Genomic DNA, 271,848 nt, shown 5'->3' on the forward strand with positions numbered 1-271,848 from the left:
GCACAAACTCTTTGCATATTATTGTGGTAGTGTCTTGTCTGAAAGTCTGCATGGATTTTCACAAGTGCAAAAGTGTGTATTGCCAAAAAGAAAGACCTTTGACCTACTTTGGCCTATCTTGCTTTTCATGTAGAATGAACATGAAATTCGTATATGTATATATATATGTACATATGTGTATATATATGTATATATGGTACAGTTCCATTGATTTTGAAAGCAGATTACAGTGCATCTGAGAGTCAGAGAAGGCATAAGGCCTTTCTGCTTCACTAAGTTATTCAATATTGCAGCTGGAGATGGGGAGGCCATATGCAGTGTGCTGTCCCTGCCTGATACAAAAGATTCCATTTGACTGGGTCTGCCTCAAGCTGTCACAGGTGTTCTTCTTTCATTTACAATAGCTCCATTAAAATATAAATGACTGCATTTATTACATCAGCTCTTTTTTCCTTCTTTGGAATACCCCAGCTTAAGTTACATTACACATAACAAATGTTCTTGCTCCCTTGAGAATTAGTTTAATTACTGATGTAGGTGGTTAAAAGATCTATTGCGTCTGAGATGTTAATTTTATCATGCTTTAATTAAGAGGTCAAGTGTGAAAGGCTGCAGAACACCTCCCACTTAAAGATGCTGAATAGATTGGTGGGGGTAGAAGGCACTGATATGATGAGGCTTTTACTGTCTGTAGGAGTATCAGCTTTCCCCTGTGCATCTCATTACAATAAAGTGGGCATCTTGAAATACATGCCAATTTCTATTTGCTCATTGTGTTTTCTTCTATTAAAGGCTTTTTCCATCCAGAGTCTTTGAAGCTTCAAAACAGCTTGTCTCTTCTTTTAAAGATGATGGTTGTTCCTCCATCACTCACCACTAGTTTCCATAGGAAATGTCAGAACTCTGTTCTCTTGTCCAATGTGAAGAACGGGGCTGCAAGTATCCTATACCCCTGTGCTCTGACACAAGAGGGGATGTGGGGCACATGTTCACCAGAGGAGTCAGTACTACCATCTGAAATGCAGTTGGTTCTTGCTTACATCTCACTGTGAGCATGGACAGATTCCTTTTGGCATTTGGTTTGAAACTGTTTCTAGCTAACACCAAAAACAAGGAAATGTACTTGGAAAGCATTCAGGGAAAAAATGGGCAGGCAGACAGGAGTGTCCTGTCACAAGATTAGAGAGAACTAGACAGTAGGAATTCCTTCCAGTAGGGCATCTGGGACATTTTCCACTGAGCTTATGTTTGCCCCAGTAGCTGGAGCAGCAATGGCATAGATAAGAGCAGGTGTTTACTGGCTAATGTTCGAAGATTTTCTTGAGATTGACTTACTGCACTTTCAGAAAGATTAAGTGACCAAGTGAAACAGTGAAGTTGCTCTCTGAGCAGCTTTAAATATGACAGTTAAGGATTTTTATTTACTTATTTTTAATTGGTTACTGTCTATGTGAATTGCAGATTCATTGAGATGTTCTGTGATGTGTGATATGGAAAGTATCTTTTCTTCTTGGGTTTCTGCTTGGATTTTTTACTTGATTTTTTGCTGTTTTTTCTTTTCTGTGGTGGTCACTTCTCTTGATTTTAAAGGATAATAACAGGTCAGCTATGCCACTGACTTCTCTGCATCCCTGGAGAAAGATTGGTGTAATACTGGAAAAACACAGAGTTAAATATTAACGTCTCCACTACTGAATGTTCCCACTGAAAAAAATCAGGAACGTTTCCAAGCAGTGAAAGCAGACTTTCCTTTCCTGTAGTCAAGTTTACTGCTTAACTTTTAAAACTACAGCTTGCCTGGTAATTGTAGATAGGTAAAAACTAGAAATTTGGAATCCTGTGTTTCTTAAGTGCTTTCATCCAGGCTGATTCTTGCTTCCAGGTTATACGGAAAGAATCTCATGCAGCAAATTAGTGCTGAAATGTACAATAAGTTTTTTCAAGGTAAGAGACTGATTTTTTTTTTTTTCCCTTCCCTCTGTACTTCATCTTGCCAATAAAAGTTGCATTCTTGCTCTTTTGGTCAAAAATGTCATCGTGATTTGAGATTGATGATACAGTAACTCCTTAAGGCAGAAAGCATACTCAGAATTGGTGTTCCTCTTATGAACACACATAGCTGCCCCAATTTGTAATAGCTGAGGACCTAATCAGCTAAGGCCACAAATGCAGTATTTCCTCCTGCTGACTTGAAATGTCACCACCAGTCTCTGCTGAGATAAAAAATGTGCACAAAGGAAATAGTTTTAAGGAAAAGGAGGATTCTTTCCCTTTTAAGAGTTTCAAATATTTAGAACATGCATTTATTCTGTCTTGCTGTTTTTGTCAGGTGTCAAGACTTCCGTCTCAGGGCACTGGGAACCCCTTCTCAAAGTTCTCAAGGTGTTAGAGCTCTAATCATTTTAGAGAGTTCAGGTGTCAGCTGTGGCAAAGCAGGAGCAGTGCAGCCCAGAAAGGGCTAGGTTGATTAGTGGATTGTTTGTAGGGTGGTATTGCTGAAGCTTCTTTCTGTATATCTAAAAACTATGCTTGTTGATACGGACTTAATATTTCAGAAATAAATCATGCTTTTTGTTTGAAGTCTGATTCACTTCCATTTACGCAATAGCATCCCAAAGCAAGAGTGGTCTTGGCATTTGCATGAGGCACATGCTTCTGCCCACAAACAGCCAGTCAATAAAAATAAGCCATGCAAGGCATGAATTGCTTAGAGATGGAAGAGATCTATTAGGCTATCTAGTCCTCCTGCATGCCAGTGAGGAATTGCTTCAACTGGATTTGCTTTAAATGACAGCTGAGTAAAACACAGGATCCCATTTTCTGTAGGATATGGCTTTTATGCTTCTGGTTTTACATGTATGTTTAGCATTGAACCTCATAAGCAATATTCCAGAGAAATTTTTTCCAGGCTTTTTTATTTAAAGCGTAACAGTGGTCTGAACAGAAACTGTTGTGATTGCACAGATGTGCAGTTTTGCCTTGTGGAGTGATTTTTACCTCATCAAAGGAGAACAGGAAGAAAGGCAAAAATCTGTGAGTATGGCTGTCTATGAGAGCGTGTGTGCATGCATGTATTTGACAGAGCGAGAGGTCTGTCTGTGTTAGATCAATTGTGAGAATAAATTCTACTGCTCTGCCTGGCCTTAGGAGGGTATTTTAGAGAGGCAGCCCATTGGGAGGAGAACAAAAGCCTCTCTGCATGGTGGCTGTGTGTGACACATTGGTAATGCTAAAGCCAGCTCCCATTTCCTATTAAAGTAGTGTCTCGCATGTTCATGAAGCACAGGCAGCGATGCAGCGTGATTCAGCTCATTGGGAGCTGATGCATCTAGTTCTGACACACAGAGAGAAGATCTCTGTGGTCAAAAAGGCAGAAAAACATGTTGGTGCTGCTGATCTAAGGAGCTTCATCTGGTGATTGGACAGAGAATTGCAGGCATATTTGTTTCATTGCTTTAATTTTTTGCATTATTCCCCTTTTGTCTTTTATTGTTTTCTTACCAGTATTTGAATAGAAAAGGAGCTCTGTGGTAAATTATGTCCACACCCCACTTATTTCCAGACCTGACATGTTTATATATACAAAGAATTATGGTGGAATTAAAGAGAGGACCAAAGAAGCTCAGGAATTCTTTCGTAAAGCTTGCCACATTTTTAATAAATGGGCATATAGCAGAGGGAGTGAAATCTGTTGCTCAATACCATAATAGGCAGTGCAATGCTTTTGCCTCTCTCTGTCATCCTTAACAGACAAATTTATTTTTGGTAATGAGACATTTATCTCTTTTGCATCTATTAAAAGTCAGTTCTAGTGACAAAAATCAGTTGGAAATAACATGAAGTTTAATGGTGAAATGTGTTTTTTTTTTTTTTATATTTGTCACAGCTCCATCAAATCCTGGGGATCCTTTTTCACTTTGTCTTGGTGTATTTTTGCCTTGCTGCAATGTGCATTTCCAGATGATTTTGCTGTTTTTCTGAGACCATCATATAGTAGTGTGACTATTTAGACTGTGTAAAGAAACTTAAAGAAATTACTTTCAGGACAATAATGGTCATAGCATCATTCTAAGTAATTGTTTTCCAACACTTTTCTATGTGTGGATCCTATAGGAGTTGTTAGCAGCAGATCCCTCCCTATCTGACTTAAATCTATTGAAAACAGATTTGCTTTTCTTCATGGTCCCTCTTGAAGCAGTCCACAAAAAAATACATATAAATAACAGCCTGGTTGGACTCCTCTGTTCTGTAGAGAAAGAGTCCACATAGAAGTAATTGTGGTAGAATAACATTATCAGTCAGAAAACATGGGCTCTGCATGCATTTCTAGTCCTGACACAATTCAGTTAAGAAAGTACTTTCACAATTGTGGACTAAGTGAGTTATGCAGGTCAACAAGCAGACCACTTTGCTTAACCTGTCTGTAGAGGGGCTTGTGTGGGTGCTAGATTAATGCAATGGGGCTTTTGTAGGCATATTTTTTAATCCTGTGGGGTTTATTAGATGCCTTTCAATGGGTTTTCAGACTGTTGTATAGCATTCTGCAGGTGGAATGCAATTTTCCTAGTGAGATCTGAAGTACTTGACAACAGGTGAAAAAACAACTCCCTCCTTTTAGGTTTGTAAGTATTATTCCTTTAAAGAAGCTGTCTGGTGCCTTTGTGTACCTCCATCTTGTTGGCTATAAAAAAGGGGGAATGGCCAGGATATCAGAAAGGCTTGCTGATGTGAAGTGACCCTGAAGCTTATTCCAGGAAGTTTATTTTCAGAAAGTGTTGATTATTCATACTCTGAGAACCCTTTAAAGTATTTATGATTCATACCAGACACTCCTTTCAGTCTTAATTGACACCCATCTCATTAAGGTGACAAAAGACTAAATACATAGATGCAAGGAATGTTTTGACTTTTTGGCTGATAATGTGCTAATTATAAGAACCACAACCTGTCTAGTAACAGAACCACAGATAACAAACATTGGAAGGTTACTATTCCAGAGGAATTACGTCAGCTAGCTCCATGGATGAAACATCTTTTCCATGGAAGAAATTGCATCCTACATGGAAGGGATTCTCTTCTGTACTATACAAATCCTACAATTGTCTTTACCTACCCATTTCCTTTCACTCTTCCGTTCTTGCACAGAAGTTATTCTCCTCATTTGGCTCCTGCTGTACTATAAATAATGCTGTTCTTTCTTCCCCCTGTCGTCCTACACCCACTTTTGAACAACTGTAGTTCTTAAGATTATAGTCCTCACAAGGCTAGAGGGAGAGGAAAGAATGTCCCTTCATCTTCAGCTTCCTTTAGGGATCTTGTATTGTTCTTTGCATTACATAAGTAAATTTTTCCAAAGGCATATTCATGTTTGTTCTAATTCATTTCAACAATAACACTACTTCTGTGCTCCTTGATGGTCTTCCTAGCTTTTTGTTTAAAAAGGCAATGAAAGTTAGCGATTAAGTTGGGGAAAATTATTTACTCTCATTTTATACTGTGAGTAAAACCTTCAGTACCTTGCACAAGGACTGCTTTGTGATGAAAAGGTACAAGTGCTCCAAAATGGTAAAAGCAGTGATACTGCTGTGTTCCATCTCCTTCCTCCCATCTCCCCAGCACTCAGGTTTTACAGACATGGATGCTGACTGTGATGTGTCAGGGACACTGCAGAACCAGGCATGTGTCTCTCACAGGCAGTGTGTGGAAAATGACAGCCATCACATTATTTCAAGTGGTACAGCAGTCATTCTTTGATGTGCCAAACTACTTTTTGCAGGCAAGAATTGGCCCTGTGTTAGACTCTTGTGGGTAGAAGGATGGATATACATGCTCTTTGCTTTCTAATAAGTGTGTGATTCTGTATAGTGTGTTTTGGGGGGCAGGGGGTTTTTGGTTTTGTTGTTTTTTTTAAAAGTGGATCATGTTTGGCAGCATGTTTGAGCTATGGAGTACAGCTACATAAAGTTCTAGTGATTGTTCCAGGGCTCTCATCATGTCTTAGCCAGCTTTGTCAGATACATTCTGTTTGCCAGGTCTTCTACCTGGTTTATGTTTGAGTACTTAACAGGTCTCATCTGTGCTTAACAGAAGTATCATCTGGGAGATTAAATAGTGCACAAGGGAAAAGTGAAAAGCTCACAGTGAACAATAATTAGGAGGTACAGCAAAGGATGATTTGATAGTTATGAATGAAGTTTCTTCATGAAGGAAGGTTGCCCAGAATATCTCCTCCTACCTCCAGCAACTTCCAGTACTGGATCATCTTAGTGATGGTATTTAGGATATGTATTTTTTGCTGCTTCAAGCTGGTTATCCAAACATTTCACATCTCTAAGTAATTTAGAAAATTTGCTTGAGCTCCATTTTGTATACTCCTTAGTTTAAAAGATAATAATTTTGGATACTGTACTCTGATCTTGCTTAAGCTCTTTGGAAGCTGTGTGGTTGCCACCTAACCAGAAAACCTACTGCACTTGCCAGAAAGGAAATCTCTACATATTTTGCCCTCACCAGAGCCTTTTACAGGGAATGAGTGGCATCTGGGATACTGTTTCTTCAAGCTGTAAATCAGTTTAAAAGCAGAATTTCATTTTGTTGTTGCTGCCTTTCTGGCTGTTTGGAATGTAGTTGCAACGTGTGTCTGATCTTCAGGGATATCCGTAGGAAGCATGTGTTGCTGATTGAACTGAATTGGACTTTCAAAGAATTTCTCCTTCATTGCAAACCAATGGGAAGAACAGTCCTTTGCCACTCTGAATTAACAATAGATTAGAATGGTTCATGTGAGAGTTACTTATCTAATGGCAACACTTACTATTGCTGCTATTCATAATAATGTTTGCTCCAGTATATTTAGGCTTTTGGCTGTTTTGTGGTGCATGGACGATCCATGATTTTTCTTGAGCAATTTGTGCTGGAATTGGTATATATGTCTCACTTACTGTTACTCTCAGCCTTTGACTCTATATTCTAGCAAAAACCACCCAGGGTTTTATTTTTTGAAGAAAGCACCCAACTAAATAGTAAAGGCCAAAGTTCTGAGGCAGATTTCTTTGTATATGAGAACTTTTGTATTAGTCCTGTCACTCAAGTAACTTTGAATTAAACACAACATAGTAAAAGTAGTAGTAGAACATTCATATATATCAGTCAAGCTGTCATTTTTGTGGCAAGCTAGGAGAATTTAGCTATTTGCAGATTTCTATGGTATTTTTAGAAAGTTTAAAATACTCTTGAAAAAATTCAAATATAATGAGTAGAAGTTACTCTGTGTAAGTTGCATGCAGAGTGTTTTCATGTTTATCTCTATTTTAACCTTTTATGGAATCTAGTACTTTTTTGACACCAAGTGAGTCTGTGTAAGATATTAGATCAAAACATATTCCAGTCTCCAAATGCTAACAGCAGCACATTCAGTTCTCTGGATTTCAGCAGCTAAAGTAGGTGTTGCAGAATTTTGGCACTACTTCTCTTTATGAAATGATAAACACAAGTCATGTTGCCTTGGGTTTCATATAGATATGGAGGATCTTGTCTTATAAAAGCTGATTCATAGACAAATGATGACTCTTAGCTTTAAAAGATAACAAGGCTAGTTGAACTGACGGGCTAGAAATAATGATCAAATTTCCTCTCTCTACCGCAGGGTGGTGGTTTCTTTTATTTTAAACCAAGAGAGCATTTTATTGTTTATTTTTTTCCTAATAGCTGCATTAGATTATTGTGTTCTGTAACACTTGCTGGTTTTTTTTCTTTTCCAGGAGGGTCCAGAACATACCTGTAGAGCTGCAGCTTCTCTTTCTCAGAGCTCTGCCAGAGGTATGTAAACATATGTTATGCACTGTCATTCTCCTCTGTGTTCATCTAAGTTACACTGTGGAAATTTCCAGAAAAATAACATTCAAATCTGTTGGCAGGAGATGACTACTTCCTTGATATTTGAATGCAGTGTTTCAAACACAATTCAAAGTCTTCTCCAGAGAGTTGCATTGAGTCAGAACTAAGCTTGAGAATTCAGGTTAATGCACACAACAGTGATCATCCTGCTTGTACACTGTTGCAAGTGGTGTTCAAGTTCAGGCTCCCTGATAATAGATGATAGGTGTTTCAGAGGCTGAAGAACAGAGCTATTTAATAGTGCAGGTGGACCCTGGTTTCAAAGTGTCTGTTAGTTAATGATTCCCCATGTAATACTCTAACTCCTGAGCAAAAAATGTGGCATAAGGGTGCCACTGTCTCCTTCCCTTGTCAAGTCTGGGAGTCTTCCTCACTCTCTGCAAGAATGTCTGGTTTTCTAGTTGGGCACTGAATCAAGACTGTACTGTTCCTCCTCAGCAGTTTGGTACCTGAAGGAGTTTTACCAGGAGACCTGCCTGACACAGAGAAAGTGGTTTCAGCAAATGTGTGAAGTTTCCTAAAAATAGGATAATATGGTAAATAAGAACCTGATGTTCAAAGGTTCAAAGCTGTCTTTGCTGTCTAGCTGGTTGTATAACTTGGAAGAATTTAAATAGCTTTTGTGGTGATAATTATTAACATATGACTGCAGAGTTAAGTGTAAAGAATAGTATTTTTCTATAAATGTCACTGCAAAAGCCCATAATACAGCATAATAATTTTTTTTAACAAAGTAAAGAACCATGTAGCCTAATGATTTTTATATATATATATAAATGCAAAATTCCCAAGTAAAATTCTAATTTCTAATGAACTGTGTATGTCAGCTTAATAGTGCCTGCCTAACAGAAACAGAAAACAATGTATGATGAGGAACACTGGGACTCTTTATTGGGTTTAGTCACATTTTTGGTTTTTTTTTTTCTTCCTTTTGAAGAGGGTGGGCAGTGGTTCCTTTGAACTATTGTACCACATAAGCTTTGACTGCAATTTTTACTCCTCTCTGTACCTTCTAAGTACAAACCAGCCTCTTGTAGCTGGAGCTGGTGGTGTTCTGGGGTCTCTGTGAGCCATAGGCAGGGAAGGTGCTGGTTCTCTCTTTCAGTGTACAGGAAATGTGAACATTTTCTAGCTCTGCATCTGCAATGCCGGATATTCCCTGACCCTGTGTGAACTCAGCAATACTTTTCTGCCTCCATAGACCCCTCTTTTCAGTGTGGAAGAAAGAACTGAGAATGAATCGGAATTAATTTCCACAAAGTTTTCCCAAGTAATTCTCAGCCACCCATGGGTTTTCCTGGAAGACTGGTATACAATAGGCCTTTGTCTCCAAATGAATTTATTTATTATTTTTGAATCTAAATGCCTAGCTTGACCCCAATTTTAAAGGGCTTCTTAGTCCCCAAGGCTTACCAGTTCATCCTTGAAACAAACCTTTAGGAGACATGACTTTTCTGTGAATACACCAGGCATCATAATTTGGTTCATACCAGAATGAATGCAAATTACTGAAATCATATTGGAGTCCAAATTGATTGCATTTTAAAGGAACCAGAAACAAAGTAAAACGTCTGTGAAAGCAGTTTTATGGTTTCTACAAAATGCATTGTTGTGCATTAGGTCTGTATTCCTTGACAAAACTAATTCCTGGGTGGAGGGCATGCTTTCAGCAACAGATTCAGAGTTCCTACAAGCTGTGAGCTCTGAATTGATTGTGTATGATTAATTACTCAGTTTCCTATTCTTTTGATTATTTATTTGGGTACTGTGTTTTTTAGAGGTGATATATAGATATAAAACAACAAACAGATCTCAGTCTTCTCCTCTTTGTTTCAAATTAGTTTGCATTAAGCACAAATGCATTGTAGCACATTCCCAGCTCATGATGCAACAGTTTCTATAAATTGAAAATTATGTTCCTCAAACAAGGAGACCTTCACCAAAAGATTTACGTTCTCCTGTGAAAATCTTCTCACATGTGAGCTCTGATATTTGATGACTGGAAAGTTCATGAAAATTATTACGTCTTTAGGAGAAATATTCCTGACACTAGTTACAGCAGGTAGAGACCTGGGGGCAGGTTTTGGTGCAAGTGCTGAACATTTGCAGCTAGGTGGAAATTGCTGTAAAGAGTTCAACTTTCAGTCATAGAGGGGCAGATTTTCTAAAGTGTTTCTCCTCTAATCTTTCTGAAAGTCTCTGTGCCTAACTCATTTGCAGCAAGCAGCCTTTCTCCTCCCTGCCCCTTCCTTTAGATCTGTAATAATCACCACTTGATGAATCATGCACACCTTTCCTCTCAAACAGATTGTAATTTACACCAAATCTGAACTCTGAAAATTGTGGTGGTTACAGGTAAATTGACTAGTACTGAAATCTTGTCATGCATAATGTTGAACATGACAGAAAAGAGAGTTATTAGCTCTTCTGTTCTACTGTCATGCTGATGTAGCTGTGGCCCTTCAATGTGTGTTTGTACTGCTTGGTCCAGTCTCCTTTTAGACTGAAGTGGTGGTGTATGTTTTATGCCACAGAAACTGTATGAAGTCCAACAGATTTCACTGCTACGGGAATTTTTCCTTAATAGAGTTGTCTTTTGCTTGAACTTGCTCCTACCAGACTTAGCTCTTTTTCTTTCCTGATGCACACTGCCAGTTGGGAAAACCTTCTCAATTCATCTCTTGGTCAAGTTCTCTTTCAGGGCTAGAACATCAAGAGTACTATTATTGAAACTGTATTAAAATTAACAGGAAACAGAACCTGATCCTAGGTTGGAAGTGGATGGATGGATTGACACCACTCAGCACTCCTCATTTCAGAGCCCCTACAAACATTCAGCAACAGTGATTCTTTATGTCCTTGGATTTCATGGCAACAGGGCACAAATGGTTAAGATTATGGGATAAGACTTGTCATCACCAGTCTCACTGTTAGGAAGAACCTGATACAGAAATAACAAACCCCAAAGCTTTCCTTTCACACAAATTGTGGAAATTTGTCATGTGGTTTGTTTGCCTCCTTGAGTTCTAGCATGCAACCCCATGATGTAGGCCTGACACTCCTGCTGTCCTTGTTGCATTTTCTCCATTAGCTTTGCTGTTCATTGGCCCTGAGGCAAGACATCATTCATTCTCTGCTTGCTTGAGCAGTTGCTGCTTGTGTGGTGTGCTTGTGCTGATGAATCACTCAGCTCTTGATTGGTGCCTGAAATAAAAACTATGCATCTGATCTGCCACTGGGGTTTCTGTTTCACAAATAATTCTACACAGGACATGATACAGTCAAGCCCACAGGAAAATCATGCCAATACCAGTGTGAAAAGAGGTCAAGACCATTCTATACTCTTCAGCCAACATTCAGGAGAAAGTGAAGATCTGGGAGATTTCTTCAAAATGTTGTGACCTTGGGAGTCTGGAGATAGATAAAATAGAGGACATAAGGTACAGTGGCTGTATCTGAATGCAACCTCAAACCCTTAGTGCTAAGCTTTCAAACTCTATCCTGTCTCAAACATGGAAAGAGTAGATAAGGCCATTTCCAGTACTATGATGGTTCATTAGACTACTTCAGCTGTTGGATCCTTTAGCTTTGAAAATGCAGTGTCACCAAAAAACTGCATTTTGTTTTATTCCAGAAGCTTCTGACAGTCAGCAAGGATTGTATCCAAACAGTCCACTGTGTATTAGCACACAGCTTGTTCCAGCAAATGCATTAGTACCTATTAAACATTTACACAGCAGCATAAAGTTAGACAAGGATCCACAAACATAAATAAGACCTGTTCTTTGCACTGTAGAGTCACCAGTCTCAATCCTGCCTAGATAATAACATAGAGAACAGCTGCTTATGGGAGGAAGGGTGAGAAATGTTTGAAGGAGAAGTGATTTCTGAGAAGGTGATGACTGAAGAAGGGGATTTGCAGGTCTAGGAACTAACAAATCAGAAGGTGTAAAAAGAGTGAAAATGGGAAATGAAGCAAGATAATGAGTTTAGGAAGTAGTAAAGAATGGAAAAGAAGTTGTTAAATATGAGATAAGCCTGAACATGAAATGGCCAGGAATGGATAGGAGAATTTTCTCTTGCCACTTTTTAACATTCAAGCAATGTGTTCAGTATGCAGATTTGATAGAAAGTGTCTTGCAGGCATTGAGGGTGGGACAGAATGGAATAAAGTCTTTATCTTTAAAAGTATGTATATAAAGTATAGTTTGTTTGGTCTGTCTTGATCAAAATTCAAGTGTTCTTTAATTACCTTTTGGTCTTTGGAGCTCTACACTTTTTTTTCCTTCTCTGTGCTCCACCTGGGAAGCTTCTTTTATTCTTTGGTGCTTCCAGACCTGAATTTCTTTTCCCTAGGTTAATATTGAATTCCTGAGACTTTTCCTTTTTATTTTTAACAGCAGTATCAAGGAATTGAAAACTGAAGAGTGGTATAGATGTTTCTATCTGTTGCTTGCAATGTGTTTTATATGGAAGCTGCAGGAAACAGCTCATGAGCTTCCAGCGAAATGGAGTCTCAGTAAATCCCTAAGTCTAGTGAACTGTGTAGGAAGAGAGAAATAGTGACGTTATAAGCAGGCACAGAATAGAGCTGTCTAGAGCACTAGATAGCTCAAAAAAAAACCCCCAAACCAAAACAAAACAAAAACCCCAAGAGACCACAAAAACTTGACAAGTAACTAAAATACCACAAAAACCCCTAATCATCTTTCTGCTCTTTAGAACCCAAACTGTGCAGGTGGAAGTGTACATGCAGCCATGAGATAGTCGCTGCTGAGAAAGAACTGCCATCACTTGCTACTTTCCTCCTTGCAGTCTGTTGGCAGTACTGGGAGCAACAGGACGCCCAAGCAATTTTGACACAGCCAGGTTCATAACTAAAATGCATACAATCTTGACCATCTTGCTGGGAGGCTTTTCACCTCTTAAAATAAATGAGTTCAAGTTCTAGTAGTTCATAAAATTTTTCCTGTCAGTGCTACAAAATTAGGCAGATTTCTGCCGATTTTGGTTGATGGTGGCTTAAAGCTTCATATGAGATCTGGGCATAGTGAAAGATTCTTAAGTATACAGACTTAAAAATATGTAGCATTAATGTAAACTTTTGCATGTTTATGAAATATCAGAAAATGAAGTGACACAGCTCAAGTCCTGGAGAGAGTCTCTGGGTAGTGCAGAAAATGAAATGCAGGACTTTGCCTAGGGCTTTTCAGTGCCTACACACCCATTTTTTTCCTGCAATAAATCTGCATGTGGCATTTGGGAAGCAAAATTTTTCTTCACCCAGTGCTACACTTAATATTCTCAGACTATTATGCTTCCTTTTGCTCTCCCTCACCCCCACAGTAATTTTTAATATACAGATATCAGAGGAGTGCTAAACATTTGGCTGAGTGCAACATAGCTTTTATTGGAGCCCTTGTGGTGTGTGGGAAATCACATGCTGGAGAGCTACTTTCACAGAGACAGCAAATTCAGGAGTGATGCTGTCAGAAAAGGGATGTCCTGCCACCAGCTTTTGTTCTCTGACAGGGTGGCCAGTGAAGGGAGGGGCTGGTGCCACTGTCTGCCCTGTCCCCTCTCGCCAGCTCAAGGCCATTTGTGAGAGACAAGCACCTGGGCTGCAGAAACAGCCCAGCCACCAGCTACTCCCTGCCCGTGACAGGGACCAGAGTCAGAGTTTTAAAGAAAGAAGCCCTTGTTGACAAGTATTTTGTGGACTGTCTGTGGTTTAGGCCAAATCTGCATGACTTGAGGTTCTAATTTCAGGTTTGTAGGTGCTTGGGATCTTCTGCTAATCTCTCTCTTGGCAGTTTTGGCACTGTGTGCTCGGATGCTCACCCACTGCTTATGGCAGGGCTGGCCCACCAGCTATGGATGTTTCCTTTGGTACGCTGATGACCATGTTTAGGACTTGGCCTAAAGTCAGTAGGCTCAGAGGAATATAAGATAACATAATATAACGTTGTGCAAGAGGGGATGAAAATGCTGCACCCATCCCTTCCCTGCAAAATCATCTCTACATGAGTGACTGGAAGTTGTAGTACCTTAAAATGGGTGTTACAGTACTGGTCCAGCTGGAGTTTATTGGTTTAGGTCTGATCTACAGTTAACATGAGCTTGTGAAACTGGCTTGAATTGGGCTGATATCAAAACCAATTTTTGAGAGATGAAGCAGAGTGATGGTAATTTGTATAAATGTCTACTGTCACTACAGGCACTGGTGCCAAGGAAGGACAGATGGAGAGTGGGAAATGCCACAGAGAAGGGGGATGGGACCTATGAGGTACCTATAAACTTAAGATTTGTACCTGTAAATAAACCTTCAGTGGCAGCTAATAAACAGAAGGATGACAAGAAGGAAAAGTGGCAAGTGATACAGATATTAATCGTGCTTAACAAAATATTTCCAAGAAATAAAATTTAATCCAGAAAGAAAGCCAAAAACATACCAAAGCCAAAGCTGATCATCTGAAGGTGAAATGGAAACTAAAAGCAGTGCCAAAATTAAGGCTTATTTTTGTCTGCTGCCCATGTATTATCACGGAGGAAAAAGCAGACTTGTTTTTTGCCTACCCCACAATCAAGCTAGACAAGTTGATTAAGGGATACTTTGGGACTGGGTCTGAAGGATCAAGGAGATAGATGGTTACTTGCCTTGGAAGAGATGGGGGTGGGGAATAAAAAGGAGAGTGAAACACGTGGAAAACATCTGTCCAAGGAGGCATTTTAGAGTTAGCTTAGGCAGGAGGGAAGGAGGAGCAGCTGTGCAGCGTTCAGGGACCACCAGGGCTGTAGTGATAAACAGGAGAGAAAAGGAGGCAGAGCTAGGATAGGGCTTCAGCCAAATCAAAGACATAGGCAGAGGGAGGACCCAGACTGCAGCTTTGTGATGACCAAGAGACCTCTCTGGTCTAGAATGAAAGTGTAAATTTGGAGTGTCTGTGGGTACTGCCCTGCCTTTGAGTTTGACTCATCCCAGGGAAGAAACAGGGTGCTTTCTTTGGATTTGTGCTGAAAGCAGGGTAGGTGGTAAACATACAGTATCTTTTATCAGAAGTAGTGTGTCCTTCGTGGAAGGGGTGATACCACCCTGTAATCAGGAGGCAAATTATCTGCCTGGAGAACGTTTAGCCAGCCAAAGAGGAAAGGTGCTAGGTTACGGCTTCCAGACCTTCTTCTCTTCCTTGGGAGTCAATTCAGGTCTTTGTTTATTGCTCTTTAGAAGGGCCAGGTGCATTGCTCTGGAAGTACAAGCTTACGTGTTCCCAAATAACTGGTTTCTTGAGCCCGACTTGTTCTCTTGGCTTTTACTTTGTTTCACTGAACTGTAAAAGATCTTTTGGGTTCTTCTGTGGATCTGTGGTTTCAGGACGGGTGTAAACTGATCCAAGTCCTGGCTGCCACTGAAAGAATATGGCCATATCCCAACTTCACCTTTACTTTGTGTTAGCTCTAGTGTTGATGTGACATGATCATGTGAACTGAGAATGAATCCAGCTGAAAACTTACCCAGCAAAGAAAAAATGGTGCCTCACAGACCTGGGGAAGCTACTGTGTGCCTTTGTCAAACAGGAGGAATATCCAGCTGCAGCTTTGCCAGAATTGCTGATTGTTTTTTTTGTATGTGACTCTGAGGCTTCTGGTGCTGATAAAAGCTTTTGCATTATGCAAATCAGTGATCTGATAATGTGTGGCATCTCCCAGGTCCTATTTTTCTGGAAAGTAAATTTTCCCCCCACATATATTGCTGAAATTACACTGTCCTTGTTTCTCTTGTTGTTTGACTTCATATGCTTTACATGATGCTCATGGGAGACTGATCCAAAGCTCATTGAAGGCAGTAACATGATACATGTTACTGATAGCAGACTTAGGATCAAAAATGAATCCATTCATTATGCCTTGCCATTGCACTGTTTATACTGCACAGCTCAGTTTCTGTATCCCATAGTGTATCATTAAAGACAAGTTAAAATAAAATTCATCCTATGCAGCCCATTGCCTCTATTACCCTTGAATTTATTGGTAGTTCTTCCTCTACTTAGAGGATCCCTAGAATCGATCTAATCCCTGTTTTCCTTTTTTTGGATGAAAGCATCTGAAAGTGCTTGTACAATAACTATACTCAATTCTAGTACAGCTCATTTCGTGGTTATACTACACCACCATTATCATAATGAGACAGAAGAAATTGCAATTGTGGGATTGCTTCCTTGCAAGTTGAAAAGAACACCCCACAGATGGGCAGTTATTATACCGGATTTTGGTTGGGACTAATGTCTTTTTCCAGCCTAGGTGGGCTGGAGAAAGAAAACCAGCTAAACTTTCCATGAACCACATTAAAAGAAAGTTTTGCTTCCCTGGTGAGAAAAGCCACTCCCAAAGCAGAGTGCTTTCAGGGTGGGTGGGGAAGGGAGTGGGAAGGGAGAGGCTTCACAATCCAGTGAACATATTGAGACTGTTGAGGTTCTGCTCAGCATCTTAGATGCTTGATCACATTGCCTCAGCCAATCACTTTTCCAAGTTAGGTCAGTCTCAGTTTGGTTCCATAAAGTGTGGTTTATTTGATGGAATCTGAGAAGTGTGAATCTTCTTTGCTCAGGGAAGGTATTAAATATCCCATGGAACTTCAGATTAAGCCTTGCAGTTTGTGGTGACCTCAGTCAAAATGAACCTTATCTTCCATGGTCATGCAAAATGCTGGGCACAGACAGCTTGCTGCTCTCTGTTGAGAAAGTGCTTATTTCTTTAAAAGGTAGCACTGCTGAGGAATGTTTTAGTTAGGCTGAAAATGGGAGTTGAGAGCTTGTCCAAAAGTATTGCTTAGAAGCTAGGATTGTGTCTGTTTTCTGAGGCCCATTGATTATCCTGCAGCTGCCAGTTGAAGGGCAGTAGTTCTTTACCACTTTTTAGGGATTTATGGTGAGAGACCAGTCAGGATAGATGTTGTTCACCTACAGTTTTCAGTGATCTTTTTCTCAGTGGAAACACTAAGCTGTTTTTCAAGGCAGACTGTAGAAATGGCTTGGAAAGGTCAAATGTGGCAGAATTTTGGAAAGATCCCACAAACACCTTCATTATGTCATAGAGACATTGGTGTAAAGCCAAAGTTAATAATCTGATGTATCTTAATAATTGCAGGTATTAATAAAACTCCTGTTAATTTTCCAGAGATAATAGCATCATTAGTAATACAGTGCATGCCATTCCAGAACCAAAAGTCTAAGGTTGTTGTTTTAGTGCAATTGGCCATCTAATCCATTTATAGTGCAACCCCCCTCTCAGTATTCAATTTGAATAATTGTGAGTGTTTCCAGAAGGAAACAATCGGTGATGTAAACTGTGCAGCAAAATCTGGCAAAAGAAGATCTTCTGTTTTAATGTCAGGAATAACTACATTGTGTTTCCAGAATGAGACAGAAAGTTTTTACTTTCAGCTTTAAAATTCCTTTCTCTCTTTGAAAACTTTTTCTCCTTTCTTCTGTTTCCTCTTCCTTGATCTAAATAGCTTTTTTTCTCCTTTCCTTTTCATCTCTTTGCTCCACTCAATGGAAAAGAGAGTAAAGAGAAAACAGAATTGGGAGAAATTCACTGGTATTCCAAACTTGATCATTACTTTAAAAAATATGTATTTTTTAATGAGACAAGACGAAAACACTGAGGAGCTGCACAGAAAATCTTATTGGATTGCAGTTGCTGCAAAAATTTATTATGCTGTTTTAGCTCATAACACAGGTGTAACTCTCATCAGCTAGGCTTGCTGGAGGTCATCCATTTGCACCTTCAAACATGAAAGCAACTCTCCTGATCTGTAAAAACACTTGTGTTTGAAGGTTTTGTGCTAAGGTACTTGTTCAGAGGAAAACACCATTTATTGAATGACCATTTTCCTCTGTAACACTGTAGGGACTTCCTATCCAGCCATTGAATTGTCAGAAGTCTGCTTATTTTAGGGGATTTTAATTAAGTTGCTTTATAGGGAGGATTGCCTGTGCATACAGAAGCATCCCAGAATATGAACCACTAGTATTGATCTCTCATTCATCTGCTGAACATACAATCATATATTGCCTCTTGGCTGTTGTTTTGATAACCAGCATTCCACTGAGTTGTCCCTACTGCACTTAACTCCATCAGTCATTTCCTTAATGTCTTCTTATATAAGAGTGTAGATGCAGCTGAAGGAAGATAATAAGATTTGCTGTAAGCCCCTTTGGATTCCTGTTGATTTACCATTTTTAATTAAAAGAGGGTGAGAAGGGGTGAGGAAGAGAGATCTCATCAGTTTTAGTCAAGTTGTGAAATAGGAAATGTAAGACTGCATCTGGGAAATGATAATTGTCCCAAAGTTACTTCTAATTCTGTTGGTTCTCTAGCAGTAGGTACATAAGGGAGTGAAAAGGAGGAAGGATGGACCTGTCAGGAATAGGAGACTCAGACTCAAAGCTTCCTGGCACAAATGAATCAAAGCTCAGGACCTGAAGATTATTGATAAAGGTCTGTGCAAGGAGGAAAGAGAACATCTGTTCTTGTTCTATCATACTCTACCCTGCCAGGGAGGGGATGGCACTTACCCTTCAGGTAAGTGAGAGGGGATAGGTGTAAGAAGCAAACCCTTCCTTATATTTGTGTCTCCACCATTTTTCAGCCTGTTAGCACTGGAACACTCAGACTTTTTCCAAAAGGATATTTCAGCATAGTGTGAAGCCTTACACAGGAAATGTGTGTTTTACCAGGTAGACCAAAAAGTCTGTGATCTGTCTCTGGTGACCACACATCTTGTACAAGCATAAAGGTCTTGACCAGCCCAGGTTTAAAAAACAGCTTTCTCTTTGAGAAACTCTTCTGCAGCTCAAAGGATGTATCTGTCAGTGATCACAACTTTTTTTAACATTAAGACAAATCCTGACTAAGAGAACAGGATCTGACAATAACCTGGATTACTTAGACAAGAAGTAACTGAAAATGGGCAGTGTCTGTATTTTACAATGTGGACAGAAAGCAGTAAATATTTATCTGTCCTTTCCTTCCCTTTGAAATAAACACTTAAGACTCTGCTGTCATTCAGATAATCTGTTTCTATACTAACCCCTCTCTTTAAGGGAGACATCTATTTCCTATTACAACCATATAGAGGCCTTGAACTAAAATATTTTGCATGCCTTTGCAGACCTCCAGGAAACATTAAACACACTGAGACAGACAAAAAGCTATGAAGCCCCTGTTTAAAATTAGGAGCAGAGAAGGGAAACAGGGTTTTTTGTCTGCTTTTCTCAGACTTGATATGAAAAGAATCTCAAGTCAATTTACTTATTTTGCATTAAAGTGTCTTGTTTCTCAGTATCAATTCAGACAAGCTGTTGTAGCTGCAAAGCCAGTGAACATTTACCCTTTTACCACACAATGGCCACTCTGAGAGTATTTTTTAAATACGGAGTGTTTTTTTAAAAGGCAAACAATGAAATAACAACCTTGATTGCACAACTGAATTGCTATTTGCTGCTCTTAGAACAGCCAGCTTGCCTTACACCAAAAAATTGTATTTGGTAATATAGCAAAAGCACATATGTATTTAAAATAGGTTTTCTGCAGTAAGATTTCACTATCAGCATGCATTGCTTTTTGTAACTGTAGGCAAAGAAAGAGCAGAAAATAGGAATAAAAACTGCTGAAATCATTGTGGAAAAGCTCCTGTTGGTAAATAACTTTGCCCATGAAAGTAGATTTTGGAGTAGGTGTACTGGAGTTAACATGGAATAGTCACAAGTTCAGAGGTTTGAAAGGGTGCTGCCCTTTAGAAGTACAAAGTCACTTCAGGATGACTTTTAAGGGTAGTATCTAACTTCTGAATTGTGGTTATCAGTCAAAATTTTCAACAAGTTGTGCTACCCTGGGCCTTGATGTACATAGTTAATTCCCCATCTGTATAATGGACCTAATAATACAGACAATTTCTCATTAAGGAGCATTGTGAAAACTAGATACATGGGAGTATGAGAATGGGCACAGTTGTGCCTCAAAGATCCTTTTAATGTAGACTGCTCCTCTGTCAGTGGTCAGTGTCACTGGTTTAGGGGAAGGATTAATATAGAGGGCAAATTCAAATTGTTACCACCCCTGAGATATCCACACCTTAACCACTGTAACTTGTGGTTGATAGCTTCCCAGGCCAAAAGTTCTAGGATTAGAACTGTTCTTTCATTTTTTTGAATTTAATTTTTTGAGTTTGCTCACAGAATGGACTTCTGCAAGATAGTGGGCAACAAGCTCTGCAATCCTTCTATGAATTATGTGAAAAATTACTTATGTTTGTTTAAAAGTTTCTGCTTAAATACTGAGTTCAGTGCCCCTTAGTTCTTGTTACCAGGAGGAATGGGGTGCCTTTCCCAGATTAGCATTTTTGGTGCATTTCTTGATTTAATAGAACACTCTCTCATCTCCCCTCTGCCGACTCTTTCTCAGACTGAAGAATCCTTGTTTCCCCAAGGTCTCCCGCTGAAATGCTTGAGGAGTTTTCATTGTTCTGACCTCCTTCCTCTGTTGTTTATCTAGTTTTAACTTTGAGATGCTAGTATAAGAGACATGCTATCAATTCTAAATGTTGTTATCAATGAATTTGTATTTGTTGTTTGCTTGGGTCTTCTTGGTGGGAAGTCATTTGAGACTTTACACTGTGTGAAGACAAGTGTTGTAAAGCACATGTGTACTTGTACTAGAGCTTGCATGGTGAAGAGGGAGATCTTTTATGGATCTGTTTTCCCCTAGTGAGATGGAATGATTTTGAAAATGGAGAGCTGATTATCCACTGTTATTTTTATTACTAAGTGGAGCTAGAGTCACTTTCTTAAAGAGCAATGCCAGAGGAAGAGTGAAGTTCAAAAGAAAAAACATTTTTCTTATTCAGACTCCAGAATGAAATAAGTTTACACCTAAGAAAGTTAACAAAAAACTACTTGGACATCCTCTTCCTTTCTACAGCAGCTGTTTCCACTCTGTATTTTAATGAGTGGGCTGAACTAAAGTCTTTGGGGAAGGGCTTTCCTCTCCCTCCCCCCTCTTTGGTATCCCTATGTAAAAGGCTGCACTACAGTATCACACTGTGTGCTTCTGTTGAATGAGTAAATGCCTCTGGCTGGATGGTCCAAAGGAAAGGCTACATCATGTTCTCAGCTAATCAAACTGCTTAATGCAATATTTTAAAAATTTTCCTGGATAATCCACTGATGTGATTTTGGCTGCAAGAAGTAAGTATTTAAAACTTCAGATAGTTTAAGACCTTTCCAATCTCTTGTAAATTTTCTGCTATAAATAACTTGTGGAGTATCTGCCGCTTTCGGAGGTAGATTCTGTTTCAGTTACTTCATTTTATATTTCCTGTTAACTGTTTGTGTATGTTCTGAATTATTTTTAATTTCCTTGAAGTTGCATACTGAGATTCTTGGAGGAAAGTAGCTCAAATAGTGCTGTCTATGAGGTATAGTGGAAAGTATTGATTCCCTTTTACTGTTTAACGAAATGAGACTGACTTATTAGTACAGATGTTGTTTCCACACTACTTTTTGAGTCCCCTACTTCTTGATTCATCTCTGCCTGCTGAGTGACTTTATTTTTTTCATTCTGGTTATGTAGTTTTATTCAGAGTCCAATCACTCCCTCTTATGTGTGCTGAGAACATCTGCTTTGCAAGCTTCTGTGTGCTTTCATAGTAATATAATAGTTTTTCTGTCTTTTATATGAATTCTTGTATGAAGCTGAACTGAGAAAATGGTGAAAGCAGCGGCACTTTTTTTTCCCTTCTGCACTAGATTATGTTCACTAAACTCAGCAAATAGCAGAATTCCCCCTGGAATACTGGGAAATAGCCCAAACTCACTACAGTTGTGTTTAGCTGGACTATTCTTGTAGTAGGCTTTTCCTTTTTTCTTCTCTTTCTCTTTTATGGTCTGATGAAATTCTTTTTGTTGTCACTGCATTCCTGATCAATTCCATTCTCGGATAGGCATCTCCTGCCTGTTAAATTTCCCTAAATGAATATTCTGAAATAAAAGTAATGGGTGCCATGCATAAACTGCAAATTCAAGTTGAGATTTTTTTTTTAACTAAAACTGAAAGTAAGATGGGATTATTTTCAAGCCTGCTTAATGATTTAATTAATTTGTGGCTTAAATGATTGTCTTAATTTACCAGAAAGTCAAGGCTGACCTTAAGCCTTTGAAACTTAATTTTGGGGTTTGATTCTAGATTTCTCAGTAGCAGCTGGAACAACTTATGGCCAGACCCAAACCTGATGATTTGACTCAATAATTAGTAGCACATTTCAAACATTTTGAATGAGACCAAGAGTTAGGTCTTTCTTAGTTATTCTGCCACAAATATGGGTGAATTTCTTTCATTTCAAAAGTTTGAGTGTCTGTGAGCATGCAGATGCTTGGACTTTAAGACAGGCATTGTGGTTGATATCAGGGCAGGTTCTTCACCCTGGTTTTCCAGTTTTATTCTATTCCAGTAGTCATCTGCATCTGTCCTTGCAATATTTACCTCACCTGAGACTGGCCTGGCAGCATGGCCACAAGTAGCCTGTGTTGTGGAGAAAGCCCAGCAACTGCTTTTGGATACTGGAGTTCTTCCATGCTGTGGTTTAAGAAATTAAAACTGCAGCTAATCTGGATTTCATTCTGGCATAGCTCTAGGAACAGCCCCTCTGTTCTAGTTGGGAAAACCAAGATTAAATTAAGCAGAGAGAGGTTCTAGTAAATCCAGGATCATTTAAAAACCACCGTGATTTAGGTAGATTTGGGTGATAACTGAAGGTAGTAACCCTGTCTCTTTCTCATAATTGACTTCAACTTTAATGTTTCCTTTAGGTGTTCATCATCGTGCTTAGTAATTTATGGTAATTTTGGAAGGCTGGAGCTACATTATATACTGTAGCACATAAAGGGCTGCCTGCTGCTGCTCCTGGCTGGAGTCCCACTCTGCAGTATCCAAGTGCTTTCCCAGTTCTCCCATCAGTGACTTGAGATAGCTGCTAATGGTCTGAGCTCAGGAGGCTGAACAGCCTGAACATCATGACTCAGTTTTCTGTTAAGTGTTTCCAGAATATTTTCTTGACATTTAAATGACAAAGTTTGTTATTCTGCTACTTCCTAAGGCATACAGTACAACAGAGGCAGTCATTTAGAGGAAGAGCCAGAACCCAGAGTGTACCTAATAGCTTTAAAAGCACCTCATAGAGTGCTTACTGCCTGCTCTGCAGGAGAGATTTCCATTGAGACTCCTTTGAGGTGACTGAATGGTCTCCCCTTATGTAAAATATCCTCTCTATATGGCCATCATATGATGATTTACCATCTTGCACACCTATAGTCTGTGGCCAACAAGTGAGAGAAATAACTACATGGAGGCATAACTGGGCACAGCAGCCTTGTCCAGCCTCCCCTGTGGCAGCTGAAAATGAGCTTTGGCTCACTAAAAGGAACAAATTTAATATCTAACTCTGTATGATCTCTAGCATTTTATTCCTCTGTCTTCATTAAATTTCCATTCCTATGAATAATAGGTAGTAATGATGCTTTATTTATCTATATAGTCTGATAAAGTGTCAGACTTACACCTAGTACATTAAGGATAGGATTTGATTGGACCATTAGGTAATGCTGTGATAAAAAATACTGTAATATTAAAACCTTTCAGGTAGCTGCTTTGTCTATACTTATCTATATAAAAGGCATGTGCTGAGTTAAAGAATTGCTGAAAGTTGCATTAGAGAAGTCATATCTGTCACACAGAGCATGTCTCTTTCTTCTCTTCAATCAATACCCAGAAATGAGAGATTTGTCTCTTATTTTTTATTGTGATTTGTGGTAATATCTGAAGGGAGGGAAGCATGGATATATGTATTGATGTGCCTTACTATGCACATTGCAATAGTGTATAGCAAATGATCATGTGCTAATGTAACTTTTAAAATTATGTTTAGATTTCATTAAAATCTGTTGGCTCTGTATGTGGCAGGTTCCCCAGGATCAAGAGCACATAACTCAGGGCTGTCCTGCTGTATAAGAAATCCCATCCAGTCTCTGACTTGATTAGTTTTTGAATTCCCACAGTTGTATATTCTGAGCAGTCAAGACTTCTAGGACTCACTTAATTTTCAAAGAGAATAAACTCTGAAGTCTGGAGGTTTTTTTTTTTGTCTACATCTCTTAATTTTGCCAGGTTATGAGAAGCTTTTGGTATTCAAATCTTTGCTAACTGTTTTGCAGCTTGCTTTCAGACACCACTTCAGAGTTTTCACCCTCTCTCAGTGCACTAATATGTTCTATGTGACTAAATAATTCTCAACTCTGCTGGTTCTGATGTTGAGGTAAAAAAGTTGAAGAAAAATGGGTAAACAGCAAGTTTGTGTCCTCATTAATGAGAAATGGACAGGGAGCAAAATAGTAAAAGATTTATAGACAGTATTACTTCAGTGCAATTTTCTTCTTCATGTAGAAGTGGTACTTTAAAGTATCATAAAAATCTTCATGAAATTAATGAATTTGTTGAAGAATAGAATACATAGAAAGGCTGTCATTCATGAAGTAATAAAAAGGTATAGGTGCATTTTTCTTTCAATATACACAGTATTGTTATCCTTCCCAAATTATTCATGCCACAAAGGATGGCTGGGGTAGGAGAGAAGGAGGGGTTCTTAGAAGTAAAGGAATCATTAATGATGCTGTCAGAAGCCAAATGGCAGTGGGAATCACTTAGGACCTATATTTTTCTGTGTTACACTTGCTAAATTATTTTGTGATTGGACAGACAAAGGCTGATGGGAGCTGTGACTTGGATTTACATCAATAGAACTGAGACCTGGAGTAATAGCTTTTGAAATCAATTATTCTGGGTTGATGCAGCACTAAATCTCTGCTCTTGAATCATGATTCTGTGGTGGAATTGATATAAATGTTGTCTGGAATATTCCAGGAGAGTATGAAAAATAAATGTCAAAATCTGGTTGATTTCAGGTGGAGAGACAGAGTACTTAACACGGTGATAGAAGTGCAAAGCTTTTATAGGGTATTGATCAAGTTTTCAAGTGTTTGAAAAGGAGGCTGGCAGTTTTAGTTCTGTTTTTTAATGAGAAAATGAGGTGCTGCTTTCTAGTGCAGTGATTGCAGAAGGCTGGGAATAAAGTTTAGATTTCCTGAATTCCAGTTCCTTGATGAGCTTTGTGAGAATCTAAGTCCCCCTGAATTTTCTTCACACTGAATTGTGATTACTTAGCAACTCTCTGAATCAGAATATCCCAAAAGGTTTGTAAGGGAGCATCATCAGAAAATCTGTTTTTTTCTAAAGGCAGATCTGGTAGTCTTCTAAAATATGGAGGAAAGGAGGAAGCATATCCATTAATTCTTTTTGCACCGTACAGTATTACCAGGGACAGGACATTGTCCACGGTAAATTCCACATTCCAATTCATATCATTTGTAAGTTTCTATACAATGTTTCCTGTATCCTGGATATTTTCTTGGTGTTGTGTTTGGGGTTCTTTTCTTTCCTAAATGTCTTTTTTTTTTATAGGGAAGGGGAAGATAGTTGTAATATTCTCCCCATAAATCATGTGCTGTGAGAGGAGATGTGTTAGAGGTTTTCTTGTGATCAGCAACTTTTAAAAATGACAGAACATCACTGTTTCATGCGCACCAATGGGTTGTAAATAAGAAATTGTCCAAGAATAATAATAGTTTTTGGCATGTACAAGAAACTTGGCAGAAGGCTTGTCTGTGGATTACACACAGCACTACTACTTTAAATGTTGGGGTGTAGGGTTTTTTGTGTTTGTCTAGCTGTTTGTTTGTTTTGTTTTAAATAAGATCAAAAGATTCCCTGCAGGTTTTGATGTGCTAATCTGTATTCGAACAGTTCTGGGGGCACATTGTGTGTAGTTAAGTTTACAGACTTGTCCAAAACCTCAGATCATGACCTCCTACACAGAAATGGCAGCACATCTATCACGTTTTCAGTAGCAGGGGAAGCAGACTGTCTCAGAGCCATTTAAGATGCTTTTAATTCATATTTGCCAAGTTTTTCTATTCTCTGTAGGTTTAATGGCTCAGACCTCTGGAAACTCTTCCATACATGGTTAAAGTGTAACCACTCACAGGGGGCGGGGGGAGGATGGGGGAACAACCTACTGAGCTGATAGAATTTTAAACAAACTTGGGTGGTTTTCTTGAGACAGCATTTCAGCCCCAAGTCATACATATATATTCACATGCAGGGCATTTCTCAGTCTTAATCGTGCAGGAAGCAAGAGGAATTAAGTATCCATATAGAGTGCATGCAGTGGGCTGGTATCCAGCAAGGGTAGATAGCATCAATGCTCCCTCCATTCAAGCCCATCTTCTTAGCCAGGATCCTTTCTGGAATCCTATTTCTACAAGATTCCTTTAGCCTTTTTGCCTTTGTCCATCTTTTACACACCTTATTTAAATAACTTGGTTGAGTTCTGAGAACTTATCATCTTCTAATGCTGGGAACCCTTTGCATATCTGTCTTGTTCTCCCCTTAAAGCAACTTGTCTTGGACAGCACTTACTTTTGAGCAGTTTGGTAGTAGGTCATCAGCATTGGATCAAATGTTGTATACCATTTCTATTTTTAAAATGTCCTTTAATTTAAACATTTCTGTGTAACTGAGCCCTCTTCCAACCTAGAAACATATTGAGGGACTGATTTGGACCACTGCTCACTAATGCCAGATGAACTCAGTTGATCTACTGTCACAAGCCTGTTGTGTCATATTCGTCAAATAACATGCTTGTTTTGAGTAGAATTTTTGAAAGCACACAGCAGTTATGCAAATCTATTCCTTATTCAAGCTGATGGAGGCCTAATTCTTATTTCCACTAAGGCTCTATTACACTGCCTGGCAGGGTCAAGGTACTTAAAACTAGGCTTTTTGCCCTACCACAGGAATATAAAGGGATTCCATGGAAATGCAAATCTGTGACTGGCAATTTTTCCATTGACTTCAGTGGAAGCAAGATTAAACAAACAGAACCGCCTTTTAATATTTTCAGCCTCAGCTTTTGCATTTTCCTAATATAAAAATAAGCCTAGTATCATGTACCTACAAATGCAGCAAAGCTAATTTAATGTTTGTCCAGCTCTTTGAAGATGTCCAGGACTGCATACATGTCCACTTGCATCATAAACTTGTACTGACTTTCTCATCAGTGAAAACTTTGTATTGTATTTTATCTTGATGAGAAATATCCCTAAATCCAAGTAATCCAGTTTAGTAAGACGATGTGGTGTTCATGAGTATAAGAGTGATGAGGACTTCTGCTGTGCAGGATTCTGCCATTGCAGGAGGGTGTTGGGTCCCTGTTACCCATCCTGCAGGTCATGAGACTCAGTGTGAGCCGATTTGTTTCTGTCCCAGTGCTACAAGAATCTATCAGTTGCTAATGGCATTTTGTAACAGATCCTTGCAAAAGTTCAAAAGGATGTGAAGATCACAGTCTTCTAAATGTCATATGTATTTTGCAGACTGATAATGAAGCATTTTGTTACCACGATGAACTGCCTTTTCTTCTCCTGTTGACATTCTAGAGCTCAAATTAATACCACTCTGTAACTTAGGATCACATAATTCAATTTATACTACAACTATTAACAGGAATAAAAATAAAAATGTATTTTAAGCATTTTGCTACATGAGCTGAAATAGTTGTTACATAAGTTCAGAGACTACAATAGTAAGTGTCCAATTGAATTGGAACATACAAATATGTATTAACAGATGCCTAAAAACCCTTGCCTGAAAGAGAAATCTCTGCCTACATGAGTGACTGTCTTGCAGTCAGTGGACTTGCTTGGGAAAGGCTGTTTGTATACAAAATTGCAAAACCAAATCATAAATAAAGAATGCAGCATAGTTATTCTGTGCAAATGTGGGGTTGCCTTGTGACACAGGGCTTTAGCCATCTCTTTAAATAGATGAGTATGGTGCAAAAAAAGGTCATGGTCTAAACTGTTACATCAGGAAGCAGCTCATTCCATTTCCATTCTGTAATGTTGTCTCTGGATTTACATGATCAATAATGTACATAAAATTTTCATGGACATAATCTGTATTTCTTTTGGTGTTCTATTTTTTTATCTGTCGACATCAGAATCTGTCAACAGGATTCACCAGAACAGCCTGTTAAATACAGCTGATATTGACTGTTCCTGGAATGCAACCTGATTTCCCAGTTAGTGAAGGCCTTGAGTTTGTTGGCACAAGAGCAGTAAAGCAGCTTGGAAATGAGTAAATCTGCCCTTTCTGGTAACTTTGTAGCCAGCTGAGAGTACTCCTTACCATCTCTGGTGTCCAGTGCAGCATATGTTAAGCAGTTTAAGTTTAAATGCATTACACTTTATTGGCTACACTATTACAATTTGTACAACTGTCCAGATCTCCCAGTACTCCAAATATGTAGCCAGAAACCACCAGTTAGTGACCATCCTTAGGACTGAGCCTGAAGCCAGGGTGTGGATTTTTTCCTCTGAGGAACATAGACTCTAACACAGCTTTTATGAATGGGCCCTGACCTCATCTCTGTCAGAGCAGAGAGGGGTGCCAGGATTTTAGTTAATTTGAATGCACAGCCCCCATGGGAACACTGGGAAGGTGGAAGGGGGTCTCCCTGTTATAAAACTGCTGTTTTACCATACCAGACCTTCCACTTTGACCAAGGAACTGTACTGTTTGCCATTTGGTTGATTATCTTAATGCCACAGGATTCTGAATATTCCAGTATAGCCTGATCTATATTTCAAGTACAACCATATTTCCAGTCTGGAATTGACTGCTTTAGTCTGTAGTGTTTCCTCCAAATATGGTTGGCTTCAAACGATGCCAGTGCCAACACAAACCACAACTTCAAAACCCACATTTTTGAGTCGATTACAAACCAATGCTAGCCAGCTCTGTACTTTTCTGACAGGAGAAGAAATCTGTGTGGCCATTCAGTGCCAGTTGTTCCCTTTCTTTCTGGAAAGGATTAAGTGTCTCCATGTAGCAGGGAGTGAGAACAGCCCTGCAGATGTGGATTGCTGCCTGTGTGGTGTGATCCACATCTAGCTAGATATCATTCGTGATCTTGGCGACAGCCACCTGAGGCTGTGACAGAGATTTTATTGCTGTGATTCCTGGGGGAAACTCACACCTCTGTTAAAAAAACCTAGGTCTCCAGGCTCTTTCCATAATGAGTAGAGAAAGAAAAGCACTGCTATGGGGTGATTTGTTCCAGCTTATGTTTTCGTTGCAGGACAGTATTAGCTGTCCCTTCAAAGCCCTTGTCGCTCATCATTTACTAGAGAGGCAACTGTCTACATGCCTGACATTTTACTCATTCCAGTTAGGTGAAGTGGATCCTATCACTACTAGTTGTCTCTCACGTTTGTTCATGTGAAATGTCCATGTTTAGAATCCATAGCATCTTGAATGAGGATTTATGAGTGTCCTGTGTGTTCTGATGTGCATCCCACACTTTGACAATGTGGGGCTTTTTGAGGATTCTTACAGTGGAAAGCAATGAATAGCTGGTCACATTGGGAAATAGAAAATACTGGGTCATGAAGAGATAATGAAAACTACAACTTTCTGCAAGACCAAGAGTTTCTGAGAATATAAAAACATTGGATTTTTTATGTCACAAATGATTTGATTGTGTGATATCTTCAGCGGTTACTTAGACCTGAGTGGGATTTCACCTTTTAGCACATGCAAAGTTATTAATTGGGAAGGGACAGTTCTGCTCTGAGCACATCACATAATTGTTGTGAAAACTGATCATTATGAATTTTCAAAAATAGTAAATGTCCAGATCAAGCTGGGGTAAGGTTAAATCTATTTAGTAAGTCAAATGGTGTTTGCATACGGAGTGTCCTTCTTCAGAAGCCCATTGTAGCTGTTTGCATCCTTAAAGTTACAGTATTACTTAATTCTGTTCAGTGAAAGAGATCATAGACACAGAGCTAAATAGTTGCAGGGATAAATTCTGTTTTTCAGTTTTTTGAAACCTGTACCTGCTGGTATCCAAGCTACACTGTGTTTTCCTTAATATAGAGAATGTCAGGAGACCCAATTTATCATTCCATCAGGAGGGCTGGTGTTCTGTTTTTATTAACTTATTGGGAGGTGGGAAGGAGGAGTTGCAGTAAGATACTGTGTCCTTCTGTAATAGCTGTGGTGGATTTCACTCTCTTGTCTGCTGAATTGCTTCAGTCTGTGACCTGAGTTGTTTCCTGGTAGGGACTGTTTGGATGGAAGGTGCGTCCATGCGTGTATGATGAGTTCCTTTTCACAAGACACTGGGCAGATAACTTGTTTCACGCAGTCCAGTAAAGCTGTGATATAGAGGTGATTTCTGTTCATTCCTGGACTGGCTTCAAGATCCTCTTGTCATAGAGCAGTTATTGTGTAGAAAGCGATTCTCTTCAGAGTAATCTAATTTCTTCATTACGTTGTTTACGTGCTCCTCTAGGCACACTTGTGGAGTGTGGCTGTTGAAGGGAGTCAACACTTTGCTGTATAAGCATATTAATTAACTCCTATTATCTTTATTGTAGACATGAAACCCCAAATCACTTTGCTTATTTAGAGAAGCAGAGTCTGCAGAGGGTTCGCTGTATTATTAAGGATGCTCTTTGTCATTCCAGGAGTTTGCTGACAGTTGAGTGCACTGTAGGCTCAGTTCATCAAGCCACTTGTGGTTTCCCTTGGGACTTGAGATAAAGCATTCTGTTGGTGCTTCTTATTTCTCCATTGAGAGAACAAGGACAACTGTTGCTTAGTCACAGCAAGAAGGACTTTTCAGCTGAGAGTTGCTATGAAGTTGTTGAGATGACATACATTAGAGAAATGTATAATTTTGTTCTGACTGAAATGCAGCCTTGTCCTTCCCCTTGTAATTATCTTTAAGAGGAGAGTTCTAGGACTTCAGTACTTACAGCAGTTCTCTTACCCCATCTCTGGGGAAGTTCTTGCTGTTAGTAACTGTGGAAGTTCTTGCTGTTTGTAACAGAATAGTTTCCATTTGTCATGACAGACTATTTCTAAGCTTTGCTCATTAGTTAGGACTGGAATATATCACTTTATTTGTTTCTGTAGATGCTTTCATCAGAAACCAAGTCCAGATGTAGCGAGTTGGCAGTAGATCAGGCTGAACTACCAGAGGTTTTGCTGAGACTAAATAAGGCTTAAATATTTTCATTTTGTTTCCTCTTCACCTTACTTATCATGCTGGCATTGACAGAAGCAAGGCTGCTTTCCTGAGTGCTGATCACCCTTCTGCATCATCAGAAGGTGCTGTTAGCAGTGTTTAAAATACAAGAGACTTGTTGGTGCAAGAGAGAGACAGGGGTTTGAATAGCTAAAGCTTCTTGTTTTGGCAAGCCTATTAAGATGTCAAGTGGCTCCTGCAGTGGACAGGATTCTGACACCTGCAGTAGCACAGTCCTGACATTTGGAACTGGCAGCCAGCCCTGAAGGTGACAGTGCACTCAGTCTGTTTTCACAGTGCTTCTCCTCACAGGCCTATATCTGGTAATAGGCTGCCTGCCACTTGCAATTTGCATGGCAATCCCCACTAATTGCCAACAGTGTTTTCACCTGTCAGGAGCAATTCCTAATCAAACACTGCCTCTCTGAACTCTGGGCAATTACCATGTGTGTTCCAAGATGTAGTATATGAATGGTCATTGGTAAACCACAGCATTGTACTGGCTTTTGCCTTCTGCAGCCCAAAGAATGCTGGTGGAAGGCAACTTGCTGCAAGATGCTGCAACATGGCTACTTTTCTGTGTGCAGGAGCCAAGAGTGAGCAATGGTTTATACTGGGAGTGTGACAAAATACTGATTCAAGGCTGCTGATGCCACCAAACGGGCCTCACGGTGAGGCAATTATCTTTAAGTCATCCTCTCAGAATAAAATGTTCAGCCCCTCAAACTAGGATCTTGGAGTGATGTGGGCTTTATGGGAAGTGCTGTTCTAATTTTCAGCAGCTGAGTTAGTAAAACAGCATGACTTGGCATCTAGATATAGAAAACGTTGGGGAAGGACATTGCTTGCCAAATATGCAAAGCATTTGTGTGATTTACTTCAGCAAAGATGTGAAATACGTCCTGCTAAGTCTGAGCTGAGGAGAAACCCTGGGGCTAGGAAAGCACAGAGTTCTGAATGGCAAATGGAGAGTGGAAAAGCTGTGAATTCCCAAGGAGGTGCCTGTTGCCAGCCTGTGGCAGTGACAGACCTACTACCTCTGGCTCGAGCCCCTAGGACAGTTCTCTGTGTGACACAGTGGGATGATAAGAGTTGGTAGATGATGAAAGTAAGCTTAGACTTCTGTTTCAGAAGAGCTCCTGCAGTGTTTTGTGGAACATGGAGTGCTGTAGGAACTTCCAACTGCTAATTAACTGCAGATACTATTTTAGTTATTATTATCAAATCTGTTGAATCATCATCTGTAGTATGGACTTTGAAAGCTCTAAATTTGTCCTTTGCTTGTCTGGTGTTAGGCATCCTGAATGCTTTCCTGAGAATTATACCAATGATGAGGAGAATGAAACAGGCCAGAATACATCCAAATTTGGTTCACAGAAGTTACTAGAGTAGAAATTATTTCCATTATAGAATTTTGTCTCCTTCCAGGAAATGTATGTACCAGAGACTTCAGTGAATCAGTCAGTCTTCTATGGAATATCTCATTCTGTACAACTGAGATAACTCAAGCTGAGATATGTAATCTGAAGTGCATTAAAATATGTCCCCCTTCTCTTCACAAAGTACACACAGCATTCCTCTTTCCTTCTTGTTGCATGGTTTCCAGATAGCAAAGCAAGAGAGGATTAATTTGTACAATGTCAGGTCCATGAGGACATTTAATTGGTATGCTGTGACAGAAACGTGTGCATGCTGTGAGTGTAAGTTATGGAAAGATCACTTCACCTTCCTCAGTCTCTGAAAAGAAACAGCAGGATCCCAGAGCATGCCTGTAACTGCACTGACACAACTTTGGTAAAGTTAGTAATGGATCATATTTCATACTAGTTCCTCAGCTGATCAGCTTGCTTTTCATCAGCTCCTTCCTTTTTCAAGGGCTTTGATCTTATGTCTATTAAACAAAGAGCTGCTGCTTTATTACTTTTGAAATGGGACTCAAGAATTCACTTACATAAAAATGCCTTGAAATCAGTGGATGCTTTGCCATAGAGCATGGCCATGTTCATCTCCTGCACACAAAAGGTTTATTGTCATCATCAACAAGACAAAGAGGTGTGGTAGTTGCTGGCTCACAGGGCTGTGGAAATCTGTGGGCCTGGTTAAGAAATCCTTCTAGTGTGGAGGTGACTTTAGGATGAAGCTAAAGCTCAACAGAGACTGTTTGTGCAGTTGGCTTGCATGTATATGGATGGTCTAAGCAATTTCTAACATTACAGAGCCTCCCAAGACTATTCTGTTTGACCTCCTTCAAAAAACACAAGAAATGTCTGGTTCAGTAAAAGGTGGGAAATTAAGATAAAATTTTAAATTATTGTGAGAATTTATTCAGCTTCTTTTGGCTTGTAATACAGCTGGAACTCTATAACGTGTGAGCTACAGGGAATATAGAATGAAATAGTTTTTCTTGTAAAGTTTGAACTTGTTTCAAAAGTATCTTGCCATGAGCACACATTACAAATGACAGCATAGCAGTTCATCACAGTCACCTTCACTGTGTACAGGCCTCACAGATTTTAGCTGTCAAGAAACAAACAACTGAGCCTGTAATACTTTGTGCCTCTTGATACTGATCTTTGGAATTGGGATATCTTCCTAATTCATTCCACTCTTGTCATGATGGGAGCAGTTCTGTTTACTCTAATTGCAGGGAGATGTGATGAAAGTACTGGCTTGTGTTTGCTGAGAACAGGAGTACAGTAAAATGGAAGTTCCCAAGATCCTGGCTTAGCAATTGGACACTGCATGTCTGTTAGTGTTTGAACATCTGTTCAGTGAGTAATCCCCAAGACAATTGAGTACCTTGCTCTTTTCAGGACTAAACTAATAAAGTTTAAACAACTTGTTGAAAATATTTTGGCCCAGCATCATTATAGCTAGCTGAGCTGTTCTCTAGTCAAGCCAAGCCCTGTGTTACCTGAATGGGTAGATAGAAAAAAATATTTCTTGTATCATAGTCAAGTACAAAGCAATGAGTTACTGGTCTTCTGAAACATGGGTCACTTTTACTGTGAAGTCAGGTTCCAAAGGTTTTTTTCAGCCCTTATCATCTGGAGTAAATTGTCTGCTTGAGCCAAAGCATCCTCTGCTTCTGAATGCACGGCCAAGCTCTGCTAAGCAGCCCTTTTGCAAGGGCAAGTGAGCTGCTTACATGGAGAGTGTCTGCTAAATTCTCAGCCAGTGTTAAAAAAGAGCAGGTGTGGTAGATGACAGATGGGTGAAAGGACACTTGATTCTCCACAGCACTGATTTGGTCTATCCAATGAAGTTCCATGAAGTCCAGGTTAAATGTTAGTTCCTGGGTCTTAAGGAGAAGAGGTTCTTTGTAAAGTCTATCACAGGGTAATAGAAAATTCATCTAACCAAGATGTGGTCTTATAAATGGCAACACTATCTGAGGCTGAAGTTTTGACTTCTATTAAATGTACAAATATTTGCAGAGACATCAGTAAGAGTAGCTAGAATCTTATAGAGCAGTAAATAAGAAGCAAGCAGAGTTTAAACTGGATGTCTAATGCTAAAAGAGTTACTCATGTACTTCTGTCAGGTTTTTTGCTTTTCTGATTTTTAAATGTGAAAAAAATGGAGTAATGTCACTTTAGGACCATTTTAAAAATCACTAGAGTATTGGATAATCTTGTCTTAGTCTTCCAAATAGTATCCCTTTTCCATTTCAAATTTCAACCATATTTGACAGCTCTGTCTGTGCTATCCTGGACATCTTTGCTGCTCTCACCAGGCACATGCCTTAGTTGTGTCTTGGCGCCAGTGGTAATCTGCCATATCTTCTGTCTCTAACTTTTTTTTTTTTTTTTTTTTTTTTTTTTTAATGAGAAGTCTAAGGAGTTTACAGTTCATTTGGGTTTTTGTGAGGTGTCCTCATCTCTTAGATATTTAATGACCATATTTGGGAACTTCTGAAAGGCCAGAGAATCTAGTTTATAGGATTAACTCTGAAAGTGTAGTATGATTACAGAATTTGAAAAACAACTTGACTTGAGGGCCTTGCATTTTATGCAAAGTTGTAAACAAGAATAGAGTCATCAAAGCTTGGCTTGTTCACTGATGTGAACTTTTATATTATCTCATGGGAAAGGCAAGAAAAGGCCACTTATTCAGATTCAAGGATAGCATCTATTTTGGCAAGTAACTCTTGGAGTAGGTACAAAGATACCTAGAAAGTAGGTCATGCTGTTTTACCCTTTGACTATCTCAAATGTAAAGGGGCCAATGTTCCAGTGCAGGACAAGGAAGCATTGACATTCAGAGACAGAGAAATTCTGAGGGATGTTCTGTACAACCTAAGCAGATGTGCTCCATTCTTAACTGTGTTACCATTATAGCTCACATTTAGTGAGGTATTTAGGTATGAAGTGTATGTTTCTCTGCATTTTGATAGAATCCCAATGAATAGAAGAACTTTCAATGCAATAGCAAGGTTGTTGTATGTAATCTGTTACTAGGTATGTGGATTTTTAAATAGTACCAGGATCTTTCTGTTCCATTTTATTTCTTCTGAGTTTCCAATAATGCTTTTCAAACTTATTTCTGTAGTCACAAAAAAGCTGGAGGTTCTTAAATATTTATGTGGTCCACTAATTAAAAATAAAAATAAATTATTAGCCCTTTATGGAGGATGGCTATACCTGCTCTGCAAGAGGATGGAGCCATTGCAGCTCTTCTGCAGTGGAAGCATAGTGCTCACTTTTGCAGAAAATGAAGGTAGTTATTGGCTCTGAAGAATGATGCTCAGCCTGGCCCTTCAGAGGCAATAAAAAGGGTCTTGAAGGGGAAGTCAGCCTGTAGGAATGTGAGAGGCAAAAACTGCCTGGGCCATGTGTAGATGTACACTGTAAATACCCACATGAAACACTTAGCTGATCTCAGCTGGGACTGGCAGCAGCCTTCCTTGTGCCCAGGAGCATGGAGCTGCCACAGCCAGTCACCAGCTAGCTCAGAGCTTGCTCACGAGTATAACCCCACATTGTGCAGAGTAGGCATTCCCAGGACCTTGGATTTTTGTTTAGTTGAAACCTAAGATTCCTGGTTACTGCATGAGATGCAGATTTTACAGAAAACCCCAGCTATTATGAGTATCACAGTCAAGGCTCAAGAACTGGCATGGCTGCACTTTCTGCATTCAGTCCACATTTAACCTGCTATGGGTTAATATCCCCTGACTTCACAGAGAAGGAAACCCTCCTGCAAGGCAGGATCAAATTCTGATTCACAGAGTAAACTGTGAAAGGAGCTGGACCAAGGAGAACTACTACTACTCTTTGTGCTGAGCTCAATATCCCATTCTCATATTTCTCTGGCTGACCAAGGCACATCCTCCGGCATCAGGAGGATCTGATCAAGTATGTTCATGAAAGACAGATGGGAAACCAGGTGTCCCCTTTGAGAATTCAGCTCTTCCTCCTCTTGTGCTGTTGAAATTACACAGGCTTAGTGCTAAGAAGCTGAAGAAAACCTCTGATTTTGTTCAGGTTGGGCTTTTTCCAGCTATGCCAAACACCTGGCAGTATGTAGCAGAAGATTGATGTGTTTTCTGCTCTGGCTCCCAGTGTGCACAGACAGAAGTGACTGAGCTCTGCTGAGGGGCCCTCACCTTGTCACAGCACCCAGAGTACTCGTGGTGGTCAAAGGAAAGCAGTCACTCCTGAGAAACATCACCAAGTATTTCTCTTTAAGCATTTCAGCTTCTTTTTTGCTTTTCCCTCCTTTGTCCTTTATATTGTAGGCCTGTGTCTAAAATAGGATCTGTATTTCCTAAGGGTGAATGCCTGCAGGACCATGTGAAGTCCTGTGTTCATGGTATTGCCACTTCAGATGTTCTTGAATCAGAATGTGGGTCCCCCCATTCCAACTTAAGCTATCTCTGTTTGTTATGTGAGAATATATATTAGCATTACTTGTCGTTGCCTTCTTGTTCTGATCTTTCCTGGTTCTCCAAGTTGTTTTTTTTTTCTTCATCATGAGTGCTTTATTTTGGGCCTTTTTTTATTATCTTACATGGAAGCTGAGAGTCTCATATAATCTCTCATTTCCATCAGGTGTGGCTGTATGAAAACATCACACATTTTAGGAGCTGACAACACCGTACTAGATGTGCAATGCCCAACTGTGTTATCAGACTGGGAGGTGGCACTTGGTGCTGTGTCTATCCTTAACTAACTGGGAGATTGTATATGGTTTAGAGAAACTTTGTTGAGGGCAATTCTGAATGAGTTCAAGCTTCAAGAGCTCCCCAGGAGATTTTTTGTTAAAGACTGAATGTTGTTACTTAACTAGAGGTATGTGTGAAGAATTCATTATTTTTGCAGGGACATTTTGGAATAATTTCACTTATTGGAAGAATGGATTTTAAAAATCTGGGCTGTTTTTTAGCATGGGGGCTTTGTGGGAAACAGGGTGGTTTTTAAGGCCATGATATGAGAAATGAATCTGTCAAATCTTGTGGACTTCAGGAAGGTCTGGATATGAAGACCAAAGATGGTTTTTTTTCTGGTGCTTGTCTTCATTCACAAGAGCAGACTGAGTCACAGCTAGGGCAGACTTTATCAGGACAATGCTTCAGCTAAAGTAAGCAACTTGCTGCTGTGCTCTTTAGCTTTCTAGCTCACTAAAGGAGTAGAACTACCAGTCCTTCTCCCAGACAAAGCTTGCTCACTGGCATTGGTGCATCCCAAAACTGTTGAGAATCTGAACCCATGGTTTGAGCATCCATCACACACAAAACCATGTAAGGGCCAAATAGGAATTTTACGGCCTGTTTAATTCCAGCAATGACTCGGAAAGAGCAGACTTTGCCTGAAGGCACAAGTATAGGGCTGCAAATGGAAGAGGGAGTTGCCTGTGGGCTGATTATTCTTGTAATTCTTCATGTAGCTCTGCCAGTTGTAGCTATTATTTATGCTAATATAACTGTCTAATCATTTCTGAAAGCCAGTAAAGATATCTCCCTACAGTGTTCCTTTCTTGCCCTGTGGTAATAAATTCTTCAGGCCGATTTTCATGCCACCTTCTACAATTTATTTTTATGAAATAATATCTGTTACACCTAGTGCCTTCTTCTGGCATGGAGCAGGATAAATCAGGGCTTCCCAGTTTTGCTTCACAATTATTCATTCATTACTTGACTTGCAGCCTGAAATTAATCAACTTTCCTCTACGCCTCCGTCTTTTTCAGTTAAATATTCCTTTAATCCTTCTTTGTAACCTCAGTGTATATTTGTCACCTTTTCTCTTAAATATTGATTTGATTCAGTTGTCTAAATCTTACAAGGTTCCTTGGTATTATTTAATTATACATTGGTTAATGAGTCAGGTTTTCTGGGCTGCTGCTTCAAGAGTCTGCCTGATTCTTACTGTGAATTTTGCCTGGATCATTATGAATCCCAGTCCAAGTAATGGTGTGGTCCCTGGACTTCCACAGCTTCCACAAACCTGGTTCAGGCTGCTCCTTCCATTATTCCCTTCCTGTGCTTTACACAAGGAGGAATTGTCTTAAATCATGTTTCTAAGACCTGCCACCATGGGCGGGGTGGTGCATTATCCAGCAGAAATAGCAGCCTTGAGATTCTCCTGTGTTCTCCCTTCAGCATCCTGTAGCAGTACCCTGCTGTGTGAAGTGGCTGTGACTTGCCCTGCTCTGGCTCAAGCACTGACCCTCTGAGAGCTGATGACTGATTGAGGGTTAGACTTTCAGAAAAGCTGTCTGAGCAGAAGATGTTTCTTTGTTAGTTTTTTCACCCATTTTAAGGATGCCTGACTATTAGCGTTTTCACAATCATACCTGATGTGACTTTGCCAGCTACTTGGGCACTTGCACTTGTTCAGGTACAAAATACAGAATTGGAAGGGAATCTGATGAAAATCCATCTCATAGTGGTTACGAGCAATTTTCATTTCTTCTGTCATATATAAAGACATCGAAACAACATGAGGCTCAAAGAAATGTGAAACATTAATTTGTTCTTTAGAAGTATTCTTCTTTTCCTGTAGACCTCATCAAGAGTCTTTTGCCCTTTGTTTTGCCAAGAATAGACCGTGTTTTCAGGGTCTAATTTCTAAATTAAAATAGCAACAAAAAACTCTCCATTTGTAAAGTCTCAGAAGAAAAATGAAATTAGCCTGTGTGCAAACACAGGGCAGTGGTGTGTAAGTACATTGGCAGACAGGATAAAAGCAAGAAATGAGACTTTCTTTCATAAGACATGCTTGCAGTTTCATTGCAACATGGAGCTAATGTACAGAAAAAGCAGAGAGGCCTTTCACAGCTATTACACAGCTCATGGACTGTGTGTCTTATAGCTTTTCAGTGAACTGATAGTGACCCCATGCAGTGCATTGTTCCTTTTCTCCTTTCCATCTGTTCAGTGTTTCAGCTTCTCATCTCACTAGAAGCCTGCTATTGATTTTTAGATGTGTCCTAAGTTTGCCATAAATTTTGTATAGTGACCTCATACTGCCAGAAAACAGAACTCACACATATTCACCCCAAAATACATTCTTAAATAAATGGAAAATAATGACAAACTATTTATAGGCCTCTGGGAATGCCTAAGCTGAAAGAGAATCACTACTACCTTGGTAGTTTTTGATCCTGCAATGTAGATCTTTCTTTTCATGGGGGGTTTCAGCCACTTCACTCTTAGTTCTCTATATTTTGGTCTGTGTTCATCTGTCTTTTGGTACATGCATGGCAACATCAAATATTAACAGTTGTGTCTGCCTTTGCCCAGCATGTTTTGATTTTGTTCACAGGCAATGCATTCCCTGTGTTAGACCAGACAGATTCTGCTCTGGCAATGGTACATCTGCCTGACATGCCCCATTGCTCCTGCAATCTATGGCTGAATCCTCTTTGTCATTCCACTGTTTCTTTTCTCATTTCCATCTGTTCTTCATTCCAGAGTTTCTTGAATAATGGAGACGCAGTGATTGCTTTTGAGATATGTCATAAGCTTGTCATAAGCATTTTCTTTCCTTTTTTTCTTTTTTAGTAGCCCCCTTTGCCAGGCAGTGCAGTTGGAGGATACAGTAAGGGGAATTGACAACTTATTCCAGCTGTTCAGCTGAAGCAAGTGCCAGTGGCTCTTCTGCATATTTCCCTGCTTGCTGTCCACATTGATTTTCTATTATTCTTGGCAAAAATAGGGAGGCTTCCTTTTTTAGCCACTGGAATTTAAGGGGAACCTCATTGCTTGAAGTGTTAGACCAAGAGAGATTAGGGAGATGAGGAAAACAAGTGCTTTTACTTTAAAGGATTACTGATATGAAATGTAAGGCAAGGAACTTAGTCCTGTTCTCAATTTTGTATGCTTCACCCTTTCCACGTTCATTGAGGTAAAATTCATTACCATAGTTGTTAGCTGTGAAAATTTATATTCACTATGGACTTAACTCGTGGCTGGATTTAAAGTCCCAGCTTTATTTGCAACTTCCTAATGTTTGCTTCAAGCTATGATGAAGTGATTTGCAGAGAGGTCAGATAGAAATAAAATGCTGTGTTCTCTTGTAGTGTCTTGAGGTGCAGAGGGAGGAGATGCAGAAGGCACCTGCTTTCCATGGGAGTGTCAGATGCTGGCTGTAGCAGCCAAGACCAGACAAGGGTGGGATCCCTGCTGGCCCCTTGCAGTGCAGAGCACCTCTCTCCATCCTGTGGGTCTGCCTCACACTGGCTGAAGAGCTTCAGTCTGAGGCAAACATTTTCATCCATGTACAAAGCCCTTCATGAGTGGCATTGCAGGCTGAGAAGTCTTTCACTGCTTTCTTTTTCTCTCTCTCTTCCCTGCTGGTGTTTCGTTTTTCTAGTCAGTTTTGGGGTTCTCAGCCTCTTTGAACCAAACCAAGTGAGGATGAGATCTCAGTGAGATTTTGTTGCATTATTTTTCCCCTCTCTCTGGAATGAGGAGCTATTGTTTCCTCCTAGAGAGGAGCAATCAGTGCAGTGCCTGAAGGCCAGGTGACCGTGTTTGGCCCTTTGCTTTGGTCACTGACCCACATTTCATTCAAGCACATTGGTAAATAGTGATACTTCTTATGTCTCTGAGATTTATGTAACAGACAGGGAAAGATTAGAATTGGAGATATCTCTTACTATTCTGGGGACCTGGGCTGCCAGCCAGTTTTACTTCTTGAGAAGCAAGTGTGTGGTTTTGTGAGTATGAAGGTGTGACTCATTTTCTTCCTTGACATACTTTAAAACATGCACTGAGTGGTGATTTACATGAGGATGCATTGAGGCTCTGCTTGAGCTGACAGCACTTGGTGCACTTTAATCTTACATGTGGATAAAGGAAATGAGTTAATCTGCAGTTAAATATAGAGGTGGTGAAAGAGATGGGAAGGGGAGGGGTTGACTCTAATCTCACTTAGGTTGGGGTCAGTCCCGAGTAACCTCTGTATCTGGATGGTATTAGTCTGGGCAAAGTCATATCTCACCTCTCTGGAGCTGACAGAATTAGCTAATGGAAAATGGCGACAAAGTGAGAATGTGCCCTGAGCTCTGGCATCACTGCAGTGTTGTTCTTTCTGATTGCCATCTACATGTTGGTGACACCTTTTTTTTCTTTCAAGAGATATCAAGTGAATTGTGGGGGTAATCAAATGTGTATTGCTGAAATTGCATCTTAAGGATCTAAGAGCGTTGACATACAAGCTTGGTTCTCTGTGATTGTTGAGATATAGCATGAGCTTGTTCCTTTGTATGTTAGTCTTCTGTTTATTCCTGACTTCAGTTTTGAGATGGGGATGTAGAAGAAACAGGGATGCCTGCTTTGCAGATATCCACTTCTCCCTTTGTGTGCAGATGTGCTCTTAAATTCTGTTAGACTGAGAGCTGCCACTTTACCATTCTCTCCAGCTTCCTGGATGCCTTAATGGGTATTTTTTGGGGGGAAGCCTCTATTAATGGTTTGTATGTATTAGCTGCTTCTGGGCAGTTTTTGTTCTGCAAAGGGCTGCTGGAATGCTGCCTGCTGGTATGCCCAAGCAGAAGGAGCCACACCTGAGCAAACAGGGGTGCAGAGCAGCACCAGGCTGGTCCTGCTGCCTGTACCTAGGAGCTGTATGCTGCCTGCTCTGTGTTGGAGATGAGGTGAAATGGATTTTGCTGACTCAATTGGACAGGTAAAAGCAGTCTTTTGGGCATGGGTTGAACAAATGTGAAAGAGGAATTTTGGCAACAGCCTCTTCTGAGGAGGCAGCTCAAGCTAATCTGTTACATGCTGGCAGTTTTTCTCAAAAGAGTTGAACCCGAGTAGTCCACGTAAGGAATTTGCATTTGGAGGTTACATACTATATTGGTCATGTTTGTTGAGCAGTGGGTGAAGAAAGACACTGTTTTACATAAGCTCACCAAAATTAAAGGTCTACCAGGAAGAAGAGTTCATTTTTATATTGGAGAAAATCTAAGCCAATCTTGAGAAATCAAGATCTACCCTGAAATGTACTTGTGCCTCTTTTGTACATTGAAAATGATATGCTTTAGCAGGATTTGGCCTTGCATATAGATTGGTAACAGCATCACTGCTCTCTTTAGTATTTCTGTTAGCCCAAAGCAATATTCTTTGAGTCCTTCTAGTCCCTAGGGTCAGGCTGTGCTCTGGCCATCTGTTCCTAAGCAGTCTATCTTCATAGCATATAGGCAGTTAGTTTTGTAAAATCTAATAAACTATCCAAAACACAAGGATATTAGGGATGGCTTATCGATAAGTTTGATGATGATTATTGTTATTACTGCTCCTACTGTTATTACTAATAATCATTTTAGTTGGCAAAAATATTATCAGAATTTGATCTCTGCTGCATTAGCTGAGGATGGCATTTTTGTTGTATTTGATATTTATTGAGCTAGAGCTCTTGTGATGGAGTAGCTCAGGTAAGAAATTTTCAAAAGATCTGTTGATATCTCTGAGCTGGATGACAAGTCTTAGGACTTCCAGAATGGAAGGCCATAACTATATCTGAGACCATGGAAAAGCATCAACTTAGGAAAGAGTTGCTCAGGTTGAAGACAGGCACTCTTGTCTTTCCTTCCACACTGCTTCTTGTTCCTTTACCAGTACTGATGGTTGTCCTCACTTGCAGCTTTGCCAGCTGAAGGGTGCATGTGAGCACTATGTGATCCACATTGAGAAAATAGATTGGCTTAATTTATTGTCATTGATTGTTCAGTTTCACTTGGTGGATTCAGCCTTCTATGGATTATGAAGTGCTCACCTGGACACCTCTGCTATGAACAGTGCAGTGAGTTGTAAGCTCCGGCAGCTGAGATGGTGACAAGCAGTTTTCAGTGAAAATGCTTTCAAAAGGTGGGTGTCAATTTTCAGCCTTAGAGGCAGTATAGACCATGAAAAGAGCATTGTGCTAGGAAAGTTGGAGTCACAGTTTGTTCCTGGCACTGATTCTGGTGCGATCAGGTCAAATCACTCCTCATCCATGCATCTTTTTCCCTTTCATGTGTCTTGTCCTTTTAAATTCCTTGAAAAGGGGCTGCCTGTTCTTACGTGGACAATGGCAAAATAGTTTTAGTTACTAGTTTTGCAGAGCTGCTTGAATTTGTTTCCTAAATGGCCTTTAGATCTGAGTATTGTTTGTTGATCTTAGTTTCCAGCTCCTTGCTTTTCCATTGCAAAGCTGGTCCCACACTGATGTGTTTGATTATATTTTCATTGCCATTGTACTTGCTTTGATTTTGCAGCTCAGTGCCCAAAGCACAGGGCGCTGTACAAACAACATGATGAAGTCAAGCAGGGTCAGGCCCTTTCTCCTTTTACCTTGGAAACAATGTGAGACTCCTGTTTCTTTTGCTTGGCACCTCCAGTTCTTGAGCTGGAGGCTGTGTGTGCGCTGCCCTCCTGTTGTGTTCAGGTGTGAGATCACTTGGAGAGTGTTTTCCATTGCTGCCTAAGGGGGTACTGGAAGCTGTGCTCTGCTTGGTTGTGTGTGAGCTCAGATTGTGAAAGTGTGGAAAATTACTGCAAGAATAGCAGCCTGCTGAGCTGATGTTCATGTCTACAGTGCATTAGTTGGGACTAGGTGTCCTTGCCAGGGCTCATAAGTGTATTCATAGGTTTGTCCTGCTGGATCATGCCTGGCTACTGTCTGCAACAAGAATTTTTCTCCCATTTCTCACCTCTGCTTTTTTGCAGCATTCCTTCCTCCATAGGGATGTGATTTGAGTGTGGCCTGTGGTCAACTCTTAAGATGTGCCTGGGTGTTGATCTGAAAAGTGAGAAGGAGCAAGAGATCTTGATTCTGCACTACCATTGTATTGTCAGCCAGTGTATCAGTCCTTAGTAAGGAATAAATCAGCCTCCAGAAATATCTGTAAAGCTGTAGACCTTGTTGCTTTTGTACTATAGTCTCATGCCCATGGTCTTCCTGCTATTCCCCTCCCATGTCATTCTGAAAAGCTTCTTATACCAGGTTTGGGTATCAGGAGAGACTGAGACTGTTGCTCAGTGCATCAGAATACACAATCTGCAGTTTGCTCTAACCCACAGTGATTTATTTGTCTTTAAACTCATGATGTGTCTAGAGTTAGGGAAACCCTTAGTTATAAAAATTAAACAGGGAAAAAAAATGAAGGAAGAAAACTCTAAACTCTGCAGGGAAACCTCTTTATTAGGAGTGGGGTGTAATTTTGGTTTGGTTTGGTTTTGTGGTGGTTTTGTTTTCTCTCCATTTGTTTGATTTGCTCACTTGCTGCATTCAAAGTTTCTATGTGGAAGTTGTTTTTTGTAGCTCGCTGAGCAGTTCAGTTACCGCTGATGCAGGTTGCTGGCTTCTTGTGCAGGCAGTATCCAAGTACCTTTTGTATTATCAGAAACTCTTTCATCAGACTTTTCTTTTATGGTGGAAATCAAACTCTTAAAAACAGCTAAAGCCAGAACACAGCTCACTACTAACAGAATTGAAATTAAAACATGTTGAAAATTCTTGGTATGGTGTCCTTTCTCTCAGACCCTCTCAGCTCCCTAATATTGCTGCTATTAACAGAAAGTGAAGTACTCCAACAGCAGTGGGTGTAAAGTTTGTCTAAACTGAACCTTTCTGTGAGTCCTGCATAGATTTTTTAGCAAAAACAGCTTCTTATGGTCCTCCAGGAGCTGAAGTGGGGCATATTTCCAAGGGGAAAGTTTAAACGTTCCTGTGTTACTTCTAGACTGGGGCACAGACCAGTCATAACCCTCTTCTGTATTCTCTTGAGGAGCTCTCTGGCTATGTGCCAGGATAGAACCTTACTTGTAACAATTCCCAGCACCAGAGAGATTTTTATGGGCTGGGTTTTGTGCCATTCGCTGTCTCCTCCCCCTCTCAGTCTTGCTCTTAGTCCATGTGATAACAGTTCTCTGCTTTGGGCAGCTTTTGGTAGTTGGGACTCTGGCCAGCTTCAGCTTGCCAACTCACAAGGACAAGGCAGGTTGGGAAAGCAAACAAACTGCAGTTAATGCCAGCAGGGCAGCTTCTTGTGTTGCAGGAAAACCAGGGCTTGACCTTGCCACTGGAATATTAACTATCTCTTGGTGCATACTCTGGACATCCTTGTAGGAAATTTTCTTTCCAGTACTAGCAATAAGCCTTTCAAATGTGTGTCTTTTCACTGATCCCTTTCTACTAGTTGGAGATAGAGAAGCTGTTAGACCATCCTCAACAGAAAACTCTAATTTGTTTCAGCTTGTGTTTTCCTAGGACTATTCTAGTTTTATTGAAAAACTCTTCTGTTTTTTCTAGGCTCATTACTTGGGATCTTCATGGGTCTTGAAAGAAGTCTTGAGGCTTTTAAAAATTATTGGAGCTCTGTAAGCATGGTCTGAGATGGCAAGGTCCTTGATGCTCCTTATGGGTGCTTTTATCTCTGAGCATCACCTTTTGCTTTCTCTAGGCTGTGTTTTTGCCCTGTGTGCACTGCCATGAGACTATCTAACTGGTGAGGCTTACTGGCTGACAGACTGCTTCTACAAGGCCCTTAGAGATCCTGGTCCTGCAGTACTTGAAAGAAATATGACTTCACTCCCCTCAGAGCTTGAATAAAACACACATGAGGATTTGTTCAGTCATCCAGCACAGGTATCAAACTTTACTCGTCAGTGTCCTCAACTACTTCTTAAAATTCTTGAATACAGAGAAATATGAAGAAGGTAGTGCAAAGAAAAGTTGCATTGCCCTCTGGAAGAACTCCTCTCTCCAGCTGGTACAGCAGGAGCTCAGGATGACTGGCTGACTAGTTCAGCCTGATAAATGACATGACTAAAGGTGAGGGGTGTCAATACTTACTTTATAAGTCAAACTTCAAAGGCATCTTGCTACAGCAGACTGCTGTTAATGTTATTGAGTGAAACAGTAAAGGTGCACAGCTGTCTATCAAATCTATGTCAGGTCTTGCCATTTATACTTTACATTGGACTGAAGTTAAATAACTTAATTTAGTAACCATTAGTGATGCAGAAAAACACTAAATTTTTTTAGTGTGAATTCTGCCTCTGTGTCTATCTAGCTGTGTCTCCTAAGTAAGGAATTTGTCTGAAGACAACCTAATGTGTATGTTTTTAATATACATTTGCTACCTACCCTTCCTTCTTTATTCCTGGCAGTGGGGAGTTACATTTCATGGTTACCAGCCCATTCTGTATCAGATGAACCTATTCACACATCAGGGATAGCAGCATAGATGTGTGTTTACTTCTTCTTTTTGTGTTTTGCAAACTAGTACACTAAATGAAGCTGAAATCAACAGCAATTTACATTGGTAAACAGACTGTAGGTTGGAAGGAGGAGTGAATACTTGTGCTATTCAGCTTTCCTTACTGCTTGAGGGGGAATCTCTAACAGAAAGGCAGGAAAACGGATGTGGTTTCAGTCCTCCCTGGAGACAACCATAAATTTTGGTTCTCACACAGAGGATGCTAGGATGTGGATCTGAGCAGGCTGATGTTTATACTAACTATGCTGTGCTTCCTGCATGGTCAGCAGAGGTAATTGTCTCATCTAAAAGTAGCATTATTTCTATGAATAAATTATTGCTTCGGTACAGCCCTCTCTGTAGGTGTGTTTGACAGCAGGACTAATGGCACTAATAAGCATTTTCTTTCTCTTTGACTTGTGTAGGTATGAGTTGTTATGTAGCAGTTGCATGTGAAGAGAATTCAGAGTACAAGTCATCATCAGAAGATCCTGTCCTAAGCTGAAAGTTCATCCAGCTGACTGCTGTGAGTAGCCTGAAAGTGAGGGGAAGGAGCACATAACTGGGAGACCTTATCCTGACTTAAGGCACCTAAATCACACTGGGAGACCTTATCCTGACTTGGGGCACCGAAATAATTTGTTTTTCTATCACTTGCAGTGAAGAAGTTTTTGTCCTAGCAGCAGCCCACTTGGGTTGTGCAGCAGAAAGCTTTATGATGGCAAGAGTACCACTGTATTACAGAGGCTTTTTTGGTATGTGAGCCAGTCAAAAGCTCCAGTTCTTGAAAGACAGTCTCTAAACACTGCTTTTGTGGTGATTCATGGAACACAGCAGTCCCAGAAATAATTAAATTTACTTTTGCCACCATCAGATGTGTTCCTATCTGAGTTAGTGACGTAATGTTTATTATGTGCATTTGTTGCATCCTTCTTGTTTATTATCTGCATTTGTGATATCCTTTTCTTTTTATTTTGATACTAGTGATAGTAAATATTCTGTGCCTTATTCCAGGTCAGAAACAGTGGTGGCAGTGGGATTTTGGAATTTCCCCTTAGGCTGATTGTTCTAGGGAGCCTTTTTGTGATCAGGAAGGCAAAAGTAAAACAGCAGTTACCAAAGACTGAATTTCTGACTTTACAGAAATGGCACATAGAATTCTTTTTGGGTGCTTCTTTCTTTACCTGCTGTTTATCTCCATGCCAGAGTCACATCCATACTGACATTATGATTCTCAAGGGTTGCTTATGTCAATCTCCTTTGGGGATACACAACTCTTCAGGGAGGCTGCATCAGCCTCTTGCATGTTGAATATGCAGAGGCTGTTGTTAGCTGATAGTGCTGTCTTTTATGAATTACTTTTTTCTGAGGAATTAAAGTTCAAGCTGTTGGAGAGGCAGCTGGAGAAACTTTTGGGATGTATCAAGCCAAATTTTATGTAGTTCTCCTACTACTGCCTTATGAGCAAAATCACATTGACCCCACTGTTGAACTGGCACAATGGGCTGTTTTACACCCAGCCTGAACATGAGCCTGTACTTTGGCTGCAAAAGAGATGGAAGCTCCTTCCCCTCAGTTTGACTGCTTTAGAAGGAAGAGAATGTGATAATTGGTTCTCTTCCAGGCAGAAATACGCAGACAGACATTGATCTGGAAAAAGATCATCTCTGAGAAGCCTTGATTCTCAGAGACATGCCTGGGAGTCACTGTGCCTCATGCTTCTGCTATGGCTGATCTGTGTCATCAGCCAAGTGATGACATCTGCATTTCTTTCTTCCCTTATTCATGATGCCTGCCAGTCCTACTGGCTCTCATGTGACATCAAGGCATAACACATCTGTTCTTCAGGGAGTTCATAGCATTGAGTTCCAGGGCCTGAGTAGCCCATATGGAGTTTGAAGGAGAACAACTTACTCTTCAGACCCTATTCAATCTTAGATGGAGCCCTAAATGGCCCTTTTTACATTACCTTTTTTTATATGAGAGAAAAATGCATACTACATCAATGCAGTGTTCATTGGTCTGCAGTGCAAAACAGTTCCAGACCTGTCAAGATGGACCAAATGCACAGAGGGGAAGGAAAATAGCCAGTGCACCAGGAAACAAAGTTAGCCTGTGGATATATATTGATTGAATCATTTGTTGTCATAGGTGAGGGAGTTAAAGCGTGGAAAATGCTACAGTAGGTCCAAGGCTCAATAACTGTGAAAAAGTGCCCTTAGTGTACACACAGAGAGTGGGTTGGAGAGTTGCTATAAAGATATTTTTACTAATGGCAGTAAGTAATGGCCAGATTTCCCAGAACCTGTTAGTCAATAACTGCTGCCTTACTCAGTTCTGCAGTTTGTTGCTTCTGGGGAATGCTGAATATTATTCAGACAAGCTGCTATAAGGTGTAACAAGTTTTCTTTCACAACTTTCCCTTGGGTCAGAGCAGAATGTCTCCTAGAGGAAGGTGTTGCCCAGAATGTAATTTTGGTTCCAGCTGGTTGGTCACACCACCTCCACACTGGCTCTGCCCATCAGAGACTGTAATAGAGGTTTAATGATGCAGCACTGTGCCAGAAACCAGAGCAGTAACAGTGAGTTTAAAGAAATCAAGAAAACGGAGTTTTCATTTTTTCCATTGAATTTTTGGGAACAGATGGAGCATCGATGAGGCAGAGATTCTGGAAGGGTCTGTGTTTCAAACATTTTCCTTAATGTCTTCCCAATCTGCTTGTACATTCATAGCTCCTGTCTGTTTGGCACAGGGCAGTTAGTTTAGGATGTGAAAATTTCAACACCCCCGGACTTTCCAGAGGTGGATGTTCCCCAAGGCCTGCTTAGCTGTGTTTTTTGGGCTTGGAACTTTTGATGCAAAGGGCCGTGGGAGCTGCTCATGGCCTGATGGGCAATGTCTTTGTTTACTTCATTCCAAGTCACTGAAGTGAAGGATCTGGTCTTTCTGGACAGAGACAATGACCCTGGAGCATCTTAACTGAGCACTGTACTGATCCTATTAGGATCAGTCTTGCCTCTTCTAAATGGCCAGTGTGTTTTCTTTGGCGTTTTGTTTTCCAAGTTTTTTTTTGTTTTAAAATCTGGTTAGAGGCCAAGAAGAATCTAATCAGAGCCCAGCAGTGCACTGAGCAGAAGTCATTATCATTACTTAGTCATCCAGTTGCTGTTTCTTTGCTGTGACAAGAAATGTTTGTGTGTTTGGGAGTGGAGGGATGAGGGAAGATCAGCTTTTCTCTTCTTCCCTTTGGAGAGGTTCAATCACATTTCCTCTCCATACACATGTACCAAAGTGTTGCCCTTTGAAAACTTAAGGCTTTCAAAACTCCGTGACAGTCCCAGTTTATTGGAGAGAAATAAAAAAGAAGGGGGAATTTAAACCATCATTAACTCCTAAAGGAAATGACTTTCGGCTGTGAACTGTGAAATATGATTACTCTCTCATTAGCTTTCATAGTTACAAATGTAACTGGTTAATAATTCCAGCCAGCTGGCCAAGTTAGAATCCAAATTTCTCCTCAGCCTGGTGTTTTGGGCTGTATTTCTGCTTATTAATGACACACACAGCAAATACGTTGGACAGAGCTGCTGGGACTTCATTTCTGTGAATGCCCAGGCTTGTCTACTGGAAGACATGTTGCTTCTTTTGGCTCTGTAGTTCTGTGTTCCTGGAAAACAGAAGATCAGCTGCAGGTAGCCTGATTTGATATTCATTTATCTTTAGCACTTAGGGTGCAGGAAAAAGCATTACAAGAAAATACTGAGATGGAGAGAGAGCTATTTGAACTTTCTTTTCTGCTTCTACAAGTTCTCTTCTTTGCTGCAATCCTGTGTCTCCTATTTACTCTTAGCAACTTAGCAAATCACTGTTATTGGAAGAGGCAGTAAACTCAGGTGCTGGCACAGAGATTATGCTAATATCTGAGTATTTTGTGTCTAAAAAAAAAAAGAGAGAATTTTGCAAAAATCAGCTTCCTTCTGTGTCATATAGGAGGTGCTTTTTCTCCTGAGAGTACCTTAAGGTTAATTTAATCTCTACAGCACAAAGTTTAAGAGCAGTGCTAAACAGCTGGTGCCTTTACAGAAGCTTTTAATATTGATTGGGGTGTATTCTGTTACCTTCACGGTCAGTAAGCACGGCTCGGGCATAAACTAAACTTATGAAGTGCCTTTATCCTTTTGTAGGAGAGGAACACAAGCCTGGGTTCTCCTGCCACAAGCAATCCAATGATCATTGAGTATAATCCTTGTATCTCACATCCCAATTTGGCACATATGCCACAAATCCCAGCCTGTGGAGTTTTGCTTCCATTTTGCTGAGTGTATGTGGCAGCACTGGGTACAAAGGACTGGACATGCTTGTGTGTAGGTGAGGATGCATGCTTTATCAATTGCACTCTGTAACTGCCATTCATTTCCTAGGACTTTCCTTAGAGTAAACATGGCTGAGCCCCAAATTTTTCCCCTATAGCGTTAGAGTTAGCAGGTTCGGAATTCCACAAAATTGCTTGGATCAGCGTCAGCAACTATTCTAGGTAGAGAGGCAAGGCTGTACTTTCTTTTATGCATGGGAGTTAAAATAGGTCAGCAGATCACTAGGAGCTGGGAAAAAAGTGCTGCTCAGGTGCCTGCTGAACAGCTGATCACTCCCAGCTTGTGCTGGTGTAAGAGAGTCTGTCCAGCTCCCGTGGAGTTCTGCAGTCAGAAGATGATAGCAGCAGATGCCATGCCTTTCACTGAAGTCTGCCTTAAGATGCTGTAGATCCTGAGTACAGGTAAACTGTGATCCTACCAGGTGGTATTTCATTCTGTTTTAGATAAGGGATCACTAGTCTCCAGTACAGCTCTTATTTTCAGCAGCCAGAAGGGGTACTAAGACAGTCCTTCAGTCTTCAGCAAGAAGACAAATTCTGCATTTGCTTTTCTCAGCCATTTGAGAAAATTCTTGAGCACTTTGTCTTTTGTTCTCTGCTCATCTCTCTCTATACTTAGCAGGTTATGTGCTCTCACTGGATTAATACATATCTTCTTGTTACAAGGATCTCTGGCTGGCCTTTAACTTCTGTCCTGAAGACTTGCTCCTACTGACAGATTAAGTTCCTACCTAGAGCTTTTAAAAGACCTGTATACATCTTTCCAAGGAGTTTGTTCAGTCTCTGGTGACAGTCTAAACCCCTCATGCCATGCAGACTCAGCTGAAGTGCTTCCCAAGTCCTTGTGCAGTTGGAAGAAGCAGCCTGGCAGATTGTAGGGATTGTTGCTGACAGTATTCCATTCTGCAGTGGTGCTGCTTCCCTTGGATTTCAGCTGGGTAGGACTGAGCTGCAGAATTCAGGCTCAGGTCAGAGGAATCCATGTGTTGGGAGCTTTGGGCCAAGGTAGGGCTCATCTTTTGTAGCAGGGAGGATGCTGTAATACTCTCCTAACCAGAACCTGGGTGGCTGTTTTGTAACAAAGCAGGGCGAGGATGTTGGGTGAATGAGTTTGTGCTCATTGACAGTACTGGGTGGAACTCTGGCAGCAACGTGTTATTTTGGCTGAGTTTTGTTTTGCAATTCAAACCCTGGAGCTGAACTAAAAGCACTAGCATGATGCAAGTGTGCTTGCCTTCCTCCTCCATCTGCAGAATGAAGTAACTTCAATCACTTTTGTTTAGCATTTCCCAGAGCTCTCAAAAGTGCCTCATTTTCTAAACTGCATGTCACAGCACTTCCACCTTTTTCTGGGAGCTGGAAAAGCCTAGTCCCATAGCATATTGGGGTGGAATAAAAGAACTAGTGTAGCTGTGTGATATTGATCAAAATTTGTTAAAAAAATGTATGGATTGTGCAACAAAACTTTCCAGGGTACCTTGTGGTAAAATTCCTCTGTCCAGCGGCTACTACAGCAGAATATCCTAGAACCAGTGTCTGCCTCTGTTATGCAAAGGCTTGATGTGTTGAGAAAATTAATTTGTTCCTCTTTGCTATTTCCTTTAGCCACCATGGCGAAGTTATCTTTCACAAAGACATGGTATTATGGGGAAAAACACAGCAGAGATTGTGTAGCAGCAGATGCCAGGAAAATTGCAGAGCACAATATATTAGTACAGTGGGTTGATTGTAAAACATCAACACTTCACAAAACTTTTTATCCTGCACTCAAGATTGACTTTAGAAACAACCAAGCTCTGTGGCCCTGTAGCCAGTCAAAGCTTGCTGCTCTTCACCCAGGTGGAATTCTGTGAAAATTCCATTTTCCAGTCAAGTGGTGGTCTGTAACAGAAACTCCTCACTCCTTGCCGAGCTGTTTGAACATCGTCTAAGCTGGTTTCTGCAAAGACCAGGAATGTTTCAAACCCCATCTTGATCTGACCATCATTTGGATCTGAGTCAGCTTCTGGATCCTTCCTTACTTTGCCTCTCCTTAGTAGATGCTATGCTTTCATTCACTAGCTGTTGTTTTTACAGTATGTTTTTTTTTAATCACAGTCATTTTTGTTACCTGAAGACAAACTATTAGGGGCTTGTTTATAAACCCCTGCTACACAGTAAATAGGGCTTCCAGCTGACCTGCTCTCATGTGGTCCAGGTTCTACAGCAGACTTGAAGGAGGTCAAGGAGGATGTCTTTGGGTTGTGAGGGGTATCTCCTGTTGCATACAGTGTAAACTGTGTTTCATGTTGTGTAAATAAGTATATTTCAAATAATTTGACTTGATAATGACTGCACAGCTTACTTTGGACAATGTAGGGTTTTTTGTTGACTTTTCTGGTTTGTTTTTGAGAGCTACACAGGGTTAGGTTTTTTTGTTCGGTCGATTGGTTTGCATTTTTTTTGTAAAGAGGAGAGTAGCATCTGACCACTCAAAACATACATATTATTTTCCATTACCCTTTAGTCTGACTATTGACATGTTTGAAATGACCCCCTTCCTCCTCCACCCAAACCAAACACCCCTCAAATGTAAAGGGACTATATTCTAAACCTAGAACCAGGCCTGAGTTTTGCTAATAGTGTCTAGTATCTGCTGTGGTAGATGAAATGAAAAGCTCAGGTACAAGCTCCCCAAGACTAGCCTTTGGGATGTGGTAGTAAATATGGGCTCCAGAGCCCTTTGTTTACTCTATTAGAACTATCAGTGCCTTGTTCACACTAAGGTTTGGATTGGTCTTAAATGAAGTAAAATAGAACACCATTTCCCAGCCCTTTTTGGCCCCTTAGACAATATACCAAGCCAGAGTTGTGCCTATTTTGGTTTACAATGAAATGCTTCATTTGGTGGGAGGTAGGTATTGGGATGATAAAGGATGTTGTGGTGAGGGAAAAGGTGAGCTTGTGCTGCTGGCTAAACCTGAGTCAGCATTTGACAGAGCATCAGTATGGGTTGATGTGTGTAGGTATTTGGAGACCTTTGGTCTGTGTCCTTTACTAACATTTTACTGAAAGAATCAGTAGTGTAAGCTTTGACCTACAAAGTCAACTTTGCTCTATGCCCTTCTGCAATCAGCAACTCTTGCCATCTGTGTTGCTTTTTAGGTCTCATTTGAATGCTGAGGCTCGTCTTGTGATAATTTTCAGTACATTTTATCAGTCTGTGAGTTTGGCAGCAGATCAATGCCCATACGTGTGTATTTGAGGAATCAAAATCCAGAGACAGGCTGCAAATAGAGACACAGTGGAGTGTCAGTCATAAAAGCCAGTGCTGGCAACAAAGGCTAGTGCCAAGATGCTTAGGGGCCTCCTTCAAATGATTTCCAGTATTAAATTACCACTTGGTCTTGCAGGAGCCAGCCTCCAAGGTCTGATTTGAGGAAGTCTTTGTCCCTGTTGTTTGTGTTGTAGACATTGTTTGTGTTGTAGACACTGGCTGTGGAAGGAAGTGCTGCAGTTTGCCTTCCACACCAGTGGGCTGCCCAGGCCTGGGGATGTGTGAGTACACCCTTGCTCTCCTAGAAGCTGGCATCACCTCCACTCCAGGGCAAGTTTTATGTTGCCAAGCCACACTGTTGTGGGGACACACTCCATTATAGTACAGCTGATGGCTCAGAAGTTCTTTGGTGCCTGTTACAATGCTCATGGAGTGGGCATATAATACATAACAGCCATACAAGCAGTTAGTTTGCCCTTGTGTCATGTCACATATTTATGCTACAAATCTCAGCTGCCAAGAGCAGAAGCTTTAGCTGCTCCTTCAGCTCCTAGCCATTGAAATAGGATCTGCCATGTCTAGTGCTAATGAAAATCTTTCCTTGGCAAGTGGATGCTGCCTGATTTAAAAAACCAGAAAAGTGCTTTTTCGAGTACTTTCACTGTAATTTAAGATCCCTTCAAGGTCTTTCTCTTCCCAAATGCATGTCATACCAATTCTACCCTGGAGTGTCACCTCCAACCTTTTTCTTTTTCCCTTCCCCAGCTCCAGAGCTGCAGGAAGAGACCGTGTCCTTCGTGATGACAGTGGCAGGGGAGTGACAGGCAGGCTGGGTGGGGGTGGCTGTTGGTGAGCAAGCCTAGTGACAGGATGGGTGACTAAGAACCAGCTGGCTAATTAAAGCACAGCAGTAGGAGGAGCAAAGTATTTAAGGGTGCCAGAGAGAAAGAGAGATGCCTTCACTAATTTCTTACACTTCAGCAGCCAAGTGACTGGGCAATGCAGTGAAAGGTTTTCTTAACTCTTTCATGCCTCTTATGAAGTGAAATCAAGAGATTAAGAGAATGGCTCCATTGACAGAAAAGTCTGAATCGAGGTAAGGACACCAGTATGGTTTTTAGTCACATCTACCTCTGCTAGATCTGCTGTGAGCTGAACTCCCAGGACTTTGTATGGCATATGCTAATACTCACTGAGTGGGTAGGTCTGGTGGGCAGTGCACACTGATTTTCAGAATGCTGCTTTCATTTGCATAGGTATTTCCAGTTGCTGATTAAAAAGAGGCAATGTCAGGGTAGTCATTACATGGGTTTGTGTTCTCACTAAGGGAAAGGGGCATGTCCTAGTCTATTTATCCCAGTGACTGAATCTTTCTCCTAATTATTTTTATGGGAAGGAGAGATCGAAAGCAGTTCCTGAATGCAGATTCTGAGACAGTTACTTAGAGGAAAGTGAAGAGAATGGAGAGTTCTCAGTAATATATTAATTTGTCACCTGAGGCTGGAGGAGTCAGAAGAAAGTAAAGATGACAACTGGCTTCTGCAATGTAACTGATATTTTTGGAGACACTTGGAATGTCAGCCTGTTGCTTCACCCATCAGTTTGGTTTTCTGTGTGTGTTTTCAGTAGCGAGTAGAGAAGCAGTCACTGTGTCCTTCTAGCATGTAGGTGACTCTAGAGGCAGCACAATCCATCAGGACTAGCAAGCCAGCACTCCTGCCTGAATTCCCTGACAGGCACAAGTTTGCTGCCTGGCCTTGGATGTGTGACAGTGGCCAGCTTTCTGAGCTTTGCTGAGACCATTGTGTCTGATATCCAGGCAGATGAGTTAGTCCCCTGGCAGTTTTGCTAGCATAGCAGTGCTTCCAGATTGGAAAAGAAAATGACCCTGTCTCATTTCAAATTGCTTCCAACTAGGCTTGTCAGGGATGTGTTGGCAGTTTTGTATGCCTGGCTCCCTGTGTGCTTTGGTTAGACTTAGCTCTGTGTGGCTCTCTGGAGGTTGTTGCAGTTGTGTGTAAATGAGACTAACTCTCAAACTGATAGTTCTTATTTTGAAACTATGAAAAGCAAGTGTGACTGATACCTAGGGCCTTGTTACTCTATGCAAGATCAGTATTGGGTGTTGCATAGGATAGAGGCCCACATCTTCCATCTTGCTGTAAAATATCACCTTTGTGTCTTGACAAGTATTAGCTATTGCTTAGGGAGTGTTTGTACAAAGCCTCAGAACAGCTAAGGCTAGAAAAGGTTGTAATTAAAAATTAGCATTTGGTGTGGTTGCCACAGTGAGCTCATTCAGGCCTGCACAATTCCTCTGCCTTTCACAGTTGGGAATCCCAGGATGTGTCTGGAGTAGTATAAGGCAGTCTGTAGCATTAAAGTTTCTGGTTTATATGTCAAAGGTGCATCAGTCTTCTCTCTACCCTCATCTTTGTGAAGTGTTTGTAAACTGGATTTGAACTTTGAGACCCTAGTCATTCACTAATTAGTATGTCTCCCTAATGCAACTTCCTCTTATTTACTACTTTACTGTTTGAGAGTGTGTGATAGAGGTGAAGACAGCCTTTGTAGTCTTTGTTACACAAAATCATGCAGGAGAAGCTGCTGGATGTTGTTTAGATGATCTAATTGATTTGTATTTATAGAATACCATTCACTGTAGTAAATGCAATGTGGTGTTTGTGTCCCTCAATCCTGCAGTCAGCTGAATGGATTCATTGTTATACATAATTAGGGCTTCTGGAATTTGGGTCTGTTTATTTACAGCAATTGTTCTGCTGAAGCACAAGTGGCCTCATATCAGAGATCTACAGAGAGTTAGGTGCAGTACCCAGAGCTGCCCAGCTGCACAGCTCTTGAAAGTAGTCTCACAACAGCTTGAACTCCATGAATCCTCCATTTCTTCCAGCTGAAGTATAAAACCAGCATCCTCTTGGCTAGGTGCGGTCATTGCAGATTGAAAGATTTTCCTTTTGCAGCAAAGGTAAATCGGGTGTCATGGAGAGAATTACCCTTACACGTAAAAAAATTCCAATTTCAGTAGTTGTGTGATCCTTGTGCCAGTTCCTGTATGAATCTCAGTTAAGTGTCCTGAAGAGTTCCAGGTTGTGGTATGCTGCCAGGTTGTTTACAGCCTTCCTGGAGCTGGCAGCCTGAGAGCTGTGCCGAGTGAACTTCCTTTTATAGGATGTATATTGGCTTGTTTGTAAAGTGCTTCCATCCATGAGATGTGAGCGTACATACTGCAGAGAAATCTGAACAGAAATCTCAACTTCTGCTGCTATCAACTGCTGTGCGTTGTGTCTTCTGCTAAGATGGAGATAAGATTTTATTTAAAATATCCTGGAAATTTTTGGTTTTCTTTCTGAAGTTTCAGAAATGTTCATGTGAGTTTCTTGGGCATATGGGTGTGGCAGAAAGGCATTTGTTTCTTCAGCTGACACCCAGGATATATGGGCCAGGACTACTGTCACCATATCACAGCCCTCTAATACTAAAGACAGAGGGCAGTCAGGACAGACTCAGGAGGGAGTCAAAGCCCAGTTAGAATGTATTTAGAGTCTATTGTCAGGAGAATGAATGTTTTTGACTGTAAGGCAGGGATGTGAGCAGTTATTTATCCAGAGGGAACTGGTGGTAAAACTGCATGTTGAGTGTGCTGTGAGCCAAACAACCTTCTGTACAGCTGTTTTTCAGGCCCTGAGTCTGTAGCAGAGCAGGAGGTTGATGGCTCAAGCAGGAGCCACCTTTCATCCACACAGCCTTCCAGGTAAAAGTCAGTGCTGTTTAATGAAGGTTTAGTGGCTAGTATGAAATTATTGCAGTCTATTTCTTTGCAGGGGGGTTCCTGTAGACATAAAATCACTATCTGAATGAGTACTAATAATGGAATTCATTTTTGTATAAAGGTCAGAGTTAGAATGGACAAAAAGAGATGATTTACCTTTACTGCCTTGCTATTCAGCTGTAGGCTTTGCTTGCTGGATTTGTGAAGTTAAGTGGAGTTTAGACTTTGGCATGCTGACTTTTTAAAGTCTTTCACAATTTGCCAGATTTGCCAGATGGGTGACAGCATGCTGGCTGGTTTCTTTGGGAATGCTTGTTTACAGGCTTGCAAAAGGAAGATTCAGAGATGCAATAGCTTTCTAAACATGCATGGATGTGGTGAGTGCAAGGAGGAAGACCTTCTTAAACAGAAGAATTGTGTTGGTGCAAAACAATTTAGCTGTAATTGCTCATGAATTTGATTTAGATCTCAGATGAGAAACAGCATTCATGCCATATGAGGAATGAGTTCTGGAGCAGGCTTCCAGGAAGAGCAGAGGAGGTGGGAAACTTTAGCAGTTTTAAGCTGGAATGTGAAGAGTTCTTGCACAGGGTTGTATGACACAGTTGCCTGCAATAGCATGGGAGTAGGCTGGATGACCCAGGAGATTCTTTTCTGCCCCCTGTTCCACAAGTAGTGACCTTGAACTGAGTTAACTCAGGTTGCAGTAAACTTTGTTTACTCTGAAGTTGATGACTGTAGGATGACTTAGTTCAAAAGCATCTCTGAATTCTTAAAGCTGTATCTCCTAGTTTCCTATTTAACTTTTATTATTAAGAGAGGCACATTCCTCATATATTGCACAAAAACTGGCACCTGTGCCCCAGATAACCTAACTTAATTTTGCTCATTTAGAAGGCAATGGACACATGCTATATTTAAAGTAAGAAAAGGAAGCAATATTGCATTTGAAATGTGCTGTGTTTGTTTTTTGTAACAGCTGTAAGTTCCATTATTTATAAGAACACCTTATCCAAGCTGGTGTGTAATGATACCATTTGTTTCATTTAGTGAGCTTTCAGTGCTTTCTCTCTGCTGTCTTAACACTTGCTGAAGTGTGTATGGAAGCTGTTGTCTTGTACAGAATTGGTGTGATTATTCTATGTGCACTGCTTGCTTACTCATAGTCTTTTCATGACTTTTGTTCTTAGGAGCATAATGTCATCTGAAGGAATGACAGGATGTTCTTTAACCCTTAAAATAAAAATGACAGACAATGTATTTCAGTATTCCAGAATAAAAGAATAATGATAGTTGAAGAGAGAGCTGATTGCCTGGGTTAACCTGAGCTGCCTGCTCTATAAGATTTTTTTTTTTCTTGTTGCATTTTATGTGATGCAAGGTGAGAAGTGCACAGGAGATGTGTTTTCTAGCAAGTTCCTTTAAACAGAGGGAGCTGCTGGTAGGAGTCACTGACTGCAGTGCAACTCTTTGTCCACTTTCCAGATTTGGGACTCCATGTTGTTGGCATGGTTTGTTGGAGAGGAGCATTTGGGTCAGGGACACTGATGGTATTGTGAGAAAGGGTCTGAGCCAGGGGGAAACAAATGAGTGCTCTCAGTGATGTGTAAGACCTGACCAGGTGAACAGTAAGTTTTGTGATTGCTAATCATCCTTTCAATCTGAAAGCTTACAGTTTTTCTGACAGCTTCAACTTCTACTTTATGCTAATATAAACAAAAAATTGAGTTTTCATTTAAATTCAGCCACAAAACATTTAAAGCTCTTGTATTTAGACAGAAAACTTGGAAAATGTGAAAAACATGAAACTGAGAAAAAATAAAGGAGTGTACATCTCAGGAATATAAGGGACCAGCACAAGAATTTGTGAATGTTCATCTCATGTCTAGCAATTGTTTTAAAATCCTGTGTGAGTCACTGGAGCTCTCAGTACGAACAAGGGAAGAAAGGAAGTTACTTTTCCCCACACTCACATTAGACCACCAAAAATAACCGCTGCCTGCGACTCTTAGCTGAGATACCAGTGACTTAAGAGCATGTGTCCTTGCTTAGAACTATTAATGAGCTGTTTGTTACTCCTGCCTTTGTAGGGGGAGTATTCAAACCTTTGGAGCATGTGAGATAATCCAGACAGGCTGTACAGAAGTGGTTGCCACTTATCTGCATTCCTCCTAAATAGGCTTCTGAACGCAGTGCTCCCTTTTCCACACCAAGTAGGGAAGGGACTGCAGCCTTGGAGAAATATGCTAGGGGGGAAAGGGAGGAAGGGAAAGTTAAACATCTGTCTAGAGGTAGAACTGAACTGACAAGGAGTTGGTGGATGTTGCATATGGACATTGGCTTGTTCAGGGTTACAACTGCTGGCTTATGCCCTGAGGAATTAATTACTTTTCATTGTGCTTTTCATGTGTGCAGCTTTGAAGCCTTTGTTGCTACATCTGTCACATTTCAGGAAAGGCACTGATTTCAGTCTGGCCAGGACACACTGGTTAGCTGGCTGGAGCAGGGAGCTGGAAGGAGACACGTGGGTGTTTTGCTTTGGAGTACTTTTTCTCGTATTTTTCTTTTTTTGTTTGCCTGATCTGGCAGTAGGGAGTTCTCTGTTTTTAACACTGGCATGAGGGACCTCATTCTTGGTTCTCTTTGAAATGCTCCCTTCTGAAGTGCTGCTGTGCATACTGTGTGTTTCTACAAAAATGGCTTGGCCATGTCTGCAGAAAGTTCTTGAGGGCAACTGGGAGCAGTGAATGGTTCCAGACCCACCTGTTTCCTGTCTGCCCAAGCTGGCAGGGACAAATCTGCCTGAGGATGCACCATCTGAATGTCTGTAGCACACAGGCTCACAGCATGTGCCTTCCCAGCTGTTACAGCCAATACTTGGCTGTACTGTCCATCTGATCCCAAGAGCAGCCTTAGGACTGAGACAGGCCTAATAGGACTTCAGTATGTGGTTTGGGTCAAGGATATGGAAGACAGAATAACTCTGTAGCCCTGATGTAATAAGGTGCCAAGGCATGTTCACAACTCCAAGCATGCACCATAATTTTGGCAATCTAAACAGGGGTTGTTTCTACTTACATGCAGCAGATCTGTGTGCAGATTCTCAGTTGATCAAGATCAGCTTTTAAATGGAGTTTCTGGAGTTAGACCAACACAGGGACTCAGGGTTGGTTGCTCTCACCCTGAGCATGCTGAATCCATTCTGTGCATGGGAACTTGCACTAAGCATGTGTTTGAGTGCTTGAAGGAAGCTGATTAGTTTCACAGTAAGTGAACACTGGATGCTTGTTATTTTAATTGAATTCCATAATTGCTAGTAAGTGTGAGAATATGTGGAAAAGTAATTTTTCCAGATCCAATCTAGATCTAATGAGTTTGTGTACATCTTCCATTTAATTTTAGCAATCTTCTTTAATTATCACTTTACTTTTATCCTTAAATCACTTGTTTGTAAAAAGTAATTTAATCTATTAATGCTAAATAATTATACTTCTTTTTGGTGTGAATTCTTTCCTAAATGCTTTTCTTAACACAGTGAAGGTCAGTGCTTCACATTGTAAGCTATGTCAAGACTTCAATTAAAAAAGACATTACTGAAGTCAGAATTTTATGGTAGTTGTGATGCCACTGTTACCAAACAAATGAGACTTTTTAAAAGTCATCACATCAGATACTGGGAGGGGAAGTGTTGCTCTGGCATTGCAGTAGCAGTGGACCCTGCCTTTGCCCAGACATTACAGCCAGTAAATCCTCTTTCCTCTCCTGAAAAGGTAATATATGAATTATTTTTTCACATTCCTTTTTAATCTTGTATACCAAAGGAAAGCACTGCAACCTCTTGGGGATGGTTGGAATGGAAGAAATTCTGTGTTGACTTGCATGAAACCCATGGGGAGAGCCAGTGCTGAGTTAAAACATCTGGGTATCAGTGACCTCCTCAGCTTCAGAGGGAGGTTGATCCTAAAGCTGAGTTGAGATTTACTCCAGTATTGCCCCTTCTTGTGGTTTTCTCCTGACCCTGGGGAAGGACTGATATTTATCCCAGTGAGTTTAATATGTAATATTTTTCTATGTGTAGAAGAGCGTGATACTGCCACAAATCTCCTTAAGCTGAATAACTAATTTTAGGCTGCTTCTTTTTGATTTGCTTGAACTAAGGCATCTTTCTGGAATGGAAATGTATGGAGATCAGAAGGACCATTATTATTAAGTATGTTCATCTACATTTTCAGGCTGTGTCAGCCATTATTGTTTCAGGACTCGCTTCTAATATGAAATGGTAGAAACAAAGAAATGGACAGGCAAAATCAGGCAGCCAGCCTATCAAGTTGGATTCAGTTTTTGTTGTTGACTGATTTTATACTGCACCCCTCACTTTACATTGGATTTTCCTGGGATCAGCTTGCTGCTAGGCTGAATCCTGCTGAGCTTTCACGAACCCACAGTGTGTATCTTATGTGGATATTTTAGTGAAGGAAACATTTAAACAATTAAGTGTTGGCAGCTGTTCTTAGGGTGGCTTGCTGGGGAACCCAGATATTGTCTCATTTTATAGACTCATCTGTTATTATACTTGCTTGCTGGGTTTTCTTTCCTTTTGGGTGTCTGTTGAACATGCTCATTATATTCTGACTGGCATGGAGCAAATGGTGATTAAGAAAGGAGATGCTTGAGGCAGGAGAACACATTCAATTCCCTGAAGGGAGTTTTTACCTCTTTCAGTGTTCCACTGCTGCCTCCAGTTCATGTAAAAGAAAAAGTATTTCCAACTTTATTGTCTAGTTCCTTGTTTCCCCAAGCAATTTTTCCTATACTTCTCAGATTGGGGTTCTTGGTTTTGCATGATTTTCTGATTTCAGATGCATGTTTCTGTTTATGTCATGAAAGCCATTAATTAATCATCTGAAGCTACACTTGATCTCATTTTCATTGGGGCTAACTTTTTGATAGGGGGAGAGGTGGAGATTGGAACACAAAATTAAAGACTTTTAATTTAGCCTAGGACCTTTAGAGACTTGAGAGATCTTGTCACACACGCCCCTTTTTTTGTAGAACTGCTCTTTGGCTATTCAAACCAACATGAGATTGAAACCTGTGTCAAGTCCCCACAGGAGTGAGGACAGATAGGCCTCACAATTGTCCTCCACAGACTGGCATCAGCATGAAAATTTACTTTTTCTTCTGATCTCCACCTGGTATTTTTTCTCTTGGGCTGGCAATTTCACTGCCTTTGGTACCAGGAGAATTAAAGCTTCCACCTTTCAGGTTTCACCTACTGGAGTCTGGTCCTGAAAATATAAGCAGCATTGCACAGCTGGAAGTGATTGCTGCAGAAGTTATAACATGTATTTTAACAAGTGCAACTCTTCTGTGTTGTTACATCTTTCAAAGGAGAGACTAGCTTTGATATGAGCAGCAGATTGCCTTGAAATAGAGGAAAGCTCTAATTTGAGAGCTTTAGTTTAAAGCTTTTAGTGTCACTTTGATTTTTGAAAAATCTCTTAAAAGGTGGTACACATTTTACATATTAGAAATTAGTCAGACTTGCACTTTGCCCTTTACAGACTCTTAGACTTAAATTACTATCTTTCAATTTCATATGAAGATTAGACTTAAAGTCTGGAAGCAGTGCTTATATTTTGTAGAAATAATCTTTAATTTCTGATAATTATCAGCAAAAATATATATCTGGTGCTTAATATGAATCCACTTTGCATTTGAAAGTAAATTTTTTTTTACTTTACTTCACCTTGACTCTTGTGGTGAATGTTCAGTATTGTGTCCAGTGCTGTCTGGGCAGATGTGACACATAATGTAATCATTCTGCCTTTCACTTTAAACAGACATAAACAAAATCCAGAAGTGAAAAAGGCAAGTCCCTCTGCCACAATGAGCTCTGGTAAGTCTGTGTTACTTTCTTCTTGCACTCATTGGCTTTCCTTTTTATTACTACTAATATTCCTGTCTGTTTCTGATGCAATCATTCACTGTTCATTGTTTGAATTTTGGCCAAAAAAGTAGCTAGAAGCTTCTTGAACTGGATGTAGGCCCTTTTAGCTTATTTCAGTGTGGAACATACAATTCAAAATTACTGATAACCTTGAAAAAATATCTGAATTTGATATATTTTAGTAGAGATGAAAACATAATTTGACACTTGGATAGGGAAAATTAGCTGTTTAAAGAAAATCAAGGGACCAGGAAATGGGAGCTGGTTGGGAAGAGGAAAACTTCTGGGCTTGTCTGGGTAACAGGCTAAATCAGAGTGAAAAATAAAGCAGATGCCAGACTTGAAGTGCCATATGTAAGATCTGTAGAATGATATTCCCACTTAATTTTAGCATCTTAGCAAGTCTCAACGGGGGTATCATGTCCTGGTTTTGGCACAACATTTTGAAAAAAATGTGAGCTATTTGAAGAGAGTCCAGAAAAACATGACCTGGGAATTCAGTGTAAGCACTGATAAGTTTACAAGCTGGGAAGCACTGGAACAGGTTGCATTAGGGTGGTGCTGGAAATAAGAACTCGTTAGGCAAACATTTGTCAGGAGTGACAGGTAGATTTGTTTCATTCATGGTTCAGAAATAGGGCTTTAGATGACCCTTGGAGTTTCCTTCTAGCACTCTCTCCTGTGTTTCCCTGAATTTACAAGAGCCAGTTTTATTCATGTCGCTGAAGACCTTGTAGACTTGCAAAAATCTTTATTGCAAACCACTTCTGCATTTGTCTTTCAGAACATGAAGAAATTGCAAAAACGGTTGTCAATGGGCTGAGCAGCAATGGACAAGAAAAAGGTGGGTTAAAATCTCCAGAGACACCTCCAGAGCTCCTCCTGCATGTCAGCTGGTGATGTGCTTGATTTTCCCAGAAATTCATTACAGTGGGGGCTTCCAAATTTAGTTCACTTGGCGACTGACACAAGAAAAGCCTTGTACTGCACCATGCTAGTAGCAGCAGCATTTCTTAGCTCAACAAGTGTTCTTTGTCTCTTTAAAGTGGCAGGCTGGACTTGCCTCTTTGTGTATTTGTAGTGCTGTTTTGAGGAAAGCTGTACACTGCTTGTGGTACTCATGAGCACCGGCGAGTCGGTATCTTAGTGAGTTGAGACAGCATGGGTTTGTGGTGCCTGTGTGTGAACTGTGTTAACATCAGAGGTGCAGGTTTGAGTCTGGGCTTAAAGGGCAGGAACCAACCATTTAAGTGATGAAAAAAAATCTAAACAAACCAGTTTTCATGTTAACATCAGCAGGTATGCTTTATAGCTTTCAGTGTTGTAGAATGGCCATGTCTGTTGTGGCAGGGCGGAAGTATGTGGGTATGGGTTGATTTTTCTGTCAGTTTAATTTCCTTTCTTTTCCTTTGATGCCTTTTTCTAGTGGTTAGTATTTTGACTGCATTGTGGATGGATGAATTCAGTCTGTTTCAAAGCAGAACAGAATCGGATTGTTTCATAAGCCACAGGCTGTTTGATTTGGGATCTGTTGTATTCATAAGGTCTCTGTTCAGGAAGAAGTATGGAAAACAGGGTTTGATTTGGGTTCCTCTTTCTTAAAAAAAAAAATTAAACAATCCTATCAAATTAAAAACTAATGATTTTTTAATGAGTTTTGAAAAAAATCTGTCAAGGCTCTTTGGCCAGGCTTTTGTTCACTCCTTTTCTAGGTAGTGAAATCTGTGCTTTCCAGTTTTGCTGGGTATCAGAAAGATCTGCCACAAGAGGGGGTGTGCACACCACCCTGATGTCAGTGTCACCCTCAAGCTGGCCCAGTGCTCAGTGTTAGTCTGTAAAGTGTCAGAAATGTGGTTCCTCTTACTCCTGATTTTACAGGCATGAGAGAGATGGCATGGAATGTGATGAGACATCTATAATTTTCCAGCTAATACATACAGGAAACAGGTTTTATAGAAGAAAATCCTGGCTCTGCAGAAATCAAGAACACTATTCAAATTATGCTGGTAGGGTCATGATATACAAGGTGTTTATCTTGGCAGCTCCTGTTGAGCTTCACCTCTGAATAGTTCTGCCTTTTTCACAGTGACCCCACTTTGTACCTGTTGATTTGAGCAGTTTTGTAACAATTGCTAGAGTTTTGTGTAGTGCTATATATGGCTTTCCCCAGTGTTCCCACATATAGTATAGTTAGTGTGCTAGCTGATAAAGTGAGGTAGAAATCTCTTCCTGTTTATACAGATGGATTTTTTGTTCTGAAATAGCTATATGGATGCTACCCTTTAGCATGAGACCTTTTTCAAGATTATTTCACTACCTTCTATTGTTGAACTTGTAAAAAATGAGCCATGAAATTCAGAATTCATGTAATGTAACTGATTTAATGTTTTTCTCTCAACCTTTCAGTACTTGATTTTTTCCATTTTGTTTTTACTGAACCATATTAATGTTTCACTTAACATTTTTATTTTTGCATGTAGTGTACCTCAGTTAAATTATTACACTAAATTTTTTGATGGCTTCTAAAAACTAATGCTTCCAGATTCTTTTTTGCCTGCAGCATAGTGGCAGTCAGCATTAGTCCATTCAGTAATCAGTTCTGTATGCTGCATAAAACAGACATATCCTGAATTAGGGCAAATGAAGGGATATTTTTAACAGTTGCATCATTGCTCTCTAGACTGCTTTTGTATTTTAAATTTCCTGCTATTGTGTCTCCAAGTACGTTAGAAAATTTTGTGGCATGCTTCCCAAACTCTGTTCTTTCCTTTTTGGATGTGCCATTTACACTTTTGTGTTTGCAGCTGTTGACGTCCCTTTATGTACACGTTCTATTTCTGCCGTTAAAATAATCCCTGTGAAGAAAGTGAACAGTTCTCCTCACCTAGTGCTGCCTACAGGTATCTTCTTCTTTCCTCCCCTGCCATGCCTTAGTTAGCCATCATTGTTTCTCTTGTCTCTCTGTCATTGTCTCTGCTTCACCCATGTGCTTTGGCTAATTCTCAGCTTCATGCTCCTCTCACTCCTCCCAGAGCTGCAGATTTCTTTGGTAGGTAATGCAGTTAGCTCTTGATGGCACAATACAGAGTTCTCAATTACACTGCTCTTCTGCAGACATGATTGTGTCTGCTTGAATCTGGGAACATTGTAAGCTCTTCTACTAATACTCGATTATGAAAAATATTGTTCTTATTATTATTATAGACTCATTTTGAACCAAACTCCTGAAGTACCAAAGAATGTTTCCTGCATATCTTTGGTCTTTATGAAAATAAATGGTTCAAGCATAGTTCAACATTGGTGGTATGGTTTTGTTTTTCTGGACATGCACTGAATTTAATCCACATGTGAATAAGTAAGGATGTGATACTGTCTGTCACCCTCTTCCCCAGTGCATGCTTCCCCACTAGAAGTACAAGATTATGCTTGTACTTCACTGGGTTTGGACAGTCAGACTAGTGTAGGTGATACTGCTTGTCTTTCCTAATCTGTCACACATGTGCTTTTTTGGACTAGTACAGTGCTAATGTCCTGTTTATTACTAGCTGCTGGATTTCTATCCTGAGAGATTCAGATTCTTGTTTTCTATCATTTGTGAGGGAATTCATCATTCTAGACATTTGTTTTCATCTCCCAAGGTGAGATAGTTTGGCAAGATTTTATTTTCAAATATTTTCAAAGCATTTTAATTTTTTTTTTTAGTTCAGTGCATTTTTTTTCCTGACTCTTACTATTTCGGTTTGGTATGCAGGTTTAATCTGTTGTGTGGAAAATTAAAAAAAAAAAGCATTGATTCCCAAATTTGATTTTCCTCCAATATGATGAAGAAATTGTTTTGACATGTCATAGATGTTGAGCTCTGTTTCCATTTCTCTCCAGTGCCTGTAAGTGTAGGCATAGGGTTGTAGGAGGACAGCCACCCTGCACTCTTTGTGGATGCTGATATGAGGCCCAATGATTCCCAGCATCACGTCCATGCTTTACAGTTACTGCACTCTTAAAACTGGAGTCTCTGAGCTTAAATCTTTCATCTGTGGTTTGAAAGTGACTCCATAGAGTCTTTGGGCTCTGTTCTGTGCTGCGTGGATGGGAATGATAGCCAGGATTGCACTCTTGGGAAAAAGGAATCCTGACCCTACCTGAATCATGCAAAAATCAGTCAGAGAAGTCAGCTTCTGTTTCACCAGGAGTGTGGGTGACCTGAAGCTGTGATCAGCTGTGGTATATTTAAGGATGAAACAGCTTTTGATATGTCTGGGTGGATAGTCTTTCCCCTCACAGAGGCTGCCTCAGTTAGCTAAGGCTGAACTATAGAAAAGTATCCTCTGATTTCTTACTTAATCCATCCTTTTTATAGTTCTAAGTGTGGATCTGAAACCATGCTTTTTGTGAAATCCCTGAAGCATTGGTAACCCATGTAAGGGCTCCCTCCAACAGTGGAGATTCCAGCACAGAAGGCTTTCAGTGAGAGCCAGGAGTTAGGCATTCATTGAGTTTCTCCTCTTACTGCTGCTTTCTGTCTGGCATCTTGATGTTTCCCCATATTGTGGCCCCACTGGCTGTGGTTTGCATGGTTTGCAACCTTAGCCAAAGTGTTACCATGGTCTGTAGGCATTGTACTGGTGTGAATTTGGTGAGGCATTACCTTGCTGAAGTCAGCCAAGGAATACTGATCTGCACTACTGTGTTGTCTGGACAATAAGCAACAGCCTTTGCCTCCTCTGTCCTGTCTGAAGGCATCATTTTTGTTGTAACAGCACTTCCTGGAGTCACATCCTTCCCCATGCAGAGATAGTGTGATCCACGACCTGTAAAAATAAAAATTATTATATTGTCACTTGTGTAATGCAGCATGCACTCAGTACCTCTTCATTCTCCCTGTACCATGGTAGGGCTGGTACTTCTGTGTAGGTAAGTGAGGTCTGATGGCAGCTGCAGGGTCACTAATAGTGCAGGAGAAGAGGAGGTCCGTGCAAGTAGCCTAGAGAAACAAGACACTTTTCAGACTTTTATTTCCAGAGGTATCTTAAAGGCACCAACTCTCCAGAAAGATTTTAAGTAGGGGGAGAAAGAGATGTAGCTTTGAAGTACTGGTTTGCTATTACTTAATAGGATGACAGGAGGAGAAAACCCATATCATGGACTGAAATACACAAAGGTAAGCCTGCACAGAAGCTGTGCTGAACTGTGGCTCAGCAAGGATGCTGGGTTGATCTGAATAGGCATGTGTTTAATCTCCTCTTACTTTCTGGGGTTTGGTTCCTGTGTCAGAAGGTGAACCACTGCAATGAAATGGGGAGATGGCAGGGAGGTGGCTAGAGTGCCTTGCCTTTAGATCATATTCAGCGTAGTTACAAGATTTTATCTTCCAGTGGTCAATACTTCCTCTTTCAGTCCTTCTCAAAAGGCATTTTTAAGCTTTGACAAACAAAGTGTGTGCCTTGCTAGCACAGTATCTCTGTACAAAGTAGAATAAATAAAGCAAATAGACCTGTGACCTTTGGCTCAAAAACTCTTTTTTCCCCCTTCCTTTCTTAGCCCTGTTGCACCGACTCAGAACTTAACTGCTACATTCATCAATTACATGAATATAAAATTGCTTTGATTTCTCAGTGCTTTACAGAGCTAATCTTCATCTGCACAAACATTACTAGATTGATTCACCTGGAGCCAACCATGCTAAAATTACTCTAGAGCTCCAGTGGATCCTGGTAGCTTTGCATCATCCCTTTCTATGTTTTTTTTTCTGTGCATGTGCATTTCCTGTAGAAATGGATCCCACAAAGGTCTGCAGTGGAAAAGGAGCTGTAACCCTCCGGGCAACTCCATCCTCTGAAGGGAGTCGGAATATCACTTCACCATGTCCTCAGGATGCTGAGCAACCTGAAAGTAAGTGGTGGAAGGTTAACTGAAATCTCTTACTCACAGTAACCTCAAGACCAGTCAGTCCACAGTCTTGGGCTTACTTTCTGATTTAAAGCTGAGAATTGCATAGCATGGTTGGAAACCTCTTGCAAGGACCAGACCAATAGAGAGACTGACTCCTAGTGCAGGTTTCATGACCACTCAGTCATTGACTAAAGTTTGTCAGGAGCACAAAAAAACTCTCAGGTCTTTTCTTCCTTCCCCTCCCAGCCCTAGCACCCCCAGGGGCAGGCTGTGTCACCTCCTTTTATGCCAGGCATGAGGTGGAACAGAAAGAATCTGAGTGGTGCTGCTGCCACTGCAGCGTTCAGCTGGGTTGTCAGGGAAGCGGGATAGCGTCCCCCCAGACAGACAGCATAGCCACAGAGCTCTGCCCCCTTTCAATAGCAGACGTGTAATTACTTAATTGTGGGAGACAGGCAAAGCATAACAAACCTGGCCAGTGTCGTGGGTCTGGCAAAGAGGATGAACTCCCAAAGGCAAGATGCTTTTAAAGGGGAGGAGGTAAAACGTGCTCTTGAAAGCAAAGTATGCCTCGTTTCTGACTGTATTGTTGGAGAAAGGGCAGTTCCATTAATTCTAGCCCTAATGTGTCACTTTCTGCTCTGTCTTCTCCTGTTCTGCTCCACCCGTGACCTGCCCTCTTTTTATGCTTGCCTTTCCCTGTTTCTTCACTCCTACCCCCTGCTGTTGCCTCTCTCCTTTCTGTTGATGGCTTCATAAATTTCCAGCAGCTTGAATGGCAATGGGCCCATTACTATGGAAATCAGTTCATTAGTACTTCTTTTGCTTATTCTCTCAGTTGCTTTATGAAATGTACTTTGGAGCTGGGAGAGCTTCATGCATATAACTTAAACAGCAAAATGGGTACAGAATGGGGAGGAGCCCAGTTGGAAGTGGGTAAATAGGTGATGAGACCACTGCATGTAGCTGCAGGGACTGGGTTGTAAAATAATATATTATAACTCCCTTCATGCACTTAGTCTGCAAAACGTGATCTATTTGTTGGTAATCCTTTATGTCAACCACATATAGTGATATTGTTAAGGATAGATATGTCTTCATAATCTGAATACAGGGTCCCTACATTGCCACTAATTTGTGGTGTCTGGATGTCAAGCTGCAGCTTTAGAAAGTAGCTAGCTGGGCAGCCTTTTTGCCTCTGAAATAAGAATGTCAATGAACAATTGTTTCTTCATTGCTCTGAATGAATTGCCTTGTGTTTACAAAGGTCAGAAACAAGGAGGACATCATGTTTAGGGCTGGTCTCTATGGTAATTACGCAGCCCTGTCAGAAAGCATTTTATGTGTGAAATGAAGTAGCTTGACTCTTAAACTTCGATTGGTACATGTTTTCTGGAAATGTAATGGTTTATTTTTTTCCCCTTTCTTTTCCTCTGTGCCTATCCTCCACCCCCACCTCCTCTGTCCCTCCTTCCTGTGAAACACTTAGGTCTGGAGCCAGAAAACTCAGAAACAGGTATAAACATTGGCTGCTTCTGTTGTTACTTCCATTGCTTTATTGGAATTATTTCTTGTTGCCTGGGGGAAAAAGAAGAAAGAGGGGGGAAAGGAAGAAAAGAGTCCCCTCCTTTCACTTATCCTGCAACTGGAGGGAATCTGTGATGTGAGTTTTCTTTCCCCTCGCAGATGACTGGAGGTCGTCGTCTAACACCGATGCCAATGGGGATGCCCAGCCATCTTCTCTGGCTGCCAAGGGCTATAGGAGTGTGCGTCCGAACCTTTCTTCAGACAGCAAGCCACAGGTAAGCCTTTCTTCTCTCACCCTGAGGGTGATCATCTGGGTTCAAGCACTGGATTCGTGATCAGGAGTCCTGGGTTGAGCTCCAAACTTGGCTGCAGATGGGTAAGTTGTTGTGCCTCAGCTTTTTCTACCTTTAAAATGGGGGCAACACCAATGTCAGCAAAGTGTTGTGGAGCTCATGCATTCAGACACACCACAGTGTTTCCTGCGTGGATGAAGGAGGACAGCAACACTATTTGCAACAAAAAAAGGTGAAGTAATCATCTGTAATTATTTTGTGTTTTATAATGGTTTATTCCTAGAAATTGCAGCAGGCTGAAATTAGAGTTGCACCCTGCATTAAAAATAAAATATTGGGGAAATGCCTTTCAATTTTAACCCTGTTACTGATAGAAGCCAGCAAGGGAAGGATTATTTGTACCTGAAGGTAAATTGTTGAAGTCAGTCTGCTAAGAGAAGTGCAATGTCATCCTTTTTTTTTTTTTTTTGGGTGCTCAGTCTGCCTGGTAAGGAGACTCTTCAGTAGAAACAGAATTCTTGTGTGAAACAGAGTCCCTTTAAAGTCTAGTTCCCTATCAGTGTGACTGCTCCCATCATAAGAGTCCCTTTAGCAACACTACCTAGGTGAAAGTGGAAGAAGGAACAGCTCCAATGAAGGTGTGGGAAGGAGCAGCACCCTAAAGAGAGACCCATTTCTGCTCAATACTTAGAGCTGTCTTGTTGTCCTTTCCTGATCTTAGTGGTGAACAGAGAGAGCACTAGTGCACGTAATACTTGTTACAGAAGTCTCAAGAACTACTGTTCAAACTGAGCTAAAATAGAAGAAATTCCAAAAGGAATGAACTGTTCAGAGACAGAAGCCCTTTAGAACATCACTAACCTAACCCACTTCTCCACTCCCTGTGTTTCAGGGAAGGGTGAGAGAGGCAGCATGAGAACAGATTTTGGAACAGCAGATGTAATTTTATGAAACTTTCTGCATCTATATCCATGTAACAAGAATAGGTACTTGTCATATGTGGATGACTTTTAAAGGATGTCTCTTTCCAGATTTGAATGTTGCAAGCTGTTAAGACATCTTCAGTCTCTAGTTTTGACATTTTTAGCAGTGGTTTAGGCAGTCTTTGCCCATAAATATATGACAACAGGGTGTTTGTAAAACCTGCTTTCACAGTCTCCAAAGGGTTAATTTATAAAAATCTGGGGAGCTGCTGCTTTTCTTTCCAGTCGATCATAATTTTCAGCTACTGGAAAAACTATAAATAAAGTGAAACCTTTGTATTGTTATTTTATCTCAAAAAAGGTTGGCTTTCAGAAAAAATTCACTGTAATTGGAGTTGCAGTAGGCAGATGATTTGGAGTTAGCAAGCTATAGGCTGACAAGTACCAAAACCAGTAAAGCTTTTCTTATTATTTATTAGAAGAAGGACTTCTCTCTTGGTGATCTTGATTCTGGAGGCAAATTCTGATGATCTCATTTCCTCAAGAAACTTTAATTATTTTGATGTTCCTGAAAGCATTTTCAGGATGGAAAAATCCTCAAGAGAATTGAAGAGCTGGCCTTTAGAATGAAGAAATGCTGACTTTTTACTTAGCCAGCTGTGGTAGGCTACAGTACTCTCAGGAGTGCTTTCATTAGCATTGGTGAAACTTGGCAATGTTCATTTTTCAGCAGTGCACTTAACATGCAGAGATGGCCTGGAACTCTGAATTTGGCTTTGCAGTTCAAATGTCCCCAGTGCTGGGAAATGTTTAGTTACACAAGCATGAGACTGAATTTAGTGAGCCATGATGTTAAATCTTGACTGAGGCTTTCCCAGGAGCATGGTGGGTGTTGCTGTGCAGGCCTCTTGGAACAATACAGTAGTGAGAATTATTGAGTGCAGAGATAGAGAACTATGTAAGCAGGGACTTGAGGACTGGGTTAAGTTTGTGTGCTGCAGTGAGCTGTGCTAAGAAAGAATGTGGGAGAGGATGAGTGTGAATGAGTTCTACACTGGCCTTCCAGATACTATATTTGCTTTTTATTCTTGCTGTATTAAAACCTGCTTAACCCAAGTCTAATGATCAAATTCATTCTGAGAATGTAATTTTTTTTCCTTCCTTTTTCCTTTCATTTGATGCTGCTTCCTCTCTCCTTCCTACCTTCTTGACTCTGCCTGATCAGGCCCTTGCTCCTCCCCGTCCTCCTCTTCCCAAAGAGGAAAGCTTTGCATGGCGTCCTCGCACTGACACTAGGGCGACCAACCTGTTGCCAGTGCCCATCATGGACTGTGTGTACCTGAATGCACCCAAGCCCTACACCCAGCGTGCATCACCAAGCACCAGTGCACGCTGTTACTTGTCCTCACCTACCCCCTATGGGGCCATCCCCAGTGGGAAGCAAGGCTTGCCAGCAGGGCCTTCTCCCTCCTCAGGCCCCAAAGATGAGGTGCATGCTGGGCAGCCACTCTTGGAAAGTCACTCCTCGTCGGGTGCAGCATCCATACAACGCAACCCTGACAGGGTAGATCCCAGTAGTAAGGCTGGAACGAATTCCAGTCATGAGACGAAGGCGGATAAAAAGGTCAGCAAACTATATGTAGCTTGTTTATCTAACAGCACTTGCTCAGGCACATCTCCAAATTCCGCTGGCACCACACATGACCCGGCAGCCAGCACCAGTTTGGGCGCTGAGCTCACTCAGGCACCAGCCACCAACATTGTTTCCTCTGTAACAGACACTGAAAAGTCTCTTCCTGCTGCTCCTCCTCCTCCTATTCCTCCCAGGCCGTACTTTTACATTGTCCTCAGCAAAGACGCAGTTAGTTATGGTGCAGGCCAGCCCTCCCGGACTCAGCCGTCACCTCCGCCAGCTGTGAGGGACAGAGTGCTAGAGCCCCAGAGCACAGCTGCCACAGAGGACAGGATGAGAAAAGAGCCTTACCTTACCCAGCAGCGACAGCCGCCATACAAGGCAATGGGACGCAGCATGGTACATGTTTTCTCCATAACCTTGTTTTCTTTCAGCCGAGCAAACAGTTCTTTAGTTCATTACAATGTTTTCCCTTAATGCTTTATTCCCCTCCTACCTTAATTTCTCAGCACTTGTGCCACCCTGAATCTTGTGGTCTTTTACTTGATAATATTTAACACCCCATATGTGTCCCCTCAACGTTGATCTGTGTGTTCGTGTGTGTGTATGGTGTTTGTAGGGAATTGGGTTGGGCTGGTGAGGCTCTTTCTATTTTAGGGAGATGTAAAAGAAGCAAACTCTGTAATGTGTAATGGTTAGAGCTTCTCAAGTGATGGTGAATGCTGAGCTGTTCTTTGGTTTGATTTAGCCTCACTACACAGAACTGGAGAAGAGGGGTGGTGAGGGGGAATAAAGATTTTCGTGGAAAAATCATTGTGTTCATAGAGGCCAGGGCTGCAAGCCTGAAGAAGTATGTCTCCTTAAGGAAAGAAGATCTGATGGGGCTTTGTATCATTTTGGGTACATTCCTTGCATGACACAATATGGCTGCATTAGACTAAAGTAACAATCTCCCCCAATGCATAACAACACCTTGTTTCCTACAGGATGCCACTGCCACCACCTCAGCTCAGCCTGGAGTTATAGTAGTCCCCCTCCTCCAGGTTAATCCAGACAGACAGCAAGAAGGCAGCTCCAGCACTCCACCACCGCCTCTGGTTCCTTTCGGGCAAGGCTCCGTATTCCCTGAGATTGTTTCTCCTGGCTCACCCTTGACTTTTCCAACTCTAGACGATTTCATTCCCCCACATCTCCAGAGGGGCTCCCACCATAACCAAGCACCCTCCACATCTGGCACATTACCCTCTGTTTACCCGAAACTGCCATTCTTCTCATCACCACCTTCACTTGTCCCTCCAGTCACGGGGGCTTTGCACAGGGGCTTGAAGCCTGAAATCACTGGAGTCATCTCACATAAAGTAAGCTTGCCAAGTACCCTCCTTGTCCTTTTCCTAAATTTGTATTCCTGGATTAAAATTACTTTCTCCTTGCAATACTAAACTTGAGGGGGGAGTGATGACTCACTCCCTGCCAGCAGCATGACAACTGAAACCTTGTTTGCGTCCTGTGCTAGTGCATGCAGTTTGCCTGCCTTGTGCAGCTTTGAACTTTCTTTTGACTTCTCACAACATTTGACTGTCTCCCTTTGTGCCCATTCTGCTGGGCGATGTACACCTTAAGAGTCTTCACAGGATTTGCTCAGCATAATGAATCCTGCATAAACTGAATAGCTGCAACTAACTGATCTTTTCAGGCTCTTTTTATAGCATCCTTAATTGTGTTTGAATAACATGGAGCAACAGCAGGCCAGTTAAAGGTTAGGGCTGGCTTTCTGTTCCACTTGGAGCCACAAGACCATATGGTCTCCACACAAATCCCTGATAAAAATCAGTGTAAGATTGCTGCCAGTATCCAATGACCTACAAGTTATAAGATCAGTTACTGTGCTAAGACTACTCCAAGCATGGAGGTGCTATGTGATAGATTAGACAGAGAGAGTCTCTTCATTTTGGAATTGCTTATCTTTGAACATTTTGAATAATTCAGTCTGCAAGATTTTGAACTTGGAATTTATTGTGTTCTTCTTGAGTTAGGTTTTGTTTCTCTTCAAGCTCATCACCTATTTTAAAGTGTCCTTGAGGACAAGGAGGAAAACTAGCTCAGTTAAAGTTGCAGAGGAAGCAAAAAGTACCCTACCCTCCTTGTGCTGAAAGTCTTAGGGCCACCTTTTCTTTTTTATGCTTGCTTGTGAGGAAAAGGAAGAAGTTCAGCAGAAACTGCATTCCCTCATGATGATGCTTGCTCTGCCCTTTGACTCTATAGGGATGTGACAAAGAGGCATGTGGGCCAGGGGGAATTAAAAAACAACCAAGGACGATACTTTCAAAAGTTCTCAGAATTGGCCTTTCTACTTCTATTAAAATTGGTAGGTTTTTTTTATTGCAGAGAGCAATGAATGAAAGTTTGGAATTGGTGTTTTGGTTTTCCTTTGTTTTTTGTTTGTTTGGTGTTCTTTGTTTGTTTCTGTTTTGGAGGGGTTTTTGTGTTGTTTTGTTTTTGTTTTTGTTTTTTTTTAAATGGAGTCTATCTGCAGATTCCAGAAAAAAAAATCAGGAGGCATCCAAATCATAGAGGAGGAGTGGAAATTTTGCTGTACCTGACTTTCTTGAGATGAGAGTTGAAACATTTTTGGACATGCTCACTTCAGGCATGTAGCCACTGAGCTGTTTTCCACAATAATTTAAAAGGTCTTTGTTCACCCTCTTTGGTGACTTCTCTGAGGCTGCTGAGCCTATCCTGACCAAGCATCCTTCTTTGAGGGATTCCCATTTGTATTTTAGTTAAACTCAAAGCCAATTCTCGCACTTTTCCCTGACTCTTCCTCCTCTTTATTAATTTCATTGTTTGGAATATTATTGCAGTCAGCAAAATGAGGCTGGTCTCTCTCTAGGGGACATCTGTTCCTGAAGACCATTGATTCTCTTCTGTCCCCATATAAAATGTCTATGGCCTGACCAACTGCTGCTTGAGGCAAGATCACCTTTGTCCAACAGAACAAGGTTGTTCTTCTCATTTTCCCCTCCAGGTTGGAGAGACTGTAGGTGCTTGTTCTGATTGTGGCCAATTGTCACTATGATTTATCTCTGAGCTCTGGTACCAGGCCTTGCTTTGGCCCCTGTTCAGTCCCCTGCCTGATGCTGTAAGTCCTTTCATCTGATGCTGGTGTGTATGAAGGGCACTGAGTTGCAGTTGCATTTAGCCAGAAAAGCTGGAAATAGGGATTTTTCTGGAGCAATATTCTGGGTATATTCAGGGGTTTTTTTAATAATCATGAAAATATCCTTGAATGCTCAGCTGATTTTACAGATCAGTGGCTTGCAGCATTTGAGTCTGACAATGGAGCAGCAGGAGTGCAGGAATTTGGTTTGCTGTCCCATATTCTCTTTGTTTGGATGCTCAGTCCCCATTAAGGGTAGTTGTGTGTCCAAATTCCTTCAGAAGCTTTGAAAAATCTCAGTCTAAACTGATACACACAGTCTTTAGTCATCATCCCTTCTTTATCTTGGCCACCTTACCTCCACAAGTCCAATATCCATGGACTGAGGCTTTTCAGAGGTGAGCTAGGTTTCACAGTCTCCCTGCTTACACAGCCTGTATTTCTACAGAGCAGCTCGAGCTGTGGTGATATCAGAGGTGGGTTTGAAATAAGCAAATAATGGAGCTGGATGCTTTAGGAGAGCAAGAGCAGCTTGCTATCTGTGCTCCAGCAACAAAGCCATCTTCCTTACTGAAATCCTATTTGTTACTCTCTGTCAGTTTTGGGGCCTTTTCATGTCATTACTTTAATCAGGTAGGTATCACATTGTCTCCTGAGTGACAGTGCCAACTTAGACTTCTCTTACCAAACCAGCTGCAGTAATACTGTTTCACTGCAGAATTGCATGAGTTTTGCATGTCTGACTTGCTTTGAAAGGAATACTCTTGGAACAAATGTTTGTGTGTGGATGTATCAGGGGAAAGGTGTCTGCATCTTTCCCCTCTCCCCCAACCAGATTTCCTCATTTCTGACACCTTGTGTTTGCTCCAAAGTGTCTGCTAGATGAATTTAGTGCCCTCTTTTGGAGTTGGAGTTGTGAAACCCAACACCAAATAACTGTAGTACTGCCTTAGCAAACTAATTTCATTAACAATGAGCAGGGTATGTACAAGGAGCAGGGTAATACTTGTGCTTATGCCTTTTTTACTAAAATTTTCTGTGATTATGCTTCTCATTCAGCCTAAAATGTTGGGTTTTTTTCCAGATTTTCCCAATGTAGCACCCATCTGCATGCTGCTAATGATGTGTTGCTCTTCTTTTCAGGACCCAGGTCCTGTGCTAAATGAGGTGCCCCAGCCTGGCACTGACTATTCAACCTCCATCACTTCCATCAGCAAGTCTGCCTCTGCCTATCCTTCTACCACAATTGTCAATCCCACTATTGTCCTCTTGCAGCACAATCGAGGTAAGGAGACTTCCATATAGATAATTTTGTCTCAAAATGAGCAAACTGCTGTGCTACAAGGAACTGGAGAATGTGTGTGCTGTTGATAATTACGTTCCAGACTACTGAGAACTAACAAAGTTGACTCAAAAAAGTCCTAGTGACTGGAACATACAACAGGCAAATGAGAGAGATAAGTTTTTTCTAATTAAAACCTGTGGATCAGAAACTCTTTGAGGCTGGGAAGAGGTTTTTAACTGGGTTATGGACATATGAATAAGATGTTTCAAGATAACAGCTATCAGGTGTCTTGTGATGGAAAAGGTTGTATGCTCCCATATATCTGTAGAAACAAGGTAGCTTGAGGTAGCTTGAAAATGTGATTTGCTTCTTAGCTACTGCAATGTGAAAGGAGCTGTATTTTCTGTTACCGTGGCAGAGATTTGACCTCTGAATTTGTAGCAGTATTTTCCCAATAGTAGATAATCTACTTGCCCACAAGTTTGATCTTGGCAATTTTTTCCTCTATCAGTAGCTGGATCAACTCAAACTCATATTGCAGTAATCCTTGAGCTCTGGATTTGCAAATGAGCAAAACAGCCTTGTTTGAGAGCTCCCAGGAATCAAAACCTTTCTCATATGAGCTGAATGGATAGTTCTGTCTCCCTGCCACTGATTTTGGAGGGAAACTTTGCTTCTCCTGTTTAGTTCTTCTGATGTCTGGCATTACCACAGCTTTCCAATTCGTTGTGCATCTCCAAAGACTGTAGTTTGTAACAGGCCAGAGAGATACATCCAGTTTGCCTTAATTTCTAGTGGGCTTGGGAAACTCCAGACATAGAGCCACTGTTGCTGTGACTTACCTTTTCAAAGGGAAGAAAAAAGTCAGAAAATAGAGTCAAGGCCTTCACTCTCATACTGAAGCCATTTTAATTACAGTATTGATGTGCTCCTTTGCAGTACCTCATGAGATTTTTATCAGTGCTTTTAAAAACAGACTTCAGTCTTTGATCTTGAAAGTAGCATTCTCACTGTAGCCCAGCAGATTAAAGGGGTAATAAGTGGATTATCTCCTCCTTTTTGCTAGAATCTGAAACAGCTTTGCTTATGTGCTTCTGTATGAGGATGTCTGGATTCCTCAGCTACTTCAAGAGGAGAAAATCTGATTTGAGACAGCCTTTTTAAATCTCAAAGCTCTTTCTTGATTTTCTTGAGGTGGGATATGCTTTTCGTCTTTTTTTTTTTTTTTTTCTGTCAAATTTGGAGTATTTTAATAAAGATATTTTCCCTCTGTAGACTTCAAGAGCATAAGAGACAAAGTTGTATCATGTGATGATACATACAGACTGGCTCTGAGAGAACTGAGGTGAAATCATTCTGTTTATTAATTACCTTCATGGTAAACAGGTTGTTCTGTCTCAATATTGCTTTTGACCATTAACACACATGATAGTTTACCCTTATAGATTGAAGAGCCTTCTCTTATCATGTTTTTTCTGTGATACAGATCATGGCCAGATATGCTATTTGATCATGTCTGTGAAATATATAATTCTAATCCTTCTTTTTCAGTATATATTAGTCAAACTTGTAATTTGCATGTATCATGTTGGTTTTACAAGGCATCATGGTCACAAATATGTATTGACATTGTATATGTCAGACTATGTATTTATTAGAAGATTCCATATAAATAATTTTTATGGCATTGTTGCTGACTTGACAGACAGATGTCCCAGCCATCAGACTAATCTTCTTCAAAGGTTGTCACAACATTTGCTTTCTTCCTTGTCCTGTGGAGTTTCCTTGGAGTCTTGGAGTGTTCCAATACATACCAAGGATGAATGGTCCAATCTCAGAGCTGCTCCCTTTAGAGCAGAAAACTGCTCTAAAACTCTTACTGTGGTTTATATGAACATGCTCACTTTTATCTGACCTCATTTGTCCTTCAGAATAATCCTTAGTTACTATTGTAGTGGAAAGTATTTCTTCATCAAGCAAAGTAAGACATCATACTTTTTTTGCCTTTTTTTTTTTTGTTTTTTTAATGCAGAATGGAAATACTAATCAGATGTGTCATCTTTCCTGCTCTTTTATTACCATCATGCCTATTTTGTAAAAGAACCATCATTGCTGGTTTCTGTATATTCTTCTTGTGCCTCAAACCTATTTTTGAGTCTGAAGCATGTTTTTATCCCACTGTAATTTTCTTTCATTTCCCAGCATATGTTGTCTTCTTGTAGATGCACATTTCTCATCTTTTTTTGTATTGAGGGTTTCCTACAGTGCCTTATGCTTCCATTTCTGTCTAGGCTTTATCTCAGCATAACATTAAGATTTCCTTCTGCTAATTTAGTATTTTTAAATGGTCCTCATATCTTAGTTACTTATTGAATTTCTGTCCTGGCTGACATGATTAGTATTTGGTTTCATCTTTATGAACCTTATCTGTTCAAAACTACGTTGCTCTCATGGAACATATCAAATTGTTACTAGGTTAAGTTCCACCTTCCCCTGAATGGTCAATTATGTTTTGTGATGAAATTCCTTCATGTCAAGATGATGTTTAGGAAAAATTCTTTTTGTGTGCTCTGAAATACCCTCTAAATTAGAAATTTCAAGGTCATTTTAATGAAGGCAGTCTGAGGTCTCCAGTAGTTTAGTCTTCCAGATGGATAATGTGACTTCCTTTCTCCTCAGTGGATTATGGATTGCTTTTTAAGGAGTTAACTCTCTTATTCTCTGAAGTAACTATTGTACCAGACATCAACTGCTTCTTACTATTACTTCTTACTGTTTTGTACTTTGCTTGTTCTGCATCTAAGACCCTTTGATTTGGAGCCATCAGAGAATTAGAAACAGGTAATGGCATTTGAAACACAGAAAATACACTATATCCTTTTTTGTCTGCTTGATCTTAGTTGGGATAAAAGATCTCAGATTTTTTTTCTCTGGATTTCAGTAATATCAACTGAATAAAATTTGTACTTATAAACAAGTAATTTCAGATCCTCTTGTTTATTTCTATCAAATTTTCTTTTCAGCACCTTTATTTTGCACCAAATATGTTCTTAAATACTTGTTTCCTCTTCCCCCAATTTTTACTGGTTTCAAGTCTTAGTCTCCTCCAGTGCCCCCTCCTCTGGGGGACCTCTGAGAGTATCTATAATAATTCTTTCACTGTTTCCAGCAGTTTTATCCTTCTGCTTGGCCTTGTCTGAGAAACCTGCAAGTTTTTGGCCTTTGCTTACAGTCCCAGGACACAAGATCTGGAGTGAAAGCCTCAATTATCTTGTGTGTGTCTGGGGCTACAGTCTGGCTCTGGTTAGGCAGGAGGGTGAAACAGCAGACACCTCCTCCTCCTCCTCCTGCTGCTTCTATCCATCAGCTGCTCCCTTTCCTACACAGAGATACAAGGGAAAATCTCCCCTTCATGTAAAATGTACATTTGGGTTTTTTCATGAGAAGTCTGTTAATTCATGGTATTTCCTCCTCTGTGGAAAAGAGATAGGAAAAAACTCTCAAGCATTGACTCCTTAAACTTCATGTTCTTGTCAGAAGAGCTCAATGATTCAACAGAATTCTCCTTGGTGACACCGTTGTCACTTACATATTTTCCTCCCACATCCCAGAGATGGGGCATCATTACATTTCTTACTTGCAGCTTCTTATAATGCACCAGCCTGTTCCTGGTGTGCTGCTTACCCCAGTGAACCCTGCAGCAGGTGGTTCCCATCTATTCTTCTGGCTCAGAGTGTTGACCCTTCCTTTTACCCAGTGCACACAGGGTTTTTTCCCTTGGTTGGCAGCTGTTGTGTGAACATTATGTACAGGAGCAGCTTGCCATCAATGGTCAGCAGAGCTGGGGGCTGGAGCTAAAGGTCAGAGTTCAGAGGGAGCTACACCAAGGAGAAATACCAGTCTCCCTTGTTGAGATGATTCACTTAGCACAAATACCTGGTGAAGGTGGGTTCCTCTAGAAAACAGCACACACCTGGAGGTTTGTTACTAAGGCAGACTTGCTTGGCAAGTGTTCTGTGCCACCCCAAAATGCAGTTATCTCCTGTGCAGGCATTGCATGGCATGGTTTATCATAAATATATAACAGGTGTGTTTAATAGATTGAAGTTTTTTAATCTTTGTTCTAACAATATGAGCTTTCAGAAGTGTTTGTGCTTTTTATGTCAGTAAAATATTTTATTCTTTTCAAACGGCTTTCGTGCTTTAAAGAAAAGAGTTAATTGCTAGGGAATAGAAAAAAAAGCAGAGAACAAAGTGCTAAGCATTCTTGGTTTATTCCCAGCTGTGATTTGGGTAAGTCATTTGGACATACTTTTAGAAAGCACTAACTTTAGGGTGGTCCAACCTGCTGAGAGATACCACAAATAGTCCAGTCTGGGAACTCACTAATGAAAAGCCTCTAACCAAGGGGGCTGTTTTGAGAATCAAAGCCTTCAAGCTGTGTCTGTGCACAAATCACTGAATCTGTGGCTCAGCAATATGTGATGAGACTCAGCAAGCACCAACAATGACTTTATCCTTTCCTATATCCTTTTGAAATGCTACAGCAGTATTATTTCAAAATGTACTTCATGATAATGGTAACAGAGTTAGTTATCAAGTTGTGTGGCTCTGTGAATTTTTACTGCTTTTCAAACTGTCTCCTCTCCAATGTTTTATTCTCTGATGTTATGAAAAAAACCCAAATTTTAAATAAAAGTGCTTTTTACAAATGTGTTGGTCACTGCATCATGAGATTTGTGATCCCACAAGGCTGCTATGTGAAGAAGGGACTGTGGGCTGTCACTTTGGCAGGGTATTTGAAAACAGATTCTCTTCAGCACCTGCTACCATTCTGCAGTGTATTTCTTGCCTGTCAGAAATGCAGCACCAGAGCACTTGCTGTTTATGTCTCACACGTTTGTTCTGTATTTCTTTTTGTTTTGTTTCTTCCTTTACCACAGAACAGCAAAAAAGGCTTAGTAGCCTGGCAGGTATGATGTGAAAGGTCTGCTACCCCCCAGCTGCCTCTGCTGGAGCAAAGCTGCTGCTTTGATAGCTTGTGGGGTGCCTTTAGCAAACACACTGCCAAAAACTGCAAAGACATGTACCAAGCACCTAAATTACTCATCTGTTTGTCCTAAGTCATAAAACTTACCAACCTTTTAAACACAAGTCCTTTAGTTCTGACTTTTGCAGGGCAGAACTGTGTTTTCTCATGGTACCAACAGATCAATGCATTGCTGTGCACGAGCCTTTTCTCCACTGTCTGCCCCTATCAGATTTCTACACATTTAATGGCTTTGGGCAGGATGGTGATGTGCATGTGAATAAACTTACCTTTCTCTCTTCAATGCATGCTGTGATGTAAGAATTCTAGGGCTTGCAAAAGTCTTGATGAGGCAGACTGAAATTGCAAGTGTTTTCTCTGCAGGAAATCCACAAAGAAAAAATCCTTCACTGAGTCTAAGGGTTGCTGTGTTACAGCTCTGCAGAGCAGAGTAGAGCTTCAGAACAACCTGAAGTCCTTTGGTGATGCCTGCTGCTACTTCTAAAATGGGCAATCCCAAGGAATTCCAGTTTGGAAGCAAGGCAATGAATTGGAAACATCATATTCTGTGTGCAATAAATGGGATTGTCAGACAGGTGAATGCAATCTGTTTAAAAGTAGTGCACCACAAACACATAGCATGTTCCTTTAGATTGAAATCTATGCAAAAAGATGTACAGGAGACTGTATTACTGGTGACTTCTGATGAAGACATTGTAGAATTCCTAATTAGTCAAAAGAAACAATTATTGAAACCAAAATTGTTGTCTAATGTGACAAACTGAAACTCTCATGAGATGTGTGATGGTAACTACTGAGAGATGCTCACCTGCTTCTGTTGGCATCGAGCATTTTCTTGGGAGATTTCCTTCAGTCTTGCTGCTATCACAGCCAGCAGTGACACAGTCTGTCTCATCAACTACTTGCTAGAATTTTTGCCTTACAAGAGCAGAATATGGTGATGTTGTGAAATGCTGGGATGAGGTAAAAATCCCCCATTGTCATTTCCAGATTCGGTGCCAGACAGATTAGTTTCTGATAAAGTGGATTCAGCATTTCTACGGGACAAGGCAGTTCAGGAGGTTGTGCCAAGAGAGAAGAGGGCAGTGGAAGAGAAGAGAAGCACTGTCAAGAGCCCTCTGCACATGGCTGATACCTCTGTCGATGATATTGGAATCCCACTGAGGGTAAGACAACCCATAGCATGTGGCTGATGCCTGCCTTAAGACTTAGGAAACTCACTAAAACTGCAGAGATTTAAGGGAGGATAGAATTCTAATTCTAATATATTTTATGATTAATTATTCTAGTTGCTATCTATGACCTGTTTCAGCTGCTTCAAGAGAAAGAAAATTAAAAACTAGTATTTCTTCTCATAATATCTGAAAGTAATGTTTCTGCTCCTCTCTTCCCATCTAGCTGAAGTAGAGTTTTGTGTCATTTTAGCGTCCTCTTGGAGGCAGATACTTTTTTAAAATGTGATTATATTCATGCACTGTTCAGGGGAAATTATGAGAAGAATTACTAATCTGTTCCTACAACTAGTTTCTGGAATGACTTAAGCTCTTAATATTTCTAACTGTCCACTGAATACTTAGGAAATTGTTATGTATGACTATAACAGACAAGTTGTTTAATATTAGATGTCAAACCCAATTAATACACAAAACATTTCATGCAATCTGCAGTTCTAGTGAGATTGCAACCTGCCTCTGTAGAGCTTTTACATTATTACTTGAGTGAAACATCATTTGAGATGATATATCTGAGTGAAATAATTTGTATTTCAGAATATTAATATACAGCTTTCACATAGAGTGTAGACTTTTTTAATTACTGGAAGATTTGTAATAGATTTGAAAGGCTGGGAAAGTCACTGTTGCTTATTTCTATGTATATTTATTTTTCTAATAGAATACAGACAGATCAAAGGACTGGTACAAGACGATGTTCAAACAGATCCACAAGCTAAACAGAGGTACTGTAGCACAGATGGTTTTTATTTACTTTAAAAGACCACCTTGATGACATTTTGTTTCATTCATGTGAAGAATTGTATTGGATATTAAATAAAAATATTTTATGTTAATTAGTGTTTGCTCTGCACCACAGAACCCAACCAATGTATTTGAAACCTTTGAAGTCAAAGGTAGGAGAACACTGAAGTCCAAAGAAATGTCTGAGGTGTTCTGAAAGGTTCATGAAATCAATATATTGAGACGAGAGAAGGTGATAATAATTCCATACTATGAGAAAAAAGATCCCAGTTTTACCAGCTAACCCAATCCACACACTTTTAAAATACAGTAGGTTATCTCTGAAACTCCTCTGTGCATAAGAAAACTTTTTACACTGTTAGTGTACCTATGCAGCAAAGCATGATTTGAAGTTCTCTGAACTGGCAGAAAGGTTTCCATTAATTTGTGGTGAGTTCAGAATCTGATCACTGCTTTTTCAAAACCCTAATCTTTCTGCTAGAATTGTGGTGAGCACTTTCAAACGTCATAGCGATGAACTCTCGGGGGATTCCCACCTTGGGACACTTCTGTGGCTGACTGCTGATATATTCACATTTTTCTTCTGTGTGAGAAATGGCTGCAGTAGCACTTGCAACCCTCTGAGCAGCCTGACGCAGGCAAGCACAGCTCAGATCTGTGCTTCTGTAACAAAATGTAGAGCATGCAAAACTGGAGCTGTATTTGCTGCTGCAGGTGCTGTCCTGATGAGCTTTATGCATAGATAAATGCTGTGCTGTAGTGGATGGAATGAGGAGGAGTTGAACTATTTCCTAATCCTACTGCTCCTAACAAAGGTTCTTTAGCTCAGCTAAAGCCCGTGCTCAGATGGAGGAGAATGAGCTCAATCCCTTTGGCTTCCAGGATCTCTCACAAGGCCCAGACATGCAAGGCAGCAATGAACAAAGATTGTGTCTGTTAGAACATCAGTATGAGATGGACTGTAGTCAGCTTGAATGGAATCTTGACTCGCCCTTCTTCCCCTTAAAATCTGTCCTCTCTGTTCTTTTTTGCAAATCATGCTCCTCTCCTTAGACAATCCTGAAGAAAACCCTTATTGCCCTACCTACACATTTCCTGAACTTCCTGAAATCCAGCAAAAAACTGAAGGTACCAGAAGTTTAGTCAGAGTATCTGTTGTCTTGTGCTTTGAGTTAACTGTACTATAGTGCCCTAATATTAACTAGATTCAGGTTCTATTTTTCTGTTACACTGCCTGGAAATTCAGTTGAGCCCAGCATACCTTCTTGTGTGATGCATAAAATAACTAAATCTTTGCTAATCCATTAATCTTTTCTTAAAGTATTATACCATTTACCCTAGTGTTATTAAAGTAGGGAATAAAATCATATGGTGGTAGAAGTTGGGGAATGAAGCAGAACCTCCACTTCATTGTGGGTAGTCTCAAAATCCACTGCTTTTCTCTGCTGCAGAACACAATCCTTATTCTCCTACATACCAGTTTCCTGCGTCTACTCCTAGTCCTATCTCTGAAGGTAATAATAAAGGTCCATATATCTTTTTTCTGCACAAATGCTGCATTATCAATTTATTTTCTCCCTGGAGTTTTTTTCTAGTTGCTGAGCTTTATGCCTCTTAATGATTTGCTGCACTCTAAGCATTGCCTTGACTGTATGATACCTTTTTGGCTTTGCAGTGCTCCTCTGGCTTTGTAACTAGTATTTGACTAATGCTGCAAACTTGGGGTTTGCTTGTTTCTATGCACTTATCAGTTGTGTGTGCAGTGATTATTTAACATGTCTAGATTGCTGACATTACATGTAAAGATGGGTTTAACTGAGATTTCTTCCCCTCCTCTTTCAAATCAATAAATTTCATTAATTATTTGCTTCTGGTTTTTAACATTAACATAGTATTAGGGCCAGACCCAGAATGTCACTGAATCATATTAGTAAAAAGGCTGCTTGCTTCAGTGGATTTTGGATCAGTCCCTTTGTGTAGTCTTTGAAAATTTGGTAACATGGGTTCAGGGCTGGTCTTAGGTGCACTTGGCATATTAGGCAAGGGCAGAGTTTGGTCTCATCAGCACATCTTGCAACTTGAAATTTATGTCTTTACCTTACCTCTTCATGTGCTCAGCAGATTCCTTTAGACTTCATATTCAAATCAGAATAGTTTACAGTCATGTTTCAGGGATGGTAAACAGTGTCTGTTGCAGTGATAATTCTGTGATTGTGCAAAATATTTATATGTGAGAAACACTGGAATCTGCTGCACACATTGGGTGTACAGACATTTCCTGATTGGGATGTTATTGGTGACACTTTAGATCCTGCAACCTAGGAACTTGCCTACTTAGCCTGTGCCTCATGCCAACCCTGGAGAGACTATTAATTAACCATTTTATTCAATGTTTATATTAAACATCTGGTGGTTTTTGTGTAAGAAGAAAGCATGCAATATGAGCTGAGATACTCAAAGAAGGCAAGGAAATATAAGGTGTATTTCACAGTTAAAATGAATGTGGATGAAGTGTCATACAGGTATCTAAGATACTTGATAATTTCTTAGTTAAATGTGTTTGGTGAAGAGCCCTGTCTTGCCAATCATAATGCAGGGTAAGTTATTTTCTCTTGTCAGAATGTTTGTGGGTATGGGTGAGAGTGAAACAGTTTCAGTAATTAATGGATAAAAGAGTTTTACAGGGAATATTTCCTTGTTCATAATGAGGTTTGAAAATCTCTTCTACTCACCTGAACTAAAATAGTTTGCAAACCCCATAGTGACAATATATTAAAGAGTCTGTTCTCCCATAAAAGTCTCCTATGCACTTAGAAATGTGCATGTGAAAGTAATTAGCTGATTTATGTAGTTGAAATTTTATTGGACTGAACAGTAATTTTTAATCTCAATATAGTCAGAAATATTTCTCTAATATTTGCTTGGAATATTTTCTTGATAAGAAATAAAAAATATTTAATTATGTAGATGAATTGTAGGGGTTGGACTACGTGTTTCATGTTTAGAAAACGCTTCAAAGATCCATAATCAGTGGCAGTGTTTATACAGAGATGAGGTGGAGCCTCACTTTCATACAATTAATGTCAGAATGGATTGATGCATAAGATCTAGAAACATCAAGATCTGGGCTCCCTTCAAAACTACATTCAGCATTTCTCAGAACACATCAAATATGTCCAGTCCATGAAATGGAATCCAACCCTGCGGATTCTCTCTAGAGGGAAACAGCCTCTCTTCTTTAAAGGAATCAGATTTTGAAGTTACAAACTTGTGATAGCCTGCCTTGTGAAGAAGAGTTCCATGCATAGAATGCAGTTTTGAGAAACAGATGTTTTAATACTCAATTCTAATTTACTCTTTAACATTATCAAATCACTCCAGATTTCTGTTTCAGTGTTTCCTGTGTAAAAGGAAAGAAATATAGACATTCTTCTTCCTAAGATACTCAGAGACAAAACATACCTATTTTCCTCATTATTGTATATATCAGAATATAAGAAATTGGAAAATAGCCATTATCTGAAGTGTATTTTTTATTGTATGGTTTTCTTGTTTGAAAAATGAGCTATAATGAATATTGATAGTTTTCTTCAAGTAAGTAAATAACATTATCTTTTATTGATTACCAGCACTAAATCAGATTATTAGAGGTGAATAGCTGTGAAGGTAGTTTTAGACATTTGTTTATCTGTATTTGTAGGGACTACTGAGAGTTTTGTGATTTACCAAGTATTTTTCTGAGTAAATCAATCTTGTATTTAAGAATACAGGTAATTTTTGTCAGCAGTTCAGTGTAATATAAGAATTTCATTTTCATCATTAAGGTTTAAAACATGTAAATTGGCCTTCTTAACCCGAAGGTTAATGATAAGCATACTAAGACTCAATAACCATCTTTTTGGAACTTTAACCTTCTAATTCATTCATCAAGAGAACTAAAGCATATAGGCTAGAAGTTTAGACTACCCTGAGCCTTTCTGAAAGGCTTAATGAAGGCTTGAGTGCAACTTCAGGTCAGTTGTATTAGCCAAATTGCTTTTTCCAGCTGATGAGATTAGCTATAGCATCTGATCAATGTCCTCCTTGAGAGAAACTTTGATGATTGTTTCAAGCTATTGTTTGTCATCACTAAATTCACATAACACTTTTTGATTTTTTTTTTTTTAATCTAGTTTATTCTAGCTTCATCTTCTTTGGGTTTTTTGTCTTTCTCTGTCACATTTAGTGGATTCTTTGGAGAGGTATTAGTAACACTTCAGCTCACAATTCTCTTTGCAGTCACAGAATCACAGAATATTCTGAGTTGGAAGGGACCCACAAGGATCCATCGAAATCCAACTCCTGTCCCTGCACAGGACACCCCAGGAGTCACACCCTGTGTCTGAGAGCATTGTCCAAGCACTGCCTGAGCCCTGTCAGGCTGCTGCTGCCACACTGCCCTGGGGAGCTGTTCCAGTGCCCAAACACCCTCTGGGTGAAGAATATCTTTTCTCATGTCCAACCTAACTTCTCCTGACAGCTTCAGGCCATTCCCTCAGTCGTGTCCCTGTCCCCCCAGAGCAGAGATCAGTGCCTGCCCCTCCTCTCCCCCTCCCAGGAGCTGCACCTGCAGTCAGGTCTGCTCTCAGTCTCCTCTTGTCCAGGCTGAGCAGACCCAGTGACCTCAGACACCCCTCACACAGCTTCACCTCAAGGCTCTTCATTGTCTTTTTAGCCCTTCTTTGGATGCTCTCTAATAGCTAAATACAAGAATCATATGTGATTGTCATCAGGACTCCTCAGCTGTATTATTGTGTCTGGCATGTAATGAGTTATTCTAATCCTATACTATGGCTTTTGGATCCTCTATTTATCTCTCAGCTTTTGATATAGTGAATCTATAACCCTTGCTGTAGAGGAGCTTTATGATAAAAAGGGCTTATTTTTTAAAGTACTATGAGAGCCTGGAGAAAGATATTAGTGTAAGTAGTATATTAATATTTCTATCAAATCTAGGAATTCTTCTCAAATGCAATTTAAACCTCATTGGAATTTTATTTTTTAGGATTCTGTCCCTGTGGTAAGTATTTGGCATATCACTCAAATTATGGTGGATGCATTAGTAGAAGAAATTAAAGGGTCTCTGGTACCTCTTTGTGGCTTTTTCAACTCACTTGCAAAATGCTTTTGTCTTTCAGATGAAGATTCTGATTCATGCTCTCCTCGTTATTCCTATTCTGAGGACAGTAAGTAATTCACATTTCTTGTTTAATCTGTCAAACAGAAAGGGCATGTAAAGCATATATTTATTTGCCTCCTATCCAGGTCACCAGTATTCCTATATGTGATTTATCCTACAGGCAGAACCCAAGTTCCCCGCTCCAAGAGTGAGATGGACAATATTGATTCTGAGAAGGTTGTGAAGAGATCTGCCACTCTGCCACTGCCAAACCGTACCTCATCACTGAAATCGAGCCCAGAAAGGTGACAGAGCTAAGTTCTATACAGATCAGTTCTGGAAGAATATCTGAAAGCTGTCAAGGGGAAGGGGATAAAAGTGAAAACCTTAGGTCCACAACTCCAGTTAAACTTCTTTGGAAGTTGGATATGTAGCTTTTGCTCTGAGTCTTTTTCTAGGTGGCAGTGGACTTCTTCATTGTCACAGCCCAGTCCCCATTCTTTTTTAATCAGACATCACACAGTCTCCTACCTGGGTGAAGAGTTGTGCTTATATAGTGCCTACCACATAGGCACAGTGCAAACTCTTGGCTCAGTGTGACACTGTAAAGGCACCTCAGAATACAAGCAAATAGTGATAATTGTGGAGAAGCAAAATTTGGATTTATGTTGAGTCTTGGTAAAAACTTAGTTACATTTTCCATCTCTGAGGAGTCTTACCCATATGAACTTTCTTGCAAGTAGGTTCTAGTCAGCAGTGTCATTTCTGGTCTTTAGGATTACTTCCCTTCCCTGGTTTTTTGTTTTGTTTATTACCATGTGTTTTAAATAAGGAATGCATTTACCAAATGAAGGGAAAGCAGAATGAGCAAAGAATATTTTATGTCCTGCTGAATATTCCCAGTTCTTTAGCTGTTCCTCCCTCCTTTTCCACCTTATACATGCTCTTAGTGTTTTTCACTTGCTGCCTCAAATGAGCAAAGCTGTAATTTGACATTGCTGCTTTAGTGAGTATCTCAGGTCACTGGATCAGGAGACGAAGTTTACTGATAGAAAGTGTCTTCCTTATGCAGGAATTGATGGCATAGTGTATTTACTCTCTGAGAAAACTCTTGCAAGTGAAAGGATTACCATAATCATGCATCCTGTTATCTAGTGGTAAACCAGTGCTTCACCAGAATTTTCTCTGTGGTTAAGCAATCAAGTTAGTCTGGACAGGAAAGATCATCTTCGTTGAAATTTGTACAGTGTTCATATGCCAGTCATTTTGGCTGCCATCTTGCCTTACTTTAGGAAAAAAAAAAAATTAAAAAAAAAAATTGGTTGTCTCTATCTCTCCTCAGTCAGTGGAGAGTTTAGGCAGCTCAGTGGTTTGTTTCTGTCCTAACCAGATCAGAAGGGTAAGGGAGAGAAAATATGGAGCAGCAGTTTTGGAGAGATGCCTCACTTTTATTTGGTGAATTCTGGGTGACATGAATCCACATACACATTGCCCATCAAAAATAACATGCCAAGAGCAAAATCAGAATTAGTTTATCATCTTAAAAGTGCTGCTTTCTCAATATTTTGAAGAGCATTTGTTATTCTGCATTAGGTGTTTGATTATATCAATTTTCAGACCAGCAGGACCTTGTTGGGTATGGACTCTGAATGCTTTGTGACTGTTGTTGCTTGAGCTGTGTCAGTATAGGCACTGCACAAAACTATAGTGGTTTGGATAGTCAGTGGACTGTTCCTAGCCATATTAAAATAGAGCACCATGAGATAATTCATTCATGTCTCTAGAAAAAAAAACTCCTCTTGGAATCTAGAGTGCCCTCAGAATCCAGAGCAGTGGTAGTCAGGTAATCAGTGATGTGGCTGAGAGGCAAAAGTTTAGGAAAGGGAATTTAATCTGAGTTCTGCTCAAAGCTTGGACATGTTTATATTTGTCATCTTAGTTGAAGCCCATCAAGCCCATTAAGCTGTTTCTGATGGGGAAAGATTTAAAAGTCTGAGAGTTTACTGAAAATTTGTAGAATAACTCCCCTCTGCTCCAGTTGTTTCAGCAGCTCAGCTGTATCCAACTCTGCCTGCAGTAGATAAAGAAATGCATGTCCAGAGCCCTCTCTGAACTGTTCCTCTTGTAGCAGTCTCCTTTCCTAGGTCAAAAAAGCTGATTAAACCATAATTAATGGGGTAAAGCATCTGTCAGAATGGAGTGTTTGCCTCCACAGAAATCACAATATTTTGGGTTAATGAATTTTTCTTTCCCCAGGACTGACTGGGAGCCTCCAGACAAGAAGGTGGACACCAGAAAATACCGTGCAGAACCCAGGAGCATTTATGACTATCAGCCAGGGAAGTCCTCTGTTCTGAACAACGAAAAGATGGTAATGTTTGATTTATCCTAGTTTGTGGCTTTATCCTGCAATTATGAAATACTCTCTAAATGCTTGTGTGGTTCTATTTGGATAGGATTCCTTATGCTTATATTGCAGTGCTCGTGTGATGTTTTTTGAAAACTGCTCTACATAACTTCCTAACATTTTTGTTCTCTCTAAAGCAAGATCCAGGGGGATTGAGAAGCTTCTTTCCTTTTGGACGTGTTGTTTTCTGTGTTAAGTATGGATCACTAACCCTAGTTTTTAATCCATGTTTGACACTGTGACCTGTTCAGCAGCTGTTTTGCCAGCTGTACTTTTTCTAGGGCACAGCATTAGCTGATGCAGAAGGGTTGAAGGCATTATGCAACAGAGAAGGAAAGTTCAGTTTCTTTGTTCCTCTGATGCTTTAAACACTGAAATAGTTTTTACAGTGCCTTTAGTGTGTCTCAGTGGATGCCTCTGAGATGCATTAGGATATGGCCATCTTCCCTGGGGTGCTTTTTTCCTCAGCTGGATCTCACTACTTCTGTGGCAGAGGTGGCAGGACTGAATGTGAGTTCTCCAGCCATGGTGGAATGTAACTTGGCATATTAAATGAGCTGTTACCAATTTCAGTCTGAATTAGTAAGCAATGCTGTGAATTGTGACAGCTAGGTACAAACAAAAGTCTTTCTTTAGCCTTAGCTGAAAATACTTGACAAGGGACAGGCAGAGAGGTGATGATAACCTCGTCAGCCAGTCCTGTATAAATCACCACAGATCACTGAAGATGTCCTTCCATGGTACAAGTGTGACACTGTAACTGCTAGGAAATACTGAATGATGTTAGTAGTGTACAAAGATAGTGCATAAAGATGTAATTGTTCTATAAAGGCATTTGAAGGATTCAATTAGAAGTGCTAATTGCATGTGAGTTTCCAAGTGTAAACTGGACTTTGTACCTCAACAACCTCAGACATTGATCCATGCATGGAATAGATAAGGGAATGCTCCTGAGAAACCTGCCAAGGATTTTATAAAAGAGTGAATAGCAATTTAAATCAATAGAAATATAAGAGTCAAGTCTGATGTGGGACCTGATGCTTCTCCTTAGTACTTTGGTGGGTTTTCTTTTTTCCTTCCAAGTGTAATCAAGGTCCATCACTTTTTGAAGATCCTGCAACCAACTTCTTTTCACACCCGTGTCCCTTCATTGTCTTCAACAAAGTTGCTCCTGATGGGAGTGTGTTCCCAGTGCCTATTGCAATGGGCAGTGGATGACTCCCTCTTGATACTACTGGGTGTTGGCTCAACCCATTAGAGAAGTGCCTGTGAGGAGTGGTTTGAACATGATATGACACCTCCATTCCTGCAGTCCGTCCTGGAGCCAGATTTCTGCTGACTAAAACATCAATTTTGTCTCACGGTAAACAGACAAGATTAAAACTTGTGGCAAAAGGCCGGCTTCATCTGTGTACTTAAGCATTTGCAAAAGGTCTGTCATCACCAGTGGCACTGTTTACATGTTCAGACTTCATCAGGTACTGAACTGAGCTGTGGAATCAGAGTCTAAAAGCCACAAGCAGAACCATCATCATAATTGAAAAAAATTGTATGTACAGAGCTCATCAAAACCAAGATGAAAGTAATAGCTGTGTTACTTCCAATGTTACTTTATGAGCTTTAATTTGAAGCCACAGACCAGAGAAGAAGGAAGGCCTTGGAATGATAGCTTCACTGTCTCCATCAGTCTCATTAATTATAACAGTACTATAGTGGTTGGTGACTGCATCTTTCAGGGAGTGCAGGAGATTTGTGAATATCTTCTGGTAATCACAGCCACAGCTGTGACTATCAGAATCCCAATGCAAAATAATTTCAGAGCAATGAATAGCCTCCTGTTGACATCAGGGGGCCTTGTTTTAATGTAAATACAGTTATATGAGATGAGTGCTTTTAGCTGGAGTGCAGTAAATAAAAAATAGAGGTATTGATTCCTTTGTGCCTTTAAGAAATAGCCAAATCATTGTCCAGGCCATGAGACCTCAAACATGATGTAACTGTTTATCTTACATTGCCTCCCATTCAGGATCAATCCTGAGCTCTTTTCCTAGAGCTTTTTTTTTTTTTTTTTTTTTTTTTTTTTGTGATGCTAATGGCTATGGCAGAACCTGGGACATCCAAGTCCAGCACTGTTTTCAACTGCCTTAGTAACCCCATCACAAAATGATTTCCAGAGGATATTGTGCATCTGTGTGGCTCCTTCTTCCTTTGATGGAGCACTTGGGATCATACGGGCACAGCAGACATAGTGTATTTATATTTTTAATGCACTGAGATCCACTCTGTCTTAGATTAGGTATACTGAAATGCAAGAATTAGCTAGATATCTTTTGTAGAGTGGTACCTCAGAAGATTTAGCAATGGACTTTTATTCTCTTACCTCACCAGCAATGTTTTCAAACAGCTACAACTATTTCAATTTTTTTTGTTACATTAAGACAGATGGTCTGAATGAAAGGGAATTTACTTTTCAGCTGTACTGTTTTCTGTCCTGTCTGATTTTCCTTCATTGTAGTTTTGTCTGATACTCTAACATTTATTTGTGAAGAACATGTAATATTGTCTCTCTGTCCATCCTTTTAGAGATCTTTGAGGATGCCTCTCTCTGACATGTGTCTCGTATAATTTAGAAAACCACCTTCCACTCTGTTTGCAGTGTATAGAACAGGGTTTCTCACATGTTCATGTGCTGTTAAAGATGCAGTATTTGATTCAGGCCTTACTGAGTCTCTTTAACCAAATGAAGATTTAAAAAAAATGAAGTATATGCAGCTTTGGACTTGATAAAAGTGTCTGACAGTAGGACTGAGGGACTGCTTGACTCTCAGCCCTTCCATTGAGTCTCCCTGTCACTCTGAGCAACTGCATAATCTCTCCCTCTCTCTGTGGGTCTCCTGACCTGTAAAATGCAATTCTTTCATATTCATGTTGCTCACAATGATGCTATTGGGTTTAACTGATGTTTGCAAAACAGTTCATAGCCTTTATGAGAAACATGCTGTAGAAATTCCAAATTATAAGGCTAAATATCGACATTTTAGAATGGAAGCCATGGGATCTGCATCTCTAACAGTCCCTTTCCGTGTATTCTTTGCATAATGTTATCCTTCTCTTTCTTCCATTCCCCTATCACCAATTCCTTTAGACTCGGGATATAAGCCCAGAAGAGATAGATTTAAAGAATGAGCCTTGGTATAAATTCTTTTCGGAATTGGAGTTTGGGAAACCGGTAAGTTTGATAGTTGCAATGACCAATGAAGTCAACCTGCCTTTTTTTTAATTTATTATTTTTTATGATTGTCACATCTCTTTCCTAGGCCTTAAATCTGAAACAGCTGCCTTACTCATTTAAAGATGTGATTGTACATAATGTCATCCTGGTACTAACATAAAGCAGCTGTTCTGTGGCCACTTTTAGTGTTTTGAAGCCATTTACAAACATTCCCCACCTTCCAGCACTATGTATCAACAAGGTAATATTTTTTCACACGCCATAGTTCAAACTGCATTTTTGCTGTTAATGATAGAAATAATACCCTGCTGTAATTCTTAAAAGTCCTTATTCTCCTTCTGCCTAACAAGATCTAGGGTGGCTGATAGGTAGCTTTAAGTCAAGGAGAATTATTTATTCCTGTCCCTGGCTTGTAAACTGTAGGTTAGTAATTTCCAACTCTCCCTAAACAGGTCATGACCTTGTTTCCTGCTTGTTTCCTTATGCATGTAGCTGCCCATTGCGTAAAATGGGGAGCATTAGCCTGTGTTGAAAAGCCCTTGCCCTTCCCTGAAACCAAAGGAGTCTGAGAACAGTGCTCTTTCTTTTCAAATGGAGCTGTGTTGCTATGTGTGGAGAGAAAAAAAAAAAAAGCCTTGATTTCCCCTCTGGAAAAAATGAACTAAAGCTTGATTATTCAATAGGACAAAGAACATTTAGATGGAGGGAGCTCATCAGTGGTCATAGCTACTGGGAAAAAATGTGACTTTAAAGCATTTTATGGCCTGGTTCTTACTGATTAAGCACTATTAAATTAGTTACTAAATACTGTTTAGTAAGCTACTTTTACTGCACCAGAGGATCAGTATCAGCCTCTCACATGTATTGAAACATAGTGGTGGTTTGTCATTTCTGCTTTCCTCTTGAGGTCAATAGTCAAATGCCCATGCACACAATTTTTGGGTGCTGCTGAAATTCATGTGTGTACACATGAAGTATGTTTTAAGGTTCAGTACTGTCTTCAAAGGCAACTGCAGATGGACACTAGAGAGCAGGTTTCCTTTAAATCTAGTCTTTGTTCTGGCAGAAGTGACAAAGTTCCTCTGCACAGAATGCAGCTACCTGGAGTTGTGTGGTCAGGCTGATAAAAGTAGTGAATTTTTTGCTGAAAAGCAAGGATGTGCAGTGGTTGAGCAGTCCAATCTTTCATAGAAAACTCTGGTTTATAGCTATGGCTCTTCCATCCTAAGCTAAAGGAGTTTCAGTAGTGTTTGAGATGAGACCTCCTAATGTTTAGGCTGTAAAAGTCAGATAAATCTCACTGAGGCTTTTAAGTGTTGTCAATATACAGATTTAACTCCTCACAACTTGTCGCGGTTTAAGGTTTCCACAGTGAGAAGAAACTTGTGTATCTTTGCTGACAGGTAATTAACAGCCATCTATTTTTGCAATGAGTTAAGGTTTGTCATCTCTGTGGTCCTTCAGGTTAATGGAAAATGTGTCAAAGGAAGAAGAGCATTTATGCCCTTGGTCCTTTCTACATCTAGGGGTATACCTGCTCTTTAGAAGTGGGGATTTGTGCTTATAGTCATGCAGCCTTGGCCTTATTCCAGAAGAGGGTATCTCAGGGCAATCTGTCTCGTGTTCAGCAAACCATCTGTTCTGGTGACAAGTTCCCCACCTTGCTCAGGGCACTTTTGTTAAGTGCTGTTCTCTTATAAGGCTTGCCTCGAACTTGCTTTGGTTCCAGGACCATGCAGCCATGCTCCCCAAGAGCTATGCCAGCTCCTAAATATTCAACTCCATAAATAGGGTGTCTGTGTCAGGCACTTGAATTCAGGATGCCATCACAGAATTTATAGCTAGCAAAGCCTTTTCTGAGCTTCATTGCTGTGGCCCAAAGAACATGTTTTTTGTAGCTTTGCTCACTCCAGTCATAGGAGTCCAGTCCAGTCTTGTACTCTGAATAATCCTGCCTGATAGTTACATGTTCATCCAAACAGGAAAAAAAACCCATTTTGAAATCAGCACTTTCAGCTGTAGGGTGAATTTTAAAAAGCTAGTTCCCAGAATTTCTTGTGTCCCACTCTGTCCACCAAAAATCCCCCAAACAAGCACCCAAACCAGTGAAATAAAAAATAACAGCTCTGCATTCTCATTGCCCCACAATGCCACCCCGGGAAAATCAGCCATTTGTTCACATGGTATGTATTCATACGCTGATGGCAGTGAAAAAGATTTTCCCTTTTCTTTATCAAAGCCCTTGGTTTACCCTTTCCTTTTGAAAAGAAGAATGAGCAAAACAAATGCTTTTTATGACTGTGTGGTTTTCCCTCCCATTTTGTTTTGCTTTTTTGTTAAGAATGCTTTAACCAACAGCTGTGGGCACCCTCTAGAGAGTCCAAAATTCCTTAGAGTACCTTGCAAAAAAATTTCCAAAGACATTACTGAAAACAGCCCCTTCCACATTGCATGTATGTTCCCTTTTGCCCCCCATGATTTCTTGATATTTATGCTATAGCAGATTTATCCCTCTTTCTCTCTCTCTTTCTCTGTTGTGGTTTGTTGTTATTTTATAATTTCTTTTCAGTGTTGATGCAAATTCCCTGTTGTATTTCCCCTCTGTTCTAATCCAATTTCCATATTCTCTGTGATGTCTTTCCTTATCTTCATTTCCTCATTTCCTTCCTCTGCTTTCCATCAGCCTCCAAAAAAGATTTGGGATTATACTCCTGGAGATTGCTCTATCCTTACTAGAGAGGATAGAAAGGTAATTGTGTCTCACGTACGTTGCACTACAGCATCTAGCGCGTATATATGTGTGTATGTGGTTTTCTTTTTTTTTTCTTGTAGCATTGCTTGGGTTTTGTGTGCTTGTGAGTGATTTTTTTTTTAATTGGGCTTGAGCTCATTAGCCTAACAATTAAGTAGCTAGTAAGTTGACTTAATAAACAATTCTTAAATCATAATCAGCCATAATTTAGAGTGGTTGTTTTGCTATCTTGACTTGCAATGATAATTATACTAACAGCATATTGCATATTATTACAGTATCTTTTTGTTTTTCTTTACAGGTGGGTTTTATAACTTTATGGTTTGTAGAAATAGATTCTAGCAGGCCTGTGCATCTCTTGATTTTAATGTTAATTGCCTAAAACGATTTCCTCTATGATGATTGAAACATGATTAATTGCTAGTGATTTTCTATGTATTCCATGCCACCTTCCTCTTTTTTCAATTAAAAAGGCTCTCTTTTTTTTTTTTTTTTTTTTTCAAAATTAACATTCCTTTGGTTTCCCCTAACCCTAAGCATTGTTTTCCCATTCTTCTTCTCCTTCTTTAACCAGAGTGATCTAGAAAAAGACCTCTACCTCTACCAGACTGAGTTAGAGGCAGATTTAGAAAAAATGGAGAAGCTTTATAAAGCACCACATAAAAAGCCACAGAAGGTATTTCCTATTCTTTTCATGCTGCCAATCCCCGTTTCCAAACTCTGTGCTCTAATCTATTCACTGCTGGATGATTATTAAATGAGGTTGGGATAAATAATGGTTCTGAGCATTCTGACTGCATGGCTTGCTGTGTCGCTGTCAGAAATAATAGAATGTGATGCTGAGAATCCAGCTTGAAATCCATTTCAGATACAGTGATTTCCTCTCTCACCCCACCACCACGTTTGCATTCAGCTGCCCCCACCCCCATCCCAGTCCCTGTTTCAGGTTTAGAGTTCAGTGTCTGCAAAAAAAAACCCTCTCTATTTTTCACATGAATAGGCAGCAGCAGCAATCAGCTTAAAATTCTTGGTTGGCGTGTCACGTCATCATCTCGTGCCTTTCAAGCGTGTTGCCATCTACTCTCCCTTCATACAAGCCCCGCTCTCTGCTTGGAGCTCACGCCTACCCAAGATTTTGGATATTCCTGAGAGATTTTACACAATTTTCCTCATGCTGCACCTTGCCATGGCCTTCTAGGGCAGGTCAGCTGCTGCTGCTGCTTCGAGGGTGTGCAGGACTCGAACCATGAAATGATAGATTAATTGGTAGCACGCCATTTTTTCTTTTTTTTTTTCCTGTTGCTGATTTTTTTTTTTAATCTGCGGCATTTCACCAGGACTTGGAAAAGCTGCTTTTTCAAACCCAAGATTTGCTTTTTCTTCCTAGATAGAAATCCTCACATAGATGAGGTGACACCAAATAGAGAATTGCTTCTAAAATTGCCTTCAATTTTTAAATAACATGTCTAAGAAGCGTTAGATGGATTTAAAGCAAGCGGCTAAGAACTGGCTTTTGCTATTGAACCTGTGCAGCTGGCATTGCTTCTCTTAAGTAAGGAAACTGAACTGAAATGTCGCTTTTCTTTTTAGAGCATTGATATTTTTTTTGAACGCTGAGGAATGTATTGTGCTGCAGAAATGTAATACACCTTTAAAGCCAAGGCGGGCAGTGACCGGTTGGGGGAAAGCTTGGGGAAATAATTATGAGCATGTGTCTCCTGGTCATGGCCCAGCTGGTTATCTCTTCTTGCTTTTGGCTTTATTCACAATGACTCATTTGCAGACAAAAGAATAGGCACTGCGAAAAGGCATCGGCTCTGCTAAAAACCTGTCACTGCCCTGAAGGAACTCACGAAAATTGTTGCTTTTCTGCAAAGACATTGACAGCTTAAATTGCATTTAGATTTAAAGCTCAATGTCTCCTATAGGCTAATATTTAAGTAATAGATGGAAAATTACTTAAGCAAGCCTTTTTCTTTCTCCTCACATGTAAATGCATATCAATGACTCCTTTGTTTGGACTTTTGCAGAATACAGCAGGTGTTGCTCCTCTGGAAACTTCCACAGACCATTCTTCCTAGTAAGTTTTTCAATTGCTTGTTGATGTCTCTTTTATCATCTGAGGTCATGTAGGACAGGGTGTTGGGTGCTGGAAATGCTTTGGCTTTTTGGGGGATGGATACAGACAAATGCATATACTGTGAGAATTATAAGTGTGCTTTAGGTGAGTCTGTGTACTGGTGGTACATTGTCTGCTTTTTGATCCAGAATGAATTTTGAAGTGATTACCTGAGTGATTGCATTGTCTAAATAAGATTTGCTGATTGTGCTAGGCAGTGGCTTTAAAAAAAACAACAGATCTTTAACTTCATCTGATGAATTTTGCCAATTGACTGTATCTTCATGCAAGTATCATTATTGTGTGGAATACACAAAAATGGTTTGTTACACATGTGTGATAGATTGGCTGCTCCTAGGTATTCCCTGTAATATGCAACTGATGAAAGGCAGTAATTTTCCAGCCTACAGGAAGGGAATAGTGGTAGGAGTAACAATATATCTCAAAGATCTGTTGAGCACTGCTTTTTCAGCAGAATATGTAATGAACAGTATATACTGTGTAAATGAATTGTTCATGGAGTTGGTTTGTTTTAGAAGAGGAACACACACACAAAATCCAGAGCAAGATGCTGAGCTGTGTTGAGTTACTTGAGCCATCCTGAGAGAGCCAGCCCCTACTGTGAGCCTGCTGCTCTTTGTAATTGTACTGAATACTTGATGGCCATAGGCACAGTGATCCCCTCTATGAGGATGGTTTGTTAAAAAAGGCAGGTTCTCCTCCAGATGTCCATTAATATCATGTGTGTTCACTGCCCCTCTAGGGGCCTTACAGGTCTTCTGTACTTCTTTCAACAGTTTACTTCTGTCTGTGTCCATTCTGCTGGGAAACCCATACAACCACTGCAACTGTTTTGTTTTGGTAGGAAGAAAGCAATAAAATAAATGGAAATCTCAGAGATTAGCATAAATATCTTATGTTTGCAAGCAACTGCTAAGGTTTCTGCTCATGGCAGCACTATCTGTGCCACACAAAGCATTCAGGAATGCCAGTGGAGAGGAAACAAGCTGAGTGTGCTGGGAATGGGACACAAGAGTGAGGCCCAGTAGGGTTGCACATTCTTCCCTGCCCTGCTGTTAGAGAGCAGAGAGAAAAGATAGCTGGAGTTTATTGTTTTGGGGGTTTTTTTGCAGTGTTGCTCTCCCTTCATTCACCTGATGTTGCATGCTGCTTTGGATCTAATATAGTACTGCCTGCTGGCCTGAATAAGGGACCAGCTAGTAAAGAGATTCTGCCAAATTCCTCCTCTGTGTCTCCCAGGTTTAGTCCCAAAAGAGGATTGTTTTAACCCTTTGTTTTTTTTAATAACTAGGATAACAATTAATCTCAGGGCAATCATTATTCCCTGCAGCTGGGTTTCCTCAGGTACCTGACAAAGAGATGCACTCTTTATCAAAGAGATGACCCTGATAAACAATAGCTTTGTAGCTATGGGTCGGTTTGAGCATTGTCTGGGTTGAAAAACTGACAGTATTCCCTTTCTCTTTTGTGATGCTTTTCATGAGCTTCTCCTCCAGAAAGTAATCTCTGGGACTGCTAATGACCTGGCTTTCCTTGTCTGGAAACTAAAGTCATCTTTGTGATCCAGACATTGTCTAATTCCACCTCTATAGCCAGTCCTCTGATGTGTTTAAGGCTTTCTCTTTACCCCAGAAGTACAGCATCTATCCAAAACAAACAGATACATGTCCAAATTTATCCACTGCAAACAGATATAACCACAAACATTTCCAAATTCTCATAAATTTGAATCACTCTTGGACATCAGAATGTCAAATATTCCTATTAATTGGAAAATCTGTATATTTTTATTTTTTCAAATTTTGCAGCAGTCATGCTTTGGCCTGAGAATAGCTTTGTGTAAGACTCCATTTTATTCTGAAGAGCCTGGTTGAGCACAAGAAGTGGTATCAGATTAGCTTAGCTTTTAGGAAAACAGTCTGCCTGACTGCTTAGTTTTTTGCACCTGGAAAGGCCATTTATGGCATGGCATTGTCAGTTATTCTTTTAGAGAGAAAACAGGAAAATCTAGAAATCAGATGTCTAGAAATCAGACCATACTTGTGCTTAGGTTCATGACTAGAAAATGGATTTGCAATAAGCTTCCAGTCTTTGAAAACCTAAGAAATTAAAATTGTACTAATTTTAGCATTCTGTTTATATATGCATGGTAGACCTAGAGTCCAGGATTTTTTGTTCCCTGCAGTAGAAGCCTCTGGCAAAGCTGAACAGAACTGTGTGTATTTGGGAATTTCTCTGGCAATTAAAACAGTATAGAATCTATAGACTTTACTGTTGTTTCTCTGCACAGTCCCTCACCAATGGGCTTCAGAAACTGCTCAGGGAATCTTGAGCTGTAGTGTTGACTGGGAGGCTGAGCTGGGTGAGATGACCTCCTGAGCAGCTGTGCTTTGTAAGCGTGGGACAGGCATAGCTGGTGTTCAAGGAGAGAGAACTGGAAGCTGGAAGGTTTGGTGTATTTCCAGTTAGCCAATGAATTTCCTTGTGTCTGCAAAGAAATCATAGATCAGCTCTGGGACTGTTGTCTCATCTGTAAAATGGAGGAATGCTTTCCTGCTGCCTGTTTCCTGGGGGACTAAGACTGGAGAGTTCCCTCAAATGGAGGATGCTTTGGTAGTGCCAAATGCAGAATACTGCAGAACACTATTGCAGTGTATTCATAACCCCTTCATCAGCAGCAGTTCTTCGTACACAGTCTATTCTGAATCCACAAGTGTAGTTTTCTCTTACTTTGCATGAAGCTTTCAGCAAACAGGTGTGATGTGACCTCCTGGTGTTTTTTTTTTTGTTTTGTTTTTTTGTTTTTTGTTTTTTTTGTTTTGTTTTGTTTTGTTTTGTTTTTTGTGTATTCCAGCTCCTCTTATTCACCCAACTACCATGCAGTGAAGAGGGAGTCAGAGCTAGCTCTGGGAGACCCTGCTGCCTTGGAGAATGAAAGGCAGATTTACAAGAGTGTGCTGGAAGGTGGAGATATCCCATTCCAGGGGCTGAGTGGTCTCAAGCGACCTTCGAGCTCTGCTTCCACAAAAGGTGGGTGGTTAGAACACTGACCTCTTTTCTGTTCTGCACAGTGTCAAAAGCCAGGTGATATGGGCAAACTGTTGCAAGATTTAGAGTCCTATTCAAGCCAGTTGAGATTTATACTGTCCTTCCTCTTTGCCACCCCCAGTGCTCCCTCCTTTTTTCTCTCAGACCACAATGGCCAATATTTTTAATGATGCCTTTAACTGATTCAGGTTCCTCTTCTCTAGAGAGACCAGTTCCTTCCATTCAGCACCTCAGCCACAGCCCACACCCTCATGTTCTTCCTCAAGGCTGCTTAGGCTGGCCTTGCTATCCATCTGCTCCCACTTCCTTGCCATTCTAGAGCCCTTCCCTGCCTTTTATGTTCTTCCCACAGCAGTATCTCAGCAGGCCACACCAGCCTGCTGGCCTGGCTACCCTGGTGTAGCTGGTGCCCTATGCTCCACAGCCTCCTGCCTGCCAGAGGTGTGCAGAGAATGCACTGACACTGAACCTGCTGACACTGAACCAGCAATTGCTGGCTGGACCAGCCCTGCAGGCTCCAGGAATGTGAGCCAGAAGAGACCAATCTCCTCCTCTTCCCTCCCCCTGTTGCAGACTCTCAAAAAGAGACAAGGAAGAGCATGACTCCCATCAGGGAATTGTACTGGGGAATGTATCTCAGAGCCAACTTCAACCTAAAAATGGCTTGAGATGGGGAGAGGACTGGAGAAGGAATGTGCTGGGTTTCTGAACTGCTCTCCCTAAAAATAGTACATCATACCAAAAAGGTCTCTCTGTCTCCGTCTTCCAGCTGTTTTTCAGCATTTCAGGCCTGTAGGGTAGAGAATAAAACTGGATCTGAACAAAAAAAAATCTGTTCAAAAACTTTCCCAAACTGCAATTGAATCTGAATGGTTATTTTGACATTTGAATTTGAACTCAAATCGGAAACAGACCTAAAACCTGCAGTCTAAGCTGAAACCAGACTGAATCCTATTAAAAAAAAAAAAAAAAAAAAAAAAAGAATGTCCTGATTTGACTCCTTGAATTTTAAAGCAACTGTGGCCAACCACATTGTCTGAAGGACACTCAGCTTATTCCTAGTATGGGGAATCTCTAAGCAGGCATCTCTTGGGCAAGGTCAGCTGATGTGGTGTGCTTGTGCTAGCACTGTCAGCCTCCAACTGTTTTCTCCCTCCCAGGAATAAACTGTTTGGCAAGCACTGTGGTGAGACCATAGTAGGTGTGATTACAGGCTTGATATTAAGCCATTTTTGCAATGTTAGTGTCTCTGCATTCTTGCTGACACCCTGATCCTGCCCAGAGTTCAGCTGTCCTTTTCCATGGTGCCACAGCTTCCCTGGAAGTTCATGATGCTTAGCACTTTTTAGGAGGGTACCTTAAAAGTGCTGCAGATCTGCTTCTGGCCAAGCCTCTCATTTTAGAAACATTAGCAGCACTCACCTACTCCTGTAAGCGTGGCTTGTTTTGCAGTTTCTTCCTGCTTTTCTTTATGTTTGGAATTCTGTTTCTTTAAGGTGCATTTTATGAAATCCAAGCATGTTCTTTCTCCTTTCTCAATAGCTTTCTAGCACTTAAGCTAACAGGTTGTATTTATTTTATTCTGCATGCTTACCAGTGGATCGTAAAGGTGGGAATGCTCATATGACTGCACCCTCTTCAGTTAATAGCCGAACCTTTAACACTAGTCATACCAGTATGTTAGGTCACGCATGTAAACATAAGAAGCCCTTATCAGCTGCCAAAGCCTGCATTACTGAAATCCTCCCTTCCAAATTCAAACCCAAACTAGCAGCTCCAGCTGTTCTTGTGCAGGACAAGACGGGTATCTTGCTGTCTCATGAGAAAGCTCAAAGCTGCGAAAACCTTCGTAGCTCCACTGCCTTGTTTGATAATAAAAAGGCTTTCATGGTAGACATAGGGGAAAGCATAGAAAACATCCTGATGAAGTCTAAGCAAGAGTACACCATCAAATCTGGCAGTACCATGAGCCTGCAGGAGTATGGCACCAACTCTAGGAAAGGCTACCTGTTCGCTGCCTCCAGAAGGAGTGGGATGGAGTTTACAGCACTCTATAAAGACATGCACCAGATCAACCGGTCCAGGATCCATTTGGACACAGTCTCCTCCTGCAGCGTGAAGGATATTGCATCTCAGTTTGAGAATGAACCCAAGGACAGGATGGAGCACAGCCTTAGTCGAGAGGATTCAGAGCAGATCCCCAAAGACACCGTTTCCTCTCGTATCAGTGCCTTTGAGCAGCTGATCCAGAGATCCCGATCAATGCCCTCACTTGACTTTTCCATTGGGCAAACCAAACCCACCAGTTCTCTTCAGTCTAAAGCTTGCCTGAGTGCTGCTTACTCTGCAGAGATTCTTCTGGATTTGTCAAAAGCACACCAAGAAGAGAAGGACGTTCCCAGCTTTGCAGATAAATCCTCCCGCTCCTGCAGCAATGTGGAGGACACGGCTTCGGATATCAGTGATGTCATCCCTATGGACACACTTTCAGCTTGCACTGATGAGATAGATCTTCTCTCAAATGCCTCCAATGACAGTGGCAGCAGCAGCAGCAACCTGAATGGGCCTCAGAAGCATAAAATCAACAGATGCAAAGGCACATGCCCAGCTTCCTATACCAGGTTCACTACCATCCGAAGGCATGAACAGCAGCAGGCCTCCAGGAACCCTGATTCCAAAGGGGATATCTGTGGGGACAAGCACATGCTCCCCAGAAATGTGTACCTAATGAGCCCACTCCCGTTCCGATTGAAAAAGCCCTTCCAACACAAATCCTGCAGAACTCCTCCCCCAGACTGCCTGGCCAGCCTGGCAGTGCCCAGCCCTGAGAACCCAGACGAACCCACACAGCTGCAGGGGAGTGTAGGAAGCAAGAGCCACCACTCCCAGCACCAAGCTTGCTCCAGAAGCGGGCCTCTTGCTCCCAGGCGCCTGTCCTCCTTTGACATTGTGGAGAGGCTTGGCTACTTCCCCACCATGGGGTCTAGCCAGGATAGCTTCGTGGGCCGGGCTGGCACTCCTGACTCCTTAAACAATGGGAACCCTGTTTCATATGCCCTCTACCACAGCCTGGACACAAACAACAACCCGCAAAGTGAACTTGGGACGTACCTAGGAGGTGGTTTTTGTGTATTTTCCGGTGTCTCTTTATCTGTCTTCTTTCTTCCATTCTCCTCCTCTTTTCTTCCACAGCCCTTGCATTTTACATCCCACCTTCACACCCTCTGACTCTCTGGTTTTTTTCCCCTAGTGTGTCTAATGTTCTTTTGCGTGTCTTGCTGAGCAGTTTTGTTCAGGGCTTGTTAACAGCTGCACTTCTGAGAAACAATTTCCGCTGCATTTCTAATCACATCAGGTCCAGTTTATCTCTCAAGCAGCTCTGGGGATGCGAGATTCTCAACATGAGATATTTCTAGTCCTGTATCATTTACACACATGGGAATTATAAACCAAACCCAGATGTTTGCTTAAAGGAGTAGTTTCTCAAGGTCTAGTTGTGTGTGTGTGCGTGTGTGTGTGTGTATATTAAACTTTTCTCAACAGTAAAATGCCAAATCATACTTTGATGGCAGTGAATCTTTTCTTCACAAAGTCCTTCTATGTCTTTACTCTTCCCTGTATCATTATTTTCTGCCTGTTCTTGGATCTTTGTTCACATGTACAGCCCAAAAGGGAAAAAAATGAATAAATTTTCAACATCTGATTGGCAATTTGGTCAATGGCAATTGAGAATCCTTACTGTCGTAATGGAAACAAATAGTTTAAAAATATCTATTTTTTTCCTTTCTGGTTATGCTAGATAAATCCATGTGTATTTTAACTTCCTTATGTTGTTTTGAAGTAGATTCAGAATCACCAAGGCATTTTGCACCAGTTGATTACATGGAAACTCCAGAAGAAATTCTCCGCAGGCGGCATGATGATAAAGAGGTAATGTCCTCCTTTATGGTCTTGTAACAGTGGTAGCAGCTCCACAGTCAGGAAATACAGCATTCAGCATTACATAAGGACAGCTTCTGTGTCCATGGCTAAGTGTCCTGGAAGTTAGAGTAACAATCAGTAACTAGTATGTTTTACTTTCAATATTCCCTGCCACTGATTTGTTGTATAATGTGTATAGTCCAGTTCAGCTTGTTTTAAATAAACCTGATGGTTCTTATCAATTGCATAAAATTACATATAGGGGCTTTAAGTAATATAAAAAGGTAGGAAATGAATGTGAGAAGTACAACACTCTAGTACTTGCAGAAAAAGAGGGGTAATCTGTAATTGTTCTTCATGCATGACTCAGTATTAATCAGACTGGTGAAAACACTGTTTTTCCTGTGGGGGTCCTCAAGTGTTGAATAGCAAGTGTAAGATGTTTTAAGCTATCAGAAAGTGGTAAGTTTTCCCCCAGTGCAAGCTAGAATTCTTTATGGTGTCTGAAGTCATTGTCAACAGAATGTAGCGGTTGTTTTTGAAATGGCTGGGTAACAGTGGGACAAGCTGAAATAATAGGAAAGCCACAAAGACTTTCCAGCACTGACTGTATTCAAGCTGAGTTAAAGAAGTTATGAAGTGCTTGTTTTCCTGGAAGATGGAATTAATTTCTTCTGCCTGGGGGGGAAAAAAGTTTTGCTTTTAGTGTTACCTTTCTGAGTTCAGGTAATGTTTATATGTGCTTTGAAATAGGTAAAACCTGCTCCTAATTCCTATGTGAAAAATAGGTTTTGCTGTCTTGTCCTGTGAAAGTTAGTAATTCCTCCCTTCCAAAATTCAACGTGAAAACTCATGTAACATTCAAAAACCTGAATTCAGAAAGATTTTCTGGTTTCAAATTAGTTAGCACATCTGAACTCTTCAGCCTACAGTCAGCGTTGGAAGGTTGAAGAATCCTTCTGTGCAGATACACAAGAACGTTTCCATTTAATGTGCCAGAGACCTTAGAAATCAAAAATAATTCTTAGGTGTTTATTTACTTTGTCTTACAAAGTGTGTTACATGAGCCCAAAAGAAGTATGGGGGAACCTGAGTGTGATTAGGCATTCTCCCAAGCTCCTTGCAAGGCTTAGGAGAAGTTGGTGCCTCAGAACTCAATGAGGCTGATTCAGGTCTCTTGAAAGTCAATGAGAGATACCTCTTTTTGGTTGAAGGGGGTTTGGATCAGATCTCTGCATTATCAGCCATCTTTGAAGCTCCTAAGACCTGCTCGAAACTTAGAAAAACTCCTCATTGACTTCCATCAGCTTTGGATCAGATCCTCTGTGTGAGCTAGATTTCAGTTATGCCATAGTGATGATGTGCCTTGTGTGTTTGTAAAACAAAAGGGTAATATTTAGTTAGTAGAAACAATATTTGATACTGAACTGTAGAGCTCCAGCTATTTGCAGGGACCTCAGGAATCTTAAGTCACATTTATGGCAGCTTTTGAATGCCTTTAACTAAATGATTTACTGCCCATTTTATGCAATTTTATGGCAGAAACTTTTAGAGGACCAGAGACGGCTTAAACGTGAGCAAGAAGAAGCTGATATTGCCGCTAGAAGGCACACAGGGGTTATTCCAACGCACCATCAGTTTATCACTAATGAACGATTTGGGGACCTCCTAAATGTAGACGATACAGCAAAGAGGAAATCTGGGTCAGAGGTCTGTTTTAGTTACCTCAGTCTGCTGCTTGACCCAAAGCAATAATTGCCTCTCACAATGTTGTGCTTTAGGCCGACATTAGCTCTTCAGAGAATGTCGTTTGTTGTTTTTTTTCTCCACCTTCCCCTTTCCCATTCTGGCTTCATTTAGATCTGCTTTGACTTTTATGCCTGGTAAATTAATTGATATCTCTATACCAAGCTGCATATATTAAAGCATGCCTGCTGAGAATTGCTGGTGCACACCTGTGATGCATGCCTTTAAATATCAGCTACTTAGTCAATCAAAGGCAATCTACATCTTTTGCATCATATTGCTACATTGTCTTCTTGTCTGTGCCTTATGCTTAGAAACTTCATGTCTTGTTGATCCTGGCCATGGGCTGTCACATAGGTTTTTTTTAAGAAATACAAGATTTCTTCTCTTGAAATATGCTTAATGTCCTTTAGAAACAATCAGAAAAAAGTCTCTGCATGTTTCACTGCATACAACCTGGTTGGACTTTCTGAAAGAGACAAAGGAGGAGGTACATATTTTTTCTATGAGCCCAAGGCACTTTTCTGAAGGGCTGGATGTTGTGTCCAGGTGTTATGGCCAGATGCCTTTCCTGCCTCCCATGGATTGCTGCTGGGCTCTTGACAGCAGCTCTGTTTCCCCAGAGAAGCTGCACTGTGGTGGTGGGTGAGGTTCTCACCATGTGGATGGAGTACACCTGTCTGCCCTTTAGTTTCAGATGCTCTGGAGCCTCATTAATGTGACTGCTTTGTATTTTATGCTCTGTTACCAAAATGACTTTAAAATTGTCTGAATATTTTGTGGCAATTAGAAAATCAGCCAAGGAAACCTTTAGAGCCCAGGCCTGCTGTCAACATACATTTTGGTTCTTTAGCCACTGAAGACCCTTTTTAAACATGTGCCTAATTTATTCATATTTCCTCTTCACCTTTGTCTCTTTCCTACCAATTGATACAGAGTACATGGGTCACATTGCAGTATTCAGCAGGGACAGGTAATAATAAGAGCCTCATCAAATAATATCCTACTGTTTTTCCAAGATTGTATATTTTCTTTCTCCATTCAAATGTCAAGAGAATTTTGGTCCTGGAGGCCCAGTAACTGTAGTTACTGGAGCAGCTCTCATTCATCAGGGTTAGTCACATTAAAAGTTGACTGCTGTTAAATCCATTTCCTGTAGATCTCCTAATTTCTGCTGTGCCAGAAGTTGGCACTTTGTGTCCTGCTGGAGATGCCCATCCAGCATATTTGGACTGTAATATCAGTTGCACGCAAGCTTGTAGCAGAATACCTGCATTCAATTTCCTTCCCATGCTAATCTTAGCTATAGAAGAGTTTGGGTAATGTTCCTCAGAAGAGGGTTGAAAACCTAGTTATTATTTTAATGTATTGATTTTCTTTTTTTTTTTTTTTTTTTTTTTTAATCTCCAGATGAGACCTGCTAGAGCCAAGTTTGACTTTAAAGCACAGACACTAAAGTGAGTACAATCTGCTGTTCCTACCTGGAGTGTTCTTCCTGCGTTTTTTCCCCTAGGATGCAGCATTTTTTAAGTGTCATGTAGTTGGTTTCACATTTTAGGGTGTCTTTCCAGTTCTTAAGGCAAAATTATCCATAGTAAGGCAGGGAGAAGTAATTTGAACCTTGCAGGTCATAGCATCTAAAGGACCTTCAGGAAAATATCTTCTTTCTTGGTGCATCTCTATCCCACACGATTTTTAGGACAAACCTACATTCTTTACTGCATCAAGTGAGTGCTCTGCCCTGTGGGTGGAGCCATAGGGGAGGAACATCCTTTTCACATCCTTTTCACTGTTGGAAAGATAGCCCATGGACAAAACTTAAACAGATGCCTAACTTCAAGCATGTGTGCCCCTGAATTGTTGTTTTCCTGATTCAGGACACAGAAGTGTGCAGAGTGGTCACTGCTCTCTGGCATCTATGGATACATCAGCAGATGTTTCAGATATCATTGTTGTACCTCCAAGCCCTGTTGTGGTCCTTTGGGTGAATCCCATGGCACTACTTGTTCTTTTTTGGGAAGACTGCTGTGAAGAGAAGGCCTGGAAAGCCTCTCTCTCAACATGAGCCTGGATAAGCTCTCATGTTAACATTGCTGGGGAGGGAAGAAAGAACAGAATTTAGTGAAGGACCTGCTGGTTTTTGTCTCATGAGCTAATGTCTTGAGAATATTTTTTTATATGTTCTATAGGTGATGGTTTTTAAGAATTTAAATAGCATCTCCCCAGCACCTATAATAAAACTGAGGCAGATTAGGCGTAGCTGTTGTTGAGTAGAACATAACCAGAGTGCCAGACAAAAGTAAAGCAGAGCTTGTAAAAATGGTCTTGGAAATGGCTGTGTTGTTTATTTTTCTCTGGGGACCCAAGTAGTAAGTTTATGAGCCTAGTGCGAGCTGGCCACAGTTCTTCAAGTCACAGACATTCATAATTTTAGCACTGCTGTGGAGTGAAATTCCAATTTTCAGCCCAGTTGAGGTCAGTGATTGCACAATCACAGGCTGATGATCAGTAATCATAGCAGGATCAACTTTGCTATGTGAGTATGTTAATCTAATCAAACTAGCTCAGATTCAAATCATGTGTCTCTTTGGAAGGCGCTTGTTATATGACTGTTTCAAAACAGGAATTGAGGGCTGCTCATCATATCCAATGTGGAAAGTAGCCAGTGTCATATTTGGCTCAAGCTTGACCCCATTGCTTCTGGAGAGTTTGTGGTAATTAGGGCCCTCACAGGCCAATTTTTTTGACAGAATGCCCAGAGGACAAGAGAGGTCCTACACATCACAGTATTAACAGAGTAATTCTCAGTGTTTAGCTTGTGCTTTGGGTGAAGCATGATGTGTATCAACATGCTGGTGCACACCTAGGGATTGCTGGACAGAAAAAGAACACACCTGTTCTCCTCCAGTGAAGTTCTGATGGAGTGCTTGTGTTGTTAACAGGGAACTTCCTCTGCAGAAAGGAGATATTGTTTACATTTACAAGCAGATTGACCAGAACTGGCTCGAAGGTGAACACCATGGCAGAGTTGGCATCTTCCCACGATCATACATAGAGGTAGCTGCTTTCTTTGCAGGTGTTCTCTTTGTCCACTCCCTTTCTGCCTGCCAGACACCAATTTATGGGCTTTGTGTATGAGACTTAGCTGATTCTGTTTGTTCATTCTAGCTCCTTCCACCAGCTGAGAAGGCTCAACCCAAAAAACCGTTGCCATTGCAAGTATTGGAATATGGAGATGCTATTGCCAAGTTCAACTTCAATGGGGATACCCAAGTGGAAATGTCCTTCAGGAAGGTGGGACTTCTGTTGTGTTGATGAATTGAATCAAGATATGATGATGTTTTTTAGCACTAGAAGCTTGCAATTTCCAAATGAAAGCACTAGTAAAATGAACTCTGTATTCAGGAAGTATTCCTCCTCATCATCCATGTTTTTAATCCACAGTCATTATGTAGTGCATTGCAATTTTTGTTGCAGGTAGGCTAAATCAAAAAGTGCCAATTGTTTCCTTAGGTCCAGCTGAGAAGAAACTTTGAACACAAGTGCTGGAAACCTGGTTCTGCAATGCAAATTAGATACTTGGTGACTGGTCTTTCCAGGTTGATTAGATTCAGTGGAGGTGCACACAGCTATGTGGTGATGGCAATTTAAAAAAGAAGGGAACTGGATTCACCTTCCCCATACTACAAGCCAAATCCTTGAGCAAGCCAGGTTCTGTGGTATTGAAGTGACTGGCTGGACCTGACTGCAGAGTGAAGGTGTGGGAAGAGATTGTGTAATAGCTGTTCAGAGAAAAGTCAGCCATATTTAGATGAAGTAGCAGAATTTCTCCATCTAGACCAGCTTTCTGTTTTGATGCTCAGATTAGATCTTCTCTGTCTTCTCTTTTAATTATATATGAAGGTGAGGCTTGCAGTATGTATTAAGGATCTGGAAGTCAGTTTGTCAGCAAAACTGGAGAGACCATTGAGAGACCTAGGTTAAACTGCAGACCTGTGCATATTTTCTGTACACCTCATACACTTGAGAGTCTTATGGTCAGCCTGAAACTGCTGGTTTCCATTTTTAACTGGCTTTAGCAAGAAGGGTCTTGAAAATGTGAGCATAACTGAGTTCTGTAGACAGACCGAGTCAGCACCAGAAGATGGCAATTTTTTTCTTTCGCTGAACTGAAAAATATAATTTCCTCCCAGAGCTTAGGGTTAGGATAATTGGAAATAGGCTGAGAGCCACCAATTATTTTCAGTCAGCTACACCAAGATTAAAAATGTAGTCTACTTGGGAATGATGAAACATGTTAAAATCAGAGCTACATTGCTGTTCCTTCCCGCAGGGCGAAAGGATCACGTTGATTCGGCGGGTGGATGAGAACTGGTATGAGGGCAGGATCCCTGGCACCAGTCGCCAGGGCATCTTCCCCGTCACTTACGTGGAGGTTCTCAAGCGGCCGGTGGTCAAGAACGCCATTGAGTACCCCGACCCGCCGGTGTCCCTCTCCCCCAGCCGCAGCATGACAGCTTCACCACAGGTACTGGCACAGGTGCAGCCAGGTTCAGCACCTTGAAAACAGTGGGGTATTGCCATTCTTGTGCAAGAAGCAGTAGCTGAAAGCAAGCTGTATTTAAGGCTAGAATTTGGTGCCATAAAGCCATGTGCTCCCTGCAGTGAGCTGCAACTGCAGGAAAAGGTGATGCTTCATTTTCCAGAAAGGTTAATGAATAGATCATTTGGGGATTTGGAGACTCAGCTTTTTATCTCTGATATGTAGCTTGAATCCAGGCCAGGTTGAAAGGGTTGCAGTTCACAGCCACGTGATTGAATTTCACTGCCAGAGATTGAGTGAATTAGTGATCCAGCTTCTCTTGATTGTGTGTTTACACTTCACACACCTTTACTGTGATGAGGGCAATTTTATATTAGAAGTGTCATAGTGTTCTGGCTTGATGTTATGATTAGCTCCTCTCCCTGCCCTGTAAGGTTTTAAGAAGTGCTGCAGTTTATAAGAGTAGTTATATTGATCCCAGTCAGCTTGAATTAAGCTGTATACCTGCCTCTGTAGGATCTAACTCATGACCGAGGTTTTTGGAGACAGTCAGGAGAACAGCCTCAATTATTTGAAACTGCTGCTAAATGAACTCATGTTTTGAGAGCAGGTCAGTCTGGGATCTTCCATGAATATTAGATTCATTATAAACTATACTGCAGTTCAAAGCAGAAATCAAAATGGCAGCAGGTAATTATCTGGGAATACCAGAATGTTTGCCATGGCAAACTTATCAGGGAGACAGTGAGTCTCTAAATCCCTTTGTTTGCTCCCATCCTGCAAATATTCATGGCAGAGGAAGTCAGCATTCATGTCTGGGTCACGGCCACAAGGTTCTGGTGCATCTCCCTCTCAACCATGGGACTAAAACAAGGTCAAGACTGCAAGAAACATAAGTGCAGAATTGGGACTGGGAGAAAGGGCTATATGGTACAGAAAGGACAGGAAAAAAGATGCCATGACTCATGCCTGTTGTGTGTCTGGATCTTTCCTAAAAGGAGTGGTTTTAGTCTTAGCCAGTGTGTAAAGGGGAAAAATAGTGGGTGTCAGCTGAGCTTTTCTGTGAGCTTGGCAGCCTCTCCATAGCTGTGGCCTGTCTTCCACAAGCTCCCTGCAAGCTTCTCCCTTTGATGGAAGGGATCATATCCACCATTTTTTAGATTCCTTTGCTATTCTTTTGATTCCTCCCCTATAAAGTCAGTACTCCCCCTAGTTTTTTGTGTGACTTGACTGAGAATTCAGAAACAGTCTGACCAGTGCTAATGTAGCTCTTCTCACTGATGCTGCTGGTGGTAAAAGCAAAGGGCCAGACTTGGTAGTGTATTCTGCCCTTATAAACACAGGACCTATTTTAGTGACCTGAAGAACAAATAGCTACAGCTGGCTTTTTTGATCCATTTCTCCTATGCAGCTTCTGCAATGCCTGTTTCCTGAGGAGCAGGAATTACTCATGCTGGAGTTGGATAAAGTCAAAGTTCATTGCAGCAATGAATTCTGGCTGGATCCACAGTGTGAGTTGCTGGCAACTCAGCTATTGCTTCCAGGCCAGTCAAAAGCTGCATTCTGCCATCGTGATGGTGGCTTCAACTGCTCCCTGAGGGACTTAGGGCTTACAGTAAGAAGTAAGAGGCCACAAGGTGTTTTGTGTCTGGGACCTTGGCAAAGGCTGGAGGAAGGTATTAGCAGCACAGACACAGGCTGGACTCTGTGGTTGGAGTAGCTGTGGACAGCACAGCATCCGTAGAAAACTTACACACGTGCTCACAGATCTGCTTCTTTCCACACTTGCTCTCTCTCCTTTTACTTTGGCTTGGTTTTGTATTTTCCTTTATTATTTTTTTGTTCATTTCTTTCTTTTTCTCTCCTGCTTTTGTCTCCTTCAAGTCTCCCAGCTCTGAGCTGCTCCATACTCCAACTCCTCCGCCTTTGCCTTTTGCGCGCCGCGCTTTGTCTCCAGAGGTGCAGGCGGTCACATCCGAGTGGATTGCTCTGACCGTGGGAGTGTCTCCCAGCACCACTCCTGCCATAACTCCTCCATTGCCTCCTCTGCCTGAAGCCTCCCTCTCTCACACTGACTATCTCTCGCCTTCTGCTGCAGCCAGCCCTTCCCCTACAGGCAGCCTCCACCATTCTCATCTCTCTGGCTCCTCGACTCCCAGGTCCATTAAATCCCCATTGCCCTCTTCCTCATCCAGACCTCAGTCCTGTGCCCGCAGTTTCTACCAGGCCACTCCACAAAACGAAGACAAGTTTGTTGACTCCCCTTCTCCCAGCGTGACTTACTCTAACTCCTCTCCCTGGGCAGTGGAGAGCCCTGAAAGCGTCCTCGCAGAGCAGCGTGACAGCACTGCCAGCCCAGCCTGGCTGCAAAAGACAGGAGAGGGCAGCAGCCGCGCTGAGCAGAGCGCTCACGCTGCCCCCAGGATCTCTGCTGAGCGCTGCCTGAAACCATCCCAGCTAGACATGCGTGCGAGCCCAGAAAGGAGACCTCTGGGTTCCTCTGAGGACAACCAGTTGTGTCAGGAGCTAATGGCTATTGTTCAGGGAGGTAAAACAGAGAAAAGAGACGTGAGGAAAGGTGATACGGGGAAGTTTCAAAGCGGGGAAAAGAAGGTACTTCTGCATGTGTGTGTGCTGCTCTGAATTGCTGATTTTGTTTAACTGGTGGGCTGAGGTTTGTGCTGCTCTGCTGGTAAAGCAGAGCCAGTGGCTGCCACATGTCATTTTGATGATCCTAAGACATTTTTTCAGGAGTCACCAGTGGCATTCACTTGATAGCAGATGAAAAAGTTTTGGAAGAGGGCTCAAGTGCAGTGTAGAGGAAATTATTTTAGAATGAATAACCCAAAACTGACACAATCAGTCACATCTAATGAGGTGATTATCCCAGATAGCAGCTATTACTAGATATATCAGATGAAAGCATCACACAGGCCCACTGTGTAGAATACAGGCAATTTCTTGCTAATCAGAGATTTTACAGTGTGCGTTGAATATTTTGTTTTTGTTTTTGTTTTTCCTAAAGCCAAGAACTGAAAAGCATTTTAAACATAAGCCTGGCTCCTAGAATCATGAAAGGTGTCCCCTGTTGATCCTGGAGCCTATGGTTTAGTGAACCTTAGTCTGCCATATGCATGACTAAGGGAGTCTTGATTGTTATCTATGTACTGAGAGGAAGCTATTACCTTTGAATTTCTGAAATTATATGAATGGCTGTAGCCACAAATGATAATTAGACCTAATGATTCTTCCCCCCAAGATTTTTTTAGTTATATGTAGGTGTATATTACAATTAGAGGAAGCACAGAGGGAACTTCCCAGCAGCTTCTACAACATTATCTTCAGCCCTCAGTCCTTGTATAGGATATATGCTTTACTTTGCAGCTCTTCATTGCCTTGGGGCCCATTGTGGGATACAGCTAGCCCAATTACATTATAGTACCCCAATGAGTGTAAGTTTGGAGGATTTGAAATATAGAATTCTAAATACTGTCTTGGATGCACTGCAATAGCTTCCATGACATACCCCATCTAGCCAACATTAAATAATGAGAAAACAGGGTTTCCAAGATGACATGTTTCACACTGGGAAAACTTATGACAAATAATTCGATTTCTGCTTGAATAATAACCAGTCTACTGGGACCTGTGTCAAGACTGTACTATTTATCATCCAGATATATTTTAGTAGCATTTTTTAGACTTAACCTGCATGTTTAAAACTGAGTGAGGTAGTCAGCTCAGACAAACCAACTAGAAACTGCACTTGTCCTTGCATGGAGTTACTGTTGCTGTGTGTGCTTCAAATTTACTGGAGAGTAGATGCTCTTATCACTGGCAGTGGTTGTGATAAGGGAGTATGTGCCAAGCTGACCAATTTTTCTTTTCTTCAAAAGACTGCAGACTCAAAAGTATTCTCTTCATCTACTCCTCTCTCTTCCTCTATCCTCTCTTCCTCTACTGTCACAACACAGCCACCTCCCAGACTTACACGCAGAGTCAATAAGCCACAGGTAATCATCTTTGCTGATTACTCTTCCATTACTTAAAGTTGTTTCCATGCCATGCCATTGTTTTGTCATATGCTTATTTAGCCACTCATTGATTACACAGGTGAGATAATTTTTCTTTAATTTAGAATTGTTATTTAAAAAAGGAAAAACTACTTCTAGGCTGTGCAGAAGGGCAGGCATGGGCAGAATCTTCAGCTGCTGCAAATCTACATAGATCAAGTCTAGGTTTCTGCTTGTTTGTACCAGCTGAGGATCTGTTTATTGGTTCCTCTAAAAGATTAACTCAGACTTTGCTTAGCTCTGACATTGAGCTCCTACAGCTTGATTGCACTATTAGGCAGTGTTGGTACCATTCTTAGCAGGAATGGTGTAGCATAAGAAAATTTGATTCAGGTATTGTTTAACCACCTGATATCAGGATACAAGGTTTGAGCATCTCAGTGCTGTGGATAAGGTATTCACAACTTGGTATCCACAATGCAGGGGCCCGCTCTGGTCTCCTCAGGTAGGATGCAGAAGTTCTAAGCTCTGTTGCTGAGGGCTACAAATGTTTTTAAGGGTCTGTGCAGCAAAGCACAGCCTCAGCACTGTGCCCAGAGTGTGGGAATGAGCAATGCTTGCATCTGCTGGTGCCTCATCAGTCCTTCGAGGCAGCTTCCACAAGATGGCAATATTTGAAACAGAAAGTTTACAATTAGCAAAAACTCAACTGAGTTTGTAGTGATGGATATTGGGGAAGCAGTCTTTGGCTTGATCAGTGAACCAGGCAAGTATCTCATGCAGAATGAATGTGGGAAGTAGTTGCCAATGTTACTTACTTTCTTTATTATTTTAAGAGAGAGAGAGCTTAAACCGTGAAATTTTCCTTACTCATTTTTCTTCCACTTGAAGCTTGCTTAACTTTTTACTGAACAACCATCTCCTGCTTCCCTTTCACTATCTGAATCCAATAGAATACATATTCTGTTTGATGTTAAAAATTCATATAAGTTTCCTATGTTGACCTTTCTCCTGAGCTTTGATCTGCTTTGTCCTGCTGGTGTTTGCACTGGATATATGTGATCCAAAAGAGCAGGAACAAAGAGACACATTTAGACAGAGATGCTTCTCTCCAGTGATGATTAGCACACAGTTCTATTCTGGGTGTTCCACCTGGTTGTAATAAGACCCCATGGCCTTTCTTTGGAGTCAAAGTCAAGTCAATGTTTATATTTTATATGCCTTGACAGTCATGGCATTGTCAGTGTCAAGTTAAAACTGTGTGTGACATTAGCAGTAGTCTTGACCTCCTTTTCAGCTCTAGGTCCGCTGTTATTTAGGGAGCAGGAGTGGTATTTATATCTGCAAATGGCTTCTCATTGTGATCCATACAGAGGCTGATGGTTTCAGCAGAACTTCAGGTATACCCTGGAGGCACTTCAAAAATCTGTACCTCTCAACTGATTATAATCAAATGAGAAAAACACTTAGCAGACATGGAAATGAGACATTACATTTTGGTTTTCCTTCCATTAATGCCCATCCCTGGTGTTTGAGGTACTTTATGATTCGGAATTTTAGGTTTCTTTCTTATTATGAATAACCTCTCCAGTTATGAAATTCTGACCCAGGGTTATTTGCAGATTCAAGACCCTTTGGTATAGGACTGGTGTAAGGACTGTGTTCTTACCTGTTACGTTAAGTAAAAATATAAATTGCATTGGCTCTTTAAACTGTTCTGAAGTTCCATTTCAGGGAACCTGCAGGAATTTTCCATTCTAATTCCTGTTCTACTCAGGATCCTGTTAGCACAATGTGACAGTCAGCATTGGTGCCAGCAAGTGTGTGAGCAGTGTGGTGGCTTTGGCCCTGGGGTTGGACTGCAGCTGTGGGGGAGGAAGGCAGGATTGGCTGGACAAGGACAGGATTGGTGCCCCTGTATCAGCAACATGAGGGGTGTTGGTGGGACCCATCTACTCCTTTGCATTGTACAGAACCACTGTATCAGAGTGGTAATTTCACCTGCTTTCAGCTGGTAGAGAGGTGAGCATATGAGGTGGATGTTCAGCCCCCATGTTCTCCAGCACAGGCCAGCTACCTCAGCATGTTCCTTGCTCTGCACCATGTACAAGATAAACTTTTATCTCCTCCAGTGGTTTTCTGTTGCTCTACAGATTGAGCATGCCAGTGTTTCTGCCAAGTGCTTGCTATCCAAGGCAGAGCTGGACAACCTGCAGCAGGCATTGGTACCTGTTTTCCAAGGAAAATGCCTTTTTCTGCTGTAGGACCCAGCCTTCAGCTTCTGATTCATAGTCCAGGGAGTCTTTGCACTGATGATGACAGCCTTCAGGTCAGGCTGCTCCACTCTGCAGCCTTTTCAGTGTCCTTTGTGAGAGCTCTTCAGCCAGATTTCCATTTTCTTTCACCAGAGCTGAGCTTGATGTGTGCAGGATTTTTCCTTTTGTTTCTTCTGGCTGGGGAGGCCTTCCTGCTCTTGGTTCTTCACTCACATGTGAGAGCATCACTGCTGAGGAGTGCCCTCCTCTGAGGGGACACCAATTTGTCTGTCTGTCTTGTGTGTCTATTAGTCTGTTCTGTGTAGCTTTGTCTTTGCTTATGTAGTTCTTTAACTCCCACCTGAAATGGATGGAAGACACTTGAACAAGAGCTGCAGTGGATAGATGCACTGATGACACTGAACTTCACTAGGAGCAGGGAGGGCACTGTTGAGCAGTCCCAGCATCCTTCTTCCTAGCATTTAACACCTGCCTTAGGGCTTTTCTAGGGTATAAATATTGAACCTTTTTCTGGTAATTTTACAAACTTATGGCACTCTTATATCCATCCCCAAACTCCATATGAGGTGGAAGCACTGCCCAGCTGTGCTTTAGGACTGACTGTACTGTGTATTTGTATACAGAGTCTGTAGACATGGAGACATAGAGACTTAAGCACTTGCTTAAGTTTATTCACTTAGTCTTAGCAAGGCACATGGTGTGGCTGAGCAGGTAGATGTTGAGATGTCCTCATGGGCTGTGACTACTTGGTCACTTTTAGGGCCTTACCCTCAGCACTTACAGGGCTGGCTCAGTGTTTTGGGGGAGGCCTTTTATACTTTGGAGCTTACACTTCCCAATTCCTCAGCCATCTCTGGTACAAGGAAACCACCCCTGTACAAAGTACATGGACTGTCTAAACCCATGTTTGAAGAGCAGTTGGACCTATACCACTTCTTTTTCCCCTTTAATCTCTTCCTTCCCTGAAAGAATAATGTAGGATTTGGTTGGTGGATTAAAAAAAAAAAAAAATAAAAAGCAAAACTAGAAAGCCACATAGATAATTCTATCAAGATCACTTGTTTATTTTAGTGGGGTGATACATTTACAGTCCAAAATTATGGGATCTGATCTGGTCAGTTTTTCATCCTGTTTAGCTAGTACTGGTATAGTTGCTGCCTGTGGGGTGTTTCACCACCTCACTGCAGGGCTCTGGGAGTTAGTGCTTTGGTGGGAGCTGCGTGGGTCTCTGAAGAAGAGGCCAGAGGGGATTCACTTAGTCATGTGTCTTGTCAGCAATTGGATGGAAGTCCCATGAGGATCCTGCCAGGAAAGGGAATGTGACCAGGGTTCTGATGCTGCACCTCCTGGTGATACACATACAAACCTGCACTGTAGAGCATTCAGAGGCAGTGTCAATTTTTCAGCTATCAAATAACTAATTTAATTCAAGATATTAATGCTTTTAGGAGGAAAAGCTGCACAGGGAAGTCACAAGTAATCAATGGGAAATGGACCACATGGGCTTAGCTCATAGAGCAATTTCAGCAGTGAATTTATTGGTATGGAACAGAGAAGCACTTCCTTGAATTAAAAAAAAACAAAACAAAACACCTGAAACCATTCTTACAGCTGCCTCAGCGGAAATTGGTTTTTCCAGCTACTTAACCACCTGAACTATCTCTGGTCTCATCAGATTTAATGCACTATATCCACTTGGTCTGCACAGTATTAACTTTAAATTTATTATTTTTTCATTTGCCTTTCAGGGCTGATGATAGGCAAGAGGGACTTCCAGAAGTCCTGTGAGGATTTCAGGCTCCCCAGTAAATGCTTTGAATGCAAATTCCACTGCAATTAGTACATTGTACTTATATTTAAATTCCTTTCTCTAGAAATATACATGGTAACTGAGCATTGTTTCATAGGGCAGTGATCCCAGATTCCAGCACCAGACAGAAGAGCTGGCTACAAAGGAGTTGCTGTGGGGCTGAGTTGGCCTAGGGTGGGTCACAGTCCTTAAGAAAAGAGATGGTTTGCTTTAATACAGTGATGGGCACAGCTCCAAACATCCAAGATGTGGTTGAGTGGAGCTTTGAGAGGAATGAGCTCATCACCCTGCACTTCTCCCAGGTCTTTGAGCATGTTTGTGCTGAAGGTGTCACAGACCTCTCTACTCTGCTTCTGCTCTCAGTGTGCCATGAAAAAGCAAGTTTTTTACTGGAGGGCACTGCTGAGGTGAACAAAGAGGAAGACACAAAGCTTAAAATTGAGGCCTGTGAAATTTAGTTTGAAAATTGTATTGGATGATCACAGAGCATGGCCATCTCAATCCACTTTGCCATGCAGCCCTGCAGGCATTACACTAACTCAGATATTCTGTTTGCTCACAGCATGCACCTTGCTTCCAGTGGGTGTTTGAATATGTAAAAACATGCAAAACCAGGCCGTGGGTACCTGTATGACTTTTTCAGGGATTCTTCCCCTTTCCCATAAAACTTCCAGTCTCAAACACTGATTTCTCTTTGTGTCCTGGGACACATGGTCCCTGTGAAAAGGTGTGACTGGGGAGTGAGGCAGGGCAGAGTACAGCAGCTTCACTGGTGCTGCTGTTTGGAGCTGGGTTTTTCAGTCTGGGCTTCCTCTGACCTGAAGCTCTGCCTTCTTGTGGGAATTAATAGAACATTTCAGATCCTTGCTTGGTACAGGGTAGAGTGATTTTGTTTGGGCTACATGGCATTGTGCTTTCTGAGGACCTGAGCTGTTTTTTTTTTAAAAAAAAAAGAATGTGAGTTGCTGTTCTCTTCTGTGTCAAAGTTCATCTCTTCTGTATCAAAGTCATTGAGGGCTTTTCTAGAAACAGCAAGAGGTGCCTTCCAGCATGCTTTTGGCCTTTCAGTTTTGATGCTCCCAAGTATGTGTTCCTGTCCATGTTCTTTTTCCCCTGCAGGAATGCAGTGTGGTACTATTGTACCTTTTCTGGCTGTAGCAATGTCCATAACCTTCTACTCTGATTCCCTGCCCTACCTTCTGTTTTGCTGTCACCTTTCCCTTGCAGCATTCTGTGTGCTGCAGTGCTGTTGTGTTACTGTAGCCTCAATGTCTCTTGTGTAAATGAAGGATCTTGTTGTCCAAAAAGTATGGTGCTGGGCTGGGGAGGGGAGTTGTTCATTTTCTTTTGTTGTCTGCACTCCATTTACATTTTTTAAATTCTGACCAATATAACATCTGCTAAAATGTCTTCCTTATCATTTGCTTGGTGATCATACAGCCTTCCCACCATTCATTGAGAGCTGGACCAGATCTCACAGAGTCTGAAAAGAGCTATGTGGTAAGGCCCCTGTTTAACTCAGATGTGTAGTTCCTAGACACTCTTCACCCAGACTGTAACACCTCAGAGATAAAATGCCAGCACTATTTTTAGTTGCAAAGTAGGTACATATTTATCTCTTTGCATATATTGCTTGTTTGCAACAGAAGAAAGAAAATTTAACAATTAGAAAAACTATGACAGCCAATGAGAAGTTGGGGTAATTGTGCTGCCAGACCCTGGGTATAAGTTAAATGAAGCCAAGTGCATGAATGGAGCAGCTCAGCCTCACCTTGCATTCTTGAACTGACTTCATAGTGTTTGGAATGGTGCCACTGCATAACTAATTGCAACCTCTTGTGCTGCTGCTTTTAAAAATATGTGTAAATGTATGTTACAAATCTTCAAACTAAATTCCAAATTCTTCTGTATCTTGCCTGTTTTTCCATGCTTACATCTGGATCCCTTCTGCACTCCACTACCTGGATATTTACCTGGATCTACAACTCTTTTTTGGTTTTGTTTTTTTTTTTACTGGACTTATATGCTGCAACTGGAATGTCCCATCTCTTCTTATCTATATTTTCCCCTCCCTTTCCCCTGTTGACTATCCTTTGGGTGTTCTTGGATGTCAATGCTGCCTACCACACAGGAAGCTGTTTGCAATGAAATCATAAACATTGCAGAAAAATCTGTTCATTACTGCAGTACTATTTCTCAGCCTCTTGACTCTCGCCACAAGGTGACCTCTAATGACCATAAATCATCTCTCATCATTTCTCAGCAACCTCAAGCACAGCAGCAAGGAGCCAGCCCTGAGCGAAGTCAAACACCACGAGACATGTAAGTTCTTTTGGTTCCCATCTCTTCCAGGGCCCATATTTCTGACTGGTGGTGAAGATAGGGAGGTATGAAAGCTCTCTGTGTTTCAGAAGGTTAATTAGAATTATATTAATATGTCAGCCTTGCATTAAAGAACAAAAGTAGCCATCTATCCTCATAATGAGTTTCAGACTGTGCCTTTTCTGTCTGTATAGCACCTGAAACAATGACCTCATGATCCTGGACTGGGTCTCCATTACAGAGCCTGTCTCAGTGTCTTTGTATTGTGAAGCTGGGACAAGTTAATATCCACTGGCTATACCTGATCATATGACATGGATCAATGTGTTCAGCCCTGTTTTTAGCATTTCACAGTACAGTGAGAGTCCCAACACCAAAGCCGCTCAGTGCATTGCTGAACGGTTCCATAGATGGATTGGTAGCTGAGAGACCAAGGCTGAGATTTTCAAAGCTGTTCAGTGGAGCTGTCTCTAAGCTTGGTGGGGCTTTACACTGATGGTTTTGTGAATAGCAGCCTGCACTGTATGCTGGGGACTGATGCTCACAGCAGTTGGCTGGTGAAAGGAGCCTTTGCTGTATGCAGAGCGGGAACATCTCACATCAGTTCTTTTTTCATGCTCTATAGTCAGGGGACCTAAGGCTCCCAAATTTGCTCAAAGATTGTTTCCACTCCATAGGTATACTTTCTAATGAATGCAGAGTGCCAGTGGTACAAGTGCCATCTCAAGGCAGGACTCAGCCTTTGGTTTCCACCATACCTCCTCAGCCATGATTTGTCCAGCAACCTTAGTGCAGTAGAGTAGGCAGTATCTTTTTCCTAAAGTCCTTTGCTCTGCCATTTGGTCAATTATGACTCTGCCTATGTGTCTGGGCAAGGGAACAGCTGTGTGATGCAGCCCAGGAATGAGTGTATCCAGGTTTTGTCTTGCACTCAGTAGGGTGTCTGCAATTGAACACTGTCTAGGTGCTACATGTTAGGAAGACTCTAGTTGTTTGTTTGTGCAGACAACTACATGACATAAAGGGAGCAGAAGCTCTGCACATATCCCACACAGTGAAGGCATGACACTTTTTACTACCATGACCTTTTGACAACAGTGAGTTCAGTGCAGTTGGCTTCCACCTCTCAAAAGGCAAACATGGATCCAGATTGCATTCAACAGTATGTAATAGGAATGTGGGGAAGGGGAACATCTCCTCCTGAAGGGATGTCAAATAAATCCAATGGCTAACATGTAGTATCTTTCTGGTTTTTAGAGTTAGCTACCAAGCCCTCTACAGCTACACTCCTCAGAATGATGATGAGCTGGAACTGAGGGATGGTGACATTGTCGATGTCATGGAGAAGTGTGATGACGGCTGGTTTGTGGGTGAGTATGACACTTGCCTGACAGCAGAGCTTTTTGGGATGAGCAGTCACAGCAGAGTATCTGGAAGTTGCTTTCATTTCTGGAGTCAAAATAGTGAAAAAAATTGACTTCAATTTTTCCACAATTTCCCATCTTTTCCCACCTAGAACATTAATACTAGGCTGCAAGGCAGTGGAGCTTTGTTTTCCTTTCTAGGTGTCTAGTACTTCCTTTTGTCTTCTTAGTATGTCCATTCCTCTCTTCATTCTGATCCTTCTTGTCTACTCAGATGGCAGAGCAACAGAGGGAACCAAGAAAAACTGGATTTCTGTAGCATTTCCAAAGCTCAGGGAGCCATAACTAGTTACAGAAAGTGGCGAGTAGTGGGTGAAGACACCACCTGGATAGGAGTTGCAGTCCCTGAATATCCAGCCTCAAGTGCATATTTAGCAAAATCCTTTACCTTCAAGGAGTGCAAGTCCGGACAGTGTTCTCCATCTCAACATTTCATATCTAGGCTTGCCATCTCTTCTTAAGGGAGATAAGCTCATTTACACTGAGAGGAGTTTGACTTCTAACCTATTGGCCCAGAAGCTTTCACCAGCACTTTATTAATTGTTAAAGAGGATGGCCAAAGCTGATTAGTAGCAGAACTAGTTGTGATCTAGTTTGTACCAAAAGACTCTTTGTCTAGAGCTCCTATTTAGTATTAGGAATCAATGCCTGCAGGCAGAAGAGGTTGCCACCTGTACCTTTTTAAACCCTGGAGCCTTCCTTTCATGTCTCCATCTTACTGTGTCTTGTGTTTTATTTTGCAACAGGTACATCCAGGAGAACAAGGCAATTTGGCACCTTCCCAGGCAACTACGTGAAGCTTCTGTACCTGTAAAATAAGAGTGATCCCACCATGACAAGGATGGGATTCCTTTCCAGATGGTGTTTTTAAACAGTGAAGAAACAGACATTTTATGAATGTAATAGACAAGAGATGAGAAGTGTTAGGAGGATGTGGTTATGTGGTACACTATTGAGTTGAATGTGTAGCCCTGCTTCCATGGAGTCAGGGTGGGATTCGTTTGCTGAAGAAGAGACAGTTTCTAGTTTACAGTGCTGCCTTTGTGTATTCCTCTCCCTTCCCCAGTAAGAGTTTTGATGATAATCTTAATTTGTACGGAGTACTTACCTTTGAGAAGGCTTCAGGGAAGCACATGGTATAGGTTTTGTTTGTGTGTTGAGATAGGGTAGTGCTTTGGGGCAGTACTCAGCCCTGCAGCTGCTCACATTCGTTGGCACAGTTCAGGAGGCCAGGCTTGCTGCCCAGTTTCTGCCTTGCTGAAGACTCACTTTTCTCTGCCTTCCATTTCCATAGAAAGCCCTTCCTTCATGTCATACATCTTAAGACCCAGCAGAGGCAGAGGACAGCTGATACAATTAAATTGCAGAGCTATATGTGGAAAAGGAGTTTGGGACTGATGGTTTAATCCAGGGAGGTCAGCCAAAACATAATACAAATGCTCAAAAATCCCAAACCCTTTAATAACATATTACCGATCTCTGCAGGGTTTTTTCTTTTGTGCAGGGAGGGTGTGTGTGAGTGTATTGTGTGCAAAATGAACAGAATTCCTGTTTTTTTAAAGAGAAATCAGCCTAGCTTTGACATTTATCTGCACAAAGAATAGAACCAATAAACAGAACATCCGTGAGGACAAATCCTGTTTATGAGTCCTATGGCTGTTCACTTTCTCTGCTCCTCTTGCCCTGTCGCTGGCCCTAAAGGATCACACACCTTTTCCAGTATGTGCTTTGGGATGAAGACTTCTTTCCCAGCATTAAATCTTAGAGTCTCTGATAAATTTGAGCAATGTATCACTGAGGGTGCCTTTTTTAAATTTTGGTTACAGTGTTAATGGAGGTCCAATAAATACATGCATTTTGGCTGCCTCTTAGTCATACATAAACAGTCCAATCAATTTGGAAAGCTGTTCCCAACAGTTATTACCAGTTACATAGATTTGTATTTCCTTGAGGGGGGAAAAAAAAATGGCTTGGCTGTATGTTTGCCTGTAAATCGACTATGAATACTCTTTTGATAGACTTTTTGTTATTAAGAAAAAGCATAAACAAAACCAGTTCTATCAGACTCTGCTTCCTACAATTACCGTACAAATAGCAAAGGGTTAGATTGCTATTTTGTCATAAGCCGTATTTAATAATATAAAATGCCTATTTTTATGCTGATGCTTTTATACAGATTTATTAAGAGTAAACTACAACTAACTGTTAGCACGACTTGCAATGTTTTGATAAACTAGCCATGCTCCTGGGTTTGAAATCAAGCAGGCTTGTCTTCCGTCTCGGTCAGCGGAAGAGAAGACTCTGTGTCTCAGAAGTTTGACTGTAAATATGTATATTTAACTTTGTACAGACAATGTACTTACCTTGTATAGAGAAATAATTTAAACACATTGAGTGAAGGGAGGGAAAAAAAGGCAGTTGTGAAAGGTTGGGATTTTTTTCCACTTTAATTTAAGCGATGGAATTCTACGTATGTTCACATAAAGAGTTTTAGCACAAAATATTCATTATGAAAGGGTTTCAGATATGACACAAAGCACCACTGTTTATTTTCTGCAGGACATATCTTGAATCCTGCCATCTTATTTATGGGTTTGTTGTTCTGCTTTGGGTTTGCCCTTCAGTTATTTGCAACAATGTTTAGGCCTATTGGTAAGATTGGATAACACCAAACAAATCTATCCAGCAAAGTAACATGTTGATATTGATTGTATATAACATACTCATTTAAAAGTTAATTTTCTGTTCTTGCTCTTGCCAGTTTAAGTTAAACACAAACACACACAACACACATATCCACACAAACTGCAACTTATTTTTGTGTTGATTTTTTGTTTCTTATTGCAGTGGATTACTATTTGGCAATTAATAAATGGAATTATTGAATTACTATCGTGTTCCTTGTACAAATTATTAAATAAAATCAACTCTGGTTGTTCCTGTAGCAATGCACTTTTGTACTAGTGCCCTGCTGTGGCTTTGTATTCATGTGGACGTGTAGGTATCTGCCATGGGTTTCTCCACTGTCCTGCACCTGAGGATCCTCCTTGTGGTTTGGCTTGAGCTCACTAGTCCTTCCTGTGCTGTAGGCTGGCTATGGCTTTTACCTAAAGAAGCCAAGGTGTAAAAGCAGAGGAAAAGCTTTTATACACAGACCTCGCTGTAATATGGTGTCAGGGTATACAGTTGCTGTCGTGTGCACGCAGACCTGAGAGATCAGGAGTACACCTCTGTCCACTGGTTTACAAAGGGTCTTTGTGATCTCAGATGAAAAGACCACCCAGCTTAAGTCAGACAAGAAGCTCAAAATGCCAACCTGTGGGGGAAGGGATGTCAGTTGTTGTTGGGCTCACGTGTGCATTTTTAACCCTGATTCAAGTCAAAAGCTTTAAGACTGCCTTTGGTAGCTGTTTCCACCTAGATGGGAGTTTTTGGGTGTGCCTTGTGTAAAGGAACAGTCCCTGAAGGAGAGGAGTGAGGAAAGGCAGTAGCTGAGCTGCCTGGGAGGTCTCACTGGGGCCCAGTAACATACGAGTACCCAAAGAATGCATCCTGCTTCTGTCCACATGTTTGGCTCCTGCATGGTGCCTGTGCAGGACTGTGTTCACCCTGAAGACTGGTATTTCACAAGGACTTTTAACTTCTTACAAACCTCCATCTCCAACTAAGCCAAAATTGGGCAATAGATTCAAACTCTGTGATGATGTGACTGGAAGGCCAGGCAGACAGATAAACATCATGGCTGCACTCACAATGATTTTAGGAAGTCAAACTGTAAACAAGCCAATCCTAAACCCAAACTACCGGGACAGCAAAAGCCTCAGGCTACTTTACATGTTTTTAGAAATCACACAGACACAAGCCCTTTTTTGTTTCACAGGTCACTTTATATAAAAGCCAAAGGGCAGCCTGACTGTGGCTTTGCTGCAATGACAAGCACTGCTTGCCTTTGTGTTACAGCAGGCTAGACAGGGAGGGGAGAAACTTATCTTTGTCTGTTGAACATTGGTATTTACTGATCTCACTCTCTAACCTAATCTAAGGTAAGGAAGCTAGAGGTGCTAGTGACTGCAGAAGCTGAGCAAGCAGAGAGGGGAAGGTGGTCCAGGGGTGTGCAACAGCCCTCTGGAGATCTCACATACTGCTGAGGCAAAGGAGTTTTTGGTGTCACTTCCTTCACTGCCACGAGTGCCACATCAATGATGTGTTGGAAGAATACTCTCTGCTAGAGATGAGATTAATAGTCTGGACACACAGACCCTGGAAAGAAATAACAGAAGTACAAATTAATGCAGGGAAAAGGGCACAGCCACAAAAGGGGAATGCAGAAGCACGGATGTGCTGTGCATGGGATCATTTGTGGCTGTGTCTTGTAGGACCAGTACCTGGGTGACCTGCATGATCCCTGCTTGCTGCCTGCTCTGGCTGAATCCCAGCTTCAGCTGCAGCTCGCTGATGTTCTGCTTATCGGTGAGCTGTATCCATTACCTAAACGAGCAGCAGTGTTTGCAGTCCAGTTGTAAATGCCAGTGCTGCTGGTATTACCAAACTCTCTCACTTGTCCACCATCACATTACGGAGGGCTTAACATGCAGCTGGAACCTGAATCACAGATGAGATGGTTGTCTGAGAAGCCTGTATAGAAGAATTCCTTTGTTGATGGTACCGTGCTTAAGGGGCTAGAGATAAACAAAACACTGAATCAGTGGACCTGGGATAAATTAGCACAGAGGTAATACCCGTCCAAGGCTCCACCCTCACCCGTCCGAGGCTGGCGGGGAAACTGCAGGCAGGGCCGCTAATTCCCATCGCCCCCGTTAGGTTTCGGAGTTAACACTGCTCCAGGCTGGAGAGTATTTGCCTGGGAGATGCCGCACCGGGGCACTCCTGCGTGCGGCTGCCTGCCCGAGGCCTGTCCTGCCTGCCAGCAGGGAGCGGGTGAGGGGCGCCGAGACTGCCGATGCCGGCAGCCGCCGTGCCCCGGGAGCGCTGGAGCGGCTCCCGCCCGGCCGGGGAGGCGGCGGGGAGCGGGCGCTGCTGCCCCGGGGCGGGGCGGTGCCGGCGGGCGGGGCGGGGGCGGGCCGGGCCCGGCCGGGCCGGTGCGAGCGGCGGGGCTGTCGGAGCCACCCGCGAGGTGCAGCGCGCACATGGGGACGCACCGCATCGTGCTCTCGGGCCCCGGGCCCTGGGGCTTCCGCCTGGTGGGCGGCCGCGACTTCGAGCAGCCCCTCGCCATCTCCCGGGTAGGGTGGGCGGCGGCGGGCGGTGCTGGGGGCGGCCGGGGTCGGCTCGGGCTGGCAGGTGGTACAGCGGCAAAGCCGGGGCCGGGGGTGGGTTGTCTTTCTCTCCACCCCTGTTTTTCAGTTTGTTTGGGCACACGCAGCCCCTTCACCTGTACTAGACCGGGGTCTTTGCTTCCCAGCGATCCTCCCTCCTCAGCCTGCGCATAGGAACCCTGCAGGCAGCAGGAATCCCCTCAGCCCCTAGTTCAGGCTTGGCAGCCCGCCCTGTGGGATCCCGTCTCACCGAGGTGGGCTTAATGCTCGCCTGCTTTTGCTTGCCATGAGTTACGAGCCTTTGTTTACAGAAGCCATGTTAAGGTGTATTTAGTGCCTCTGCCCGTCTCTGTTCGAAGTCCTTCTTGCTCCCCCCCTTTGAGAGAAATTAGTTAGGAAATGGCAAAAAATTGCATCTAAACAATTTTAGCGTTGTACCTGGCTTTTCCCTCCTCCTCCCCAGCGTTTACCTGTAAGATGCCGGTGCTCGCTGCCTCTGTCCTGCCCTGTCCCCACCTGCACCCACGGGAGCTGGGCCCTGCCCCGCCGCGCCCTGCGGGCCGCCAGCGCCGCGGCCTCGTGTGGGGCCCGGAACCCCCTGAACCCCAAACTGCTGCTCGGGTAACCAGAGCCGCGGGTTTGTGTGTGGGGCCCTGAACCCCAAACTGCTGCTCGGGTAACCAGAGCCGCGGGTTTGTGTGTGGGGCCCTGAACCCCAAACTCCTCTTCCTGTTTGCTTGGGGAGCACTGCACAGACTCCTGGCGGGGCTGGCTTCAGGCCTCCCCTCTGGGAAAAGGAATGAAGGCATTGCTCCTCGTTCCAGCAATCCCTGGGCTAAACGGAGGCATCCAGCGATGTTAGCCTTGGGCTCTGGCGTCTGCCACCATTGCACAAGTCTGAAGTGCCCTCATGCCCCAGGTGAGGAAGGGCTGCGGGAAGTGGAATATGCCAGAACTTGAACTTACATGAACTGTACTTAAAGAACACCAGACTGGTCAGACTTGTGAATTTTTACAAATGCCTCCTGCCACGGGATCTCCTGCCGTAGGGTCCCACTGCCTGAAGGAGCCCACGGAGGCAGCTGCCAGCTGCAGGAAGGGCAGAGCTCACAAGTACTATTGTGCTCACAGGGGTGGGGGGTGAGTTATTAGTTTTCTGTGTACTGTTTCAATTACAGTAATAATGCCTCATTTTTCTAAAGCATTTTTGGGACATGAAAGCAGCTTTACTGTAAGGGAAGTGATATTTACTCCATTGTTATGGTAATTATTGCTGTTTCCTTCCAGCAAAAGGCTCTCAGGCAGAAGGGTGTCTAAAGCCCTACCTGCTCTTACCTCTTCTTGGTCGCCTTTGTCAATGCTTATAGGCACATACCAAGGGACATAGATCAGCAAAGCAGCAAAAATAAACACCTCATGAGAAATTGTGACCCTGGAGACTAAAATGGAATAAAATAGCCTCTGATGGTGGTGACGTAAATGCTGACAATTAGCAGCCCTTATCAGGGCTTTCTCTTGTGGCCCCTCTGACACTTTTAATTTCCCCTCCCAGACTTCAAGTCATTAATCTTTCCTGTGGTTTGCTCTTAAGGCTTCTGGATTTCTCTCCTGGGCTCAGGAGTGAAATTCTTGGCAAGTCTTCCTCTTACCATGTAAAAAAAATCTGATCCAGTTTTGACCTGTTTTAAAAAATCAGTTCCTCCTTATACGATGATTTTATAGGGCTATAACTTTGATTTTCTTGCTTATTGTATTTGGTACCTGTGTTTTGGCCGTAGGACTGACATCTGCCAGGGGATGTGAGGGCCTTGGTCCCTCTGTGGTGTGAGATAGGGGGGGCTACCTGAGCCAGTGAGAGGGTGGGGAGGCTGGAACCTGTGATAAGAGCATTACCCTGGGAGCATGGGAGGTAACAGCTTTCCCTCCTCAGCACTTCTGTGTTTGCTTCATGCTGCGGGGAGGTGGGTGCACAGATGTGCACAGATGTGCTCATGAGGAGTGCTGCTAGCAGGGGTGCACAGGGCTGGGCTGCCTGCCCTGGGCGTGGGGGAGCAGCAGGATCCTGACACAGAGCACTGCAGTTTGGGTGTGCTGTGTATGGGGACAGTGCTGTCCGTGGAGCCTGTCCCAGTGATGCACTGATGGATCACTGTGCTGTTCCATGTGCTGGCATGGTGGGATGCCAGGAGAGATATCCATGCAGGCATAGACCTGAACTGGGTGTCTTGCAGCTCTCTGAAGCAGGTGCCTAAATTCAGCCTGCATTGCCTGCCAGGAGCTCATATTTGGCTTCTGGCACCATCATCCTTGTGCTGTTAAGCTTTAGAGCTTATCTTGGTATTTATGGCCCTCATCACCATTGTGCCTCAGCTTCTTGCTAGTGGCTTTTGGCTTCTCAAGCTCCCCAGTAACTAGGCAGTAGCTGTACTTGAATGTAGTCATGTTGGTGGGAGACAGCACTGGTTGAGTTCTTCACAAGAGGAAGACATTGAAGCTTGGTGTTGCAGTCCTGGGTCCTAGAAGGATGAGGAGCAGTGGTGCCATGAGCATGGGAGACACCAGAGCAGCCTGGCCAAGGGCTTCTGGCTCACAGTGGCCTCGTGGTACCAATGTCTGGTTGTGCCTTAGAGGAGCAGCAGATGAAAGATTGTGGTGTTTCCACAACTGCTTTTACCTTGTCTTATGTCACTGCCCTACCTCACTTTCCACTTTAAATATGTGTTCAAAACTGCTTCAGGCTCAAATACATCATGAGCACCTTGTTGTGAGAACACTTCTGGTTTCTTGGTTGTGTTGGACTGGTCTTCTAGGTGAGAGCTGGGGATTTCACAACTGCTGCTCCTGAGACTTTCTTGTGGAGTTCCCCGTCTCTTTAGGGCAGATGCTTCACAGATGTTTCTGGCTTACATTTCTTTTTGAAACTGTAGGGTTCTGGTGAGCACTTTATTGCAGTCTTTGTCCAGAAAAAACCCCAAACTTGTGTTGATCAGTGTAATGAACCCTAGGCCAAAGCCTACTGGATTGCCCTACAGGAGTAGGAAAGGCCCTTGTCTTTGCTGCTCTTTGTGTGATACTCTGCAGTGAGTCAGTGGGGTAGAATTTGAGAAAAGTTCTTTCTGAGATGTGAATGGACACAGTACCTACAGGATAAGAGTTTCTGTAGAGCTGACCCATGCACAGGGCAGTTCCCAGTTAGATCCCATTGAGGCTGGGAGCTGATGGAGGAAGCAAGCAGCACTTTGTATAAGCAGATGCTGATGAAGTGGAGCTGTCTGAAAAACAGTGCAGTTGACAGACCCCATCCCCCTCCATTCCTCAGGTAACATGAGCTGTTGCCTGTTTGGTTGCATTTGATTTTGATAAACATTGAGGCTTTTTTTTTCAGCTGAATACATGGAACTCTCTGATAAACCCTGTTATTGAGATGATTTTTATGGTTTGTGGTAGCAATCTTGAACATCTGACCCAAAATATGGGCAGAGCAGATGTTTGCTGTTTTGTCATGTCAGAAACCTCCCAGCCCCATTAATGATTGGTGTCTCAGAGTCTGTAAAACTGGACGTTTTCTTTTAAAACAAATTTTACAGTGAAAAAAATGGTTTCAAGACAGACCAGTTATTCAAATACATTAAAAAGATGAAATTCCAATCAGCTTGTTGCTGATTTTGACCATTGTAATGTGAATTCATCCCTGCTTAGTCTGATATTTTATCTATTCATGGTATTTTTAAAACTCTGAATTTATATAAAATACAGAATTGGATCATAATTGGGTATTTGAGTGTGTTGGTTTTCTTTTTAAGCATGGCCCTCTGAACCAACTTTATAAACTTAAACTTTGATTTAGTGGAAAAACTGGACTTGATGGTCTGAAATCAAGCATGGGACTGAATCCTGCGGTGTGAGAAGATACCAGGTTTAGCTTTGGTGCCAGCTGATGTCCTTACCCTGTCAGCCAGTCACCCTTGTAGGGAGCAGCTGAGCAAAGGCATCCCAGAGCTGGTGGTGAGGCAGAGCCCTGCTGGTACAGGACACCCTGCTAATGGGCATCCCTTGATGATATGGGTGGAGTCTGTCCTCTGGTGCCTCCCAGGGCTCTGCTGGGTGGCACAAGTGTCTGCCCTGGCAGCTGGGCTCCAGCCTCTTCCCCGGGTGGAAAGGGACTCTGACTGCAGGTTTTGTTATTTTTTCTGAGATGTGAGGAGAGCTGGGGCTTCTGGGCAGCCCTCTGCTCCCAGAGTGGAAGCCTTTGTCCTTCCCTCTGCCAAAGGAAGCATGTGTGGTGGATGTGATAGGATTTAGGGTTGGACTGGCTTTCCTCTTAGCCTGGAAAGCCTTGGCAGGTCCCCACTGTGCACACCTATGATTGCAATTCCTCTGTCACACAGTCCAGCTCTTGTGCCTGTGGCTGCAAATCTCAGCATTGTACTGGGGTCTTGTTCTGAGGCTGGCTGTGCAGAGGGAGGCAGCTGGGGAAAGCTGCTGGGCTTTATAGGGAGGTGAAAGTGGCTTTATGTTTCCTGCTGGGATGTTTACCTGGCTGTGGGTGGGGTGGGGGCTGTGGCAGCAGCAGCCCTGCTGCAGAGCTGCACAGCTGATAAGGGCCTGTGGAAAAATGGTCATTAGTGCCAAGAGCTCCTGGCCCTGCAGAAGTGGCTGGGCTGGTGTTTATTGGACAGCAGGATGCCTTGTTTGCTTGGAGGGAGTCCTGTCTGCTCTGTCAGAGTGCACTGGCTGTGAAGAGCAGAGGTTGTGCCCCTACAGTCTTTGAAATCAGCTTCAATCCTGGCAGTTTCCTGAGCAGCTGCTGGAAAATCCTGTGCTTCAAAGGTACAAATGGCTGCTGAGAAGAGGAAAAAGACTTTTCTGATCTCCCTGTTTGGATGAAAAGAGATCTTCCCTAATTGTAGCAAGGGCAAGGCAGCAAATTTTCTTGGGATAAAGGGAAAGCACTTTGGGACACAGGACAGGTTTGATCATTTCCAGTCTGGTTTCCTGAGGTTGCGGGGGCACTTCTACCTTGATAAAAACTTTTTAATTTTTTTGAATACTAATCAAATACCTTCTTGCAGAGCTACATGCAGGAGCAGCACTCCTGTCTTTCCTTGGAGCCAGGATTGTCTTTTCCTCAGTTCACATATTTGGACTAATTTGTCATTGTTTGTGCAGGAGCATGGTATCACCCAAACTTTGGAGCTCCCTTTTCTCTGTATCTCTTCTTTGTGACCAGTATAATCTTTGATGATGTCTGACCCACCTTCTTCTGGGCAAGTTCCCCAAAGAGCCTAAAGAGAGACCTCTACATTTGGAGTGAATGTACCAGCCTCAACTATGTGAGAGCTTTAAGCCCTAGGACTTGAGGTGACAAAAGCAAATGTAGGACTTCTTGGGAGGAAGAAAGTTCTTTTTTTTTTTTTCCCAGATGCCAAGTTATGTATGAATGCAGGCTCCTTGGTACCTTTCACCTTCAAAAATCACTTTGTACATGAAGAAATGTATATGGTATGTAAAATGAATTGGATTTGAAAGGCACAGCATCAAAATAACAGAATTTTTTTCAATATAAACAGGGAAATTATAGGAGCCCTAAGCTACATAAATAATTGATGTTGTTCTGGACTACAGTATCTTAGATGGTTGCTGATTTCAAGACGTGTTGATTTATTTAGAGGATTAAATAAACTATCAGGAAAGACTCAGATGTTTTTGAGGCCTTGTAAAAATCTCTTGTTTGTTTGTTATAATGTGGGTCATGTTGCAAAAGAAGCTGTGAGGCTGAGTAACTTCTTGACCACCATTTGAGAATCTGTCTGAGCAAATCCTCTCACCCATGTCTTTTTATACCATCTTACTGAGGTCAGCCCTCTCTGCAGTGTCTGATGCCTTCCCCTTTCTGTGTTAACAAAGCTCCTCTTGCTGTCACAGTGGGGCATGAAAGCAGCAGGAGGGTGAGGGCTGGGCTGCCAGAGGAGCTTGTGCTGTGGAAGCCCAGATGCTCAGGGGTTTCACTGGCCAGAGGGATGACCCTCTTCTCCTTCTTGTCTCCTGGTGATGGTGTGATGTGGGCCAGCACAGAGCAGGCAGTGAGGTTTGGGCTGCAGCCTTGCTGGGCTGTAATAGTGCAGAGAACAGGAGCAGCATTGAAGGGAACTCTGCTGGAGACAGTTGTAAGGCATATCATTCCCTCTCCCCTAAAGAGGAGAGGTGGGGAATGTGCTTGTCTGAATTTTCTCATAGCCTCTGATCTCTGCTGACCCAGCTGCATGCTTTTGCTGGGAGAAACTTCAACTGCTTAGCATAATACTCCAGTGCTGAGGACATTACTCATGGTATAAGAGCAGTGTGTGTGGGTGGGGAGGATTAAACTGAATGTCAGAGATGTCTGGTTGTCACTGGTGGCCTTGGAAGTATGTTGCTTCATGTCTGTCCTTTCCAGCAACGACCCAGCTGGGCTTTCCTCTCAAACACGCATAGGTGCAGTTTCTCCAGATCTTTTTCTTGGCTGTTATTAATTTTCTTGTTTCTTATCTCTTCATCATTTCTTGCAGTGTGTTTAGGTGTGGAGTGATGAGTGATGCCGGAGGCTGCAGAGTCTGTGAGAAACTGTGAAGAACTGACAGAGTGAGCATGTAGGGTGCCAGATTGGATGAAGGGAGAGGGCCAGAAAAAATTGAATGAATTTCAGACCCACCCATCTATCTTGACTCACATGGAGCTGAGTTATGCTGCTTTTCATAAAAATGCTTCCCACCCTTCCTCCCTCTCATTTGCTGTGGGCAGCATCTTCCCTCAGTAGAGCCACTGCTGCCTCTTGGATCCTTGCCTGCAGGAGGGGAAAAAAAAAAAATATATCTCCCTGTCCAAAGCTTGTTAGGTAGCATGTATGGAGGGAATTATATAAAATATAAAATGTAGTTGTGTTTGGCAAGCTCTGGGACAGACAGAAGTATTATGAAAAGGTCCTGGGAGCTGCATAAGCATACAAATGTTTCTCCTGCTGCTAAATCAAAGTGTTTTTTATTGCAAATGCACTTGCCCAGAGACTTACTGAAGTGTTGATATTTCATAGTGCTGTCTTTGCAATGCAAGCAGATAGTAGCAAGCAAACTTGCAAAGTCCTGGTGGTGTTGGCAAGGTGGAGCCCAAAGTGTGTGTGCAAGGGGACACGTGCATGAAGCTTCATTTTGTTATATAAGAAAGTAATACAGTTTTTTCTTCAATCCAAGCCAATTCTGAGTCTATGGGACCTCTTCTAAAAAAAGGTATCCAAGCCTAAAACTGTCTAAACTGTTACCTGCTATGTTAAATTTTGAATAAAGAGTGCACAGTCAAACTCATAGATTATAGGTAATATTTTTTCTTCCATATGCTGGTGCATGTGTCTGAGCTGGTATCAAGGACATAGTTTGATGTGTCTGGTTGTAAGTATCTAGATTATTTCTTTAGTAGCCCAAATTCCTTAGACAGTACACCACCCAAACAGAGCATCACCATAAGCACTCTCTGGGACCTATTTTGGGCACAGTATGAATCAGTGCTGCTCTGCCTGTCTCGTCTGTTCAACAGAAAAATGACCTAATGGCAATGTTACCCAATTGCCTGGCAGTAATTACCTCAAGGAAAGGCATGGCTCCTGTCCAAAGGAAGCCCTTGGGCATGATGTTAAAAGTGTGCAGAGCTTTATTCACCCAAGCATGGTATCTCTGGAGCTGGGAGGTCCCCAGTGCCTGGTGAGTCTGCCCATGTTCCCCTCTGCTCAACTTCAGTGGAGGAAGCCCAAACCAAGTCAGGCAGGTCTTTTGAAGGACACAAGAGACTGTGCCCTTGCACAAGCTGTGACTTGTGCAAGGCTGTGTTTGCCAGTTTTGTTCCTTGCAGTCTTTCAGCCCTTCTTACCTATCCATGCAGAATTGCAGATCTGTGTGCACTGGTACCCACCTGTACAAGGTGTACAGAACACTGCTTACTATTCTCTTGGCTCCTGCTGGTCTCTGCTCTCTGTGCTCAGTCAAGAGAGATGGGTAAGAGAGGCTGGGGCAAAGCTTTAGATCGTCTGAGAGCAGGAGCAAAGCAATGTCAGCGGCAAAATTTACTGGATCCCTGGTAGCCTAAAGCTTTTGTTAATTTTTGGAGTCCTTTTTGTGTAAGCTGGTTGATAGCTGTCAGTGCTCTGAGCACCTCTGCCTGCTTTCCCCCTAGCCACATGCCTGCCCCTGCTGCTTCCCATGGACCAGGCAGGGATGTGACAAAAATAAAAGCAGGAAAACACACAGTGTTTCACAGTGGCAGCTCTATGCTCCTCACTTAATAACCGAAACGCCTTTTGCTTGACAGTGCTGAGATAAGCCCAGATCTTACTGTGAGGGGGGAAGGGAACATTATTAGTAGCTGTAAATTATCCTAAAAGGATGGGGGATGGGTTCACTACATACCCTGCCCTTGTGCAGACATGTTTGCTGGCAACAGTCCTGGCAGACAGTATGAGCTGGATGTTGTAGGCAGCAGTTTGTGGAAGGTTGCATTTCAGGGCAAGTTATTTCCAGACCTAAAGAAGCCGGATTTTAAAACATGTTTACTTTTGGCAGATACGCTTCTCTTTTTTATTTTTGTGCAATCTTGTAGCTGTCCTTAGGAGAGAGGATTATGTGGGTAGCTGAGTGGATGGAATGGCCCTTGTGCTACCAGTGGCTCTTATCTGATGGAGAAGAGCACTCACATTTCAAATTCCTCTGAAGTGGACACAGAAGGGAACTGACACCACAAGCACTGGCAATGCACTGAGATGTCACTGTGAATGCCAGCTGCTCTTCCTGGTAGCTCTTGGGGGTTCTTCAGTAGGCTTCAGTATTTCAGTGTCCCTGGCTGCTATGGCTTAGCTGTTCCTGATCATTCATCCTGTTCATTTCTACCAGCCTAGCACATATTGCATAATTATCAGTCTTGAAATGCAAGCTGTATGGCTGAATCTCCAGCAGGGTTCCAGTGCTGGCTTTAATCCACTTTTGTTCTTGACCCTTTGGCAGCTTTTCCGATTGAAAATTAATCGTGGTTACCATGTACTGAGCTTGGTGTTCCTTACAGGGGTGAGTAATGTGCCTCTTCTCCACCTTTGGTAGCAGAGGAAATAGAGAAACCAAGTGACTCAGTAAAGGTCCAGAGATCAGGAGAGGACCCACACTGTGTTTTCTGCGGGCTCCTTTTGTTTTAATGATATCCTTAGGGGTGTTTCTTATGGTTTTTATAATGACAGCTCCCAGATCTGGTGGGACTATAGGCAGCTATCAGTGCTTAGGACTTCTTCAGAGCTGTGAACTGTCCCTGTGTGCTGGTTTTGGCTGGGGTAGAGTTAGTTTTCTCCAGATTGTCTGGTAAGGGACTTTGGATTTGTGCTGAGCACAGGGTTGATAATGTAGAGATGTTTTTGTTACTGCTGAGCAGAGCTTGCATAGAGCCAAAGCCTTTATGCTTTCTGTGCTGCTGTGCTGGTGAGGAGTCTGGGGATGCATGGGAGGCTGAGAGGAGACAGCTGATCAGAGGGATATTCCAGACCACATGACATCATGCCCAGTATACAAAGTGGGGGAGAAAAGGGAGATGTTTGGAGTGATGTTGTTTGTCTTACCAAGTAACCATTATGCATGATGGAGCCCTGTTCTCCTGGAGATGGCTGAACACCTGCCTGCCCATGGGAAGGAATGAATTAATTCCATGTTTTGCTTCGCTTGCATATGTGTCTTTTGGTTTCCCCATTAAACTGTCTGTATCTCAACCCAAAAGTTTTTTCACTCCTACTCTCCCAGTTCTCTCCCTGGTCCTGCAGGTTGGGGAGCGAGTGGGCAGCTGAGTGAGGCTTGGCTGCTGGCTGGGGTTGAACCAGGGCACCCTGCCACAAGGTTTACAGGAGGTATTCTCAAGGCATTGAATCCAGTGGGGTGGCTGCAGATTGTCCTCAGTGGCTTTGATAGGCCACTGGCCAGCTCAGGGCTGCAGCTTGAAAGGTGATGATCTTCATATTTAAATGACATTTTCTGTATCCGTTTGGTGTTTTGTCTGGTATTTTCGTCAGCATTTCCTCTGTCAGTCAGAGACTGCTTGCAGCATTCAGAGTGGCGTGCAGGTAGACATTCACAGTTGGGTGACCCATCTGAAGCTCTTTGGATTAACGCTGAGCACCTTGGTCAGTTTGGACATGTGTGACCCATGTCTGTGGCCTTCATTTTTCCATGAAACACTTTCCTAATAGAGAGGTGAAAAAAGAAAAACATCTGTGATTTTTCTTCTGGTGAGGAAAATAGCCCACTACAGCTGTGAGGAGATATGCTGAACAGCTTAAGATTTGACCCAGGGAAAACAGTGATTGCTGCTAATGTGTGACATCTCTAGAACAGGAGTATTGCCCTAGGGACAATGATTTGCAAACCAAGCCCTAGTTAGGAGGGATCTCTAAATCTTGTGAATGGTATTTATGTCTGAAAGCTCTGTTAGGTTTGCTCAGCTGTTTTCCAGCATGCTGGAACCGAGCATGAATGTGTAGAATGAATACTGGTTGCAATGGACTCATAAATGAGGTATGTCTCAGCTGCAAGGCATGTTTTAATCTGTACTCATGTCTGGGAGCAGTCCACCCTTCTCATTTCCTCTGCCTGTTAAATAATAGATGGAAGCCCATAGAAATCATTACACTCCTTTCACAAACTCATTAGAACTGCACAAAATCTTCTGTAGTGTTTGCAAAGGCACAAAAATGATGTTATTCACCCTCTGCCCAGGCAATAATTTTGGCCCAAAGAGGTCTCAGTTGTTAAGAGGATACCTCTTTAAAAGAAGTAGGGTAAAAGGAAGAAGCCATTTAGTTGATTTGCTTGAAAATGCCAAGTTTTAGCTGGGACCTTTTTCATGAGAAGTGTCATGCTGATGGCATTGCTGCATAGTGTCTTCTGTCTGGGACCACATGGAGAGGAAAGGGGGATGCAGCATGGCAGAAGGTATCAAGGGGAGCTGTGGTCAGGCAGGGGGTTGATGCTTCTGCTTTTTTAGACACTACTGACAGCTTGTAGTTTAAAGATGAAGTTTGTTGCCTTTCTCCCTTCCAGTCTGCATAGATCACACACTGCTTTGGGACTGATCTTGCTGAAGACAGCAAATGTGTGTTGCACCTGTTCCTGGGAAAAAACATTACAACTAAAGAAGCAATCCAAAATCTTGAGCCCAAACCTTTCCTTCAAGGAAGAAAACAAGTGAAATTGTAATGCAGGCAAAGGTGTTTGTGATTGACATTAGTATTGCAATGACTGATACTGTTTTCTGTCACTGTGTTCTTAGAGACTTGGACTTCTGTGTCTGTCTTCATCATCTTCTGTTTCAGAGAGCACTTCTCTGTACACGAAAGAAAATAATTGCTTTCTGTATGATCTTGCTCTCTAGCATGAGAATTGTCTTGAGTGAAAATACTGCTTTTGTTGTTTACCTGTTGTTCTCTTTCCAGATTTCTTTCTGTGGATGCCAAATCAGAATCCCCCATCTGAAAGACCTAGATAGATTTCTGCTGAGAATTTACTTTCATTAATTTTAACTTCTTTGCTTCCAGGTACCAGTGGGAAAAAACAGAACTTCTCCAACTCTTTTTCAAGCATTGCTATGGAAGTCTCCTCCCTGGAAAGTCCATTCACTCTTTTTGTTTTGTCTTAGGTGACTCCAGGCAGCAAAGCTGCAATAGCCAACTTGTGTATAGGAGACCAGATCATAGCCATTGATGGAGTGAACACAGACAACATGACGCACCTTGAGGCGCAGAACAAAATCAAGGGCTGCACAGATGAACTGACTCTGACAGTCAGCAGGTACACAGCTGAGCAAGACTGGGCTGGAGAGAGGGAGGGTTATGGGGTGGGCAGTAGCTGTGTTTTGGTTTGACTGTAGACCTCTCTGGCTGGTTTAATTTGACCTCTTAGTACTTTGTCTGGCACGTGCTGGTTAGTAAGAGGGAACTGCATTTCATCCTTTTAATCCTAATGCTTCTTGCATTTGCTGCACTTTGACCTTATGAAAACAACTTTCTAAGTGAGGAACTGCCTGGTAATTTATGGCAGGGTCTGTCAACTTATTATGTGGCTCCTGACAGCAAGAAATCGAAGATGGTCTCATGAAAGGCTCACTCATAGCAGAGGAGGTGCAACCAGAGATGACCTTCCTTCCTGTTGCACTCATTTAGCAGTTAAAATATATGCTATGTGTTGTTCCAAGCAATTAACTGCCTGATTTCTGCCAACCACAGACTCAGAAATGTTGTACATTTTGAAGCCTCTTGATCAAACAGCACTATCAGTCTTAAACAGTGACGACCCGGGGTGCAAAGAAGTTCCTCTTAGGCATCAGTTTCCCAAAAAACTAAAGGCAGGTTATAGCTGAGTGCCACATTTTCTGTCACTAGTGTAGAGCACAGGCTGGCTTCAGCCTTCCCACCATCTTGATCTGCAAAGCAAAGGACAACTTCATTTCTTTCCCCAGCCATGCTTTGTTCTTGGGCCATCTATGTACAGAGAGGAAATGGAGATGGGAAGGCAAGGCTCTGCTTTGCATTGACCTGTTGCTACTAAAAAACTGGAGCCTGGCTTTTTTGAGGGTACTGGGATTTATCCTTCCTTGTGGTGTGAATTGCAGCTGCAGGTACTGGTGCTTTTCAAAGTCAGATGGTAGATGCAGTGTGGCATTTCTAGTTGCTCTGGAGCAAGTTTTCCTGTGCCTGCCTTCCCTCAGAGTGATCATCCATCAGTTTCATGGCAGATGCAGGGGAAGTGCTTTCAAAAGGAGTGCAAAAGCATGCCTTAAAATGACACAGTAGTTCAGTTGTTCAGGGCTTTTCTGTGATAAACAGAAGTCTTTAGGTGGCTCAGACAATGCCAGGAGTTCAGCAGGCATTTCCCAGTTCAGGAAGAAGCAATGGGTCTTGGCCAAAAAAAATGCCTGAAGGTTCATTAAGGGAATTCACAGATGGAAGAATGGAGCACAGTGCAGGCAGTGTGAATGTGTAGTGAGCATTGCAGCAGCCTGCTAACCCCAGAGTTTCTCATACTGGCCTTGAACTTAGCAGCATGTAATCTTCCTGCAAAGGAGTGTTCCTTTTCCTCTCCAAAATCCATCTGCTTGACTTGGCAAACCAGTGCCATGTGGTTCTGGCTGGGAAAGAGGGAGGCAAAGGCTCTTTCAGCCTGCAGGCAAGTTCACTCTTACAGATCATTGAGTCTGTAAAATGTGTTTGCTAATGTTAATTACAAAGCCGTTACGTTTATAGCTACCCTATGCACATTTCATTGGCCTTGGGTGTGGAAGCTGCCTGGGGAGGCATTTCTAGCTGGATTTGCAGCTGTGTATAATTGTGTAGTGGCTTTCAGTTTACAAAACTCAACTCTTTTAAGACCTCTTTTCAATGAGGTAGCATGAGTGTGTGTTGGATGCTTCTGCTGCTGTACTGATCACTGAGTTCTGCTGACAGAAGGCCAAGAAGAGTATCAAAACTGCAAGGATGTGAAAGCAGTGCTTCTTACCACTTTACAGTTTGATATTACTGCCCGTTGCTCTATGGAAAATCTGTGTGCATCATGTAGTATTCTGTTGGAGTATTGGTAGTATTCTGTTGGGAGTATTTTATTCCTAAGGTCCAGCGTCTCCTTCTAGGCCCCCATGATTGTGTTGGTCTAAATGCAGTTTGACTCAGTGGTCAGAAGTGCTATGTAGTCTATTGCTGGGGCAAAGGCACTTCTTTACTTTGCAATCTGCAGCCTTAAAATGAAAGGTCTTGAGAGGATGCCTAGGGAGGTGACAGAAAGCATTTTGAAAGACCTGGAGCTGTGCTTCATCTTACTGTTCAACATAAGGTAGGGGAAGTGGGTGAGGAAAGCAGACTGTGGTGTGGTGGAGAGCCCTCCTTTGTGAAGAAGGGAAGGGCATTGCCACAGAGTTGGAGAGATTGGAAGGCTCTTGGGGAAAATGAATGCTACCTGGCCAAGTGGTATGGCTTGGGCTTCCTGAGCTTTGGTGGGCACAGCTCTGTCACTAAGGCTTAGCATACAGTTGGGAAGGAAGGCTCACAATACAATCAAGTCAGAGCTGGAAGTTTTTAGTCTGTTGAAGTAGCTTGGTAAGTAGTTGACTGAGTATGAAAAGGACTGTATATCATTTGCACTGCAACACCCCCAACTCTTGGGTCTGGTCTCCACTCTGTGCAGTTGTAGCCCATTTGCTGAATCAGTTGTGCCAAGGAGCTGTGCTGGCACAGATCATTGCTCTGACAGAGCAGCACCTCTGTGGGTTAGAACATCACACAGCTGGTGTGGGGATGTGCAAGGTTTTCTGGAGTGAGAAGTCTTCCAGTCCTTCTTTTCTGCTCACCATTGGAGAGATGTCTTGTGAAGTCATAAATCCTTAGTGATTTTTAAATTGCTAGCTGATGAATTTTTAATGATTACTTATTTAAATTATTATCCATGCTGAATATTTTCTGACCTGCTTTCAGTGTGGCAACAAGGTTGTGCCAGGTGTTTCAGTTTCACCAAAGGATCAGCACCATTGTGACAGTGGAGACTTCATTTGTGACTCTGCTGTAAATATGATGAGTGCATGTTGTTTGAAGAACCTAGTGGGCAAATTAGTGCAAGACAGATCTTTAAAGGGTAATATATACAATGGAGGTATCTCTGCTGCAGAAAACCTTTAAGCAGCAAGTAGCTGGAAGCTAGGAGTGTGTTTCATGGAAGTATTATGTCTTTTTTTTTTATTATGTCTTTTTCATGTGCTTGTCTAGTCTCAAAACAAGCTTTATACATGTGTATTCTTCAAATAGCAACTCTCTTTTAATGATAGCCAAGCAGTTAGGATGTCTTCATGTTTGGCTTACTAATGATTATTTAAGAGAAGTGTAAATATAGAGAATTGAAAAACACTTCTGGTAAAGGAAATGCTGTTTGCACTGTATGCTTGATTGTGTATATCAACAGCATTCCAATGTTTCCTGTTTCGCTATTTTTCTTAGTGATGGTAACAGTCCAAAAATATTTCAGATCAGATTGTAGGCAGGAAATCTTGTCTAACACAAGTCACCATTAAAAATGTATCAACTTTCTAGCTGAAGAAAACATGCCTGGTCTCCTTTTTTACCCAAAGGGGCAAATCTCTTAATTTCCTAGGATTTAAAACCAAGCCACAAATTGCTTTCTCTGAATACTGAGTGGCATTGCCAGGTGCTTTGCTGTTTGGCTTGTGAACAGTGTTGGAAAGGTCTGTCTTCTGCCTGGAAAGTGAGTGTTCAACAGTGGATAACATGGATAACAAATTCCCACTCTCTTTTTTGAGCCTCTGTTCATTCATTTTGCTTTTTGTTTCAAGAGAAATGTAGTTACCAAGAAATCAAAGTAAAGGTTCCATTATTGTCTTCAGCAGTATAAAATCAAGCTCAAGACAGTGCTTCAGTCAACTCAAGCATACCCGGTTGGTGAACTGAGAAATTCACATGGAGATTTTTGAGTCTCTCCACAGGAAAAATGATGTTTTGAATCTTTGGGAGGAACTACGCTTCTTTGTCCTGGTGGTTTTTGTTTGGTTTTTTTGGTTTTTTTTTTCAAATCAGAGTGTGAACATCACTGCACTGACATGTTAGGGTTGAGCAAAACCTCACCTCAGTAGCCTGGGGCTACTGTCCGTGAATGGGCATAGGCAGCAAGATGTGTCCAACAAATTTGAGACAACTCTCAACTTTTTGGAAATTTAGTATATTTTGAGTAAGATGCTTCCCCTGACAAAGAACATTCAAAGAAAATAAGGTGCAGGAGGAATAAATACTCCTACCACAAAATTCACATGATAGTCAAACAAACCAGGCATCACTCCTGTCAGTGGAAGTGCTCATGATGAATTTGACACACGAACCAGACTGCAGCCCTGTTGTAGCTGCAGATGAACAAAAGCAAACAAATGTTCATTGCAGCACAGGTGAAAACTATTTCTAAAACAAATGGATCTTTGCCTGTGGCTATAGTCACCAGATGGGTGGTGGAACTGTGCAGCCCTGAGCTACTCAGAGGTAAAGCATATTATTTATATCGGGTTTTTTTTCACCAAAGTGTTCCTGTAGTGAGTCTGTCCTTCCCTTTATGTCTGGAGGCAGTTTGGGGGTGATAGAGGGGAATGTTTGTGAAAAAGGATTGCAAATATTTAATGTCTTGTGCTGCTCCTACTGTCATTTTCCTCAAATTTCAAGCCACTCTGCTTCCAGTTTATATTATATTAATGCACCTTTTTTGTTTGCAGGATAGTCTTTTGATTTGTTGAAAGTGCTGCCAGGGTGTTAAGCTGTGTATTTGTTCTTTGAAAAGTGCTGGGATCAGAGAGGTCAGATCTGCCACCAGGACCTGTTAAATGGATTGTCAGAAGGCATCATGTGTAGATGCTTATGGAAAAGAGAGTACATGTGTCATGTCCTCTACATTTTATGTAGTAGGTTTGGTTGTACTCTTGCTTGCTCCATGTGTTCCCAGGTCTGAGCTGTGGGGAATAGTTGCACAATGCCACAATAGGCTTGGATTTCTGTTCTAGGAAGTTGGTGGAATCCGTTGACTCATTTAGGTTTGCTTTTTTGCTTCCCTGCCAAGAAGAGTTTTCCAGTTCTGTCATTTACTAATAATTCCTTTGGCCCTGGGAAAAGCCAGCTGCTCAGTGTGAAGCTATATAAGGTCATGCAGGTTGCCTGGCCCTCTGTGGCTGCTCCCAACCTCTCCATGGCTGGTGTTGTGCTTCCAGCCCTCCTGGGTGCATGCCAGCAGCTTTTACTAACAACAGACACATTCAAAGTAATTTTGGCAACTCAAGATTAGCATTTGTTGTGATTTTACACTTCTTTGATGAGGTAATAACAGTTAACTCTGCAGTTGGTTAGTGCAAGAGCAGTGTGAGTCTGAGCAGTCAGGTGTGTCTTAGCCTTTGGAGCTGTCATGAACCTGATACACAGAAGAAGCAACAGAAGTTTAACTGGAGTTGTCTTTTTGGTTTTAGTTGTTGTATAAAGAGACACCTGTAATGCAGGAGGGCCATGCATGGAGAAATGCACTTGCACACTTCCTGCCTCTAGGAAGTTGTGGCTGTCATTGCTGTTTGAATTGACAGGAGGCTGTATGCAGCCTGAGTACAGTTTTGCTTGCCAAACTGAATATGTTCCTTAATGGATGGTTGTTAAAAGTGACTACTCATGTTTAAAGCCAAGGGCCTGTATTTGACAGCTGTTGCAGCTAGAAGGCTGATTAAAAGGTACTTTCCTGGTAGCCTGAGAGCTCTTGTAGTTAGTTTCTAAACATTATAAAAAATGCCTGTCGAAAACTCTGGTAAGGGCATTGTGAAAAATAAATTCTTTAGGTCTTTCCTCATTTTTTAGCTAAAAAACTTTGTGCTGCACAAGAAACTTTTCAGTCTTTTGGGGTTCATTTGCTACTTGGTATCTTAGTTGTGTCCATCTCAGGTTTGAAATGAGATGTGAATGAATGTACATGTGCCTTTCTTCTTTATAGAAATTACACAGCTTCTGGCACAAAGAATTAGACCTTCATTTTCCAGCTCTGAATTTTCCCTTGAAGGTATGGCCCAACTTCGCATGCAAAGCATTCACAGCAAAATCTGGGCTCTTGTAATGTTTATATTACATCATGTGCAAGCCAAGCTGCTTGAAAAGTGTTGTTTCATAAATACCTCTCCATATTCCTGCCTTGACTTGCATGTTGTTTCCTTCCTTCTTTTCCTACCAGTACCTCTGCAGCCAAACTAGCACCAGAGAAATTTCTTTCTGATCTTAGGTTTTGGTTTCTGCCTGGATGAAACAGGAGATGCATAGCTCATGGCCCTTAGTTACTCTCTATCCTGTAGTAAGGAAACAACATGGAAATGTAAACTGCAAAAATGACAAAGTTTGTATATACATGTGCCTGCAGTTAATTTGCCTGATTCTCATTCTCAAGCTTGTTTGTGTCATGGTTTTTGTCTCCTGCACTGTTTGAGTGTTGGTCTCTGTTGGAGGCTTATTTGAAAGAATATGCATTAGAAATCATATTTTAAACTAAATATTCATCAGTTTATCAGGAGTTTCTGAGATCAGATAAGGATGCCAAAGTCTCTGGCTTTCACCAGGCAGGGTGGGATTCCCTATCAGGCTGTTGGATATCCAGCCCCTCACCAGGAGAGGCAGGTCTGGCAGCCCTGCTAGCCTAGCCATGCTCAGTTGCAGGGGTGCAGCCCTGCTGAGGGGAGCATGGAGGTGTTTTTTCAGCTGCGGGCCTTCTGCCTCAAATTTGGGGAACAAATCCTCCAGAAAGCTGTAATGAGCAGCAGCCTGGTGTGAAGTGAAGGTGCTGTTACCAAGGCTGGGTTTAGCTGTCTACTCTGACCCCTGTTCCCTCCTCCATTTAGCTAAGGTATGAAAGCATATGGATGAGATACAAACATGGTGAGACTAATCTGCCCTGCTGTCTGTGCCTGGTTCCCACACTTCCCAATACTGCAGAAAGCAAGCCCTGGGCCAGCAGTGGGACAGGAGGTGGAACTTTTAGGTGGTATTTTTCTTCCTCCTGCCACACTTCAGTACAATTACAGGCATTGACACAAGAAGCAGAGCCAGGAAACCCTTCCCAAGTGTTGGGAACATCATGGTCCTACCTAAGACCCAGAGACCATGGGCTCCACATATAGTGCAGTAGGATGGGGCACATGCCTTGAAAGGTCTGCTGGGTAAAGCCAGGGAGAGCAAAGCTGTGTCCATTTTGTTGCTTCACTGGGGCCATAAATGGACTGCTGGGAGTGGCTGAGGGGCTCTTCTGCAGCTGTTGTGAAGACAAAGGGAAGCTTTATCTCCCCTGCCTTAGAGGGACACATGCATGGCCTATTTAACATTTCTGTTTGGATAACTTCTAGACTGGATTGAAAGTAAAGCTTGGAGAGACCTTGCTGCTTCCATTTATATCCAGTGACAGAGCAGAATGGCAGCAGTCTGGGGAATAAACTTGAGCTCTTTGCCTTGCTTATAAATAAAGGAGAAAAATCTGGTCAAACCCCCTGTGAGCTGCAGTAGTTGGCCATAATTGCCTCCTCTCCTCTGGAGACCAGTGTGCTGTGTCACCAGCACCTCAAAGCATTGAGGGGCAGTGGGGTGAAAACAAGTGCCTGAGGGGGAATTTCTGTTCTATATTCATACACTGGCCTGCTCTAGGCTTAAATTTTTCAATGTGAATAAAGCCTTCTCATGCTTCTGAAAACTTATAATAAACTTCTGTAAAAGAAAATGCTACCTCAAAAGTTTTTGAATCACTGCTGTGAGAGCTGGCACAGGGATGCCTCATGCTAGAAATCAGCTGAAGTGTTTAATGCTGAGCTGCTCTTTCATCTCCAGCCAGTGTTCCTTTGCTTGTAGCCTGGCTGGCTGGGTGTCTCATTTCCATATACTTTGCTGTGTCCCCTGTTTTTCTGGAGGAGATGAAACTTGGTCATACATGATCTCCAAATACTTTAATGGATTAAGGCTTCAATATTAGTCAGCAGGCTGCTCCCCTATGTGCAAACAGTTCAGGTGTGGAAAATACAGCCATCCTTCAAATGGGTGTGACTTTGTGAGCCTTGATGGCCATAATTTGGGTGAAATTGCTGTTTCCTCAATCATCTTAAGGCAAGCATTGCCAGAAGCAAGGAGAGAATGGTTTTGTATTCACCTGAGGCATGTTGGGCAGCCAGTAACAGCAGCCTTTGTGATAAGATGATAACCAGATTGGTGTGGATCTGATACCATGCAGCTGCTACTGTCATACTTGTCTGTGTGCACCCCGGTTTGCCAGACTGCAGCATTTCAGTGGCATGGGTTATCAGGTATCAGCTGGCCTTGGATGCAATAACCAAGAGCCAAAGGTTTGCTGTACCTGAATTACCCATAAAGGATATCAGATGTGACCTAGGTGTTCTTTTCCTGTGTGTCTGAAACACAGCAGACTTCATTCAGGTTTCTTCTGTTTAAAGTCCACAGTGCAATAAAGGGAACAGCAGGTCAATAAAGCTCTTCCTCTTTCCTGAGAATGCTGCCTCCCATCTCTTCCCACTGCCCTCTGGATGCAAATATTAAAATACTATTTATGGAGCAAGTATCTGGGATGTATATGTGCATATACACATGTGAAGGGCTTTTAGAAGAATAGTGCACACCAGACTGAATATATTGTGGGTAGCTCTCTGTCCTGTTTATCCATCCATGTCAGTTTTAGAAGGCTTTTCTTTTTCTAGTCTCTTCTTCCTTCTTTAACTGGAAAATCTCTTTCCAGTTATCCAGTTAATTCTCAGTGGAAGCATTCCTGTTTTGCTAACAAAATACTTAAATTATAGCTAGTCCTTGACCCACAAATACCTAGGAAGTACATATATTTGCAGTTCCAGATTCCAGAAAAGGCTCCTGTCTGCAGGACAGGACATAGTTTTCAGACCTCATCCTAAGAGTTTATCAGCCATCTGGTTACTGCATGATGCAATGTTTAGCATTGAACAGCAGTTTTCATTCAGCAATACTGCAGTCACTCATTCCCTACTATTTAAAGTTTTGGAAAAGTGGCACTGTTTAATCCATCTGAGATGCTAACTACTGTCTTTACTTCTGAGAAATGTAGGTACCGTATGTTTCCCACAACGTTTTTCAAGCAAATCCAAGCACTCCACTTCTTCCTCACCACTGGTTTGTCATTCTTTGGGACATAGCAAAATTCCACAATGGTAATGGTAAAAGCAGTTGGTTGTAGTTGCAGATCTTGACTTGTGTTTCAGACTGCTGTGAGTAATTGGGTCAAACCACAGACCAATAAAGGTTACATAGACTTTCTCTGTCACATGAGGTCGTCTCAGTTCTTAGTCCCATTGCAGGCAGGGATTTTATTTTTTTTTTCATCATTCCAAAAAGCTTGTTTGTTCAAAATGGATACCACTATAAATAGGAAGTAAGTTTGGGAGACCCAAAAGAAAAAAATAGTTTATCTCCAAGGCAGTCCAGCCTCAAAAACAAAATGTTCTCTTCTAGTCAATACAGACAAGAATCATTCCTTTTCGTGGCTGCCCAGAAAAGCTGAAACATGTAGCAGTCTCAATTGTCCTACTTAATTAAGGGATCTGCATCTAAGGGATATCTCCAGCTTCTGCTTTTGAGTGCCCCCCAGTTTGACAGCCTGGGTGGGAGCCTATGCCTGATATGTTGCCTGTGGAGTCACAGAGGATAAACTCAGTCACTGCTGAGATCTTGTCTTGCTTTAAGGACCTCCCATATCTAAGCCACCTATGTTGTGTACCTAAAACGAGGACGTCTAGATTCCTCCTGATGTGGATTGTGCTATATATGAGAGATTGTAGCAATGTTTGAGAAATGGATGAACTTTGAGTCTTTTAATAACAATAGTGGTACTCACTGATGAAAACAAATTAATTATTCAAAATTTCTGTGTTGCAGGACGGAGGCAAAAGTCTGGTCACCACTTGTAAGCGAGGAGGGAAAGACACATCCTTACAAGATGAATTTGGCCTCTGAGCCACAGGTAAGTCCTGGAATAACTGTCTGCTCTTGTTCCCTCTTACTCCTGTGAGAGAATTTCTGGGCCTGATCCTCCAAGGAGCTGAGCATGTACCACTCTGTCAGTCGTGTTGGGGGGTACAAGAAATCATGTGGTCCTTGGAGGCCTTGAGAGAGACTCCATCCCTTGTGGTGAGAAGCCTGCTGCTGTGGAGAGCTAATTGGGAACCACACCAAAGGTAACCTGCTTGGGTCAGAGGTGTCTCCTGCCATCTGCATGCTCACAGCTACCACAGGGCACAGAAGGCACTGTAGGGATGTGGCTCAGTAAATCATTGCTACTGTGCTAAACCAGTTGGTTTTCATAGATAGAAAAGATTTGAGGGGTGATGAATATTATTCACTCAGTGTTTTCTGTTGGTTTGGTTTGGATTTTTTTCTCTTATTCAGTAAGCTCTTAGCAGTCTAGGTGTGGAGAAAGTAGAAGAGAAATACACTAGCATCTTACATTTCTGTCTGTGTGGCAGATCATGCAGCCTCTGTCTAGGAAGTTGTTTTTTTAACCTGTTGACAGCCTTTCTTCATTGGTCTGCTGCCTCTGTCAAGTAAATGTAGCAATAACAGCAATCTGTGCAAGGGCATCGCCTGGACTAGATTTAGAGGATTACACTGCAAAAAATATGTAATAACTATGCTAAAATCAGTGGCATTCCTCTGGATTTTCACTGGGGCAGTGATGTGGCCCTGGTGGATTCTGGCACAAGCACACATCCCATGTGAGTCTTTCTAGCAAAATAAGTAGATTATAAAACTATTTTGACTCTGCAATTAATTAAGCACGGACATGGCTGTTTCAATTGGAAAGAACCTAAGACTAAAGCAGCACATATGCAGAAACACCCTGCCCAGACCTTGGCCTGGGATCTCTCCATGTTCTCTTTCACATCAAGCTTCTCTGTGTTGCTTGGCCCAAGAATTCTGTTCAGCATTCTCCAGGTATTTCATAACTCTGCCAAGGCAAAGTGTGAGACTGAGCCATTTGGATTTAGTTTGAGCTGGAGCCATGTGGTAACACCTGTCTGTGACACTGTTGAGCTGAGGTCTGGTCTCTGTCTTCTGCTAGCCAGGTTTTGGAGAGGCTCTGCTTCAACCCTGAGACCTGAAGTCTATATCTTTCCAAAGGAGTGGGGCAGAGTCTGCCCTGAGGCTTTGCTGCAAGGATGCAGAGAGCTGTCATTTATTTCAGCAGGACACTCAATCCTAGAGACCAATTTCCCAATGCAGCCATTAGCAAGAATTTAGCTAAATGCCATAAAATTAAACATATGGCACAACACATGCCCTAAGCAGGATTTTAAAGTAGCTCACTGATTTTTGTTAATTGCAGCAAGAAACCTGCTGCTGCAGCCCCCCTGTCACTCAGTGCCCCACCACATTTCCCCCTCCAGTCCAGCCTGGATAGATGGTCAGGATTTAACAGTAATGCTGGTAGTGGAAAACTAAACCCTAACCTCCTAAACCCTAACTTCAGTCTTAGTCGTGGTTCTAGCTCTAGGATAGATATTGTGATACTGCTAGTTTGTGAGTATAGTACAACTGAATTTACTGGTTTGCAATCTGTGGCTGACTTGAGCAGGAGAATTTGATGCACAACTGAGTGTGAAGAAATTCTTGTTACAGAGCTTATCTCTGAGCAGTGACCATTGTCTTAATCTTGTACTAAGAATCAATGGTTGTCTGAAAATCAGGCTTTGACCACTTTGACTGCTGATGCTAGAAGAATTATTTCCTAGTGTGAAAGGGACATTTAAACTCACAGAAGTCTTGCCTTTTCTTATTCCCTTCCTTTAAATTAAAGCAGATTAAATCATTTTCAGCCGTGTATGTGAGTGGGGCTTGCTGCTATTCAGAGCACTGGGCTCAATTTTTAAGGGCTTCACTTGCTGTGTACTCAAACAGGAATTCATCAGTCTCCCTCAGAGGGGAGATGCATCATGTCTCCAAACCACAAGCTCCTATTTACTCTTAAGGCATAGCAGTCCCTGAACATGCTAATCTGCTGTGTCAAAGTGTTAGGAATACCATCAAGTTATAAGGTTGTGGGGTTATTTGGGGTTTTTTTTCCCCATTTCCTTTTTCAGTAGCTGACTACGCAAGTAAGTTTTGTGTGAGGTTTTCTTGTTTGAATCATGAAATCAGAAGAGTATGCTGATTCCTGACAAGAGAATGTGGCAAATGTTGGCCAAGTCACTTTGGGGCTGTGTCTTTGCAGCATCATCAGGGGTTTTGGCCAGGCCTGCTGCAAATCAGCAGTAGCAGACTGCAGAAAATGCTATGTGTATGTATACCAGCATGGCAAACTGCAATGAATTTTGCCACAAAGATGCTGATATCATTTTTCCAGCAGAACTGGTTGAAGCTGTGAGTAGAGCTGAATCTTTGAAGGCAAAGCTGAGCTGTTCAGGTTTTTTAACTTACTGGCCAGTGAAAACAGTATATTTGCTTTTCTTGGCAACAGTCTAGAGCAGAATACTTATTAATTCACTTACCAAAGAAAATAGGACGTGCTGAGTCCAAGTGGTTTGTTTAAGTCCTGGTCCAGGGTCCTCTGACAATGTTCCCATTGGCTTTGCACACAGTCCTTTGAATGCAGACATAAAACCATACCTGTGAATAGCCTTACTTCAGGCTCCAAAATAAAAGTCTTTAAAACCCTTGCTGTAGAAATTTACTTATTCAGATATATTACTATCTTTCTTAGAATTAGTTTGTTAGATGTTGCCTCTCCTACCTTTTGGTATCTTAGAAATTTCTCATGCTTGTCCGCCACATTCTTTATTTTACTGATGCACCTGCTAGATCTTTGCAAAAAATCTTGCAAAATAAATTAATTTTCAGTTTGCCTCAGGAGCCAGTGCTTAAGAGCTTGCCTAAGACTAGCTACATATTTTAAGATCCCTGCTTACACATTTTTTTACCCCATTTGAAATGGTCTGTTTGTTTCCTGCTGTAATCCTTTTGTGGAGGCTGATATTTAGTGACATGCTGCATCATGCCCATGGAAGTGTTTTCCCTTACTTGGAATGTACGTTCAAGATACTTTTATTTGCCTTTGGAAAATAAAAAGGCATTCTACAACCTCCCATGCATTCCCCAAAGTCCTGAGTCCAAAGACTGACTTCATTGTCTAAGCTGATCTTTGTCCATGAAAGAGCTACAGTCTTATTATTTCATTGACATTATCTATATCCTTCTAAATTAATTTAAACTGTGGCAAGAGTGATGACAAAATTGCATTTCATCAGAAGGTGCAGCAGCTTGTTGGTGTTGATGGCTCAGCAGCTAGCTTTGTTTTGGTGCCCATGGCAACATTAGAGGAAGGAAATGACAGTCTTCTTAGCATATTTACTCAGTTAGTTCACTTGCACTTATAACCCAGATCCTAGGGCTGATTGCTCTGTGGCATTTTCCCATCAAGATCTTTTCCTCACATCAGTGGGAAAGACTAAAATAACATGTCTGCCTCTCCCTTCTGCTTAACGTCTCTTGAGAAAAGTGGTCACAGCAAGAGACAAGTCACTTGGTGACTAAGGTAATTTTAATGCTTATGATACTGACCAGAGACCAGCATAACTTCAAGTCAGCAGTGTCCTCTGGTGATCTTGGGCCATCCAGTGAGATCTGTACCCAAGGGGCTGTATTGCCTCTTGGTAAAATAAACTATAAAACTCTATATCCTCTGGCTGTGCCAGGTCTTGTCAGACATGGGGTCTGTTTTGGTTTTTTGTTTGTTTGGGCATTTTGTTTTGTTTTGCGTTTTTTTGTAAGACACAGATGCCAGTGGGGTCCAGGTCTCTTTTTTGCTGAGTGAATAATGTAGAGAAAGAGCTGAGAGAATCCAGCTTCAAGGGCACTTGGTACCCAGACCATCTCCAAAAACCTGTTCAGCTTCCTTAAGGCTGTATATCCCCTTTCAATAAAGCACAAGTATTAACATCAGACCTTGAGAATGTCAGTGAAAATTCTTGGTTTGAGATGGATAGCTCAGCTCTTCTTAATCACAAAAAGCAAGGGCTTTCAAGTATAAAGATTTTAAAATTTAATAGAAATAACCTTCAGGCAGTGGTTAGCAGCTGGAGGAGCTCTGAGGGTGAATCAGGGTACTTTTAGGATGAGGCAAACAGACAGCCACTTCTATCTTCCCAAAGCTTCTTAAAAATGTCTGTCCTGTGCTCATCCTTATTCCTGCAGAGTGATGTCATTGTTTCCATCTTGTGTATTTTATTTCCTTGGATACGAAGCAGGCGGGGGCTATAGAAACTGGGTGTGTGGCTGCCTTGGCCTTTGATAAGGCTGTGCATGTGTGGGCAATGCATGAAGCAAGAGGTATATAAAGTAACAACACTGAGACTGGGAACTGTGCTGGCATATCAGACCTGCTGGTTTTGGTTAAAAGGCGTTACTGCATGGGTGTGGAATGTGTCAGGGATGTGGAGGGAGCGGATGTGGGAAGCTAGTCCTGTTGTTTTACCCCCCTACAATAACAAAACCCCAAACCCTTCCTAATTTTTAATCAGATTTCAAAGCATCGCAGAAGATCTTTCCATAGCTGAAAAACCCCAAACAATAACAGAGGGAGAGGTGAAAGTAAAGGCACTTCTTAAAATTTGTGATCACAGCTGATGAAAATAGCATGGGGTAGATTTTGCCATGAAGATGTCCTCTCTTGATCTGTTCTGCGTGTTTGGCACGAGCAGCCTCCCCCCAGACACACCAGCTGGCCTTTGCTCCCTGGATGGCTTTGCAAGGGCAAGGATGGAGCTGGGGGTTTGCCTGCCAGTCTCTGCTCACAGGACCAGAATTCTCTCACTCTCTGAGGTTTGGTCAGGGGCCCGTTTTCTTAGAGCTGAGTAAACATTTGTACTCAGAAATGTTTAATCTTGTTTCCTTTTGGCGTGGTTCTCGAGGTGTGCAATCCAGCATCGCCTGCCCTGAGCTTCTGGGCTCTGACTTGGGATGCAAAAACATCCCACATTCTGAGGCCCTGTGAGGCAGCAAGTTCTGCTGGCTCACTTGACTGCCCCAGGTGCCTGTGAGGGCTTTTGCTTTTCCCTGCAACTGCGGTGTCTGGGTGCTGATTTTTTAAATGTTTTTTTTTTATTTTTTTATATGAGGTCAGAGTGAATGCCCTGACTCCAAGAGCTGGCCAGCCTGTAAATCACTACTGCACACCTGAAACTAGTTTTTGGCTTCAAGCAGCCCCTTGTTCCAAGTCTGACCTCTCTTTCCTCCAGAGACTGCAGAGTTAGCCTGGGAAGGCGCAGGGGCAGGCAGGGGAGTGAGGATGCTCTAGGTGCCATGGCAGCAGGGCATTAGCCAGCAGCTATGAGGGCCTAGCCCAGCTGAATGCCTTCAGGCCAGTCATGGGGAGAGGAAAACCCCACTTAACAGGAGAGGCTGTTTGACTCCTCACATCTTGGCTAGTTTATTTAGTGAGTACAGAAAGCCTCCAGACTTTTCCTGTTTCTGGTGGTGGTGAGGTCAGTAGAGGCCTTGCACAGGATGACCTTGGCCACGTCACTGCAGGGTGGAAGGACCCGAGAGCCCACCCTGACCCCGGTCTGCTCCCAACCTGCTCCAGGGCAGGAGGCCATGGAGGTGTCCAGATGGCTTTGTGCCACTGGTGTGTAGGATGAGTCCCAGCTCAGCTGATAGGAGTGGCTGTCAGCTCATCCTGGGCTGGCTGTGTCGCTGCTTCACTGGCAGCTGGGAACTTCCCTGGAGCTGCACACCCCCATTCCCAAACAAACAGGTCCAGTGTTGGTGAGGAGGAAGCAGACACCCATGCCACAAGGCACTGGCTGGCCCCAGACACAGAAGTGACAGCTGATGTAGCTGTGGAGATTTCACAGCCTGGACGTCAGTGTCACGGAGGATGGCCTCGTTGGAGAGGGAGGAAGGAGCCATTGTTTTCCCAGATAACTCCCCATGACGCAGCCTGCAGCTGGTGCAGTAGGAAATGCTGATCTGCTTCCTGCCCTGGCACAAGGATGTTTTCCCCCTCCTCACAGCCTGGCACCTTTGCTGGCAGCTCTGTGCTGGGCAGGCTGTATGGTGACAGTGGGACTCCCTTTGCACCCAGCTGGAAGTGCTGTGCTGCAGCACCTGGCTGTGTCCCACCTGCCTCTGGAGAGGGCTACTGCCATGAACAGCCAGCACCCAGAAAACTCACCTGGCAGAGCTGTACATGTCTGACCTGAAGCTAGGGTTGTTTGTCCTTGGGATTGAAAAATAGCTTTTTTCTGTGAGATGGGGACATTTGCAGCAGGAGCACGTGAGGTTGTGCTCCAAAACCACTTGGAGCTTGTTCTTACAGAGGGGATCGATTCAGATAGGGAAGGGGCTCTCGAAGGAATCACTTCAATTTCAAAGTGAAGTGAGAGTTCAGAAGCAGCTGGCAGAGAAGTCTGTGCAGTTGCTAATTTAGTTTAGCTTGGTCTAGTCACTCTGCTGGGCCCTCTGGAAACCAAACCCCTGCAAAGAAAGGAGGAGAGCAAGGTAGACATGAATGTCTGTGCAGACAAAGCCATTTAACTACCATGGTATCAGTTTATAGTTGTAAAATATGCTCTTGAATATCCTGCCTGGTAGCTTGGAAGCTTCCATATGCCAGCTTCAGACCAAAATAACCACTGCTGGTATCCCTGCTTGCTGCTGACAGGGCTGGTGGAAGGGGACTGAGGTAGTGCCACAGCTTGCAGGGAGAGTGAGGCAAGTGCTTCAAGTTCTGCCTGCAGGTGCCAACAGAAGGTGTCTCTGGAGAGATCTAACATTAATCACACTCCTCTGTACTAGTCTCAGAGAAAGAGCAGGTCATGTCCTGACTGGATAAGATCATGTCCTTTTAGCTGGCTGCCAGTTCTTCCTCTGCAAACAGATCATTGCTTACTGCTCTTGCAGTCTGTGCTCCAGCCAGGGATGCTGTTTAATGCTATTTGACCCCTTTTCCTTGTGTTGGTCCTGGGATTGCCACAGCCTCAGAGATACTGCAAACCCTAGGCATCTCAAATATGTAACCCAGGTGCTGTCCCTACACGTATGCACAATGTAGCTGAGTTTTTGCACTAACATTTTCCAGTTGCCTGCTAGTGGACAGGTTTTTGGGAGTGTCACTTCTCTGATTTTTTTTTTTCCAGTATTAAGTGAGAGACTGTCACATAAACATGATTCCAGGAGCTGGGGCTTTAACAAAACTGCTGCACTGCACAGGACCTAGGTTGGCAGTTCTGGAAAATCCCTAGATAAATATATTTGACAGTGAGAACACATTATCTTTTGATCTTGGGATCATGAAGGCACTTGTTCTTTGCAAATTCCTTCCACAGCTCGAGCAGAAAGAACAGCATGGTGTAACAGAAAATGCTGGAGAATTCAGATTATCCAAATGCCCTTTTTAATGCTACTGCTCTTGTAATACTTGTCTGTACAATCTTGGGTTATTCACCTTCTGTGCTGTTCTCCAGATTGCATTTTTCTAATCTTCAGACACCAGGTTTTGCACCAATTTCTCTATTTAACTATTATAAACTCCCTTATAGTCACTGACCTCTGTACACCTGAGAGCTCCTGGAGATGTCCTAGCACTTTTGAAAGCTTGACTTACAATCTGGGTGTTACTGCACAGCAGAAAACCTACCTGGTGGCCAAAAGTAGGACAAAAGCTCCTACACGGATTTTATGCTGGGGTGTGTGTTGCAGTTCTTAGAGTCAAGGCACTAGTGGGATACCAGTCTTTCTTCTCCATGTAGCTGCCCTGTTTTCTCAACACTTGCAGGAAGATAAGGATCCTTGAGGCCTCCATCACTGTCACACTGAATTCGGCCTGGCTGACACATTCAAAGATTTAACGTGCCCATGTGCATGTTGGGTATGTAATTGAGACACCTTACTTTCTTAGGAAACCAGAGTTTAAAAAACCCAACTAAACTGTAAATTACTTCCCTTTCTTTAATTCTTGGTTAATACTTAAATGTTTCCTCAATGTGTCGTGTGACTTCAACTTGGAGCCTATTTGACCTAAGATTAGAACCCCCTTAGCCTAAACCTTCTGCCACAGTCTTTCATGAAACCAACTATTTATGTGCACATCTGTAACCCTCTCCCACTCATGGCCTCTGAATGGTGGGCTACCACATGTATTTAGTGCTGATATAACTGTTCCCCGTGGTTTGATATACAGGCTAAAGTGATTTTTTTTTTTGCTAAAATCCACATTTTTGCCATGGGAAAGACTATTTTCACAAGTCCTGTTATGTGGTTGGAATGAGATTGCCACAAAGGGAGATTAGCTAATTACTCCAGGGTCGTTTTTCCTTTGATACGTGGGAAAGCTTCATGGCTGACATCCATACATATTGGCCAGAAAACTGTGGGAGAACAGCCTCATCACTCCACACCTGAACATCTTGAGCTACCCCACTGATTTCAAATGACTTGTAACTCATGAGGACGTTGGATCCACTCCACTCTTCTCCAAGGGATTCTCTGCTCTGCTTGATGCCATAAATAGCATTCAAACGCCGTGAAGAGAGATGACTCCCATCTGTCAGTCTGGGAAGGCTAGCCAGCTGCCTAAGGAAGTTTGGAGACAAAAATGTGATTTAAAGATTTAAAGAAAAATCTGCAGGGGATTTAAGTCATACTTTTTTCTAATGAGTGTTTGTCTTGTAACTGTATCTCTATCAAACCAATGCTGTGAGATGTTTGTAGGGCAGTAAAAGCTCACATCACTGCTATAGGAAGTCAGTGCCTGTTTAGAGTAGGAGTGGAAACTAGTTGTGTTAGTTAGAGCTGAGACCCATGGGCCCAGCATGCTGGGAAGTACCCCCTTTCATCCTGTGCCATTGGCTGTTAGCCCTGTATTGAAGCCTTGCCCAATCTCTGGCTGAAACATTTCAAAAATCGTGTTTTGGTGCCATCTCTTAGCCCTTGATATCTCAGCCACCTCTGTGGCTGTTAGTGATTTCTTGTATCTGCTCTAGTGAGGCCCAATTATACTTTCTTCTTGCTTTGGTCAAGCATCTTTTCTGGGGAGAATTAAACCCTGGATGTTGTTATCTCTGCCATAAGGCTGCTAATTCCCAGCCTATCAAACTGGGATAGGTCTTAGAAGTGTCCTCATTTTTCTTAGCACTGCCTGTGATTAAGAAAAGTCTTAGCTCGAGTCTTATTTAACTTTGATTTGTCCCTTTTCTTATTAGATTGTCACCTGCATTTCTAAGTATACACTAGTACTTCTGGAAGCCTCCAGTTTGCAGCAAACCCAGAACTACTGGGTAATATTACTTCTGACACTGAAAAATTGCTGAAAGTTAGCTGTCACTGCCTGTGGAGAATCTTTTGTATTAACAATGGTCATCTTCACGCCTTTGTTGTGGATCTTGTCCATAAATTTCAAAGTTGTTCATCAAATACAACTGTGAACCCCAGTCTTAGCTGAAGGAACAGTGCACTTGTAGTAAGGACAAATCCCTTCTTTTTGGGTTGTCTTATCTAAAGGAAGCCAAACTTTCAGGTGTCATTGAGGGGCTCTTCTTTCTGCCCCTCATGTTCGCTTTTCCATCAAATCAAATCAAACCTGCTGTCGGGAATTGCAAGGAATGTTTCAAATCTGTAGCCTTGCATGATAAAGTTGGTCCTGTAGCTTACTGTAGGCTTGCAGGAGCTCCTAGGTGTGTGGCACCTTGAGCTAATAGCTCTGATAGTGTTTTTGAGCTCTTATGTTACCAGTATGTCAACACTGCAATGTCCTGAAGCTATCATGCCACGTGGAGGATGCTCACTTGCTTTGGTGGTTGTGGTCACCTGCTCCACAACTGAGACCACACATGAAGGCCACCCCTGCAGTGGCTGTGGGGTTGCTGTGTCACATCCACCTGCATGCCTGAGCACCTCTGATTGTTGCCTCTGCTCCTTTGCATGCAGGAAATAAGGCACATAGGAAGTGCACACAATCGGAGTGCAGTGCCCTTCACTGCTGCCACAGCTTCTGCCCCCAGGGTGATCACTGCTCAGTACAACAGCCCGGCAGGCCTCTACTCCTCAGAGAACATCCAGACCTTCAACAGCGCGGTGGAGACAAAAGCATCGCCCGGGGCCCTGGAGCCCAGCAGGCCGTAAGTACCTCCCTCCCCTCCCTCCCGTGCCTCCAGGGAAACGTTCAGGAGACACGAGTTCACTGCAGAGCTACCAGGCTGTTAACAAGGAAAGCTTTCTTTCAGGACAACAGAAGCAGAAGAGGCACAAGCGCGGATGTTGTTCCCAGGGCCAGGGCTTGGAGGATGGGGAGCGTTTTGTGAGGTGCAGATGTGAAATTAACACTGTTGTGTTTCTTTGTTCAGCAGAGACCGACGCAGTTTCCTCGTGCGTTCAGCATGACCTGCCAGCCTGCTGGTCTGAACAGGTGCCTGACAGCTTGTTACAAGCAATTCCTAAAGCTAGGGGTTTGTGCTGGCTTCGCTGCCATGCTGGGCAGGAAGCACACCCATCCCTGTTCCCAGCTGGCCTGGGACTCACAGACAGGCTCTGCCTCAGTTTGGATATTTCTGTGTTTTATTATCAAACTTCGCTTTTCACAGGAGTTTTAAAAACTAGCTGAAACATTTATTCCTGTGTGAGGGCTTTGATGTATGAGATTGCAAAGGGTCCCAAACTTAAAAGGGTGTATTCATTTTTGTGTTTGCAATTGAGTTATTTTATTTTATCCTGGATTTTTGAAGTTCCTGTTTTTTGCATCGGAGGTTATAAACCAGGAGCTATCTGGAAGTTTTCTGGCTGTGATGGTCAGATTGCATAGCTGCTCTAAGTCTCAAACTGCCTAGAATGCTTATTATTATAAAATAACTGGAAGACCAGTGCTTTAAGTAATACTTGACTAAATTGCTGGGGAGGCAAAAGTAACTTCAGCCTCTGCTATTGCAGGGTGCAAGACCTGATTGTGGTTTAACACAAGCCTGACAACTTGCTGCTCCTTGCAGTGGCAGCCCAGTCATGGTCCTTTCCAGGCCATTACAGTGCTGCAGCTGGCAGATGAGGTGGCAGATTGTTCATTTTCTTCTGGTAGACTCAGCAGCCTCATTCAGGGGCTGGGCAAAAGCAGAGCAAGGCAAGGAAAATCTGACTTTGCATTAACCTGATGGGACCATCTGGCAGTGAGATACCATCCCTGGTCTAGTCTGGCATCCCCTCCATGGGAGAGTGTTCCCTGGAAGCCAAGTAGATTTGGCTGGAAAATTGCAGCTGATCCCTTTCTCTTACAGAGACCAGCATAGAGGTGGGTTCCTGCTAGGGCTGTAGCTCACTCTGCTCCTCCTAGCAGGAACATCCACTGCCAGCCCTGCTCCATCTTGGATACATGGCATCTCTTTCATCTTTTCCTTGCTGAAACACAAGTTGCAAAGGAATGCTGGGAAAAGTGTGAATGAGGCTTTGATGCTAAAGTGTTTTTGTTTAGAGTCATCAAAAGCAAATGAATTACTGCTGGGTTTGAGTGAGAGCCAGGGACCTCAGCCTGCTGTTAAAAACCCACTGTAGTCTCCCCGGTGCATAAGCACAGGATATCTAGGTTCTCCCTTCATGCACCCTTCCAGCTGCCTTTAAATTCCTGCCCATCTGTTTTGCTGAGTTATTTGGTACATGCCTGACTTTGCTCTAGGTTTACCTGACATTTATCTGCATCCCCATTCTGCACCCTGCAGATATACGGACTCTGAACCCAGCACTTGATCCTGCCACTGCACATGATGATGTGACTGGAGACTTAGTATCTGCTTCATCCTTACAGGGTGTGTCATATAAATGCAGGGCTGTAGGACATACAGAAATAAAAGCAAATATCTTCACTGGATTTGATGTCACAAAGCAGGTGGGTGCAGAGAAGCCCCACTGCTGAGCAAATCTGATTTGGGTTGTGAGGTGAGATCACTGCTCAGTGGGATGCCAAGGCTAGCTTTGAGAAGAGCAGCAGTGAAGATGGCATTCCTTGTCTGGACAATGGAACCACAAGTGTATATGCAGGGAGTTAGTGTATAATGAAACCCCTGCTGCCACTTCTTCATTTCCTTTATACCCCATGTATTTGTTTGTCAGTGGAGTGCTTTTTAGTTTTTGTGTGGACACACCTGGAGTGTGAGACCAGAGGTGCAGCATTAGCCAGAGGCCTATAAAGTTGTGTATTCAATGGTGTGTCTTTCAGACAGTATACTGCAGCTGCTTGATGACTTGAAGTATTTAGCTTTGTCCTTCATTAATTTCTTTCTTCTTTCCTTTCTTCCTCCTGTGCATTTTCCCCTCGATTTGGCAATGCAAACCCCAAACAAACCCCAAACCCCCACTCCGTGTGGGCTGGCAGCCGCGCGTGGCCGGGTGCGCTGCAGGCTCCCGTGGCCTCCGTGTATGACCCTCTGCAGAGCTCCGGGCTGCGGCGCGGCCACAGCCCCTCCTCCTGCAGCCACAGCCCCTCCCGCAGCCCCAGCCCCTCCTGCAGCCCCGGCCAGCTCCGAGTGGGGCCCCAGCAGCTGAAGCACGCAGCACAGGTCTGCCCCAACAGCCCTGTGGAAGTGGAGGTGCCGGGACTCAAAGTGCTGCACGTGCAGTTCAATTCTCCCCTGCAGCTCTATTCGCAGAGCAACATCATGGACACCCTGCAGGGGCAAATCTCTTCTGTTAGCCCTGATTTCCCCAGGTAACCTGCAGCCAGCTCAGCACATCTGCTCATCTGCATCTTGGTGTCCACGAGTCCCTCGTCCCTGTCCGTGGCTCATAGCATTGTCCGGTCACAAGAAAACAGCATTTACATTTCACCCTTCCAGTGTTAGTGCATGACTCTTCACAGGAGCTTACTGTGCCTTGTGTCTGTGCCCAACACCATGGGAAACACCAAAACATGTCTTTAGTGTGTCAGTATGTCCATTGCCCCCTGCACACCCACACAGCAGGACCTGTCAGGGCTGTTGGCTTTTCTGGAGGAGCCACCTGCAGCAGATGGGTTTGCTGAGGGTAGGAGAGTGCTTTATTCTGAAAGCTGATATTTTTCCTGCACTTGAAATGGCTTTTGTTGTTTGTGACTGACAGATGCTGGCAGTGTTTGTTCTTTTGTTTCATTGGCTGTGGGTGTGTGAGCATGTTTCATTTCAGGCTGAAGCAGGTACCCACTCTCTCCAGCTCTGGCTGACAACCCCCAGGAGTTTGGAGCAGCCTAGCAGACACCAGGCACAGGGAGGGACAGTCTGTGTTCCCATCCCTGTCTGCTGGTCTGCAGAGGTTGCTGCAGCACAGGCTACCTCTGCCAAAGGAGTGGAGGATGCTCAGCATGCTCTGAGGTCTGCAGGACCTGCGGTGAGCCTCAGCATCACAAGGCCTGGGTGCTGTTTGATGTCTTCCTTGTGGTACTTGGAAGCAGCCTGGCCTGTGCCTCTGACAGCCCCTGGGTTTTGCAGGGAGGCCTTTAGTGTCAGGACAGGTGAAACAGAAAGCACATTTATCTGTCTTGGAGGAGCAGTCTAGTCAAGGATGAGTTGTGAGTCTTCTGCTATGTGACCAAGCAGTTTGCAGCTGTGTGACATGTGGCCCAGGACAGTGATCAATCCCAGGGCTTCCATGGGACAGAAAAGGACACAGCCAGATCTCATGGCTCCTAGACTGCTTACAGTTCCCTTCTGGGAACCATCTACTTCAAAGCAGAAAAGCTGATGTCCTCAGCCCTGGATGCACACAGCCAGGCTTTGCCATGTGCCTGGAGCCACGAGGTGATGGGAGGCTGATTTACTCCTGCCTTGTTCCTCAGTGCAGTTAGCTGCTGTAAGTCAGTACATGCACACCAGAAGTGGTCACATGCCAGCTCTCTGTGCTGGCCTGGAGAGCTGATAGTGCTCACAAAGGAGCCCCAGAAATCAGCAGCTCTTTAATGGCAAAAGGAAGTGCTCCAGCACTGGACCTTCCTGTAGGCTTGTAAGCTTTGCAAAATTGGCTGGCATAAAATAATGAAATATCATTATTAAAAAATAAACTGTGCTTTTTGAAGATTCTGTTCAAGGCTGTTGCTATAGTTTTTATTACCATCTTCTTGCTAATATTTAAGGCTCAGTGATCCAGTATTAGTCAGTCAGTGTTGCAAGTTGCCCATGGTAGCAACAATGAGATCCAGTAATGGTTGTGTAAGTCTGAGACCTGATAAATGCTGTTGGGGTTGTTCCCTACAAAGTTTCTGCTTGAGGGAATTTGTGTGCATGGAAAAGGACAGCAGTTGCTGGTGATTGCTGCAGATAAAGTACCTGTGTAACAGGAGGTGCCAAAAATCAGCTGGCATGCAGAGATTCAGTATCTTGCAGATACGATTTCTATGCCTGTGCCTTGCCCTTTCAAAAGATACTCATGCTTTTTGGAGATGTTTTTTTAATTTAAGCAGCATAGCCTTCTGCCCTGACAGTTTGAGGTATTTTACTCTGCTGGTACAAATCTGTGTTTGATGTTTTTTCATGGCCTTTTGGATGTCTTGTATATGCAAGTGGTGCATATGTGGGAGAGCTGATATGTGTTTCACACTGCCACAATGCATGGTTGAAATGTGATGGCTTTTTAAGATGATTCAGTCTCTGCTTTTTGAATGCATGTTATTGAAACATTTTTAGTATGCAAACTGCAATGAAAGGCTTCTTACATAATGTTTTTATGGGTGGATAGAGCAGTGGGAGTATATGAGTTTACATGAGATTAATGTAATGTGGAGCATGGGACATCTTCTGTCTAATAGGGGGCACATAATTATTTTGGGTAAGGAACTTCAGTGACTGAGATTCAGGCTTCAAAAGTTCAACTGTTTGCATGTCTAATGTGGTTCTTGCTCCACTGAAAATTGCTGAAGATGGAAACATTTTATGAAATTCTTTTTATGGAAATAACATTTTATAACTCACGTGATGATTTAACTTCTGATGCTTGAAGAGTTTATTATGTAGAGTAACTCCAAAATGTCTCCATCGGTCATTGGCATGGAAAGTATGCAGTTGCCTCCTCAAGAAAAATATTTCCCTCTGCAATTTAGTTGGAACCTCAGGATGTTTATGTGCTTCTCATGCAATCACAGAGTGCAAGAATGGTGAAACCGAACAGACCATTTACATTTATAAGACTACATTATAGAATTGGGCTATCAGAGGAGATTTGTCAGCTATTTATTTTATCATATCTTTTACTGCAGCTACAGGCAGGAACTTCTGTGTCCTTGAGTCCAGCATTTGGCAATTTAAACCACTGATTTAAATAATCCCCACTGTGTTATTTGTCCAAACTATTTTAAAATCCTGTAGTTTGGAGGTTTCTCACCTGTCCACAACAATCTCCTCTGGTATTTCAGTGTCAATATACATATTGGAAAGCTTTTCCCAAGGGATATTCTAAATATCCTCCTGCAGTTTAAGCCTAGGTACTGCCTCCAGACTCATTTTTTATCCCCAAAGACCCTTTGAGTGGCACACTAACCACCTTTTCCAAGCCCTTGCACTGTGAAAAGCTGTCCCTGAAGCACCCTGGGCTCTAAGGGGAGGATGCAAGTCCTTCATGACATCAGGGCTGGCAGCAGCACCTCAGGGCAGCTGCACTGAGGGCTTGGGCTTAGCCTTAGCTGGCAGAAATCTCTGCCCTTGACCTGCTCATTAACCTTAGTAAAATACTGTAAGTGGGCTGTGGCTCAGAGCCTGCACCTAGAGAATGGAAATAGTAACACTCACTGGAAAACCAGACTAAATTATTGCCAATCAGAAAATCTTCTAGTTAGATCCTACAGCTGTTGCTTTGTGAAGGTGGCATTTCCAAGCAATTAATAGGGTACTTGCAAAGATTTTTTCTACTTAGTTTGAGATTCACAGTGGTATAAGATAGGAGTGTAAGGTAGTTTATGCATGCAAGGAACATGTGTGGATGGCATAGCTACCACATGGCATTCCCATATCAGCATATGAAGTCTTTATTTTCCTATTAACAGAGCTGTGATTTCCTGGGCAGAAAATTTTAGTTGCTGGAGTGTATTTGTGGTAATTGTGGAGCAGGGAGAGCCCTGGCAATGGTGAGCAGCTGCTGACAGCCCAGAGTGCCAGTTCCACCTGAGCACCTCCGTGTTTGTGGCCTCCTGTTGTGCCTGTGCTCTGCACGTTCATTCTTCAGCCATATGATGCATCAGGAAAGTTTTGCTGTTTAACAAGAGGATTCTCTGTTCCTTCCTCAGTTTAGATCAGCATAACCAGGCCCCAGGCAACATTGCCATAGACAAACAATCTGAAGTTTACAAGATGCTGCAGGAGAATCAGGAGTCAAATGAGCCACCCAGACAGTCTGCTTCGTTTCTTGTGTTGCAAGAGATCTTGGAGTCTGAGGAGAAAGGTGAGTACTTGCTGCACATCTGATCTGAGTGTGCTCTTCCCTCTGCTGTACTTTGGGCTGAGTAACATTTAAAACTTTATTTTCCATTTAGCTGTTGATTGTTCAAGGTAGTATGTGTAGGTGGCTTCTACAGAAACCTACAGACTCTGTTACTAATTTGATTCCTTTATATTCTCTCGCTGATTAGTTTCAGTGTCTGTGGACCCATATTATTGCTTAATCATTGAGTGAGTGCTCCAGAAATAAACTCTTGCAACATTTAGTTATCAGAAAGGAATTTTTGAAGTTACAAAGCCTCCTACAGTTTCTAAAGTGTTGCCCCCTTTAAGACAGTATTCACTGATTAAATACCATCTTAGATTCAAGATTTTGGATGGTATGACAAGATAGTGGTCTTCAGTGAGTCCATGTGCATCTGAACTCCATCCCCCTACACAAGAAAAAGTATTCCCTTCTGCAGCTGAATGTAAAAATATAGAAGCTGGATTACATTGAGCAGTTCATAGCTTTTAACCTATGAAAATTTGCTCTTCTTGGCATTCTTGATCTGACATCTGGACTTGCACAATTCAGAGCTATAGAGTTTAAGATAAAAAAGCTGATTAATTTATTTGGGAGCTAAATCGTGCTCTCTTCTCCCCTTAAATTAAATAAAATAAACAAATGAATGAGAAAAGAATTCCAAGAATGACCTTTTTTTTTGTGCTTAGGCCAGTCTTTTGTGTTATTAGCTTGGCAGTGGTATGTTCAGTTTAATCCAAAAAAAGCCTGGTGCTGAGATATTCACCACAAAGAGAAACAGATCAGCTAAGTGCTGGTGGGTCTGAGGGATCTGTAGGGAAACAGCAAAATTAAGGAAATGAAGAAGCTGTAGGAAGAAAGAAACCAGGATCACTAAGTCTTTAATATGCTGTTAAAATACCTACCTGAAAGAGTCTTTTAAATGCTGAGTGTTTGCAGCTTGCCCTCAGGGTTCAGCTCCTGCATGGAAGGAGTAGCCCCTACTTCTCCCGAAGCCAAGGTCCTCCCCTGGGCTTAGTAGTGGTGAAGAAGATAAGAAGCAAAAAAGCCTCTCTGTTTTATCTTTCTTTGAAGATTTGCAGCATTGTTGGGATTCTCTGGCACAAGGTTTGCCTGCCTGATCCCGGGCAGATAGGCTGTGGTTGTTCCACAGTGAGCTGATAATGCCCATGGCCCAGCCTGCCTGCAGCTCCAGCACCAGACACACAGTGCTGCCTCAGCTCCATGTGATAAATGGCACTCTGGATGGCCAGTCTCCCAGCCTGGCTCAGCCAGTGCCTTGTGAGTGGCAGCTTGAGCCTGGCCAAGCTGGGACAGGGCCCCTGGGGCATGGCTGGCTGTGTGGCTGACAGCACCTCTGGCTTACACCAGCTGGGAGCCTGGGCCAGGTGCCCCTGGTGGGTGTTTGCAAGCACCACAGCTCGTCCTCTGAGACCTGAGCCTGTGCTCAGAATGGAGAGTGTTCCACTGGCTGGAACAGGCCACGTTTCCTGTGGGTGGTTGGTTAGGAGAGACTTAAAAACGTGTTGTCAATGTTGCTGATAAGAGCAAAGTGCTGGTTGAGGCAAAGGGAGTGAACAGAAGTGACAGGGAAGAGTCTGAAAATGTGATTGCTGCTACTTGCTTCCCACTGAGGGTCACTTGCAGGGCAGGTGGCTCTTGCTATGTTTGGAGGGTTAGGGAGCTTGTACCTCTGGAGCAGCATCTGCACAGAGCTGGGTGCAGATCTCTGAGCTGAAGGCAAGCCAGGGCAGCGTCACCTGCCCCACAGCTGAGGTAGGCAGTTCCCTCCTTTTTCCTTTAGCTCTTCTGTCAGTGATGCTGCCCTGAGCTGTGGTGAGTCCCTGACATTGTTGGTCACCATGGTGTCTTTGGAATGTTTTTCTGCCTGTTGCACTGGGAATGCCCATTGCAAGTGTGCTCTTGGTTTGACACTGATCAAAAGGGCTTCCTCAGTGTCTCTCAGTGTCCAGGGTGTTTCTGGTGAAATATCATGGGAGTCTCAGCAGCCTCCTTCCCTTGCTAACTGATGTAAAACCCCTTGGAAAAGTCATATAGGTAACATTAGTCCCATCATTGGTGTCATTTTATAAAAGGCTCCTTTTTCCCTGCAGATATTTAAAGGCTTGCCTCATATCCTCCATCTAGGATCCACTGCTGGTTTAGGCATCCAGGTCAGCACAATGTCTCCTGCAAAGGCCCTGCAGGAATTCCCTGCCCCAGGGGAGTTGCATCAGGGAGATACCTGGAGCATGCTATGCAACAGCAGGGGTGTGCAAGGTTATCCACAGTGGCCCAGGGCTCTGGAAGAAGGCATTTGTTAACCAAATCTTCCAGGAGTCCTGGGAGAACCACTTCACTGTAAAGCAGACAGCAGACTGGAAAAGGGCTTTGACAGTCCTCCCAAGCCTGGCAGAACACCCACCTCCTTCTGAGCTTGAATCTGGGAATCAGCTTGACCCTGAGTGTGTGATCAGGACACATCAGGCAGACTCCAGTGCTGCCAAGGCTGGGGCTTTGCTTTGCTTTGTGCATCTGTGCATGTGAGACACATCAGCTGAAATCTGATGGTCTTTTAAGATGAGAAAATACTTACATCTGACTGCCCATCATCTCAAGCCCTCACATTTCCAGGGCAGAGATTCAGCTGTGTCCCTCCTCCCCACACATTCCTAAATCCCTGCCCACTTTCTGTGCATGAATCCTGCCTCAGAGCTGGGGTTAATGAATATCATGCCCCCAGCAGAGCATCTGCTTGGAAGGAACAGGCTCAAGCCACGCATCTGACATGCTCTGAAGCACTCTCCTTCCACCCCCAGGAGACCCCACCAAGCCATCTGGATTTAGGAGTGTCAAAGCCCCTACCACGAAGGTGGCCTCATCAATTGGGAATGCCCAGAAGCTGCCCATGTGTGACAAGTGTGGAACTGGCATTGTGTAAGTAAGCCTGTCCCTGGGGCTGCAGGTGAGCACCCATGCCTGTGCCAGGGGCTGGGGTACTGCACCCAGACAACCTCACTAACCCACATCCAGGACATCCAGGAGACTCAAGGCACGTTTGTTCTCACCAGCTTTAATAACACTAACTTGGCTGTTGTCCTGCAGGGAGGCAGGAGTTGGGTTTCATCTACAGACCCATAGTGGAAACCAGAGCAAGTCAAACTTTGAGGCCAGTGTTTCTGCAGTGTTTTGCTTACCTGAAATCTGTTTATGACCTGTCCATTCAGGGCCTGTGAATTTAGTGTATTTCCTGTCTCAGTGCTCCCACGTGTGGCATGGAGACTTGCCTTGATAGTCAGAGGCAGTGGGGACTGCAGAGCTGTGTTCTGCTCCCCACTCTCCTGTAGGATCTCACACCTTCACTCTGACTATGCAGACATTTGGTTTTTTTGTCTTTATGTGGATAAAATCCAACTCCAGCAGACCTGGGGTTTGGGTTTGATATAGAGCTGCTGTATCATGGGGCATCCAGCATTGAAAACCCATGTCTTTGAGTTGCTCAGTTTTTCAACCTCAAATTCTTCCCTGCAGCCCCCTTAACTTAACAGTTGATTACACAGCAGTCAAGTACTGGTAGCCAAACCTGCATTGTCATGGAAGAACTCTGATTTTTCAGATGCTGCCCACCACAGGCTATGAGATTGTTGCTGAGACCCACTACACTATGATTGCATGGTCCTGGCATGCCGGGAGCATCTGGACCAGCAGATTCATTACAGAGGCAATCCATACCCTGTAAAATAGGAATCAGAGACAAGCCCTGTCATTATTCAACAAGCTGGGTGGGTCTGGAGAGAAACAAATGAATTACAGAAAATAGAGATGGCTGCTGGAACAAAATAATACTGAAAAATTGTTGTGTTGGGGCTGATGGTAGTTAACAAACTCGTGTAGTTTTTGTAGTTTTCCTGGTCATCTGTTAGGTTAAGCTGTGAAGTCTTCCAGGAAGAGCTGGCCCACATTTGGCTGGATCTGTTCACTGCAGCTCCCAGGCTGTGTCTGAGATAAAAAACAGTATCTGGTCTCTGTGCTTCTCCCACATGTCAGTCCCTAGCAAAAGGGCAGTACTGGCTGTGCAGCCTTCATCCCTGCATTTCTGCATTTGTTTTGCCATCCAGTTGGCTTGTACCTGGATTTTGCTTCCCCAGGTGTTCAAGCTACCGCCTGCTGTTTGATCCTGGGCATTTGAATGCTGTTGGGCTGTCTGCAGCCACAGCTAAAGATACCATCACAGTAATTCTTGCTACCGCAGGTGATGGACTGTCCCTGTGTAACACACATAGGTCAATGCTGGGAAACACTTTCTAGAGGAGAGTTATCATGCCAGCTCATGCTGGGCTTCTAAAAGTGCTGTTAACATCTGACCAGAGGAAGGGCTTATACTTTGACTTGTCAGGAACAGAAGAGAATTGTTCACCTTGGGGACTGGTTTGGGTCTGGGCTGGCTGGGAGGTGGCTGGGGAGGAGGAGACAGTGCTGGGCACTGAGGGTGCTGGTTCCTCCCCAGAGGGATGTTTGTGAAGATCCGGGACAAGCAGCGCCACCCCGAGTGCTACGTGTGCAGCGACTGTGGCACCAACCTCAAGCAGAAGGGACACTTCTTTGTGGAAGAGCAGATCTACTGCGAGAAGCACGCGCGGGAGCGGGTGACGCCCCCGGAGGGCTACGAGGTGGTCACTGTTTTCCCAAAGTAAACGTGCAGCTCACAAAGCCAGCGGGGATGATTTATCCTCTGCTGACTTTCCTTGGAGAGCATTATCCCTACCCCCTGCAGAATGTTGTTTGCAATAAGGAATGTTAGGCATGGCTTTGAATTTCCTTGTCATTATTAATCCTCCATCTGTTCACATGAGATGTCACTAATTGTTCAATACTCTTTTCATCTTTTCACTGTTTTTTTCTTTAATACACAGATTTATTTTTTTTTCCTTCATTGTACTGTCAATCACACAGGAAAATCAGAGGCCAAAGTCAGATTACAACTTTTCTATGTTCTAGTTATTTGCCATCTGTTTGCCTTCAATAAAGGGGGTGAATCCACAAGGCAGTAGTGTCTGCTTTCTGCTGTTTTCCTTGTGTACTGGATTGTGGTTCCCTGGGCAGCAGAAGAGGTGCCCAGTGCTTGGCTGTTTATCCTGGAGAATAGTGGGAGGGATTTACAAAGTTGAGTCATACTGGTTTTTCTGCCAGCTGAGCTGTGAGCAGCTGCTGCTGGCACCCAGCAAGGGGCAGGTGGGCACAGCCAAGCCTCAGGGCAGACTGGAGGCCTGTGCCCAGTGCAAGGAGCCGAGAGCTGCCTCCTCTGTGGCCAGCACTACTTCATGATGATGGGACTGGACACTTCAGTTTGCTGCTACTGCATCACTACAGATGCCCCTTTGTTCCCACAGTCACAAACTGAGCTCTGTGAGAAAAATGATCATGTGATGCTTGCTGCAAACCAGGGAATCCAGGAGAGGAGAAGGTTTGAGTGGCCACAATCCCCTCCCTGGGGGGAGCCCAAGGCATCACCCTGCTCCCAGTGCTGCTGCTGTGCACAGCTGCTGGAGGGTGCCTTGGGGGGTGATGTGGAGAGGGGGACACACACCCATTGTGCCCTGGGCAAAGGGCTGATGGTGCCTGAGGAGCACAACATCCACCTCTGTAGAGAACAGAGCAACCCTGCAGTGGTTATTTCTCTCACCTCTAAATGAGATGGTGGCTGTTCTTAATCATGTAAAAATAAATGGTTTCTAAGATGTGTCATCTTTGCTTTAGAAGGAATTGCTGGTGGTTGAAATCAGCAGGGTGGGTTTGTAGCTGTACACAGGCCCTCTGTGACCAGCAGAGGACCCCTGGAGTCCTGTCTGTGTTCAGCAGTGCTGTATTGCTGCACCCTGTGTTCCTCTCCTTCACAATGAATCACACCACAGCACAGCTGCATTGTAGAAAAAAAAAAAAAAACAACAAAAAACCAAACCAAAACAACCATGCTTGAACCACAACCCCAAACCTAATCTTCATCTGAGGTAAAGCCAACCTGACACCAAGGCTCTAAGCCTCCCACTGTTCAGATAAACTGTGAAACTTTTGGTCAGGTCAGGCAGGAGACTAATTCACCAACCCAGCTAAATTTAGTTCATCCTCTCTGGCTCCTTCTATGAGGCAAGCAAGCGAGGCAGCCATAGCTCAGCCAGCAAACTCTGGATCATCCCTGGGAAAAGCCTGGCTTTTCTGGGCCACTGGTACACATCAGCACACACCTGCACAAACTAGACAGTAACACAAGCAGCTCTTTAAGGAGGTGAGAGTGGAGTGGAGGGATTTTTTTCCTGGTGGGATGATGTCTCCCCTCACTATTGCTTTTGGAGGTTAATTCTCTCCACAGCACACTTCCACAGGGAAAGGCTCTCTGTGCTGCAGTGTTGGCAGGAGAGACTGTACAATAAGCCAGTGCAGTAGTGGGAAACACAGAGCTGCAGGGGTGAAGGAGTGACCCTGAAAGCACAAACTGATCTGGCTGTATTGTGGACCAAGTCTCCTGCCCTCGATGGGATTGTGGCTGTTCCACACCACCTGCTTTCTCAGCAGGCTGGGGGCCCAGGGCTCCCCCAGGAAAATGCCACCTGCTGAGGCCATCTGGAGAGCTGTGTCCTGGCCCTGGAGCCTGGGCTGAGCCTTCCACTTCCTACAAAATCACAAATGTTTGTCAGCAAAACAGCAATCATTCCAGAAAACCTCCTGATTTTGAGGCAGGGGTGTTAAGAGCCTGGCCCATGCCTGGCATTTCCCTTCCCTCCCACCCAGCACTTGCTGCAAACAGAGACAAGCCCTGCTTTGTGCAGGGCCTGAGCTCCTGCAGCCAGGCTGGCAGCACAGCTGGGAAAACCCACTGCAAGGGGCTTGACACAGGAGTCAGGGACTACAAAAGATTTGTGGAGTAGTCTCAAAGTGTAGGTTTCTAATGTGGATACCAGAGTTGAGCCAATTTATTATGTGGGAATGGGTTACATGAGGAAGTTCACGTTTGTTACCTGAGGACTTTGATCACTGTCTGCTGTGGCTGGCTGAGGAAAGTTATGTATTTATCTTTTGTGATGCAGGAGAAAATAAATTGACAACAGTGTTCACTGTAGTCTGACTATCCAGAGTCCTCAGGAGTTAAATGGCATCTGCAGTCTGTCAACAATAACAAAATAGATTAAATAGGGTCACTCATGACCTGCAACCACACTGAACTTCCTGCTTTAGAAGTTACTAATAATGTAAGAACACATCAAATGTTCCTGTGTGCAGCATGTTGGGCAGTTTGAGTGGGTGAGCACCCTGCCAGAGGGACTGTCTCACAAAGGTGGGCAGCACAGCACAAAGCACAATCTGTTATCTTTAACACTGATTACTTTGGTTTGGCACCATATTGCAGGTTAAGCAGGATAGATCAGTCTTCAAAAGTTATGTAGGCTGTGTGGGAGCAGCTGTCACTTACTAAGTCTTTAACAAGATTAGGTTGAGATACAAACAGTTTAATCGGGAAAGCAAAAGCCACACACACAAGCAAAGCAAAGCAGGGAATTAATTCACTCCTTCCCGTGGGCAGGCAGGTGTTCAGCCATCTCCAGGAGAGCAGAGCCCCATCACACATAATGGTTACTTGGGAAGATAAACAGTGTCACTCCAGACATCTGCCCTTTCTCTTTCCTTCCCCCATTCACACAGTGACCATGATGTTTTCTGGTCTGGAATATCCCTTTGGCCGTTCAGGTCATCTGCCCTGGCTGTGTCTCCTCCCAGACTCCTCCCTGGCATGGCAGTGTGAGAAGCAAAAAACGCTTGGCTCTGTGTAAGCCCTGCTCAGCAATAACAACAAAACCTCTGCATTATCAACCCTGGGCTCAGCACAAATGCAAAACACAGCCCCTTACCAGCCACAGTGAAGAAAACTAACTCTACCCCAGCCAAAACCATCACAATCATTTCCTCTTAAATCTTGTAGTAATCTTCACTAGAATTAAAGGAGGCATGAAGGAGACTAGCACAGTGTGTGAATATAACGTGGAGACAGCACAAGCTGGCCTTTGCATTACTCAGACTAATAAGTAACTGAACAGACAAACTAGAAACTTTTGTCTTCAGCAATTACCAAGAAAATGGGTCTTTCACCAGGCAAAGGTCAAAGCCAGCTTACTCATTAACAGATTTATCTGCTCCCTGAGAGGTAAATATGAACATCCCATGATACTAGAAGATTCCCTTTTCTGTATCAGGCCAATAGAGTAATAATGATCATAAAGTAAATGAGAACAGGTTTCTGAAGTCTAGGGTTTTTTTCCTCTGTGTTATCTATGCCATGTTAATGAGCACAACTGCAACTGTAACAGCTCCAGCAATTCCAAGACTGCTTTAAAATGACACCTAAAAGACATTTTCACAAACCAAAGCTGAAAGTCTAAAAGCTGCCTGATTCATCTAGTGCTGTGTCCAGTTCTGGGCCCTTTGCTACAAGGACACTGAGGTGCTGGAGTGTGTCCAGAGAAGGGTAATGAAGGAAGTGTTCTGGAAGGGGAAACTGCAGAATGTCCATGTGGGTGTGTGAATGCCAAGGAGTACTTTCTGGGAAGAGAAGGGCAGTCAGTAGGTAAAGGATATTGCATGTATATTTAACCTATAGGAGTTAGCTGTCAGCAACGGCTTTCAACTTAAAATCATAAAACCATTTCATTGGGAAAGACTTTTGAGACAGAGTCCAACCATTAGCATGGCATTGCTGAATCCACCACTAAATCATGTCCCCAGGTGCCACATCCACATCTTCTAAATACTTCCAGGGATGGCAACTGCATTGCTTCCCTAGGCAAGTAGTTCCAGTGCTTGACTTTCCTGGTGAAGAAACTTCCTCCTGTACAATCTCAACCCTTCCTAGTGCAACCTGAGGCTATTTCCTCTTGTCCTATTGCCTGTTACCTGGGCAAGGGAACAACACCTCATTACAACCTCCTTTCATGTAGCTGTAGAGTGATACAGTCTCTTCTCCAGGCTGAACACCCTCAGTCCCCTCAGTCACTGCCAAGACTTCTGCTCCAGCCTCTTTAACAGCTTTGTAGCTCCTGCTTCAAATGGGCAACTCGGCTGCACAGGCTCACCAGCAGTCAATACAGAAGTAATGTCTGCACCAGAAAGAGTTAGGCTATTTTAGGCTCGTTGCTTTTTGGTTTCTGGCTTTTTTGTGTGGTTGTGTGTGGGTGTTTTTCTGCTGTTTTGCAGGGTTAGTTTGTTTTTCTTTAAATGTATGACATTCGCTAATGTGCTAAATGAGTAGGAAAGTGTGAATTAATGGACACAAGATCAGCTTCACTTGTTTAAGAAGCCAAAATCCACACACTTTTAGAACAAATCAGATATTTATTTAACCAAAATAATTTGCAGAACTTAAAAACAGAAGCTACACAAATGGCTTTAACAAAGGCGTGCATTCTCTCCCTTCCAAATAAAACTATAATTGACACATTTAAAAAACAACAACAAAAAGCAGGGATTTAGGACTTCCACAGGAAGATTTTTTTAAACAAATTTGCCAGTTTATACCACTGAGCACAAGAACTAAGCTGCAAATGTGGAACATGCTCATTTTCTTACTTTTTATGAAAGCCTGCTAAAGCTACAACTATCACCTGCATTATACTCTAGAACATGTTAAAATCCACTGGAAGAACACAAGGGATTTGAACAAGGCCTTAAGGAAAGTCAGCATCAAGGACCAGTGACATCTCTGGAAGATCTGAAAGACTGCTTAGAGGCCACATTTGCATATTAAAACACGCACTCTGCATTGGACTCTGATGACTCTTCTAGGACTTTGAAGACACCCATTTTTTCCTTTTTCATTTTTTCAGAGGTCTTCATTTGATCTAAGATTAAAACAAATTAAATGGTCAACAATAATAGGTGTAGTAGAAAAGAGATTTGGAAAACAAGTTGACAAAACCATTTTGCAGTGTTGGAGAACAAGGTGATAAAACCATTTTGCTCTTTCATTAACAGCTGGCTACTAGAAATTTGTGTTTGAGAATATTTTCCAGCTGTATGATTTTAGAAAAAAATTCCAACATCTCTGGCTAAATGTGAATGGAGAAAAGCCATTCTAAAAGCTGCCTGAACTAGTCTAATTTTCCTGAAAAAAAATACAGCTCTGATAAATAACATTCTTTCTAAAACTTCAAAGGCCTACAAACTTATTTTCCTGGCAATTGCAATCACTTTGTTGAATATTAAAGCTAATGGAAAAGTATTATATTTATAAAAATTTGGTAATTATAGCTTACCAGGGTGGGAGCTGGCATTTCAGTTTCTAAAGCACTAGCTGCAGTTAGCTATAGCATATATTCAGTGTATAATGCCAGACTAATACCTTTGTGTTAACATTTTTTGACAAATTTGTTATATTAATTTTGATCAGCATAGCAAAGAACAAAAAAAAGCAACCACGATAAATATGTTGCACACTAATAATACAAGACAACAGCACCTTCTTCAACTTGAAAAAATAAATTAGATTGTTTCACAGTCTGAACTTGTAAAGACATAGACCTTATTATCCATTCATCAAGAATAATTTGCTGTATTATCAGTTAGTTAAGTCGTTTTGCACAACAGTGCCTTAATTTTTTTCCTAAATTATCTAAATTATAGCAAAAGTTTTATAAGGCAAGTTCATTTTACACAAACTACACAACATACTTATTTAAGGCAAAAACTTTTATTCTAAATTCTGTAATGACTGGGTTTGTTGTTTTTTTTACACCTATGCTTGGAGTCTTTCTGCTAAAGATGGTGACAGAAAGGCGTACTAAATCTACTAATAATACAAAAGCAATCTACATCTATGAACTGCACAAGAATTTTTCCTCTCAGGAAAGTTAAGGGCTTTTTTCAATACTATCTTGGCCTGATCAAGCACTAGAATTTGCAGACAACCTCAAAAAAGAGTTGTGGTTTGGTTGGATTTTTTTGCTACATAGCTGATCCACTGACAAGCCATGGGAACTCTGAAAAGCTTGATTTTCTTTCCTCCAAATGTTAGACTTGACTTAGTTTCCCAAAAATGTTGGATAATGTTAAATAATTGTATTTTGAATTAAAAACATACTTTGATACTGTCGTAAGTTTGCTGGAATAAATATTTTTCTGAGAATAATTTCTATTTTGATCAATTACAGCAACTCTCCTTGAAAGCTGCTTTGCAGAACATCTGTTAATCTATGCTTGCCATTCACAGTGTGCTCAGGGCACAGCATGTCTGAATGTGGTTTTCTGGAATACTTTTGTCTAATTTCTGTTATTTCTTCTCCAGCAAACCATATTGAAAATTTCAAAAAGGGACCAAAGGGTCAAATGGACAACACAGTTGTACAGAAATGAAGCTATGGCAGCTTTCTACATACAATGACTCTTAAAAAATATGAATTTACTTTTGAACAGAAAAAAGCAAACACAAAAACTCAGACTTACCAATAAGATCACTTCTATCCAAAAGTAATTCTAGATCTTTATCACTGATTACTTTTTCTTTAGATCCTTTAACCTCCCTGTTAAAGAAGAAATAATTTTTCAATACAGATAAAGGCATGTTAGTATTGCACAGAATTCAGTTTTCCCATGTAGCAGAATCCCTAGGACATTCTTTCCTCTACAAAGATCCACATGTCACTTCATAAGACAATAGAGTTCTCGACAGCTGCTTACAAGTTACAAACTCAATGTCCAAGAAAATACAAAATCTGCATACCTCTCATAGTCTCTGGATTTCAGTAATTCTAGTAATTCCTGAGGGTCCAGGCAGCTTTTTGACTGTGCTAGGCCAGATTTGCCACCTTTGAACTGATCTGTAGAAAGAATAAATTTTAAGAAAGCACACAGAGACTAGAACAAATTACTGTTGAATATGAAAACTAATGCTAGGTTTCATTGTTTTAGCCCTCAGATGAACACACCTTACACTAACAGAGACAAACTCAGAGGTACATAGAAGGTTTGCATGCAAGCCTTTCTTTAATGTGTATGTATGTAGATATATATGTACTATGAAGAAGAACTGTTTGGAACACCAATTCAACATGCCCACATGCACACACAGAGCAGAAAAGCCATTAGTTCTACTTACAGGAGAAACATGGTAAATAAAGTTAGATGGTGGGTGCTGAAGTTTGTTCTCTTTGTATTGTAAGCTGGTTAAAACAAAGTAAGCAGTATTAACCACGAGACAGGAATATGTGAAAGAATATGTGTGGTTTGCAGAGAGAGCACCCTCAGTTTAATGAAAGAGACAGACATGACAAAATAATACCCCTGGCACAGGCTGCTTTTTTGAGACTATGCTAGCACTTATTTACAGCAAATCTGGAAGTCAATCCAACTGTAAAAAACATTACACAAGATTATTACCTAACCAAAGCTCAGCATGGATGAAGCCAAGCTCAGTCTTACACATTACAAGGAGACTGGCAAGACTTGCTGTTCTGTGCCAAGTTTCCTCAGTTTTTATCAACATATGTACCCATTTTATTAATGTCTTCACTGATTCCTTTCATCACACTGATATCCCTTCCTGTATCTCATTTTCTGAAATCCTCCCTACATCTTTTCCCCTTTCCCTTCAAGAACTCTGAGATTATCTGTGAAGTGCAAGTCAGATTCAAGTTCCAGAGCAGTCTGAGCTGTATGACATTAACACCTACAGCAGGACCTATCCAGGTCCTTTCATGCATTATTAGTTATGCTGTCTCTCTCTTTTAGCTTTCAGAGTTTCACAATCCATATGGTATTAAATTAGTGCTGTGCAGGTCTCAAGTTGCCACAATAGTGATAGGAGAAAAATAAAGTTTCCTAAACAAGTTTCTTCAATGTAACAGAAGCACAAGATGGAAAGCCAAAAAAACCCCAAAAAACCCCCAAACCAACAAACCCACTGTAACAAATTCCAGTTCTTAAGCTCCAGTATTTGTATTGTATATACCCTACATGGTTAGTTTTGTGATATTCCTTCCTCATTTACTTCTCCAAGGTTCCAACACTTTTTAGATATTCACAGTAACAGGATCCATAACATCAGCTTTACATTTACACAATGAATCCAAAGGTTCCTGAAGTGACACCCCTACCTAAGCAGGAATACTTACATGTGATACACCCATAGATGTCAAGATAAATACTGAATTTACTGCAAAACTGAAGGCATTGGCACTTAGCTTCCTTCCAGTACAAGCAGTCCCAGTCTCCAGTGCTGCCTTAGTACATGGCAGTCATCTATTAGAGCCCATTCTGTGCTCATCTTGCTCAGGTGCTCATCTTGCTGCTTGGATTTTAACTTCAGTTTGACCCATTACCAAATCATTAAAAAAACCAAACCAAACTAAACCAAACCAAGAAAGTAGACTGGTCAATAACATGCCTATAAAGAGGCAGCCCAGGTAGTCACACCAAGACAGAAATACAAAAAAAAAAAAAAAAAAAGGCTAATGCTAGGATAAAGTAATTATCAAAGATTAGCTCACATCATCCAAAACCAGAGGCAAACCACAGCTTAGGCTTGACTGTGCAGTAGACAGAGGTGTGCCCTCATGAAAATCCTTTTTTCTACTCAATATGAGAATATAAGAATGATGAGAAGATTTCAACCTCCTCTGAAGTTTAATATAAAGCTAGCTATTGTTCAGAAGCCAAGTTATAAGAATTGCAATTCTTCAAGTGAGTTTAATGTTTGGAAACTGCTATATATAGAGCTACAGTCCAAATGTCACATACAGAATAAGCTACAGAAGCAAAGCAGGATTCCTACAGGATCTGTACAAGAAAAACTCATCCCCCAGAAGGGACACTTCAAAGCAATCACATTCTAAAGACTTTTGAGTACAACAAGCCATATAATCAAGAACATCACAAGAATCACTGTTGTTCTGTACATAAACCCAAGGACTATTGTTCTATTTAGCACTGGCCAGTTGTTCAAACAGGACTGGATTTCTGTGGTTATAATACACTGGACAGAGGCAAATACGATAATGAAATTTGTTACATCTTGAGATTTAAAGAAGCAACACATGTTGACATGAAGTCCTAAGAGAAAGACACTAACTTTTATGGATGATCAGCTTCTCCAGCTTCCTCTTGGCAGCAGCTCTCTCCACAATCTTCTGGTCAATAGTATTTGCTGTCACGAGACGATAAACAACTACTGGCTTTGTCTGACCAATTCTGTGACACCTGTCTTGGGCCTGCAAGTCTGACTGGGGGTTCTGAGCAGATAAAGAAAGCAAGCAGTAACAATTTAGTTAGGCCATTATCCTTTTTTAAAAGGACATACCACATGCAGCATTTTTCATGGGTAGCTCAGAGCCAGTGCAGAAGCAGAAGAGACACAGTATAATAGAACTCTACCTCTCTTGACTCTTAAGCTTATCCATGAAAGCTCTGCTATAGCTGCACAGGCAGAGAAACTCTACTAGCTTGGACTATTTCTGCACCACATGCTGCAGTTTTCTACAGATGACATGGTTAATATGACAGATTTAGATGATAATTTTAGTTGTAGGTTTGTGTTGAGTTTCTTTGCTGAAAGATAAGAAAAAGTGTTCTAAGTGTTCAGCCGTTTCTAAAACTGAAAACAGCAGCACTGTCTACTAAAATAAAGTGAAGATTCAGAGGTCCCCAGTCATTTTCTTCCATACCTCTCCTTCCCAGCCCCCAGACTTAAAGGAGCAGTAGAATCCTAGCTAGCTAAAACACGTGGCAAGTCACAGAGGAAATTCATGAGCTGGTACTAACATGGCAGCTGTTGTAAACAGGGAACCAGAAAAAGGTCACCTACACTCAAATTTAAGTAATAAAAAGAAGGAAATGTATTGACAACACAAAAAAAACCCTCCTGTTTTCAGTAATTCAGGGGCAAACTCAGAAACCAACTCTAATGTTGTATTCAGTAACCCAGGACTTTTCAAATGATGCTGTATTATTTCACAAACAAAATGTGTGCACATGCTACTACTACCTTCATGTAACACCTCATTAAAGTTATAGAAATGATCTGTACCACAATGGGTTTGTAAATGATTATCAAAAGCAGCAAGAGAAAGCCTTTTTGACACACATCACTAGGTTGATCTGTCAACATACCCAGTCACTGTCATAGATGATAACTGTGTCTGCTGTAGTTAAGTTAATGCCCAGGCCTCCAGCTCTTGTGCTCACTAAGAACATGAAGACCTCAGGGTCGTTATTAAACTGGTTCATCTGGAAAAGATTTCATCTATTAAAAAAAGCAGATGGATCAAACATAACATGGCTAATGCTTTATTTTGGGAGACCTGTTTAAAAAAGATGAACACAGAAAATACAGCAGAAGGTGTCAGGGGTTTTAAGAAGCAATGCATTTTAGGCATACCTCAAGGTAATGGTTAGCAGCACACTTTACTGCTTCAGTATTTCTGAGCTGCAGATACTATAAGGCAGAAGACAATTTTCAGCATAGAGTTGTTCTGCCTATTAAAGGCAAAGTGTTGTGCAAAATCATATCCTAGTGTCACAGCAAAAGCAGAATTTGCTAATGTGCTCAACAGGGCATGTTCATCTACTTACATTTTCTTCTCTTTCCGAATAGGACATAGAGCCATCCAGTCGACTGAATTTGAAGTTTCTCAGGTAACAGTAATCCATCAAAATGTCAAGCATCATAGTCATTTGTGAGAACAGCAAGACCTACAAAACCAGAAAGATTCCTTAATGACATTTTTTTATTCATAAGGAGATGACTATCTTATCACTCCAATAATCTTCAGCTTTACCTTATGTCCTCTCTTTTTAAGTTCTGGAAGCATTCGGTCCAAGAGTAAAAACTTGCCTGAATTCTTTACTAGATCTTCATCAATCTTGGAAAAGAGGGAATCATATATTAGGAAGGAAGGAGACCAATGGATTCCCCAATTCAGAAGCATCAGCAAAAGCTGTCTGAAATCTCACTGAAACAAGTGTGCACCATTTTCTTAACTAAAATCCATAATATTGGAAGCAATGTTGATTTTAGCAAACAGCATTGAATCACTTAAATCACAATGAAACTAAATCCGACCCCACCATTTCATAAGCCCAAATAATTATTTCCTAAAACTAGCTAGTTTTCACCCCATTTCTGGAAGGAGAAACCATCATGTTGTTAGTTTTTCCTCACGCAATAGTGTTGCAGTTTCTTTCCCAGCTTGTAACTAAAGCACACGGCTTCCACCTACTGGACACAGAGAGGCAGCCCTGAACAAGTTACTCAACATCAGCCAAGTGGTAAAATTTCACAGCAAGTGTTCACACTACTGCCTTAAACCCCTCTTCAAGAGGGCTTGTTAGGTCTAATTCTTGTTAAGGGTAGGGATACAGAAATTTCTAAGGTCTGAAATATACAGCAGCCACCGTGGTAATTATGAATACATTTTCCTGAGCAAGTACTAACTCCTGTGGGTGGCGTCAGCTGTCAAACAATCTCCATTTTCTGCACACTGATTTTCCCTCACCTCACTGACTGGGGAATCTGCTTTTTATGCAGACTGACTTTACACTGATACACTTCAACAGCATACTCTGGAGTACAGCACACTCTGTTATCACTCACCAAATAGGAAACATGACTACACATACCTACAAACTTTACATCTACATTTAGAATGTACAACCAACTTCCAGTTCTTCAAGATTCTTTCAATTCAAATTATTTTATAGTTTCCTATATTTCCATCTGCTTTGTGTATATTAAACTGGTCTTTGTGATGTAGCTTGGATTTTTTCTCTTTTGAGGAACGATGCTGTATTCTCTGAGCAAACAACTCTGTTGTACTTGTTTCAGTTCTTAACTCACACTTAAATGTCACCACTGCACCTCCTGCAGTACATACAATTTAGTTCGTGAACAGTTCACCAAGGTTAGCTTTGTTTTGAAAAATAACCCTGGTGAGGAGACCTTGAGGCAGCCCCTAAAGAACCTGGAGTCAGTGGTAACCAGCAACTCTTTGAATGAGTAACTCTCAACCAGCAGAAGAGCACTGTCACAATGAAGAACACCACGGCATCATTGTGCAAAGGCTTAATAGGCACAGCAGCTGAACAGGTCCCTGCAATTGCTGCTGCAGGAAGCTTCAAATAATGATTCAGAATACTGGAGGTGTATGCCAAATACTTTGAAAAGGTCATTCTTTACTGCCACCAGCTCTCAGTCTATTGCTTTTTAATGCCTGGAATAGATTTTCTCTAATGCTTTCAAAGTGTGTACCTTGAACTGTTGTGTTGCAGGATCCAAAGGATACTCAATAAGATAGGGGTGATTACAACATTTCCTCAATAACATCATAATATTCTGTAGTTTAAGGTTCACCTCGGAATCCATGGGCATGTTGACTTCTACTACTGGCCTTGAAAAGATACAACATCTCATTAGAACTGAAAGTGTCTCCTTATTATGCTACAAATACTTGAGAGAAAAAATCCCTACAACAAAATCAAGCAATGGAGTCACATGCTGTGACATCCTCAAAATCCCTTATAGTTTGTAAAGCTATTACCAGACAAAACTTCTTTGAGTGCCACACTTGGCAATGAAGGCATAACTGTTTGCCATTATTGATTAAAAATACAAAAGAGCAGTCAGTAGTAATTAGAAGCAGAATTTGATTTGTGCAAATCACCCAGCAGAAAAGGGAACAGAAGCAAGCCCTCACCAGACCACATGGTCAGATTTCCTGGGCAGCCAATACCTAAGATAGTCCAAAATCAGCTCCCTGCCTACCCCAATTTGGCCACATTGCAGGAATCACAATGAATACAGCTATTTAGCTCTTCTACATGTAAGTACTGTCTCCAACATAAGGGATCCATGACATACCATAAATCTAACACTTAGATTTAATTATCTGTTCTCACAGGCTACATTGGACTAGAATAAAAATCTAGCAAAATGAGCACTTTTCAACCTGAAGATTTTCTTATGTCCAAGGGACTTTCAACCAATTTAGAGCCACCAAGAGAAGGAAGAACAGAAGGACATTTGAAGTGCTGATCTTTCCCAGCAACTGTTATGCATGATGGGGCCCCTTCTCTCCTGTGGATGGCTGAACACCTGCCTGCCCATGGGAAGCAGTGAATTAATTCCTTGTTTTGCTTTGCTAGCATGTGCAGCTTTTGCCTTCCCTATTAAACTGTCTTTATCTAAAACCACAGGTTTTCCAGCTTTTTCCTTCTGATTTCCTCCCCAACCCCACCGATGGAGCTGTGCTGCCTGGGGTTAAACCACAATGGTGTCCTGAAGTTAGCTGCAACTCTAATGAGCCACTGAGTGGTGGCACAATAATCACTGCTACCATGGCTCACTGAATACCAGGTAAAATCAAAGAAACAAACCATAAAACTACAACAATGGTTAATAACTAAATGCCATTCTTCCTGATCAATTTCAGTCAGCAAAGCTTTGAAAGCAAACCAAGAGGGAGACAGACAGTACAACAACAAAAAAATCTTTCAAGACAGGCACCTCTCTTTTTCTACTTCCTCTTGCATTTTGCTGATTAATTTTTCCAAGTCATCAGGTGAACCATTATGTTCTTCACAATAATCAACCACTTTCCGACTACGGCGCTTTGGTCGGCCTGTAGAGCTCAGCTCAACTACTTCTTCCTGTGGGAAAAGAGAACACTGCCATCAATAGCAGCCAGCTTCAGATATAAAGGCCTGTGCTGGTCCAAGAAATCTCAAAACTGAAAAGAAGCCTCAGTGATGTGCATCATGCAACACTTATTTAGACTCAGCAGCTTAAATTCTGGCTATGCAGAATATGCAGCCAAATTGTAAAGGTCTGCAACTGTAGATTTTCAAAGTTTCTCTTTGATTTTAAAAGGCTACATTCATTTTACAATTCTAAGCTGAAACTGTCAACTCTATGAAAACAGTGCTCTTTTTCTCCCAAGCTACAAGTAATCAAGAAGATATTTACACTGATATTGTTTTAATTCTGTGCCACAGGCCTATCACAGTAACTGCCACTGAAATAGATAATGAATAGATCAGACTAAAAGTTTAAGAATAAGAGCAGATTGAGTTACAATGGTAATGAAGCAACAGCAGAATGGTTTTGCATACAAACTATTAAAAGCAAGGCCATTTTTAACATCCTTATCAGTAGATACCTCATTATTTCCAAGCAGTTTCCTAATGGTGCGATTGACAATGGCAGTATAGAAAGTTTCCTGCTTCTTTGCCAGGGGTGCATACACCACAACTTCCCGTTTAGGAGGAACCTCCAGAGCCACATCCGATTTCAGCCTTCTCAGTAGGAAAGGTGTCAGAATCTGAAATGGTGAGCACAGCTGTCAACACAGCTTTAAAAAAAAAAAAAAAAGAAAAAAAGACAACAACACAGAAGCAGGCCTACTGATTTAATGCTATTTTGCCAATTTAAAGGAGGAGTTAATTTGCATATATTTAGTTTTTTAGTATGCATGCCTGCTCAACATTTTCATGCATATGCTGGTTCTAAGACGTGTTGAAACAAACACACCCATGGACATTCAAAAAATCCTGAAGTGCTTAGTAGGGGTGCAGTAGTAACTACACTACAGACCTTTCTTACAAATGCCAGTAACTGAAAGTAATCTTAGTTCAAAACTGCTAATTTCGCTTGTTGTATTTCTTAAATCGAATTTTTCTGAAAACGCCCAAAACCTTAAACCAATTGTCATCAACAATTATATGTAGAAGATACAGTTTAAATCCTTCTGCAGCAGCTTACAGGAAAAATGATATGTCTGTAAGCATTTACTTCCACACACTCTCTTAAAAAAAAGAGCTTTAAGTGTATATTTGAAAACAGCCATATTGTATAACTAGTTTGTCCAAAGGTATTTCACTTAACACCTAAAAGTTACATAAGTTCCCTCAAAGTTATGTTTTAAAAAAATACATACACTGATTAAATCTCTTGGTGAATGGAAGTCTATAACTGCAATTCAGTTTCAAGAAAAAAAATGAGTGGCTATCAAAGAGATATATTGCTCTTTTAGCATTTTTAAGTGCTGTAAAGATTGAAAAAACCACCCCAGAAGTCTAAGGAAGTCCAGAAGTGACACAATAAAAACTTCAGACCAGAATTCAGTATCACAAATAAGATTTTGACACACTTCATGAAATGACAAGTCAATCTTACAACTATATCATAAAAAATACAAAATGAAGAATAAATGAAAACCTGATGCAGCATATGTAAGATGTTTTGCTCCCTTTCTTTAGCAATAATATCTTCTGCAGTTTCTGTAATGCTGGTAATATCAAACCAGGATTCAAAGCTATAAAACAAAGCAAGGAAAAAAATAGCTTACTTCATAACTATTGCCTTGATTATTTTAGTATCTATTTTTCTCTTATCCTGTGATTAAAAAAAAAAAAAAAAAGCACTCACATCCATCATGAATAGAAGGTGTACAAGAGGAATTTCTCAAACATACTTGCCAATTCAGAAGCTTGATGTTTTATGTGATTTGCAAAAACACTTGTACTAATTGGAATATTCATTATCATCTATTATATTCCATCTAGGTTATAGCTTTTTTCAAAAATCAGTCCAAATACTGTTTTGGCAATGCTCTTCCACCTGACCCCTTACTGCTGCAGAAAAGGATCTGTGGGTCCTGTGCCTGCCAGCTTTACACAGCTTCATCCAGTGCCTTTGAGAATCTCAAAGCAGCACCAGGCACTTGTGATAAAACAAACATCTCTCTGCAAATGTTCGTGTCTTAGCTCACAGCTGAGCTTCCACCATCCAGGGAGACCACAATTAATTCCTTCCTTTCTGAAACTGAGTGTGCGGCAAGACATTTCAAAGCCTTTGCCACCAAATAATCATATTGAATTGCAACCATGCCATAAAACAGCTCTTCACATACTGATAAGTTCAGTAATTAAAGAGTCTAATAATACTCAAACAAAACAAACAGAAATACCTTCCACCATCAGATTGCAACTCACCTTTTCAAATCATCAAACACATCTGGCAACAGGAAGTTAAGCAATGACCAAAGCTCTGCCAAGTTGTTTTGCAGGGGAGTGCCAGTCAACAGGAGTTTATTGTCTGCATTAAATCGTTTCAATTCTCTGATAAGGCGGCAGTTCATATTTTTAATCCTGTGACCTTCATCTACTATCAGATATTTCCAGTAGCAGCTCTGTGAAAATAAAGGGTATTTCAGTAAATTTCAGCTTTATTCCATCAAAACAGGTGTCAGATTAATTAAGATGCACTAATTAGTGTTAAAAAGGTTCTATTTATTGTTTTTCACTTTGCCAGACTAATAGAGCTGAGCCCAAACAGTTAAAGCCACACATCTGCTTCATGGTGACTGCCTAGGTGCTTAAAACAGAGCTTCTACAAGAAGCTCATCTTGCTGAAACAACCACTGTGATGGTAACCACAATATTTACACACTGAGTATAGCTTTTACTCTAAACACCCTTAACCATCACCTACAAGAAGGTAACAAAAAGAGCAGGAATGCTGTAATTATCTGCTTTTACAATAATGCTCTGTTTGAAGAACTTAAGCATTAAATTGTCGAGCTACTACTACAAGAAAACAGAAGTGAATGCCAACATACATGCTACAGTATGAAACTTGCTGTACAGGCAGTTTTTTACCATGTTCAAAAGCACTGCTAACAGTACTGAGGCACAAGACAGTCCTAGGGCTAAGAGAACTTGGATACCTGCAGGGCATTCCTGTCTCGCATTGCTATTTCAAAGGATGTGATGACCACAGGATAGATCTGCGGTGATCCTTGTCTTGTGTGAATTTTACGAACCAGTTTACGGCGCTCCTGCTGAGCTCCATGATAGAGCATTAGTGGAATCTGTAAAAAAGAGGTTACAAGTCAGGACTACAATACTCATTTTAAGCTAATGGGAAGACAGTAGAAATAACTGAGAGCTCTTACAAGAAGGCTGTAAATACACAGCAAGTCACAGCACAGTTTGTAGTAACCGAATAAACAACTACAATTAAAATTATGTTCTATATAGAGAAAATTTCAAGGCAAAGAATTAGAATAGAAATTAAACAATTTGTGCTTTTAAACCTAAGGAAGAAGAAAAGTCTTCATTTCTCTTACCTCTGGAGTAAATCTCTTGAATTCAGACATCCAGTTTGGAAGAGTAGACAAAGGACCACACACTAAGAATGGACCAGGGACCCCTCGCTCCACCATCAGTGCTATTGTTGCAATACACTGGATTGTCTTCCCCAGCCCCATTTCATCAGCTAATATGCCATTAATACCATTTTCCCAAAGCATCTGCATATAAAAAAAAAAATTAAAAGTAAATGCAAAATAATCAGCACACATTTGGAAAAACAAAGATCTTTAGGAATGTAAAACCTGTGAATACTCTCTACTACGCCCATTTTATATCACAGATGAAGATGACTCTCTCAATTATAAAAATAAATACAAGCATTTTGTAAATACCAGATATTCTCAGGTAGATGCATGCACTCCTAGCCAACTAAGTGCCTGAATAGGACACAAAAATCACAACAGTATCAAAGGAAAGTATGTTACTTTAGTAACTTCAGTATTGCATCAGAAGGCACTTTAACTGCAAGTTCAGCTCACATTATCGGAGGTTTTACTCATCCCAGCTCCAAAATTTCACTTAGCTCTGCTCTCCAAAAGACCCAATGACTATGCTGACATTTCAGTGGTATCTATTCAAGGAGCTTCTATAGGCTTGGAGCTCCTGTAGCTACCTCACCACAAGAAAAAGGTGCACTTCCTGGCCAACACAGCTACCTGCTCCAGCCAAAGTTCTTGGGCCAGACACTGCCTACTCTGACAAATAACAAATGAAGAGAAAGACACAGAAGTGTTCTTTGGCCACTCTACTATTCAATAGAGATACACAAAAAGGTTATCATAACATGGGCCCAACTAAGGAAGCTGATTTTCTCACCAGAAGAGGCCTGTCTTCACTAGGCACTTTCCAGTAACAAAGTGAGTGAGCAAGTTTAGTAGCACTCATTTAAGGGGTGAGTCTAAGCATGTTGAAACAGACTGTGTATGCTTATAGGGAGGAAAAACAAAGAAAAAATCTAAGAGAAATATGAGATCAGTAGCAGAATTAAAATTGACTGTTATAATTTTTTTAATTTGGCCTACATGCTGAAACAGGTAGAAATTAAAAATATATGTGGGCAATTTTGATGGCAAGTTCCTATAGCTTTTTATTTCACAGGCTACAGACGTAACATTTTTAACACACTGTGTTAAATATTACTAGTTAAGACTCCAAGATACAGAGAATGAAAACTTATCTGTCAAGCCTGCAAAGGTAACAGGTCTTTGAATATCTTTGGGTACTGAAGCCCTTAAGAGAGAAAAATAAGATTGTCCCTCAGTAGTATGTACAGTCCTTCTGCTTTCACAAACTCTTTGTAAGGAGAGGTTGAGTTGAACAAGAAAATAGATGGAAAAAGGGAAAATGGAGAACACCACCCAGAAAGTCTAAAGGTTTAGAAACACCAATATCCTTCCCACACTGAAACATTTTATTTGCTGTTTGACAACTTTTTCATAACACCAGATTCTTGTACCGTGAAAAGATCATAACTAACTAAAAGAGCATAACTAACTCTCTCTTCACCTTCCCTGTACCAACTATGATCAGAGATTTCTAATATCTCTTCCCCTCCATGCCTGTTTCCAATCAGCAGCAATTCTGATCAAATTCAATTACATCCATACCCTTAGCCACTCCATGCCTTCCACTTGGTACCACCTCATTACACCACCAGTAAAAATCTTTGGCTGTTGAAAAGGCACTGGTTGTCCATTAAATTTTCGCACGGGATCAAGAAATTGCTTGGCACTGTGTCGTACAGCTTGACATAATCTGTCCTTAATGACACTATTTGAGTCTCCATTTTTCTGCAGGTCTTCTGGATGCAGGTTGTCAGCAGAGCTTTCATCCTGTGAAAGGAAGGTCAAGGAACATATGACAAATCAAAGCCTGCTAAGACATACTTCTTCCCAATTTACATCAGCCCTAAAGTGCAGTTAATTCAGTCTCTGACACAAAGACTTCTAAGTTAACTGTCAACTCAAGAGTGGACTTGATAGATTATTTTCTCCTTTATAATTCAATGGCAGTGACAGCTACTGAAGCTATTTGGCTTATAATTTTTGACCCATAAAAGTAAACAGACTTAAAACCATTCTCACAGAGGCTGGCATTCAATGCAGCTACCTCCCTTCTGTAAACAGAAGGGCTTTCCTTTCTGTAAGCTGTTCTAATGTAAGGAAGCAATTCACACTGTGCATGCAGCTCTTGAACTACAGAAGCAAAAAAGAGACCTCACCTGTTATCTCCACATTTGACTGCTTAAAAATTACTGTTAAGGTCTTAAACACCAACATGAATATTACTTAATAAATTCCTATTTCCTTCATTTCTGAAGCTACTAGCAACCTGTGAAGTATAAATACCTTTAAACTCAGTTTAAAAAAAATAAACTAAAAGTTTTCATCTTAGATTTCTGAAATAAGTATTTAAGTGCATTCATTTATACCACCTTTCTAAACTTTAATTCAGGACTTCAATAACTAGCAAAGATGTTTATATACAAGTAAAGTTTACAGATACACTATAAAGTATAGAAAGCCCTCCCTCCCTTTGGGCTTAGCACTCTTAAACTGCAAGAATATGTGTCAACATACCTGATCTTCCACTTTACTTTTTTTCGCCACTGATAATATTTCCTGGAAACAAACAGGAAAAAAAAATGCTTATGTGCTTTTCAACTTTAAAGGCTACTGTAATTTGCATTTCATGTAATATCTCCATTCATCTTTCAATCTGGATATATTTTTAAAACCTTTCCATACAACATCATTAATCACAGAAGTGAGTCTAAAACAAGACCACACACCAGGTAACACATTTCAGTTACAGGGTAGCTGACAATTCAGTTGGCAAAGTAGACTCTTCACAGCTTGCCTCCCTAAAGACTTTAAAAAACAAAATATCCAGCCTCTACAGCTGTGACAACACTGCTTGTTACATAGATCTTTGGTCACAGTCGGACTACTGATGGCTGATAATATATGGTAGCAATGTATGAGAATGGAGTGCTCTGAAATACAGATGTCAAAGAAACTGGCTCACCCATTTCTGTGCTACAAAAATTCAGACAACATCTTTATAGTTAAGTCATACCTCTTTGGACATAATTTCTGATATGTTGTATGTCCCATCTTCTCTTCCTCTCTTCCTTTTTGCACCTATAAGATAATATTTGAGTTTATACAATGCATCAAATATTAAGGAAATCAAACCCACCAATACTGAAAAAAGGCAAAGCCTAATACATTACCTGATTTCTCTTCTTTGCTATCAACTGGGTTTTGACCCTAGAAAATAACCATAGGAAGAGGTTCATCATCTTATGCATCTCTAACTATCATGACACAGATAAAGAGATGTAATCAGACTCCAACCATTACATTCGAAAGCTTATTGAAACATTTCTACTCTTAAACAGTTTTCAGAAATACAGCAAAAAATACTCCTGCTTATTTTTTCTTGTTACTTATTCACTGTTTTGACTGAACAAAGCAATCATTGCTAAAATAAAAAACTCAAAACAAACTGAAACCATTTTCTCTAATAATAACCAGTCAAACACATCCCCTAAAATGACTGTCATGGTATACAAATTTTAAGGACTTTCAAACAGTCTTACTACACTTAAAATAAATATGGTATATTGGATAGATCCTGCAAGTCAAATACTGGACAATCAAACTTACTTATTTTACTTATCTTGACCAAAACTAACATTATCATTTCTCAGACATCCATTTAGAAAGTTGCATAAAGTAGCTACTTAATCTTACCTTAGCAGATTTTAACATCATCTCTCTCTTTCTTTCTAACTTCTCTTTCCTCCTCTGTTCCTAAACAAAATAAAAACCACACATGCAATTCTTATCTTTCCATAATACCCACAAGAGTACTAACCACTACAGAAGTGATAGATTACATTGCCAATAGTGAGTTCCATGTACTCTATAGACTTTGCTTTGCAACCCCACTAAGTTTGTTCTGATATAGTTTAAAACAATAAAGCAAAATCTGGACAAGAAAGTGCCACTGCTCTAAATTGTTTGTCAGTAAATACTTCAAACACTTAAATAGAGAAATTTAGAAAGATCTGAACAAAAATATTCCCAATTGCAAACTCCTGAAGTTTATATCTCCTGCAGTAAGTTTTCAATTTATTCAACTTCTACATACAACATATTCACTGCAGAACAGACAGCAATACAAGTAGCCTAGAATGCCTTTAATAAGTGCTTTCATGCCTTGAACTTGATATTTCCATTCCATCTGCTATTTTTACCTGCTGGAAGCAAAAGGATCCTGAAGAAAGAGTTAAAGACCTTGGTATTTATCAGATGGAGCAAGATTTAGTATCAAAATATGCACTCTAGCAATACAATTAGCATGAATTTGAGCTGACAGTTCAACTAGAGAAGTATTTTGGAGAGGAGGTTCCTGCAGTGTATCAGTGTCCCTTTTTGGAAAATGTTGTTTTTCTTAATCTTTTCCCTCTCTCTCAAGCATAAAATCTTGCAAACTTGCCCATAAAGGTACAGGTAAGAAAGTCAAGACAAAGCTAGGCATGAACACTGCAGCACATGGATTAAAAAAAAAAAAAAAAATCAACAAGAATACAGGTAACACTGTTTCATGGAAGCTCTTATTTGGGAACAGCATGGCCTCAGATCACTGAAATTTACTGATTTGTTTGAGGGAGGCCTAAGTTAGGATCTTGGAGGTAAATTTTATCCTCAGCTTTCAGTTAATAACAAAACCAGGCTACTTAATTTACTACTTATCAGTTCTCTGCACCTTCTATCATCCCTCCATGTTTTCTAGCTCCCTTAAACTTCAGCTCTTATTTGAAATACTTACTCTTCTTTCTTTGCACTCAGGCCAAAAGCACCATAAAGGTATCAGTGCCACCTTTACACTGTGACTTTAAATTATAATTAATGTTCTTCCATATCTGAGTCATCTTTTAATTTACAGAACAAATTCTGAACACTATGTAAAGCATCATGTCATTCCTGTGCATCAGATCCCATTAGATTTTAATCCTACAAATGCAATCTTAAAAGCATTTTTACTTCAAACAGCTGGATGGAAAAAAACACAGACAACACTTCTCCCTGCAGCAAGAACACACCTACCTCTAGCTGCTGCTGTTCCATTTTGGTTAGCAAGAATTTGGAATAGATGTTGCTTTTTTCAAGCAGATGTTGAAGCCTCTTATAGCGCATTTCACTTGATTCCCTGTCCCAAGAAGTGCGAGCCTGGCCAACAAAAAGAGATGTCAATCATTTACAGCTACAATTGTGAACATAGAGCCGCTCCTTATGTTAAAAGCATTAACTCTGAAGTGTCTCACACACAGACACTGTCCCTTCCAGCCATGGTACATTTATGATTTGTGACTGTATGGACTCACTCATACCTATTAAGTGCTGTAAGATAAAGTAACTGAGGGACCATGCACACCCCCAGTACAGCCGCACATGGCATTCAACGGCTCAAAGATGCCTCAACTCCATAGATTTAGAGCAAAATGAAGTCTCAGTTTTTTGTAGCCTGCAAAATCTGTGAGGGAAAAAAACCCTACCTGGCAAATTTGAGCACAGTCTCCCTAGTACTATTATAGCCCTTCATGTACATTTACACCAAGTTAGTTTCTCATGAAGAAGATATACACACAACTACAAAACTATCACGAAGTTTTAGAAAGCTCAAGTCTATTCCTAATATGAAAACAGCAACTTCTGCTCACTTTGCTTACAAAATCCACACATGCTTTTCAAAGTAACTGCTGCTGAATTAGTCAGGGTTGTGCATTTAGAAGTTTGCAAATTACTCTTTAACACTTGGATCAAGACACTCCCAAAGAGCAAAAACTATTCACCCTTCTGCCTTCATCAAACACAGTCTGAAAACCGAGATACCCAACAAGTCACAGAATCATTTGGTTTGGAAGAGACCCAAGATGATCGAGTTCAAGCATTAATCAGCACTGCCAAATCACCACTAAAGCACTAAACTAAGGATGCCTCGGAAGTGCGACATCTACGGGCTTTTCGAGCGCTGCTGCCACCAGTGCCGCTTCCCCAGGCAGAGTGTACCAGTGCTTGATCACCCCTTCAGTCAGGACAATTTTCCAAGAATGTCCCATCTAAACTCCCCGCGCCTCAACCTGAGGACGTTTCCTCTTGTCTTATTGCTGGTACATGGAACGAGACCGACCCCCCACCACCTATCTACAGTAGCTGTAGTGAAAAGTTTTAAATTAGCATCTCCAAAAGAAACCCAAGAGAGACAAGCTGCAGAGCTTTACAAGATGCTTATCTATGTCAATGCCTTTAGAAGAAACACAGGGGGAAGGGCACAAGACACACAAAAACAAGTGACTCTTGTGAAACTAAATACACTAATAGGCAGGGAAATGGGATATTTCCTGAATCATGGGACAAACTGTGAGACACTGAAAAGGTGGAGAATGTCCAGTTGATTTTCTCCAAGCAATTCCACTCAGGAAACAATTACCTTGTTCTTTTAAGAGAAGATCTGTCTCCACAATTTCTCTAAGGGAGGACATTGCATTCTCCTGATTTTCTTTGCTTCTTGTCTCCCCAGTACAGGTTTTTACGTTCAGATGACAAGTACTTGAGCTCAGAAAGATCAACTCTTGATGACAATACCAAGAGAAAACACAATTAAAACTAACCTACTTTTTCAGAAAATTGCTATTGCTCGCCTTTTGTTGGAGTGAACACGGCACTCTTATTTGATCAAAATGAAGGACTGTTTCCTCAACCAACTTCAAAAATTTCAAGCAGAAGAAAGAAAACTCAAAGATGAACAGCATTTAACTCTAATGACATCTCACTACGCCTTTTGACTCAAGCCTTCAAGCCTTATGACAGTGGTTTTTTTGGGGTTTTTTTTGACGGGAAAGGTCAAAAACTTGCCACTCTTTGTCACTATTCTACATTCACACAAATTTGCACAGTGGTATTTCACCGTTAACCCTCAAAAAGAACTGGCAACTCCTTTGCTGAACTGTTGTACAAATCACCTGGCAGGGGGCTTGCCGAAGTGACAAGCATAAGAAACACAGAAACTGCCCCCCAGTAAGCCTGTGGTAACTACAGGAGTAAATCCCCTTGGTCTGACTGGTCCCGGATTGCACAGGGAAAAGGTGATAAAGAACACAGGACAATTGAGCTATCCTTGCTAGAGGTAAGTCCTGTGGTCTCTCAAGAAATGGAGAATAAAAAAACCCCTCACATTACAGCATTGTTACAGAAGTGGTCATTGTGAAAAAAACTAAAATTTTAAGTATTTTTCTCAACAGTTCCTGTGCAATGAGAAAACTTGCTCTACAAGGGTTTCCTCCTCACCCCTTCCAGAAGTATTACCTCCACATTCTTAGTTCCTAGTCTAATCAAGGAATACCTGAAGTTCCAACAGGCTATATGATCACTTACTGTTTGCAACAAAGAATGTCAGGGAGAATCGATATTTCTTTCCAACTACAGTATCACAAAATAATGTATTATCAAAACATACCTATATAAATCCTAACTTGAAAGAGGAAAAGGAGTAATCAAAATTAGATCCAGGCCTTAGAATAATGTGACAATTCTTAAGATAGGGAAAAACCCCCTCACCTAATTTCTCTATTATACTGAATAATAGCATTAGTTCCTTGAATGAGATCTTTAAGGTCCCTTCCAATCCAAACCATTCTGTGATTCCCTAGAATACAATTCCCCAAAAACCATTTAGAACAGCTATTTCAAGCTTGTTATCTCCTTATGTCTGAAACACAATACAAATTTTCATGTTAGGTCTAGAAGCATGTTCTCACTCCATAACACACTGGTTAGTATCAACCAGGGCTTAACATCAGCGTTTGAAAACATTCTCAGCAAGAGGGAAGTGAAGGATAGTAACGATTACATCACTTGCGGTGGGGAGGTCCCATTTCCCCGAAGCAATCTTTATTTCCTGTAGCACAGGCGAACCAAACATCGCCTCCAGCTCGATCACATGCACGCTGCTCCTGGCAGCAGCGGCAGGGCAAGGCAGCCCCGCACAGCGGAGTGCGGGGGGAGCAGCAGCGCACACCAAGGCAGGGACTGGAACAAACCTGACCCTCGCTAGCTGGGTTTGCTCAGCCAGACTGCTCCATCATTCTGCATAAAGCATACCTGCTACTGAAAGAAACATATAACCAGGCCTGATTCTGGAAAGGATCTGCAGAACTCCACTCAGGCCGTTTGGCTGGTGAGGTTTTTTAATTAAGGAGAGAAAGAAATGTTATGTACACTTTGAGAAACAAAACCAGAAATTCAAAAGAATGTGAACTTAGTGCCCTTTCTGAAATCAGCTCACTTCACAGGTATTATACCTCATATTTTTAGGCTCAGAACGACAAAAGCAAAGATGTAATCTTCTCACTGCAAATTTCAACGCGTATAAATGCAGCAGGTTTCTCCCTAAGGGCAAGAGTTTACCTCTAGCCTTTAAAAACAAAAAGAAAAAACGAAGGCCCCAGGTGGATGAGCAAAAGATGCTTATACACCACAGCACGGCCTTTACCATGTCTGTTTGTTGTGAAGCCCAAGGAGCTGCAGGGCACCGGCCCCCAGGCACCCCGACAAATCCCGCCGCCGGCGGGGACCCTGCTGCGGGCCGCCCCTCACCTTCTCCAGCATCTGCCGCTCCTGCTCCAGCCCCGCCGCCTCCAGCTGCTCCTCTTCCTCCAGCATGGCCGGCGTGATCACCGCCGCCTCTGCCTGCTCCCCCATGGCGGCTCCCAGCGGTTCTGCACCGAGCGCACGGTCCCGCACGGTCCCTCACGGCCGCCCCTCACCGCTACCAGTGCCCGAGCTGCGGACGGGCATCACACCGCTCCCGCGCGCGCCGCCTCACCGCCCGCCTCGCGAGAACAAAAACCGCGCGTTGCCCAAGCCGCGCGAGAGCTGGCGCCGTTCTCGCGAGGCCGCCCGCTCAGCCCCCGGGCGCACGTGCGGCCATCTTGGCTCCTGGCAAGCTCCGGGCAGAGGCGGGGCATGGCCGGGGGAGGCGCTCCGGGCGCGGTGTCCACTGTGGAACGGGCTGCTGAGGGAGCTATCCCTGCAGGTGTTCATGGAAAGGCTGGATGTGGCACTTGGTGCCATGGTCTAGCTGATAGGGTGGTGTTCGGCCACCGGAGGGGCTCGATGGCCGCAGAGGAATTGTCCAGCCTGATGGGCTCTGTGGTTCTGTCCCGCTGCCCTCCGCCCGTGCCCGCGGGGCATCGGCACCTGAGAGCGGGGCATGGCTCCGGCACGGCCTGCGACTGCCCTGGACACGGCTGGCTGTGCCACGAGAGGGCACCGGAGCTCTGGAATCCCGCACGGGAGCGCTGGAATCCCGCTCGGGAGCGCTGCGAACCCGCCCGGGAGCGCTGCGAACCCGCCCGGGAGCGCTGCGAACCCGCACGGGAGCGCTGCGAACCCGCCCGGGAGCGCTGGAATCCCGCTCGGGAGCGCTGGAATCCCGCTCGGGAGCGCTGGGAACCCGCACGGGAGCGCTGGAATCCCGCACGGGAGCGCTGGAATCCCGCTCGGGAGCGCTGCGAACCCGCCCGGGAGCGCAGGTACCCCAGCCTTCCCAAAACCAGGCACCGCGCTAAAGTAAATATTTCCAGTGTTCAGAGCACAAACATTTTAGCTCCACGTAAATGACCCACAAACTGTCAAAATAACAGGGCTTATCGCTTCAGATGCTGTGCTGGTAATTGTCTACGCCTATTTGTCAAACGAACCACTATTTTAAACTTGCTCCACGCACATGGCGACCTGAGCCAGAAGACCTGGAAAGGGGGAGGAAAAAATAAGCAAAGAAAGGCAAACAAGTGTAGTAATAACTGAGGTGGATGGCATTCTTCTCATTCCCAAAGCCTGACAGGCCGATTCTGGATAATGTGGTTTATGGAAAAGTGATTCTGTTCTCCAAGGCGTAGTTCAGAGGTTAACTGGAGATGGATGGTTCTGCATCACTGTGAGAGAATGTTAGCAGGGAGTAATGTTATTAATCTCAAATAAAGTTATTTTATAGGCATGGTGGCAATCAAATGCACCTTTTTCAAACTTCTGTTTCACTTGCAAATATTCTCAAAACATCATAGTGAATAAACCAAAAAAACCCTTTATTTTCCATGGCACCTTTCAGTCTGTAAAACTAATGTGCTTTCAAAACTATAACATTAAAGCAGAAAAATCAACTAAATGACCACTGAAAGGCATCCAAGCTGGAACATGGTGGTGGCTGCAGTGGTTCTCAACACCATTGAAGGCAGGAAGCAAGGATGAAGATGCCACTAGAACATAAGGAGAACTTTGGAAAATTGCAAAGATTTTGTCTGAGATATGAATGATAAAACCTTTACTACTTTAACAAAAAAAACTGCCATTAAATCTTTCCTTCTCAGAAATTGTTCTTATCCAAAGAGAATAAACATCTAAGTAAAATACGTAATAGAACACAAATGTTCCATCTCACTCCTGTGTCCATACACGTTATTTTGTAACATCATTTAAACCGTTTTTAGAATTGTGAGACACACATACTCCACCTTACTTCAGATTATCACGTAAATGTGATGCCTTTGTTTCAGCCATTTCCTGCTCTGCCCATCACCTTGTCTGCAAGCAGGTTGGGATGGGAAGGGATTTGCCTGTTCATAGTGGCATTGTGGCTCCCTGTGGGTGGCTCAGCATCACAATTGCCATTCATTTTTGCAGGGAGAGGCTGTGCTGCTGTGCAGGGACCCTCGTCCTCCCTCCCATCACAGCTTCCGTGGCTGCATCCACATCCATGTTCCATGGACCCCTCACTGCAGTGGGAAAGGGGCTCTGTGAGCTCTTATTTGCCCCTGTGTGCAGTGTGTTTCTATGTTCAACTAGTTGTAATTTAGATCTTGCATATTATTTTCCCTGTTTATTGTTAAAAGTCATCAGGAAAAAATTGATTGAAAGGTAATTAGCCATCTCTTTGGTGACATTCTTATATCCAACATCTGCAAAACATGATGCAGTGAAAGCTTTGTTAAACATGCCTTTTAAAAAAAATATTTCAAATAAATGCTAGCAGATCAATCAGTTGTGGTTGAAACCTGCTGGACGCATACCATTGTCTGTTTTTAACATCCCACAAACAGACAGACACGTAGAAGGGGAGTGTGCAAAAGATTCATGTGCAGTCATGCAGACAAGGGCAATTAGCCTGGCTTAGCACACGTGAGTAAGGTGGTGTCAACAAACATCCTCCAGATCCACCAGATTCCACTACTGTGGAATGAGTATGTGCTGCTTGTCACTGCTCCTCTCCAACTGCTCTCAAGACTGAGACATCACTATTTGGTATTAAAGGCCTGCAAGGGGAATAAGGCAGTCCTTATGCAAATTGTTTATGGAGTAGATTCTTAGGAATTTAGAATAGGGCCGTTTCCCTAGCAAAAGTTATTAAATTGACAGAGCTGAGAGCACCTTCCACAAGTGTAGCAGGATCCAAAAATTTATATGTCTCCATGGCATAACTCTTCATTCACTGCTTAGGGCGAGCAAAGAAGTTGTAACATGTAGCTTCTATGCAGAAACAATTTATTTACCTCATTAATCAGTGACTTCTTACTGCAGTGCAGAAAGTCACTGGTCTATTAGCTTTTGTTTCAGAAGATGGAAGACCCTCATAGCACACCTGGATGCTTCTAGAGTCTAATGCAAGGTGCAGAGAAAGATGAACCTCGTGGCACAGAGGGGGCTGGGGAAAATTACAGTGCAAGAGAGCAGATAATAGTTAGAAAAATGCAGATTGTAAACAAAGACGTTTCTGTTCTCAGGCTTGCCAAGTGGCTGCTGCTAAGTCATAGTAACCCTGGGTTGTCACCTTTGAATTTTACTTGTCATTCTGGTATGCAACACAGGAATGTGTGTCGTTTCATCATGCTCCTTGCCTGCACAAGTTACCTAATTAATTTACTACAAACTATAAAAGTAGTTCCTTGTACTAATTGACTCGTCTGCTGTACGACCAAAGAGGAAGCTGGGACTTTGAAACAAAATGGTTTTCTTTAGATGAGAAAAGTAAGACAAATTCAGACTGTTTTGTCCTTATCTTATTTCCTAGCAAAGTATGTACAAAGCTTTCCTACTCCTGAAAAAATGAGAAAGTCTTGAAAACACTCCAGCAGATAGCAGTAGATCCCTGACATTTGCTCACTGTTGTTCATATTCAAATGTTGTTCTTTTTCTCTCTCTTTTTATTGACTGCTTTTGTTTGTTTCCTTAAGAATTAAAGACTGCTAAAATATAGTAGTAGAAGCCAAGAGACTGGTTTCTCTTCTTTATAGTAACAAACGTTGTTTTAAGTAAAAGAAATACTATAGCAGGATTCTATTCTGAATCAACAAGCACAATCTTAAGGTGGTGAGAAATTTCAGAGACCAAGTCCAGTGGACTGGCAAGTTTAACTAAAACTCCTGTAACTAAAAGTTTTACATCGAGCTGGGAGATGTGTAGGAAAAAGGTAGGGAAGTGTCTGGGGTCCTGGCAAGTAACCAGCATGCACAAGAACACTAGATGGCTGCACAGTCTCCAAGAAAATGCTGTTGTCTGCAAGTTTGATTTTGCAGCTTGTGCACCTGAAATACAGAGGGTGAGATGTGTTGATCAGTGGAGTGTGTTTGTGTGCCAGCCCCTTTGTGTTAGTAGGCAATCCAGTGCTCTGAGCTGGCAGGCAGAGCTGCAGGATGGGCATTTGCTGACAGCTGGACTTAAATGACAAGAATATCATGCTGTGGTGGGGCAGCCTTCCTCCATATTTGCTGTGTCCCTGTCACCAGGAGCTAAATCACATGTGAAGTAACTCCTGAGACACTTATTTCCAACCTGGCTTTTTGAGAAACCTGATATCCCCATAAGTGCCAGGCAAAGGGTGGAATATGCAGAGAGACAGAAACTTCTGTGGCCATCCAGCTTTAATCAGCCATATTTGTTTGTTTACAAGGACATCTGAATAATACCACCCACCATTCTGTTGGTCAACATACCAAAGATTTCCAGCACACAGCTCTCAGGTTTCTAGCTCCTGCTGCAGCATGCAGCCTGGACCAGCCAGAGCAGGATTAGGGTTGTCAGGGAAAAGGATTGATGGAGCGATGTTACACTTCAGCAGGTAATCAGTTCTCTTTGGGAGCAGGATCCTTCCTTGCTGTGAAAGTGACAAAATAATTACCATGTAAGTCTGACAGTTTCAGTGAGCTCTTAAACTGGTGTTTGAATACACAACTCTTATTCATTCATATATAACATGAAAGATTGCTTGTGTTTTCTCACTGTGATCAGGTCTGGATGTTTCAGTATCTCTGCTTGTAAATGACCATACAACATCTGCTGAAAAATGGCAGTTTTATCCAGCTCATCACCTAGTCCAAATCTTTCAAGCATAATTTCTGTCAGCCTTGTGTTCCCTGGCTTACATTGGGGTAACTGTCACAAAATCCCCTTCTAGTTTCTCTGCCCTTAATTGTTTGGCTCTTTGCAACAGTTTGTGGCTGTGCATCCATGCAGACAGCAAATTCATGTACAATTAAATTCATTCAAAATTAGATTCTGCTCTCCTTGACATGTATGCATATTAGGATCAGAGTTTACAACTTAATTTCAAGGCACCCAGGAAGGTAGGGTGGCACCAAACCCTGAAGGCACCTAACCATGTTGCACAAAGCTCCTGCCTAATAAGTAAACCACCTTTTTGCTTGTGGCTGCAAGAAATTAAAATGTTACAGCTCAGGCAGAGAGGAAGAGCACAGAAATTCTTCTGTGCTTTAGTTTGTTACCTGCCCATCACTCTTGCCAATTTGCCAGTGAAGTCTGGAGATCCTAACATCTCACCAACTGCAGCCTGTGACCCACTGGATGTTGGGAATTCACAAACTAAGGGATCTGGAAAAACTGACCACAGAATGCATATTTCCATGTGCTGCACAGGAACCCACAGAGGTGTGAGCTCAGGGAGTCCTCACCTCAGTTTGAACATGCCAACTCCCTGCTTCTCCCCACATCCAGAATCAGCTCTAACCAGGAATGATTGCATTTTTGAGTGTCACATGAGACAAGGAACTGTAAGTCATACTGAAAAAAAACACCCCTTGTGAAATTTTTGCTGGCAGGCAAAGGAAGAGCATAAACATCTGTGAGCTCAATGTATACCAAACATGCATGTTGAAATCTTACTACAGGTTGAGAGCACAGAGTGGGGAGACACAGATGCACAGGCAAATGCAGCCCTGATGACACAAGAGTGATTGGAGCACTGCAATGTTCACTGAATTGTCCATGGGTAATAAACCAGCTTTGTGGGTTTTGATTGCAGAGATTGAGCTGGATCCAATGACAGCTGGTTTGCATGAAACAATCAGCCTTGCCTTTGCTAACTCCTTCAGGACTGGGCTAGCTACAGTATTTATCACCAGCTAAAGTTTTTTACTCATTTCATGGTCATTACAAATGTCAGGAAATGCTGCACAATTAGCAAACCCATGGTTTAACCTGAACAAACAGGAGGGCCAGATTTGCATTCACATTGCCTTCTCAAAGGTTTCTAGAACCACAGCCATGGTGGTGAGGGATCTGCCAGATGCCATTAAGAATTTTTTTTTTCCCAGGGATAGTCAACACCATTAATAAGCTTAGATTGTCTCTATGGGAATCTACTTGGTACAAGGATTGCCTGCAATTGTATTAACTAATGTGATTTATTTGTGTTTTGCAATATAGAACCCAAAATTAACTTAGTTCACAGCATGCAGACAGTAAACTTACTATCTCACTTAAAATCCCATTCTTTCTGATTCCTCCATGCTTAGTTTTTGCTGATTCATAAGCAACTTCCACTATGCAAGAGTTTGTTGATCTTCAGCAATAGGCAGCAGCACACATAGACACAGAGTCTCCAGCCTGGTAAGTCTAGCATGTGTGAGAGATGTGGGATCAGGCAGCCACAAATGGCTCCCTGCAACCTTGGTGGGGTAGAGAGCCCAGCCCTTAATACATGCTTTTAGCATATCTGCTGAGAAGTGGAACTCCCTTCCCTCACACTCACCACAGCACAAAGGTATTTTGAATCCTACAAAAGGCATGCCAAAAATCAAATTTTTCCATCAACAGAGAAAATGAGGAATGTGTGTATCTGGTCCACTGGGCTCAAAGGGGGAGATGATTAATCACCAGCAAGGGAGGATGACTGTAGATGGCAAGTCAGCATCTCTAGGTATTTTGTTTTTCCTCCCTATATCCCTTTCTCCTTTTAAAATGAATTCTAGGAGATTGTTTACAGTAGAGTCCCCTCTGCATGCTTTGGCATCTTGTCTGAAGTCAGCAAGTCAGATCCTTTCTGCCAGGATTCAGAAAACACTAGAACTAGAAAACAGGACCTACCTTAAACCATGAAGTACAGTGTTTCAGGAGTAGCTGTAGGTGAAGCCTTGGAGAGGGACTGAGATGGTAAGTGAATGGATCTCAGCCTCAGTGAACCCACTGAGTGTTTTGCCCTACCAGAGTATATTCTTTCCTTACCAAATTTCTGTCAACATTCTCAGGATTTCACCAGATATTTTTTGCACCTCTAGAGTCTGCTGTTGATGAAAGCTTCTGCTGTGACCACTCAGGCTATGCAGTCCAAGAACCAATGACTCCACACAAGGGACGAGCAGAAGACAAGCCATGGTAAGTGGTGGCTTAGTGATGCTGTGCTTTTTCAACCCCCAAGTCACAAAAAGTATTACAAACCAAATATGGAAACAACACGAGACAACTGCAAGACCTGAGCTGGTGAGATGCTGCACTTGGATTTAAATCTAAAACTGAAGTTTTTATGCAATTACAGTCATTAAGAGTCACGTAGTAGTCACTGAATAATTGAGTCATTAATGTTTGCACCCAGACAAAATTCTCGCTCAGATCAGCTGCTGCCCTATGGTTTCAGTTAAACACACTGTTTTCCATTTTGTCTTAAACTCTTGACTGGAAGTGAGGTATTTCCTTTAATACTGTTTTATTGAGACCAAGATCTATGTCATTTATAAAGAATTCCAGATTCACAGGGAATGGGAAACACTATAAAAGTATGAAAGAGCAGCCTTTTCCTCTTTCTTTTAGGTAAGAGGCAAAACCCACTAAGCTTCTTCTGGAAGATTTTATGCCATAGTTTTGATCCCGAATGGGCAGAAATGCTAACAAAGCAAATTATTTTCCTCCAAAGGAAAGTTTTTAAGTGGTTTTGTTGAAAAGTGTACATACAGCTGGTTGTCTGGTACAAAGCTGTTCTTTAACCTTAGTGCTGGGAGCATGGGGAGAACACCCACGTACAGATAATTAATACAGACAGTGCAGGAGGGAGTGGTGCTGGGTAAGAGGTGCTCCACTATAGATTAAGGGAGCTCACCCTCTGTGGTGCATCCTATGGTGCTGTGCAGGGCTAGCACTGACCCTTCTTTCTTCCAGAAATAATAAACATTGGCCCTGGGACCTAAGCAGAAATAACCAGGAACCACGAACAATTGGAACACTACTGGGCAAGCCATATGAGTGCAGATTCTCAGTCACTACAGTAGTGCTCATGTGAAAACAGCCTCTCATCAGTAAATCTGGCTTGCAGCAAAAAGACAAAGAAATCTAAGCACTGGGGACTGACATAAGGAGGTGCCAGTAGGAAGGTTCAGGACATGTTGTGCAGACTATTTGTAGAGACATGTTTCTGGTGTTCTGAGTCCATAAATAATGTTTATGAAAAGGTATTAGATACCTTCCCCAAGGGCTGCTAGAAAAAGGAATAAACAGACCAGAAGAAGCTTAGTCACATTCCAGTTTGGGGAGGAGAAAGAGGCTGTGAAGACAACTCTAGCAGACTTATGGTACCTTTATGAAATATTTGCCTTTTTTACCTAGAGGGCAGGGGTGAGGGAAATATGATTCCTTGCTCTGACAATAGTGGAGATCGAATGCTGTATCTGGATGGACTGCACTCTCTTGTCTTGGAGCCACGCCTGCAAAGATGTCCTAAGCCAGACTGACAGCAGCCAGAGGGGTTTCTGGCAGCTGCTCATATCCCAGGGAAATGGCAGCTGTATGAACCAATCTCATCAAACTTCGGAAAAAGCGGGGAATGGGGAAAATACTTGGATTTGCACAAACAAATTTTGCCTTGCTCCATTAGTATTTACAAGGTTGATCCAGGACAAAACATCACCTCTTCAACCCAAACAAAGCAGCACCATGCAGAGAGTGCTGTGAGTCTGCTGACATCCTTGCTGTGATCTCACTGGGGCTTCGAAGCGCACTCACAGTTTAAAGAAATGGATTGTGATGATAAAAGAGAATTATCTTTGCTTTACCCTCATATGCTTAGTAAACTCCCATGAAAACGTAGCAAATTTCCCCTGCTGCTTCCCCAAATGTCTGTGCCTCAGGCCCAAATTCAGTTATTCCTTTAATCCTGTGCAGGAGATCCAAGATCAAAGTTGGTGGGACTTTGTTTCATCGCAGCTATTCCCAGCACCATCCCTGGAATTCAGGCAGCTGCTGGTTTTCATTCCTCAGCCATGGGCTAGCCAGATCTGACACTTAAGTGTTAACCCTTGGTTTTGGCATGAATTATGAATTGGAGTCTTGTCCCCTGAAAATTCTCCTGCTCTGCAGCAGATGACTCACCTTCACTGTGGTACCCCATGGGAATAAATTACTTACTGGTGTTTGCTTCCTGGGTACCAAAATTCCAGTGGTAAAAGAAGGGATCCCTGTGGAATCTAGGATCTTCTGAGATGGAAGGTGATCTCTAACTATCCATTATATTATCCCTGGGAGAGGGGGAAAATAATTGAAAACATGAACCACTTACTGGAAAAAACAAGACCAGCCCTGTATTTAATCCAAACATTTTGTTTCGTTCCACTTGTAATTATTTCCATCCAATGAAAAAATACTTCAGTAAAGAAAATGACAGTTCCCTTCCATGAGCAAACAAAATAAGAAGTCATGTCAGTGACATATTTAAATGCTGTGTTGAAATTGTCTTTACTTGTATTGCAGTAATACTGAACACATCAATTTAGGTTTAATGATCTAATTTCAGTGTTTGTTAGGGTAGTGGTTAGAAAACCAAAGGTTTGTGGGGAAAGAAGCTGAAGTGACACTTCATTTTCCCTGAAACTCATGAGAATGTGAATATGAACACTGATTACACCCACATGATTGACTAGGGAAGAGGTTCCAAAAAAGATGAAGACTAACCTGAAAGCCCAGGGAATTATTGCCATTGCCAGATCTGCTAGTACTTTTTTTTTTTTTTTTTTTTTTTTTTTTTTTTTCTTATAGTGGAAACCCTAGTTTTCACATGGTGGAAAGAGGTAAACAGGAAAAAAAATCCATTCTTGTACAAGACTCACTCTTACACTCAGATGACTGTCTCATAATCAAGGCAATAAATTGCAGGTACCTTGGTTGTAGTTTATTGAGATCCCATGCCAAGTAAAGGCTCTCTGTATGTTTGCTTTAATTATCATGTTTCTAAAGAAGGAAACAGGAAACTATTTATGCAGGTTTACTACACTGCCTGACTACCCTCCCTTCCCTGTGCCTCATGTACCTGAACTTTGTATTCCCCACAGAAAAGTGGAAATAACTTTGGAGACTTCTTAAAAACTGCTTCAAAACACATTGAGAAATTCTGGTGAAACAGTAGGAGAAAAATATTGTCACTTCCATATGCTGGGATATTTCTTCCCAGAGCTCTCAGACATTCAGCATCACAGATGTATTTTCCTGCCTAGAATAGGCCAACAATTCTCTCTTCAATACTGGCTGACTTCAGTGCCCAGGTGAAAAGGGGGCTGTAAGTTATGGACATTGCTATTTGCCTTTAAATGATTTTTCACCCAAGAACATTATGCTGCTTTTTGCACTGTCTTGGTGTAACTCCTGCTTCCTGGCACTATCTCTGCATCTCACCCATCTAACTCAACAGATATATTTTCATACCCTCTAGCAACAGATACTTGTGGAGGAGTTAGTGTTTGCCAAGTGTGGTTTAATACTAATTAATTCATGCTCCTTGCCATTTTTTTCTCCAACTCAAAACTAACAGCACACCAATCATATATTTTTCAGCAGCACATCATCTGACTGAATGGAAATATGCCACTGAGATCCATCTGCATGGCCCTTTGCTGCAGTACCAACAGAATTCAGCTGCCTGCTTCTCAGACAGGTGTGACATTTCAGGAGAGCATGGCTAGTGTGTAAGTGGTGGGAAGTCAGCATCTGTTCTGAGGAAAAGGGGGTTTTGAAAAGGCAGAGGCTGTCCAAGATGTGCCTACTCAACACAGGAAGAGATATTTGGGAAGCACCACTGTAAGAATCAGGAGGCTGGTCTGCTGGATGTGGGATGGACCAAGGACAGGGACGTAAAGCTCTCCCTTGCAGGAGGCCAGCATCTTGATAACAGAGGAAAAAAATACTATACCTTTCTTTTTGTGAGAAAACAGCAGGGTTCCCAGGTCTTCACCAAAATACCAGGATGAAATCACAAATTTTATCTGAGATACTTAAACCTGCTGGTACCAAACCCCATATTACTCATGGAGAGCTCCACCTCCTCCACCCTCTTGGTACTACTGACATTGCAAAATCTTTTGCTAACCACAATTCTTTCCACATAGTATTTTCTATGCGAGAAGAGAAGTCTGATTTACTCTGGGAGGTCAGCACCACCCTTTGCTTTTCTTTTCAGCTACAAGTCTGATGGCTTGCAAGAAACCAGCAGTTAAAATTGATCAATTAACCATAGATATCTATGACAAAGAATATCCTAAAAAAAACCCCAGTCCATTACTAAGTAGAACTGTCTGCCTTGTCTAGCTGTATCTTATATATCACTCTTTCTCTACCCATGGCTTTAAAGATTACCTTTCTTTCTCCAAGAACTTTCTCAAAGTGTTAATGAGCTACACAATCCAAATCTATATTAAATCTCTGAAAATGTTCAGTTGTTCAGGTATAGCTATGGCTTGGGTTATGTTCATATATCAAAATTGCCAGGTCATTAGCTCTCATGTGTTAGGATAGCAGGTGAGTTACAAACTCATGCCTACATGTGCCATGATGCATTTTCTCTAATTGCCTTTTTCTGAATTCTGATTGTGAGTCATTGTGAGTCATTGCAGGCAAGAACTTATATAGCCAGAAAGGTTAAATATAAATATATCAATCTATTGTTCACCAATAAATACTAGTATATGAAGAGAAGGGCCAGGGATGTTCAGAGTTAAGGAATATTTCTATTCCAAGTGGACAAACATGTAATGCTACCTGTAAGTCTTGCTGATAAGAATGTGCAGACACTTGGGTTAGTGCTGGAGCCAGGAATGTTACACCAAATCTGATGTGGAGTGAGGGTGCACTGCTGTGGCTGCTCTGCCCTCAGCACTCAGGAACACCCTGGCCACCCAGCACAGCTCAGCAGCTTCCCAGCATAACCACTGAGTTTTTTTCTGTGCTGTGAATTACATTGTTCCACTTTTTCAAAAAGTGAGAGTTCTCCATTAAGAAAAACCCTTTACAGTATGATGCTGCAGATCTTCTCTGTCTTCACAGGAATATCCACAGCAGCTTTGGGATTTCCACTGACTTTCATCTTTGCTTGGGCCAAGTCACCCACAAATGACAATGATAACAAAGTCTTGCTGTTTCTGAGGTTCCTGTGGCCAGGATGAGTGACTGCTGGCAGCACCCTGTCCCCTGTTCCTGCCATCAGGGATAGGTGAAAGGACACTCATCAGGATATCTGCTTCATCCACAGGAGAAACACGGACATCCCCTGGTACAGCAGTTCCCTGTTGTTTCAGCTGAAGGTCCCAAACCTGCCTTCAGCATGGACAACAGGGAGACAGTGGAAAGGGGCACTCCTGGCTTCCCACAGCCCCTCCTTTTCCCTTCTCATTCCCTTACTGAATCCTCCCCCAGCCTTATCACATTCCCTCCATTCCTCTCATCGCCCTCTGAGCTTGCCTCTGAGACGCTGAGCCTGTGCTGCTGCCGTCCACCAGCTTCCAGATCCCCTTGCTCAGACCTGTGCCATGGGGTTCCTGGCCACTGCAGGGAGAGGGGTGGGGGAGCCCTCACCTCCCACTCACTGTCTTCTGCCACAGCTCTAAAAAAATATATATTCACTCCCTATCCACCTCTGCTCTCGACAGCACCACACAGCCCCCCTTCTTCTTGATGCTATCTATTTACAATAACTCAGTTTCCATAAAATCTCCTCCACTTATTCCTCACTGAAGCATTCTTATCTTATCTTGCAAACCTGACTTGACATCAGGCAGTTTGGTGTTTATATGAAGAAAGGGTTTGGCTTTTAAAACAGTTCAGCAGCCACAATCAGAACTAGGTCTTCAGAATAGATTAGACTGCATTTTTGGGCACTAAAATAAGAAGCCAGCCCTTCCAAGAGGGCTCTTTCTAATGGTGAGCTTTGAAAACATTACTTTAAATATCCCCAAACAGTTAGATGTGGAGCCTTTGCTGAAAAGTCAGCCAAGCTGATCTGAAATCTGCTCTGCAGCCCCTTGCAGCTCTTATGAGCCCTTCCCTGGTTTCCTGCTGCCTCCTCAGCCTGCACAACACAGGTTATCAGGGCAAAGGTAAGGCTGGCCCCTGCGGATTTTGACAGACTGGAACTTGACTGATTCAGTTTGCAAACTTGGGACAATACTTTGTTGTGTCTTTGCATGTTGCTTTATGTTGAAACTATCTTGGGAACAAGCAAATTGTGCTTCCAGACTTTAATTCACCAAGTTTCAAAGTTGGGTCATCTGGAGGTCAGGGTTTTTTTTTAATTTTGTTTTGTTTTGTTTTTCAAGAGCACTACCAAGAACTCTGGGGAAGGTACCCGTGAAAGCTGTCTTTATCCAAAATCACAAAAATACATATGCCCATTATTTTTACTTGGCACGGAAACTTGTGTGTCAGTTCAATTGTATTGGCTTTCAAAAAGAATAGTTGTGCAATGACTGTTCTGGTGTGCAGCAGTCTGGTGACATCTGTCCTGCATCCCATGAGTCGCAGAACACTGCAAAGTTGTGAAATGATCTGTCACAAACCTCCTGTTATTTCAGGATACGGAAATATCTCCCAAGTGCTGTATATAGACAACGGATTCATCATGAGCCAACCTGGAAATTTCAGTCTGAGCAGCAGTCTTAAATTAGTAAGTGCAGGGAAGTCTGCAGTAAAACAGCAGACTGTCTCCAGTCATCCCACACTAAACAAGCATACAAACAAAAGTAGAATTTTACAGATAAAAGCACAAATAGCACTGCTAAGATAGAAATCACAACAGTCCCAACCTCTGAAAGTCCCGGTAGTATTTAATTTTTTACAGTGAGCTTAGATCAGATCTGAACAGAGGGAATATGAATATATTTCTGGCATTTCCCATCTGGACCTAGAAGAGCTCTGCTTCAGGGCTGGTTTGGAAGGGAAGAAATGTCTCCTCATTACAAACTTGCTTTAGTTACTCTGGGAAGCCATGGCCACTTACTGCTCATTGAAACAGTTTAATACAGACTCATAACTTTAATGTTCAGGCAGCTTTACAAAAAGGAAACAGGTTTTTATCACCTTTTCTCAGCCAGGGAGATGAAAAGCAAAGAACACTAAAGCAATGTGCTGAGGAGGGAGAGCACCTCAGTGCTGGTGCCATATCTGAGCTCCTGTGCCCATTCTGTCACATGAAGAGGTGCCAGATGGTGAGGACACAGCAGCAGTCACCTGGAGCTGCACAGTCATACACAGACTGTGATGTAAGATCCACAGTGACATTACCAACCTCAGTTCACAAACAGTGGAGCCACAGATATCCTCTGGGATGTCCAGAGGAAACACACACCCAAAACTGGATATCAGAGTTGTACACAAATAAAAGAGCATCCATTTGGCTTCAGCAAGAGATTTTTTTAAACAACAGGTTTTCAGAAACACATGCTATTTGTAAAGTATATCCTGAGGTCATCCAGAAAAGTCCTTGACTACTGAATCTATCTGCTCATCAAGGACAGTTGTTTTCAGCATTTTTCAGCCTGGGAAGCCCCTCTGTACTTTAGCAGTGGAGGTCAGGTCTCATGCAGTACATTTAAATTTGCTAACAGTCAGCCTGCTTTCCTCAGTTATTCCTCCCCACTACTGGAGCAGCCAGATCCACAGGAGCTGACAACCACTTACAGTATCTTTTTTTAGTGAGATCCCATGTGGCAACTCTTAGTCCTTCTGTTGAATCCTGGGACAAGTGAGCTTCATCATTTCACTGAATGGGGGAAATCCAGGCTCACATGCTGCATGTCAACAATCCTCTGTTCCCACCTCTTTTTAGAAGTTGTACAACAATGTATACCCCCTCCAAGCAGGAAACAGTAAATTCTGTAATCAAACTGTGGAGGTGCAATTATGAGTGCAATTAAGGTGAAATATAGCTCTATTGAAGTTGGTGGGAATTTTATTATTAACTAAAGTTTCACCTCTGTGTTTCAGGTGGATGGTTATCCTGTTCAAGCAAAGAAGCCATTATTTAATCAAAATGACATTTATAATGCAGTATTACTACCATATTAAAACATTCAGGACATGTTTACTTTAATCAGTTCTAATTAAATTGTTACACAGGAAAAAGATCTAGTCTGCTGGTGAGTGCACATATATTCAGGGTGAAAGCAATGCAAATTGTCCAGGATCTCATTAAGTGCTATTTGTACTTCTTAAACTTTGGTGATGTTTTAGCAGGTCACATCTAACTCTTCCATTCTATTCCACTGAAGCAGATTATTCTAAAATGAGAGTGAGCATTTCAAACTAAAGCAAGTGCAGCATTTACAGTAATGCAGATTTGCAACAAGGTAAATGAAGCAGCAGTTGCCAAACCCTTAGCCCTGTTAATTGCAATGGTTAAGCAGCACTTCCACAGCCACTGGGATTCTCCAGGCATTGAAAGCAAAGAGGCTGAAGGATGCTCTGGATACTCTCACACCGCATCTCTGGGGCAGGACACAGTGCTGGCACATGCCTGGCAGACCCTGCCCAGCCTGGCTTCTTCCCAGTAACAGATCAAGCAAGGGTGGGGGAGTATCCATTTTTCTGCATTGGGCAGAGTCATGATGGGGATAGAAAATCAGGTCAAGCTCAGGCCTGGCTGGAGCTTTGCAGGTCTGCTGATACCTCAGAGAGTGAAAAGGGGAGGCCCAGGTCAACAACACCACTCTTGAGTTCCTCATCATCACCTTTTCACACAATTTAATGGTGGAAAATTCCTCGACCCTTCCCTCATATCTTATATCTTTTTTTTGTCACAGTCCCTTGGATTACCATTTAGTTTTACAGGTCTCCTCATGACAAAGCAGAACATGAAAATGTCCTGCCCTTCCAGAGTGACCCTGATCATGACTTGTCCTTTGTCAGGGCCACAGATGCAGCTCCCTGGCACCCCCAGGACACCAAGGTCCTAGCAGAAGAGAAAGGCACCTTCCCCTCAAACCCAGCTCAGCTTGTTTGCTTGCTTGCTTCCTTCCTTGTTGCCACTGGTCCTTAAGCCTCTATTACTTTTTCTGCTACTCTCCAGCATCACTCCTCTCTCATCCTCCACTCACATTTGACTGCCTCACCAGTGTATAGCCCCAAGGTGCTCACCACTGCTCTGCTGCCCATCCATTCCAAACCAGGGACACTGGTGCACACTGTCTCAGACACCTGGCCTAAAACCACAGGTGGACAGGAGTGCAGGTGTTGTGGGATGATGCTGATGGGGACCCCCTCTGTGCCTGCATTGCCACCATCCAGCCTGAAGCATCTCAGGAGGAAAACAGAGGGTTTGGGTCATGCCATAACCCAGAAAGCAGCACAGCACAGTACAATGCAGCTCAGCCTGCCTTTGGAAGGTGTTGATGAGCTATGCCAGCTTGTTCCTTGGCTGAGAAAAATGTGGACACTGAGGTGGTCCACAGGAAAATGAGGGGAACTGTCCTGGCTCTAGAGAGCAATGACTGAGTTTAAGCACTTGTTTTAACACCTTTTCAAGTCAGCTCTTCAGCTCAACTCAGTGAGCACAAAGGTGCTTCCATTGTGCACCAGAGGAAGTAATGTGTCTGGCAAGCCACTGGCCCTGACTTCCCAGGGCAGAGCTCTGGGCAGCTGCTTCCTATGTGGCTCACCATAGCTCCTTTCACAGCAGGGTGGAGTGTGGACCACATACCTGCTCCAGGATTGAAACACACTAGGCATTTGAGCCTTCTCTGCTCTTAACAGGCTGGTGGACACACCAACAAGCAGAACTGGTGCTGAGCTAGGCGGCAACTTTTTCTCCTGCTCTGTGTTTGGGGAATTGCCTGGGGCAGCAGCATCCTTAAGAGAGGCAGAGAAAATGAAGAGGAGGTGGCAGGGTTTGCTCATTTTCAGTATTAAGTGTTAATAAGTGTTAATTAAGTGAAGGAAGAGCAAAGATAGAAATGTATTTAGACTAGGACAAGTGTCTGGAGCAAGACATACGATTTGCAAAAGTTAACTCATTACCTCTAACAAAGTCAGGAGCTGCTCACTACCCCAAGAAGCTATTTTTTACACCACAAGTACACTGCAGTGAAACAACTTCCTCTTACATGACCCCAAACCTTCACCTGGACAAGCTGTACACATGCAGGCCACTGCCAAGTTAGCAAGAGAACCATTTCACAGGAAGCTGGAGTCTTCTGGAAACTTCCATTTACAGGAATACAAATATCATGCAATTCCTCTTTGAACCCACGCCTCTTTTTTTTCCCTTGACCTGTCTCTGGTGAGGGGCTGCTGGCTGAGACAGCACAGGCTGAGCCATGCCCACTGACAGCCTGCCTGGCACGGGGCTCAGGAAGGCAACAGCCCCCTATACCCCCAGGCTGGCCCTGACACCCTCATGCTGAAGGTGCTGTGAGTCCTCACTTAAATGACATTAATACTGCACTGCTGGCATGGCCGATTGGGCAGAGGTAGCTAAAACCTGGAAAAGAAAATAAAACCCTGTACAGTCACCCGCTGAGCACAGGTCCAAGCCAGCCCTGGTGATGCAGCACAGAACATATCCTCCCTGCCCTTTCTCAGCTGCTGGGGGGTACCCTTGTAACACAACATTAAATCCACCCCTTTTCCCACACTGTCACACAGATACCCAATGTCCCTCTGCATGCCAAAACCTTGCTTGTACTAGAGTGAAAGAAAAGATATTTAAGTCAAGGAGGTGATTGCATTGCACAGGGTCCTTTTGTGCCATGCTGCAGGTGTACAAAACAAACCAGGAGGTAATCAAACAATCTGTCCAGATCCAGGCTTTAACCAAGGGGTCAGGGAAGGGGATGGAAAACAAGGTCTAATATGTATGCATGATGAAAGATTGACAGTTATTTCATTGTGTGCTTCGGTGTGAAAACCACAGTGACAATGATATTGGAATGTGTTTCTCGTCACCACAAATACTTCACACCAGGTGGAGAGACTTTTTACATGCATGAGAAATCCTGTGCTTTGGGGGCTGCACAACCTAAAGAAGATGGAACTACTTGTAAAAATCCTGTTCTCCCAGACAAGTTGTGGCAGAAGGAGATGAAGTTATTTGCATGTGGTACATGCCTAAAGCCAAACAGCAGAGGAACACCTCTCCCAGCTGGGAGAGCTCACCTATGCAGAGCTGCACCTGCTCAGGGATCTGTCCTGCTAGGGCATATTTTGGCTCCTGGGGAGTTTCTTGAAACAAGGCTCACATTTGACAGGCATCCTCCTTTGCAGCTGCAGAGCATCTCAGTGGATGGACACTGTAGCAGTCATTTCATGGAACATCTGGGATTGCACAATAGTTCTGGGGCATGAGGAAGCAACACAATGGCCCAAACAGCACAACAGTTTTGGGAGTCACCACTAAATGTATCTCTCTTGCTTTCCAGGCACCTAACTTAGGAATTTTAGTACAAACAGTCCTCACCCAACCCCCTCAGCCACCCTCCTTGGTGCAAGCAGCTCCCTGTGAGCTTCTGCCTGACTTCTCTGCATTACAGAAATACCCTCTGCTCTGAAGATGCTTCCCACAAGCTCCAGGTTAACAGAGATGACAAGAAATGTAGGATGCAGCTGTACTCCCAGGGGATCCAGAGACACAACAGCTTTCCACACTTGTGGGCTTCTTTGGGTGGAGAGTTTTCTCAAGACTGAGGAAATTAATGCATCCATCAAACACTAAGCTGATGCTGACTAAGAGGTTTTTTCTCTTCCTGTCACATCCTCTGCAGCTCAAGAGGGAATTTCCTGCCCAGTTAAGATTTGAAGAACACATCCCACACTCTCAGTACATGGGTGAATGGGAAGGAGACCCAGCACAAGGGCTGGCAGCTGTAGAGAAAGGGCAGATGTAGTGTGGCTGTAGTGTGGGCCAAAAGCCACAGTGGCCCCAGTCCCCAGGCCCAAGTCCCTTTCCCTGCCTGGCTGGTTCCTTCCCATCCTTGTGCTCTGCCCCAGGACAGCAATGTATAGCTCAGCCCCAGCACCCCACGCTCCCCTCACTAACAAGCAGGACTTTAGGAAAAAGAAGTCAATCTTCCTCAAGATTCCCAGTTAAAGGTTGAGATCTGACAATACTCTCACTGCCAGACAAGAGATGGAGCTGAAAGATGGAAGCATCTTTCCTTCCTTGTTGCATTGCAGCAGCAATTGGGTTCAATATGCACAGGGAACATGATTTTTCCCATGTCAAGGGTGTTCACTAGGTTTAGACAAAAGCACATTAATAATCAGTGTCCCTTTTCTGCACTTTTTTTAAGCTTGGACATGAAAACCAATAATCACTTTTGTTTCTTGCCTGTGAGCTGTTTTGGATGAGGGAACTGCTGGTGTCTGCCCTCTTGAAGATTTCACTTTTGTTCATAATATGAGCAAAAAATTGTAAAATCTCCCTTTGGGTTGACACATTTACACTGGTATAAAAGTCCTAAGCATGCTAATGTTTTTTTCTGATTCAGTGCTAAGCTATTCAAGTGTAAAACATCTTGATGCTAATATAGCAAATAAATCCAAGTCGAAAAAATACATAAAACACAGTTATTCTACTAAAACTTTTCAAGAGTAGACAAAAGTAATCACATGCAACAACTAGCAACAGCTTTATGGAGCCCTCTAGACTCTGAACACCATCATATATTGTGTCAACACAGGGCATTTCCAATTTAATTATCAGTTTCATACACACAAACACACCCTCTTGTGAGAGTACCTAGAGCATTGAAATCTTGTGCTCATTGCCAGCCATTTTCATTACATGTTTGCCCTAGCCCGTGGCTAGTGTACTTGTCTTGTACACATTCCAGGGGATATTTTATTCTTGTTCAAAAGCTTACTGTCAGTGGGTTATTTTATTTATTATATTTGGTAACAGAGTCATTTCTGTTGGCCTCAAGCATTTGTTGAACACAAGGGGGTAAACCAAGCTTAGAAAGCCAGCTTGAGACTCCTTAGGAACTTTGATTTATCATACACTTTGCTTACTACAAATTAGATACTTTTCAGAACACTTTGAGCTAAAAGCCATTTACAAACATCAGCAATATAGCTTTTTTCCTTCTCCAGACTAGCTATTAAAAAAAAGAGTCTCCAGGTACTAGAGGAGTGTGCTCAGCAGTGTGCAAAACAATGGAGCTCAAAGGCAGAAAGAAAGGAGAATGCAATGGTGTACAGGCAGAGCTGAAGATGAGAGGCTAATTCTGTCCCCAGAATTCCTTTTGCTGTGCTATTGCATGCATGCTAAGGTATCTGTAACTACTCTACTGCTGCTCTAATAATTTAAGTATGCCCACTGCAGCTGGGAGCTGAGAGGGGAGCCCAGGCACGGCAGCATGTCACACACCAAGCACGCAGCACTGTCTCAGTGCAGGAAACAGGGACCTCCTTCCCCAAGGGAACCTACAGCTTTCCTTCTCACCAGCCCAAAGAGCATGGAAAGCTCGGCTCTGCCCACACAACAAACCACACTCTTTGGTTCCTCAGAAAAAGAGGAATAGGTGCTGGGTGCACCATGGGTGCCTGGAGTGTTTCAAGGAAATCAGATGCAGCCCACAAAAACTCTATTTCACTGCAGTGGGAAGCAAGGGGAGAAGCAGTAAAATCCTCCCAGGTTGAGGAGAAAAGATGCCTTTAGGTGGGAGCACTTAATGATTAAGTACAAGAGCAATGTGGTGGGAAAAGGGGCCAGTTAGACACCCTACCTTTAAATTGTGGCTGGTGCCAAACAGCAAACTCCAATGACTGATAAAGCAAAAAGTGGATTCACCTCAGTTGATACTTGGCCTGAAGTGTGCTGCAGAGGCACAGGAGGGCTGGCACCTGCAGAGGATTGGGGCAACTGGGCCGACCTCCCCTGACAGCTCCCCTCTCACTCACTTTCTCATGGTATTTGTAGCACCACTCTGTGACCTGCTTGGGGCCACTATCCTATGGACAGCTGAAGTCCACGGAATTAGGCCGGTTTAACCAGTGGAGCAGCACATTTTCACCTGAGAGTGCTCATATCAGCAGAAGTCTGGATGGGGGAGCAATGCAGACACTGGTGCTCTCTTAGCAAGCAGAGACCCTATATAGGTTATGGGGCTGCTTGTTGTAGGGAACTTGTACTCCTTAAACCTAGCCAAAGAGTAATTTCCCACATTTCCCAAGAAAACACTCCAGTGGGCTCAACCATGCCCAGGGCATCCCAGAACAATTCATGCCTGGCTTGCATGTTTGGAGTGCACTCCAGTAGGGTGACACTGCAAATCTGCCCATGGCAGCTTGCACCCAGGACAGTGCTGACACTTCCTTCTTACCCCTCTTACCCATAGCCTGCAGCACCAGTGACAGCCAAGGCAGTTTTGCATTATGAACACATAACATGCAATTTAAATAGAGAACAATAAAAAACCTGAAAAGAAAAAAAAAAAAGCAAAACCCAACAAACCCACTCTACTATTTTACTCTCTCTCTTCCCCACCCTGAACATTCCAGCCTTCCCTGCCACTAGAGAGGGGAGTTGTTTATTGATATTATGCAAGCACTGAAATATTTTTCTTTTTTCTTCTCTCCTATCCTTTCGCCCTCCCCTCTCCCCCTCTTTTCTCCGGGAGTTGCAAAGGTAGTCCAAACCCCTGCAGTCATCCCGGCTTATCAGCCACAGGAGATACATTCCTCTGGGCTGCTCCCTTTATAAGTCGCTGCTGGCCGTGCGCCCGCCCGCCGCCCCGCAGCCCGCGCCGCCGCTCCGCGCTGCCGCCATGCCCTAAGCGGGCCCGCCGCCGCTCGGGAGGCTCGGCAGCGATGGCACCCCCGGACCCGCGCCCCGCCCGCCCCTGAGGGCGGCTGCTGCCGGCGGCATGTTCAGCTGGCACCGGAGCTTCACCCTGGGAGCGCCCTGGAGGAGAGGTGAGTCGGCCGCCCCTCCCGGGACAGCCGGCGGCTGCCAGCGCCTCCCCAGACCCGCACCCCCGCCACCCCCTTCCTTCCCCTCGATACTTAGGACAAGCGCATCCCGGCCCGCCCTGCTGCCGGGCCCCGCCGGCCGGGCACCGCGCCGCTGCCGCCCGGCCCCATGCTGCGCTCGCTGCTCTCCGGCTGCCTCTGTCCCCTCGCAGGTAAGGCTGCACAGCCCTGCCCGCCCCGCCGGGACAAAGATCGCCCTAAGGAACCGGTCCCATTTCCTCTTTGCGGGCTTACTGCGCCATGGTAAGCGTGGCAGAGCTTGGGAGAAGGGAGCATGGGAGGCTGGAGCGCTGTGCTCCGAGCGGTGCGTGCTGCCGAGGGACCGGCACCGCTCCCTGCCCCGCTCTCGGGTCCCGCTCCCTGCCCCGCTCTCGGGTCCCGCTCCCGGCACCGCTCAGCTCCCGGCACCGCTCTCGGCACCATGCGGGTCCGGTACCACCGAGAGGCAGGTCGGGGCTGCCTCCGCCCGCCACGGCACGGGCAGTGGATATCACCCCGCTTTCTAGGCTAGTGCATCCCCGGGCTCCAAGTGTTTTACTTGCTCCTGTGGAGATGAGGTGACCCTGGCAGCAAAGGCAGCTATAGTCCTGCAGCTGATCACCTGTAACTTTTTAAGCCTCCGTTGTGCAAACAAATTATACGGTCTCAGTATGCCTTTTTCAGGGGCCACTGTATTTTCTTTATGCCTTAGCCAGAGTTGCAGGCTTTGAGATTACAAGCCCCATGTGGCAGAATTCTCTTAGCATCCCTGTTTACCCCTCAGCTTGGTTTGTGGCAGCTGTAAACGAGATCGGCAGTTTCTGTCTCACTGGCATCACTGCACTGGGCTGGTTGCTTGGCATGGAGGTGGCTACAGGCAAGATTTGTCAGAGGGTAAATGTAGTGTGCAGTGCTACAGCAGGACGGTAAAAATGTTGCAAACCCATGTGTTTGGGGTGGTTATAACTCCTGGGGTCCTGACTTTCCATCCTTATGCCAAACTCCTGCCTCCTTGGAGTGCTGCAGCAATTGTTCCCATGGAGTCATCAGAACTGCCAGATTCTTGGGCATCCGCTCAGGTACTCTCTGCTTGGATTGTGCTTCCCAGATGTCCTGGTCTGGGGCAGCTACTTAGAGCTCAGTGTAAGCTGGAGCCTGGTGAGGTGCCCCAGCGTGGAACTGTTGTTGCCATCAAGGCTGCTGAAGCACGTTGTTCTGCCTGGGTTCAGTCTGGAAACTGCTACCCAAGGGCTGTAGAGCAATACTGCTGTGAGGATGTGCCAGCATCCCCCTAAGATGTGCAGGGTGTTTGAGGAGGGTTTTACCATATGGTGGAAACTGCTCCCTTTTGCCCTGGATGTAATTCGACCATGAACTTGTTTCCTCCAATACATGTGGAGCAAACGTGATGGCAGGGTTAGGAGGTGAAAGGAAGCTTGCTCTTCCACATGGAAGTGTCCCTCACCACCCAGACACAGCAGTATTGTTTATGGGGTAGGTGAAAGCTTTGGTGGGGGAACAGAGATATCCTACAGAGAGAGTACTGAGGGATCAAAAAGAGGTTCAGCTAGAATTTATGCAAATAAGGAACAACAGCAGCATTCTCTGATCACCTCAGCTAGAAAAAGGCACCAAATATTATGCTTGTCCTGATCTGGATGCCATCTCTATTCAGAAATAGCATTCTTGGCTCTTGCTCTCACTGCAACAGATTTCAGACATGCCAGAGTATGGTTACACCTGTCCAGTGCTACCTTGTTTGAATAGAAGCAGCTCCCCAGGGTTTTACCAAGGGTCACCAGTGGCTACTCATGAAGAATGGGTTCACAGAAACCTTTCTAATACAATTCTCGAGTTCCTTTGGCTTTAGTTGAAGCATTGGTGTCTAAATGGCCTTGGTCTTTGGGGCTATTGAACAGTTGTTTATCCAAGCTTATTATAGGCAATAAAACCTGAATTACTACATACCTGTCATCCCTGGGGGGCACGTTCCATCCTTGCAAAGGGCCTCCTGGCTCCTAGTTAATTTCTGGCTGAATAATCCTATGTGATATGAGGCAGCCTGAAGATCAGATGTACAAGGAAAAGATCTAAATTAGACCGTTTTTGCCAATGTGTGATATATTTGTTTCTATTTTCATTTTCTGATCTGACATATCACTGAGTTGTGTGCTAAATAATGTTTTGCTGTAATAGATGGCTGCTCATGAAAGCACTGTTTCCTTTATTTAAGGTTTTGAACCTTTCTCTTGGAGGAACACACGTGAATTTCCAAGGAGATGGATTTGCGGGTCTTTAGCAGCAGTTGTCATCTCCCTGACAAAAATCTCACAAATAAGCCCCATAGGTGATTGTAGGGGCTGAACCTCTTCCCCCTCCTCGCCCCCAGGACTATATTGCAGAGTAGGGAGAACCTGTGCACTGATGCGAAATTACCCCTGAACCTCACTGGTTCATAGATACAAAGAAATAAGTTGCAGCGTAAATGCAGAAATGAGTGGGAGCGGCGCTTTAGCTGGGGCTATGGCACAGGTTCAGGTGTTGTTCCCAAAACTGGTGACCGCCAGCTACACAAGTGACTGATAAACCAGGGGGTGTGAGGGGACCTGCTGTGCCCCGGGACTTTCTGCCAGAGGTCACTAATCTATCAGACCTGTCGTTTGGTTTCAAAAACTTCACAGGTCACTTGCAGTGAATTAGGAGCAAGCTGTAAAAGTGTCAAGTGGCCTCTCCACTTGGAAATCCATTTCCTCTTTAGTTCACCCAACTATATCAATCGGTAAACAACCAATCAATCTCCCTCTCATTCCTCCTCAAATGCCTGAAAAGAGCTATAATTATCTCCTCTTTTGTAAAACATAGATACTAAAGCAATGATTGTCTCTTCAGTCAGAGTCCTTGAACCCTGTTATCTTTCTCTCGGCATCTACTTTATATGGATCTGTCATTACCAGCCGCAGCTGTGGGGGCCTGTGACATTTCTGGTCACGTTATATTACCAAACTACAATCCTAAGGAACTTCACACACTTAACTAACATTGAGACTAGAGACCACCTTGGAGCCAAAGGATATAAGTACTTTGTGCTTTTTGTTCAAGGACCATCTGAAGTCTCGCCTTTGTCATAGCTATTCCTTTGCACTCAATATTTTGAGCAAATTAAATTGTATATGTATGTTCATGAAATCCACGTGAATTTCACTTCTCCAGCTGGATAAGTTAAACTTTAGAGAATTTGGTCTATCATGCAAATATTGTTACTACATGGGAGCATATTCCCTTGAAAATGTGAATTTTTCAGTCACAATTCCAGTTAAAAAAAAAAAAAAACAAAAACAAAAACCAAAATAACAAGCAAACCAAACGAAACAACAAAAACCCGACCTTTCCTCTGACAGTGATTTCCAAGCCTTCACAAGTTTCTGCTGCTGTTGTAACTGATGCACTGAAGACAACAGACTCTGCGATAAGCTTTCTGTATTAAATTTTCAGCTCGTAATTATTCTAATTATTTAGGAGAAGCCTTGTTCAAACTGGGTAGCCCAAGATCCGGCAGCACACTTAGCATGCTGTTTGAAAAGCGCTGGGGCAAGCAGATAGTTTGCAGACTTTTTGTGAAAAGTAGCACCTCTGCCATTGCCAGGACTGGAGATAGATTTTTCTCACGGAGGATCAGTTGGTAGTGGTTACTCATTTTTTGGGGTGGGGACTTTTTTTGTTTTGTTGGGTTGGTTTGGGGTTTTGGAAGCGTAATTCAAGTCTTGTGAGCACTGAGGTCCTGCCTGAGCCCCCAGGGCTAGCGACAGCTCTTTCCAGCCGGGGAGGTGACACGGGGAGGTGACACGGCTCTCGCTGAGCCTGCCTGGGGGCTGCTGAGGAGGTGCCAGCACAGCCCCAGCGCCCAGCCCCACCCTTCTGCACACGTGGGGGAAAAGTCATCAGCAAAAAATGCCTATTGTTTCAGAAGGGAAGTGACCCCTTCTCCCTTAAATGCTGGGAAATTGAGATCCCATCATTGGTGAGAAAAAACCCCACCTCTTCGAAATGAAAGGGAAATACCACCTGAGCCGTCCTGCCAGCAGTGCTAGAGAACGTGGCACAGTGACAAACTGAGGGAGACTTTTTGTAAGGGAAGGAAGGAAAATGAGGGAGTGCAAGGACTGAATGGGAGAGGCAGTCTTTGATTTCTAGGTCATGAGTTTGACTCCAGTGCACTAGTCACTGCCGTCTAATGATTCTTCAAAAGGTGACAATCATCTCTTAGTCTGTTACTTGGAGGCCACAGCCCCATCACAGGACCAAACCTGCATGGCAGGGTTTAATCCTTGGCACAGCTGGAGCCAGAGAGGAGTTACTAGGCAGGTTGTGTCCCCTGTAGGATGCTGAAAAACCTTTTCTGGCACTTTACATGTGCACCTTACTCCTGTACTCAGGGCTAAGCAGACTGGGAGGAGTGCTGTGGTTTGACATTGGTCTTCCTTTGCAGGGCAGCTGTGCAAAGTCCCTGCTACTCCAGCAGCCCAAGTCATTGGTGATGCCCTTTATTTGGGTGGCACAGTAAAGCTGGAAAGTACTGGCCTTATGAACTGCAGTGTGTAGGATGTTCCATATCTTGTGGCATGTGTGGCACACAGTAGCGGAATAGGGAGAGAAATAGATTCTCTGAGTATCTCTGGGCTGTTCATCCTGCACAAGCCTGCCAGCACCACCCACTGCGGATGGGTTTGCTGTGCACATGGACCTTGCTGCAGTTCCAGAGACAAGCAGAAGGCTGCCATGGCTCTAGCTCTGCTACCCTTCATAAGACAGTGGCAGATGGAGACAAGCAAAGCTTTGGCTCCAGTTGTGCCATGTTTAACAGAGATTCTCCCCATGACAAGTAGCCTAAAAATCAGGACGAAGATTTTAAAACAGGTGGGCAGAGACTGGAAGGGAAGAGAGCAGCAAAGGGCAGAGCTGGTATGGAATGACTCTCTGCCATGACTGCCAGTAGCAGCACCCATTCCAGTGCCAGCCTGGCCTCTTCCTGTCCACCAGTACTTCCATTAGTTGTATACATCAGAAAACCATGTGCTACTTAATCATGGGATACTTAAGTCAGTGCATCAGAGTCCACTGACCCTCTCAGGGATGTAGCAGAGCTTAACAGGTCTTGAACTGAAAGAATTGCCAGTGAAACACAGCTTTTAGCCACAGGCATAGATGAAAAAATGAAAAAAACCCCAGACTTGGGTTTCAGTACCTTGGAGCATGGGGATTTGGATACAGACTTTGGCTTGGTTTACTAGAAAGGGGGAGCTTTTGCAGGAACTGGTCTTAAGCAAGATTGGAAATGTGTAGGAGTTTTTCCTAGGCAGTTGTTTGAATTCATCTTGTGCATGAACTTACTTGGGATAAAGAAATTGCTTGGAAGTAATTTTATGTTTAGGTATCTGCCCTCCTTCTCCTGTAGTAACACACCAGGCTGAGTCATGGCAACTGTAGTTATTGTGCAACTGGAAAAATAACTTGGAAATAACGGGAAAAAACCTATCTAGAAAGGGAAGCCTTGGGACAGGAGCTGATGAGAGGGTATTTACATTTGAAAGATTTAAGTTACTCTAGTTTCTCATTAGGCTATGCTAGCTGCAACATAGAAATACCCTAGAAAGCAATTCAAACATAATGCAGAGCAAAGTTCTAGAGATTTAGGTGGAACACATCTGTCCCTTTCACTCCCTTACAATTACCCCCAGGTATTAGCTAGTTTACTGTCACCACCTTGTAAGTTGGGAAGCAGTCTGATTCTCCAGCTTTGCAGGCCCAGGAAACTTAGATTCCCAAGGCTACACATGATCACTTACCATCAGTTACAGGTATATATTTCAATCCAGGGAACCCTGTATATATCTAGGGTGATTACAGAGCCATATAACTCTTTGAAAGGGCTACTAGCACAAGCTACCCTGAGACAATGTTTGGCACACGTACTGAAGATGCTTCAGGAACCTGTACTGATTCTGAAGCATGCACATAGAACTCCACTCCTTCCCAGTGTACCAGCCAGCTGCCCAAAAGCTACAGCATTTGCTATCTTACTCCCATCCCAGAGGGGTGTTGAAAACCCATCCAGGGGAAAAGAAACAAAAACAACAACAAAAATCTTGGCTGAATTCCCAGGAACAGCAGTGTCAAACCTGGCTGGCCTCCAGTACAAGTAAATGCATCTTACCATTGTTAATGCCACCGTTCAGCTCTCTGAAGTTCTTCACACCTCCTTTCAGAAGGCCCTGTGCAGGATTGTTTGCAGCTATACCCCTGCAGCACACTCCCTCCAGTGCCAGGCAGGAATTATCTCCCTTCTTTACTTTGCCTTCAGTATTGCTGAACAAAGCACTCACAGGCCAAGCCTTCAGCCAAAATTAGCTGGCACAGTTCTGTTAAGGGCCTTGGAAATTAGTCAATTTATAGCAGTTGAGGGTCTGGATCATTTTTTTTCTTCAGTTGTACAGATGAGCTTTAATTGCACCATTCTGGTATTGGTTAGCAATATGCTTGAAAGAACTGAGTGTTTTTGTATGCCTCTTTTGAGATGTGTAGCAGGAACAATGTTGGTTGGAAGCCCCATGGTTTAGAGTCTATAATCCATTAACAGTGAGGAAGATGAGAGACTGTTCTGTCAGTGAGGTGCAGCAAGAATAACTTGACTTTCAGATTACTGCCTTAATCGTTGGAGACCTTTCTGCAACAACACAGATGATCTCACTGACCATGGAAAAGTATTATTGAATGATTGAGGACGAGGTTCTCAAGTGTTGCAAAATCCTGTTGTCCTTTGAAACTGTTCTGATCTTGTGGTAGGGGGATGATAACATTTTGCCTCATCACAGGGCGTGTGAAGAATAAATCGGAAATGCTCAAACACTGTGGTTTGCAGGACCTGACAGTGCTGAGAGCAATGGTTTGCAGTCTAGAACAGATAAACAATTTTTGTGAAACATGTTGCTAGTGACCACGGTACAGGGAGAGCAAAGAACTGTTATTGGCATCAAGGTGGTCACATCCCACAGAGGGTCAAAGATTTAAAGATTTCTTCTTGTTTTCTATTTTTTCTACTCCAGCCAAACCTTCTTATTCACATTGCAGCTTTTGTAGTCCTGGAAGATATGCAGTAAAGCATCTGACATCTCCTTCTGTAAGCAGCAAGACCTCATTTTAATATGCTGCTTCCTGATTTTAGACAAAGCAATATTTGTGTAGGCCAGGGTGAAACCAGTTAAGCAAGAAAAAACAGGGGCAGATTGAAAGAAGAGAGAGAATCTCCAGTCAAAGGAAAACATGGCATGATTAATAAGTGAGAGCAATCAGTCTGTGGGAAAGAGCTACTATTGCACACAGCAATTCCTGGTAAGAGTGACAGCTGTATGGTTTGTTCTTAAAAGTTGTAGGAATGCAGCTGCACTCCTGGCTCTCAGTGGTTTTGTTGGCCAGCTGGGGTAGTGATGCCATCAGAAGAGCCTATAAGCCTTGTATTTTTCATGCAGATGCAACGTTTTGTCTCTGGCTGCCAAGAGGTGTTTGCAGCTGAGCAGGTAGATCCTCTTGATTCCAAATCAAAGTGACTCAGTTCCTCCTTCCAAGACCTGGCACTCAGCTCCCTCTTACAGATGGTGTTTTGCTGTATGGGAAGCTGCAAACCAGTCACCCTATTCCTTGTCCTCAGTTCAGGGTGCCTCATGCATATCCCAAAAGGGGAAAAATCACAAAGCCCAGCACAGGCAGCTCCTGATGAGCTTGCCTTTGTAATGTCTTTTTCTTGTCATCCACCACAGTCACATCCTGGTGTTGTATTGCTGAGGTCTGGCACTGGCTGTCCCAAACAGAGCTCTTTGCACTGGGAAGATGCCTGTGAATCCTGCTAAGGGAGGCAGTGCAGTTCTGTATATGATAAATGAATCTTATATATGGGGTATTAGCACTATGTACCTCAAAAAGCCCATCATATTTATCAATGACTGCCTTTTATGAAAATCTTAAATCAGTGGGTTCAATGAACAGCAAAGGGCATGTTTCAGTGGTATCCCCAGGACATTCTCAAGATCAAATGAAGGGAATTCAAATAAAGTAGAAAATGACCCATGTGAGAGTTATCTTGTCCTTAATGAGTAAAAGTCTCCCTTGTCTAAGTACATTGCAGAAAACAAGCTGGCAAGGTAAAGCTGAAAGATGGGTTATTTCTGGAACAGGGAGCTTTCTGGGTTACCACAAAGGAGCTGCACAGCAGAGCTCTCCCTGATCCACTGCTGGTGGGGTGGATCCCAGGCTTTCCTGCCTGCCTAGGGACATTTGCATTACTGGGGGTGAGTTTGGGAAGCTGCTGCTGGTCTGATTCAGGCAAAAAGAAAGAGGAGAGGGGAATGAAATAGAAAGTAAGACATCCAGAAAAGAGTGTGCATTGTAGCCCTCTGAGGCACTCTGGATTGGGCACTAAGGGAAAAGATACCAGAGAAACAAGTCTTGCTCTGCATCAGTTCTTGGTTCCAAATCCACAAACATACTTAGTTGGAGCTAAGATTTGCAGTTTGCTAAAAGGGAGACACAGAACTTTCACACTGGCTCTCATACCATCATGGTCCAGAAGTCTGCACTAGGAAATATTATATGCAGAAAAACAGTAAGAAAAACCTGGGAGCAGATCTTTGACTCCTGAAGATCAGCCTTTCATCCAGAGACTGTTCTATCACATTACTGTGTAAAATAATTGTGACTTGAAAACAAGTCTTCTTTGTCCATGTGCTGGCCCCATCTCCTTTGTCTTTACAAATCAGGTAGGAGTTCACTTTAAGACATTACTTCATAGCTAAAACCATACAGGGAGTGAAAAACATCTACAGTGCTTTTTACATTTGCTTTTCTTATCAGAACTTGATTTTTGCCACCTGTATGTGAGCAGAGAATACTGCAGAAAATACCAAATAGTTTGCAAATGGCTTGTTGTAGCCCAAAAATCATTTAAGCCTGTGGGAAGACTGATTTCATTTTACTCTTTTTTTTCTTCTAGTTGAGAATACATTTAATCGGAAAATATCTGAGCCTTAAATTAATGTCTATCAGAGTGAAAAAACATGTATATCTCTCAATCTAATAATTACTAAAAAGTCACCTGCCTACATATGTTGTTTTTTACCTATCTATCAAATCAGAATTGTGCTTTTATGAGCCCCCGTGGAGGACTCTGAGGCTATGAAACACAAGGCTTTTGTTGCAGCAAAGCCTACAAGAAAGCTTCATGTAGCTCAAGAAAAACAAATTAGGGCTGTCCCCCCACTACTGCCTTAGTATAGCAGTTTTACATTCCACATCCCTCAGGGGATGCATTAGACACTGAGTTTTGTGGCCTCCTGTGACCTTCTACTTGTTTTCTTTTCAGCAGGTAAGAAGAGCCCACCTGCTGAGGACAAAGTTGTGTTAACACACATGAAGATACTGAGCAATGAAGGAATTCAAAACCCAGGGTTAATCCCAGAGGCTCCAGCTGACACAGCCTGCACAGCACAGTCCCATCTTCCCGGTGCCAGTGTCCCAGCAGCCTGCCTGGGCAGTCCAGGTGCAGCAGGAGCAGCAGGAGCAGCAGGTGCAGACTGTGTGGATGGCTCAGCAAGCACTGACTGTGTGGCCACCCTGCCCGACCTCAGCGCCTTCGAGTCCAAGTGCCGCCTGCACAGATTGTCCAAATTTGAATCTGAGGACTCGGGGGTCGAGCTGCCAAGTGGTGCCAATTCTCCATCAACGCCCACGGGCTCAGAGAAGAGCTTTGTGCTCCACAGCAGAGACTCATTTTGTGACTCAGGTGTGCTCAGCACCTCCTCTTCTCCAGAAATTGACCATCAGTTAATGAGAACTTGTAAAGAACATGCCAGAGAAGTTAGCCTCCAAGATCCAGGGAGCAAAAAGCAAGCTGATTGCTACAGTCAGGAGGCAGATGCTGTGCAGGATCCTACAGTTTCCCTTGAAGACTTCAATGTCCCTCAGGAAGAAAGTGCTGATGAACATTTTGACCAGGGTGACAAGCAGCCTCCAGAGAAGGAGCCTCTCCCAGAGATGGACCTTTCCAGGGAAAGCACTTCTTCCACCCCAGGTCCCACAGAAGAGCCAAAGACCATTGCTGACAATTTCCCAGAGAATTTTGGCAGCATGCAAGACCTTCAGATCCACGAACATCAGCTGAAGAAGTACCCCACAAGTGACAGTCTGGATGAATACATGGATGAATGCTGTAGGCTGAGTGAGGTGAGAAACACCTAAATTGAATCTTAAATCTAGGCCTGTCCAAACACCCTAGTGAGTGTTCAAGTCCTGTTTGTCACAAACTAGACACATCTGAGTGAGTTTAGAATATTTCCCCTGAAACTTGTAAGCAGTGAAAAAATGGTAATTGATTTTTATGATTTCTTTTCATACCAGTAAAATTCTGAATTAATTCATAAATGTAAGGTCTGGGTAAGGATGACAAATGACTCCTTGAGATTTGGTGTTTCTAAAAGCCCTAGATGAGAAAATGGACTTGATTCTGGTCTCAAAATGAAGATAATGAAGTTAGTCATCATCCTCTGATGAAGTGGGGGTCAGAACACAGATTTATTTTCAAGACCAGGTTATTCCTGTCTCTGGGAACAGCTGGCTTACTTTTGGGGCTGAAATTTGTAAAGAGCTTGTCTAAGGGTTAATTCATCTCTGTTCAGGCCGGTTGTTTCCTGTTGAGTCAACTGTCACAAATAATGCATGAACAGGAAGCTAATTCACAAATTAGATTTTTTGTCAGGCTGGAGTTGGAGATGCCATTTTAAATTGCCAGTGTAGCTGTGATGGACCAAACTGCAGAGAACTAATTTCAGCAGCTTGTCCCACTCCATACTCCCTCTCTTTCCCCTTGCTGGGTACCCTATGCCACTGACAAGAATAAAAAGCCCTTCTGTACCTTCTCCACAGCAGGTGCTGGTAAGTGCTCCCCCAGTTCTTTGTCTGAAGCATCTGAAATGCAGAGAGATCACTGCCTTGCCTGCATGGCAAGTGGGTTCCAGGAGCCAGCAAAGCAAAGATGTCAGTGGGGAGCTGTTTCTTGACAGAGAGACAGACCAAAGAGCCCCATGAGCAAAGGGAAATGAGAAGGCAGACTAGGTGAAGAGGGTCACAAACACACAAAGGCATCAAATGGTGCCTAGCAGAGATTTTTGGGGGGGGCATTCATGGTGGCAGTAGTGATGAATTGGAGATGGGTAGGAGGAAGCCAAATAATGAATGATGTGTGCTGTGCAAATAATTTAACCATGACCTTGCTGCCCTGAGAAATCAGGCACTGGACTTCCTCTCCAGCATGCCAAACCCTCTTGAGCAGTGAGGAAGGTCAGAGATGTGTCATCTCTGTTAACACTGCATTTAAAGGCAGTACAAGCAACACATGATCCATCTGAGCATCTCACACATGGCAGAAGACAGATGTCTATTTTGCACAGATCCCAAACAAACCTGGCCATTTGGCAGAGTTCAAGAAAAGATGAGAGCAGCAGAATCTGACCAAAAGGAGATTTCATAAAAAGTTACCTAAATTCTCTGTTGCACTCCGGAGAGTTTGCAGCCAGATTTGGTCTTGTCTGACAGCTCTGTATGCCCGTGAAATTCCTTTAAATCCTTGGTGAAATGGAGCCTCAGTTTCCCAAAGCAAATCATTTAAATAAACAAGAGAATAAATTAGAAAGAAGCTGAAGAGGAAATGAAGCTCTTGGTGGCTTATCTCCCCTCCTTTTTAATATCCTCACTGGCTGAGTGCTAAAGCTCTGTGCCCTAGAGCACTTTTCTTTGTTTTTTGAGCTGTGTAAATACAGCTGTGACCTAGATGCTGGGGAAGTTTGCCCCTCTTCACAGCACACCTTCAGGCTGTTTATCTCAAGAGCAGCACTCCTCAAAGTGCTGGGATGCCAGGTAGCACCAAAGTTGACTGGGACAAGAAATGCACATGGGCTGCTGCACAGCCCTGCAGCAGCTGCTGCTTTGTGTGCCTCAGGACAGCCCCTGACAGATACAGATCCTTCTCACCAAACTTATACCAGGCTGACCTGTCCTCACTGTCAGACAACACAGACCTGTTCAGAAGTGAGGTCAGGATGATTTTGTCCAAACAGCTGGCAGATGCATCTTGGTTCATCCCATCTGAGGCTCTGCTCCAGGCTTTCTCTGTGGTTTTCACATTTGCCTCTAACCTGTCCAAGACACAAAAAGGTAGCTAGAAACCAATCTATGCTATGGCCTGTTGTCATGTGAGGGACTCAGATACCCCTGGAAATGAACCAGTGCTGCCTGAAAGAAAGCAGGCCAGCACAGTGCATTGCAACCCTGCTTGGCAAGAACATGGCAAACCAAATTGCTCCATCAAATCAATTCCTGCTGCATTAAATTAATGTTGATGGAAATGCAAGAGTGGTTATACTGGCTTATAATTAATGCTCAGTGGGAGCATTATTTAGTTATAGATGACACCCTCTTCCTCAGTTCTGTTGATGGTTTTAGGAACTTTCAAGTACCAGAAGAGCAGTTGAGTTTCCCCAGCCCAGCTGGCTGTGGCAGTGCCAACTGTGCTCACTGGCTCACCACAGCCAAACAAGGATTCAGTCTCTGGATGAAGTTGTCCCTTGATGCCCTCCTGACCATCCCTCACTGCTGAGGCCACTTCCAGGAGAGCAGGAAGGAAAACACTGAAAAAGAGGGACTGGAAAAGACCAAATATTTTGAACATTTGGCGAATAGCTTTGGCTGAAAATATACATCAAATCATTTCAGTCCAGCATTTTTAGACAAAGCTTTCTGATATTTTGTTTTGAACTGTCGTTATTTTAAAATTTGCCTACATTTTGAAAGATGAAAGAAAATGGAAGCTGTCAAACAGCAAGAGAAAGAACTTTGAAGCCTAAATAAAAGCATTTCCTTTCAAGCTTGAAGTTTGAAGATACATAGCTTTTGATGCTTTTGCTTTACAAACACTTCCTCACACTCCATAAAGTTTACATTTAAAGTCGGCTCAGCCCATACTCCTAGAAGAAGAAAAAGGGTGGGAGCACTTTCATCATTAAATGAAAAAAAAAAAATCATTATTCACGCAGTGCTATTTATCCTGGGCCAAAGCAGTCAAAATGTTTCTCTGCAGAGTGGCACAGTTCAGGGCAAGGCTAGAACTACCTGTGATGGTGAGCCCCTGGCCTGTGCGTGCTGCTCAGAGGAAACCAGCAGCTATCAGCAAGCACAGCCCCTCCTGGACAGCAGGGTGGAGCTGTCAGAAATACACAGCACCATCCCTCTCTTTCCTGTTATTCACTGGCCTTTCGGTGCTGTCAGCCTCCAGTGACAAATGCTTCCCTCTCAGCCCCTGGCCTCGCTAACTGGCTGCTCTGAGCCCGGGATGGGAGCTTTGGAATCACATTCCATGTTGGGTGGTGCAGTGGCTGTTCTGTCTGTACCAGCCATGCTCACATGGCAAGAGCACACAGTGAGGGAGGTATGGCAGGATGGAGCATGGTACAACCCAAAACTATCCATAAGAAAAGTGAAGAGCATTATGTGAAGTACAGAAAGCTAAGGCAATGCAAGATACATCAGTGAGCATTTGTCAGAACAAAGAAAACTTCCTCTGCAAACTGCTCATCATCTTCAGCTCCTGCTGCCAGGTCCAGTTCTCCTTTGAGCCCAATTGTAGAAAAGCACATCACATGCATTCAAATAACAGATAATGGCTGAAATGAGGCTGCACAAAGTGCTGACTGACTAGGTGACCAGACATTTATACATCAGTTGCACAAGAGGCTAGAAAGCAACTCTCATTCTTGCAGCTCCCACTGAACTTCAAATCTTAGTGATCAGATTCTGCAGTGAGCACAATGTTCCTCAGAAACAAGAAGACAGACTCCCACCTCTGTGAGCTGGGTAGCTGCAGAGGGAAATATGTTCACAAAATTGCACCAGACAAAATACTGGCTAGAGGGCTCTAGATAAGCCAAAGTTCCCAGTGCAAATGCTGATCCTGTATTTTTAAGAATCCTAAGAAATCTGTGAGCCATCACAATTGTGGTTTATTGCCAGGGACACTCATACTGAAAACCTGTGCCCAAAACTTAGTGAGGCGAGCAGTGACAAGGGCAGAGATTCCTCTTTGGTTACACAGGTGTACAGTCAATGTAGTGCACCTTAACTCCTCCAGGACAAAAAAATGTAATGTGAGTAACTCAGCATAGCATAGCTGGGGGCCTTTAACTCTGTTTCTTCCAGGTGAGGGTCTGGCTCAGTCTCGTTCTTAAAAGCAAAATCTGGCACATATTTATACATTAGGTTCTTACTTTCCTAGAGAAGCTTTAGCCATTTGATTCATAAATTGTCTTTATGATCCTTCACATCTTCACCTTACAGAAAAGTAGGCAAGATATTTTTCCTTCTTCACAGGCTTCATAATCTCAAAAATGGATGCACACCTTTTGTTGAAACACTATTTGACAATTACCATGTGGAGAGCAGGACAAATTTCAGTCATGAAGCTTTAGCTGGGAGGGCAGAGAATGGAAGAGACATCCTGGAAAATGTTTGCAGTTTTCCTGTGGTTGCTGACTCTTCACTACTTGCATAAAACTCTCACAGATGCTGAGAGGAAAAAATTTAGACCAGATAATGACAAACCATAGTCTATGCTGCACTTGGCATCACCAGAAGATAACTAGGGGTCTTTAGGTATTTCCAGTCTATGAAAAAACAAAGCCTTTGATGGGCTCCTGGAGGGTCCCTCTCTGTCCAATTGTTGTGGGGGCAACCAGCTAAATTACACAAATATTCTGTATAGAACACCTGCCATATCTCAGCAATCCTAATGCTAACCAGCCCTGTGGTGGGGTGAAACACACCCCTAAAAGTTTTTACCATTGCATTCTGACCACAAACTTTCAGAAGCTGATACCCATGTACTTCCTGAAAATGTGCTTCTGAAGCCAGGCACCCCCAAATCCCTAGCTGCTTTTAGATACATTGGTTATAGTGCTTTTGATTCAAGCTTTTCCCACTAGATACCACATAGGCTTTGTTCTCCCTTTGGGTCCTGGGGCTGTGTTCCTTTCCATTGCACAGCCACAGTAATTACTCAGTTTTATGGCTGAGTAACTTTTGTCGTGCCACCACTTCTTGCAGGCTCTGCCTGAGAGGAAAATAAAAGTAATGAAATGAATGACTGCCTGACTTGGAGTCAACAACCTCTGTCCCAACTTCAGACACAAAAGCATCTGGATTTAATAATACCTGTTTATAAATAACGTTGTATCATCATTTGTTTAAAAAGAAGTAAATCCTAATGTTGATTATTTTTGAACACACCATGAGCTTTCTGACATAATGAAAAGACAGGAAGAGTCCCAGGGCTGGCATTTCCCCAAAAATGTAGATTGTTGTGGGAAAGGAGACAGAGTAAGCTTCCTGCTTTTGTAGAAGGAACTTATTTTTTGAAGTAAGATAAACTTAGAGCACTGCTTTTGTAAAGACCGAGGCTTATTTTACTCCCTGATATCACACACACATCAGCAGGCAGCGCCAAGGTGGAAGTGAGCCCCTGCTTGTGTTTGTCAGCAGCACGTTCCACACAGCCAGACCATGGCACAGGGCACACACTCGCTGGGCATGGGGCAGCCCTGGCACAGGAATGCTGAGGTGCACAGCAGGGGCCTGGGCAGCATCACAACTCTTCTTCTGCCACAGGATTACCCTCTGTCTCCAGCACTGCCCTTGGCTGAGCAGCAGTGGGACTCTGGCAGGTCCTGGGTGAAGAGAAATCGGTGGTGGAGATTATCCTTCCACAGCCAGACAGCAGAGTTGATCCTGCAAACTTTTTTCAGGCATCTCTTCAAGACTGAGAAAGTAGCAGCAGGGATGTAAGCTGGTTTCTACTAAAGTCTAGTGGAAAGGTGTTCTTTCACTTTGGCAGCTTGATTCAAGTATGTTTCTCTCACAGACACTCCAGTGATGAGGGCCAGAGCACAGCAAAGAGTACCCCCTAGCTGGTTGTGTCCAAATCAATGCAACCTGCAGATATGTGCCTTTGGGTAGGAGCCAAGCCCAGCTTCAGTACACATCAGTGTGACTTGCACTGAGGATTGTGGGCTAAGTGAGCCATACCACCCCAGCCATCCATAGCAATAGAACCATATTTGTTTGTAAGGCTTCTGTGACCAGTAAAAGACAAAAAGTAGCCTGGGAGGTGGAAGTAGAAACAGCTGTCATGAGGTTTTCCTCTACATCAGCCTGTGATCAGCCAGAAGAGTCCCTCTGACAGTGGAAATTGCTGAGTAATCCAGAAAAGAGCTTCAGCATAGGATTCTGCAGCTCCTATCTGTGGTAAGACCAAAGCCCCTTGCAAAAGGAAACCTGACTTTATCACAGGATATAACTGTAAGGAGTGTGCAGGGCTCTCAGCTCCTAGCAGGAATGGCTCTGTTACTCCCTAGTCCAAGATGCATTGTCATTGCAGGTGAACCAAAGTAACAGCAAAGCCCTGGGATCTGGTCTGGGATACCTGGAACACATCTGCCAACTGATTGAGAAGATTGGGCAGCTTCAGGAGCACAACCTGCGTCTCCAAAAACAAGTGTGCAGCTTGCAGAAAGAGCAGAAGATGAGTCAGATAAAAGAGGTAAGCAGACATTATATATCTTCCATTGAGTAATAGACTAGTACATCTTAAATAATAAACTCATGGCCCAAACAGAAAGTTCTGTGTGTGGGAAATGCCAATTTACCACATCCCATACCCACCTGGGCTGGGTACTCTGGTCTTCAGGGAGGCCTTACCCACCAGATGGGCTTAGTTTCCTGAGGCTGGGCTTGAGTTTCTATTCTTACTCAATTTTGTTTCCCAAATGTGCTTGCTTCTGCTGAGTTAAAAAGCACCCTTCTCACCTCATGCAGTGGCCTGCTCCAAGTCAGTAACTTTTTCTTCTCTACAGTTGTAAACTTTCTAAGAACAGATCTCCTCTCCTCAATGCTCTCAAAACAAAATCCTTGCTCTTTAGCAGTTGTATTTTGAATTATAAGATCTTTCATTTCCTTCTGGTTTCAAATTGTCAAAAACCCAGAATTTTTCACAAAACAGACACAAGGGACAAGAGAAACAGTGATACCATGACCCAGCTCCATGTTTTTTTCTCTTCTTGTGCCCCTGAGCTGCCAGATGAACAATCTCTGACATGAAACCATTTCAGTGTTCCCATTTGTCATTTTTATCAGCCAGAGCTAGCTGGAAAATTTGACTGAAATTTACAAATAATTTCAGGGTCTTCCTAGCATTTCCATCAGAATTTTTTAGCCCCTGCATATTTCATTAAGCTTTACCCAGCTCTTCTTCAGTGACACACCAGATTTCCATCTTCTTTCCTTCCCTGCCTTTTTGTTTATTTTAACAGTCCCCAAAGGAACAAAAGGGGTTTATCACACTCAGCTATTTCTTCCCAGCTGTGCTGTGGGGAGTCTTTTATTCTCCCGATAGCGTCATTGTTCCCCTGGTGCTGCTCTCCCACCTGCTGGGACTGGATCTGCAGTAGGTGACTGACTCCTCCTCAGAGCCAAAGCCAAGTTCTGAGTCAAGTTGCAGAGCAGCTTGTCATTTCCATGTACCCATCTCTCACACCCAGAGGAATGCAGCCTCCTACATAGAGCCTGGGAATTGTTAACACATTTCCTGAAGCTTTACAACTGTGAGTCATTGCTCACTCAAAGTAACTCTTCCAAGCTGCAAACTCATCTGGTGTATGTGCCCCCCCTCAAGCTCCATGCTCTGAAATGAAAGGCACCGTGCTTTCATTTAAATATTCAAAACTTTGATCTTTCTGATAGTTCTGAAGGTCTCTCAGCAGTGTCTTCTCAATGCATTTGTCTCATACTGTTCAGTGGGGAACTGGATCCTCAGATGTAATATTCACTGCTTGCAGCATGGTCTACAAAATTGGATGCTCTCAGGTATCCTGTGGTGTCTGCATCTCCTATATTTGAGCAGCTCTCCATCACTTTGTTCTTCAGTCATAGCTCTTCTGAATAGAAGAGGAACACTGCTGCCCCATTTGAAGATTGCCATCCACAATTTGGAGGGCAAAGACTCCTTTACAAACCACATACACTCTCCATGTAGACTAGGAGCATGGAAAGGTTTCCATGTCCCAGACATGGCTTGGACACAACCCCAAAACATGGGGTTAGCATGGTATTAACAGCTGTAGATAAGCAATGCTTGCAGTACTGTTCTTGAGAGGTGCACAGACATCACCACTGAAATGATGGCTTTGATCCTGGACACAAAGGGAACCCTGCTGCTCCACATGCTTTCCTTTACAGGGAAATCTATAATACCATGGGCCAAAACCAGCATATTTCATCAGATTTGCTAAGCATCTCCCAAAGATATGGGTAATGCAAAGTGCCACACTGCTGTGACAACATATCCAGATGAGCAGTGACATTGAAACTGTCAGTTGCTTGGGGTCTCCAGAGGAGCTAAACTGGTTCCAACACCTGTAAACAGCTTGGTTCCCTTTCTGCTTCAGTTGGATAAAACTCTCCTTCCTTCCTGCCTACTAAACTCTTCTGCAAAATGGTTGTGCAAGGTAGGAAATCTCCTCTTCCTCACCCCACCACAACAGCAGAAGTACACAGACTAAAGTACCACATACAGTCAATCTGGCTGGTAACAACAAGAGAACTGTGGCATCCCATCAATAAAAATACAAGATATTGTTGTCTGTGGACACTCCAAAACAAATAACAGCTTAAAACATGAGTCATTGTTATAACTGATCTGTTTATTTACACTAATGCCTTAGCTGAACAGCTCTGTTTAGAAACTTATTCAATTCCTTCTGGGAAACAAACTGAAAAGATGCTGAGTATCAGACAATTTAAGTTAAATGCTAATGAAGCCATGGAAGCTCTGTATTACTAACTACAGGCTGTTCAGACTTTTAGAGAATTAAATAATTTGTCTGGGTCCTGGTGGGTCCTAGAACAAGGATGGACATCCCTGGACTGGAATGTTTACAATTTCTCTGTAATGTCCCACCACCCATTACCCTGAGCTGTTGCAGTCTCAGAGTTTACATACTTTCTTTTTGTCTGGTACAGGAATACCTTGTGCAGCATTGCTCCTGTGGAGCCATCAGTATCTTTCTCAACTCATATCAAGACATGAAAACAAGTTTTGCTGGAAGGAGCAGACCTCACAGCCTCTTGGTTCAGACTGGAAACCCTTCTGATCTTTCCATCATCCCAGAAATAGGAGCAAACACTGAGAAGCTGAGCAACTGCAATGGTGAGTTCAAATACCTCTAACCTGCCCTCCTGTTTGCCACCACTTGGCCAAACAAGCTGGACAGCCACTTTCTTTCTTTTCCCTAAGAAAGACAGTTGGGAAAACAGCAAGGTTTTAGTAGAACTGAACCCTAGCTAAAATCCAAGAGAAGCAATTTAAAATGCTCTGATTATACCTAGGATTTTAACACTGGCTGCTTCATGTGTGTGAATTGGGGAGTTTTGCTTTGCAGCTGTGGCTGTAAGGATTAGGACAAATTAATTATAAAATAGATTTTTTGGAAACTTAGCATGCATGAATGGGACCATTAGAGGTGCCCCCTCCACCCAGGCAAGGTAGGATGGAAAGCCTTATGCCTGTTGTTGGTCTTCTACCCTCTCAAGTAGGCACAGAACATATTCCTGGAGGATGACTTATTCTATAGACCAGGTAGAAATAAGCCCCAGCTGCAAAGCTTGGATCCAGAGACCAACTTTTCCAGAAGCCTGAGAAACACTGGGCTCAGCCTACTGATGATAAAACCAGATGAAAAGTTTGTTAGATATGAACCAGCTCACTAAATGAAGCTGATGAATTTACTTCAAACCTTGGATTTCAGCTTGTTTCTAATACCTGGTGAAACACAAAACAACTTCATTGCAGGATTGAGTCAGGGCCTTACACATGGGGTCTTACCCTGTCTTTAAGTCCTCAGGGTTCTTATCCCATCTGAAGTCATAACTTGCTGCCAGCACTGCCCAGAGGCCATCCTCTCAGGACACTGGAAGTAAGTCCTTGCATTTCATTGCAGGAAGTGAGAGATACCTGGAATCAGGAAAGAGCCAGCTGATGGTGGGGCTCAGGAAGTCATCAAACAATAGGAACAACAAGGAGAATGAGTTCAGAGAAGCTGGGAGTATGGCTGAGGGACAAGCTTTTCTGTCAAAGGACCCTGCAGTAAGAAAGGTGAGTGATAAGCCTGGAACCTGACACTGAGTGGGACCCGTGGGAGGAGAAGAGAGAAAATCTGCCCAGGCAGATCAGAGTGAGGTGCCAGGAGAGCAAGGCAACCTTGTCTGCTACCGAGTGGAGCTGGGCCAGTAAGGGCAAGGGGGAGGGGTCTGTGTCTCTACTCCCAGCCTTAAATGAAGAAGGACTATGTCTTTATGCCAAAAAAGACACAAATGGATCAGTGGTGCAGGGGAGAGGAGAACTGCAGACAGCAGCATGGAGTTTAGTCCTCACCAACTCCAAATAACTTATTGTGTGAACTCTGTCATAAGTATCTCCACTACTGATGCTAGTGAGGTTAAACCAAGCATTCATTGCCATTAATAAAAATTTTAGCAGATCAATCCTTGGCTGGCCACAGTTATTACCAGACTGGCAGCATATCAATGGAATTAGCCCCAGTCCTCACAGCATGTTCCAGGGAATGTGTTTCAGCAAATCTGTGTCACTGCAGTCCAAGGCAGCAAGGACAAATGCTTTCCTCTCCCTTTCTTTCCCATTGTTTGTGTCTGCCTCAGCACTTTCATGTTCCGGTGGGGTTCAGAAGTGCTGAAATGCCAGAGCAGAGACTCTAATCAGAGTATTCCCAGCCCTGCAAACAGGAAAGAGGAAGGAGTAGGTCTCTCACGGGAAAGACCTTATGAAATATCCACCCTTAAGTTGCAAATAGGTCACAAATGCATCAATGAACTTCAGAACCCAAATTAAGGCTGAGGCATGAAAGGTGCTCCACGCTCTGCCTTGTGTCCAGCCAGCTTCTGGAGTATTTTAAATATGTGGGAAGTTCTGATGATGTCACAGGACTGTAGAACCAAGATCTGTGCTCTTTAAACTGAATCCTCATTGTCTCATTACATTACAACTTAGTATTGTCGTTTAGTATTTGATATTGTACCCTGAACATGAAATGCCCCATTTATTCCCATAATGTATTTTATGGGAATTTTGTCTGTTACACTCATCCCCAGGCTACCAGGTACTATACACATGAACTGGCAGTTTAAATACAAAAGAGAGGCCAGAGGTGGAAGGAGAAAGAAGGGATTATCACACATGTGAGGGACTGAATCTAAAAGGAGATAAAGGACTCGACCAAGGCTATGGGTGCATTCCAGGGCAGAGCTGAGAACAGAGCTCTGTTGCAAACGCTGGCAGATGCTCTCACTGTCTTGTTATTTATCAGTGTATTTGCCTTTTGTTTTTAGGCTCTGGATGTCAGCAAGAACATCTCGGTATGTACTGACTGCCTTTGCAGAATATATTTGTGTCTGCATTATCAGAGACCAAGCCCACGCAGTGCACAGCATTGTGTGAACAAAAGAGGTTTACTCACCTCGAAGTTTACTCTCTCATGAAAAACAGGAGCATCAGCTGCTCAGGCTTTCTGTGGTATCAGCAGTGCTTTCTTGTCTGAGACAACACCAGCACAACTGCTGAGGCCTCAGAATCCTTCCACAGCACACATTAATCCCAGCAGTAAACACAGAGGTTTGCTATTTCCATGGGTAAACAGTCTTGCTTATAGGCAATTAACTCAATAGCCCTGAATCAGGTGTTGCAGGTCTCAGCTGAGCCATGATCTCATCTGAAGTTTAGAACTGAAAACTTTGCAGATTCCCAGGAAGAGCTATGGCAATAGGCATTGCTGGGGCTGGTGAGTGTGGCTGGGCAGCTGCCAGGCTGTGCTCTCAAGGTGGCCACAGCTCCTGTAGTAATGGCTCTGCTGGTGGCACAGCAGCACCAGCACACTGGGGGAGGAACCTCAGGACAGGGCAGAGCAAGGTCAGCAACGTGACAGTGACAATGGTTTGAGAAATTCACTTGAATAGGAATAATTTCTCTCCATTATGCTACTTCTACATTATAATTTATATTCTGTTCCCCTGGTTTTCCTGTCATCACTTTGGGAAATTTAAAACAATATCGGGAAAAAGCCCCATTGGATTTTTTGATTCATAGTTCCATTTGGATCACAGGTCCAGATGAGCCTGGCCTGGAGAGAGCAAAGATCAGAGATGGCCTCCTGAGACTCCCTGACCTCCTGATAATCTTTATTAGCATTTCAAATGCAAGGGCCCAATAGCTGTGGCTTGCTGATGTGACAGGGAAACAAAGGCTTGATCTCTTCTAATTCATGGTCCACAAAAGGTACCACCTTAAAAAAGGCTGATACCAATGCACCTGGCCTAATAGAAAGGATAAGAGGGCCAAACTGCTTTTTTGGGTTTTGTTGTAAAGGCCCCCTGTGTGCATGAGAGTAGGTAGGAAACCAAACTGATCTTCTCCTTTAGCACAGCATAACAATAGGGTAAAACGTGCCCTTAGGCAGCTACTCAGCATTCACCAGTGAGGCACCCTCACTCTCTGAAATCCTTAGTCAGAAAAAGTCCTAGGCAGAGAAATGTTACCAAACAAAATAGAAAAACGATAGTATTACTCAGAGGTCATCAATCCTGTCTCCTTGTGTCCTGTACAGATACAGGCTGGCCACTGGGCATCATTGCAGTGTTAAAAATTCTTCTGTGGGCCCTAACCCCTGTCTGTCTGAAAGAAAGAAATTTCTTTCTTCCTACCACCCTAGAGTACCCCAAAAGCATCATGTGTTGACTAGACTAAGTCTGTCAGCAACTTGCCTCTGGTCCTTTTAAGTTGTGTTTTCTTTTTGCTCCCTAGGGTGAGAGCCATGCTTGGAGGAGAATGAGAGATCTCATGAGGAAGACACGATTGACAAACCAGAACAAGCTGGGGCTGTCCTCTGCTGCTCTGAAGAGGTCCTGCCCACAGTTGTATAGGTGAGAGAATGCTGTGGGAGATTTTCACTTAATTTCGGGAGGAGGTGGTAGAAGGTTTACCTCTAGTTGTTGCTGCCTAGAGGAGACCACTCCTTACCTTATTTCTGTTGCATATGCTGGTCCTGGCTAGCAGTAGCATTTGCTTTCTAGTGTCCAGTTGCTCTGGGATCCCAAATGGATATTACCTGTGTGAGAATCATGGAAACATTAGGGTCCCTAAAATAAGGCACTTCTCCACAGTAGGACAAGGGCATGATGACAATTAGCCAGAGCCATTCTTAGCCTAATTGTCTTTCTGCTCCCTCCTAAGCATTGCAGTCAGCATTAATGTTCTCTTTTTCTACTTTCCCACCTTTCATCCAGTGGGATAGACCATCTTGTACCTGATGTGTGTTGGGATAGGACAGTCAGAATCAGCTAGATGGTTTTGGTCAGAGGAAGAAGAGATGAAGTTTGCTGAATGTGTGCTCATGGGTAGAACCTGTTTGTTGCTGCAGATGAATATTTGGGTCAAATATCAGGTCTTCTATTAATTGATCTGATCTGCTCCCTTGGGCAACTTTGTCTACCAGGCTGTTTGCAGCCTGATCTCTGAGCTAAACTGTGTTGTGCATGTCCACCTGCCAGATACCCCTTGCACAGATATTCCCTGTGCACTTGCCAAGTCCTCCCTGCTAGTCTGGTGAATTTGGAATGTTTGTGTATGTAATCAGGTAACAGGAAGAGCCTGGGTATCTTAGTCACCAAAGCAGGAGCAGTACATGGAGCTGTGCACCTCCCTGGATGTTTTTTCAGCTGAGATCTCAGTAACCTTCAGCGGAACAGCTCAAATGTGCTTAAGCCCTCCTCTGGTTTTAGAGGGGGTGATGGTGGGGAAACAACAGTTGTTTAAGCACTCAGGAATGTCCTATTGTTCCCCTTAAGACAGCCTGTACCTACCTTACAAAATGCATAAGGGAACTGGGAGTCTTATAATTACATCTGGAAAAAAAAACCTGTAATACACGGAGTGATTTTTCCAGCTGGGAAAAGGTTGGTAGGGGTCCAAGCACACGTAACTGGAGAGCTTCCTCCTATTGTTTGGGAAACTGAAAGAAACACAAAGCAGAGAGAGATCAAACAGTTCCATCTAAAATAGATGGTGAAGCAGCTGGGGAAAAAATACAAACTCCTGTGAGCCTCCCCTATAACCTGAATAGAACCAGCACTTTTATTTGGGTTTCAGAAAAGTTCTGTCTGTAACTTTTGGCTTGCCCCATCTCCACAGCACAGAGGACGGCACCAGCACTCCCTGCATGAGAATTGAAGGCTAGGTCTTCACTGCCTAAATTAATGTATTTCCAATGAAGGCTCGACCTAATAGCTCCTAGCAGAATTTCTAGCTTCCCAGAAGTTAGTCTCCTAGAATGGACAGCTACTGCTATCATGGAAATGCATGGAAATAGACAGATTTTTTGTCTGGCTGCATCCAGGCATCTTAAGAGCTCTTGTACACTGATTTTTGCAGGCTTTTTCAGTAGCTGATGAATGGCCTTTTCTTCTACTAACTTTCTTCTCCTGTATATCTGTATAAAACCCTTGCCTCTGCTCATGCCCCTTATATCCCTCCATTTCCTTTTCTCCTTCACTCTAGCTCTTATTCCCCAGCCCTATCTGTACTAGATCTTGCTCTTTTTACCCCAAACCCAGCAATAGCAGTGTACTGACCCTGTCATTTTCATATGTGGAAAAGCTGGGCACCTTGTTCGTGTGGCAGTTTGGATATGCAGTTGCTCTCAGGGTCCTGTGAATCAATGGCAGACCAACAGATGCTGCTGGACAGTAAGACAGACCCTTCCTGCAGCAGTGTGAGAATGGTAAAGCAATAGTCTCACTCATCTGCAGCTCTTGGCAAAGCAAACATTGAAACCCTGATATTCTCAGCATTTAAAGCCACTGGCTTTGTTATAATTTATGAAACATGTTTGTCCTGGCTCCTGGTCCTGTTTGTACATGCAGACATATGGAGTTGGCTGGGTTTTGCTTACCTGGACTGTCTCGGGCTCCAGGTCTTGCACTGGAACAGGCTGGAGCCTGGTGCCCTGTATTAACATACAGCTCTGAAGGAGTCAGAGATTTGTTGCTTTTGACACCCAGTCCCACTTGACTCATTTGGGCAATTAGAGAAAGTCACTTTGTTTTTGTAACTAGGTCAAAGCAAATCCGCTTTCATGCTCCTACTTTGTGTATGATGAATGATCTACTCCAGGGTGGTTGTTTTTCTTTTCTGTCTCTCTTTTTTAACATCCACAAAAGAATTCCCATAGCAGAGAGAACTTGGTTCTTCTAGCAGGAGAGAGGGGAGGCCTGCCAAGGTAAACATACTGGCACAAGACTCAGTGGTTTGTCATACATTGTTCTAAACAGGCTCAGGTTTTCATTTCATTTTCTTTTTCCTGCTAATACGTTTGCTCCTGCAAAGCAGCATCTATTCTGTGCAAAGGACCAGAACAGATGGATGACTGACTTCATGATGGTGTTGTGAACTTAAGCAGCACATGGTCCTCTATTTTCCAGGGCAGGATCTAATGCAGGAAGCTTTGGGCAATCCCCTCCTGACCCACCTGGGTATCTATGGGAGCTGTAGATTTAATGCAGAGCCATAGAAATGGGCATGAGTGGTAAATACAGTGGTAAAGATGATAGTTTCAGTTTGAAGCCACCAAAAACTTGCTGCTGTATGATGCCCACTTTGTTAGTGTAAAGTAAGCTAGCAAGGACAGCAGTTCTAACATCACAAAACCCCATTTTCAATATTGTGTAGTAAAAGTTGGAAAAGGCCCAAGAACCTCAGACTCACATCTGAATGATGCTCTTCACATGGAAGACTAATACTAAGGTATTCTCTACCCTGTGCTCAGGGTTGAGAAACCACCAAAGAATTAAAGAACATCAAGGCAGAAGATGGAACAGTCCATTGTAAAAGAAGTGAGAGCAGACTAGAACATAAAAATGTACAACATTTAGGAAAAAACCCAATATAGCAGTTCACAAAATAAAGAGTCTACACCACATTACTCAGGACTTTGAGTTGAAAACTGTGACATTCAGCCACAAGTATATCCCCTGTCTTCCAGCTGGGCAGAAAATACTGGTTGCTCTGAGCAAAATTGTGTTTGTGTTCATCCATTACAATGTGGCTCCCTGCCAAATGCTGCATCTTGGGCTCTCTTTTTGGTTGCTGCCACAAATATTTGGACAGCATCTGATATGGAATTTCAGACTGGAAAGGGGGAAGCTGCATTTGGTATAGTTTAGATTCATATGCACAGCACATTAATGTTAAGAACGCAGCCATGCATTCTGCTGTCAAATTCAATTGTATTTTTCCATTTGTTAAGGCCAGATATTATGTCTTCAGAGCTGAGGAAAACTGAGAGGAACTCCATGATTGTTCTGGGACAAAACTCAAAGAACGAAAACTTGTGGCCTTTCTGATTACCTGAGTCAAATGGAGCAAGGTGAAGTAAGTAAAGCTGCCTGTGTTTCTTTGTGGGTTGGGGTTTTTCATCTCTTATTGGCACAAAAATGAGGCAGTCCTGTTCCTTTATCCAGACACACTCCAGCTTGCAAAGACAGAAACAGGTCCAATTTTTGAAATGCAAATGATGTGGATTGATGCCTACTGAGGACTAGCCCATATATCTTCATTTTAAAAGTCCCCCAGACTTTTAACCAACCAAACCCAGCTTTTGGTTTGTTGTGTTTTTTTAGCCCACAATTTAAAGCCAACTGTAGTCATACAGGCTACATCACACAGCCTTTTTTACAAAACATAAAAAGCACTAAATTAATTTATCTGCAGTCAGTTAAAAGACTTCCAAATAACAAGCCAACAAGATGTCTTGGGAAAGAGACATTCTTTCCATAATAAAGACTAAAAGAAAACCGGCCTCAGCTTCATCTTCCACCTTTGCAACTCAGCTCATAGGTTAAATACAGAGGAACTCTCTAATATCACATTCATTGCATGTTTCTGTTTCAGAAAGTCAAGGCGAGAACCAAAGGACACAAAATCAAGAATCCTGGGGTTACTCTGCAATCTACATACTACAATTGTCAACAGAGCAACTCAGAGTTGAGTGCTGGAAGGGAAAGAAGGAAGGGGGATGTTGAGAAGGGTCTGTGGGCAGATACATGCTCAGCTGTGTATGGCTTTGCTCCTGAATCTGAAGCGTACTTTAAAAAGTCAAACTACAGATGAAAACTGCTGTTAGCATCTTGGCAACACAACCAACAGGGACTTCTAAGATTTGGAAATTCTTCCTCTTCTTTGAGTTAGGAACAGAATTACCTGAAACACTGAAGCTTTTAAAATGCCATTACTTTCTGGGGACTTCCCCAGCTGAAATATACATTAGCTTTATGGGACATAGCATCATCTAGAGGAGTGCCAGAGACTCATTGCCCAGGGCAGAGGTGGCTGTTGCAAGGACAATCTCCACCCTCTGGGGAGGAGAGTTGCAGTCCCTGTCCCCAGCACAGTTCCTCCCTTCAGAGCAGCCTGTGGCCAGCTGTGCCATTTCACTGGAATCCAAGAGAAAAAACAAAGCATGTAAAGCTAAGGTCATTCTGAATTCACTACTATCTTCCCATCCTGTGAGCCTGCTGCTTCTGCAGAGGTCCCTGGACTCTGGTGCTACCCTGCACAGAAGCTGGCATAGTACACACTCATTGTAAAGACCAGAGTAAGCAGCACTGCAGGAATCAGCCTTTCCACAGACTGGAGGGACAGCCTCTGCCCTAAGCCCAGCCATTCTGTAATCCATCTTTTCCTTTTTTGATGGGGGACAGGATACCAGGCTTGATTTCCCACTTCAGAGTTCCACTGAAGTGCTCTGTCTGTGCAGGTGGGACAGTCCTGCTGCTGTATGGCTCTGGCCACACTCTCTCTACTGGGAAAAGGAAAGGAGAGCAAGGCTGCAAGGGAAAGTAATCCAAATACTTCCTTTGTAATCTGGGGCTCTTTTAGGATACACCAACTGTGTAAGGCTGTGACTGTGTTGGTGGCTGCCTTATTGCCACATGTCCAGTGCTCTCTGACTTGTTCAGAAACTTGCATGTTTCTGAACATCCCATAGCTGCAGAGGTCTCCGCACACCAGCTCTTATAGGTACTAGCAAAATAATTAATACACATGAAGCAAATATTTAAGTAAGCTAACATTGCCTCAATAAAGGATTGTTCTACCCCATAAATTATAAGTCAAGCAATTGCTGTTTAAAAATCCCTCCCCAACTCCAACTTGCCTGAGAACCAAGATTTGACACGCTGGCAGGAATGATCAGCTTCAGCAGGCTTAGTCTTTCAGCCACAGATGCTTTCCCTTGCTCATCCACAACAGCTGGAGCTGTTGGAGTCCTCCAATCCAGAGCAGGATCTTTTCTGGGATTCAGAGATCTCAGCCATGCCAGAGCCAGTATTGTTTGCAGGGATGAGTGAGGGCAGGGTTCAAGTACTCACAAGGATTGCTCCTGTTGTTGCTTAGCATCTCAAAAAACCCCCACAAACACAATGACCAAGCCCCACAACCCAAACCCCCATTAAAAAGAAAAAAAAAAAAAGGCTGTGCTGACTCAAGGTTAGCACCCTAAAATAGGTGCTGTGTTTAGTGTTTCAGTTGTAGCTGCTGCTGCAGGACTTGGTTATTCACTGTATATCTTGCTAGCTTCAGCCAAAGCTAGAAAGATTTATGACTTGATTATTCTATGAATATTCTGTATATCTCCATAAATACAGGGGATAAAAATCCTGCATTACTTACATCCTCCATTATCCCTCCAAGTTTTTTACAGAGACTGTACAGAATGTGAATCAGTGTAAACTGAATTTAAAGTGTTTTAAGACATAGCATCATGAACTGATATTTTCTACAACCCTCCTTATTCATGGTATAAGTTTGTTGGGTGTTTTGTTTTTGGTTGTTTTTAACTAAGATGAACTAGCACTCTTCTTTATTATAGCATTATATTAAATAAGTTCATTTATTTTCAGAAATAAATGTATTTATAATGTGTAACATACTGTATAGTTCTCCACTCCAGGATCCATTGTAATCCAAGCATAAGAAATTTAATAAAAGTATCACTATTATAATAGCTGCTTTCAGATTTTTTATTAATGAACACCTGGCTTGTAGTATAGCAACTACCAAGGGTGTTAGGTGAGCATGGCTACTCAAGAAAGGAATTGTTACCTCCAAGCTTTTAAAGAACATCTTTAGCTTTGTCAAAGAAGCAAGTCTGCTGTTTGGAAGCAGGTGCTGTTCTCAAAGATCTAGAGGGTAAGGAGAGCCTTTTGAAAGTTCAAGTATAACAAAACAGGTTAATTTTGAACAGTCTTCTACTAGGTGCTGCTGCTGGGCTTTGCTTTCACAGACAGACAGCACACACAGCACTTGCAAGAAAAATCAATGAGGACAGTAGGACAAAGTGTGCTGATGCTCAGCACTTTCTGAAAAATCTGGATTCAGTAGCAGCACCACACAACAGCCTCAAATAGCAGACCTCAGCTGCTCTTCCCCAGCCAGCAGCACCCTCCTGGACAGAGGAGTTTCCTTTCCCCTGCAGGTGTCTAAGCCACTATGTACAGCACCCCCAACAGCTTCAACTGAGCTGTATAACCAGGCGAGACTGAGTGAAGCTAAACAGGGGCTGACACAAAGAGACACACAGCTATTCAAAAGAAAGTAATGGTGAAAGTCAATGAAATTCAACTGAAGAGAGAGGCCTAGAAAAACAGTAAGCCAGAAGTGCATCTGTGAAGCTGGAAAGAATACTCTTTGCAGGAGCAAATATTGCATAGCAGGAGCCATGAGAGCCACTAACACCCAGTGGCACTGGAGAACAGTGAACACAGGGCCAATACAGAGGAAACATCCAGGTTACCTTTCACCAGTGCTTCACAAGAACAACTCTGATTGCTGCTCACAGCCCTCCTGCCAGCTGAGGACCAAGAGCAAGCCTTAAACACAGAAGGCTCCCCAGACTGCATAAAGGAATTAAGTTTATTTCTTTGCTCACCACCTCCACTTAGCACTGCATGTACCCTACACTAAGCATCATACCAGCCTCCTACACAGAGCTCTGCACCAAAAAAGAGACAGTCCCTGCAGGGGAATCTATGCAATTCCCATAGGATACACACCCAGGGCTCCCTGCCACTTGGGATGGCTCAGTAACCCAAAGGGCAGCAGGGACTTGACTCTCACAGCCCCTTCAGCATCCACACAGCCATCTAAGCCCTCTAAGCCAATATTTCTGTCTCCCTTACTGAGGCATAGGAAGCCTCCACTAGCAGACAGGAGGTGTTTAGGTCTTGGCTTATGCACACTCAATTAAGACCAGTGCCAGAGCACCCTGCCTGGTGCACTGAGAATGTGTGTTTTATATTCCTTCTTTAATTGCCCAGTTAATTAACATTACAGACTGCTACTAAAGATTTGTCATGAGGCACATGATGAGTTTACACTCAGCTTTCCCAGACAGAGCTCCACCTGTACCAAGGTCTTTAGTTGCCAGAGGCCTGCTTCAAAGGAGAAGGCTGTTTGACATATCTTCAGATGATGTTTTTTTCCAGCCTGGGATCTCTTTCTCCCTCCCACTATACAACTTGGAACTTTTCTTCTGCTTAGATTTTTGATAGCACATAAGATGAAGATCACTGGTTATCCTGACAGTAGCAGGAGAAAGCATTTCTACTAGAAAAATAAAAACATAAGATTACTCCTGAAGTTTCTTGGAAGAAGAAAGGAACTAAAACCACTTGTTAATACCCTCCAATCACAGAGTATCAGCAGAACCTAATTAAAAAGAACAACATCTGCTGCCTCAAGCAAGTTACTGATCAGTTCTTTGCTTCCATGTGTGCTACTCCTCCCTTTTAAAGGCCCCAAAGCAATACAATGAAGACTTCTCTCCTGCCCTTAACAGGAAGAATTTCTAATCAAGCCCTAGAGGAAAAAAGAGAACAGCATTTTTCCTTCCCTTCAAGGACTGCCCCATCAGCTATAAGCAGATCTCAGTGTAAGTGGAAGCACAGAGCTCCCCAGGCTGGCAGGAAGGAGGGGTGGAGCCCCATTTCCCCTCTACAGCCTGAAATTTTGCTGTAATGTTTTCACCCTCAGAAAGCAAAGAAGGGTGCTGCCCAGCTGCTGGGGCTGACAGCACCACACTGAACTGCTCCTAATGCTCAAAATAGCAAGTTTTATTTCTCACCTAAAATAAATAAGTTTAAAAATTAAGAAAAGTACTTTTATGCCAACAGTGATGTCAAATTAGCTTTAATCCAAGACCTTTGAAGACTCCTAAGTGCCTGCTGTCACATGAAGGCTTAAGATTAAGCTCTAAGTTTTTGGGGTTTTTTTCCCTGAAGTTCAAACCACCTAGACACTTTAATTTTTTTTTCCAGTTGAAAAGATGTTTCCATATTCTCATAAACCAAAAAAAAAAGCCACCATTTCGGTTTCTAGGGCAAGAAAAGCACATTCATGCACAGCATCAATAGAAGACCCATTTGTGTAGTGCTTTGGCATCCTTGCTCTCCAGTCCTGCCACATGAGCACAGCCCTAACTTACCCAGGGACCTGGGGACAAGTGGGCAATTCCCAGCTCCTCAGTGCAGTCAAAACACCTGCTTTGCATCCCCAGAGAAGCAGCAGCAGGATCTGCTTTTAGTGAATTTTGCTACACTTCTGCTCAGTGTTTGAATGGAGCCTAGGTCACTACTTTTGAAATCCACTATCCTCATTAACAAATGCCAACACCACCCAGCATCAATCCTGCCTCTGTCTGCAGGCCAGGCCTTGACAAGCTCAGATAACACCAAAACCAGAAGAATTCCAGAGTGAGATGAACTTGGAAAGCTTCACAGCACCTGGGATAATTTTTGCCTTGCAAATAAGTCATTCAGCTAGGGTCTCCAGGGGAAGGGGTACACCAACCAAATGGGTTTGACAGTCACTTTATTGCAATCCATTGATTTCACGTGCTGCTGACACCTTCCTTTGCCACAGCACAGAAACCACAAGCACCACACACAGAGCTGTCCCAGTTGCCAGAGCAGCAAATCCCAGAGCCCAGGGGGCTGCAGCATGCACAGCCACTCCTGTGGGGAGAGACACCCCAATTAATGCTCCCAGGGGTGCCTTAGGGGCTCAGCCTTTCTGCAGAAAGGCTTAGACCAGCCCTCTTCCCCTGCTCTGCTGCCACACTTACCAAGGCCATCCTTGGCTGGGTCCCGTCTTAGCTCATCCTGGAGGAAAAGCACAGGGCCTTTGCTGGACACATGGGAAGTACCCTCCTGGAAAGGATGCTCAGCACTCCTTTTGCCCCCTAAAGAGCAATGTGAAGGGTAGGTTAGAAGAGGTGTAGCAAACTTTGTCCAGGCGAGCTTCTCAACACACAAGAAGCCCTGAAGGCCACAGTTTCCCTGCGAGTCCACACAGAACCAAGAGCCATGGAGACCTCTGTCTTTTTGGCATAAGAGCCCTTAGTCAGTGGAAAGGAGCAGGAAATGCTTTGTCAAGCTCTCCATGCCTCAAGGGAATTACTCCTAGGCTACATGTTTCCTGCTCCCCAGCTTGGGGACTGGGCCCTTGGTGCCCTTTGGCTGGGAAGCAGAAGGCAGGACACTTACTGACTCTGGAAGGACACGTGGTGACACAGGACTCCTCCACAGACCCATGGCACACCGAAGCACTGCAGTGCAGGTACACCTAGAGAAACAGGGAACACAGCCTGAAGTGCCTCAGGCAGGCTCTGGAGACTGGTGATATCCTAGTGGGGTGCACTGACCCCAGCCAACAGCTCAGCACCCACACAGCCACTTACTCACTGCCCTACTCTGCCCCAGCAGGCAGAGAAAGAATAGGAAAACCAAGAAAACCTGTAGCTGGAGAGATAAAGACAGTTGACTAAATGAAAGAGAGGGAAGAAAAAAAGTCTAAAGCACAGTAGATGTAAAAGCAAGTCACCTACCCTGCTCCTACAGGCAGGCCAGTGCCCAGGCAGTTGGAGCATCAGCTACACAAAGATGAACTCCCTAATGCTTGCTGCTGAGCATAAAATCGTGCAGCATTAAATATTCCTTTAGCCATTTTGAGTCAGCTCTGCTGCCTCCCAGGCTCTAGCCTATCCCATGCCTACTCACTTGGGGTTGAGAGACAGCAGAATGAAGAGAGTCTTGGTGTTCTGCAAGTGCTACTCAGCAAACAGCAAGAACATCTGTTATCAACACTTTTAGCAACAAATCCAAAGTCACAGGGCCATATGGGCTGCTATGGGGAGCTCCAAACCAGCTGGTCCTGAAGGGGAAGGCAGAAAGATCTGCTTTCCTTGTTTCACATCCAGGCTGCAGCCTTGGAGCCCTCTGCTGTCCACTCCAAGGCAGCTTCCAAACCTTACACCACACACTCAAACTCGGGCAAACCTGGCATTACAGATTTCTCCCTGACACCGGGAATACTGCCCGAGCACCACCTCACTGTGAACCTCCTTAAATACAGCTGAGACCAGTTTTGAGTATTAGCTGATCCCAGCAGCACTGAGCAAACATGCAGGGTGAATTTAATGTGACTTAACTGGAGGAGATTGATGAGATTCAGAGCCCAGCTGCTTCAAAAAGCACACAGAGTTATTTGCAAGTCATTTTGTCCAAGAAATGTAGTTTAGAGAATATTTGTTAGCATAGCTAGAGCACACATACTAGGCTAATTCACCAGACAAGTCAGCACTTGCTTAAGTAAACTACTGCCCACCTAGTAGTCACATTTTCTGTCCCACCCCTCCAGTGACACCTCTTACCCCTACCACTTCAGGGCATAAGGTTTTTGGCATTCTGTTTCAGCAAGGGATTTTCTTAGTCTTTGCCCCACTTCCCCAAGGAGGCCAAGAGACTCATAGTTATGAAGTTGTTCCTATTGCTCACACATTTCACTTGTCTTCAGTATGAAGCTAGGCAGTCAGGACAGGACCTTACCAGCCCAGAGAGTTTCTCTTGGGAAGTGGAGTCCACAAAGGTGAATGTGTAGAGGGTGAAACGCTGATGATGAGAGGGGAACAATAGTCCTGAGGTGAAACTCTGAGGCATCAGCTCTGTCTTGTAGTTGTCCCCTGTGTAAGGGCACCTGAGAGGAAAGGTAAGCAGTGAAGAAAGAGCAAGTTATTGCCCTGACCCAAAGTTTTTTTACAAGTGACTTACCCATCCACCAAAATTGGCCACTGCAGCTGTTGCTGAGGGTTGGGGCTTGGTGTGGCCCAGCAGTGGTGCAGAACTAAAATCAGGTCTGGGTCTGTTCTCTGAAGGATCTTTACTTCTGCATAAACAGGGTCTCTCAGAGTCTTCACAATGGGATAGTCAGTGTCTGTATAGTAGGAAGTATAGCTTCCATCTGGGACAGAAACCCAAGAGCAATTTAAGAGCAGGCAGGAACAGGAATAGGCATCCTTTACAGCCCTATCAGTAAGTTCCCACCATGGCAGGGAAGCAGTGCTGTGTTAACCCATCAATACTACACTGCTACTCAGAGACAAGAGCCCTGCACTGAGAGGTGTGAGTAGGTCCTGCAAACCTCTCCTACCTGAGGCAACACGCAGCTCCAAGGATAGAGGACCTGGCTGGGACACAGCAGGGAGTGGTGGCAATGTGAACACCTGAACACTCAAGGGAACAGAGCTCCCACTGATGGAATAACTGCATCGGACATGTAACCTGGTGGGAAAGGAAAGCTCCAAATCAGGCAAATAAAAGCCACTCTGATACCCCCTTTCTCCAATATGGCAACATTTCATCTGCTTTAATTAGTTATATCCCTTCTTCCAACACTTTCTTTTAACAAATACTTGAAATTTTCTTTAGTGTTTAGATTCGAGAATCTGTAGATTGTCACTGATCAACACCAGCTTTGTTCCTACTAATTAGAGATATACCAGTCTTTAACCTACTCCAGTGCCCTCATGTGAATTCAGAGCTTGTGACAAGCAGGAATTTCTGTAGTGACATTGGACACAGTGACACCTAGCAACATCAGCTCCAGAGTAATACCTGAAAATGCTATCCCTAGTGACAGAGCCAAGGCTCCCAGTCTTCACATCCCTGATTGCCACCAACTCATTCTCATATATGGCCTGGTCTCCAGTCATCTGGAATGACAGATAGGCACCATTACTGTGATAAAGTCAGACTGGATCAATATGAGGCTGGAGAACAGCATTTGGCCTCTGGAAGACTGTAGGATATCCATTAAGCAGCCAAAGCCATGTTAGGTTGTTCCAGCTTTTCCAGCCTAGCAACAGCTGCAGCTCTTACCTGAAAAGTAGTGCCACAGGCAGAGAGTGGAAACTGGTACACAACAAAGGCATTGTTTGTCAGGACAGGGACACAGCCAGTACTGTGTCCACTGGCCAGCTGCACCGAGTCCAGGGCAACAGGCGGCAGGGTCACATCTCGAGAAACAGCAATAGAAAACTGGCCATCTGGTGTGCAATGAGCTGTCACTGGAGACAAAAATATAATGAGTCTTGAGCTCAGAGGTAAGAGGGATGGACAAGAAGCCCTAATATCATAACCAGGACAAGACCAGCAAGTCCTGCAAGCTGACATGCCTTTAACACTACATGGCAAGACAAGTGAAACCAGCTCCAACAATAACAACGATGCTGGGCACAAAACCAGATCTGTTGCAATACAGTGGAAAATGCTGGACACTTCACCAAGACATTTTATTCTTGACAGCCAAAAACATAGCCTCGAGCCACCTGCAGGAGTGGTACACACCCAGCTTGCCCTGCCAGCAAAGTGAGAGATCCTGTTTTGCAGCAGCTCAGGAGGGAGGGAGAACAGCTGCCCAGGCTTACCTGTGTTACCAAAGTAGCAAGGCTGCACCCTGTCTCTGGGGTCATAGCAGCAGCCTCGTGCTCCACAGTCTCCCTGGCTGATGGGCAGGGAGGCACAGGGCAGCCGGTCCTGGCTGGGAACAGCCGAACACACACTACTGCTTGGAGCATCCAGGGCTGGAAGAAACAGCAGGGCTTTGCAGCTAGAGCACAAGAGCAGGGGGACAAACACATGAAGGACACTGATTTCAGGTGCCCTGGTGACTCTGCATACAAGGGAAATGAGAGTCAGGTGAGGGTCAAACACATGGATCTGGGATGGAAGCCTGCTCAGGAGAGACCTGAATTTCCATAGAACAGAGACTCCCCCTGAGGCCATGTACAGGAAACCGGATTTACATCAAATCTGTCAAGATAAACTAGATCAACTCTTGGTAGTTAAGAAAATCCTTGTACCTAGTCTCCGGTTCAATCCCTGAACTTGCAGGAACTCATGTAGCCAGAATATGGCTGGGAGACAAAACAAACATTCACCAGCTGACCCTGCAGAGAGGCACAAGTCCCCAGCAAGTTGGTGGCTCCTAAGTCCAGACCCTTTTCTGTGGGGTTTTCTGCACAGCAGAAAGTCCTCTTTCCTAGCCCCCAAACAGACTAGGAACAGCCATTTGTAAGGAATGGCACTCATCACCACGAGATTCTGACAGGCGCTTGTGTCTTACCAGGAAGGTCCACAGGGCACCTGAGCAGCGTCTCTTCATGAAGAACCTTTTGCCCAGCAGCATCTGTTTCCTCAAGCCCAACCAGTATAAGGTAATTGTGATCCTAGGAAAAGATCACCAGTCAGGACAGCCAGAGCAGCAGTAGTTACAGCCCCAGCAGAATCCCTAAGGTCACTCACCCACTCAAAGACATAACAGCCAGCATAAGAGACCGATATTTTCCTGAAGCCATCTGGAGTCCCAAATACCAAGAGCCCACAGCCAGTGTCATTCTGCAGAGCATGTGCCTTCCCTTCAACATCTAGGGAAAGAGGACACAGCAGCAGGGGCTTCAGAGCCCATATTGCAGATTAGACCCACTACAATCCTACCTTTTCTAAGAAATAGAGACCTAGCCAGTATTAGGGTTTGGAACAGCAGTGAGAAAATCCAGTAGCAAAGACATCTAGATCCAGGCACAGCACTTCACTAAGTCCTTGACTGCTGTGTCATAAAAACAGTCCCCTGATTATGCAAGATGCACAGAAGCTATTCAGCAACACTTCACATCAAAACCTGTTCCTTTCTTTTCATTCCATGCACCTCTTCATTTGGGCAAAGATAAGGCTAAAATTGCCTCTTGGTATTGCCTCACCCCAAGTAGTCAGCACAAACGAAGCATTCCCTTCCCAGCCTGGAGGTAAGGTGAGCTCTAAGCTTTTTTGGCCACAATTCAGCAGGGTAGGATCAGAAAAAACACTGACATGAGCCCCTAGAACCAAGGCAAGGGGACCAAGAAACACCCAGAAAAACATAACTCCTGATGCAGCCCTAGACTGCCCTGCAGCACCCATCCTGCTCACTTGCAGAGCCCTTAGCCTAGCCCTTTTAATTTGTGGAGCCAGCTGGGACCAGAAATCCTTTTAGTTTCAGGTGGATCCAGCCTAGCAGTTTAGCACCTTGCATTGCCCTCACCTGAACTCAGCAGAGTCTGCTAGCACTCTTTGAAGAAAACCAAAGGGCAAGAGTTGAGCTAATGTGAAGAGACAGATCTCTATTCATAGAGATTCATATTCTCTATTCGTAGAGCCCCAGGAGGGTCTTCAAACCTTTTTTCCTACCCTGAGTTGCTCCCACAGTTGGGACGTGCAGGAAATCTGTTTGCTTCTCCCCATGCACCCTGTTGCTGCTCTAATTGCTCATTACATGGCATGAGTGCAAGAAACTCAGTGACACTGATCTTTTACCCTTTTAAAGATTATACGGTTCAAATATCAGACACAGGGTGCTGATATAGAAGCACAGAAACAGCCCTCCTCATAAATCTGTGAGAAATCATGGAGTTCAGAAGGCTTTGCACACCTAAACAGTGGTGATTTCCCATAAACACTCTTGGCTGGGGACTTAGAGCCCTATTTGCAATGTGGTTGTGTGGGGATAGCTGCAGGACTGGTTCAGGCCTGGCTGCTAAGAGAGGCAGGATGGTGTGTTTTCTGGGACCCCTGCCCCCAAAAACAGGCAGGTGGGGCCCCTAAGATGGGTTTGAAACACAGGGAGGGGGAGCCTCTGTGATCCCAGAGAAAACTCAGCCTGTCAGCAACCAACGTTTCCTGCCTGTAGCTGCAAGGTCTCATGGAGACCCTTCTCCCCAGCCACACATCAGACAGCCTCACCAAGTGAATGCCTCATTGCCCATCTTTCCATACATGTTTCTGCATTCATGTAATGGAACTGTGAATGTCTTTACACTTCTGCCCTCAGCAGACCCTCCAGCTCCTGTCTGCACAGCACTGTACAGCATCAGGACACCAGGGAGGCATTTCCTTTGCTCTCCAGCCCACAGCCCATCTTTGCTGCTCAGCTGTACAAGGTGCCATGATCCCAGCTGGTCAAGAACATCACTACCTCTACTAGTGGCTACCTGTGCTAACTTCATGCACCAACCAGGATGGCTGCCCCACAAAGTCTAAGCCCTTGTCAGCAGCTCTGCACAACATGAGATGCAGACAATGGATCTTGACAGGCTGCCCACATGGCTGAGGCTTGAGCAGCCCTCATGAACCAACTGTGCTCCCCACAGTGCCTGCCTGGGCACTGGGCAGCCACAGTGGAGGGACACCCAGGGAACACATTTGGACTTTGGCAGGGAGGGAGGCTTCATCTCCTTAGAATCTGAATGCTGTGCACACCCAAATCACATAATTGCTGCATGACTGCCAAATGCTTCCTCTGACTTCATTACCTGCTGGTAATTGGGTAAAAATCAGTAAAGTACTTCAGAGCTATAGAGAAATACTTCTATTACACTTTGGCCCATCAATACTTTACTTATGCTGAGAACAAAAATGTCTACATGGACTTGAAGAATAATTCTACATTAAACAAGCCTGGAAGTGCTGTAGATCCACTACGTAGCACCTGTGCTGAGAACAGTTTCAGTAACTGCCCTTTCCTAGTTCCTACACAGACACCAAACAGCTGTGTTTGATCATTTAGGGATGGGAGGCTCTTCAAATGAGCCTGAAATTCATGGAAATTAAATGCTTTGTTATGGAAAGTGGAAAGCAGCCTAGCTGAAATGAAACAAGCAGGTCTCTCTCTCTAGAAATCTTTTTTCTCAACCATTTGATAGTTCTCATGCATTACAGTAACCCAGTTGTAAGCAAATGTTCAGATAGCAGCCAAGAGCACCATGGACAGGAAGGACATACAGAAGATGAAGGAAGGTGAAGAAAACATCTGTGGGCCACTAGTCTGATCAATGAGTGTCCTGGGAACAAGGGAACTTTGCAGACAATGTGGCCAGGTCGTGAACTTTGGTAGTTGGCTGCTACTTCGTGGCAGTGCAAATAACTCTTGTGAACTTCATTTGGTTAAAGTCCACGAGTCTAACTGAACTTCCATGAACTGATCTGACATCTGAGTTGGCACAGCAATTTGGCCAGCAGATCAGCAGCTAACCAAGACTTCTTGGCAATTCAGTTTCTTCGCCAAAGTATTGAGCATGGCTTTCTAAGAAGTAAAATTAGATTTGAAAAGAACAATTAGAAAACTATTCCACTTATGCAAGAGAACAAGGATGATTTAGAACTCACTTCTGTAGGGAAAGTACAAAAATTTTGCAAGGGATGGAGACCTTCACTAGCTCCTCTGAGTGAAAGGGAAGCTCACATTAACACCCTGCCCTACAGGAAACACAGCACATCCCAACAAATCACTCGGTTCACCCAGGCCTCTTGCTAATTCCCACCAAGTCCCACATCCCCTATCCTTGCAACACCTTCTGATCAGTTTTGCCTGCAAATGTGCCATAGCTCAGGAGAGATGGAGGGTGGTGCCAGCTTCAACAAGCTGAGCACATCCTGAGGGTTGTTTCTACCAGCCGTGGCCACTGCTCTTGGGACCTTATGGGTATGCAGGCCTGAGCAATCTCGGGCAGAAAACCTCCAGCTCTTTTTAAAGCCCCTGCAGTACACCAGACATGCTCTGCTGTCTCCCAGAGCACGTGGGGAACTTATAGTGGAGTCAAATATCAACAAACCAAGAACCTGTGCATGCCAACTTCCAGCAGTAGGTTGGATGAGCTTCTTTGGTAAGTGCAAGGACTAGCTGCCAGGTTGCCATAGCCTATACCCAGCCTCAGACAAGTGCATCTCTGTCCCAGCTTGGGAAGCCATTTCCCAGAAACTCTCTTAAGTTCTGGATTTCTCTCTTCTCTGTCTTTCTCTTTTTCTCCTCTAGGAGACCTTGAAGAAGTCAGAGTCTCAAGGTCTCACCCCCTTTTCATACATCTTCATTTTGTCTCACCCAACAAATCCTTTCTTGTGTATTGTCACATCTGGAGACCTTTCTGGCCTTGCTAGATACATATTTTATATTTTCCTCTGTTGTGAGGCCAGACACCACTAGGGAAAGAGACTGAGGCTATAGCTGTGCACTGGGGAAAACAGATGCATTCCTTGGGCAAATCACATGCAGTGTGAACTTTACTAATAATGTGAGGAAGATTTCAGGAACAATGAAGGATGGCTCACACCACGGAGGGCTTGCATAAACAATATTGAAGAACAGAAAACCTAAAGGTCACTGAAGTTCTGGAAGATGCTCTTGTGCCAGTGAATATCTGTGAGTGCCTCAGTAGGAGAGTGTGCTCCTGTATGTGCCCTCTTTAACAATTAACTCTAGGTAAACAAAACAACTTGTATGAACACATTACCGATTTCCTAATCTCTGTTGGCAGCTGCAATTGTTTGAGATAAGGTGTGTCTTCAATGAATAATTAATACCAATAAAAGTCTTAATTTCATAACACAGGGCAATCTAACAAATGATTGACTAGTAACACTGACTGACTCTGCCATGTGACCCAAAATATGATCTTGAACTAACACAGACCTTTGGTATATAAACTCAGATTCTGACAGTCAGAGTCACTCCCTCCCGAGCCACAGAAGAAAATGGAGCTGCTGGGAGGAGTCACTGTTGTTCTCCTGGTTTGCATTGCTTGCATGCTGTCCTTTGCAGCATGGAAAGGAAGGTCTGGAAAGGGGAAGATGCCTCCAGGACCAACTCCCCTTCCCATTCTAGGTAACCTGCTGCAGGTGAAACCCAGTAACTTGGCCAAAACCCTCCAGAAGGTAAGGCAGTTTCTTCTTCTCTCTTTCTGCTGTGGGTGAGAAATGTGTGGGACCTGTGCATGGGGTCAACCTGTGGCTCGATGACTTGCAATTCTAGAGGAGCAGAAAAGTCAAGGGATTCCCTCATTGCTGTTGCCATGTTGTTCAGGGCTGATAAGTGGGACCCATCTCCACAGCCACATTTATCACGAGAGAACCAAACCTCAATGTTACCAGTGTGTGAGGCTAACTACCTGCTATGGGAGGCAGCAGCGAGGAGACTTTCCCACTCTTCCTCACTATTTGCTCCATGGCCATGTTCCCTCTTACATTTTTACAGCTCAGTGAAGAATATGGATCAGTGTTCACAGTGCACCTGGGCACTGAACCAGTGGTGGTGCTACACGGACATGACGTGGTGAAAGAAGCCTTGGTTGATCGTGCGGACGAGTTTGCTTCCAGAGGACACATGCCAATTGGAGACAGGGCTAATAGTGGAATGGGTATGTTTGCTGACTGAGCTCTTTCTGAAGAAGGGAAGGGCTGGGGATGTGTTCAGAAGATTAGAGCTAGTCTGTACCTTGAATGAGGGAAAACTGCAAGGGGTGGGTGCCACCCACCCGGAGAGGGGAAGCCAGAGAGGGCTGTAATTGCTGACTTCCACCACTCAAAGGGTGTGAGGTAGCAGAGAAGGGGAGCCAGATTGTTCTCAGAGATGGGCAGGGAAATGGCAAGGGACAGCAGCCAGCAGCTGCAGCAAGGGAAATCGTGTATGGGTGAGTGATGAATTATTCACAAGGATGTTGGGCATGTAGTGGAGAAGGCCAAAAGCAGGCAGCTGGACTCCAGAACCTCCAAACCACAGTACACTGGGACACTACCATGTCAGTGCTCTCCAGGGACAGGATTCACTGTCACCATAAGCCACTGTTCATCTCACACCCAGCATGCCTAAGAGAGTCTTCCCTCTTCCTTCTTCCTCTGCAGGGATTATTTTTAGCAATAATGAGCCATGGTTGCAAGTCCGGCGGTTTTCTCTCACTACTCTGCGGAACTTTGGAATGGGGAAGAGGAGCATTGAAGAGAGGATACAGGAGGAATCTGACTACTTGCTGGAAGAGATCAACAAAACAAAGGGTACAGTCCATTTTTAATATATTTTATGGTTGAAAAAAATAGGCTGTATTAAGGGAGCTCACATCTTTAGCAAGGAATGAAATTCCTATGGATTTGGTCCATGCTTCAGCTACCCCTCATTACAAAGCTGTAATCATTTTGTGATCATGTTCTGTTTGGAGGACTCTTCTGTGTCACTCAGAGACTGATCTGATATTTCCACTAACATCCAGAGTTCAGATTATGGCAGTAGCCATAAGGAGACATACAACATTTCATGGGGCTTTTTTTATAGTCTGTAACTTTTCTGAAATCACAGGAGAAGCTTTTGACCCAACCTTCAAGCTGAGCTGTGCTGTCTCAAATATCATATGCTCCATTGTGTTTGGGAAACGATATGATTATAAAGACAAGAAGTTCCTGGCTCTGATGAACAACATGAACAACATCTTTGAGATGATGAACTCCATCTGGGGACAGGTACATTCAGCAGGCATTTCACAGTGGCAACATTCTCCCAGGGGAGAAGGAGGCCTCCCTCCCAATGAAGTTCCAATTCAGTCTTCTAATTAGGACATCAAAGCTCTGCTGCACTGAAGGCATTTCATTCAAGAGGAAGAAACACCCTCACCAAAGCTGGAATTGGCTTTGCCAGCTAAGTGCAGCTTCCCAATAGTGCTTGACACCCTTCTTCTCCACTTCTAAAGTTAATACTACTACTACTACTACTACTAAGCAACCCTGTCCAGCCCCATAGTCCTTCTGTTTGGCTTAGTTGACAGGGCTGTGGTTTTCCTGGGCTTTTGGCTAATATCAAAGGTTGGGGCAAATGTCATACTAGGAATCTTCCTGTTTCTTTCTTTCCAGCTCTACCAGATGTACTCAAGTATCCTGTATTACCTGCCTGGCCCACAACACAATATATTTGCAGAATTTGATGCTCTGAAAACATTTGTGGCAGAGGAGGTGAAGTTGCATGAAGCCTCCCTGGATCCCAACTCCCCTCAGGATTTCATCGACTGTTTCCTCACCAAAATGCAGGAGGTAAGGAGACAGATGCCCCCAGCTTGCCCCCAAACACACCTATGCTGAGTCCTTCCCTTTCATGAGTAACACAGCCATCAGGCTGACCCATTCTCAGTCAGCTGTGCAATGGGAAAACAGCAACAATCCCCCAGATATTGCCTGTATTAGAGCTTATAGCTCTGGGTCTGTGTGCTCATAGCCACCACTACCTGCAGCTGTTCAGAGAGGAAGAGCTTCCTCTGTTTTCACCAAAACACAGGGACTTTTTCAGTTTGGTCTTGCAGTTCTTTCACTGGAAAGCAGTTGGCACAGCAAACAACCAATGAAGTGCCATTCAATACACAGCTTAAAAGAAGGTTGGTATCGAGTTTACTGCTCAAGGTAGCATTGCAATGTCCCAGATGGCTGTTGCAGCTTAGCAGAGAAATGCAACTGTAGGAGAGAAGGAAGGTCTGGGATGACATGAGAAAGGGCCACTTCTCTCAGCTCAGCCAGAGAAAAAGCAAAGCCTTTTCCTTAGGAGAAAGATCGTCCCAATTCCAGTTTCTACATGAAGAACCTGATAACAAGCACCTTTGACCTGTTCATTGCTGGAACTGAGACAACAAGCACCACTGTCCGATATGGACTTCTGCTTCTTCTCAAATACCCGAAGATACAAGGTACCAGTTTGTGATCTCTTCCTCTCCAGCTATTCCTCTGGGCTGGGCACATGACTGACAACAACACATCCTTCTCCCAGATGTCCTCCTCATCTCTCTCTCTCTCTTGGACCTGCCTGTGTCCACATCTTTATTTAGGCAAATCAATAGGAGAACTTTCTTTGCATGGGCAGCAGTGGAGCTGTGTTCCAGTTAACATCAAAACCAACATAATGCTCCTGCCATCTGTGATTTGTAAACAGCGTAGGGAAACATATTTAGATAGCTTTGGTTTTGTTTACCCATTTGATGGTTTATGCCTGTCATGACAGAGAAAGTTCAAGAAGAGATTGACCAGGTAATAGGACGATCAAGAAAACCTTGTGTGGCTGACCGGACCCAGATGCCCTACACAGATGCCGTGGTCCATGAAATCCAGCGCTTCATCTCTCTTATTCCCCTGGCTCTCCCTCACACTGTGACCAAAGACACCAGCTTCAGAAACTACGTCATTCCTAAGGTTGGCTTCCTCAAGTTCAGCAGTTCTTAGGCCATCAGTTACAAACCACAAGTTAGAACTGTTGTGGCCTGACCTTGTTTTCACCCAGCCCTTTGTGGGTTTTATCCTCAGGCAGCTGTAGCTCACTTGCACTTCCTTGTTGATGCTTCATGGGCCAGGACTAGAACAGTAGCTCTGACCAACACTTTTGCCCTTGCTCTGCAGCTTTACCTATTTGCAGAAGCATAGTAGGGTCACAAATACCCAGAGCAGTGATTCTTCACATGAAAGGCAGCAAAGTTGAGGAGCTGCTTACCACCATCCAGGATAGCCTGTGCTCATGCTTGGGAGCAAAGTCATTTGCTGGTTATAGAGCACAGAAAGACTCTGAGCTACAAAATACTGTAGGGTATGTTTGCATTGAATGGAACAAGCCAAACCTGTTTGCTCTGTTCTAGCACACTTCCTGAGGCAAGCTGGTGGGCTAAAACAGCCCATGGCTTGGCCTGGCCTGCTGCAGCACTGCTCTCTGCTCTTCTGGGTGACTGTGGGAAGCTGGAAACAGCAGCACATGGGCTGCTGGTGGTGTGATTTCCAGCCATGTAAAACCATAAAGCAGGGCCCAGAGAACTGTTCAGCTGCCAGCAGAGAACCCTTGTGCATCACTGCGGAATACTCCAGCTCCTGTTAAAGGCTGGCCAGGAAGTGGGAAGCAGCAGGAGAAATTTGTCAGGAGAAGGGAAAAGAAACAGGGGTTTCTTTTCCACAACTTTGTGTGTTTTTGATATTTTGGACTTTCTGAAAAGAAGGGACATAGTGCATCTGCAATATCGTGAGAGACCCAGAAAGAGAAGAATTAGGGGTGTGCCCTGATGACCAGAGCAAGTGAGGATGAATGTTCTGGAGATAAGAGGCAGAATTCAGGAAGAGCAGGCAACAACTGCTGTGACATTCAGTAGTGTCTCCCTAAAGGGTCCCCAAAGGGAAAACAAAGGCACTGGTAGAGTTATACAGGGAAGCACAATCTCAACTTGTCAGACAGTCAGATTGAGTGATCTAATTCACCTGCCTTTCATGTTCTGCTCTTCTTGTGTTACTTCAGGGCACCACGATCTACCCTGTCCTCACTTCTGTCCTCCACGACAGTAAAGAGTTTCCAAACCCACATGAGTTCAATCCTGAACATTTCCTGAACAAGGATGGCACCTTTAGGAAGAGCGATTTCTTCATGCCCTTCTCAGCAGGTAAAGCACAGGTTTGCTCTGCTCCTCTCTGTCAGCCTCCACCCCTGGTGACTGCCCTGCCTTTCCCTGCAATGCACAGCTGCCTCTTCCCACCATGGTCCCACTGGCGCTTCCTTGGGGCTCACTGCTTTCTGGATAACTCCTCTCTGCTGCTCCCATCTCCAGTGGTATCTCACATTTTCTTCAGGCCTGACAGCTTCTCAAATCTCCTTCTAGGAGTTGTCAATGTAATGATGTGAATGGGATCCACTGCCACTGTCTAAAATACCTGTCACCTTCCTGCACAACCACCCAAGTTGCCCTGAGCAAACTTTTTTTGGTAGCTCCACACTTCCCCAGCACCTTTTAAGTACCTCTTAGGCTACATGCAACCATTCACCTATCAAGAGACCCAACATTCCACTTTCTCACCTGTGCTCTGTGTCACCCTGCTCTCTCTCATCTTGACTCCTGTGATGTTCCCTCCATAGCCAAGTCTTCTGTTCCTGTTCTTCCTTCACATACCCATCCAAACTGTCAAAAGTCTTTTGCCAATGAATCCTTCTCTTGAAAATGTCCTTGGTAGCCCTGATAGTCATCTCACTGCTATGGCTGTGGGTAGTAAACAAAGCTGTGCAACACGGCTGCTTAGTACAAGCTCTGATCCACTCAGAAACACTCACTGAGTTCTATTTGCTGCTCTCACTTTCAGGAAAACGAATATGCCCTGGAGAGGGCCTGGCACGAATGGAGATATTCTTACTCATAGCCACCATCTTGCAGCACTTTACTCTGAAGTCTGTTGTCAATCCCCAGGAGCTCAACATAACCCCCACTCTGAGTGGGACAGGCAATGTACCTCCTGCCTACCAGCTCTGTGCTGTGCCCCGCTGAAAAGCACTGAACTGCTCTCCAGTGGCCTGAAACCAGCTGTTCCTTTACATCTTCTTTGCTAAAATTAACAGCAGGAGCCTGACCCACCTTTCCCAGGCCTTCAGGAAGGCAGTCCCAACACAGGCACATGCACAAAGCAGAGACCTCTGAAGCCTCCCAGAACTCCAGCACACCACAGGAGGCCCTGACATTGCAGCACTGATGCTCTGTCACAGAATCACTGAGAGCAGCTGGTTTGTCACCAGCACAGCTCCCACCAAGACCATGCTTTGCAGATGGAGAGTGATGCATGTGTGTACATTCATGATCCAATAAACAAAAATTCACTTATAAAGATTTGAGCTGTTATTTCTTTTGGGTTGAGTTGCACTGCAGAGTGGGTCTACAGAGCCTGTGGCCAGCACAATGTGGGAAGGGCTGTCCCTTCTGGGCAAGGACCCTGCCTTTGTCATCCACTGTGCTCACTGCTGCTGCTGCAAGGAGCTCCAGAGCAGTCACAGCACACCAGCAGTCAGGAAGGCTCAGGGTGCTGGAGGGGAAGGGTGTTCTGCAGTCTGTCTGCCAAATGAAAATAATGCATTCATGCTTTTTGCTGGCTGTTGCAAGGAGATCACTTACCTGAGCTTTGGAGATTGCAACCAACCTCTCTGACAGCTCTTTTTCTATCATCAGTATCACTGCAGGGATTTAGATATTCTTTATTAAAATGAATTAATTTAGGAAAAGAGTAATGTCTCTTATTTCTGCCTCCAGTTACAATTTGGTGCCTTTCTTTCAGTAAGAGGCTGGACTGTTTTATAAAAATATTGCACCACAGATTACTTTTTTCTGGGCTTCTTCGCTCCTGTGACCTTTGTGTTTGGATGCCAGTCTTGATTTTATTTACACAGATACTTGTTGTCCCCTGCATCATCATATGAAAATCTTAGTGGCAAAATATGATTTCTGTGATTGGTTGTCACAAGGCACTCAGAGACCATGTGAGTACGCCAGAGAAAACTGTGTGCAAGAATTCCCACCTCCCTTTGGAAATGTTCAGCATTATTTTGACAGAAATATATTTGCCCACATCTCAGGTCCATCCCTCCTTGTCCCTCCATTTATTCCCATGAAGGCTACAGCTCTAATGCTTGTACACTCTAAAACAATGGCAAACCATTACTGACTGCTCATCTTGGATTTCATCAAATGGACAGATGTGCAAGCAGAAACAGCAGTCATGTGTGAGACCCAGGCACAATGGGGAGGAGATTATCTTGAAGTTTTCATTAGTCTAAGGCTGCCTTTAGAGCCAGTCATGTATGTAAACTCAGCAGCATGTATGCTTTGTTGAGAACAAGTTAAAAAATAGCTTACATCTGGAGGTCATGGAGGGGATGATTCATATTCATGTCCTTCCTGCCCTCTGGGATGCTGATTCATCTGAGGCAAAAACCGTGACAAACAACATCTATCAACAATTCACAAACAACTGCATGAGAACCACAGGGCACTGAGAAAATGTTCTCTTACTAAACAGCTCCAGAACACAGGATATGCTCAGGGGATAAATAACAACACAGCGGATAATACTTGGGATAGTATTCAACATATCCTAAGCTGAATGCAAAAATGCTCCTTCATTTAGAACAATGACAAATTCTTGACACCTGCCCATGAGAATGACCTTGCAGAGGTCCACTTCATAATCCAGGGCACCAACCTCCTCTTTGCTCCAGCTGCCCTAAGACAAGACAATACCTTCAGGACAGGAAGGCTGGGGGAAGAATCTAAAATCCAAGCAGATATCTGAAACCATCACTTGCACTATAAAGCAGAGCTAATGAAGGAGCGAGTTTGATTGATGTGGTTGGGGCAGACAATGGGAGAGTTAAACAGCCCCATGGAGCTTTTCAGCCAATAGATAGGTGGTCCAGTGGCCTCTGATCTCCCCCCCCCAATCCCATTCAAAGACTCAACTCCCACTCTCACCATTTCATGCTTCTCCATGAAAAACCCCTGCATGCAGTAACAGCAGACTGCCCAATGTCATGGTTAGTGCTCATTTTAGGATAAGCTTCTCTTCCTGCTAATACATGCAAGACCTGCAAAGAGGAAGAGATGGTGGCATTTCTCTTGGGCTGACTCAGACAAACTGGCTGGGTCCCAGCACATCCAGGCTCTGACATACACCTGGGAAGATGAGGAAGCTGGGCTTCAGGGGACTGGAGCCTCCACCTCTTCTCCACCAGCTGCATGGCAAATAAGGCAGCTTCTGCCTCTAAGAGTGCTCTTCAAATGAAGCACAGAGGGGAATCTTGCTTTTGCTTTTACTTCCTAAAGCTGCCAATTCATATGCCAGAGCATTTGCTGGAAAT

At 42.8% G+C, this 271,848-nt stretch overlaps 6 protein-coding genes, 1 long non-coding RNA gene and 1 pseudogene across 63 annotated transcripts; 5 read left to right on the forward strand and 3 right to left on the reverse strand.

Moving 5' to 3' along the window:
• The first annotated feature begins 7,757 nt into the window (after positions 1–7,757).
• LOC306805227 (sorbin and SH3 domain-containing protein 1-like) lies at positions 7,758–129,637 on the forward strand. 45 transcript variants are annotated; one of them, XM_079312758.1, is made up of 37 exons: positions 7,758–7,818; positions 47,279–47,379; positions 64,116–64,171; positions 65,007–65,066; positions 65,269–65,368; positions 67,027–67,122; positions 69,992–70,111; positions 71,601–71,627; positions 71,798–71,913; positions 74,080–74,886; positions 75,474–75,845; positions 78,788–78,929; positions 83,873–83,902; positions 84,970–85,145; positions 85,873–85,936; positions 87,009–87,083; positions 87,407–87,469; positions 91,133–91,180; positions 91,295–91,418; positions 93,370–93,484; positions 96,666–96,749; positions 99,436–99,501; positions 100,079–100,180; positions 101,535–101,584; positions 104,499–104,674; positions 108,537–108,622; positions 110,156–110,323; positions 111,770–111,816; positions 113,302–113,416; positions 113,528–113,653; positions 114,693–114,887; positions 116,787–117,515; positions 118,799–118,915; positions 124,442–124,501; positions 125,133–125,323; positions 126,581–126,693; positions 127,494–129,637. In XM_079312758.1, the coding sequence occupies exons 7-37, from the start codon at positions 69,994–69,996 to the stop codon at positions 127,559–127,561; spliced, it is 4,770 nt and encodes a 1,589-aa protein (XP_079168884.1). In that variant the 5' UTR covers positions 7,758–7,818; positions 47,279–47,379; positions 64,116–64,171; positions 65,007–65,066; positions 65,269–65,368; positions 67,027–67,122; positions 69,992–69,993; the 3' UTR covers positions 127,562–129,637. The 45 variants fall into 45 exon arrangements, with proteins under 45 accessions (XP_079168884.1, XP_079168911.1, XP_079168879.1 ...); XM_079312785.1 differs by lacking the exon at positions 65,269–65,368; XM_079312786.1 differs by lacking the exons at positions 7,758–7,818; positions 65,269–65,368 and adding an exon at positions 21,024–21,143.
• Positions 104,681–108,526, forward strand: LOC306805240 (sorbin and SH3 domain-containing protein 1 pseudogene; annotated as a pseudogene). Its single transcript has one exon. The product of its transcript is annotated as a sorbin and SH3 domain-containing protein 1 pseudogene (transcript).
• LOC306805250 lies at positions 129,450–131,603 on the reverse strand. The gene is made up of 3 exons (XR_013775168.1): positions 131,487–131,603; positions 131,133–131,382; positions 129,450–131,007 (listed from the first exon to the last, which is right to left on the reverse strand). It is a non-coding gene; the product is annotated as an uncharacterized lncRNA (long non-coding RNA).
• A 202-nt stretch (positions 131,604–131,805) lies between these two features.
• Positions 131,806–175,087, forward strand: PDLIM1 (PDZ and LIM domain 1). Of its 4 annotated transcripts, XR_013775164.1 has the most exons (10): positions 131,806–131,990; positions 143,712–143,863; positions 153,526–153,610; positions 163,986–164,047; positions 165,995–166,071; positions 166,111–166,327; positions 169,865–170,019; positions 172,155–172,214; positions 172,860–172,977; positions 174,548–175,087. XR_013775164.1 is itself a non-coding variant. In XM_079312839.1 (9 exons), the coding sequence occupies exons 1-9, from the start codon at positions 131,895–131,897 to the stop codon at positions 174,732–174,734; spliced, it is 1,149 nt and encodes a 382-aa protein (XP_079168965.1). In that variant the 5' UTR covers positions 131,808–131,894; the 3' UTR covers positions 174,735–175,087. The 4 variants fall into 4 exon arrangements, 3 of the variants coding, with proteins under 3 accessions (XP_079168965.1, XP_079168964.1, XP_079168966.1); XM_079312839.1 differs by lacking the exon at positions 172,155–172,214 and having other exon boundaries at positions 131,808–131,990; XM_079312838.1 differs by lacking the exon at positions 172,155–172,214 and having other exon boundaries at positions 131,808–131,990; positions 165,995–166,327.
• A 4,311-nt stretch (positions 175,088–179,398) lies between these two features.
• On the reverse strand, positions 179,399–201,158 carry HELLS (helicase, lymphoid specific). 2 transcript variants are annotated; one of them, XM_079312806.1, is made up of 22 exons: positions 201,118–201,155; positions 200,889–201,010; positions 197,340–197,462; positions 195,981–196,040; positions 195,458–195,494; positions 195,301–195,365; positions 194,802–194,843; positions 193,830–194,054; positions 192,198–192,380; positions 191,796–191,939; positions 191,062–191,258; positions 190,286–190,382; positions 189,228–189,389; positions 188,576–188,718; positions 187,322–187,460; positions 185,853–185,936; positions 185,647–185,766; positions 185,185–185,301; positions 184,148–184,307; positions 181,802–181,898; positions 181,525–181,601; positions 179,399–179,924 (listed from the first exon to the last, which is right to left on the reverse strand). In XM_079312806.1, exons 2-22 carry the CDS (start codon positions 200,991–200,993, stop codon positions 179,827–179,829), a joined length of 2,475 nt encoding a protein of 824 aa, XP_079168932.1. In that variant the 5' UTR covers positions 200,994–201,010; positions 201,118–201,155; the 3' UTR covers positions 179,399–179,826. The 2 variants fall into 2 exon arrangements, with proteins under 2 accessions (XP_079168932.1, XP_079168933.1); XM_079312807.1 differs by having other exon boundaries at positions 200,889–201,158.
• A 3,311-nt stretch (positions 201,159–204,469) lies between these two features.
• Positions 204,470–260,368, reverse strand: ZP4 (zona pellucida glycoprotein 4). 3 transcript variants are annotated; one of them, XR_013775162.1, is made up of 15 exons: positions 260,132–260,348; positions 259,677–259,798; positions 259,498–259,600; positions 258,800–258,955; positions 258,252–258,439; positions 257,988–258,085; positions 257,524–257,654; positions 257,145–257,334; positions 256,923–257,070; positions 255,582–255,660; positions 255,161–255,277; positions 246,846–246,994; positions 246,004–246,091; positions 224,742–224,835; positions 204,470–210,085 (listed from the first exon to the last, which is right to left on the reverse strand). XR_013775162.1 is itself a non-coding variant. In XM_079312824.1 (12 exons), the coding sequence occupies exons 1-12, from the start codon at positions 260,328–260,330 to the stop codon at positions 246,882–246,884; spliced, it is 1,644 nt and encodes a 547-aa protein (XP_079168950.1). In that variant the 5' UTR covers positions 260,331–260,348; the 3' UTR covers positions 246,431–246,881. The 3 variants fall into 3 exon arrangements, 2 of the variants coding, with proteins under 2 accessions (XP_079168950.1, XP_079168949.1); XM_079312824.1 differs by lacking the exons at positions 204,470–210,085; positions 224,742–224,835; positions 246,004–246,091 and having other exon boundaries at positions 246,431–246,994; XM_079312823.1 differs by lacking the exons at positions 204,470–210,085; positions 224,742–224,835; positions 246,004–246,091; positions 246,846–246,994 and adding an exon at positions 254,132–255,050 and having other exon boundaries at positions 260,132–260,368.
• Positions 222,470–252,043, forward strand: LOC306805239 (uncharacterized protein). Of its 6 annotated transcripts, none has more exons than XM_079312825.1 (9): positions 222,524–222,737; positions 232,183–233,042; positions 239,299–239,460; positions 241,938–242,124; positions 242,915–243,069; positions 244,320–244,346; positions 245,788–245,906; positions 249,287–249,406; positions 249,931–252,043. In XM_079312825.1, exons 1-8 carry the CDS (start codon positions 222,689–222,691, stop codon positions 249,381–249,383), a joined length of 1,656 nt encoding a protein of 551 aa, XP_079168951.1. In that variant the 5' UTR covers positions 222,524–222,688; the 3' UTR covers positions 249,384–249,406; positions 249,931–252,043. The 6 variants fall into 6 exon arrangements, with proteins under 6 accessions (XP_079168956.1, XP_079168951.1, XP_079168952.1 ...); XM_079312826.1 differs by having other exon boundaries at positions 232,186–233,042; XM_079312828.1 differs by having other exon boundaries at positions 222,695–222,946.
• Positions 260,369–263,898: 3,530 nt separating the features above from the next.
• LOC306805242 (cytochrome P450 2C19-like) lies at positions 263,899–269,825 on the forward strand. Its single transcript, XM_079312837.1, has 9 exons — positions 263,899–264,113; positions 264,433–264,595; positions 265,080–265,229; positions 265,528–265,688; positions 266,076–266,252; positions 266,755–266,896; positions 267,208–267,395; positions 268,477–268,618; positions 269,310–269,825. Exons 1-9 carry the CDS (start codon positions 263,934–263,936, stop codon positions 269,489–269,491), a joined length of 1,485 nt encoding a protein of 494 aa, XP_079168963.1. The 5' UTR covers positions 263,899–263,933; the 3' UTR covers positions 269,492–269,825.
• The last annotated feature ends 2,023 nt before the right edge of the window (positions 269,826–271,848 follow it).

Source organism: Erithacus rubecula (genome assembly GCF_903797595.1).
Source record: "Erithacus rubecula genome assembly, chromosome: 9".
NCBI classification, from domain to species: domain Eukaryota; kingdom Metazoa; phylum Chordata; class Aves; order Passeriformes; family Muscicapidae; genus Erithacus; species Erithacus rubecula.

Excerpts from the sequence above, each read along its gene's own strand:
- LOC306805227 (XM_079312744.1), top strand. The coding sequence starts at position 55,547 with ATGGCTCCATTGACAGAAAAGTCTGAATCGAG. Across the intron at positions 71,628-71,797 it reads GCCAGAAAACTCAGAAACAG|ATGACTGGAGGTCGTCGTCT; the intron begins GTATAAACATTG and ends TTCCCCTCGCAG. Across the intron at positions 83,903-84,969 it reads AAGGCTTAGTAGCCTGGCAG|ATTCGGTGCCAGACAGATTA; the intron begins GTATGATGTGAA and ends TGTCATTTCCAG.
- ZP4 (XM_079312823.1), bottom strand. The coding sequence starts at position 260,330 with ATGGGTGCTGCAGGGCAGTCTAGGGCTGCATCAGGAGTTATGTTTTTC. Across the intron at positions 259,601-259,676 it reads GCTGTTATGTCTTTGAGTGG|GATCACAATTACCTTATACT; the intron begins GTGAGTGACCTT and ends ATCTTTTCCTAG. Across the intron at positions 255,661-256,922 it reads AAGAGAAACTCTCTGGGCTG|GTGTACCTGCACTGCAGTGC; the intron begins GTAAGGTCCTGT and ends CTGTTTCTCTAG.
- LOC306805242 (XM_079312837.1), top strand. The coding sequence starts at position 263,934 with ATGGAGCTGCTGGGAGGAGTCACTGTTGTTCTCCTGGTTTGCATTGCT. Across the intron at positions 266,897-267,207 it reads CAAATACCCGAAGATACAAG|AGAAAGTTCAAGAAGAGATT; the intron begins GTACCAGTTTGT and ends CTGTCATGACAG. Across the intron at positions 268,619-269,309 it reads CTTCATGCCCTTCTCAGCAG|GAAAACGAATATGCCCTGGA; the intron begins GTAAAGCACAGG and ends TCTCACTTTCAG.
- LOC306805239 (XM_079312825.1), top strand. The coding sequence starts at position 222,689 with ATGTTCAGCTGGCACCGGAGCTTCACCCTGGGAGCGCCCTGGAGGAGA. Across the intron at positions 239,461-241,937 it reads AGATGAGTCAGATAAAAGAG|GAATACCTTGTGCAGCATTG; the intron begins GTAAGCAGACAT and ends TGTCTGGTACAG. Across the intron at positions 243,070-244,319 it reads AGGACCCTGCAGTAAGAAAG|GCTCTGGATGTCAGCAAGAA; the intron begins GTGAGTGATAAG and ends TTTTGTTTTTAG.
- PDLIM1 (XM_079312838.1), top strand. The coding sequence starts at position 131,895 with ATGGGGACGCACCGCATCGTGCTCTCGGGCCCCGGGCCCTGGGGCTTC. Across the intron at positions 131,991-143,711 it reads AGCCCCTCGCCATCTCCCGG|GTGACTCCAGGCAGCAAAGC; the intron begins GTAGGGTGGGCG and ends GTTTTGTCTTAG. Across the intron at positions 172,978-174,547 it reads AAGTGTGGAACTGGCATTGT|AGGGATGTTTGTGAAGATCC; the intron begins GTAAGTAAGCCT and ends GTTCCTCCCCAG.
- HELLS (XM_079312807.1), bottom strand. The coding sequence starts at position 200,993 with ATGGGGGAGCAGGCAGAGGCGGCGGTGATCACGCCGGCCATGCTGGAG. Across the intron at positions 197,463-200,888 it reads AGCGGCAGATGCTGGAGAAG|GCTCGCACTTCTTGGGACAG; the intron begins GTGAGGGGCGGC and ends TTTGTTGGCCAG. Across the intron at positions 179,925-181,524 it reads GGATAGAAGTGATCTTATTG|ATCAAATGAAGACCTCTGAA; the intron begins GTAAGTCTGAGT and ends TTTTAATCTTAG.